This window comes from Streptopelia decaocto, assembly GCF_964273445.1.
Source record: "Streptopelia decaocto genome assembly, chromosome: 3".
NCBI classification, from domain to species: domain Eukaryota; kingdom Metazoa; phylum Chordata; class Aves; order Columbiformes; family Columbidae; genus Streptopelia; species Streptopelia decaocto.
The window spans coordinates 33,040,911-33,315,851 of NC_138656.1; the positions used below are offsets into that span (position 1 = coordinate 33,040,911).

The 274,941-nt window shown below is 40.5% G+C and overlaps 1 protein-coding gene across 1 annotated transcript; it reads right to left on the bottom strand.

Moving 5' to 3' along the window:
• Window positions 1-28,207: 28,207 nt before the first annotated feature.
• ZFAND3 (zinc finger AN1-type containing 3) lies at window positions 28,208-168,333 on the bottom strand. The gene is made up of 7 exons (XM_082048338.1): window positions 167,942-168,333; window positions 133,226-133,266; window positions 131,206-131,232; window positions 76,966-77,145; window positions 66,495-66,560; window positions 50,043-50,213; window positions 28,208-30,908 (listed from the first exon to the last, which is right to left on the bottom strand). Exons 1-7 carry the CDS (start codon window positions 168,010-168,012, stop codon window positions 30,754-30,756), a joined length of 711 nt encoding a protein of 236 aa, XP_081904464.1. The 5' UTR covers window positions 168,013-168,333; the 3' UTR covers window positions 28,208-30,753.
• Between the last annotated feature and the right edge of the window lie 106,608 nt (window positions 168,334-274,941).

Below are 274,941 nucleotides of genomic sequence, written 5' to 3' on the forward strand. Positions count from 1 at the left end.
AGTTAATTAATTTAGCACCCCGCTAGAGAAGCAAGTCAATTTTTCTGTCTGTCAGATGGCCTCTCCAGTAGCATCCTCAGTCTTGGCACTCTGCCTGGTCTTTCCCTAGCCTCCTGGAAATGTAAAGTGAGTGCTACCCCAGGTTGACTTTCAAACAAGCAAAGCATCAGAGGCAATAAATGAGCCAAGAATGAAGCTGTGTTTGATAAAGTCAGATTTGGACAGTTTTTCATCTTTAGAATCTCTTGCAAAATGCATTCAACTAAGGATCCAGTACAGTGCTAGCTGAGATCTAGGTCTACATCATGGCTTGAACAAACAAGTCCTGGAATGAGGAGCATGGAGCTGCAGGTGCGGAGGTGGTGGTTCCTCATAATGTTAGCTCAGGCCCAGCTCGCACAGACCTGCTGTGCACAGCTGTACTCCCTTGTACTTCTTGTGGCTCTGGAAGCTGTCCCTGCACACTACTCCAACAGCCCACCTGGTCCTTCTAGTGTGGCACAGGCACTGAGATGTTTTGAACCTGCCAAGGTTTATAGTTTGGGCTCCATGCAACACAGAACAGCTCTGTAAGTGCTATGTCCATATTCTCTACCACTGCACTTAAGCTATAATATAATGTGTATCAGAGCCAACTACCTCTGCAGTCATACCAGAGATAAAGCACAATCCGATCCCAGAAAACAAAGAGGTTATTGCATAGTAATGTCCATGGTGTTAATTTCTGCAAATTACAGCTCTGCAAGGCCAGGATGATTATGAAATGGAGGTGCAGGAGAAGAAGATGGATTGCAAAGGTATCTTCAACTGAGCATGGAAAAATGCTTGTCTTCTACACCTTCGTGGTAAATCAGATATTTTCAGCAGAAAAATCGGCTGAGCTTCTTAGCTCAAGTAAAATGTATATGCAGGAGAGGCAGCTACCTGAAAAATCCTTGAAGGGAATTCTGGGTACTCAAATATTTAGAGAAAACCAAAGTAGGTTTCATTTGTCTCCTGGGAGAACATGGAAAACTGGGGGGGATATCAGTAATCTGAAGCATTCCTCTTCTTAGCTAATGAGGGAGGAAGGAAGATTCCATTAAAATGAATATGTAACCAACCACTAAAATCAGCTCCTTTGTCATTCTAAAGACTGTGAAGGAGAGCTCTATTTTCATTGCAACAGCACTAATAGACTACCCTGATTCTTGAATGGCTAAAGGAAAACTGAACAACAGCATGCCTCCCCAGAGAATTACTTTATTTTTTCATCCCTTTGATATATCCTAGAGAAAGGATCCAAGGAAGATTTCAGTGGGTGATGAGTAAAAACAAGTAGCTCTCAGACAAAAAAAACCAATCCAAAATGTTATGGATTTCAAGTGCTAGATGTTCTTCAAAAAACACAGAAGCTGAAGTTCAAAGCGTGTGGTTTCTTCTGTAATAAAGGACTAATTACTCTGGCTTCACAGGGCTTGGATGTAAAGTACAATTTTTTTTTCCTCCCTTGGGCTCAAAATGAGCTAGTGCAAAAGACTTGCAGGTGTTCAGGCACTTCAATCCAACATTACGGTTGCAGAAAACAAAAGGAAAACCGGGCTACTTTTCCAATGCCTGTCCAGTCCTGAGAACACAAAAATCCACCGGAAGACTTCATTGTTGCCTTTAAAGAATATCTAGAATTGTAATGTCCAGAGTGATGAGACAGGAAATAGACACAACAGGTGCAGGGTCTCATCTAGAAGGCACCAAGGACAGATCCCTAACTCATAGAAACAGCTCTGAGTTCAGAACAGAGCACTGTGGTCATAAATTCATTAAAATGTTGTGGTTGTGATGATGCCTCTAATTTTTAAGAAATAAACAGTTACAGCACTTGGCTAGAAACCTGGATAGCCAGGCTCTAGCTTCTCCATCTAAAGGACCCTCACTGTTATCTTTCCAGGAGGGTGCCATAAAATGCCATAAAGCAAGCTGTAGGAAGAAGACACCTTTCTCTGGCCCATTACGGCTTGGCTGCTGTACAGCTAATAACGTGAGGTACATGCAGTAAATAAGCAAGACGAAGACAGAGGTCTTCTTAAAAATCATTAGTGTATGCCTACGGAATGATGAGATTTTATGTCCCCGGATCTTATACTTTGCTTTATCTGGTGGTGGCAACTACCAGTGTGTTGCCAACACCATTAAGCTAAGTAGGCACACAACAGTTCAGGGTCCGAGCCCGCATGAACCAGTCTGCTCTGATATAGCAATTCCATGTTTCTAAGATGTCTTCCTGAAGCAATACTCCATGAGTCATTGCCTTTCCCTGTCTCAGTTTCCTCATATTTAAAAATTAAAATAATGGTTCCAGCTTGTCTCACTGGGGTTTCTGAGGCTGAATTAGCAATTATGAACTGTTATAAGACCTCTGGAGAGCTAGCAGAGCATAGTTGCATAATCAGTTTTCTGCTGTTTTAAATACTGGATTTGGGTAACTCTGTGTGTGTATGTGCTGTCGCCCTGCTTCAGAGAGACAAGAGGGAGAAGAGCAAGTCAGATACAGAATCAGAAATTCTTCTTTACTATTATATAAAGAAGGGTAACGGCAAATGGATTTTTGACATATTCTTCTGGTACCGACATACTAACACATTTGTAGGTTAGAGAACAGGATTTTGATCGATACGTCTGTGCCAGTACTTTTCTTCCATTAAGAATCAATTGTTTTGCTTAACATGAAGCAATAAACAATATGAGCCAAACATTTCACCTTTGTGGATAAGGATTCAGAACGAATGATAATAGAAAAGTCCTAGTTAAAAGTCCCCCGTTTCAGTGAATACCCATGTATCTGATGGGTATTTTTATGTTATTTTATTTGTTATGTTTTTGATGACAAAAAGATGATTCAGGAGCTGGTAGAAAAGTATAAGTCTCCCTTGGAGGGTGCAAAAGCCAAGTGTGCTCTGAGGGCTGGCAGGAATAGATCAGAGACATCAGTGGCAAAATTCCTACTGATCAGTCTCTACTTCACCTTGCTGCCAAGGCTGCTGGAGGCTTCAGGTTTTCTGCAGAGGTCAGATAAAAAAGTTATTTCCCTTTTCTGGGTAAGGGTGATGGAAGGGAATCACAAATCATCTCTCCTGGGTAGCCAGCTGCCTTCACAGCAAGGTCCCGTGCACAGGGATCATGGCCAGACATGGCCAGCATGAAGTAGGTTTCAAATCACCGAAGTTAGGAATGACAGTAAGCAACAGGCTAATAATTTTCTGTAATGAGAGAAGTGCCATGTTGTACCCGGTCCCATAGCAGTTCTCTCTCCAGCCTGCCTGGAAGCTTCAGCTCCTTGTAAAAGATCTGGAAGAGTGAATCTTATCTTGGCCACCATCTAATGTGACCATAACACTGATGTAGATGTAGAATAGGTTGTCCATCTGCAGCTTCTCGGATTCACAGATTTTCCATTTTTCCCATATCCTCCTCAAGCCCTTTCCTCGGAGTGAAACCAAGTCATATTCCACTTCCCTTGGCCAGCTTACAGCGAGAGCGTTCTTACATGTCTATCCCTGATACTGATATTACTGTGCCTTATAGCAAAACACTTCACATTCCCACATCACCCTGGGTTTTAATGAGCCGTATTTAAGCAACTCGCCAAGCATCAAAATCCTTGTTATTATTTCAGCTGTGCCTCTAAGATAAGACAGGTGGTAAACAGATCCAGCCAGACAGCAGATTTGCCTGCAAAACGTGTGCTTGTTCTTTTGGAAATTTTAGAGAGAGCTTGCTTGACTTGCCCTTTACAAATGCTTTGCTCTATTAGAGCTTCCTATTTCCTGCCCAAAGCTTTGTGTCGCCTGCTGGAATCAGTTGACAAAAGCATCATGTTCACTCTTGCTACGAAGAAAATGCTTGATGTTCTGCTTGTCCTTTATGTTGATATGCAGTGTGTACCCTTAGAGGCGTTTTTTGTGGGTACAGAGGAGAACAGTGACAGTATGCCCAGCCTGCCACTGTCGGTTTAAACGAGCTATCTACAACAAATTATTTACCCCCTGAGTTTGAATTTTGTTTCTAAGTAGATAACAGTTTCTATAAGTGGATCTCGCACCCAGAGCTACTCACTGAGTATTTTGTGTGAAGAAATTTTAGCAGAGGGACTGTACTTGCTGTTCGGCACTGTAATGTTTGCAATCTAAAATCAGACTGATATGGGCTTGTTCCATGAGGTCATATAGCTGTTGGAAAATAGCTAGTATCTAATATAATAATCTCTTACAAACTAATCATTAGCAAATAGTGTAAGCATGATTTAACTATCCATCCAAACTGCAGAATGCTCTTTGCTCCCCAGATGTGTAAATTAGGTCAAAACAGCCACATTCCCTGTCAGCTGCCATCTGTCAGATGGTTTCGTAATGTGGAATTTTGCAAATAATTATTTTTCTGCACTTTTATTTTAAAAAGGCCATTCTGCAGTGAGAAATGAGAGACACTGATCTAATTACTTATTAGCAAGCCTTGCATGGTAGAAAGACCTTTGTGAGTGGTTACACCCCAGTACTACTCCACAGAGATGAAGATGCTCCTCCTCTGCCAGCTTCTTTGCTAATGCCATTCCCGACATGGTGGAAGGCTTGAAGTGGTGGCATTTCCAAAGCTGCTTTTCCTAGCATGAGAGCAATGCCCTAAAAAATGCACTTTATTGTTATGCTTGTAATGTTCTTTCTTGTTGGGGAAGGTGTTGAAAGCAGCAGGAGATTTTGTTTTCTGATTCAATCTCTAGTTAGAGTGAATTCTTGGCAAAGAAAGTCTTCCAATATTGGTATTTGGATGGAGATTCCTGAAAGATGGGACTGCTTGTAAACAGACAGTCTCCCATTTTCCTGCTCTTGTGAAGTATTTTGAATGTTTTTGGTGCATTTCACACATTTTTTCTTGTTCTTCGTTTAGCACTGTTGCATTCATAGTATTAATCATAATTATCAGATACAACAATACTGCACTATGTAGCCAGAAAAGGTTTGGGAGGTGTTCTGCTTCCTTATCCAGAGCTTAATCCCAGAAGGCAGGATGACTAAAGCACAGCAAAGCTTGCTGTTCACCTAGTAACTACAGTGTGAGAGAGTACCCCAGAAATCCTTATAGATGAGAGTCCAGGAATAGTATCAGCTCTGGATGGTTCAAGAATAAATTCATAATGGTGTTACCACAAGGATTTAGGCTGCTTTAATGGATAGTTTATTGGGTTTCACCTGTGTGTTTTACCACAGAAATTTTGATCAATAGGGCCTTTCTTCTCCCTCATCCCACTGTTCACCAGATCCTGCTGTGGTAGGATGAGCTGGCATGAGGGGCTGTCTTATCCCTTGGGGTTTCCACTGAGCCGGTAAAATTACACCCACTACAAACTGTTCAGGACCCAGTAGTAGTCTGTTCCTCAAAAACATCTGTATTTGAAAAATGAATGGGTTTTAGATAAAAGAGAGAATGTTACCTCTTCTAAATAAATTATTTAAACTTGCAACGTGTTTCTACCTTTTCCGTATGAAAAATTAATGTACCATAGGCCCTTTTACATTTTCATGGTAAAACAAATCTTTTTATAGGTTTTCACCTCTTAAGGAACAGAGAAAAGGGTTTTCCACAGCCAGTGTCAAAAATTTTAGCTATCAATCCTCAGCCCCACCCCCCACTCCTCCCCAAAGGGGACAGCTCTGCTAATGAGCATCCAAGTACTAACAGAGCAGACTCATTACTTTCCAGAGCACTGTGTGCTACTGAGAAAGAAAAGATGAGTCCAAATTGTTGCTCTTAACATTTGTGAAGAATAAAATGAGGTTTATTTGCACGTGCTACACAGATCTTGCACTTGGCCTTAGACTGATGCTTGATAAAAATAATGGTCAAAATCTTCAACCTGGATACGTAAACTAGGCTTTTATTTTCAAATTGATGCACTACCTGAACAAAACTACCCTAATTTTCAGCAGTGCTGAGAAAATGCCCCTTTGATTCAGTTCACTGGCAGTTAAGAAATCTCATCACCTCTGAAAATCAAATAGTGCTTAAATTTACAGCTCCTCTATTTGAAAATATCTCCCCCACTCTCCATTTATTTGGAAGAAATGCGAAGTCAAGGGCACACAGTGATCTGGGCAGTTAATAATGTTTTTGGCGATGTAACAAATCAATGAAATGCTTGGAATAATGGCATCAACCTGGATTTAACTGTTTCACGAGAGTGTCACTTTCCAACAAGTTTTCTCTGTGTACTTCTGTATGTATCAGTTGTGGCAGGTCACAGTTACGTCCCTCCCTTCACCCTCATCTTCATTTTAATTCTTCTTGTGAAGAAGCAAGCAGCCTGGGCACATTACTTACTGCCCATTCTGTAAAGGTTTAGAAATCCTGCGTGGCATCTCTGCCTTGCTGGACATGTGATATTAGGAAAAGGTGAGTGCTGCCCTTCTCACCTTGGAGGAAGAGAAAGGAAGAAGAGAGGACAATTCCAGATTTCCCTGAAGTGGCTTCAGTCATTACTGAGCAATGCCATAGATTTTTAGTGAACTGAAATGGCAGACTGTCTGATCCCTCTAGAACAGTCACATGGAGCTCATCATTGCAAGCAGGAACTGATTCTCCTTTCCCTTGTGACCTGCAATAGCATCTGTCTGAGTACTTCTGCATAAAGCATTAATATTTCTAGCCCTGGAAGTACCTGTGCCTGTGTTTGGAGTCTTACTGCATCTGCTGGGAGCAGTGGTAGCTTGCTCTTCTGCATCGTCTGTGCTGGGTGGCTGGCTGGGAGCAAAGCTGTAGTGTTTGCTCTTCTACGAGACTGCTCTCTTGGGCATTCCCACATCTTTATGGGCCCATCTTTCAGGGCCTTCTGCTTCCTCTCGTTATTTATTTATTGCATTTAGCTGCTTATTTGGCTGACAGTGCACTTTCTGTCCTTGTACACCTTGTCCCCTCCCATGCACCTCATACATTTTAAAGACAATTTTATTAAAAAATAAAAGCATGTGAGTTAAATAAGAGTTTGTCTGGCCAAGACCTCACAGGAAGATTTAGCTGAGCTACAGTATGAGCTTCACACTGTTATGGAAGCTGAGGCAATATTTAGCTTTTCTTCTTTCACATAATTTGTTGCAGAGCATCCCAAGCAAATGCTGCTGAACTGCTGGGCAAGCAAAGAGTGAATGGAAAGCAACCTACAAACTGTTTAATGCTTTCTGACCTCTACACACTCAGCCAGATGGGTAACAGTGACATATTAAGGTTGGTGTTGTGAGCTTAATTAAATCACATATTTATGGGTTTACTATTAATATTTTGTTCTAGGATCCTTAGAGAAACACAGCTGAAACAACTGATTGGTACTTTTGGTGCAACAGATAAAATTTTATAGAAAAAACTGCTGTGGAAAGTCTTTTTCCCTCTTGAGATGGATGATCTACAGTGGCCATCTATTTCTTTCCTTGGCATTAATAATGTGAAGTGTGTACTGAGCATCACTTTGTGACAAACCCTTTGATATCTTTGTTAAACATTGTCCTTTACTGTAGCATCATCTTGCACAACAAATCTGGTGTGTTTTGTACAGACAGAATAAAACGATAAAAACAACTTATTCTATTAAAAGAAACCATTCAAATTTAAAATAGGGCTACTTTCTACAAGAAAGATGGTTTATCAGTCCCAGGGCGAGGTATCTTACTGCCATCAGATATCACTGTGAGAGACATCACATATCAGCACCTCTCAGAAGACCTTCACCAGGCAAGGGCCCGGCAGAGCGAAGGGATTCCCCAGAGAGCCGAGAGAGCCGATCTCCCGACCGTCCCGCAGCCCGGGGGCCCCTGACCCTCTTCTGGGCTCCACCAGCGGGATCCGACCCCTCTCCCGCTCCATTTCCCAAATCGCCACCAGCTCCTCCTACGACTCCCAGGGCCCGCACCGCGATCGTTTCCCCCTTTCCCCAGCAGACGCCCTGAATCCGCTGCCCCCCTCGGAGGGTGTCCCCCAGCCCCTCCCCTCTCCTTGCTCACCACGCGCCCGCTGCTCGAGGCAGCTCCAACGGCCGTTTAACTGTCGCCCCAACGGCTGGCGCGCGTGGGGGGGCAGGGCGGCGGGCACCGAGGGGCTGCGGGGCCGGAGGGACGGCGGCTATTCCGGCGGCGATTCCGGCGGCGCTGGCACAGTCCCGGCAGAGGGAGCCGGAGACCGCAGGCCCCGAGGCTGAGGTAGGGCGGGGCCGCCGCGCCGAGGAGGAGGTGGTGCCGGGGCTCCTTTTTGCCTTGTGTTAACTCTGTTGGTTAAATAAGCGACTTTGTTTTTTGAGCCCAAGCAGCTGCACTGTGGCAGCAGCGAGCGCTCGTGCTGCAGTCAGTCTCTGGCACTGCCGGGGCTTGTGCCCGTTGCTTAATGCACCAGCCCTGTCAACGCTTTCCCAACGGGGTGATCACACCCGTAACCCAGGGACTGCACGGCGCTGGGAAAAACAAAACCTAAAAGTAACGTGCAGTCTGAAGTATCGTGTAGTTTGTTAATGTCACACTGTAAGTGAAGTTGGCTCCGGGGGAGTTCGTCCCCAGCTCCCTCCCGGGCCTGGCCGCGCTGCCAGAGCCACAGCTGTTGGCTGAGGAGCTGCTTAATATGCTGGGGGTGTCCTCCTCCTGCTTCTCGTTTCATTCTGAGTCATCAATCAGGCTGCTTTGCAGCTACAGCTTACGATCTGTAATTTGTGTAATTTGATTTGACAGTAATTCCATCGTCGTTATGTTTATTTACAAGAGATGCCCTGTGATTCGTTCAGTTTTTATCTGTTGTTTTCCTTGCTTTTCCAATCATGGTTTCATAATTTCCCATCTAATTCTTGGGGGTTGCCATGCATCATGGCTTCACTTGTTTGCAGCATGCCCCAGGGGAGAGTATGGGTCTGTGCAGGACCTGCTCACGCTTGCATAGGTAAAACTACCATAGTCTTAACCTGAAATGTCTTCTTTTATTATAATATTACAGGTGTTTTCTGCTTTCCATCAATTTAGTTTTGTACCCTTTTTTCCCCCCCGCATTTTTTTTTAAACTAACTTGCTGTGTTTACCTTCAGATGCTTTCTAATTTTGAGGAAGGCAAGTAAGTACAGCTTCCTTGTGTCAGTTTCTAAGAGCTAGGTACAAAAAACAATTCAGCACAATGAAGTATGGCACTTTAAATGCCAGAATGCTTTATATTTTAATCACCTGTCCCTGGAATTGAATCTGAAACCTGTATCAAATCCCACTTGCACTCCTTGAATGAGGTGTCGGAAAATCTAAGTATATCAAAATGACTTGCAGAACAGTGTTTTGAACATGGGACAGACCTAACCAGTAGGAAATTCTGAGAGGAAAAGTTTATCATCCTTCCTATATGTAGAGATCAACTGTTTAACTTGGAAACACTTGGGATATTGTCTGGAGTTCTTTCATGAGCAAAGATGCCAACAAAGAGGAGAGAGCTTTTATTTTTTTTTTAACGTGGCCTCATTGTAGGAGAAGAGATGGAGGTGTCATCTTGGTATGTAATGCCTTGTCAGAGAAGCCATGCAGAAAGTGAGAGATTGTTTCTTTTGCAAACTCACGACTTTCAAAGTCACATCTCTCTCTAGCCCCGGAAAGCCTGTAGCTTACTGGGAGAGAGGCAGACTACTAGTTACTGGTGTTACTGAAGCTGTGTCATCATGCAGAAAATAATGTGTGGGAAATGTAGTTCCTACGTGAAGTACTTCAGTCACCTGGGAGTCCAGAGTTCTGATTCCTGCCTTGGGAAACACATAGTTATTTTACCAATTAATAATAGTCCTTGGATTAATGCTGAAAACTGAAGGCTGCCTTCTCTCTGGTGCATGTTTTAAGTCCTCAGGTGTTCTATAAAAGCAGACCATTGCCATCAATAGGCAACAGCTGACTGAAAGCTGTTGATTAGTAATTTGAGATCTTGATATGTTAATTATGCCTAAGACCCAAGTAGGTGGCTTTGTTTTCCTCTTAAAAAAAAATCGAAGAAATAATGATCTGATCTTCTTTTTCAAGATTCCCTGTAAATCTAAATATTTCTGCACACATCTAAATGGTAAGATTATTTTTTTTTTCAGTGACACAAAAGGGTGCTTTGGAAGTAAATATAATGGAAAAACAATGTTTTAGTGTTTAAATCGCACCAATATGTGTAAGCACAATTAATATTTCAGGTTGGTGATTTTAAAGCTAATGAAAACAATTCTGTAAGCACACATATGTGCTAGGTGTGCAGATAAAAGGTACAGAAAGGGCTTCTAAAGTGAGATTTACATAAATTAACTTTGTAATTGTATGCACAACAGGCAATTACAGAAGAGTTAATAAAATAATAGTAATAATGATCTGTACTAGGTAATTGAAATTTATGAAGCAGTTTTGGTGTCTAATAAAGCTGTGATGTCTTCAAGTAGAGCTAATGAGTATGATAGAAGTGACTAGTATGAATAAACTTAATGTTGCATTTGTCAAACAAAGATAGTAAAGTTTTTTTAAAAGGTGTCTGAGTATTAGTATCATCATTTTATAAATGGGAAACTGTGGTAGGAATGTAAATCATATTGTGATTTGCAACTTAAGTCAGAAGTAGGATATTGCAGTCTTTCATCTAAACACCCTATTCTTCTACACAGTAAAATCTTGGCTGTTATTTATAAATACTGTGGTGTGCTTTGGCATTACTTCCATGCCTGTAGCATGTTCCCCAAAACACTGTTGTGTTTAACAATTTGAATTATTTTCTCATGTTTGCAGCACTTTCACTTAACTGTTTGTTACTGATGAGTTCGGGTGTGCATCTGAAGAAGTAAACCAATTGCTTCTGCATTAGGGTGTCACTGCCTGTAACTTTGAGGTCTGGGAAAACAGAAATAAAGGACATCTCTGAATGTGAGAATGTTTTTTGTTTGTTTGAGCATGGTTTACTTTTTAAAGTACTATTTCTATGCTTAGGGTTTACATTGTTACTTCCTTTATCTGAGAGTTTTAATTCCCTATTTTTTCCATACCATAGGATATATTTCCAAGGTGATACCAAGTGCTTTTTCTCACCAGAAAATTCTGTGTAATTTGCAAATGAGTTAATTACCATCCAATTAGAATGGTCTTTGTTTTGTGGTGGTTTCACCTGGAGAGAGAATTAAGACCTTTGTGCTAGGAAGGGTTCACTTTTCTTTATGTTCTTTATTGAAATGTTAGTCTCCTAAAGAAAGTATGTTTACTGTAGGACAGGATGAAACAGTATGGGATGGATTCTATTAGCTCTTTTACTGATTAACTTATTTTTCTTGCTTTGGAAAAGAACTGGATTGTAATGTTATGGATTGTTGGTAAGAAGTGATTTGATGGGGATGCAATTAGGAGGGACAGGGGAAATCTCCAGGAATAATGTAGTGGAAGAAGTGGCAAGCAAGTCAAATTGTCCTTGAGATGTGGTGTTCGCAGTTTGGAGCTCTGCTGTCAGCAATGAGTAAAGACTGCAGCGGGCACAGAAGTTATGAGTCAAGGTTGACACGTATTGGCAGAATTATATATCTGTATTTTGAGAACTAGGAATTGGTTTCTGGAATTAGGTTCTCTGTTTCCCTCCTCTCATACTCCTTCCTTGCCTCCAGCTGAGCTCCTAATGGAAAGGCTCAGGGGAGTGGAATGGGAAGCAGCAGAAGGATGTTTATTGCTGCTTGGAAGGAATGTAAATTAAGTAACTAATGATGTGCGTTGAATAAATGGGTTTGGTTTTCTTCTTACTGCAGATTGCTACAAACTGCTTGTCTCTGCTTTTCACTCACACATAACCATGTGTAAATTTGACCTGTTACTAGGAGAGTCTCACCAAACTGAGTCACATTTTTGAGTGTCTTCCCCAATGAACCAGAAGTTTCTTGAATCAGGTGTGACACGGCAAATACCCACCAACACTTGTCGTGTTTAGGACTACAATGCAATGTGGGAAATATGGGTCTGGCTGCCAAAGCTCTGAGAACCATTCTTTTTTTTAAAACTAGGGAAGTAGGATTTGAAAACCTATGAGAGCAGATGAAGTGGTGGTGCTCCGCTACCACCCTTTTTATTTATTGGTAAATTCTGAAATTTCTATGGCTGCGGGGTTGATGGTTTATGGTCATCTACTCCAATTGGCCCTCTCACACAGGGAGTGCCAGAAAGCTTCACACACTCACCTTTTCCTTAACCTGCATTTCTGCAGGGAGCTTGAGCTGTTTATGAAGGCATTGAAGTGGGTATATTCCACATCCCCCTTTAGTAGCAGGAAGTAAAAGCGTGGGGTTCATTGGTATTTGTTGTGTTGTATTTGGCAAATAACAAAAAAAGAAGCAAAGGGGTGATGACCTTAGGTGAGATCAACTCTGATCTAGCCACTGGTGCTGAGGAACCAAGAGAATAATTGGACCAACACAAGCAGTAAAAATGAGTGAAGCTACACATCATGCCACTCGGTCTTGGTTAACCTAGGACTTTGCCAATTTCACCTGGGAATGAGGAAGGGTTGGTTCAGTTCTTTCTGAAAACCAGAGGAGCCATCGAAATCCCTTTCCATGCAGTAAGAAATATAGGTCACTAGGAAGTGGACATAATGCTTGCCTCGGCTGCTTTAGGTTTAATATAAGAAGGTTTTGTGACCCAGTCCCAGAGTGTTAGTCTCATGACTTATCTCACACAGCCCTTTTAGAGGGTCAGGCTCAGATGGCTTTCTGATTGGTATCTGTTGCAGGTTTGCTGTTATCACACAGGACTGTATTTTTTTCTTGCTGAATAATCCAGCCTGTATCCACTCTAACTTCACCAGCCAAGCTCAAGTCTTCCTTGCTCATGTACATAGGAAACTAGGGCAGCATCTTAAGACTGGGAGCTGTGTGCAGAAAACTGCTTGGCTTCATTCAGTACAAAGACTTGCAAAATACAGTATAAAGCCTTGTCTGTGCCTGTGATTTCTCTCTTTGGCAGATAATAAAGAAGACAGGTGGCTGCTTTAAGGAAGTGCTGGAAAAATGTTTTGCTTGATTGCTGCTGTTGTTGTTTTAAAATCCTTTCCCTCTACTTCCTTATTTTATCTTCCGGTTTTGCCCCTATGCACAGGCTGACCCTGAGAAAAAGGGGTTGTGTGCTAGGGTGGTAAATTCAGCTCCTTCCCAAGCCACTCATAATCCTCACTGTCTCTGTGAGGATCACTCAAGCAGGAAAGTGTGAAGAAAATACTGCTGAGAAAGTGTGAAGAAAGACTTCAAATAACAAAGATGCTTTTCTTTTGGCACAGTTATGATCTCTTCCTGCTTGTTTAATTTCTTCATAAACATCCTGATTTCTGAACATTATATTCTCTGGACAGCATGTCACTTAATTATTTTTCACTGGATGGGAAAACTGTAATTCCACTAAATTAAAAATAGAGCTGCAAATGGGCTTGGTTTGATCTCTGTGGCATCTGAGACAGAGGAACAAGATTAATTCCTGCAATTAGATGTTAATTGATGTCTGAGCATGTCTATTCCTAGAAACAGCAAGACCACATATAGCATAAGTAGCACCATTAAAACAGTATCATCTACCCTCTGTGCTCAGCAAGCACAGAACTGGAGCAGGGGAGAACTTACTAGAGACCTGCATCTAAATAGAGCAGTGGGGGATGCTGTGAAATGAGCAGAAGCTTGTGATGGGGAAGAGGGAGTGCAGCTTCTCTGAATTGTTGAGATCTGGTGGTAAAAGGAACAGAATATTATAGAACCGTGGGTTTGTTTGCTAAACATACATCCACTTTATTTTTATTTAATCGCTGGTCAAGTCTGCTTGAGATTCACATCATAAGCAACTACAAAGTTTTATTACAAACTGATGAAATACTTGATAAAGGAAAAAAAACCCACACATTTTCTTTGGCCTTTGGAAAACCGTATACTAACAGTTTTGATTAAATGGAATAAGAGGTCACTGAATCTGGTCTTTTACCTACTGTGTGTGACAGCTTCAGCTACATCCATTTCAATAATGAAATTCTGTTTCTGTGCTGCCTGTGCCTTATATATAAAGCACCATGTGCTGTATATATTTCATTTTGTTTCCATTTTACAATACAGTAAAAATCTTTTTTGACTAGAATAGATGCTAGCCTTGGATACTGAAGTGCTGAATAGAATAATAAATCCTGTGCATCACTAGCTTGACTTTCATCCAAAAGTCTCAAAGAGCTTTATAAACATCAAGTAATCTCTCCAGCATGCCCATCACAACTGGATAGCATTACCACCATTCTGCAGCTATTATTATTAATTTGTATCATTGCATCTAAGAGCTCAAATCAGACTCAAGACTCTACTGTGTATATAATGAAAAGATAAGCCATGTCCCAAAGACCTTTGAACAGTTATAGAAAAATAGGAGAATGATACAGGAGCTGGAGGAACACCAAATAACAGTAGAAAGGGAAAAACATGCAGCTTGGGAAGTGCCCAGTGTTGTAACAGCATGGTCTGTCCGATCATTGTCATGTATCATGGGCAGTGCAGAGAACATGAGACCTGAAAAGCTTTTTCAGTGTCTCTTTGGATTTTACTATGTGACTGCTTCCATGTTTAAAGGGCAGCACAGGAAGCCTATGCCTGAGGCATGCTTGGCTTAATTACGTTTACCTCAATATTAGGAAAAAAATTGTGCAGTGGGGGTAATTGAATTGTGAAGGAGTAAAGACCGTTGCTTTATGTGTGGTAGTAATACAAATGAAACCAGTGGGTTGAGTAAAAGAGGAAAACAGAGTGACCAGCCCTTTGCCCTAACGGAGCTGTCAACAAACTGAGTGTGGAATACTGGGTGTTATGATAGAGCTTGCTGCACCTGTACCCTGTGATGATCTCAATTTTGTATTTCTGTTTCCAGAAATGCTTAGTCTGGAATTTTCAGCAGAAAAAGAGAAATACTAAGACTGTACCATCATATGTAAAGTACTGTACACAGCCTGGTCACCTGCGGTCAAACCAATTAAACTGCAGCAGGTGTGAAGAGAGCTCTCCTGATGATTCAACAACTGAAGACGCCATTTTAGGAAGCAATGTCTGGCATGTTTAGGCTATGCAGTGATTCTTGAAGTCTTCTGGCATGTCACTTGGCCTTACCCTTATGCTCTTTGTGTGGTCTAGTAAGAGGGGCATTGCTTTTGGGGGAACGAAGAACTTGCTTCTGGGATTTCCTCCTAGCCTAGTGGTAGATAAAACCTGGGATAGCTGGGAGAGTGCTTAGCTCAGAGCACCCCCTCGGCTAACAGTTAAGGAATCGCCATAAGCCAGAGACCTTGTGCTCTAGGGAGATGTCTTCCAGCCCAAGGATAACAAACATGATATGTGCCTTGAAGGTAATAAGGCAGGCTGACTTAGAAGCACTGGGTGCTGGCTCGTTCTTGTCCTGGCTAATCATCTTACAGAGAGGTGTTGAATCTGACTGGGACTTGCACAGGTGAAGGAAAAGAGGGGTGATACTGTGGGTGACTGCCCTTCAACATCAGGCAATACTGTATTCCTTTTAGTGAGTGAACATCTCCATGTTGGGTTATAGTATCTGTGTTTCATCCTGATGCAGTGAGATTTCACAGCCATTTTAGTGCTAGTCTGTTGTAGTAATTGGTGCAATACCTTGCAGCTGTTGGTCTCTTTGAAGATGTAACTGGCGCTGAGGTTCCATCTCAGAGGCAATCAGCCAAGGCTGGAAAAAGGACACTGACTGCATGGATCAGAATAGTATTTTGACATGCTGGCAGACTGCTGCACGCTGTGATTCTGCTAACTTCTGTGAGGTAAGGCAGGTTCAAGCATGGTCACTTCTTAGGTCGAAGGATGCTAATTGAAAATCTTGTGCTGCAAGGAGTGTTGTTTAATGATGGACAAGCTGGTATTCCTCTCTCTTCAAGGGCAGACAGCACTTTGGTGTGATAACAGGAGGTGATGTCTTCCTGGAAGTGCCATCATTCATGCATGACATGAAAATTGCATCTAGTTTATGCTGCAGTTTAAAACTTTCAGTGCACTAAGAGTCTTATTCTGCATGGCCTGTTCAAATTTCTGTGTAAACAACTTCAGTGCTGCATCCCTAAATCTATGTTCATATGATAACAAATGTTTGAGGTAGTGTGTTTGAATGACTATGTTTGCAAGAGGAGGAGAATGTGTGTGAAGTGTTACTGAAGCGCCGGTGATAAACGGTAACTTAGCACAAGATTTTAGCTTGTACGGAGTGAAAGTGGTTTTGCTTTGTGTTTGGAATGGGTTAAGGGCATACATGGCCTTGGCTGCTGTTGCTCAATGGACAAGCTGTAATTTGTTTTACACCATGGTAACTCAATCACTTCCAGTTCTATGCTGGACGGAGACAGCAATCTCATTTGAACATGATTTGGTTTCTTCATGCCAAAGAAAAGTGTAGTGTTGCCAGTGTGTTCAGAGGGTTAGTGATTAATCTGTGTTGAATCAAGCATTTGATGACCTGTCTGTGTGAAAAGGGCTGGGCTTTATTTACTTCAGTGTAGGAAACTCAGCAGAAGGAAAGTGCTCTTTGTATTCTAGGTTTTCTTTCTGTAAGAACAAATTCTTCACAGTTGAGCCCTTTGCAAGTGAGGGTAGGTCTAGCAGTAAAATTTCAGTAGTGAACATTTGGATATTTCTAGTGTAAAAGGATAATGACACGTACTCTTGGCTTATATCATCTCCAAAGAGCATACTTGATGCTTGTAGCATTCTAAATGCCACGTGAAGCATTTCAGTTCTCTGATCTGAAATTGTTGGGTACCCAGGCTTCGCGTGGGATTTCTAATACTTCTTTGTTGTATTTTGACTTTGGTATGACTGTAGAGACTCAGAGCAAATACTTCTGATGATATTTTAGCATTTTTGCTGCCTTTTAAAATCTAAGATGAAAAAGAATGTAATGAGCCACCTAATCTGTGCAGTACTGCTCTCCCCTTTTTATATACAAGAGGAGCTTTTTTTTTTTCTCTCATCACTAATTGACTTGATCTTCTCTTTATACTGCTGAAGGTAAGAATCTGCTATGCACTTGGAACAAGGAGGAAAAATGCCATATACAAGGGAGGACAGTTCAGCTACCACTGAGAAATATGTACTAATTACACTGATTTCTCACCTGCATCTAGAATGACAGAATTGCTTGAGAGACAGAGGGTGGGGGCACAAGATTAAGCATTATAACCTATCTTGCTTTTGAATGGGAAACCTCCTGGGTAATTGTTTTACCTGATGGGTGCCTGTTTTACAAAGTCAGTGAAATTATTTCAAAAGAGAGAAATGAGCCTAGCCAAAATACGCCATCTCAGACATCATATTTGGATGGTGGGGAGATGAGAGAGACAGAGGGGTGCTGTGTAACTGTAATTAACAAAAAAACTATTTTTGCTATTCTAAAGGCACTTCTCACAGTTTCCTCTGCTGGGTTCAGCATCTGACATTGATTGGCTTGTGCAGTTTGACTCTGTTTCTGGTATTCTAATCTCAGTGGAAATGTATTGGAGAAGGCAGAAATGGAACAAATTAGACACCAAAGCCATCCCCATGCTAACTAATTGGATATATCCATAAACATCTAACAACCCCACAATTGCTGATGAAGCTATTACATCAAACAATCATGAAAATTCTCAAAGCTTGTAGATACAAACCAAGTTGGCAGCTGGGAAAGGAAGCTGTAAAAAGGGAGAGCTTTTTAAAAACATTTGGATTACAGGTTTAAACATCTCGTTTAAAAACAAAACAAAAAAATAGAGCTGTTACACAAACCATCTCTCTCTGATTCCCAGACAGCTTAGTAAACATATACCATTTTACATTCTGCTGCAAAGAGAAGCCATTCAGAATGAGCAGAGCCACTGCACAGGTTTTAAGGCCATCTGGCATGCAGTGCTCAACTGTCCATCACTTGAGACCCAATGCTACCTCTGGGCTCATGGAGACCTCCTGTTATCTCAATTTCTCTTTTACTGTCATTTGTTGACATCAAGAAATGAAGGTTATGGAAGATGTTATTTATGTGACTAAAACAAATGCTACCTTTTTGGCAGCTGCCTTCTGTTTAGTTTCTTCTTTGTAAAGGGAAGAACAATATTGCCTTTGCAGCTCTTCATGGCTTATTTTTAAGTTGTGCATCAAAACTGACAACAAGAATGAAGGTTTAACACTGAATTATATTTAGCTAGCTCATTGTACCCAGGTCTTCTGTTCATGCTAAATGACTTTTTAGTTACCCTTGGCTGCAGGAAATTCATTGAGTGTACTGTAGTAAGGCATATTTTGAGCACATCAGTTGAGCTGTGCTAGGACATCTCTTGGTTTTTGTTTTGTTTTGTTTTTAGGGCAACTTCAGCAGAAAGAGTCCCTCTTGTTTTCTGTGGGGACAGAATGATGAGGGAGGATTTGCTTTGAAACTCTTTTATTGACTGCCTTACCAAGCACATTCAAGTTTTTTACCTGTTTGAAGAGAGGGCTTATTTTCTTGCCTAGCAAACTGTAACATATTCTAGTTTAGAGATTGGGAGCTTCTTGGTGTACTTTGATGTGCTCATTGGAAAGAAAAGGTGGTGAGTAGTTCCACATGAATACTCTGATTCAGGGTCTAGTCATAGCCTGTTTTTATTGGACAAATGGGAGAGTGGACCCTGAAGCTCAGTAGAGCAAGGTTGGGTGCAGTTTGGCTGCCAAATGTAAGAAATAATGGAAGTTTTTACTGTAGTCTGGTCAGTGTTGCTGCTACTGGCCTTGTTGCATGGTGTTAGTGTGTTGATGACTGAGGTGTTGAGCACTGTATGGCTAGCAAATCTGCAGTCTGAAGATCTCAGCATTGGACTTGCCCAAGACTCACAGGTTTAGATTGGCGGCAAGGATTCAACCAGACTTATTGTAGACAAGTACAGCCCTAACATTGTTGGCCAGGTTTGCAAGCTAGTTTGATCAATGCCTTTGCAAGCCAAGAAATTCACACTGAGCAATACCCTTGTGAAATACAGAACTGCTTTTGTATCTCCATAGGGTGGAAGGATGGTCAGTGCCCTTAGGATGGCTGCTTCTCTGCTGGCGTGAGATCCCGTTGTTGCTATGAATTAGTGTTGCTTCTTTGCTCACACGCTTAAGTAGAATTACTTTTACTGAAGCATTGTAACAGAGTTGCATAATTCTATGCATTTGATTTCTGTTTACAGAGTTGATAGCAATATCAAACTAAAGCTTTTTTGGAATAGTGACATTGTATGCAGACTTTGCTGCCTAGAGAGATTGTAGCAACTGATTTTCATGGCACTTTTAGTATTTTTTTTTTTAAGTTTTCGCTGTTAGCCCAGAAATTTACAGAAGCCTTGTGCAATTTCTCTGATGCTGCAGTATTCCCAGAGGGGTTTTCTTTAAATATCAGTGGAAGGAGAAAGAATCTTAATCATCAAACAGAAGGAGCTGCTAGCTTATCTAGGAACAAGTTTAATTTCAGCCATGTACCAAAAGTCTTCATAGTTATTTGATATCTCTCTTACTTCTTAGCTTTACTTTTCAGCTGCTAAATGCTGCAGTTCAATAAATTTTGTCTATTGATGATGAAATAAATATAGATGTGAAACTGGAGTGCTACCAAAGACCTGATCTATGGAAGAGATAGCCACGTGAGATGGGGCGGAATTTCTGCTTTCAAGGCTGCTAAAATGTAAATGAAAGTCTTTTAAACCCTGACCTTCAGCTTCTGGGTTTACTTTGTTCACATTCTCCTTCAGAAGCCAAATACTGGTTTTATTTATACTCAGTCAAATAAATGTGTGACCCTTTCTCCTATACACAGGCAGCTTTTTTCTGGTAGAAAAGGTTATTTATGCTATTCTGAAATTAATACTGACAAACTGCCTCTTAATAGTCTGTATGTAACACTTCTTTACAAGTATTAAGTACTTTACAAATATGATTGCCTACTTTGATCCTGTTCCCAAAGGTCAAGTGCCTCTGGGAGGAAACAGCCCCATTTGCAGCTTAGCAAGCAAAAGCAAACACCCTCGTAGTGTGAGAAAGAACACTACTCTAGCTAACATTAGGAACATTAAATGGCTTGTAAGAACAAGTCAGTCTAGTGTAGAGCCCAGTCACCCTGGCTGAGTGACCTGTCCTTTCAGTAATGTTCTATGGCTATTTGTTTTTCATTTCTTCTGAAAATAAAATACTGAGCCAAAGCATTAGTTCAGCGTGGAGTCAGATGTGTTACGTCATATCTTGGCATTGTGTAGTCACTGATGCAGGGATCATCTTGAATAAATACAAAATGAAACTGTGGCTGAAAGATCTACTGTTTATGTTGCTGAGGAACAGCCTGGTCTGCTTGCACACACAGGCTGGGTCAGTAACTAAACTATCTTCTGCAGGAAGCTCTTTGTCCAAAATGATAAAATGAGCACTGTCAATTCACAACAATAACTGCTAGATTCTGCTCGCAGCCTGGCTACCAAGAGAAGCTAGTTAATGCTAATCCTAAAAACCAGCCAAGCAATTGCCCATGTTGCTTGCCAGGATGACATTCCACCCAAGTCTTGCATAACTCTCCACCCACCAAGTCTCAGTACCATTAAATACCAAGCCACCACTGCAACTTTGGACAAGAGTTGGTGGGATGTACAAAGGAGGATTGTGTGGAGCATGTGTGTCCCTTCACTAATCTTTGCTTGCCAACTGTTAAGGACCTGGAGCAAGACGGACTTCAGCAGCCCAAGGTGGCATTGGGAGTTCTACTCTTTTCCCTTCAATTCTAGAGCTTTTGATCTATCCTTTGCCACAGTGTCAATGTGCCACTTGTCTGAGAAAGTGGATGGATGTTATTGCACAGGAGGTCTTAAGCCCTTTCCTACTGCTGGAGGAGAGGACCCTCCTATGCTGGAGAGTCTGCAGAGTACAGGCAGATTGTGGCCAAGTGGTTTATGGGCGGCGGAGCATGAAAGTCATGCAAGAGATGTCTTGCTAGTTCCAGCGCTGTACAAACACTGTACTGTCATTATCTCATGCATCACTATACTTTTCTCCTGCCCATCTACCAAACACGGTGCAGGAAATCTCACAGTGACTTCTCTCCACAGTAGCAGAGTTTTGTACTCTTTTTCTCTGTAGTTGGTGCATAGGTCTTGACCTGGCCTGGAGATTCTGAACTTCTTGCTACTGCCTATGACTTTGGAGGGATGAGGAACTTTTATGCCAGTCACAGTGAGAATGACATTTCTTTTACTGATTTGGCATAGTCAGTATGGAAAAAATACACAAATAGAGCTTGTTCTTGTATGTGGGTGGGTTTGGACTGTAACTCTGTATCAGAGGTGGCTACTACATTCAAGTGAATTCAGGGTAGGTGGATACTTCAGAGCCCAGTATTACTTGTCTATCCTTGCCAAATTACATGAACAAATTGCAGAACTGCCTGAAGCTGAATAATGCCTCTGCATGTGAGACTATCCTGTGAATGTCCTAGGCCTGTTGCAACTCAAGGAATGTGACCAGGTTCTATATGCTTGAGAAGGAAAGACTATGTTTGTGGTTTTTGTTGTTTGTTTTTGGCTTTGTAGTTTTTGACACTTGGTTTGCTCAGCGCCTTACCAATACAGAAGTTGTTACACTTTCTCCCTAAGGCCTACATACCACCAGAGAGGTAATAAAAAAAGGCCGGTTAGAACAGCGTCAGGTAAACCCTTTATCTGTTGCAAACCTTTGAAGTTCAACCACCTTCCTTGACTGTAGGAGTTGGCATGCAATCCTTGTACTTTTATTTCTCTGGGTAGCAGATTGAATAATTTGCATGCAGCAGAAGCATGGCATGAAGAATGTGCTTCTGGCTGAACAAGTCACTTTATCAATTATTTTTTGTGATGTCCCGTGCCCGTCTCCTCCCCCCCCCCATTTATTTATTTTAAACTGAAGGCTATTTACCTGTCAGCTATGAATTAGCATGCTGATAAATTCTGTGCAAGAAGAGTTTACACAGATCCCTTGGAAGAATTTACTACTTTAGATTTCTCTAGTTTTCTATAGTTAGGGGAACAACCCCTTAGCCATATGCTCTAAAATAAAGGATAAAAATTAGACATTCTACTTAATGCTTTCATTCTTCTCATATGCTTTCGAGTAGCAGTTATTTAGTAATGGAATTACACAGTATCCATAGACTGTATTTCACAGTTAAGCTCTCTCAAACAGAAAATTACACCAAGAAATCCATAAACAGTAAGAACAGCAAGGGTCAGACTGTCTCACCGTGAAGAATTATATGGTGCTGGAAACCTATTACCGTTTATTTTTTTCTGCTGTTAATACCCCAATCTTGGTTCCCATGGTGCTTTCTGAGGACTCAGGAATGTAGTGTTGTATTTGAAACACATTTCAGTATTGGAATTCTATTTTGGTACATTTTACAAAAAAATGTGTAAACCTTAAAGTAGATATTTAGCTCTACCTGATATATCTTCAGACTGCTCTCAGAATAATGTATCCTCTTTGCTTTTATGCTAGAAGAGTGCTGAAAACTGGCTAAGGAAAACTGCTTTGTGCTGATGTTAAGTGACTGAATCAGGGCTGGTGTGAAACAAAGGGTTAAAGACTGCATCAATCTTCCTACCTTGCTGGATATATGCAAACTGCATAAGGCCCAACACTTGTTTCAGTTCCTGTGAAGTGCTTTAAGTATCATAGGCCATTGAATTTCCTTCCCTACCTTTCTGCTATCAGCCAAAGGCTGATAAAAGAAAGCCACCCCAGAAAGCACAATTCAGTCACATATCAGCACTGTCTTGTTTAATACGTTGTATCTCTTTATAAATAATCTTATTGTTTCACACACCAAACGTGGTTAGAAAGAACAGGTACAATATACAACTTGATTGCCTTCAGGGCCTTATGGATGATAGGTTTTGTGAATCCTGAGGTCTTTGAGGGCTTGGGATAACAGTGCAGAGTACTGCTGCAGCTGCCGAGGCAGTAGACAACTTGCGCATGCATGCAACTGAGGCAACATAATTGGCTTTACCATTATTATCTGGTAACAGCAAAGGCAAGGAACTGGTTCTGATTTATGTAAAACGTTTGACTTGGGTACACTTGGATCCTTGGTTTCTGTATCATTCAAATCTGCCTGTTTCAGTAGTTGCAGCAGTTGAGAATTGTCTTCATGAAGCTTGATGTGAAGAAACCAAACCCATAGTATCAACCACACGCTAGTAATTTTACATCAGTCACTGTGACTGATAAACACTTAGCATTACTTGGCAAATGAGTGATTTATATTTTATCCACAGAATAACAACATTGGGTTAACAATAGAAAGAAAGAATTAAAGGCAGGACAGAGATAAAATCTTTTATTCTTGGTTTGGATAGGTATTTGGTACCTGTAGAGGTGGTACTATTAAATACTGCTTGCGTTTCTCTAGTGGCTATAGTATTAAGCTAGCCTTAGGGTTCCTTGTGTTGAGAAAGTCCACAGAGAAAGAGCAATGAAGAAGGGTTTTAAATTAGAAGTACAACTCAGCCTTAATGTTATTTGCTACAGTGTATTAAGACAGCTCTATGAATTTCATATACTGAACAGCAATAGTTATTTAACACTTAAAAATTACAGCAAACAGAGAAGCCAAGGAGTAGAGAAATTAAGGCCTGCATGGGCATTAGAACATAGACTGAGAGAGGTATCGGATAATGTGTTTCAAATAGCACATATTTCCCTGCTTCTGCTAATTCAGCAGGAGGTGCTGCCTCAGAGATAAAATATTGCTTTTAAGGTAGTAGCTGCAATACAGTCTGCAGCACCTAGCTGATCCTACATCTACACACAGACACATGCACCCTTGATCCACCGCCGCAGGAATGAGACACTACTGAAAAATACTTGTAACCTGACTGTTAGCATTCACTCAAACTTCTCAGCTGTTAGGAGGGGAGTATTTTTAATGGAATTGCAAATGAGCAAGTCAACTAAGCAGTTGATAAAGATTAAACTACAGGTACTATTAAACAGGCAAAATTGAGATAGTGGGACATGCTGCATTTTTCCAGAAGACATGCCAGACAAGGACTGATTACACATATGTGGATGTGCAGAAAGTGAAAGCTGTTCTTACCCCAAAAGCATAATTCTGCTTCAGCCATTTGATGTCCCAGCAGATTTGTTTGTATGTGTGTATTTAGAAAGATCTATTTGGAACAGTTTTGGTTTTTTTTTTTTACAAGACCTGAGACCAAACAGTCAAAAACAGAAAGAGAAAACAATGGGTGTGCTGTGTGACTTGACTCGAAGATAGCTATAGAATTTGTGGCTAACTGCTGCTTACCTGATTAGTATTTCAATCTATATAAATGTGGGGGTTGATGAAGGCAAAAGTCTACATGCAGACAGAATAAATGTAACACCTCTGGCTGCTCTGCATGTGACAGACTATCCAAAGAAGCAGAATTCAAGCAAAGCTGATATGGGTGGATCAGTTAACACATTTTTAGCTAACCATCATTTTAAAATTATAGTGTAGACAAGAACAGTTGTGCTAGCCAAGTTGTTAACTTAAATTTTAACTTATTTTTGGAGCTCATCAACTTCCTCATGCTGCTGCCAAATGTAATACATCAAGACATCTCCAGGAACTGGTCTAGCTAAAGCTTTCAGGAATCTAAAGCAAATGCAGTATATCTATATCTATATCTATATCTATATCTATCTCAAAAGATGATATAATGCCATGCATTTTTTTTTATGAAGGATTGCTACTTTGCTTCAAAGAGACCCAAAAAAATTTAAGAAGATGAGGAAAAAAAATACATGCATAATTTTCAAGTGTTCCGAGAACCCTAAAGAGAGCTCCTTCTGGTGTTGCATCTCTGATACAGCAGATGACTTTCAATGCTTTGCTTTCAGAGATGTCAACTCTTTTTTTTTTTTTTTTCCTGATTTTTAAAAGCCCTGAATTGTTTAGAACTCTAGTTCTTAACTCTAGTTAAGAATGTGGTTTACTATCCTCCCTAAGTACACCTGAGAAAGGGAAGAAAAATGTCTTCTGCAACTCAGAAAAAAATAAAAGGGACTAAGCAATGAGCAAATGGTGGATGCTATCTTCTGTCCTTTCATATGAAGGGAGAGCCAACAGACAAGAGTAGGTGTCTATGATTTTATTCTCAGTACTTACAGTCACTGCACCATGCTACAAGTTATTAACTCACAGCATCCTATTGCATGTTATTAGCTTTGCACAAACCTAGCAGAAAGGAACATTCTGCTTATGGTTAAACCATTGCCATAAACACTTGCTACTATCTGAAGAATAAAACTCTTTTGTTAGAGGATGCAGTCATCATCTTTAAAACCTATATATAATTTCAGTCATTTTTCTAATGCTTGAGATGCATGTACTAATTTTGAAATCATTATTTACAGTTAGTCTTTTAAAGTTCTGCTTGTTTTTCTTCCAAAGAAAATAGCAGCATATTGCAAAATAGGAAGGTCCTGTAGCAAAATACGTAGTTATAACTAAATAATCCATCAAAAATGTTTTCTAATTATAACAGTCCTTTTTCATTTCTTTGCATATAACATATGTTGCAGAATTGACTCAGACAAACTCTACACAGGTATATTCACAAAGATAAAGCAGAACAGTCTTCTGTAGTACCAAGTGAAAAAAGTTGATGCTGTTTGGCAAGTAATTATTTGCCTCTTCATCATTTTATGATCTGACTTGAAGAAGGTGGATGTGGTCCCTAAGCACTTGTTAATTTGCAACCTCTGCCTCCTGACTTCATGCCTTCTTTCCTCCTGACTCGACTGCACACTGGAAGATGAGGAATGCAGAGTTTACAGGAAGGTGTATATGAACAGTATCACAGAACTGAAGTTCAAAAAACCCACAGCCTAACATCCACAACAAGTAAATCATGTCTGCATTAAGTTTCAGCTAACTGAAGAAACAGTCTATGTGCAGTAAAATACACAAGGAGGTTATCATGTTTATAGACCAATGTCCATATTTTAATCTGCTTGAACTAACATGCAGGTGCTTGCAAGAAGAACAAAGTTGATGCTTTTTTCCCCCTGTGGTGAGTACTGAAAAGCCAAAAAAAGAGCAAAATTCAAGCAGAACTGCTTTCAAATGCCCAACTGCACATGCTGACTGCCTCAACAAAAAGGAAAAATGAGTTAAGACTATGAAGAGAAAGAAAAATATGTCCTTCTCATTGATGTCGTTGCGAACTATTATTTAAGAGTGCCTCTTTCCAGCAGCATTAGTTTGTTCACATACTGACAGGGAGAGATCAAGCCCACTATTGCACAAATTCACCATGTAAAATGGGCATTGTGAATGCATTCAAACAGTTTAATCTTACACACTGTTTTTCCAGTGGTCCTTTGGGTAGCAAAGTATGTACAGACACAGTCTCAGCTAAGCACAAGATTATGAAGTGGTTACACTAGAACTGTATCCTTTTTACAGCAGCTCCTGCCAAATCAGCTTTTGTACTGAACCACAGCTTACTACTGCTTGTATTATTTTTGTTCTGTGTGCAGAATTCTAACGGGGTATTTGAGTGATGAAATAAACATCTGGTGCCAATAAATACAGGTCATTTTAAGCAGCATTGTCTTAAATGTTTCCATTTGTTTTCTAGATATAGAAGTTCCCAGGGGCATACAAAATTATCTTCAGTGTGAATTTGCTAAAATCTCATTGTGACATGAAGGTATTACATTGATTAGACCTTCTCTTTGCTGTTCCACTGATGACTGACAATTTCAGTAACTACACTACAACAAAAAGAATGCTAATTCATTTGTCTGGGCACTTAACTGTGTACACATCAACTGTGAGCATAGGTGCTGTCAATTATTCCACTGATGCATTTCTTGGAATCTGTTATAAAATCTATATGACACCATTAGTATCAGTTTTCTTCCCTTGAGAGTCTTTGTATTGAAATAGTCACTGTAAGATTTTTAAAAAGTGCTTTTATCCCTTAGAGATTTATATCCAAGTTGTAGCATAGTCATAGAAGGAACTGCTATGACTGTAGAATGAACTGAACACCACGACAAGTACAAAGTTTTATATAAATGGGACATCGTGTTCAAGAGGCCAAGGGATTGCAATTTGTCCAAAAGAAGAAAGTAATGCAAAATTGAAGTTTTGAATGCTATCTATCACCCTCCATGGAATAGATAAAAACAATCTTACTTTTGGACTGCTGTAACTGCACAAGGATTCTTTTCAGGGTGTTGCCTGTGCACTCCTGAGGAGTAGTTAACATTGTCTACTACCTTGTTTACAGTTATATTGCTTCTCATTCAAGACACTAACTGCTTCAAAACAGAAACCAGTGCAATTAAGGACAGTCTGGGCATAGTGGCCTTCATGGGCGATTCTTAGTTTTGCTTGAAGCCTTGGCTTGCCCCCCAGCTATAGGTCTGAAACTTGACGAAAAGGCAGAGCTGTTTTACGTAACTTACCTTTAATATAACACAGCCATCTTGTCTGAGAATCACCAGAGTTTTATAATTGAAAGTACTATACCAGTTTGAGGAAAAAATGGGTGTACATGTCCCGTGAATCAAGCACAATTTAAATTCCAAACAATTTTCAAAATTGTTTTTGAATAATCACCTTGATAGTCTCTCTCCCTCTAATACAGTTCATTTTTTTTTTTAGTTAGCCTTGTGTTTCTAGCATCTAAATGATTAAGAAACAATAGTTATTCTTCTACTTATCCATTATGAACACAGCCCATTATGATCTGGAATACAGCTACTCTAGGTGCAGAAGTTGTCAAAATGCATAAAAGAACATTTAAGACATTTTAAAACTATGATGCCAATGATGTAGTGCACAGTATGCATTTGACTTAAGATTCTGAACAACTTGTTCATTTGATTACAGTAGCTAACCTCAAGATTAAATTTACCAATACTTGGGCTACAGTAGATTTAGCCAGATTTGCTTACACAATAAATCACTAAACTCAAACCCAGCAGAAATATTATCCTCCCCTTCCAAACTGGCAGGAAATACTGTGCACCTTCCACCAGTTGTAAATTCAGCTTGAAGTTACTGGCCTAATGTTGGTATTTTCCCCATTTGTATTTCTTACATGAACTTACAGCAGAAATGGTGCAAAATAGCAAGACCTGTTGGAATAGGCAGAAAGGAATTCAAACTTTAATCTGATTGGTTTAATTTTTTTTAGCAGGAGGAAAAAGAATGAAGTTACAAGATTCTTTTAATATTTTCACAATATGTTAAACTAAAACTGAGCTCTAGGCTACATGTGTAAGTAAATCTAGAACACAAAAGGGTTAAATAAGATCTTCTCTTAAGATACAAGAACTTAAGCTTTCTTTACGTTTAACAAACTTCACAGAACAGATACTGCAAAGGAACAACCCCCTCCCCAACTTTTTTTGTTTAAAGTGAACATTGTCCATAATTCACATGAACTTTAAGTAGTGTCCTCTCAAGAGCCACCTTGAAACCATCTGTGCACTTGTAACAAGACTAAAGAGATTATTAAGGAGGAACAAAATAGCATCTTCAGTATTAATGCAGAAAAGTCTTCTGTATCCATCAGAATGCCCATCAAATGCTTTAATAGGATTTTGTAGGAAAAGAAAGTGCATATCACAGCAGCCGCCAAAAATCCGTGTTTTTTTAAACTTCTCATGGCAAATGTAAATAATATCCTTGGACTGTCCCTCTCACCAGGACCATTTCCTGAAAATGCAGCACATTACAGAAGATTTTGCTGCTGGTCTTATATTCTTGAATAATAATAATACTAAAAAAAACCAACAGCTTGCCTTTTGGATTGCTGATATTTTGACATTTTATAATGATGGGACACTTCTGATTTGCTTCATGGTTAATTAATGCTAATACAGTCAGATGCTGAGTGTGCATGGAGACACATATCTATATATATATATTTTTTTTTTAAATTAGTTGTCTCCTTGTTAAACGCTCCTAGCTGACTATCAAAGTAACAATATAATTTGGCTGATAAGGAGTTAGTTACCTGCAACAAGCAGAATAGAGGGTGACACACACAGGCTTACTCCCAAATCACTGGGGTTTTTCCAGTGATGCATTACTTCATCCCCCTGATGTTTTGCATCTGCCCAGTATTTGAAAATCAGACAAATCTTTCCCTCCCTTAGGTTTTCTTACAAATTTACCTGATTGTTAATACCTTATTAATAGACTGAGAAGCTAAATTCACTCAGGACTGAGCTGGGCCACAGCGGTACAAATCCTTTTTACCTGCGTAAACCCTGTGAGCAGCAGGAGACATGCTAATTATGATGTTTGCTTTTTTGTTTCCAAACTGACAAGACTGGTGCAATTCAGTTCAGCTCAACGTGACATACCATAATACAGAACTATAGGTCTAAACAAATCCAAAACATTCTACTCCAGGTAATGCTTTTCACATCCACTTGCTGTACTTGCTTTGCAATAGATGCGGGCAGAGATTTTCATGAGAGCGTTCAGCTGCATAGAAACAGGGCTGATATAGCCCATTTGATTATCTCAATGACACTCTGGAAGTGAGAAACACAAACTCAGTCTGATAAAGGGTGTTTTTACGGGTTGTTCCCCAATACTGTTACTGAGTTCCGTTTGCTACAAAATGTCCTTTTTTTTCCCCCCAATATATAAGTCTAACTACAGAAAGTCAGTCTGTAGAATCCAGCCATGGCTACTGTGCTGTGAATTAGCCTTATTTGATCAATTATCAGATACCTGCACTTAGCAAAAGGCAAACAAGAGCCAATCAGGTTTCGGCCGGTGGGAACGGCTGCCCTGCTCAAGGTGAGTGGAATCCGTTCATACAACTTGTAGAATCTCTGTGGATGCCATGTAAAAAGTATGCACCATTTACTGCTCTAGGATGGAGTTGACTTTAAAGTGAGATCATAATTTAACTGAGAAGAAAAAAAAAAAAAAAACACAAGCAACAAAAAAAAAAAAAATTTAAAAAAAAAAACCAAACCCTGACAGGTTCTTCATAGTAAGATAGATATAAAAATTTTTCATAAGAATCTCTGTCCCCCTTTCTTTTTGGCTTCCTGGAAAGAACCAGAAAGATGTTCCTACCCCAACAGAATCCCTGATGCTGGTGACACTGCCTAACTCAAAAGCCACACGCGATGAAGGCACGAGTGACCAGTCAGGTCTTCTGGGCTTAAGCAGCTGCAGTTGCTGCTCTTAGTAGTATTTCACCTCCTCAGGATTCACTAGCAGTGAAGAGGTGAAAGGCTGCACATTAAACAGTTTGTCTGAAAGCCATGTGCATAGCAAACTTTTACACCAGCTTCTATACAACTATTTGTTTTAACTCTGCAGCTGGAATGTTTCCAGCGTAAGGCTTTTAGAGTGACTCCAGCAATAACAGAAGCCTTTGGATTTTTCTTGTTTTGTTTAAATCCACTAGCCATGCTCAAAAATAATATTTCTTCATGTTTTATTTTTATAGGGTGGCTAGCAGGCACCTTAGTAACCAGCCAGAAATCAATGTCAACCACCATCAACCCCTAAACTACAGTACCAGGACGGTTGGCTAAAGAAAGGAAACTGATTGGCTGTAGTCTGAAACTTGCCTAGTACAAGGTGTCTGGCTGACTTTGTCCTAAATAAGGCTAACATTAGTGAACTAAGAGAACAGCATTTGGTTGCAGTCTTGCACTCAGGAACATCCTTCGCCAATGCGTTGGCAAGATCTCCCTACTTTCCGATCCAGTTTCACCATTTTCATAATGGCTTCCTCACGCCCACGTCCCATGTGGTCAAATGTGCAGTCATGTTGTTCAGGCAGGCGATGTAACATACAGAACACATAACCTACCATGGAAAGGAAGAAAAAAAAAAATAAAGTTAGGGACTTGATTAAAGTGACAGTCTTACCTCAATCAGAAATGAAGGATCACCTACTGGGGGATTACTCAGTTCTCAAAAATTAATGCCAGCTTTAAATTTTTACATATCTTCCTTACAGGGTACTAATAAGTATCTGATTATTTACTGCATTTTCTTGAGTATTTATCAACATGGTATCAAAGGGTTTGGGTTTTTTTGCCATCCCCTCATCTTACAGAGGAAGCCCCCAAAATCGTTCAAACTAAGTACGCCCAGATAGTAACAAAGATAATGGTTAAGAATTTTTTTTTTAAAAAAAAAAGCTGATCACCTTCACTGAAATATTTTCTACTTTTATGTGGAGTTAGTTATAATTTCTGAAATTCATGCTTATTGTAATTCAGGCTGAGCTCCCGAGCAGGCATTCAAGCCAGAACAGTTAAATGTAAGCAGCTTGCTTCCTCCTCACTGCCAGCACCCCAAGCTGGCTGTGCCTGTAAGAGGGCTCACTGCTCCACTACTATGCTGGTTTCAGAAGCGTCTCTTCATGAACTCTTCTGACACTAAGCATGGGCGGGTGAATGGGCATTTGACACAGGGACACGTCATGCCACATCATCTTGCTCTGTAGCTGAAAAGATGCAGGTTATTGTCTTTTTGTCTAAAAGTATTCACTGTTGTTCAGTTTTCCAGGGAGCATGTGATTCAGAAACACGTGGCAATACTTTTCCCTGCAGGTGAGGAGGGCATCTTCAGTAGACACCGCTTTCTAGTCTACAAAGAAAATCAGCTTTTTTCATATTTGGACCTAACACTTAATAAGAGTAAAGAAATTGCCTCATATTTCCTACCTCTTAGAATGAATTTTACATAGTGATAAGTAGTATTAAGATGATACAGTAGGGAAAAAAGTCACACAGTTGCATGGTTTATGTAGTCCACTGTATATGCAATAAAGTATGATATCACCTACGCTGCAATATTTTTCCTGCCTGATTGTGCAAAGAGCATCACTTCGCCTCTCACCCAATGCTTTATGTTACTGCTGCTACTTCAATGCTCAAAAGATATTAAAGCCACAAAATAATGATATTTGAGAGATCAAAAATTGTAAAAATGAGTGATTGAAAGAGTCTGTGTTTATGCATATATATATATATACACACACACATTTATATAAATGTCTGTAAAGTATTTCAAGCTCCTGGACTATAAAACATAAATTGTAGGAGAAAACAACAGGCTACCTTTCTGTTAGTGTGACTGTTAAGAAAACAGAAAGGAAAAAAGTGTCACATGTGGAATTATTTTTAAAAAAATGAAGAAAAATTGATTTATCTTTGCTCTTTCTTTCAACAGCATCAGCTATGAAAAGGCATGTCTATTATCTGTGTCTGGCTTTGAAACCCAGTTCTAAGAACAAAGCAAAAAAGACAAGGTTTCTATATTGGCATGTATGTTTCAGAAATATGGATGGAAAGATGCAGATTGAATTGATATATATCTTGCCCCTTGTGATTACTGCCTCCACTTCAATCTCAATCTGGGTCATACCGCAATCAAATGTGACAAATATCTTTCTCGAGGTGCCAAAAATTCATGGTCTGGTTGTTAAACTGAAAACATCCTTGGATTATAGTTTCAATACTGAACAGGCATTTCACTTAATTCTCTCTTACAGAAAGCATGGACTGAAGGCTTCCCTTATTTCTTGGAATAAGACTTCAAATTACTGAACCAACATTCACTGCAGGCACAAGAATACATAAATATCTGACTAGATACGCTCAAAAATCAAATTCTTCATCTTCTCTGCAATGGATGTGTAAGCAGCAAATGCAAGAAACCCTGCAGATCTGTACTTGGCTGAAGTTGTTTCAGTCTCTTGTAGATAAAAATTGTTTTTATATCCTAATGGTTCTACAGATCATCTCCACACGGTTAACAAGCATATGTAGAAATGCTATTTAATGTTATCTAAAAGATATCTTGAACATGCATACAATCTTCTACACAGCTTCTGCAAGACCCTTTTCACAGTTCTATAAATCTAGTAAGAAAACATATACAAGATGATTTATCACTTTTGAACATGACCTTTCCATTGCCCCATCTCCTCACATTCTACAAACCCTCCTGCCTTTTGTATATTACACTTCATTAGTATATATATTATATAGTATATATATAATATATGTCTTGTGTATATATATAGTTTATATATAGTGTATATATATTATATAGTATAACTTCATTATGTACTTTTCTTCTTTGCCACTCCCCAACACAATCTATTCTGTGCTTTGCCAAGGCTTTATTTCATTTTTAAACATCTTTTAGTTCTTTTTAGAGCACTGTTTTCATGTACAAAAAGCTGTACTGTATGCTATTTTTGTTCCAGATGAAGCATATTCTTTATTTTTTTCTGTTTATCAAGTATTTCCTCACGCATTCTTGAACAGAATTTCGAGAACTGTCCACAAAGAATACCAGGTGATTTTCATTTTCCCAGACTATGGGAAAAGTATTTCTAATTTCAGCAGTTAAATGATCTAAATCTGTTATTTATGTATCTATTTTAAAATGATCTGCTAATTAGAACTGATAATACCTAATGAAAGAATACCCAAGCACATTTTGAACCTTACTAAAGATAATTTTGCATATATTAGCTGTTTTTATGGAGGGGGTTTATTCTTGTTGAATTAGCACTGAGAATCTTCCGGAGGTCTCATTTCCAAAAGAGACTTCAGATCTTTAGCCCCACTGCTCCAAATGCCTAAGTCACTTTAAAGATTAGAACTTGTAATTTTGTAGATTTTATTTAATATTTAATGTACTTGAATACTATTATGTAGTAGCTAGTTGAGTAACAGTAGTTCTGGACATAGTTTCATTAGTTCAGAGCGGACATGTTCAATTAAGTTATTCTTGCTATATTCACTCCTTGCTTCTTCACTGCTCTGGAAATCAGAGTGGGCATTCTGTGGTCTGTGTGTGCACAAGTGCCCATTGTCATTCCAAAACCATCAGTTTTTACAACAGTTCCATTATTAACTTATATGCACTGGGGCAGAAGGCCAACATACGTGGTTCTATTTTGATCCTTAAAGCCAATCCAGATTTGGAGGTGAAACCTCTTCTCTTGAGAACTCTGCTTTTATGTTTAGGAAACAAGTTAGATTAATGAATTCTTGTGGTGTATTTACTGTTCAATTAATTATAGGAAGATACCAAATGCATGTTGTCTCCCCTTAAGGATTTTGCTGCAGAAATGCTTTTTTAGCACACTATAACTAAAAGACAAAATAAAGAACTTTCCTGCTAGAGGAAAGAGCATTGGAAAGAGAATCCATCTGTCAACTAAAGTCACTCTAGTCATCAACCAAAATACGCCAGACTTCCAAGCATAGAGGATTTCAGTCTAATATTGCAATTGTTGTTTTCTGATGTTAGGATTAAACTATGAATGACCTACTCTTGAGCCCCTAATGCAAACATTTTTGAAAAACATTACGTAGTGCCTCAAAACCTTTGAGCTCTTCTAAGCACCCCAGAAACTATTTCACAATATATCATCAAAAATTCACTTCCATTTCATCACCAGAGCATAAATGGCTAAAGCTATAAAGCAGTGTACCGCCTCAGCCCTACTTATACCCATACAGATGAATCTTTTGCGTAGGACATGAAAAAACATCATTCAAAGGAAGTCTAAGATCACACACAAGCATCTGTGACGCTGCTCTTAACATTCCTGAGGAATCAGCTGGGAAAAGGCAACGGGAGGACAGCAAAGAAAATAATCTTCCATATTCAAGATGAGAGAATACCATGAACCTACGTTTGCTCTGTGTGGGTGATGATGAAAAATAACTGTATTTTCCTCATTGTTACATTCAAGAGCACTGGCTAGATGGGAATATAGAATGACAATAATGACAATAAGCAAATATTTCAACTAAAATGTACATTAAATTTTAAACTTTCTGTCTTCAAATTCTGAGAACAGTAAGCTGCTAAAATACCAACAAAATGCTATGTTAAGCATCAGAAACAATTCAGCTAAATGTCATAATAATCCACACCACAAAAAACAAATTATAATTTTTGAGTGTCCCTGATTTTGTTAAATTTCTTTTTGTTAACTCAATGGAAAGCAGGCAGACTTTCTGGAACATGGCACAAATGCCCAATAATTGGATTACTGCAAACTACCTATGGAGAAGCACAGCACACCGGTGGTACTCCTCCAGTGGACATCTGTGGCCGGGCATGGAGTAGTCCCAGACTCTTCTAATGTACAGCTGGAGAACACCACACTGTTACATAAGATATATAACAAATACAATGAATCCTGTTACGTGAATAGCATGAAGATAGACAGGAAGCTTCTTTTTCTCCTGCCCCAAGATTCTGGTCCTAATCTCATCGATGAGACATTCAAAAAGCTGCTACGGGAAGACAGATTTGTTTGTTTAGTTTGTGAACATGTTTTGAGAATCGGTGGAAGTGCCAAATGAGCTTATTAAATATTTATACAGCTTACACATTTACAAAGTGGCTTAAAAACATTTAGAAGTGTCCCTATTTGAAACATCTTGATGTGTATCACTTAAAAAGTAGTTGCATGCTGCCACAATTACCATACAAAATCAGAGCTTCAGACACTTTAAAATCACCTTACCTGCCCAATTTTACTGTTACTTATAATTTTCATTCCCCAGTCAAAATTCAGAAGTTCAAAACTGCTAGATTTTGCAGCAGTTTCCAAATTTTATATAATAAACAACTTGTGTTTGTACATATTCCCTACAGAAAGCCTATTCAAAAGTAGTTTTAATAATGGTATAGACTTATTTCTATGCAGAATTCTGTGCTGTATGCTTTGGCTTCACATGCTTCACGAGAAATTTTGCCTTTCTTGCTAATTTGAAATTCTAATTAACAAGAGGCTCAAAGAGAACTTATAAACACCTTATAACCTTAAAAGATGAAGGTGCCAAAAAATTCACCACCAAAGGTATATTATCTAACAAGGTATGTGTGAATCTATAAGCAGATTTCTGTGCAAGAACAGATTTTAACATATATTTAAAAGGTGAACGTATCTAGAGGATATCATACAACACAGCAAGACCAGACAGATTAACCAGCAGAAAAGATTAGCCCGTGCAATGATACATGCTACTGCAACACTGTTCAGATTAATTGGACATAATTCCCCCCAAAATGTCTAGTCATCCAAAACCAACGTTTATGCATCTCCTCCATCCCTTCCAAACAGAAAGATGGAATGTTAATGATAATAACAATAAAGCTATTAAAAAGTGTGAGAGGGAAATATTTTTTTTCTTTTTTTCAAGACACAGAATACCTAAGAAATGAATGCAGAACCAATAGCTACCCAGGACACAAAGCAAGATCCTAAAGTCTTGTGCATCAAGTACTTCAGAAAACACTTGCTCTCTATAATCTAGTTTGTTCCCCTAATATTTCGGTGATTGTTCAAAAAGAAGATCCAGCAGTGGAAGGACATGAAAGTGTTCTACAGTCCAGACTAGTAAAACTTCCAGTGCAGCTTGTATGCACTGCTATTTTGCAGTATAAAAATATTCTAGTCTGCTGATATATTATTCTCCTTCTAGACAGCTTCTTGCATATACTCTAATTATCTCATCTTTCTCTTCTTTGGGGAACGCTCTCCATTGGAATTGTCAGCTTTCATTACATGACTCAAGGACCGTTCAGTTTTACTGACATTTTCTATAAAACCAAATCCCAACAAGCTAAACAACAAGCTTTTGGAAATAAGTGAGCTAAACTATTCTCCTGTTTCCCTTTCCCAGGTTTGCAAGATGTCATTGTTTCCCAAGGGGAAAGAGAAGTAAGCCACATTATGGTGAAGCATTTTAACTAAATAGATGTATTTATAAAACTCCACCAAACATAGCTTGAGGCAGTCCTTGCTATCATTTCCACTCCAAGAAGAGTGGATGGGGAATGTTAACCTCTTGAGTTCTCAGTGTTAGAAGTCTCTAAATATTAATGCATAGTATCTTTAAAATTGCCCTCTCAAGGCATTTCTGTTCCACATTCCTTCACAAACAGCACAGCTGCAAAAGACTCAGGAAAAGCAGTAGGAAGTGCACTTTTCTTATTAACTTGTTTTTCCAACCATCTGTGATGGTCAGTACAACTTGCCTTTCTAATAGCCTTTATATAGACAGTCTATACTTACTCATGACCCCAAAATGATCAGTGTCTGAATCAAAAAAAGAGGAAAAGAGGTGGTATAAGACACCTTAGAATGTTTCTTTTAATCTGCCAATCTGTACACATGACTGGACGTGCAACTTGGGACTTCCACTCTGCCCTTAAGTCAGTCATAATTTCAGGTTTCATGCTAGAAGCACACAGCTCCGTGACATCTGTGATGCTACATAAAATCACATGTCTAAGACTCGGGTGCTTACGAGATGCTGTAGATTAATTTTGCATCTGTACTACTAGGTTTACACTTAGAAGAAATGAAAGGAACAAAGGTTTGTTTGTTTGTTTGTTTTTTAGTTTCTTGTTCTGTTTTGCTGCCAACCCAACGGGGGTAGAGCAAGAGGTATGAACATGCATTAGAGACCAAAAAGCTATTGGTGACAAAAAACCTGCCCAGGAAATAAATGAAAAAAATTGTATACAAAAGAAAGGTGACATCATCTTAATTCTTAACAGCCACAGGACAGGTATGGTTAAAGATTCTGCAAGAATTCTTTAGACTGCAAGGCAAAGACTTTTTATTTCCAAGTTTAGTCACATATAATCTGTGTTTCAAAGTGTCTTCTATTTTCTTGAAGATTGTAAGCCTAGGAAGCTGCTTTAGGGAGCAGGCAAGAGATGCAGTTTTGCACTGTGGAGACTGCAAATGAACTACCTTTTATCCCAATTTGTGCTAAATTCAAATTCATGTTCCTATTTTACTACTTTACTTGCACAGAAAGCTGTCAAACTACTTCTTCCTACTTTAAACGTGACACAGTTTTGAACAGAGAATTTATATCACTTGAGGACAGAGTACATGCTGATTTTTTAGGGTTTTTTTTTTGAATCAATCATTCTTAATGAGGTTCTACATAAGACACTATTCTACTCTTCAACCTTAGAACTAAGTAGAAGAACTCAAAAGATATAGTTTCCTCTTGGTTCTTTGTAGACAGTATATTTGGAGAGGGAAAAATTTATATATATGGCATTCTAGATTCAAGTCCTGCTTTTGCTCTAGTGCATACCAACTCCACAGAAGTAAGGAGCATCTTCAGGAACAGAACTGAGGTTTTCAGCAATTTCTGAATTTCAAAGAATCCTCAAGGTGATAAATACAGCATACCTGCTTTGTATTTATAAACCGCAATTAAAAATGTTTGCTGTCGGTCAGGTCTTACTAAATACTCCAGCTCTCAGTCAGGATCATATCTCAGTTCTGCCATGTACCTCAAAATAACAGTGGTTAAATCTTTTGGTTTGGACCAAATATTTTTCCTGCAGTACAGAATACACACATAAGAGTAACTACTTTTGCATCACAGTTTCTTCACTCCACTGCAGATTCATGAGTTAAGGCCAACGTCTATTCGAGACAGCCTAACGGAGCGACTTTGGTATATGATTACTCCAGATACACCATGCAATACTAATTTCTAAACTGCTTTATACCACATAAGTCACTGACCTACACATTTGATCTGTAGGCTCCCCTTAGAACCTTCTACTCTGTCCTCAGTTTTTTGTCCAAGTTGCAATCCACAGCAGCCAGGCAGAAGCAGTAGTTGTGATGCTACACACTGACTTACCAGCTAGCACAAACAGTGTGTTACCACTGTTGTGAAATGTCTACAAAACTGGAGTACAATCCCAGTGCATTTACGGTGATAGATGCAACTTCACATAAATTAGAATTTTAGTTTGTCACATACTTCATCAATATAACTGAAAGAAAATTTTTTCTCCAAAAGACTCATGAAACTGTTGAAGCACAAAAGAAAAAAAAAAGAAAAAAAAAAGTTAAACTTAATTTAACAAGAGAATTTGCAAAGAAACCATTTTGCTCCCAGCAACTTGAAGCATCAACAGCTGTGCCAGACAATGAACACCAATGTACGACTGACTTGCAGAAGAGAAAAAGCTAAGCCCAAAATTAAAAGTTTATAGACTTTAGGTGGGTGAAGAGAGTTTGATTTTTTGAACAGTCACGTGATCTTGCAATGATATATTCATGAGGGATTACTACCACCACTACACTTGTGAAAGGAACGCTCACTACCATGTTTGCTGGGCTGAGAACACACTGAAAACAACACTGCACCTCCCATATCATTCCTTGTTTCACAAGGTTATATCCTGTAGGATGTGGAAGAAAGAATCCAAAGAAAAGGATTTGCAGTAAAAAAGCAGATTTATACCAAAAAGCATCCTAGTGTTCAGGAGTAAACATCTAATAAAATAGAGGTGAACCATAATAGCAGGTAACACTACTGCAAATGGTAGTACTCTTATAAAATAAGATTTTCCATAGGCTATACAAGCATATAAGTATTTGTTTCCTACTCAGAACACTTACATTTGAGAGTGGTGTGAAAAAAAAAAAAAGGGTGCAGGTGGATGTCAGTGATCCTGGAATCAGTGCAGGGCCTTGTGCGGTGTGTTTGACACTTTCAAAAGAGCTGCAGGAGTATTAATACTTCTGGAATTCTCTCTACATCAAGCCCACCTGAGCTAATACACTTCTCCCAGAAGCTGCAGATTTAATTAAAAGCCGAAGTGTATCCAGTAATTTAATTAAAATAGCAAGCAATACTGAGTGATTCAATAATGTATGTGTATAATTTTGTTTAGCCCAATGAAAATGCAGGAAAGATAAGACCACTAATAAAGAACTGGAATGAATAATGAAAGGGTCTATACTAACATACTGTACGTGTTGTATTAATTCTAACTGTTCTCCTGGATCCTGTGTGCATTTAGACTTCAAATCACAATATGCTGAATATGGTTCCAGGTTTGACTTTCAGTATATTTGCTGAGTTATATTATGTATACCCTGGGTTTAAATAGCTTTCTAGAGGTTGTACCACATTGATCCACAGTCTGACAACAGCTAGACTTGTTGGCCAAATCCCCAGAGAAAGGCAGCTCTATTTCTTTCAAACCTAAAGTGAAATTTATTTTCTGTCTATCCCATATTTACACCTTATGTCCAGGGTCTCTTAGATTCCACATTCTGCTCCATGCAAAGTCTTCTATTCCTGTAGCCTCTTGCTATCTATGTCAAGAGTAATTTTTCTTCTAACCAAAGGGAAACAGAGCTCCACTCAGCAGCTGTATTTATACCATAAAGGAAAACAAGTGCTTACAGAGATGTGCACATCCACCCTTCCCCTTTTTTTCTGGATGAAGACTTACACAACATTCCCTGCTCCTTGTACAGAATAGGGCAGGACCCCTGTACACCACTTCTGCACATATTTTAGCAACTTTCAGCAACTCAGGAACATTTAACGGCTATGAAGACCTCTACAGGTAAACATCTTCATTTCAATACATATAGAGTTAAATATATTACTTTTTAAAACCTACTGAAGAAAATATTCTACCTTAGTGATTGTAATACCCACAAATACAATATTCAGCTCTTGAAACCTTCTTCCAAGGCCAGAAATACTTAATATCAGAAGCCCCTGACACAGACTAATATTATTTTTTAAACTTGTGTAAAAACTGCTGCACACTGATCTTTATACCATTTCCTTAGAAGGCCCTACAGCAACCTAGTAGAGAACCAGGTATCTCAAGTCCCAGTACTGAGCTTTAACACTTTCTTATACCTTAGAAATGGAATTTAAGACCACAGGTGGCATTTTCCTTCAGGTACTATTTCATTTAGATAGCTTGTAGGGGAAAAAGATTCTAGTTCCTGGAAAGGATTCTGACTTTTCAAGGCAAACTTTGACAATTTCTTTCAATATTCTTATTCTCCCAGTGCTGATACAGCAATTGGTGTAATGCTATTTTCCTATTTCTTCCTATGAAGAATTTAGACTTTCACCAACAAAACTCAATGGGCATCATTCCCCACTACCTAAGTCTTTATTCATGGTCAGTTGAACTATCTGGTGATATTGCCTCAGGATTTGTCTGATGATTAAAGCATATTTGGGGGCCTTCTCTGTTTACTTCAAATATTAAGCACATTAGTAAAATCAGTACTTGTGTGAACAGCTATTTGCTAACATAGGGACAAAGTTGGATTCACTTTGAGGGGAAAGATCTCTAGGCAGCATCTTTCCTTCTGAGACCAGACTGCAGCAGTTTCCTGGTGACCAGGAGAAGCTCCCAAAGTGCACAGTCCTGAGGAAGCTGCTTGTGAGACTCTGAATAAATCAGAACACTGTAAAGAAACAATTCTGATTACAAGGGTAGAGTACTTTAACCTTCAAAAATGTTTCCTTTAACATCTGGCAGGTAGGTGGCTATTATCTTCAATTTTCTGATAAGAAAAAATAACTTGAAGACAGAGCAAATTACTTCCCTAAAGGTGTTGAAAGAGATGGAATTAGAAATAAGGTAGCCTCAGCTAGATTTTTATGTTCAAGTTCACTAGGCCATGTATCTCTTGTGCATACAAGACAATTAAAAATTGCATAATCTTTTACTTCATGCATATGCTTCTTTCTTCTGTAACCAGAGTACAGGTAAGAAGAGACTTAATGTGGCACACCAACAAAATGCCTTTTTAAAATTCCTCATACTGTAGTTTCCACATGAAAATTCACCTGAAGGTTATATACTGAAGGACGTACCACATCAATAGTGTCACAATAAAACCTCTTTTTGTTTATTTTGTTTTGTTTTTAAAAGGACCACACTAACTTGTTTTATTTAAGAAGAACTTGAGGGCTTAAGAGACGGGCTCATTTCAATTACATATATTAATTGGGACTATAGGCTCAGTATACACTATTAAATCAAGAGAATCACCTCCTGCAGAACTGTAGGTAGCACAGTGGAAGAAATGAGCACATGCTGTAAGAAGCTCACCTTAGCTGAACAAACTGGGGGGAATATACTAGAGCCTTCTTAAACTGTACTTCATGATTCCGAACTGTAAGCAAGCCATGAACTCCATTTACACTTTTAAAGCTGCGGATAGCTTTCCTAAGGCCTAGACACTAAAGTGTTTTTCTTGGTCCTATCCTTGGAACCCATGATACACCAATTAGTCAACTGCTTTTAATTATGTAATTTCTAGTATTTTCAGAATACATATTACTCAGAGAGACCAACATTAGTTAACAGCTTCGATTCCCTATCAAGTTAAGAATCCTAGGATTTCTTTTTTTTTTTTAATACTTTCAGAAATTAAAGCTAAGATTTTAGGCATTACTGGAATGGCTGAGGCAAAAGCACTATTCTGGGAGCAACTGTCTTAGGAGAACAGTCACCAGAAGACAGCTGAATACGGTACATCTTAAGGCCTCACAGGAAGACTTCCCAGAATTATAGTATGTAACTAGTTACTAGTAAGATTTATTTTTCCTTTAATACTTCTTATTGAACCGGTTGACTCAATCTCCAGAAGCAGTGTGCATATTTAATTTTCATCAATGGAAGTACATCTATTGTACCAATACATAATCATGTCCTGAAGACATTTTGGTTCGTAGCAGATAAACCTTATCCATCTAGAAAGTGAATTTACCTGTGCCATTACAAATTCTTCTCCACAGAAGAATTTCCATGGAACCATGATTTAATATTTTACTGACTTTTAAGAGAAACATTAGTTTCAATACATGTTGGACTACTTTGTACAAAGAATAAAAAGTTGTCATTTCCCTTTCCTTTCCTTTCCTTTCCTTTCCTTTCCTTTCCTTTCCTTTCCTTTCCTTTCCTTTCCTTTCCTTTCCTTTCCTTTCCTTTCCTTTCCTTTCCTTTCCTTTCCTTTCCTTTCCTTTCCTTTCCTTTCCTTTCCTTTCCTTTTTCAAGTTTGTGTCTTTTTCTTGTTCTTTTTAAGATAATTTCTACATTAACTGAGTAAATAAAATAATTCCAAATTTATTCTGGCACAATCCAAACAAGTGCATCATCTCCTGTGTTTATGAACGAGCAGCTCTGTTACACAAGCTAAGAATCTGCAGCTGTTTTTCTTTTACCTGTTTTGTTACTGAATTGCAGTGAGACTTGCTGCCACAGTATCTGTAAAAAGGGTACAGTCTTTTCTGGGTGGACACAATTTGTTTCTGGTGGCTAACAGAAATGCTCAGCGCTTCATATGAGTCTGTTCTTCCTCTTAGACCTCTGCTTAGTTGAAGATCAAAACAAATATAAAGCAACAGACACTTTTAAAGAAAAATTCCACCAGGTTATTACAGATTTATACAGATCTAAGTTAAAAATAGGGATGTGGAAAACTAAGCATAGTAACATACCAGATTTCTCTTTTTTATACTTCTTAACCACGCTTATGTGTTTGTGTGTATATACATGTACATATACACATAAGACAAGTTTCCAAAATAGTTTAAAAGGTATGTTTGTCAAATATTTTTTTAAAAAATATGTTCCTGCCCCTGCCAAGATTAAAGATTTTTACAACTTGCTTATAATGCTTTCCCATGGTGGCTGGATGTCCTTGAATTTGCATTTACTCATCAATGTTTGGAAGTCCTTTCCGCTGTTAGTTATATATATATATATATATAATTTAGCAAGCACCAAATTATCTTTAGAACACACCAGACTTAATTCCGGAGTTGGTTTAGGAAGTAGGATATTTTGTAAGAGATATAATGCCAGTTTGTTCCCCACGCGTTTATTCTGTCAGCTTTCCCTCTGAGCTACTTTTTTTCAAATGACTTCTCAAATTTGTAATTTTGTTCCCATGAGTAGCTTCCCTCATGATCACCATTCACATACAAAAGAATGTGGTGCACTGACAGCTGTATAGAAATTAATATGAAGACTTCACATACATTTTTGGGCATGTTTTTTGATGAGCTGCCTTAAATATTTTTTTTCTCTTATTTTAATAATCAACCTGAGTACCTCTGTTTCTGTCAATGATTCCTTTCATTTTCTTAATAGGCATTTATAATTGCTTGTCCCACTGCCCCCATTTTTTCCGTTTGTTTTCAATCAATGTAGTTAAACACTCACTTACATGTATTTTTTTCCCCTCTAGGCAAGTAATCTTAAGATTACTCAAATACTTAGTTTGTTGCTTTACCTCCCTTAATTTGTACTCATTCACAGCCTGACTTCTCTTTTATCTTTCTTGTATTTTCCTACATGGCTGAATTTGTCATCCAAGGCAAATGTACTGTGCAACATGCACATCTTGTACTATTATCACCTTCTTTATTTTCTGTTTTTCCTGTCCCCTCCTCTAATCTAAGAAAAGAATGAAGAATCTTAAGTGGTTTTATGTGTTAACCTTATGAGAAACAAGCCACAAAGTGGTACAAATTGAGTCACTGACTATTCAGGCATGCTGATTTTCTGTGTTGCTAAGCAAGAGCAAGCAGCTTGCTATTAAACTTGTTAGAACTAGAAACCATTTTATCAAGACAGTCTTACCCGCTTTGATCACATCTTGATGAAGCATTTCACCCACTTCTAATAAAAATTTGACATGGCATTTATCTAGTTTGTATTAAAGTCACCTCCAGCACCCTCTCTGAGACACCCAGCACATTGTATACTGGAAAGACTAAAATCTGTGTCCTTTTTCTAGAGCCATGCTTTAGTAGCTAGATGTCCGTCACAATAAGCAGTGGACAGAGATCTATGTGGATAAAGTTATATCCACATGAAGTTCCTAACTAATTAGGAAGGAAAGTTATGCCCTGATAAAGGAACGGTCTGTGATGTGCCCCAACAAGGTGCTGCTCCCTCATTCCAACCTGGTATTCTGCGATTCTATGACTTAGCAGTGTGAGGCAGCGCCCTGGTTCATTGGCAAAGTTAAGCTCTCATTTCCTGACTCAAAGTCTTACCGCTGTAGAGGTCACTTGTGAATACACATCCCTTCAATCAAGAAAAAGAGAATGTCAATACTTGCCAACATCTCACTTATAAAAATTGCAAACCACCATGTTTTACCTTCACCCATGCCCGAGGTAGTAGTTACTGCAGAGTCTCCACCAAGAGCAGCAGTGAATACACAACTGTTTGAGTCTGTCCACATTCTGGGAAATTATAACTTATTACTACACAACCTAGGCCAGTCCAACTCCAAGAAAAGCCTTCCTGTCCACACAGGCAAGAAATACCACTAACAATTGTTTGATCAGATTGCACCACAACCGAGCAGTTAGTTTTTAACTCTGATCAAACTGGAAGGTTTCAACATCTTCCCAACCTATTAAGCATCTATTCTGGCCAAAGAACATGAAAAACCTGAGATTGCTGAGAAGTACACAAACAATTTGGCAACATCTGTCTAAGGTACTGCTACTGGAAGCTAAAGCTAGGCTTACTTTCCAGAGCCCATTATCCTGGCCGCCCCATTGATTGCCAAGAGTTCTGGATATGTGGAGCCCAAGCTGCAGATGTGTCCATTAGGATGTGGCCTACAAATAGCAAACCATCATATACACGAAAGCTGCTGAAGAGCTGGGACACTGTACTAATTTAATTGCTGAACAGGACTGGATCTGACATGACAGGTGTGAAATTTCTTCACTGATCATCTAGAATATTCTTGTACATCTTATGTAACTCCAACCATATTAAAGACAACTGCAGACTTCTGTGTGTTGGCTTTACACAGCAAGTGATAACAGAACTACTTTTTCCTGTAAAATACTAAGCCTCTGCTATAAAATTAAGCTAGGCTTTCTGTGCAAATAATTTCTATGGCTTAGAAGTTTGCAACTCGGTATCTTTTAAAAATGTACACAACTTTATGTAGTAGTAATATACATCTAGTCAAGTAATTAAGATAAGGCCCATAAATTTATTGTGTAATTTGCAAATAATCAAACTGTATTTTTCTAAAACACATTTCCAGAACTCCATGTTATATAGCTACTTTCACTCACAAATTGCTGCCCCTAGTTTTAAAGCAAGTCTGTGGTAACCACCTGCTTATCACATCACTGAACTGACAACTCAATTTTCAGATCAAGGATCACAGGCAATTGATTTCAGACTGCTTCCATTTTCCTGCAGAAATGCTGTCATAGAATGTAACTCAAATAATATGATTCCTGTAATTCCTTGATGATATAACTGCTCACTGTATCTAATATTAAAGAAATATTTTATTTTAATACAACAGTTATCCATTGTAAGATAGTAAGCTATTGAAAGGCTCACCCCAAACCAGAGAACATTGCTGTCTGGAAAACATGCCCAGTGTAACTGTCATCTAGAAACGTTTCACAGGAAGCTGGTTTTGTTCTAGTCGTGTTGATTTAAAGGTTATCCAGTCAGAGAGGCACAAAATGAGAATTCATTTTAAAATTTCTCTTTCGCAGTGAAGCTTCCAAAGTGCCTCAGCAATTAACAATTCCTATCACTTCTCCCAGTTCACCATGTGAAAAGGCTCAGAACTCGTCTTACAAATTGCTCTTTTGAAGATCAAAGGGAAGCTGAATTTGTCTGTATGTGCTCTGGATGAATTTGTAATTTACTGGAACTTTCAGAGGAGGCTTGGCAGCATGCTCGCTTGACAGCCCCAGGGTACAGGATTCGGGGGAGCTCTGTGACTCTTCCCTTCTGAGTTCCTTCCTTGGCTTTAATTGGCACCTCATTAGAAATTAATGAAAATGACATCCTCTGTTCTTCCTGCTCCAGGCAAAGAACGCTACAAAAAGGCCCATCACAATTCATAACACATTCAATTTATATAGCAATGGCTCTTAAGCATTATTTATGAGATGTGAATTTCTTGTCAGCAGTTAATAACTTGTACAGAGCGGAAGCAAAATGAAAAGAACTTGAGAGTATACGTGTATGAAAATAAACAAATCTTTCTACATCTGAAAAATGTTGTGTTTGAATCTGAAGAACCCTTATTGGAACGCCTTTCTCAGTAGTGAGCTGTCTTCTTCATGGCAAAGTCCTGCAGCACTGTCAAATCTGCCTAAAATTCCATGTCGTGTCAAGGGAACGAGCTCAGCAGCATCACCTCTCTCTGGACAGGCTTTACAGGAGAGAGCTGGGCCAATACAGCAGAGTCTACCAAAGATCTCCCAATGTGGTGTAAAGCAGCAGCCCTCTCTGTCCCCTTTTACAGAGGTTGTGCCCCACTGCACAAGTCCCAGTTATGCTGGATTAATATTTGCACGTATGTCTATATTATAACATTGTCCAGTATGTACGGATTTTTTTTTCTACTATGTCTCACTAAAAATCTCACTGGAAGACTCACCAGGACACGGCATCAAAAAAGGAGATGACTTCCAGTACTTTTAACACTGGGACAAGAAGATGTGTAACAGCAAACAATAAAATTGCTGTTCTGTGGAGTCTTAAAGAGTTAAGTATCAAACCATGTTTTACCTTGACCATTACTTTTGAAGAATATATGTGCTTATTTTACATAATGATATTTCGAACACTTCCAGTTAAACATGCATCATTACCTGTGCTTTGCATTCTGACAAAAAAGATAACCTGATCACACATGGAATTAGAAAATCTTTTAAATGAGAATTTTAACACATTTATTCTGTCCCATTTCCCAACACTCCCCTGCCCCCAGGGTTTTTCATCTGGCTTGTCATTCATGACCTAAAGCAACCTAGTTTTACAGACAGAAGGGCAAAGCCAGTGAGAATGGTTTCTAAGGCAGCTGCTTTAAAAATGCTGATGAGTATTGGTAAAGCCGTTCGGGTGATGCGAAGCTGAAATGACCTGTGTTGCACAGTGGTGGGGTTTCTTGCTTCTTATTAATATTACTATGACAAGTAAGCCGTGCAGGGTATGCCTATGTTCACATCAGATGAGAGCATTTCATTATCGATAACGCAGGTCCTGAATTCAGTATTAATGAAACATTATAACCACACAGATAAACCAAAGATCGCTGGTCTTTTCAGCCCTCTTGTAAACATGGAAATAGAATCCTGCCTCCCACTTCTCCCATTAAATGTGTGGAATAGAAATGTTTATTATACATCCTTTAAACTATATAGGATGCAATACAGGAATGTAAATTTTTATTTCCTCACTTATTGTTGAGGAACGCTGAATTTTTTTTTCATATTCATGTTTTATTAACACATTTTATGAACTTTAACCGAAGTATTTCCATAAAGCTGTATATGCAATAGAAACAATTTAAAGAAGAATTCCTACAACATTTATATTGCAACAATGTTGTTTTATGGAACTACTTCAAGAAAACTTGAGAGGACCCAACTAGATATGTTTGTCATCCAGTTTGCAATTAAAAAAAGGCGGGTCTTATTTTATTATTTTAAAAACATTACTCATCAATGGAAGGACTTTTTAAAAGTTGTTTTCAACTCTGTTGCTTGTACATAGCTCCAATTTTTCAGAATCCAAGAAAGTTTAATGATACAACATAATAGCTAAGTCATCTTTTCTCCAGTTCTCCCCAAAACTTGTAAAACTCTCTCTTGCTCTCAATATTAGGGAGGATTCTTTTATTTCAGTCAGGTACCTGTGAGCAGCCTCAGTCATTTAATGTGTGACAGCAGCAGAGCAAGAGCAGAAACTCCTGCCTCTACCACGCTGAGCAGAAAGAGCCGTACCAAAACGTGTCATTGATGGTGCTGAATTTCTTCAGTTTGATAAAAATATTACTGGCTACTTCAAAGTATCCAGACACATGATTTCCTTAACAAGAATTTGAACACTACAGCTTTTAATTTTACGTTTGGTGGCTTCAAAGATAACGTATGTTAGTTCTATGTCAGTGCTCCAATATCTGAAACAAGGCCTGTCGCATGTCCGAAAGAGCAAAACACAACACAAATTCCTAAGGGCTGGAGACAGATGCGGAAGAAAATAACAAAGGATAACATGGAATCTTTGTGGCTTTCTACTGCTTCTCTTCAATTGATATTTGTTATTCAAGATAGAATTAATTAACTAGGTCTTTGCAACGAGCTTAGCCAATCTTTTCTCTCCCCCCTGCTGCTCAGAAGGATGTGTCTTCTATCCAGAAAACATTTTAACAGAATATTCTACATTTCATGGGTGCAATAGCAATTGAACCTATCATCTATGCAAATCTTTTGGAAATTATTCCCCTGCTGAGACACAATGAAGTGACTAAACAAACTTCTCCAAATGTATCAATACAAGCATGGTCAGAGAGCACAAGCGTAAGCTTTCAATACCTGATTGTATGAAAAAAAATAATCAGCAGGTGTAACTACCATGTGCATTATCACTGGGTCTGATGAGCACATTTAAACCAGTTATGAATACAATTGTTCCACGAAGGAGAGAGAGCATCTCCTCTGGAATCCAATCACATTAATTATTACTTCAGAAAGATTATTTGTATGTAACATGAACCCCCAAATTGGCTGTCAGCATGAGATTTCATCCTCTATTCAGTTCGCTGAACAGTGCCATCAGCTTCAGAAAAGCCAGGTTGGATGATTTTAAGTGTATGGTGAACAAGTTTTCCCTCTTGCAAAAGCTGTGAGAATGAAAATATTTCCAGTTAGAGTTTTTTTAAAACTTTTAAATAATAAAGTAATTATAAAATGCAGAACTGTAAATGCTGACCTATGTCTCTTTAAGCTCTGTAAAAACCTTGTCATCTTTGCATATTTACCAACGTGCTTTGTGTTTCTTCTCCTGTCAAGTGGGTATGATGCTTTCTGGCCTTACAGGGACTTCTGAATCTAAATTCATTAATATCCAAGATCTCTTGAGACAAGGCAGTACATCAAGGCCAAAGTTTTAAAGGGGAAATTAGACAGAAACTAATTATAACTTTTTGCTATCAGCGGAAACGACAGCTTCTGTTTAAAGTATCTTTGAAAGATAAAAAATGCAAGTGTTCTCTGTATTTCCAGCTCCGATACGGATCCGAGCGCGGCTGCGTTAGAAAGCCAGACGCTACTGACAGACAGTACTCACCACAGCGACATGATCCCAGTTCCTGCTGTACTAGCTCCAGTTTTGTTTGGCACTGGAAGCATCGGCGTCTACTCTTCTGTTTGGATCGACTGGTTTCTTCAGGCCTGTCATTACTGTCATCCAGTAGCCGTGGCCGTTTCACAGGAGAAGGCTCACTCTCCGACTGTGAATCTGTTGTATTCACAACAAATATTTTAGGAAAATATTAGAACTTCCTTGCTGAGGCATCCCTTTGGGCAGATTGAAGGTATATTGCTTTCAGCTGGGGTCACCACCAAGCTGTGTGATATTTCCCATTCTATTGCATATATGCATTTTCTTAACAATCAAAATGAGCATCAAGTAAAGGACAAATTCTCTTTGTTCCCTGTAAGAACCCCTCCTGCTGGCAGTACTGAATAGAAAATGAAACAACAGTTTCCTTCCAGCCATGGCTGGGTCGTATAGAGATACACGTAGAGCACACACCATCCTAAACACCTGCAGGCTTCACCTGTCATCTTATTTCGTTTCTCCTATGTGCCTCCTTCATCCTCCCTGCACAAACTCACTGAAGCAGCTGCTGATAGAAAACAACCAAACGTGGGTTCAACCCATTTCCTCCCTGAGAAGGAGGGAGGTTTTTTATGGCACAGCATGTATACTGTGTCTCTGATGACGGAAGGCGGTAGATGAAAGCACCGTACCGTGCTTCCTTCTCTTTCCACATGGATAACAATTTATATGTAAATTAGTGTACACCAACAATACAAATCCAAACAAAATGAGCCCAACCATTAGATGCATGCTGTAAGTTCAAAGTACTCAGCCATTTTTAAAGAATTAGTCAGAATACTATTTGTATTAATAACTTTATAAATTTCATCTTAGAAGAAAATAGTGTGGAAAACCTTAAGAAGTTCAGGTAGCGTAGTGCCTTTTTTTTTTTCTTTTTCTTCCTTTTATGTTGACCTGGGCTCTAAAGTAGCACATGAAATGCACATTACTGACTGGAAGGTGGGATGCCCAAGCCTAATTTGTGTGGTATGTCAGAGGCAGAAGGATCTGCTACTCTGAAATCTGAGTCAGGTCAGGATAGAAAAGACAATTTCTCTTCCCAAACCTATGCACAGCAGAATAAGTTCTGTATTTCTTTTTAAAAGAAGTTGCAAATAAATTTAATTCAACCTGTATTCAAAGTAAATTGTTTGTAGTAGTGTTGCAAGTAGACTAACAGCTGAAAGCCATTACTGCAGTCAGCATTCCAGTGCAAGATGGTGATCGAGGGGAAAAAAAAAAAAAGCATTAGTTCAGTTTAGTTCATTTTGAAAGGACATTAATTCAACAAATAACAAGATAACTATAGCTTTTTGGCAGGACAGTAGACTATTGAACATGGTTTTACTTTTGCATGGTGTCCTGTGCTTATGGAAAACATGTCTACTCTGTTTTAGTTGCCCTGGATCAGCAAGGAAGAGATAACTGCTGTGGCTAAAACATTGTACATATTCTTGTTATTTCAATGAGCTTATCTGATCCACTGCTTATCAACATCATGACTTTCCTTGACCAAACATCTAATGAAGTCAGAGGAGGAATACCTGCTGGCCTCTGCCTCCAGGTATGCTCCATTAACTTGCCCTGCGTCCTCACATGCGGTATAAACTAACACACTTCCCTTATCTGAGTTTCAGACCCTGTCTCACAGTGTTTTTCCACTTGTTGGACTCCAGTGTTACAGCCATTACAAATACACAGCTTACCTCAGTTGGATCTATTTTATTTCTGTCATACTGCTCTTAAGATATGATGAAAATGTTCCTGGGTTTTCAATAAGTACAGAGTCCCCACATCTCACATTTAATAGAAAAGTGAGCTGCTTTCTGCACAGTATACAGGTGATAAGTTTTTATTATGCTGCAATAATTTTATCTGATGTGTGCCTCAATACAGGTTTCTTTTTGATCAATGTCATAGATTACAACTTGGACCTTACAAAAAACATCTATTAGGCCTAAACTAACATTCAGAACATAACGTACTCCACCTCTAAATGCCTGGCTGTGCAGAAGCCTTGACGAGGAAAAGAAAGTAAAGTAGTGTGTAATGAATTAATACAGTCATGGAACAATGAGTCCTGTCCTAAATTAAATCTCTGCAGAGGATGATCCCAGAGAAAGATCCCCTGAACAGGCTGACCGACTCTACTCCACAGCAGCGGTCCATGCACAGACAATGGTTTTCAGAGCGCACAAGAGCAGGCTGGCCTTGAACCTTCCCCACGCAGCGGCTGCACCGTAACCTGCCTGACTCGGGGTTCAGTAGAGCCTATTCCAGCCCAACTCCTTGCCAAAGATGGGGAAATACATGATTTGCAGCTTAGCCATTGCTCAGAGAAACAGATACACTACCGTTTTGAAATAGCTACCTCCCACACATCTTTGCTTCTGGAAATGTAAGCCGTTCTGGCACTTCTCAGAAATGAAACTGGCAGTCTGAATTAAGCCGATGGAAACCATAGCGGTCTGCTTATTATAAAGTCCAATTAAGGGATTCATGTGTATGAGTCAACCAGCATCTAATCAGTTAATGAAGCCATGTGCCTTGATGAGAAACACATCTACCCCAGGTCAGGCTAGTAATCCTATAATTAAAATATTTAATTATACATATCCTGTTAATTGGTGATGACTAATCAAATATTAACATAAGATGGTTATATATGATAAAAATGAAAAATTAGGTATCTAATTTTTTTAAAATGCATATATTTTTGCCATAAATTAACCAGTGTTAACACTGAGGTAAACTTAGCCTGACTCCTAGGGACAGTGCCAGGTATCTGATCACAAAGGAGCACAAGCTAATACTCATTACAATATGGACCAACAGCTCACATGCTTCTCCTGGGCAAGTACAAGGAGAGAGGAAAAACCACAGATAAGAAATCAGAACTTTTACATTCAGACCTGCATGCATTTCTTCCAGACCATGGTGCCTTCCAAGATACTGACACAAGCAATACAGGATGCAAATTAAGTCTTCCAGCACCTGGAATCTTGCAACATTAAACTTCGGATAGCAAAAGGAAATTGTCATGCCCAGCTTTACTACCTCAATTGCAAAAAAAAATACCCTATGAAAAGGGTGAAGTGCTGCAACTCGAGTCAAGACTAAATTCTGCATGTGAACTATTAAACAATCAAAAATGGCTACAGAGAACGGGGCTCTTTCAGCCGGTAACTGACAGTAGCTTTCCTTAGGAGAATGATTTGTGCAAAAAAGAAAAACAACAATAGAGATGAGACATCCCCAAAATTTCACAAACAGATGGTTCAGCAGAGCAACTGCCATTGACACTTGCCTATCATCATTTTAATTCAGAGTTAAGAAATAAGTATTCTTCTAATCTGTATCTGACGATGGACATTCCTCTAGTTGTGGTGGCTCTATCGAAGTCCAATTTGAAGTGAAAACATGAAATAATTTAGCTGAGCAAGACCGAAACTGGAGGCTTGACTGGAAACAATGAGCAGAGCAGTGCTCTTAAAATCTCTATTATGTCTTGGACATAAACTCACATTTGCTCCTTACTGTCAACTGTTCTTGTCTCCATTACTCATGTTCTCCCCTCAAAATCTTCCAACTAAATGGTGTTACAACTGTCAGAGCTGAATCCCACCATCTTCCTCTCATGCCATAGAAGGGTTTGCAGGCTGCGAGCACACGACTTCACTAACAATCACAATTTCTTTTTCATGGCATTTTGGGGAAGCTCCAGGCCCAGCAGAGACACGGGCTGAGAAAACGTAACAGGGAAGCAAGAAGGAAGAAAGGAAGAGATGGGAGAGTACTAAGAGGAGCCCTCCACTGCTGCTGCTGGCTTCAAGAATGAGATGAATCTGTTTGATCTCTGGTTTGATGACAGCTTTTGAGGCACTCCAATTTTTTTTTTTTTTTTTCAGAAAGACCCCATCACACTGACAGACTGACATTTCCAATCTCAGCTGCCTGTGCAAACACCAGTAAGAGCAATAGTTAATGAACCCTCAAGCATCACTGCCATCTCTGAAAATATTTTAAAAGGAGCATGAGCTGTTAAAACCTCTGTCCACAAACTTGCACAGTCACAGACTTTAACTACATAGCAGGGATTAACTAAAATTTGAGCAATATCTTGCTGTTTTTTCCTTCATTATTCCATTTTTAGATGAGGGATTACTTAATTCCCTGGCATGTTGACTATGCATTAGAAATTTCATCTAGAGGAAACTGCCTCTTTACAGATCTTTCCTATCACATTTACCAGAATCATCATTTAAAATCATCTCCTCTGCTTCAAATGAACCTAAAATTAACACAGTTGTTCCAAAACCCATTTCCTTGTTGACTATTAATGCACAGACAGAAATTCAAGATTAACATCTTATAAGACAAGTTTGACAACCGTGACCACCTCGGTTCCTCCCCGCTGCTGTATAATGCTGTGGAAACAGTTGTTTTGAATCTCTGGTATTTACACTGAGATGAACATCTCATCCTCTCACGTGATCAAGCCTGCATCTCAAAGCTGCATCAGAAACCAAAGCGCGCACCTTTTTCGAAGCACTCATGCTCATAAGAAATTAATTTCTTCCATGAATTCACCTCAATTTTTCTTAAAACAGTACAGACAGATGTTTCAAAAATTCTTACATAAACTCTTTGGTAACATTTAATGACACAGTCTCTTTTCTAGTATTATCGCAGTGCCCTTAGCATCACCATTTCACTGATTTATTTTTTCCCCTCCATGGAGTTTAAAAGTGATTGCACTAAAACTCATTGTCCCTGTACAACGTAGAGCAGGAAGACTGCACAGGAATAATCTCTATAGAACTCAGGTCCCATCAGCGGCTTCTGTGCCTCAGGAGGCTGCCTGTTAAATCACTCTGAAGACTATAAAATAACCGCCAGAGTTGCACTACAGAAGTTATTATTTCTCATCAATTACTAAACCCATTCAACAGTAGCTATTTCCAGCCCTAGTGAGTAAAAACAACCACAAAACCCCAACAACTTCTTTTACTCTAGCAAAGACCAGACGCTGGCACAGGTTGCCCAATGGGGTTGTGGAGGCTCCATCCTCAGAGGTTCTCAAAAGCTGACTGGACATGTCCCTGGGTCTGCTCTGGGTCACTCTGCTCTGAGCAAGGAGGCTGCACCACAGTCTCCAGAGGCCCCTTCCACCCTCAGCCATTCTGTAATTCTGAGATACACGGATGGGGTGGGGGAGAATATATATATATTTTATATACACACACACTAATTCCTTCCTACCTCTGACATTTTTTGTTTCCCTGTATTGTTGGTACTACCATCCATCAAAAAGGAAGTACACTGTACTGCACTGTAACTTAATGAAGCTATTAACTACTGTCTCTAATGAAACGGAAGAGACTCATCTAGTGCCAGTAACCCAGATGAATGAAATTAATATTGAAAATTGTATGACAAATAGTGAACTACATAGGCTACTGCATGCATTTTAGCAATGTTATAATTATAAAAAGTGCGAAAATGCTTATTAACCTTTCTTGTCAATAAATTTCATAATTGCTAAATTAAGTGAAAAGCTAATTAGTTTTCATCTCATATTTTCACTCCTTCACTACACCTGGTTTGTAGTTAAATTCTTGCATTACTCCCCCCTACACTCTCTGATGCCAGTATGCCTTTAGTTAATGGAAATGTTCATTTGTATCTTAAACTTTTTTACTGATAGAACCAATTGATTCAAACAAGTACGTAGTTAAATGTATTCAGGCACCTGTACTGTACAGTTCCTTTGATGATTAACTTAGGGCACTTCAATTAGCTGAAACATTTCCTCAGGCAATGGCCACCCCTACTGCTGCTGACTGAAAGGACCTTGTTTGTTTAGAAAATGAGGCGATTGGGGTTCCTTTCCTGAATCACACCCACGAGCAAAGCCCGGGAACCTCTGGAGCCCACAGCAAGAGATGAGAGTTTGGAGAGAGGGAGGGTTGGACAGTCCCGCTGAGCGCTCGGCCTGGTGCTCGCTGCCCATCTCTTGCTACATGGGTAAACAGCTGAAGAACGTGTTGAAAAACAGCTGCTGGCAGCAAAACCATCCACAGATAGCGACTGCTACTGTGTGCAGGCACGGGGCTGAATCCCCCTCGTCTTGATTCCTGGAGACAATTTCTGCCGTGTAGCAGCTCGTTTGGGTTGTTGGGGTTTTTTTTTCTTGATAGCTGAGAAAGCATTTCAAGCCTCTCATACATTCAAATTATTATAAAGAACAAACCCTGAAAAGGCCAGAAGAGAGAAAATGCCACAACACTAAACTCCCTAGTACAAAACCAGACAAAAAACATTACAGGTGTCAATTTGAACTGATTATTAAATTACATATTTCTGGCAGCATATGGCTACGGTTGGGAGAGGAATAAAGGCAAATTCTAGTCACAGTTAAAGCTGTAGAACAAATGAGATCATATGTGGCCTGAATAATCAGAACAGGATTATTAAGTGAAGGAGTAATGCTCCAGACAGCTAAATCCAAGAACAGAAACCGAAGAACAAAGAAAAAAGCCGCACCATGGGAATATACATGATGAAAAAGTTACAAAGGCAAATTGTGAACATCCTGGCCATTCCACAGCACCTGAAGACAACTTACTAGTATTCAAATACGTATATTTACATATATGAATATGTATGTACAAACACATACAAATAAGCTTACACTGGTTCTAATAAAATGGGAAATTCAAAAGCGTTCAGCAATATCACAGTTTTGGTTTTGCTGACTTTAATGAGAGCCCTCTTATGCTTTGTCAAATTCTCTAATATTGGATTAACAAGAACAGATAATGCTATAAATATTGCATACTCGCTAGCCAGCTCCAGAGTGCATAAATAAGTGGTGCTGCTCTGCTTCAAAATCCTAGTAGGATACTCCAGCTTTGTCCTCATCAATCAGATGGAATACAGTATTCAGGAAGGTAATTCTTCAAACTAATAGCCTAAAACCAGTTCTATACAGAAACTACTTGCTCTGTTATTTTTCATTCATACGCTGAGTTTTTCCTCATACACCCTTCCCCCCATTGGTGTAATGAGGGTTTTCCAAGGCTAAGACACAGATTCAGAAGAGGAATTGTAAAGAACTGCCGCCTGCTAGCACTGAAAAAATATATATTTTCAATATTTATCTTTCAAAAATCTTATTTATCATTAACTGCAGAACCTCAGTGATGCCGTTAGCAACAGAAATCTTGCAATGAGAGACTATAATTCCAAGGACTGCAGCTGATTAATGTTAAGGAAAAAACCTAAGAGCTCTTGTATTTTGATAAAAATTGTACTGAATGCATTAAGAGTAAGTTCTGAAATGTACAGCTAACCTATCTTCAAAATACACTTGGTTTTGGTTCAGTTATTTTAAATAAAGCCTAAAAATCAGTTTACATTTTGATGGTGTTACTTTTTGTGGCAATTTTTGTGGGGAAAAAACAACCAGCCCTGGCATAGAAGACTATTTCTGTACACCTGATTGCTGTCTGGAATACACCAAAAGTCAGGCTGGTTTACTGGGCAGTTCTTACTGTTCTAAAAGGAGAGACTGGGAAGCATCTCCACTAACCTGAACCAAAGACCAGATCTGCACAAAGGGAAAGGTGGGACAGACCAGGGAAACTCAGAGGATGCAACAGCACATGTTCCATCTTGTATCTTACAACCAGCTCTTTTACGACCCTCTTTTGCCCTAAGATGTTGGTCTCATTAGTTATTCCTTGCAGTGTACGTTACAGAAAATAATTTGGAACAGGAAGAGGAAAAAGAGTTAACTTGTTTGCATGACAATTCAGTGAATGTACAAATATTTATAAACCCCTCACTTTCTAGGAAGATACACTTTCCCCTGCGTATGCTCAACAGACTTAGGCATACTTCCAAGAAACTCTAAAATTACTTCCATGCATTTTTAAGGTCTGTATGATAATTAATATCTAAATGGAAAATACTGAAAACTTGCACTTAAAAGCTGTCTGACACTCGCTGAAATCACTAGTTAGAATCGAGGCCTTCACCAAGAGGCAGATGAAACATTTGGCGCATCAACCCTCACATCAAAAAGTGTAACAGAACAGGATCACAGATTAGCTCCCTGCACATTGCTATGTGTTTTTAAATATATTTCAGGCCAGTCATTTAATGCTGAACTTGTTAAAAGAAAAGCTCCAGTGCAATAAAATAACAAATTTAAAATTCTTTGTGACATTCTCCATATGGTCTTGCTATCGGGCAAGTTCAACTGAAATTAAAGCAAACCCAAAGCTCCCCCAATCCTGTTGCAATATATGTTTTTAAAAAGTTTTTGGAAGGGGTTGTAGGTGGGAAATGCAAGACATGTAACCTTGATTTCTTTGCCCTTGAAATGTATGGAGATGCAGTTTATTTAAAGTTATGAGCTGCAATTTTGTTAGTTGGGAATGGCTTTCCAGCAGTCTTGGGGTGGATGCTGACAATGGAGGAAGGAATTCAGAGCTGTTGGGAGCCTAATGCCAAGTAAGCCTAATGGATGTGTATTCTTTAATAATAACTATGTACCTACTCTCAAAGGTCAGTTAACTGATCACAGAGATCCTGATAGTTCTTAAAACTAAATATGCCATGAAATCACTAAAAAATATCCAAGGTAAAGTTGTTTCATTTTAATAAAAATCTACATAAGGAATAAAATACTTACTCTTCTGTTTCAATAACAAATCCTTTGTCATGAATCCCTAAGACTTTAATACAGAGATCACACAGAATCACAGAATCGACTGGGTTGGAAAAGACCTCAGAGATCATCGAGTCCAACCCTTGGTCCAACTCTAGTCCGTTTACTAGATCATGGCACTAAGTGCCATGTCCAATCTCAGTTTAAAAACCTCCAGGGACGGCGAGTCCACCACCTCCCTGGGCAGGCCATTCCAATGCCTGACCACTCTCTCTGTAAAGAATTTCTTTCTAATATCCAGCCTAAATTTCCCCTGGCAGAGTTTAAGCCCATGCCCCCTTGTCCTATTGCTAACTGCCTGGGAGAAGAGACCAATCCCCACCTGGCTATAACTTCCCTTCAGGTAGTTATAGAGAGTGATGAGGTCACCTCTAAGCCTCCTCTTCTCCAGACTAAACAAGCCCAGCTCCCTCAGCCTCTCCCCATGGGTCTCGTGTTCAAGTCCCTTCACCAGTCGTGTTGCTCTTCTCTGGACCCGCTCCAGCATTTCAATGTCTTTCCTGAACTGAGGGGCCCAGAACTGAACACAATATGTGGTCATATCTGAATTTTAAAAGATAATGATCTTAAAAAAAAATAGTTTTCTATTTGGCAAGAATTTCACCAGCCAGACTGAAAACCATCCACCAGATCATAAAGAAAAAATAGTGAGAAAGCCACAAAGGCAGCAGCACACATTTTTTCAGGAGAGTATCTTATTTAATGAAGCACACTTCGCTTAGCCTGCTCATGGCCACTGAGAACCCTGGTGCAGCGACCCTTACCCCAGCTCTTTGCTTGGCATTGACCATCCCAACTCTCCCACCTTTCCAAGAGTCTCTCCTGGCCCTTCTCTGCAATGCTTGAGGCACTAAAGGAACGCCTGGACTTCTAGAGCCCACCTGCCTCAGCTCAGTGCTATTGAACTTAGACTAAATACTTGTAATCACTCAGATCGTATTTGTTTTCTATTAGTGTCATTGAAAAAAATTAGGTTGGAAGGGATTTCTGGGGGTCACCTAGCCCAGCCTCCAGCTTGCTGCAGAGTAAACATCGAAGCTGGATGAGCTTCCTCGGGGCCTGGTCCAGTCCATGTTCAAAAATTTTCAAGGACTAGGATTTCATAGCCTCTGTGGGTACCTGTTGCAGTGCCAACAAGAGGAGAAAAATCTCATCCCTTGCTCTTCCTAACACAGCTAATCCAGACACAGCATTTACTATTCTGTCAGCTGGTACTACCTTTGACATTCAAAATAATTTTCCTACTGGCTTACAATTCAATATGAATTCCTCTCGAGAGATAATCCTGCCCTCTTGACTTAAGCACATTTTCCTCAAAGTTGTTCTACTTTGAATGTGGTCTTTTTCATAACAAGATTTAGGATATGGAAATGAAAACAGATGAAAAATTTTAATCAAGAGCAGCAAAAAGCAATAAAGACAAGCGAAAGCTGAGGAATGGACTTACAAATAATGAAAAAAGTCTTAAGCAGGTTATTTGGTGAAGTACGAATGGAAATGGAAGGTTCAAGGGCATATCTGAACAGCACAAAGTATAAAAGAAGATGAATTTGGGTGATTTAAGAGGATAAATAAAGGTAGGAGGAGTAAAAGTTTTAAGTACCTGGAGGACATTCTCTATTAGGATGCTGGACTTGAAAACTTAAGAGTGTGAATGAACTGACAGCCTGGTACTGATCTCGGATAGCTGGGAGTATTATAAGGCACACAGAGGTGTGTGTCTCAGCACCCGCCGGAAGGTTACACAGGCCAGGAGACCCTTATGCCCCGTCCACATATATACTTCGATTTTTATTTTTTAAGAATTCTATTGTACTGGGTTTTTTTTTTCTCCTCACAAGGAAGAAAAAGCCTGTTTCTCATAACCTGTGCACCCCTGTACAACCAAAATCTACTTAAATTGGAGCACATTTCTGTCACTCACACCATCATACACTGAATCCCACTTTCTGCACAAGGAAGCAAACTCCAAAGAAAGCACTGATAACCACCCAAGGGGAAAGCAGCAATCCTCTGGGTCTGAGGTCTTCCTCTTGTCTTTAGAAAGGACACATTAGTAACACAGAGATCATATACGGCTGCCTTATATGCTCTTGAAAACTAATCTGAGTCAGTACAATTTTGAGGAGTACAATGCTACTATGCTACATCGTACGATACTACAATGCTAAAGGGGAAACATTAATAAGCATGTAAATTATATTAATCTGTTTAGACTATTCCATAAGAAATAAAACAAAATTACTGTTAAGGCCAGCAATCCTTTCATGAATTACTTCAATGGATTGATTAGAAAAAGGAGTTATTCCTAAGTAGGAATTACTAGTGTGTTTTATAAACATCTTCAAAACATTGTCTGTAATATTTCTCATTCATCTACAGAGCGTGTGAGATAGGGCTTCCGCAGTCACATTACATTTTTTGTCCTTTTGGCCACTTCAACACTGTAGCTTCCTCACTTTATGAGCAATGCAAAGGAATGGAACACCTGGAAACCCCTAAGTGTGAGAGTTAATTTAATTTCAAAGAAATACTGACTGTGAAAAGGATGAGTTTCCAATCATCTCACCTCAGTGTACTTTAACACAGGGAGATGTAAGTATTCCTGCCTCAATACAGTAAAACGATAGAAAAATAATCTATTTATTTTATCCTGGCTGTACTGAATAGACAAGGACAGGAGTCACTGTTTTCACCTGCTGTCATGCTGCTGCTCACCTTTTCATTTCTGAATGGTGTATTTTTCCACTACTCGGAAGAAAATCCTCTTCAGAAGTAAACAGCATGAGCGATTAATGTACAGACTATGAAGATACTTGCAAAACCTCTCTTTAGATTAAAGCAAGTACAGGCTAAATTTCAAGGCATTTTTTTTCATTATGGTTTAGTAAAGAGATGATTTAGATGTCTAGTACAGAAATGTGCTAGACTGCGAGAGAGAAAAGATCAAGAAAGACTTTTTTGTGAACATTACCAATTACAATGTGTTAACAAGCTCTTAAAAACCTTCCCAAGAAGAGCTGAAGTTTTTATAACTCAGAGGCAAAGATCAGCACAGCTACAGATGACTTTTAACAAACTTTTTGATATATTGAGCCCAAACCCCTCTCTTTGGCTCCTCCAACCACAATGGTTATAAAATATTTAGTCTAAAATGCATGGGATTCATTTTGTGTAAAAGATGGTTCAGGTGACCATATCCACTATTTGTAATGAATGAGGGTGATTTTGTAAAGTTGAACAAGGTGATAGTGAAAATAAATCCTACAAATGCAGCAAGTCCTTAAATTTGTTTGCAGATATGACTATTAAGATCCTTACCATTAGGAGGATTTTAATCTACAATAATCATAACACTTTGAGAAGGCTCTTAGAGAACCAGTACTGGCAACTAATATAAAGTATATGCACAAAAAAGCAAGCTTGAGTATATATGCTCAAGCCCCTCTGAGCAGGAGAGGAAACCAATCTGTCCATCCAGATAGATATGGAAGCACAGAACAGATAATACAACACATCACAGAAATAGGCAATAAGATGAGATAGTAAAAACCCATCAACATACATCATCTGATCATGGTACAGTGTCATCTCCCAGCCTCTATTAGCTCTTGCTGCATCAGTGCAAGTCCCAGACACTTTATCCTGTTTATAATTGCTGATGAGCAGCAATAAGGCCTCCATGCCTCAGCTCCTGTCCGTTCCACTTCAGCTCCCACCTATTAGGTTATAACTTTTATTTACAGCCTTGCTTGATGCGTGGTTCTATAAGTACAGCTGGAAACTGAGCAGAGGGGAAAAAATAAAAAAGAGTGTCCCTAATGGGCACTATTACTGCCAGGGCTGGGTGATTTATTATGCTGCTCGAAGGCTGTTCTATCATCACTTTCCTGTCGGTGAGAGAGCTCCAAGAAGGTTGGATTTCTAACACAATGCCCTCCAGAAGTCAAACACTAAAGAACAACTTAAAAGTCCCTTGGAAACCAATGAAAAACATACCTCAAAGTTCTTTTAATGTTACAAACCCCCTTCAATAACGTTTTGTATATTTTTTGCTCAGGAGCTTAACACTTCAGAGCAATTAGAAAAAAACAAACCAACAAAATCTAATTAGTGGTGTACCAAGTCTTTTTGTCCTCACTCAATATAAAGACTGATAAAAAATGATCATACAAAAGTAATGGTTTCTTGGTTTTGGCTCTTACTGAAAGTCTATGTACTTCTATTTCCACAACTTGCCCCTTCTATAACTCCTAATATTCTGTCTTCTTGATTGTATGGGTTCAGTCTTGAAGCATTTGGATTTCTGGCACTGCTATGGCCAAGCACACGCCTTAGCATAAGAACATCAATAAACTCAAAACTTCAAAGGGACCATTCACTGCTCAACTACTTTGCTCAAGCTGTGGAATAATTACTTGCATCTTCTAGATCCAAATGTCAAACTAGAAAAAGTATTGATCGATGAGACAGATACTGTAATCTTGAACAATAAAAATACCACCACACCCATGTAGGACAGATATCCTCATAAAATGCAAGCTATCTGCACATATATAAGTATACAGAATATTCAAGATGCATGTTTCTCATAAAAAACTGCTACTGAGAAATACAGTACTTAAAAACTCACCGACTTTATGCATATAATGTATGAATTGATTGTATCATTACCACATTTTATCTGCCTGTTTCTAGTACTCTCCCTATTGCACAATTAAAACTTAACTGAGTGTGCTCACACAGTTCCACTGATTTTTTCCAGGTTTCTTTAAGCTGCAGGAAAATGTTTTAAAATCTGGCTGTTTAGAATTGCATCTTAAATCATCTTTAGTTGTGCAGCAGAAAAAGAAGAGTAATATGCCACTTAGTGCTGCGCTTTCACGACACCAGCACCCAATATAAATGGGATCTGGATGCCCTACTGACTCGAGTAAGCCTCAAAGTATCTGCCATCAATCATAACATTACCTAACCATTAAGAAACCAATCAGAGTACATAAGAAGCTACACAACAGGCCACATGCTCCCATCTTTTCTCCTACAAAATCTTCAGACCACTGGCTCTCAAAAACCTTTGGGGCATCATCCAAACGAATGATTGCAAGGCTTTATTCATTCTTTTCATTAGAATCCTTGTCCTAGGGGCACGCTTTGGAATAGAAGTAGTTTATACCACAGTGGTGACGCTGGCGAAGAGGAGGAAGAAAAAAAACCCACGATTTGGTGTCATAACACAATTTTTTATCTGAACAGCTCCTCCAGCATCCAAGTTGACAAGTACATGAGGTAAAAACTCCTCTCTCTGTAAGAGAACTTTTCCTGTGTCTTGGCAGATTTATTGTTTTGATCTTTCTTCAATGGTTACATTAATGCTAATAAAATATGAAAGGTTTATGTCTTCCTTAATATCCTCCTGATGGGAACCTGCATACAACATAAGTAGGTCAAATTTCTAATTTTCTGTCTCAAATGCTGATATATGGAAGACTTTAGGGAAAAACTATGCTTGAAGGAGGAAAAAAAATTACACAGATGAATTCCACCAAAACATTCTTCCTTCAAAGCTCTTCAGAGCAGAAGAAATGTAGAATACTTGCAGAAAAGAAGCTTAAACACGATGTGTAGTATTGACAAACATTGCCTGTATCACTTAAATAACTTCCTAGGAAGGGAGACTAAGCTGAAGTGAATGCAGAGTGAAATATTCACCTACACAGTCTGCTGCTGATGCCTGAAGATGTCACACCATTTCTAGGTACTATTCTGTGGCTCATGTTTTCCTGTCAATTCCCATATATATCTGGATTCCCAAATAAAGACTTTGAAAACATGGTAACCTAATTAAGAAAATCAAAGTTTGCTGAAAATTCAAGCTCTGTAGAGGAAAACTGTAACTCCTGGTAACAGGTTTATTAGTGTAAGGGACTACAAACAAAATATGCAGATCACTGAGCAAATAATGTAAAAAGCATTTGGGGAAAGTGAGGTAATATAAAATCATTAGGTTTAGTTGACTGAGGACGAAACGTGACATCGAATTAAAATGATCTCCTTGTTTTCTTGCTAAACACACCAAATGATTAACATACAAGCATGTAAGGACCAAAGATCAGCATAAACTGCAAATAAGAGAACTACTGAGCAAAGTTAGCCAACCATTTCATGGATGGTTTTCGACACGTATAGTAGCTTCATCTGCTTTATTCTAAGGAGCTGTTACTGTTGCCGTTTGACACTCCACATAGACTGACTTGCCTTTTTGCTAATCACAAGCACATTTTTTTAAAATATTCACACAAGACTCTCAGTTTTCAGTATCTATAGTATCATAGAAAGCTTTCAAATGACCCTGCAATGAAAAACAGAGTTAAAACATTACAACAGCTAACATATAAAGAAAACACAGTTTAGTAATACCATAAGCAAAGCAGATTAGTTTCAAGAGATACAGTGGCAAACATTTGGTCTTGTTTAGGTCCACCTCCATGGCTATATAGATAAGAAAATCCCCAGTCTTCCTTTCTGGAGAAGCTGGATTCAATACCTTCCAGTGCCAAACTCAGAGAGTTCTTCGGCAAGCGATCCCCACAGCACTGTCACAGATTATCACACACTGAGAGGTCTGCACCAAGTGCAAGGAAATGTAGATTCTCTTTAAGCTTCCTTCACTGCAGACCAAGCCAACTTGCAGCATCACACACTCGCTGCAAGCTAAAAGCACACATACATGGTACAAGGACAGTTCAGCTAAACATACCGTAACATGAAACACTTTTTAAAAGAATGATTTGGGAGGAAATTTACTTTGAACTCCTGAAAGAATAAGAGCCCTTAATCAAACAGCAACACTCTTCCTTTCCGCACACTCAATACAGCTCAACTGGTTGGTACCTAAGTGCAAATATAGGCAAATATTATTTTGGCAACACAGGCTGCTAGCACATAACAACCGCCTAGACACCAGCCACTGACACTCCACTGGGGTTATGGGTTCCCGCAGTGGAAAGGATCACATGAACTGTCCTTCATCAGCGCAAAACCAAAGCCTGCAAAAGGTGTGAGCCAATGCGAGTAACCGGGCTGCCTGCCTGAATGAGCTCCCACGGCTCCTCGTGACAGATCAATCAGAGGAAGAAACTTCCATCTGGCGATGACCCAACGCATCACTACTAACACTAGCGCTGTGAGACATTATCCATCTATATCCTCCATGTTGAAATAAAGTCATCAGAAGGACCTAAAGCAGGTAAAATTTAGTCCCAATGCAAACATCAGCTGTCTATACTACATCTTCGATCAGGGAAAGTCAAGTCAATATACTCCAAGCAGTCTTCTACTCAATACTTCACATTTAAAGGGGAGGATTTCCAGAACACAATCACAATCAATAGACTTAAATCAAAACGATTACTCCTGTATGACTTACGTTCACAAAGATTAACTGAAAACACAGCCTATGTATGGAATTATGTTTAACGGGACTCTGCGATGAACTATCTGTCATACAAATCCTTATATCTCTCTCTATATATACACATGATTCTGACAGCAAAGCAAGAGTATTTATTTTCATTTGGCATTCACCAGATATAGTTACTACCCCTGAGTATGCAACTACAACCATACAGCTACATATCATGCAAAATCTGATTCCTCGACCCCCACAAAACACGTACCTGAGTCGCAAGATCTTTTGGTTGGTGTGGTTAATGAGGAATGAGCTGTATCTGTGCATGGCCCACCTGGAAACAGAGAAGATCATATGTCTCAAAATGCCACCTCTATTGACCATTTACAACCACATCAAGACTATACTTAGGAATATAAAATGCTGAGGAGCACTTGTCTTTGGAAAGCACGTTTGGAAGTAGTCTACAATTCTCAGTATTTCCTTCCCAGTCAAATATGAATATGTCTTGCACTGAAAAAATAGATGACAAGTTGGGACAAAAAGACAAGTTATGTTATACTTTAGAAACATTTCAAGAGGCAGTTTTAGGAAAATACACACTGCAATTGCAATTTTTCCAGCATTGACAAAGGTTACTTTTTATGTTGGAACAAAGCTAGACTGTATCTAGCTAACAAGCAATGCAAAGGACAAAGTGATGGCAACTTTGTCACTGACTCCAGTGAGATAACAACTTTGCCTCTTATCTTGTTCTCAGGTCTTCAGAGCGCGGCACAAGCATATGCTAACAAACTGTTTCCATGTTTAAGTTTCTTTGGTTGAACTCTGGACTGTTGGCCACTTATCAGTTATCTACTTGGTAGTAAATTGTTCTCTGGCTTTTTTTCTTAGCACGCATCATCATTGAGGAATTCTCCAGAGATCTTGGTAAAATAGCAACCAATTGAGTATCCTCAGTAACTCGCAGTATAAGTAAATAAATAAACCACACCCCCTTGCCCCGTATAGTGAAGCCCAGGCAAATCAACAGTAGCATTACCAGTGGTAATAACAAAACATAGCTTTGATAATTGGATATTATAAATTGGATGTTGCTAGAGAGCCTGAAATTAAATTAGATCTAGTAAAGTTTGGCTATTAAAATACCAATAATCACGTTTGCATGAGACTGCTGGTGATGGAGTACTGATAGGCTCACAATACAACAGAGCTTAGCATGACATGTTAACCTTCAACACAAGTTTTCATGTCCTGAAATATACTTTTTCCCTTAATATTTTTTCAGTCTTTGCATATCTGGAAAGCAGCACTTGGGCTTTGGGAATGTTTTTCTCTTTTCAAATGCTTTCAAATCTGGCCTTGTAGTAAACTGTTTCTTTTTGCTTCTCTCTGAGATGCTTCCCCTTCATGTTTTTCTTTCATTTCTACTTTCAGGATCACGTCTTAGGTAACTTTGTCTACCCTCATAGCATTTTAACACTACAAAATAGAAAAAAACACTTCTGCAATTGGGAGTGAAAGATCTGAGGAAATTATTTTTGGTGCAAGTGATTTCAATGAAATGCACTTGGGAGTAAAGGTCTTACAAGTTTTACACTTTCTGTTTTCCAGAGATGGACTGATAAACTTTTTGAGTTTTCTCCCAATAAGTCCCCACAGCAAAATACACCATTTTACAACCGTGCAGCAGGTAATCTTGAAAGGGGGGGCTACAAAGGCCAACAAGTCTGTGTTCAGCCTGCAGACAAACACTGAGGCCACTCATTAGGGCCTGGCCTGATGTTAAGCAAAAGAAACAGAACCCGGAAAATGACCAAAAACAACCTAGAAATGGTTGTGTGTTAGTAATACTGTTGTGAAAGGCTCAAAAAATGCCCAGTCTAGGGTTTAGTGCATGTGGGAAGAAAACCCATCCTGCATCAGAACCTTTACCAAGTTTCCTATTGAAACCCTTCCTATATTCAAAAAAACTACACAGCAGGTCTGTCAAGTCAGTCTCAACTTTCAAAGACCAAATATATAGTATTTGTTTTCAATACCAAATTTCTGTAAACAATATATACAACAGGACACAGAATGTATCAAAATATATACAACAGGGTATGGAATTTCAATGAACTGACTATAGACCACAGCTGCCTCTTAAGATGCAGCAGCTTTTCTTTAGTTTTAGTTACATTTTCCCCATTTCACTGAACAGACACTGACAGGCATCATCACTGTGAACTATCAAATAAGACTAATCCCTGCAATTACTGTATAGTAAATATTTAAACTAGTTGATATTTTCAGCATCCAACTAAATATAAAGGATCTTTATTTCTCACTCTCTAAAGTACAATAAGTTGGTATGTATTCTGCACTTCCCTGTGTCAGAGTTTTTCTTTTATTTAATCTTCCCTCATTAGGTATTACTTTCATATAGGTTTGATTTGTATAGCCCAGCACCAGAGTTTCAACAAAGAGTATCTTGGGATTTGCATGCACGTGTACCAGTGCCTAATAACCAGCAAAGGCGGCACGTCCTCTGCAGCACTTCCTTCTGCTACTGTTTTTGTTCTACCATTAAAAATGTCATGCATAATTCAATGCTATGTAATATAGGCTTGACTGTGCAATTCTACATGGAAGTCATTATGCTGAATCCTTTTTGTATACATTATGGCTAATACAGGCATCTCTGTATTATTTGAAACCAGGCAGTGTATTTCCCACAGCTTTGATAAAAATTCTGCATGAAAGAAAAGGGAAGCCATGTACAGTAAACCACTGGTCCTTCTTGGCTATACACAAATGTAGACTTATTACTTAGCATGACTCAGGAAAGATCTGCACCTTCATTCTCCAAAAAATAAGTGTTTCAAGGGAATTTAACTGTAGTATATAAAATACTTAAGTGAACAGTGAAAGGCCACACGTCTAGCCTTTAACATGACTCACAGGGCTGCAGACTGCAATTTTTTTCTCAGCACACGAGATTAAAATGGAAGAATAAAGATATCTTTCTACTCTATATCCAATTAACAGATTAAACAATAGCTTCTGCTCTTATTTTTTTCCAGTGTATGCTTTCTGGCATTTGCATCTCCCCTTCCAAACAAAAGCAGTCACTACCCAACAATAATGTAATCCCAAGAGAAGACAATTAAAAATGCAAAAATACTAAAAGCTACTAAAGAAATTAGAATTGCGAGAATCACTGAGACTGTAAATTCAAACATAGAATTGATAAAGGACAAAACAAGATCCTGTAACTCAAACATTATTACATATTAAAACAAAAGGTCTTGTTAATGTAGCTGCTATGTTCGTGGCTTCTGGTATCCCTACCTTTCTGTAACTTATTGTTTATAAATATATCAATTCGGAAAAACAGGTTCAAAACCAGTTTCTCTGCTAACTCCCTAAAGTAGCAAAATACTATGTATTTTTCTATATATCTATTAATATTGTTATTATTTACTGTTAGAGACTATTATAATTTCTATATATTTAAATTGGCCTTTAGAATGCTTTTCTGCATTGTCCATCTTCCTTCCTGAAAGATGGTAACAATTGCCAAGGACCACCTGTCCTGCAGGTCACCCCGAGTCAGGGTCACTTCTTGTTTCTCCTTCCTGGAGTCTTCGCCAAGTGCAGTGACTCCACTCAGGCTGAACCTCCTGTGCAGGAATAAGTGAAATGCCAGGGCAACCCCCCTTGCTTTGCTGTTCGAGGAAGCGCTGAGTTGGAACCCAGAGCAGCTGTGGCAGGTGTGTTTGAGCAGCACTCAGAAGCACTTACCAAGCAGAGGAACGAGATGCAGAATGGAGTGAAACCAGGCTTGTACAAGAGTACAAAGCCTAAGATTACAATAACACACTGAACCAATTACAGAGAACACAAAAACTGCAAACCAGATAATGAACAAACGTGAAAAATAAGCGAAGGAGGCCGAAACTCAATAACACTCGATCAGAGTGATACAAGCACATCCAAGGGTTGCTTTGAGCTTTCGGTACAGGGATGGCTCCTTCCCAGAAAAACCTCCCCAACTCCCTGCACGCACCAGGCCAGCAGAGGGTAATAAGTAAGAGCCGAATTTCCTTGGAGAGCAGCGTTGTAGCCTGGAGAGGGAGAATTTCATGGCTATTTGCAATATAGGAAAGAACCCACCTTTGGAAACCTGTCGAAACCAGTAATCTAGTTGTGTGTTTCCTGAATTGGTAGAGACATAATCTAATTAATCTACACAATTGGGCTTGAAAACAGCCATTGATTACAAACATCAATACACAAACAAACAGGACCATAAGTCTCTAGATGCAGTCTGCACAGGCGGAATAACTCTCCTTAAGGAACAAAAGCAAATGAATTTTACAGCACTTAAGAACTGCATGTTTGCTGCAGAATGGGTAAACTGCATGATAATTTAAGCTTTGTTATTACTAAACAAGTAAGAGGATTGTCTCACATACAAAGAAATACTTTTAAAATCTAGTTTTACAAATCTGCTATTATTTACTTCTATGGATTTTTATCTACATGCAGCTTTTGGAGAGAGAAGTGAAACGTGGGCTGCTGTGCTGCTGTGGACAGCTGGTAAACTTATCAACTATAACAAAGTGAATAGAGACAAGATTCAGATTCCCGTTTTTTCCCCCTGTTATTGTTTCACTCACCTGCTTTTCCTCAGTTTCCTCATTTGTAAAAAAGACATGAAACCTTCCTACTTTATAGGTGCAAGCTGAAGTTTAAAAATGTGCTTTTGAAACTGGCAGTTAAATTATAATTTTATAAATGATTTTAATGTAACCTTGATAGCTGTGCCACTTTAACCCACATTTTTCTTATGTGACTATGTTTCTGTTTCATGTTCCACAGAGTCCTTTCACTTTAATAAATGGGACCCTAGGATATACTCTCTACTCTGCAGTGTGAAATGACTATGAATCAGAGGGAACAATTAACAGTAGTACTATTCTACTAGTCTTCATTATGTTTGAAAATTATCATGCCAGAGATGTGGAAAGAAGTGTTCATTTCATAAATCTATGGGCCAGTTCTTGGCTTAAGATGTCAGAAGAACAAGAAATGTTCTTTAAATGAAACTGGGACTAGACTGAAACTTATGGAAAGATCCTCACGCCATGAAATGATGATGAAGGCGACACTTCTACCAGACACTGATTTGTTCAGATTTCTAATTGCCTGTATGTTCTGTAGTGGCACCTAATACTAGTGGTATTTCTCAAAAGACAACTCATATAGCCCACAACTAAATATGGTTTTATAATTGAAAGCATTCTTGCAAGTTACCAGGAAAAAAAGGGTTTACAGCAGTACTAAATTTAAAAAAATATATATATTACTTTGTGATAAATATTCTAAATGCAAAACTGAATTACTGTTGATTTTAACATGAAAAACAGTACCAAAAGGCTATTTGTACACACCATCTAATGAAAAGAAGGCTAAAAACAGAACGCTTAAGAGGTAAAACACATTTTACTATTACCTAACTTAATAAAAGAAAAAGCCTGAGAAAATGGCTGGTTCTAACTCTATGGCACAGAAATCCAAAGATGACTGTAATATTAAAAAACACCCAGGTGCATATTCTATATGAGAACTATGTCCCCTCCTGCTCTGATACAAGAAAAACAAAACTGAGTACAAGACAAAAGAATACGTGACAATCTTGTGAGCCAATGAGGAAAATTAGAATTAATCCTCATCATCACCTATCTGCAGCATTCTCAGTTATGTTTAGGTACAACTTTAATAGCAATATTAAATCCTGTGAGTTAGGTAGGCTAGTTTAGTAGCTCAGCATCATTTTAACAGTTACTGCTTTCTTTTGGATCAGAGAAAAACCTACAAATCAGTATCAGAATAAATTAGGTTAGCAACAAAGCAAATTATTTTCTACAACTATCTGTGACAAGTAAGACAAAATCAGGCAGTTAGCTGGGTCTTTTTCTACATCTAGTACTTTACAGAAGTGGGTATACACACAACCTTCAGCCAAAGACCAGCCAGAAAACAAAGTTACCCATAGCCAGAATTAGAAAAAAAAAAAAAAAGCAGCTACATCCTGACCCCTACTGCAATGAGGGACTGAATTCTCTAAGTCAGAACCTTTAGAAATGTATATAATGGACAGCATACAGGAACAATTGTCATTTTAGAAATCACCTCCTTATTTAAGAGGCTCAAAACACAATGAAGGATATCACAATAATAATGTGAAATATGAAGTATTTTCAGAGCACACATAAGGAAGCTGTCATCTCTGACTCTGCTGACAAACCCAGGCAAAATGCAAAAACTGTGAAGCCATTATAAATTGCTAGAAAACTTTTGCATAGTGTCAGAGAAAAGGCCATTCAATTAAAAAAAAAAAAAAAAATAAAGTATGAACTTGTTTATCATTTTTTTCATAAACTTATGTTGAAAATACTGACATAAGATTTTTTTTTTTAATTCCAAAACCAGAAAAAATATCATTATTTTGTCTAGTATGAAAGCGTATGTGGTTTTTTGCACAGTCAAGCTTCAACAAGTCATGAAATTCAGAGTATAAACACCCAACAGGTGCAGCAGAAAAAACAATCTCTCACCTTTCTGCCAGAGATCTCTTAGAGAAGCCTGGTGCATCTCCGTCTCAGATGCAGTACACTTTATGTAAATAAAGTAACTTCACTAAATTAACTTCATAATCTGGGTATCTCAGTAGTTGTAGCTCATGTAAATGCTTAATAAAATAACGTTTCAAAAGCATTCTTCAAACTTCTGTTGCCAATTTAAGTGTTTTTGATAAACTAATGATGTTTTAAACACTTAGCTTGACATGCAACAGTTCAAATTCTGGAGGGTATACAACAACTAGTCAAAATTTACAGGTATTCAGTCCTGCAAATTCATATCTAGGCATTTACAATTCAGCACATACAGAGGAAAAGTGGCTGAAATCTCCAAAGTATTGTTTGACATTTACAGCAATATCTCAGATCTTTGTATATCTTCTTATAAAGTCTTCAATGTAGAAATACAAAGCATTTAACTCTTCTAGAAACATCAGATATTCCTTCTGTCATTTTTCAATTGTGGTTCTTGCTAATTCAAGCTGGTCAGGAAGAGTTAAGCAGATAATTAAATAAAATCAGGGCAGCTAAAGCTAAGAACTGCTGAAATATCACATCCCATCCAGCTGCCAGAGTCAGAATTGTTCATGTTGACATTTCTTCTGTCACATAACAGCACAGTTAGTTTTCAACCTGCACAGTGTCAGCTTTAGGTCTACTCAAACAGTGACGGAAAAATAATGTGACAGCCCCGAAGAAAGCAATGAAGGCCTGAAACTAAGCAAAATTATTCCATGTGCAGTGTGACCTTTTCTTTACCAAAATACATAAAACCTTCCCTAATAAGCTGATTTTCTTAAAGAATGCTGGTGGCTGGAGGTAGGGAGAGAAGCGAGGGCCACTGTCAAACCCCTTTTTTCCTGTCTGTTAAAAATAAACAAAATCCCTGTCCAGCCAATAAGAAACGGAAACCTTTGATAGAGCAACCAGCCCATGTGGTGACTGACACTGAAATAACTACCATTAGGACCTCCTAAATGAAGGGAGGATATGAAGGGAAAAATGATAATAGATGAAAACTATACAAAAACTTGAACAGAGAAACTTAAGTGCACATGAAGCAGCAGAACAAAACTTAGATTGATTCAACCATCTGTTAACAGATTATTAAAAATCCGCACAAATCTAGATTTAGTATACCCATATACTCCTTGTCTGCAAACGTTTGTTTCAGAAAACTTACTGCAACTGATAAGACCTGAAGGTTCTGGACAGAAAAAGGCAACTCAAGCAGCATATGGGGGAGGGGAAAAAAAAGATCTTAGAACGTTCCCCCCAACACACACAAAAAATTGCAACAGACAAACAAAACACACGTGAATAAGGGGGAAAAAAATGTCCTGAAGCTCGCATCACTGTCTCCAAGCATAAATCTTTAACACATTTTTGTTGACTGCAACTGTGAGACTGAGAATTAACTTTCAAATATGAGGGAGAAGAGATACTGATTTGCAAAGGAGATACTGGGGTAGGTCACTGTTCAGAACTGCGGGTGGCAGGAGATGGAAAGTCACTACAAATGGCTGTGTATATAAGAAACTCAGGAATACAAGTCTCACAGAAAATCAAAACAGTAACAAAAAAGGCAGAAATACTTGCATATTGTCAAACTGAACTCCTGCAAAATCTAGTCCAAGGAACTTTTATCCTATATCATTCATTCTGTGATTAAAAAAGCAAATGGTTACTTTAAAAAGTACAAAAAACCCCCTCACTTTCTCTGATACAGAATATGAATCTTACCACATGAGATTTCTATGGCTCTCTTCAGTTGTTGTAACATGAATGGAATTTGTTAATTACCGAAATGACTCGCTGCAATTCTGTACAATCTGTTTACCCCATGGACTCAAGTACTATGGCAAATGCCTTGATGTGAGACTCTTCTCAAAAGCTTGAAAGGGGAGAGAGCAGAGCAGAATGCACCACGAGAATCCTTCCTGAGTACTCCAATCTTTCCACGCTTTGATAGGGATTACCATAATGATCTCATACATTGATTTCTGGTGAATAACCACAATTCTGTTCAGGCCACTACATAGCTGTACATCATGACATGCCACTGTAAAATATTACTCTTTGAAGAACAAAGCTGTTAATGAGAGCAGTGCATGTTTTGTAGAACTTGCTGCAAAATAAAAAAATATTGCACAGAAAAAGACACCTTCAAATTAAAATCAAAAAGACATTTAAAATTTCACCATTCTTCATTACGGGAAAGAATCTTCCATGCTGAGGCTATTATCCATCAGAAAAGTTCCATCTGTGTATAATTATTTCTGATAAATGATATTAAGCTTCATTAAGGAGGTAGTGGGGATGTGAGAGAAGACAGAGTAAGCTCAAACTGTAAATAAATCTCTCCACTGTATTTCACTTAAAATCACCCCAGCAGGAAGTCATAAAGAATTTTTTTATAGGTAATATTTTCAAATGCTCTGCAGGCTGTGCTGCCTAATATCCATCACCTTCAGTGTATGTCCACAAGCTTACAGCAATTCAGGATGAAGGACACTATTTAATTTCCTTCCCTCTTCTCCATCCCTGTAATCACCTTCCCACTTACTCCCAAGATCTTCTCAGCCACGACAGAAATGTTTGGTTGTAACACAATTTAAGTCCTGACTGAACAAATTTTCAGAAAGCCTGACACATGAAGCAGTGGCAAAGCATGCTGTGACACCAAGTAGTAGATCCTGGCTAACAAGCGAGCAGAGGTGTGGAAACCCCTGCCCCGTGAAGGCCCAAATGTGTTGTTGAAGCACAATGTTTTGCTGAATTCTCTAGGAAGGTTGTTTTAAAGCCTTGTTTTTACAGCAGACTACAGGTTTCCCCTGAAGCAGCGCTGGACAGAAGGAAGAGATGACGGGTGCTCAGCAGCAACTGTGTATGTGAAGGAGAGACAAGAGTTACATGGCAAGTTTATTTTTATTACAAGAACTGTTATCAGAACATTCACATTTGAACCCTGCTGAATTTCTGGCAATATTCTCACATACAGACAGAAAACAATAATTCCATTTAAACATTTTATTTTAGTTAGACTAATAATTACCACAATCCCAAAATGACACTTTGTGCTTTGTCCACAGCCAATCTGCAGAAGTAAAATGAATATATATGCAAAGTCTACACACTTGTAAACAGAATAAACACTTTGGTAACTCAGCAAAACCATCCTATGCAAACAGTTAACACAACTGAAAACAAGTGTAGCATATCAAAGATTATTTTCTAGTCCTAGTGCTTTGTCAGCATTATTTCCAAACAGTTACCTCAATGTTGAAGAACCACAGCAGCTCTAGTAGATTCCCTACTAAAAAATTAGTATGTTTTTCTTGCAGTGTGTACATCTATTTACCAGCCAAGAAGCATAAGCAAAGTCAGCTCAAGCAGCATTCTCTCCTTAGAGAATCTTCAGAAATAAAGCTACAGTTGGAGGAAAATGAAACTACAAATTACACAGTTGAGTTTAAGTTGTAGAATGCAAATCTTAAAACTCCACATATTAGGTACAGAATATATAGAGAGCTTTAGCATAATTTAAAAGACGACTTCATCTTGTTGCGTTTGTTAATCTTTAACATCTTAACTTACCTTCAGGGAGAACGTCTGCCTTACAAAGAAGAAAGAAAGGTCATGGAAGAAGAGATGGATCACCACATGAAGCTTAAGTTTTATGCATATACCCTAGCAGCAGTCTAGACAAACATTCATTACAGTCAGTGCTACATGCAATTGCAATTACTAAAAACCAAAAGGTTTTAAAGTAAAAATATAGAAGACATCGGTGTTTATCCTAGAATACATGTATTAATTTACCAGCATTGCAAGAAAAAGTTTCTCAAAATGAAAGTGCCTCAAAATTGTAACGAAAATGTATACTGCAGTTCAAACAGCTGTAAAGTTCATTAGAAACTCCTGTGACCCCTTCTAACTTGTTCTTCAGTTAAAGCCATCAATGTCTATTTTGTGAATAACTCCTCACCCTTCCCTTTGCCCAAAACACAGGCCATTGACTTGGAAAGGGGGTCAGTAAAACATAAGCCTGAGAAGAAAACTAAAATGTTTTATGCCTCCTTTGGTGTCACTTAGGACTTGTGCACTTACATTCCTCTTTGCTTGGTGAAGTTACATTCAGTTCTGTCAAAAGTTGCTGGTTGGAGTTAGCGGCCTGCGTGGTTAGAGAGGTATTGCTGTTGTCACTGTTCGTTTCTCCAGAGAACAAATCTGACTGGCTGTTGCTTGTGCTGGGGGTAGAGTCATCGTCTGGCTGCTTCTTCTGGAAATCTATCAAAACCAAGATTTCATATGTCATCCCACTTGCTCAATCTAAACATCCAGTGTTATGCAAAAAACCTCAGCATAACAAAAATAACCCCAAAACACTGCCAGAAGTATCATCATTCTGATCATTCGTATATCTCATACAACACTAAATTAGAGTAGCCTTCAAGTTTTTGTTTCTTAAAAGTTATTTGTTGTTAAACATCAAACAGTTTTAGAACTACACAAAGTTCTTGTCTCCACAGCTCTTCAAGAGCATCCAAAGCTTACCATGGTGTATATCAGTGTACACAGACATAGCACCATTTTAAAAACAGTTCACACAAAGTATGTACGAAAGCATAAAGATGCAAACATTCAATGAGGGAAGAACTAAGGCATGCACATACAAGTATAAGGAGATGTTACACTTCTCTAAAAGCAACACTTCTTTCTGCTGTTTTATGAAATCCAACCTGTAACAGTTGGAGGGCTTTCCAAACCCACAGTGCCAACACCTGATGAAGTACAGCATTACTCCCAGTTCCTGCCAGCTACACTACTGGATTTCAGCTCTGCAGCTGGCTGCCCCAGGGGAACACCCCTCCCAAACAAGTGGATTTTGGTTTGCTTAACATCCAGTTACTCTCCTAATGCAAAGCCACCTCTTCCTTGTGAAAAGACAGCTGAAGATGAAGTACACCACCTCTTGGTATTCTTGAACACGTTGTATTAAAGAAATGACATATAAAGGGAGAATTTATTCATTGTGCAAACATGTACATAAATCAGTATCGGTTGCTCATTATGATGTCATGACAAGAGTAGAAAACAGAGCAGTCCGTAAATATTTGCAGATGATGTGTTCGCCAACGTGACTCACTGGATTTAGGAAGCACTAGAGTCCCTAAATGCTGATTTAGGATTTAAGTGATTTGCCAGAGAAATTAAGCTGTAACTTCTGCTGTGGAAGACAAGCTCAAAGGCAGGAAGGAGGAGGAAGGAGGTGGCAGACAGGAAATCATCCACCTCCACAACACAGCTCTGAAAAAACAGTGGGATGCTCTTTGTCAGGGATGGGTTACTGGACCCAGGAAGATCGCCTACTCAGGCCTCACTAGTTATCAAGAAAATTTCACCCGAGTTGGGTTCCTGGATATTATTAGTGTGTTTGTACTGTCAGAAAAGCTTCAAGTGCTTGGGGTTCTGCACCAGCCACAATCAGACAGCTGCAGCAATTAGAACTGGAGCCACCACCCCAGATACTCAGTTCTTCACGCCTCTACTGACGGAAGGGGAGCTCACAACTGGAGATGTTTGGAGAACCATCAATCTTTAAATAATAAGTACAGAAGATACCTTAAAATTTCACGTTGCCTGCAAACATAAGGTGGCTACAAAAGTTGTGTTTTACGTGAGAACGTATTCAAGGCAGTGCACAGAAGTAAAGCTGTGTTGTGTGTACGTATCGGAAACGGGAGCAACTCCATCTTCAAGTAGCAGAGTGAAATGAATAATTATGGTCGATATTATACACTGTGAACAATCTATAAAATGCATTTAAAAAGAAAGTCTAGAGTTACAGAACACCAATAGTTACTACGAAATAGTAACTGCAAGTTAAAAATTCTCAGCCAGTATCTTTTTTTTTTGCTATAATAGATAGCTGCAAATACTTCACTCAGGCTGCACCAGCTCAGTGTTATCCACAAAAGGCATTTACAGAGAAATGTAAACTATTTTTACAATATGGTCTACATAATACAAAGTCCTGACAGTCCTTTAATGACAGTATGGTTAAGTACTAGTGCTACACTGTGTTTCCCAAAGCTGCAAGTTTAAGAGCACATTGACCAAGCTGTTTTGGTTTTTGGATGGTTTTGTTTTGTTTTTTCTTCCCTGAAAAACTATTCACTTTTGCAACCTATTGATAAATTCCCCAACTTTAAAGAGAGCATAAAAGGCTGTCAAAAATGATCATTCAGTGACAGCATTTCCCAACAAGCTTTCTAGTGAAATAGTTCAGAGCTGCCACCCAGCAGTGAGCTCCACCATGGCAGTGAAATGCTCTTTGCCTTCATGAATCCAGGACCTTGTGTTCAGAACTAACTTTTACTCAGACCACAAATCAATTAACTTGCCAACAAGTCTTAGCCTGCTCAGCTGTGTGGAACCTGAGAACATCTCTCACTGTCCCTTTTTAACCAATTTTTCAGTGTAGACAAGAGTACCTGAGACTGCCAATCTCAAATGCCCTAAGACACACTAACTGTAACTGCAACTGTACTAGTTTTTTACACTATGTGGTCCAGTATTTACCTGGTACAAATACCTATATATCAAATAACATACTGGATAAGCTCTATTATAGTTCTTCTGTGTACCAGTGGGGAGCATTTGGCTTCTGTTAACCAGGAGTCTTGTTAACACAATTAATTTGCAGATCACCTTGATTTCCTCCCAAGCACAATTAAAGCTGTCAATAATTACAGGAGAGCTGTGTCCAAATAAATCCAGTTAAACCTTAACTGCCTAACAAATAAAACAAAAGTATACACACAACAGAGGCAAGACCCTGGCAAATTTTGAAGGTGAAGCTTTATTCTGATTAAAATCAGAATATAATTCTGTTGACAGAACAATGACCTCTCCTAATCACCTCAACGAGGACGAAACAGAAGAGTTGGCAGATATGAATCGTAATTTCCAGACGTTTCTATTTAACTAGAGGTGCATGCAAAACACTTTAAAATTATTTTTTTCCATATTTTTTACTGGGACTTTCACCATGTTAGCAAAACCCGTGCCAAAATACACAACTGACCAAAAATCCATCAAACCCACTTTCCCCTTTCATGAAATGTAACTATAATTTTTACAGAAACTTCAACCGGTACACAGGTTTAGTGGAAACAAACTTTTTCCATTAGTCAGTAAATAAGTTTTCTTTTTCCTCTCAACGTTGTATCTTTTTCTCCACTGCCTTCAGGTTTGGGGTGTTTATGGTGGTTGTTTTTGTTTTGTTTTTAAAGTTCAAGATATGCTGGTGTTAGTTACAAGATAGCGTTAGCACCAAAATAAGGTGTGAAAATTAGCCATTTCCTGGATGGGGGAATAACAGAAGGAAAGATCTATCAATAAAATGCATTAAATACAGCCAATAAACTACTGCATAGTAGAGAAGCTGCTAGTAGTAAGCAGCAGCACTGCCGGTCTCCTAGCTCCAAAATCCTTTTTGCTTTATTGAGTTTAAGGGTTGCACCCAGCATCTCAAGTAGCTGAGCAGGAGCAGAAAATCCGAGGTAGGGCTCTCATGTACTGGGTGTTCATAGTAAGAGTGTTATTTTTGTTTTGTTACTAAAGATTCTTTGCAAACAAAACAATGACAGTGCATATACAGACACGATACAAACATTTCATATTCTCTATATACAATGATTTGAAACAGTTTAGACTAAAAGAGAGGCAAGAAGACAGATTTGTTCCAGACAGGTTATTTTGCAAGACAATCTTTTACCCACTCACAAAATAACATGGATAATGGAAGCTATTACCTTTACAGCTTCTGATTCTAACCCATAAAACCAGAGGTGCCACATGAAATCACATCTGCATGGGAATAAACTCCCTCGTACATTCGTCTAGTTATTGTCACCAGGTTGGGGTGAGCAACCTGAATGAGCCCGTCTTCCCAATATGTTCCTTTCACCAATTACTTGAAGATCAAACTAACAAATATTTAGAACATCCAACCTCTTCTATCACCTAAAATACTCCATATTCTGTGATATAAAAGATCAGACAGTCCCAGTTCCAGTATTTAGTTTACTTTAGCCATCAATATCGAACAAAATACCTAAGGAAACACTGAGTCCTCAATTTTTGCTGAACTGCAAGGGGCCTGCAACTAAGCAGGGAACAACATTTCAGCTTCTGGTAAGTAACTTCGTGATTACGAGAAGCTGAAACTTGAAGTAAAGGCAAATAGGAGCAATATCAGCATGTCGTAAAGCATTTTATTCTGCAAAAGACAGGCATGTCAAAAATATTATGGGAAATGACTTAACACTAAGCCAGAGCATTTTCTCATTTTCACTCATGCTATTGTATAAGAAATTATAAAATTTATGAAATTCCCAAAGGGCCTTAAATATCGTGTCTTCTTTAGATATTTTAAGGGTCATGGTTATAAACACTCCCTATTCATTGGTCTATAACAGATGTTTTCATTAATAAGAAATAGGTTCATTCAAATAAATTATGGATGTTGCAAGAAGTGTCAGAGTAAACAGCATGCTAAGCAGAGAAAATTAGTCTTTAAAGTAATTATTTTGGTTGATAGGCAATATTACACCACTTCTTTATTCTACAGGCCTACAGCTCCCATAACTTCACAGTGTGAACTAGCAAAAAAAAGTTATTTGGAGAGTGTTTGCTTCTTACACTCCATTAAATGTGCAATCTGCACATTTTTTATTATCAGAGCATCTTGTACTTTTACAGAGCATAAGTTAATGTGTTAGTGTCACATCAAGTGTCTGCTAGTCATCAGTATTCCCATATACACAACAGGCTTTTACCATACTCTAAAGTTCTGTACTTAAGAGAAAATGCATTTTGAAAGTATTCTATGGGAAGTAACACAAATATTATGACATTGAAACTGGTACAGGGAAGTGGTTATTTTAAATTACTGCATTATTTTTTTCCTTCACATGCCTGGAAAAACTGTTCATCTATGTCCATGAAATAGTACTGCAATACCTAAAGATTTCATTTACTTATCTATTGACAACTCTTCACTGGGCTTTTCTGTTTCACAGCTTACTGAAGGCATTTCAAGTGTCATTCATATATAACTACATTTTGCATAACAGATTAGTGTGAAATGGATAAAACCTTTCCTTTAAGTAGATATCTGAATGCACTCTAAAGATCCAATAATGGACTGGGAATAAAGCTCCATTTGGGAAAAGATAATTTTTTTCTTTTTAAATAACACAGAGACAAAAAGATACACCAGCCCATTCACAAAATGAACACAGAGAACCTACCCCAAGGAGAATGCACCACAGAATTTGAACAAGCATTTGTATTAGAAGACAACAACAATCATAAAATGGAAACAGAGGTAAGTACTGTAAAAAATTACATTATAATTTATTTAGAAATATATAAACAATATATAACACACACAAACATATTTCTTAATACATCCACAATGAAAATAGTGATGCTAGGTGAATGAATTAAAAATTAGTCTGTTGTGTATGAAATAAATATTGCAGTATATTCTTGTATGAACTATCAGCAGAGCTCATAACTTTCAGAGTTAAGCACAAAGGAGAACTAACAAACCAGCAAAAATATTAGAAAGGTGATTTTGTATGCAACTGAACTTCATTTACAATCGTGAGTGCATGTGGTACAGGAGAACCATTCGGCTTTTCGGGTTTTTCTTCTTAGATATGACTTTTTAATTTCTTCCAGTTTATATTCATAAAGAAAAAACAAAATGAGTTCTTTATGCCCAGTTATCCTTCATGATCGGTACACTTTTTAAAGTAGCAACGCATTATTAGTAAGAGTTTCAGGTAACATTGTGATTTGCATGTTGCATGTACTTGGCTTTTCATACAGATTTCATTTACTCTTCAAATAAGCAGAAAAAAAACCCTAGAAAAATGGCAACATAAACATGAAGAATAAAAAAGATGGATCTTCAAGTGTGATCAACAGTGAGAACATGGCTGCAATTACATGTATGTATCATTCAGAAATTAAAATTAAGTTATTAATATGATGGTCATAATTGTAAAACTACTAAGATATTTAACATGATTTCTCTTTTTTTTGCATTAAATCTGATGACATTGTATTTTGAGGTGTTCTTCTGAAAAAGATACCCTCTGCTTAAAGGTGACATTCTGAAATAGGCTGTCTTTCTAATGGTTATGTAAAATTACTCCCTCGAAGTTACATAGGAAGCTCCAGATTTGACTATCAGATTTTTGCCTATTATTTGGCAAGAAAATTCATTAATATCTAACAAACAAAGGCTAACAAGATAACAAGCATAACATTATTATAGATGACCTTCAATTTAAGATCCAAGATCAGAGTAATGAAAAAATATGTACGCAGACATCTTTTTTAAAGAAAAACAATTTTCCGTAAGAGTAGAAGAATCTACAGTAACCTAGTAATCTAAGTAAGGCCTAAAACAACTTACATGACTGCCATGAAAAAAATTGCCATTTTTACAGCACATGATCCCACCATCTCCAAAACTGGTTGCAAAACAACATTTTTAAAACCCTTGTGTCACATTTCTTATTGCTACTTAAAGCAGCATGCTTACATTATTTCATCTTAAGTTTCATTATTCTGTAAAACTCACCAACATAAGAATAAATCTTCTTGCCTGTCATCATAGGATCCAACGTACTGAAGCCATGAAGAGTTAACTACTATTTTAACAACCCACTTTAAGTTTGCCGTTACAGAATCCCTCAGGTCCGCAGTCAGCATTCATACTTGAATCCATTACAGAGCATGTACAGTGAGAAACTACTATATAAAGGTACTATTGCATTGCAAAACCTAAAAGCAACAAGGGGATAACTATATTGCACCAGCATTTGATATTGGAACTAGGAAATTGAGACAATTTATTACCCAACTAATTGAGACTGTATGGCTTTTTGAATCCATATCAAAGGATACTGGGAATAACCCAAGCCAAGGTGAAAGCACGAACTTCAAACAAACGGTGGAAAACATAAAGCAACCACTCTGTCATAACTGCAAGAAATATTTTACTTTTCAATAATATGGAGAATGCAGATTTATTAGGAGGAACATGTGCCAAAACAGACTACTTGTAGAACACCAACCCAGTGGGCAGTTTGCCATGGAGCCTGAGATGCCTCCACTGCAAAAGGCGGCAATGGCGACTGTTTGACCAACCCTAGCAAGAAACAAGAACAGAAACTCTGGTGCTCAACAGCCAGGAAAAGTAAACTGATATAAGGCTATAGAGTTAGTCTGTAAAACTAAATGGCTGCAGTTATTTGAAGGATCCATTTTACACTTAAGAGAATAATCATTTAAAATGATCTGAGGGTAATACAACAGTGGAGATATAACAGAATTAAATATAGGACAGTTTTTTTAAAAAATCCTAGGAAAAGCAGGGTAACTAGGGAAATCTACAGAATTTATTCTCAAAGCAGAACTGGAGAAATGTGTAACATGAACATTTAAAAATAGGTCAAAATTCTAGAAAATACTCAAGTGTAAGTTTAGAATTGATTAAGAGCAGCACACAACCTACAAAAAACAGGCAGGTCTTTCACTATCTCTAGAATTCTTGTAGTGCTAGTACCCTTTCTATGAAGCCAAACAAATTAATAAGAAATGTCTCATTTCAAATTAAATTAATAGTGTAATGATATGTCAAAATCTATGCTCCTAAAGGGGAAGAAATATTCATTTTGATGAGAAGAATCTGATCCATAAACCCATAAAATAAGGACTTTGCAAGAGCAGCAAGTCATATGAAGTAAACTAATGAACTTCTCAAGGTGCTTTTGTAATAAGTGAGAGATCTTGTAAATGGGACTGTTAACTGATAGAAGCAGAATTTAATTAGCATTCATATTTATTCTGGACACTTCATTCACCAGGCACGTAGGAACTAATATTGTTTTAATAAAAGAAATGTTTCAATTAGCTCCCGTACAAGAAAAGCTATCTTTTAAGTCACCTTACCATGCCCTTTCCAATACCTAGAGAGAACCCTCCAATTTCAAAACACATGTCTATTATTTTTTAATTAATTCCTCCAGTCTGATTTATGTGGTTCCAATTAAAGTGGACGTTTGCTTCATTTTCTGTCAATAACAGTCACATTTATAGTTCAAGCATTCCCAAATATTTAACTATACTATAAATCATCAGGATTTTCACAAGGGATAAAAGGCCTCTCCAGTAAATTAAACCTTTCCAGCACTAACCCACAAACCCCTCATCAGTTCCCTGTCCCTCATCTCCAGTTAAAGTACCTTAATAACTATCACCAGGCAAACTCTTAAAACATCCCTCAGACTGACTCATTTATCAGACTCTTTTCCCCAGTCTCCTTTGAACAGCCAGAGGCAGAGCTAAAGGCTCTTCTGGAAGGGAAGGGAAGGGAGAGCAGGCACTCTTATTGCCTGGCCTCACCCCGCCATGGCCACCCCAACCCTTTGCAATGTGTCTTAAAGGAAGATTTAGTATTTTATCACTATTAAGTTTTACCACCAAAGCAATCAATGGTAAGGTGAGGTGTAAGGGGTGAGCTTCTTCCCACCCTCCCAACTTTACTCGAATCTGATGCTTCTTGTAATAAGTATCTGCCTTTCATACGCAGTAGCTAGAGAAAAGTGCGTAGAGGGAACTTCAAATATGACAGTCCTCAGCTGCAGGAGCAAAAGCTTTGCTATGGTTGGAGTTTATAAGAGCAATTTGTGACTGCAGTGATCTACAATGAGATGAAGAAACCCTAGGTCATGCTTTAATCACTCAAGTGAGAAAGCTCACTGGAAACTCATCTGTCACTTTTGTGCTTTAGCTTCAAGCTCCACATTTCACCCACTTCCCAAAGGAGTTCAGGAGCTTAAGGGAGTAGCTGGAGTCTCCCACTTGCCATCCCCTCCATCCTGTTCTGTAATCACACTGGAATGCGTGAAAGCAGGGTTTTCAACCTGCCAACAAAAAACCTGCAGAAGCTCAAGGACCAAAACTGGACAGTTGATCTAGATTTACAAATGCAAAAGGTCAAACACAGCACTCTCACTAGATGTAGTTGCTGCAAACCACTGTGTTACATTAATTTCTGACTATGGAATGCTATGGCTCAGAAACTCAATCCCAACTTAAGCACCCCTTGCTTATTTTCAGCAAACATGAAATATATATTTATATACATATATACATATATATATACACACACACATATAGTCTTTTCCAGTCTTTCAGGAACAAAAATATAAAGATGCGTAGATATCAAATAACCTCCTACATAAATTAAACATTGCTTAGGCCCCTCTGTGAGCAACAAAACATGCTGAAGTTCTGAGTTAATAAAAACTATTTTATTTTTACTCCTACTTATTCAAATTGTGTTCTAGAAGAAAACAGTAAAGTGTTGAATTTATCTAGTCAATGACAACACACGTTTTCATTATTAGCCAGTTAATCCCGAAGAAAATAACTGGAGCACATATCGAAATTTGAAATCAGTATGAAGTCATCCAGTGAGTTACATCTAAAGCTTATGGATTTTTTAATGTTTTTTTCTTACAAATGCTGACTATTTCAATATTTAAACACTTTACATTAGTGTTTACATTAAAATAAGTGTAGAAAAGGAAGACAAATGGGAAAACTACTCGCAGAACGATGCAGTCCTGCCCCCCCAGTGGAAAAGACAGATACATACACTTCTCCTCAATTCACTCATTTTTATATATCAAATACATGTGAACTTAAAGCATCTCTTGTGATGATGAAGTGATCCTTCTGCCTGTCAGTGCTGGAGGATCACTCCTGAAACTGGCAAAAACACAGGCTCTTGTCTATGCCTTAATATGGAAACAAACAGAAAGTGCAATAAACATAAGAAAACGATCCTTTTGCTTCTGACATCCATGATTTGTGATTTGACATAGTTTGACCTCTTGTGCTACCACTTGCAGCTTTCTGGGGATGAGAAATATCAGCCTTCTGGAAGTGCTGTTTCCAGAGTTCTGGGTTGCAAATGGTGGTTATTGGACATAATAGATAGATGAGGTTCTTAGGAACATGGTTTAGAGGTGGACTTAAAGGTCTTTTCAACCAAAATGATGCCATGACTCTACAACAGATCTGGGATCCCTTAAACAGTAGTCTTCACTAGCAAAGCATAAATCTCTAAATCAAAGCAGCGACATGCCGACCTTTAACAGTACATTCATTAAATGCTGGTAACATTGGGATGCTGCACATGCAAATAGATCCTGCGGCCAGTCCTCCATCTTTCAAGTTTTGTTTCCATGAGTTTAAGTGTCACACCCATGGAATTAGGACTCTGACGCATGGAAAGGCCCCAGCTATTCTGCTTTTCATCTAGAGCCTCAGAGAAGACTTACAAGGTTTTGCAGGTTCTTCTATTAATGACATATAAAATGCAAAAGCTTTTTTGAGTTTTCAACCTGGGCAGGGGGGAGAAGAGTGGTTTTCGTTACGCTCTAGAAAGAACAACAAGAAAAATCATCCTAAAATGCTTACTAAACAGAAAGGAAAACAAGATGAAAAATGTTATTCTCACACATTCAGCTAGTTTGTTAAACTTTCTGAAGTGCAATGGCCATGGCAAGGAACTAAAACATGCTTTCAAGAAGTGTTTGAAAGCATTCTTTCAAGCATTCCTTGTTATGCCTGAACAGAGCTAGAAATAACAATTATATAGCCCCTTCAGGGGCTTGCATTCTATGGACTGATTGAACCCATTCCTGAAAAGGTTATAGAGAAAATCCTAGAAACTATCTGTTTCTTGGCATTAATAAACTATGAGATAAAGAGTTAACAAAAACCTTTCTCCTCCAGTTAGGGTGGCTAATTGTATTTCAAGTACAGGTAATTAGAGGCATTACTGTGGAAACTAACAGAGAACTGGCACATAAAATTCAGATCAAACAGCTAAATATGAATAAACTAAAGGATGAATAAATTTTCAGAAAAAGCCGAGTGATTGCTAGAAGCTATTAGCTGTTCCGTGCACGCTGTTCTCATTACCTGCTGAAAGCACAAACACCCAGAGAGCCTGTCCCTACAGACCAGCAAAAATGGCACGATGTAACTGACCCCAGCAGCCAGAGGGGAGGGCAGCAGAAAAATGAAATTACATGACAAACTCAGAATAAACTGGGTCAAGCAGCCCAACCCTCGCCCATCATACTCAAGGATCTCGAGTTGCAAGAAACCTTATGTGCAATTCAATTAGCTTTAAAAAAAAGTTCTACTAGTTCTTCAAGAGCAGTCTCTTCTTCAGCAGGTGTCTCATACCATGGAGTTTCCAGTTCAGTATACAATAGAGCAGATTAAACTATGTGATGTCTACCACCAGAGGGAGGTGTTCTATTATATTGCATTTTCCTAAAACCTCCATCCCTGCACATTGATTTCAATTCTATTTTCTCATCATCAGTAGGGAACGAGCTTTCTTCTTTCTGTAAAGACACTTTGAAGAGTCTCTTGTTATATATATGCACTTCAGACTAGTTACTGCTATGGCAAATTTGATTTTCTGTTCAACAGAAGTAACTTGGTAACTAATCCATCATTTTCATCTCAAAGAATGAACTCTGTCCTTTATCCTCTTTCCAATCTATAACACAAACCCAATAGAAATGCTCCCCTTCCATATGAACAGGAACCACTACAGAATTTTTCCCAAAACAAAACTACTACTGCTTTCAAGGGGGGGAGGAGGGGGAAGTGTGAAGTGGTATCACCTTGCTATCATATCTGAATCAGTGCAGCAAAACAAACTTGAAAGATTCAGAAATTAAACAGGAGAAAAAGAGTTGCAGAAGCATGACTGATGTCATTTCATCTTTGGTAAATTCTACTGTATAAATTTGTGCAAATAACCAGTAGTACAGTTTCGTAGAAGACAAAGTAGAGGTGCCTACAACATCTAACTACCTGCATTTTATTTGTGCACAATCAGGCAGACAACTCTGGAAAAAGATTCAAGGTACCAACTTGAAAAGAAAAACTACTGCAATATAAAGTGTATAAATCACTCTCTTGCCTAAGTTGACTACAGTGGGCAATGCAGTTATGCATGGAAAAACAAATATCCCACGACCCAGCCACCTTGCTTTACAATGGTTCCAAATATTCTGCACACATAAGGAATAAAACCAACTCCCTCATGTTTGAAAAAAGGAGTTATATGCTTCCTACGCTACAGAACTGAACAGCTAATACCGGCACAATTCAAAATAACAGCAAACAGAAACACAGATGAAAAAGAGAGCATTGGGGTTTCCTGTGTGTATGACTTCAAATACCGAGTACAACAACTGCAGCCTTCAGGAGAAGAAACCTGTCATCCATTGCATTGGCTATTTCTAATTAAAGCCTGCAAGTTCTTCCACGTATAGTGGCTTTTATCAAGGGACCCCAAAACGTTGTATCTGATCTTGCTGGAGAAGCAGAAACTTATCTAATAAAGGGGGAGTAAAGTCTTCCCTATTGAATGGGTTTTGCTTGGAAACAGCAACAATAAATCTAGCAGGTAATACTCTGTGGCTGACATTCCACTGCTCTTCCTCATCTAAAATGCTGTAAGGTAACATTTTAATGCTGCCTAATTGTCTGTATATTAAAATATCTCTGAGGCAAACAACTTCAGAAGTTGTTCTTCTGAAGGATGGATTTTATTCTCATAAAGTAGAGCCACAGTGACAGAGATGACAAATGTTTTTCTGCCTATATATAAAATAAACTTCAATAAAATAAATATATTTAGTGCAGGCCAAAAGGGAAAATGAAGGAATTTTTTTTCTATATGGGAGAGGATCATTAGAAACATTACTTCAACTCATACTATGGTCTTGGATTATCTCCATTATTTCTACACATACACAAAAAACGTTTTACACACTGGTTTAAATCTGCACCAGATATTCTAAAAGTCAACTTTAAGGAACATTTATCTTCTTCTTATTTGTCCAATGTTTCTGTAAACATTAATACATTAAGATTCCTGGCAAATAACAGTGGCGGCTCAACTGAAAACAGGAGTAAATGAAGGTATTTCAGATTATTACAGCAATTCATAGCCTAATGTTTGAGGGTTTTTTCCTAGAACTAAATTCCAAGTTGATGCATGTTTTCTCCAATATTTTAACTAAGAAATTAAATTGTAGACTTGCATGTTGTTAACTGCACTGATATTCCACAGGAAGGCAAATCCAGTTAAGACCGAAAGTCTGAATCTTAAATCTTGTTTCATAAAGGCGAGTGTTCTGCATGTCTCTTGCACTCGATTTCATAAAGGCCCAAGAGTGCTCCTGGTTCTGCCCCGTCTTCTTCCTGCCAAATTCAGCAATGACTAAGAACACATTAGCAGTACAAACACTCTGATGTGAAACAAACACATTAGATTCCATCAGTGTGCCCCCTTGCTAATTAATTTGTGACCCCTCTAATACACTCTGGAGCTCCAATCTACAATCTTCTCCAGTTCCCAGTTCAGAACATAATTCAATCTTGATTGCAACACTGGTCTGGCTTCCTGCTTGTTCCTTCATTTCCAAGTCCTCCAGGCTATATTAGAATGTGTTAGCCACATCTGGTATAAACAGTGTGGTTACAGAAGCTCAGCTTTCAATTAAGAGATTTCAATACCCCATATTTAATTTTATGAAGAAAGCTTATTTTTATATTTTGCAGACATTTATACTAACAGCTGTACTGCTTCTGCTTTGCCTAGTCTGTCCCAAGTCAAATTCTTCTTTATTAAACTACCACCAAACCAAGTTCTGTTTGTGATGCTGCTTGAAATAACACGTTTAAATGTGCACATTTAAGAGATTTTATAAAAAAAAAAGGCAAATTAATCAGTGCCCCAAAAGAGACCATGGTGGCATAGGTGACAAATTAAATCCAGGATTCTGCAGTTATGTTCAATTGGAATATTTCAACTTGCTTTATATTGAAGTCTCCCACGTTACATGTGTGAAGGTAAAGCTCGTATTTATTGTTGCGTGATCTTTTCAGTATTTGCAAATACATTTTCAATGCTGTTTGCTGCATTTTCATAACCATTTTATAAGGATACCCAACTGCTTTTAGAGATAGGGAAAAGCTGCATATGAGAAAAATTAAGCCACTTGCCTAATTTCATGCCGGAGATGCATGGCAAAGTCAGGAAGCCTACACTCATTTAAAATTTAGGAAGAGTTTTCTGGTATTTTTAGAAGTTTTGAGAACAATTTGCCCTGTTTTCTTAGTCTGGCACTCTTGGCCACTACTGATGACAGGGTGCTGGCCAGTCATAGCTTTGGCTGGCCCTGTACGGACATTCTTTTATTCAGTTTCATGAACTATTAAGGAATTGCTCACTTGTGCACAGGAAACAGTTTGAAGAGAGCAAGCAACACTGTAAAGAGAATGGAGCTGAGGAAAGAAGAACAGAAATCAGCAAAGAACATAGTTAGGAGTATACTGTGTGAAGAACTCAGTGCCACAAATCAATCAATATGATTATTCTGATATTAGCACTTTTGCTTGCAGATTTTAAGGTTTGCCATTTATAATTTGCTTAATCATACTGACCCGTCCAGGCAAACAAAACCCGTTTCTAAAAACTATTTCTGAAAAGAGCTCACCCAGCCCTTCTGAAAAGAAAAAGCACTTATAACATCTTTCTAAACATTACACAATACCTAAGCACCCTGCTGTTTTGCAAATATTAAAGTGAGTAGCATAAACTCAAAGTAATGCCAAGGCTAACATCGAGAGCTTTTTCAGTCCCTCACTTTTGCTCTCTTTTTCCAGAGGACTCTGAAGTAGCTCACCATGATGTACGGAAAAAATTACTGCTTTCTAGGTCTAGAGCTTCTTTTTCTTGCTCTTCAAACCTGAAATCTTATCCCTTCTCCACACTCTCTCAAAAAATCAGATTTAGAAACATGAAACTTATGTTCTTTGGTCTATTTAAAGATGATTTACACAGTCTGTATTTCCCATCAAACTTGCTCTACAAGAAAACTGCACAATGACATTGATTTGCCATGCCCTAAGAGTAACTGCACCAGTCTGTAAATCAGCAGCAGTCCTTCGCGTTGGAGACATGGCACTACTCTTAGGAATTTCACACTAGCTTTCACATCAAAATTAAGTAGCAGAAAAGTAATGATTTTTTTTAAAGTTAGTCATAAAGACTGCTAGAAATAGGATTGTTTGTCAAATTCATTGCAATGTCAGATTCTGAAGCCTTCTGTTAATTCATGCTAAAGACTGAGGAGGACATTGGTCAGTGGAGAGTGGTACTTGGACATGCCCATGAATGACGTGTCTCCAGCTTCTACATTCAAGACTCATGTTTATGATTTTCTCCATTATCTGCCTGCCAGACTTCTTTCAGTGCTGTAAAAAGCATTTTATCTTAGTGATAGATGTCTTCTTTTCATTGCTAACTTTTAGGGAGCCAGTATCAGATCTTACATTGATGGACAATTCTTGCAACTTTTTTTCCTCCTCCTTTTTAATAGTATTCCCAATCAAATGATACCTTAGAGATACTCTATGAAAAGGAAGTTAAGACTATTGTCAGTCATACTTGTATTGTCTTCTCACTTGAGCATAATTCTACTTTTTCTTTAGTCATTCTCTTCTGCTATTAAGCAAAATTAAAAAAAAAAAAAACAAAAACAAAACAAAACAAACAACAAAAAAAAAAACACCACAAAACCAAAAAAACAAGGGTAGAAGCAAGTAAGAGTAACTTCATCCTTAACATGCTGCGTTAGCAAACCATGCTAATGCTAGACAAATGTGAGCAGTCCCAATGCACCTGAATCCTGTCAAAAGCAGAGTATGCTGACAGTATCACGGTTTGGAAGATCTGGAAGTTCAGTAAAGGTACAGATCTATCCCTCTGCTATCTGAACTCATCTTCACAGCTTCTTTAAGGAAACAAGTCTTAACCTGCTACTCTGACGCTGAGAAAGTAGAGTTTCTATTATCTTCATTACCTGTTCAATGACAGCAGACTGAAAGGCTTTCATCAAATCTCACGCGGTGAAGAACAGAAAGCTGCAGCTTTCCACCTGGATGCCTGATTAGTACTAAAATATCTTCAAAAACATCTGCTTTTAAAAATAGAACTTGGAAGCAGAGCTCTCTGGGTTAACGCAAAATGACTGTCTAATTGAAGTTCAAATGAAACTGACCCAAAACTGCCAAGCTACAACTGCTTTGCAGATTTTTGTCTTACTGACAAAGCTCCAAGTTATTTTTACATCAGTTTTTCACAAGAAGTCTATAGCAGGTTATGTCACGGGCCTGTCACCAATGCCTAGATGTTCCTCCAAGCTCCTGTGCTCAGGACTTACACTTGCTCAGTTTCCCAGAAGGAGCTGGAAATAGCAAGTCCACAACTGGGAATTTCTGAAATCTTTCCGAGGTTACGTGCCTTGTTTAGACATAAGACAACATCTATTCTCTATGAAGCTGCAAACAACAGATTTTTTTGGAAATACCATCTAAGCTAAAGAACTAGAATTCATGTCAGAAAAATAAAGAACACTAGAATATACATGTATCCACTTAAGAAAAGTCTCTATTTCTTGAAAATGTCTAGACTATGTACCTATATTTTATGCAGTTTCTTAAAAAAAACACCAGATTACTCCACAATCCAATTATTCATCTATTAGAAATTTGCAGATGCAAATGGAAAAGCAGCCATACGAGAGCAACTTCAAGCATGTTTTCCAACTAAAACTGTAAATGCAACCTAAATATTATATTTATTTAAAATGCTATTCTACAAATAAATAAGAGCAGAGAGAATAGAGAGTAAAGATGTTCCTGAGGTATCATGCACCTGAAAGTAATTTTATCAGAAAATAAAAATCAGAATGAGCCTCACAATGAGACACTGAAATAACTGCCTTTTCTTTCTCAATATTCCAACGTTAATTTAGATTCTAAATTATTAGAGAAGTATATGTATATATATATATATATACACACACACTAAGCACTCACTACTCCAAAAAAGCCATTTAGTTTGGCTAGTTCAATTTAAAACAAAATGCATCAATAAATCTCTCTTAAATTTAATGAAGCTCATGCATATCTGCTGCTCTCCTAGAAACGATTTGGCAAGTAAAGGTTTCTGAGGAAAACCAGTAGGTCCATTCTGTTCTCTGTTGCCTCTGTAGAGATTTCAAGCAAGCTGAGGCACATCTGCTCATCTAAACTCTACCATAGTCTTCCTTTTCAAATGTAAATGGTGTAAGAGCAGAACTATTTAATTCACCCATTTAATCCTCTTAATATTCTAAGTATGCCAGAATTTGGTCACAATGAAATAAGCTTTTCTCTTGTGGCACAGTATTACTTTTAACTACTGTATTTCAGTATCTATTTTCCATGCTCATTCACCCTAATTACGGCTTTACAGAGCAAGAAGGTAACAATTACTGGGCTCTAGTCAGTATAACGTTGCTGCTTCTAATCAACGTGTTGCAAAAAGAAAAAATCAAAACCAACCAACACCAAAAACCACAAACATAACCCAAACACATCAAGTTCTTTGAATCCAGTACTATAATAGGCACTAATCAGAGATTATGATACACACTATACTGTCAAACCATATTCTTAGTAAATATATGAGCTAGAATTACAATAGATGCTACTCTACCCTTTTAAAAATCTGAGTCCACACCCAAATTTAAAATAAATAGATAGATAGATAGATAGATAGATAGATAGATAGATAGATAGATAAATTCCAGAGGTGAAAAGAAGTCAGAGCAATGAAATACAAAAGAGCAGCAACTAACATTTGGCTCTAGAAGCTTCTATCACTGTAGTTATTTTTGCTGACTTCATGACAATCTGCTTTCCCCGATTAAGAACCTTTCCCCTGGGCATCCGTACTGCTTGTATAGTCACCACTGAGAAGACAAAGTCTTTACTATTAATATGAATGTTTTACACCTACAAAGGCAGTCAGCTGTGAACATCAGTTTGTTTTCAAAATGTTATTTTGATTTTCTGTGGCTCCACCCAATATTGTATAAATTGAGTTAGCTATGGGATTCCACTAGGATTTTTATCTATACTTTTTATAAAGATAAAAAAATACATATTCAAATGTTTCTGTACACAAAAGAAAAATGTGTGCCTTAGGAGATAGTGTAATGGCAAACAACTCTGAAATGACAATGAATGCCTTGAACGTGATTTAATTTTTTTCCTCTTCATTGCACCAGACTCAAAAGAAAAAAGTAACTTCTTGGTTGCCATTCATTGTTTCATGAGTTTCACTCTTCACTTGCAGATTGTTGGAATTTGAGAGCAACTTAACATTTAACACAGCCATAACATGTTCACAGTACTTGATGAGTTACTGTCTGATACACAAGGAGGAAAGGGGAAGAAAAGCAATTTGGGAAACATGCAAGGATTGTGATTATACTGACAAAATGCTCAGAACTGGACAAGTTACCGAATGTGTCTGACATTTGGAGTGAATACTTTGCTTTAAGATCTGACCATCAATTTCCACGTTACAATCAGTAAATACATGGATCTGTGTCAGACACCAGCTAAACACTCATCAGACTTCAGATACAAGCATCTAAACAAATACAGGTTTAACTTGAATTAGTACCTTTCAACTTGTACTTGTGAAGTATCTTACTTTCCAGTGCTGAAGTCTCAAAGATCGCTGATTAACACATTTGTAATTTGATGTAGGTGTTAGACAGTCTTAAACCCTCTTGCTTAAAGCTTCCAGAAGACAAAATTTTCCTCAAGCCCCAATGACATTCTGAACATATGATGTAATCTCCTCATAGCTGAATATATATCAACCTTCAGTGTACAGTGCCAGGAGTGTAGTTTGGACTACAGGAAATATTAAAACTATTTTTTCCTGCTTGTTGAGATGTTATACTGTTTAGTGCAAGGACCACTTTACTTTTGTTTACATGGTACTCAGACCTGAATTTCTGTCTCAGATATTTAAATGACACTGACTCCTTACAATACACATTTTACCAATGAGACATAAGTAGAAAAATTAAACAATTTTGTTCAGGGTAGTAAAGTCATTTGTGGGAAATTCCAAACTAATCCCACATTTTCAGATCCTTTTCCTACTTGCATTTCTTTCTTCTACTGCACATCACTAAGGTGCCTAGATAATACCCTAATTAGTGAGTGCACATATCTATATATCCATCTATATACCTCCACATTAAAAGTAAAAAGGGAAAGAAAAAAAAAGAGACCCTAAATGACTACAAACCTGTGTGTCCTACAGTCTTTAATGTAAAGAAATCTAAAAGTCACTTTCAAAAACGCCCTAATGGACAATTTGATTGCATTTAAAAGAGCTTTGCTTTCACCTCCAAGGGACTTCAGCAATGGAAAACATGGTTACTATGGCTCTCATTTGCTACCGGCTGTAAGAGTCTTTCCCATCTCAGTGGAAAACAGTCCTGGTTTCGATTGCGTGTATGTTTTCTATGCAAACAATGAATCACAGTTGCAGATGCATATAGGTACATCTGCTCAAAAACCAGAGGGTGTTGCGAGATTAAATCAATCTTTATTTTTCATATATCTTCCAAAACTGTTGGGATTATATTCAAAATGCCCTGCTTTAAAGGCATTCCACAAGAGATGGCACTGACATCATGGCTGACAGATTTCTGGAGTAATGGAATACTTTTTTATTATAAAAGCCAGATAGGTGAAATGTAGGAGGCAAATTGTTCACCAAAATCTGCATCAAACTCCCTCAGGAACCATGAACCACTACCAGCTCACTTCACTCCACTACATGCACAAAGTATGTTTTTTATCCCTTCTAACATGTAACATATATACAGACCCTTTCACCTGCACAGTCCCATCCCTTCCCCAAAATCTTTCAAATGTAAAACACACTTATCATTTTACCCCAGACAAAAGGACAAGGGAATCATCAGCCTGAAAATATCATACTTTTTCAGCACTGCTGGAAAATGCTCAAAATATACTGTATATATATTTATGCTGAACAACATGGAGTAGTATGCACCCCAAAGATTTCGAGAGGCAATACAAACCCTGAAAAAGTTTATGCAATATCAGTTTACAGGAAAATTTAAAGTAGAAAATGGGAAAGCTGGAAGTTAGAATTTTATAAGGGGCTTTTTTTCCTTGTTCGACTGTTTTGTTTGTTGTTGTTTGCTTTTTAAATTATATGGGAGTAGAGCAAAACAGAATATTTAAGCATGTCCAACAAAATGTAGAAACTTGAGTAGATCTTTTTTGCTTTTATAAAAATCTGAGTATATAACATTGATAAAATTCATTTCTCAAAGCTGATGCATGCAGCAAAACATTTTTCTTCATTACCTATCATGTTTCACCCATTAAACTATGAGCTTCCTCAGAGGCTAGAAATAAATCACCAGCCATGTTTAATGGGTGAAAGCACTAAGAATAATTAGGAAAAACTACAGAAAACCCAAGAGACAGCATTTATTTTCCGTTAAGAGAGCAAGTCCCACTAGAATGGGGAAAGTAGGTGGGAGGGAGAGCAGAAGGAAAAAGGAGACACCAGATTTTTTTAAGGGCAAATACATGTTTAAAATATAGGGATGTTTTTTCTTTTTCTCTGCAAAAGTGAAGACGAATCTAGGAATTAAATGCATCTTACAACACATTAAGGGTAGTTGTGTGAATTTTCATCAAAACAAAACAATGTAATGATTATTAACAAGCAGAAAGGAACTAAAAATATTTAAGTCAGATGATGAGTATGATTTTATACTTGCATCTCCAAGAGGCCTAGAAACTATTAAGAATAGACCATGCCTGGTGACAGAGATGATTTTATTCCTACATCAGGATTAGGTTTATGCCTCTGTATTTGAATGCAGCATAGAGATGTTGGGTAGAGAGAAACACTGCATAGCCATTTGTGTGATTTATCCCTATGAGAGAAGGTATTGAAGATTTAAATAATCTTTAAAAATTGCTTATTTCACCAATACACTGTGACCAGTGGAAGTAGAAAGCTTCCCCCCAGCAGGTTTGGCAGGAGAGGTAAGTATCTGATCATTCAATAGGACCCTTAGTCAGCTGCTGCAAAAGCACCACTGAACAGCCCTCAAAAGCCCAATTCAATGACACTCAGCAAGGAGTTTAAAGAACACAGATTCTGAAGAGAACACTACTGGGTGAAAAATTCAGGGCCCTGCAGAGTATGGGAAGACAGAGAAAGCTGAATGAAGAATGAATAGAAGAATTTTCATTGCAGTCATTTTTAGAAGACTGCACCGGCCAATGTACAGGACACACATTTGTATCAAAGGACTTTGGAGCTATTCTGCTCTCCAACACTGACTTTCTGTTTCATGTTGCAAAAATCACTTCAGCTGAGCCTCTTTCCACTTCTTCTGTATGCTGGCCTTGTTGAATTAGCTTGCAAACTCATAAGCACAATGATTTGCTCTCAGAATTCACCTATGAAGGGTGCTCAGGAAAACTAACTCAAAATGAATTAGGTCTGAATCACAGAGCAGAAGTCTAAGTCTAAGTAAAGCCTCCCATAAATTTCTCAGACATAACAAATCTTTAGATTTAACTTTACACGACCAGTCAATACACTTAGCTTTCTCATGTCTTGGGCTGGCCTTCTATGCATGCTCCCCAGTAGATTTCCAAACTGAATGATCTAATGAAAGCCTGGATATACAAAATTACTGCTTCAATATTTAATTATTCATTATTGCTTTTACTCCTTCAGGTAGTACAAAGACATTTCTATCCAAAAAAGCGCTTCTTTGTCTTAAGAACTAGAAACAGAATTTCCTAGTCTTCAAAAAATACATATCAATATGCAGCGAACTAACTGCAGCCCATCAAATTGACCTAGCACTCCTCCTCCATTTTAGTAAGTCTCTTGGAAAGACCTACACCAACAACCCTACTATGTACTGACTGTCATGGACAAAATCATTAATCTTCCCCACACTGCTTATTTCAGCTAGGATAATGTTTGATCTAATTCTAACAGATTTTCATTTCAGAACCAATTGTAAATCTCAGCATGGGATTATATACAACTTCAATGAGACAGTCTCATCCAAGAATCTGCTGACATGCACATGCTTAGATTTGCAGTATTTTCCTTAGACGTGGGAGCTCAAGGAGAAAGGTTAGTTGAGAAAAGAAAATTTAAAAAGAAGTGACACTTCTTTCCTCCTAATCATATTGATATGACTATATATGAAATCTGACTTAACTGCTCATGGCATTTCTATTTACCTTTAGAAATTTCAAGGCAAACTCTGTGTTCCTTCTTAATAGCTGCTTTTCGCTGCATCTAGTGAGTTGCAGCAATTAATGCAAAGCAAGAAAGCAGCTCTGTAAAGCTGCTGACAGCCGTTTAATGGGAGAGGTGGCAAGTGGAGGACATGTCCTGGCAGTGTGCTTAATGGATACACAAACACCCACAGTCGTCAGCCTAAAGCGATACTGTCAGAAAATTAACTCAGAGATACAAAGCTCATTTAACAAAGAGACCCACAGCAATCTGGACAATACAAGGTTGTGTAAAGGCTGGGAGAAGGAAAATGAGAAGATGCATTTCTTCAAGGAGATGGCAGACTTTAATTTCACAAGTCATTTTATTTAGCCTTGTTGCTTCAGTGCACAAACCATTGCCTCTGCTTTGCAAAGCAAAGCAAATGCTTTTGTACAGATCTGTAAGCTCCCTGGATAGAGCATGTCACAGACTTGCTTGAGTTAAAAGATTTTCATGTTAATAACACTGCCACCATATCATGTTTTTCTTCAGACACTTGAGAACGTGGCTGTAATAGAAATGATAGTCTCTCACATTATGACCATTTCAAAACTCAAATCTCAACCACTGTGAGACCTATTGCAATTACTGACAGAAAAGTAAACCAGTGTATTGATATGCCTACTACTGGCATTGGGAAATAAAGACCTACCAACAACGATTAAAAAAAGGAAAAAAAAACAACACAACACACACACAAAACCCCACAAACAAAACAAAGAGAAAGAAAAAATAACACAACAAAACAAAACCACAACAACCAACACCGTACTAGATGCTTAAATAATAAAAACCCCTTCTTTGTCTATTCATGCTGCAGCAACAGCCAGCAGCCCAAACAAGGCAGTGCTGCTGTTGTACCACACAAGGTAGGATGCAAACAAAACAGAACATGCAGAAGCAAGACTGCAGAAAGTATATTTGGGATATTACAGTGTGCTTCAAATACTGTAACAAAATCACAAGTTCAAAGCCTTCTTTAACATTTCTGTGGGATTCCATCTTTGTGGTGACTAAGATAAAAGATCAAACTACACTGTTTTATAATCTAGCATAAAGTGTAATTGTCTTGTTAATTAGTATTTTTAAGCAACTTTCTGTGGCACTGAGAGCATGCTTCTTATTGCAGAGTAATGAAATTTCAAGTCCAGGAATCCTCTGCAATAATTAAAATGAGGAAAATGTCAGGCTGTCTGTTTTCTGGGATCTGACATTTCCCAACCCAGAACACACATTCCTGATGTGACCTGTAAATCCACTACTCGCTCTCTTCCTCCAGACCTTCTCTTTGAACTATTTGTACGCCAAGAGCTAGGAAAAAAAAGGTCTATAAACCCCCAAATATTATAACGGTATAAATAGCCAGTGTTCCCTGATGTTTTAGAGTTACACAGCTAATAGTAAGCCTTGCCATCCTCCCTTCTGATGTAACAGTAAGGAAAAAAAAATGGTTTTATGTGCTGCAATAATTTAAAAAAAAAAGAAGATTTTTACCCTTAGCAAAAAAAAAACTTCCCTTCACTTTTTAAAAGTCATTTTTCAAATATAGTCCATCTAATCTCATTTTTCAAATATAGTCCATCTAATCTCATTTTTCAAATATAGTCCATCTAATCTCTAGTTGAGGATAATTTTATTCCCCAAACTGGAAAAAAAGGAATTTCTATTTCTATTCTGCCCAATTATCTACAGAAGCCAAAAGTCTGAAATTTTGTCCAATGCAAAAATACCCTAAGCACTTTCCAACCGAAGTGCATCCAAAATAAGATGACTACATCATGTAAAAATCTCATCTTGAAGAGAGAAACACACCATAGTTCAGACAACATTTCTTCTAACAGCTGAGGCAGTTTAAGCAGCTTTCCCTGCACGTTCCTCAGCCGATTGTCCTGCACAGTATCTTCAGCTGTGCAAATATGACGGTGTGATGAACCACAGCAGAAAACTGATCTGAATTTTGAGAAAACAAACAACACCTCCACTCATCCCATAGAACCTCACGCATCAGAACAAGCACATTTTTGTTGTCCTTTTTCCACTCTGGTCAGCACCATGTAGTTCCCAGCCCAGTTAAACAACAGAACTGGGGGGGGAAATGCTGCGGAGGGAACAAACAGGGAGATCTTGAAACTGCATCAGTCACAGAAGAAACGTACTTCGACACCCTGGCTTTAGTTTCATATATCTGTAGAGTAAGCAGTCACACAATTCTGAGAGCAGTCATGTTCTGAGTGTTTGAAGCTCTTTGCAAAATCCAGTAACTTGGGTATCTTTACTTCAGTAGCTTTATGGGAAAGTTTTCTTAAATTACACCCTCTTCCTATAGAGGCATATATATTTTAATATCTGTGAACGGTGCTATAACTTGGAAAAAAACAGCCACACATCTTGCACAGATATCCCTTCTTCCATTTTTTAGCTAAAGAGCAATATTCCTTTCTTCATAACCAGACATGTCTTTGCCAGAGGTATCATGATTGCCAGCACCTTGGAAAGATTTGAGAGAGGCAACACTGTCAATGTTCTAAAATAAATAAATAAATTATAAATTAAACCCTCCTGCTCCAGAGGGAAATCAGTTGCCAACAAGGGTCAAAAATGTCTCCCTTTGCTATCAGTTATTAGACAGTTGTGCATTTTATGCTCTAGATAATTGTTCTCCTCCTTTTCTTAGTAAAAGTCCTCATTACCTCCCACTTCAGACAAGGTTCTGAATGCAATCCGACTCAGAGTAGTAATTTCCATGATATTTCTGAATTTCTCTCAGCAATAATTAAGGGAATTCATAAAATTATTTCTGTCTTCTGGCTTTCACTACTGTATTACTTTGGTTGGAAGGCATCTCTAAGCATTTCCCTGGGCAGAACATGTGAGAACATACCATGACCATTGATTCCTTTTTTCTAGGATGCAGACCTGACAAAAATCGAGACATGTCTAGTTATTCCTAAACTGACTTTCAGACAATTTGACGATATATTATTGGTTTGTAATTAGCTTCTTAATTTCCACTGACCATCCATTCTGAGCCATGTATAATTGCCCCCTCCCTTGTGGTCTCAAGGGAGTTGTGGTCTCTTTGTGAGTTGGTAAAATACATTGAAATACAGAATTCATCAAGGTGTTTTCATTTTGATGGGTTATTTTTCCCACAGCTCAGCCTGCAGAGGGAAATAGCAAGTGAGGCTTTCTAGTTCAGTTTACCTATACCAGTTCATATTGCCAGTTGAACCCTTAAAACATTACTTAAATTTTGAGTTAAATTTGAGCTAGCTTGACTCCAATCATATAAATATAGAAAACTGAATTATGTATAGCTTCACATGAAACTTCCCAACACTAAGCCTGGAACCAGCTACTGAGGGGGAACAAGATTGGTCCAAATATTGACAAACTTGACAAACTAAAACCAAGGCTGACAAATCTGAAGAGCACACTGCACAACTCAATAGCTTCAGTATTTCTTTGAGGCATAGCTACTGTTCAGCAGGTAAGAACGGGAAAGGGCAATAAAACGCATGAAGTCTAAGAAAGCAATCTGTACTACCATTTGTCTAATTCTGCATGACATAACATGATGTCCCAAATTAAAGCAAAATCAGAAAAATTAAGTTTGAGTGGAAAAATACTAGATACAAGCAGCTGTTAAATCAGTAGACAGTATAGGCCTTCTAAAAATGTTTTACAGAAAAAACAGTAACCTGAAACATAGTATCATGTCTCTAGGGGATAGTTTTATCTTTGAGATTAAAAAAATTGAACACATCATATAGTCACTTTGCTGTCTGCTGAGAAACCTGTATCCATTATCTGTCTGACTCAAAGAACAAAACCAGGAGAAGCCTGAGCAGTGAGCTCCAGAACTTTGGAGAGCCTATCTGATTTTCTGTTCTTCCTTTCAGGTTAGGCCATAGCTACAAAGATGTGGAATTTTGTTTTCCTCCTATTGCTTCTGCATTGTCAAGAGACTACAGAATAAGTTTTAAGAATAAATACATGTTTCAGAATTTATCTTGAATCCCTGTATGCAAAGAGTGAAGAGAGGCATTTAAGTGTTTTCAAAACCAGGAACATTGATATAGTGGAACTAAGCAGATCAAGCTTTCAGACTGTATTTTAAAAGCACTGAATACATGGCTGGCTGGGCACACTAATAACCAACTTCAAATACCAACTGAAGTAGCTCTATAATGGAAAGACAGTCTACCTAAATAAATGCCAGGCAGGAAAAATAGCTTATTTTTCCATTACTCGTATTTGCTTGTCCACAAAACTCACACCAGAAGTCTCTACTATTTGCCCTCTACCTAATTTATCATATTGAAAACTAATACATGCAAACTTGTGTAAGTGGAAATTCATAACAGTGTACAAGGTTAATGACTTGGGTTATATTTCTTAAAAATACCATGGTTACTTTGGTTGCTTTAAGAAGTGTTACTCACTGTTCTAAAAACAAAGTCACACTTACTGAACTATTCTGGATCTGGATAAAATTTATTTATTTAGATTTAGGAGCACTACAGTAAACATTTGTTTTTTATTTTCCTTATATCCAGAACAACGAGAATAACCTCCCTCTTTTTTCCATGTCTACGTGAGTTATAAACCACAGCTGCAGTCCTCCTTTAACCGTGTGAAGAACAACCTGGGATACTCAAGGATGTTCTCAATGGGTATAGTACAGTACTTCTGTTTTTAAAAGGTTGTGTTTTTTTTTTTTTAATCTGAGCTCAACATACAATCCTGACTATGTTACATGACAGAAGTCAGAACAGAAAGAATCAAACCGTATGTCCCAGGTATCAATGCAAAGTCTGACAGATTTGGTCAACAAAAAGCATTTTTAAACAATTATGGCAAAATAATGGGAATTGAGATGTAACACTCTGCAGATTACAGCAGAACCCAAGATCTACATCTCAGCTCCTTAACTGGAAAGTCATTCCTGCTCTCAGAAAACTCCCACACTGTCCAAGAGCAAGGAAAAGCCATGAGAAGACATATGAGAAGCATGGGAATTAGCAGCTACTAGTGAAAACAACAGGACAGTCTCTTGAACTGATGCATATTAATCAGCATACGAACAAAGTCCAGTGCTGGCTGTCACTCAAGTTATAAACCAAGATTTCTGGGAGAAAACGTTGAGATAGAAAGTATACAGAACACATATTCTTTAGCAGTGATAGGAATTCTAGAATTTGTTATTACTCTTAGTTCACGATATGTATTGGCAACCAGCACAATGCAAAATTAAAAATTCAAATAAGGAATGCAGTGTGGCTTACAAGCTTTTGTTAACCATCCAAATATTTATCACATTAGTAGTAGGAAGCATGGTGACAGATGAGAAAGCTGGGGTTTCCTAAATGAAATTAAGAGTTTACAGGACTAAAACAGAGGTCTCAAAGCACAGGAACCTGCTTTGGCAGTCTGCTGCAAAACCAACAGATGTAACATAGAGATTGTAAAATGTTCTATTGTTTCACCTGTTATTACAAATTGTAGTGTATTTGTGTTTGGTGAGCTGAGAGATAAATACTGTTCTTGACAGATACATGGCTGTGTTTTGGAAAGGATACACTCCACAGTGACAGATTGCAAAATATCACCTATAAATAACAAATAGTAGTGTGTACAAGAGAGATTATATAGGAGCCTCCTGTCATTTGCACACAGGACATTAGCAAATATTTTCTCCATGGCATTATAGAAAAGACATTCAAATAGGCAGTAAGAATTGTCATACCGATGATGGTTGTTCATAGTTTTGGAAGGTATAGACACAGCTACCGTTCCACTCATATCTGTTAGTATGACACTAGTGTACATTAAAGCAAACTTTCAATAACAAGCATGAAACAATCAATAGCAATTTCTCTTAAGGGGCAGATAATCTTTGCTCTAGTAAATCAGGCAATATAAGCAATGCTTCATTCTTAGAGAAACCCCTAAAAGGAAGCACTTGGAGCACTTAAATGTCTTTTATGGGGATGGCACGTGCTTTCAAGCAGACGAAACACTTCCTAGTCCTCCTTCATGAAGAAGGTGATTTTATTACGCTTGACACAACCATCAGTTTCTCCAAAAAATGGTCAATGCCATGTCAGCTTTCCAGCAGCCACAGACAAAGCTAACGCTTCACACCACCCATGATCTGTGGTTATTTGGTGGCACCGCTACCCAGCTCTGCTTTAAGTGCCTTCTAGTCCATAATGCACAGGAGCCAGAAATTAATGTTTTCAAGGTACGTATCAAGGTAGGAAAAGCTTATGACTTCTGTCACTCATCCCATGGATAGGCTGTTGCAGTGGGCATTGGGGAAGGGGTGACAACAATAAAATCATGTTTTATAGAAATACAAGCAGTCATTGATGTCCTTAAATGAAGGGTACCTTTATTTCGCTGATTCTAAACAAGGAATGTGCTTTAAAAATATTTTCTTATTGCAATTTCAGTGTTTCTGACCCAAATACTGACAACATTTAATTGATTTGGGAGTCGTTTTGTATATCATACTATCAGTTCATTCATCATCTGACCAACATAATGTTAGGTTAAAACAGTTTACAAGCATTATTTATTACTCCAATCAAGAAACTAATTATTTGCTATATAAAAACAGAAAATGCATGCTTAGTTCCTAATAAAACACTTATTTTAATTATTACATTTCCAAAGAGTCTTTGTAGCTAAACCACTGATTTCCCTTTCAATATATGTCAGCTTAAGGGCACTTTTCAACTTGTGTTGATCCCTGAAGAAACTCTGATTTTTGAAAGTGTTCTTGTATCACAGTTAGCAATTACCTTCTCAAGACGGCTTTCATTTATGGTGCGTGACTACATTCTAGACATTCTTCAAATTAGCTGACATTGAGATACTGCAGCTTCTCCTAATGAGGAAGTGCTGTTTATTCTGTTAGCATATGATACAATATTTCTGATGTCCATCGAGGAATACAAGAATTACCATGGGATGGTACCACCCTCTAATTATTTAGAGTCTCCAAAATTAACATCTTCAGAACTGTATCTTGTATATGGACAACATTTTTCTGAATTCCATTTCCTGAAGAGTCCTTCCTGTGATTCTCTAGTTAGCCCTGAGACGTCACACATGGGTCCAAAAGTCACATTTAGAGGCAAGTTACCAGGATTTTGAAAAACTGTGCAAGTTATGCAACTATCCAAAGTAAAACAATCCAGGACAAACTGTAATCTGCTAACCAAAGGAAATCAGTCAAGAAATGAGAGAGCCAACTCAGTAGGCACCTCAGAGGCACCATTTGCAACGAAGTCCCGCTTCAACTCCGTTATGAAGTTACATACCAACCCTTCAAGGCCGATCACTGAAGAGGAGTGAATGTACTTTGGAAATCAGTTTGATTAAATCCCTAGATTTACATTTAATTTAGAGAGGGCATTCTCTTAATTGCAAGAGCCTTTTCATGCTTTGCATGAAAAAGAAACAATTAGAACAATCTGAAACAAAAGGAGTGTGAAATTTCTCCACTATCTCACATGTCATTGCAGCGAGTGCAGAGGCATGTAACAGATGGTCAATTTAACTTACATTCTCAGTTATTAAACGTTACCTGCAGGCCCATTAAACTGTTTTTCTACTGGAAACACTATATAAATTACTTAGCACCCACAATGCAGAGGGTTAACTTGACCTTTCTCTAGGGCATGATATGTTCCTGCTCAAAGCCATTCAAACACAAAGCTAAAATGATATTAGCTGTTCATCTAGTGTCAAATTTTACAGTTACATCTTTAGTATGTGAGCCAGAGAGTGTCAGTCTTCCACCTTATTGTTTCTTTATGACAAAACACCACGGAGTTAATGGGTACTTGAAGAAAGAACAGTGACAGATTAAGGCACTATAAAACAGCCGTGTGAACCTTGGAAGTTAAAATCTTGGTCAGTGCAAGATGGAGAAAAAGGTTGAAGTACTGCTTGCTGCTGTTGCCATCTGTGCCCATTGTACACAATAGTTTTGTCTTGTTACCAATATGCTCCATTGGAAACGGCTGCAAAGCGCAAAGCTCCTGGAAATGACAATACACAATACTGGGCGCCACTGTTTTTAAAATTCTGCCTGGAAAAATTAAAATACTGAGAACTTGATCAAATACTGATTTTACGCAAAGTAATTGCTTGCCTTATGGCAAGCTACAACTTATTAACTACGTATATCACAATAATTGTAAGTAAATTAAGATGACTTCTGAAATTCATCATTACAGCTAGCCTAATTACTTGATTTAATGTAGTCAGATCCCAGTAAATAGTGTAGGGGATGAAAAACTGTTCATCATCATTAAAACCTCAATACTCCTGCTTCAAATGACTGCATTTTAGGAGGTAAGAAGACAAATTCTCCTGTGCTTCCTATTATGTGGCCTTTAACAGCTGAACTCTCAAGAAACTACAAACTCTTCATCAATCAGCAACTGCACTTTTGCTTGACTGAGCTCTAAGACAGAAAATTGGGTGTAAAGGAACATTGCTGTGCAGCACAGGAAGAAGATCCAGGGATATATGTGGCTGGTATAGCACCATGCATTCAGATATATGCCTGTGTCAATGCAAACAGAACTTTGAAAACACTGCTCTTTTACACATAATGGCTTCAAAACACAACAGCCCAAGGATGCAATAAATATTCCTTGAAGCAACCTGGACGACTAAGAATCTAACTATATATTTTCCTCCTCGTTCACAAATATTTATTTTGGAACAGCAAGGATACTTATTTAGACCACTTGCTCATCCCGCTCCTTCCCTGACAGCCACATTTCTTCAAATATAGGCAATGGACAAAACTGAAACACAGGAGGCACCATCTGAATATCATGGTACACTTTTTCAGTGTGATGGTTACTGAGCATTGGCACAGGTTGCCCAGGCAGGTTACAGTGTCTCCATCCTTAGAGATATCCAAAAGGTGTGGTCCTGGGCAACCAGTACCAGGTGGCCCTGCTTGAGCAGCGGGGTTGGATCAGAAACCTCCAGGGATCCCTTCCAACCTCAACCTTTCAGTGATTCTGTCAAATATGCAGCAGTGTGACCAATGACAAAGAATCCCTCTCTGTGTAAAGCAGTGCTCATTAGTTGCTGAAAGAGCTATCTGCCAGTACTGACTGTGTTTCTCATGCTACTGTTGGAGAATAGAAACAAAAGATTTGGACAGCATGTGGAACATCAAATCAACAGAACCCATGACAATCATGGATGATCTCGTTGTCAACTTATAGGAGACAGTGATTTATATAACAACACCTACAGGTAAATATGATCTCTAAGAAATGCCTGCATTAGGGGAAGCTGCATCCCATCTGACTTTGACAATCTAGTCTCAACTACATTAAGCTTCGTCATCCCCTGGATGCTCTACAGCAACACTGAAAGCCCAGAGCCTCAGGGAACCACGGCTAGTGCTGAATATAGCAGTTGACATCATACTGCAAGTAGCACATGAAACTTGTCCGTATCTCTATACTGGTTTCTCAGAGAGGAAATTTGGATGAGATCTTAGAGCTTATCTTTGTAAAACCCAGTTATCTGCCAACATGGTACTAGAAGACATCTGAGAAGAACCATGCACCGAACCAACACACCACAAATTTCCTAAAGCCAGGGTGAAGCTCACCTGCACAGCGCACTCTTCCCCACAGTCAATTCAAGTCTGTGTAATGAATTCCAGCAGAAAGTAAAACCACTGCAAATATTATCAGTATCTTCTCTAAAGGCAAGGTACACCTTGATGATCTAGCTTTCGGTAACATAAAGATAGAGCACAGAATAAAATAATTAATAACAACCCTACAGGATTTACCTTGCGGAAAGAAAGGCGGAGGAAAGGCGGAAAGGAAGAACAAACCACCCATAACAAATGTCAATCACATTGTTTAATTAATTTCAGGCATTACGATAAGGAGAACTGTATATGAAACAAATACCCCTACCAAGGAGGTAAATTCATTAGAAAATGCCACATTTGAGCCAACACAATTAGCAGGCTGGGACACTATGAAAACACCATGCTTAAGGCAAACAGGTATAACAGCTCTGCTGGAACACAATATCCTCTAGAACATCATGCAATGCCACAAAGAATTAGGAAAGCACCTGTGCTCTTGCTGGGTAGAATACTAACATGAAGGGCTGCCAACAGCTTGGAAGCATTATTCCATAGATATTTAAATACAGACAGACATGCTTTAAATACTTCAGGCAAGATTATTTGTAATTCTTGCAATATTCCGTAAGAAAATACTACTCTCATTTTTGTCTGTTCATACCGACAAACACTAAAAGTATATGGTGTATAAGTGTAATATTTGAGGGCTTTCACCAAAGCAAATGATTTGCATGTTTGCAATTCACATCGAAAGGCATTCTATCCCAGACTCTACATTCAATACTAGGGTATGGCAACTGATAAATTAAAGGAATTATATGTATAAGAATATCTGGTCTTCAAAATGGGCAAACACATTTGTTTCCTTCTCTTGACACAGACAATTTCATACAGAAAATATTTCATAGATATATCCAATATCAACCACACATTCGTTTTGTTTAGCACAGTTAAGAGCAAGACTCAACTCCATTATTGCTCTTGGCAGCTACCATCTTGTTTCAGGATTTATTGCATCTGTGGTGACAATGACTGATGCCATCATTACCACCACTATTTTCATCTTTCAGCTAATGAAAATTTCACTTTTGGAACAACACTTTATAATCATATAGTTTTAGTAATTTTTAGCTTCTCAACATTTTTTATATTGCACAATCAGAATAGCAAAGACAAGTGCCATATATGAAGTGAAGAAAAAATGATGGATGATTTAAAAGAGAAATTCACAGCAGAGTAAAAGGAGGATGCAAAAAAAAAATAAGATACTATATACAGGAGAATATTTAAGTACCATGAAAAATATTTAAATGCTGTAAAAGTAGTGTAGGTTTATGTTTTAATTTGCTCTTCAAAACCAAAAAGTAAAATGCACAGTTTTAATTATATCGTCATCATCAGGAAAACTGCTTTGAACTATGCCTACTCATGTCTGCAGATCAGAGTTTTTCATAAAGGAGAACGAAAGTCCAACTTAACATTGTACATTGAGGTTCTTACACAAACAGGAATTATTTTCTTCTCTTTAACGTTCCACTAAACAATTCTGTAAGGTATATCTTCTACATTCCACATCTGAATCACCCCTTCCAGATGAGAAAACCTGTTAGCAGCTACAATATACATTCACACACAGCAGAATAAACGCATGCTAGAGACCACACCAAACAGAACTCACTGTAGAAATTTTTAGTTCGATTTGCCTAAGGCAACTGAAACAGAGATTTATTTCCAAGAACTTGAACTGAAACTCTGAATAAAGCATCTGATACAGATTAATTTCCTTACACCAATTCAACAGAGGCAAAGGGAAAGGTTTGTGTCAGGTTAACAAATTAAATTTCTACTGAAAAGCTTCCTAAATTGAGAAAAATTTGGTTAATGGAATCTGTGCAAGAGTCAATAGTTTCCACTATGGCCCTGACACAGGATAGGGCATCAATAGACCTAATATTCTTTTACAAATTTCTCTAGTATTATGATGCTGTCACCTTCCCTTTTCTGTTTTCAACTCTCACTCTCCCATTCATTCACTGTCACATCCAATGTAGCTGATCAATTCATATTTCACTAGCAGCAAGAGAGGTATTTTCTAAGTAGAACTGTTAAAATAGTAGAGGACACATTTCAGGCCATGCTCAACACATTTTCTCCTCCCTTTTTAAAAAGCAGCATGACATCCAAACATGTCTGATGAGGCTTTTGCCAGGGTGAAAAAAACAAACAAACTCCACATTATTTATGTACGGCACAGAATATACATAGAGTAGAGAAGGTCCTCTTGCAAAAGTCCATCCAGAATTCCAGTAAGAGCTGAGCTATAAACACATTCTGTTATTTTGTCAAGTGTTTCATATATGTTGTTAGATGTAAGTTAGAAAGCAGGTGAAAAGTTAATTTACTGATAAAACATTCTCATTACTGCAAAGCACAATGATAGCTAACAAGAAAAAAATGTTCCAGTACCTTCTCCTAGAAAGCAGAACATCTTCAATCAAGGAATAAAACTGGAAATTAGAAATATTTCCTCTTTCTACTGAAATAGGGATAATTGTCACTTATTTCTATGGAAACATAGACAAAAGCATTGGGGGAAGGGTCAGAGAAACACATCTATATAATTGTGAGGAAAACAAATATAAATAAATGTGTGTGCACACATGCATACACTTTTCCTTATCTCTCAAGTCAGCCACCGTGGTCTGATATCGCTTCAAAACCTGAAAAATCTATTACATCAGATCACGCCAAATGAGCAGTTGTTGGAAAGAAGCTGCCCTCAGAGTTAAAAAACAATGTTATGCCCCAAGAAGAAGAAGGAAAAAAAAAGGCAACCATTTCAACGGTTTGCTGCCTTCAGAAGCTATTGCAATGCACATGGTTCCACAGGACAAGCATCCCTTTTATAGTCCCAGGCAGAGCTCCCTTCCCCAATGCCACCTACACTGAGTCATCCGCTTCCACTTCTCTGACAATTCCTTGCTTTGGTGAACGCAAGAAAACTGAACACCTACTAAAGGACCTACTGTTCAGAAAACGAGAGAAGCAACATTTCTTTCTAAAGCATCTTACATTAATGAACCCAAAATTAATCAAGAAAGAAAATAAAAAATCTGATGTGTACATGCTCATATACTTCAGGAGCATTAGCTGACTTCTTTGGCTCACAACATTCCAGATCTTACCTCATGAGTGAAATATCCTGCATCTATTACAGAGTCTTCAGTGAGTCCTATGCCTTGCTTTAACCTGCACTCACATTTTTCATAAATTGTTCCTCTACATGACAGCAGAAGTTTAAAAAAAAAGAGAGAAAATGCTACCTCCATTTATAAAGAGGCAGTTCTTTGTAAGGCAGCATTTCGAAGCAAGCACAGATTTGTGATCAAAACTCGTCTTGCTCTCCTGTACTATGCAGGAAGCTCCCCTTAAAAGCCCACATGAGCTCCACCTTGAGAGGAGGAAAGAGAACTCATGTTTTCCAAAAGAAATCTTCAGTCTATTCAGTTATTTATTTCCCTTCTCCGTGCTTCTTGTTCAGCATCACAACCTAAGAGAAGGTCAGTGGCCATTGAACTATGCCAAGGAGAACAGTCTGTAAGCAAAGGGGACTCCACAGTCTGAGCTCTGATGAAGCACCTGGGTCCCCTCTTCCCCTTTCCATGTCAAGAAAATCCACTTTGTGCCTCTGAGCCCCAAAAGTAAAAATAATTCAGACTTTTCTTCCACAGCAGACAAGTGCTAGGCAAAAATTTCTTACATTAATGCTTTCCACTAAAAAAACTAGTGAATCAAAGCTACATTTGTAATTTAAGTATACTAGTTATTTTTTAAAATAAAATATAAAAAACTTTACAAATTAAACTCAAAATGCAACTTTCAGATTCTTCTTATGCATGGAAGTTTTTGTCACTGACACAGAACAGAGAATTTCAAGAAATACATGTCTGCATGTTCCTCCTACCAGCAGCTCTGCCTCCCCAGTGCTGCCAAGCTCCTGGCAGTCACTCTTGAGCTCAGACTATGAAGCAGCACTTCTATTTCAACAGTGCACAGCTCTATTTTTGACTGAAGCACATGGAAATCACAAAATGCATTGCCTAAATAGCAGAAAATCCACACAACAAAATTCCATAAACACTATTATCATTGTAAAATGAAATTGAAATTAGCATCTAGTTTTTATCGTTCTTTTCACTGAAGATCATCCAGAAGATTTATTATGGTTACTAGAGCACTAGGGAGTAAATAACTTTTTTCAGGCTTCCTAATAACTTTTTGTGGCATCACATGGTACCACCAACTCACGCAGACTCAATTATTTTTAAATTTACTAATTACTGAGTAGCTTTGATGGGTTCCAAAAGAATAGTGTGATTTTCCAACCCAGCTGCCAACCCTACGTAAGTGAGTGCAGAGCTACCGCTTAGTGTTTTCAAGAAATGTGACAGGAGTGGTGCGACATACTGGCATACTGCAAATAAACAGCAACTCAGGTTGTTGTTAAGATGTTTGAACTGAATCCTATGATTCAATATGAATTCTCAAAATTTTTATTTTACATACTTTTCTCATGTCTTCTCCCCTATGGATGGAGCTCTGCATTTCCACTTCACTGGCTACTGGCAGAAGAGAAGCTACAGCTGTGATTCCCTGAACTGTACTGGGGAGCCAGATCCAAACTACTGAACAAAAATTAAATATTAACAATTTTTAAAAGTAAGCATAGTTTCTCCATGAATTCTCTCCCAGTTAGCTACTACACGCTTTACAATTTGTCTGTCAGTAGCTAGTAACTTAACCTTACCCTAAATTTTTCATCATGTAAGAGTCCAGTATCACAAACACAATTTTGCCAGGTTAGAGTTAAGATTCATTTTCAGTTCCTTTGCAAAAGTAATGAGTATACATATAGAAAAAAAATATTTACTGATAGCCTAGTACATTTCAAGCGTGAACGCATCTAAAAGCTTTAATCAGAAACGAAAGCAGTTTTGAAACCTCATTATGGGAGTTAAAAGAAAAGGCCCAATCAATTTAAACACTGGACAACAAAAAGGCAGAAAATAGCTTCAAAAATTCAGCTCACATTTACCATTTATACCTACATGGAAGAAGATGACAGGGGGAAGGGAGAAGCATTATCACAAATGACTTATCACGTTAACAAATAATAAAAACTATTAAGGTTTCACTTATTTGCTCTCAGTGAAAAATACTAGGAGCATGCTGCTTAACATTCAAATGCATGTCTGCTTCTTGGAAAAATTTCATAATATTGGTTTTACAATTCTTGAACACTGTGGGTTCGATTTCAAGAACTTCAAGAGGTTACCACAGAACGTCTGATTTGTAAGGAACGCTTCCTACTGATCACACAAGACAGAAAATGTATCACACCCCAGGCGTTCAAACTGCTTCTCAGAAAGCTATCAGAGATACAAATGCTTTCCCTTAACCTTCTTGTACTGCACTCTGTAAGGTATTACCACACTAATGGATGTGTACTTATCACTCAGGGACACAACAAAAAACTCTCTTGTGTAAGGGAACTGTTTCCAGCAGACACCTGTAGAGCTGGGTGGGTAGCAGCACAAACCATCACCATCTGGAACACAGAGATCCCAAACTCTGCCTAAGGCAGGAGCTGCAGCCTATGAGGCCAAGATAGAAAAAGGTAAGTTAGACTGAGAGCGCTTTAAGCACGCTTGAAAAAAGGCAGCTCCAAAGTAAGGTATGCCTCAGATTCTTTACATCTATTGGGAGCTAAGCTAGAGCTGACATTCTGTGTAGGTCTGGCTTCTCAGAAGGAAGGAGGAAAACAATAAAAATCAGTGTTACCCTCACTTATTTTAACCCTTAAAGGTTCACACTCGTGTCTCGCACATTTTTTGGTAAACTAAAATATGCACAAACTTATGCTTTTATTTTACAATCTAAAAGTCCCTAGAGACCCCATCTAGCTCAAGTGCAAAAATATCATGGTGTTTAACACGAAAATAGCGGACAAAACGCTATTTTCTTGCAGAGTAATATTCAGATGTATTTCAGTTCTCTTGGTCTCATTTGGTAGACATTGGGGAAATGAGCATTTTTCCTTTGTTCTTTGTAAGGATGAAACAACTCCATTACCTTATTCGCCTTTTATGCTCAAAGTATTCTGAAGCCCACATTACATATCAAAAGTACATCAGAAATCCTGTATCGTCTGCCATTACCTCGAGGGTCAGTTCCACCAGATATGACACACAACTCAGACTTTGGGCAGAAAATGTTTCCAAATATCCCTTTCACAATCTAAATTTCAGCAACATGGGTCAGAAGAAAGAAGCTAACTCTAACACTTAACTTCCATATCTCAACCTACCTCTCTGGCCAGTGCATTACTGTAATCAACAGTTTGCACCAATTTAAAATGTTTTAGGTACGAAACTATTGAAATTTATTTTACATTGGTTTTATTTTTATATCTGAGCCAGACTAACACAATTTGAAGACATTAACTTTAACCAAGTGTGTTTAAAAGTATACACCTTATGTGATTCTGCTGCCACTCTACAAGAAAGCAAGTGGAAGACAAGACACTAGAAAAACCCCTGAAAAACCCAGTTATCAAACAGAACAAACTGAAGATAATTTTCTTCTTCCTCAGCTGTCACGTGTTGCTGGCCACCTCACCAGGAGAAAACACAAACCAAACACAGAGCATATCATCACTTGCTTAATGAATATAACGGGTTCTGAAATTACCAATTTAACAACTATCTCTCAGAAAATTGAGGGCTTCTGACTAGGGCTGTTAATTAGTGAATTATTTGCCATTCGCCTTTTTTGTGGAAGCGTTGAGTGCTTTCCTTGCATACATCACCCCTCTCGGCAGAATTCTGTGCTTCACCACTTCTGTCAAATACCAGCTCACCTACTTTTATGCCTAAGCTTTACCTGAAGGACTCCAAGTGGGGTCATGAAATTATCTTAAAAAGAAAGCATATAATTTCTTTCCACTTCCCCAACCCCAACCTCTTACTAGCTTTGCTGAACACTGCAGCCCTCTCTCTCTCTATGGATCTACCTCTTTCGCAAAGTTAAAAACAAGTGCTTCATCTGGACTATTCTGAAATTTTGATAGAAGTATTAAAGATAAACTGGATTATAAAGCAAATTTGTCTTCCATAAGTGAAAATAAATTCCTTATCAATAACTTATAGTTAGGGTTGACCCAAGTTGAATCAGAGCAAAAATCTATAGTGAAAGCATTTGTAAAATGCCAGCTCCAAACCTGCCTGCTTCAAACCTTCACAGAGTTCTGCAAAAGGGCTCTTTTCAAAGCAAACAAAAAAAACCCCAACCACCAGGGCTGACATTTAATTTCAAACAGCTTTCCCATCTCTCTGTACATCACATGAAATTCACATCACCAAATAAGAAACAGTGACAAAAGGCAGTTATGGAAAAGGCACTATAATGCCACTAAAGGCAGAACTACCTGAAGAGTTACTGTCCCTTGCAATATAAGCATGGATGGACACGGGTATCTCCTCTTCTGCAGTTTACCCTTTCTGACTGTGATTTCAACTCATCCTCACCTCCTGCATTCTCCTGATGCTCTGAATGCTCCAAAAGCCCTTCTTCATACATGAAAGCAAATCTAAAGCAGATATTGATCTTACATTATCATCCTTCTAGGAGAATTCTACTTCAAGCAAGGCACTGCTTATCAAACAATTAATTTTAATATTCCAGCAATAAGATTTTTTCTTTTATGTTCCAGTCTGAAGACAAGAATAAATCCAGTAATAGAACGTCAATGTTAATTTAAGAGGAGATGAAAAATGACTTAATAACACTGCAGCAGGATAACGTTCTACAATAGGTCATGGAGGCATAAAATTTTCAACAAATTCATTCTTGTACCACTGTATATTCCAACTAATAGACCAGGGCACAATTGAAAGTTTGTTAACAGTTTGCTGCACAAACTTATATAGCAGAAAAAACTTTTACAGTTTCAGCTTCACTAATCAGCAGTAAAACTGCGAAGAGAGGCAGGAAGTCTCCTACTTGCTTTCCCCTGAGCAAAGGGGAGAACACAAGTTGCAGTTCACCATAAAATTCAACTCCATATTAAGCCTAAGTTTAATAAATCATACTAAATACTACCATAGAAAGGTTTTAGCATAGAAAGTTGTACCTGGAGAGCCAGAACAGCACAGGCCAAAAAAGCCATGATAGTAATTTGCTCCTTAGTTTCACTCAACCATACCCCAACTGGAAGGTGCAGTACAGCTAAAACTCAGGGAATCTTTCTTTCATTAATCCAGGCATGCAGGAATCAATGTTTTGTAAAGATGCCCACATCCTCACTACAACACAGCCCTTTGCTGCACACAGCATAAGGCACAATATAAAAGGAAAGAAGATATTTCTAATACAAGCCAGAAAAAAAGAAGGTCAGTGTTTTGGAAGTAAATGCCAGTGTAACTTCCCACCAACCCAAGACCAAGCCTTCCAGAGAACGAGGAACCGAAGAGGGCAGATGATGACCCAGACACCTGTCAAGCTGTGTGCTGAAGGGCTTCCACTGGAGTCTGCCAGCTGAAGCACATTGAATTACTGTCATCTAAGCAAAAGGCAAAGTTGGGTAGAACCCAGCAAACATCTCAACTCTTGCAGTTAGATCCTTACACAGGTTCTACAGCTACTCAGCCTCCAGCTCAGTGAAGAACGCAGAAAAGAACACAGAATTTCTTCACCTGCTCAAGAATACCATCCCACACCAGCGTACACTACTCTTCAATTTCTGGGTCCTGAACTGCTTAGAATTTCACCAGGAAACGTGAAATGGAATCAATTGGTTCTAACGTGGCAGCTCTAGAAAGAATTATCAGATTTTAAACTTAGTAAATGTTATTCTAATCATGTTTCAGATTTCAAAATGTTTTATAAATTGGTGATCGGAGTTTAAAGAAGGATTCTCAGTCACTGTTCACATTTAACCATATCAACTTGAAATAAAAGATGGTTTTACATGAAGTTTAGCACTTGTGTTAACTAAAAAGCCTAAAGGATATCACTAGCTTATTCGTCTATCCACAGTTTAGGAATACATCTAAATGCAAAATGGAATTCCATAAAATTTACAAATACATTAATTTAAAATTGATTACTTGCTTAAATAAGAAGTTACCTCAAATGCTTTGGATATTTTTTTTTTTAAGACATGCTTTGTACTTATTTAGAGGAACTACTTCCATAAATTTAAACGACTGCTTTAGACTGTCACATCCTGCAATGATATTCCTTCCCAACATCCCTGTTTACAGATTAAATCAAAGAGGCCAGGAGGCTAACTGTCATTCTTACTGTTTCACAATTTCATGTTAATCATTAAAATAACTAAAATAAACCAAAATTTGTAAAATAGTTTCTCTGCCCTTCCAGAAGAGATTACTCTAACAAGAGGTAGTTAAGTACTTCTGCACAAGTCCTCAGCCAGTGACTTCTATAGCTTCATACCTCATCTGCTCCTCTGGAGCATCTAGCAGGTAAAAGTTGATTCACAAGAACACAGGTGGCTTTTGGCAATTTCATAATGGGAATAATTTTGGTAATTTCATAATAGGAAACATTTAACATATGATTTGGAGTAAAAAGTCACTTCAGAGCGTTTACATAATATATAGAGCACATATCTAGAGAGAATCACAGAATCACAGAATGTTACGGATTGGAAGGGACCTCGAAAGATCATCTAGTCCAATCCCCCTGCCGGAGCAGGAACACCCAGATGAGGTTACACAGGAATGTGTCCAGAGAAGGAGAACATATACACTTATAAAAATATAGCGTGTATGTGCATATGTATTTCCTTATATAAACATGGACCAGCATTTTAGCTTATTTTCTCACTAAATATGTGGACACAAAAAATATGGTCCAGTTTAACAGATCTTTACTTTATTCCTAACTGCCACGGCACAACACTGTAGGGAAAAGAAATGGTAAAGAACTTCAGTATTTTTCTACGCGCTGAAGAAGAATATTTAAAAACCTGTGCAGACAAGATCATTTAATCTGGCATTACTCAAGCACAGTCTAAGAAGATGCAAGACTTCTGCTTGATAACATAAGCCTTGAAATGCCATCTTCACGCATATTTATATGGGTAAACATATTAAAAATCTGTTTCAGATTTTGAAACCTCTAGAATGCTTTCAAAGTTTTCTTACCCTTACAAAACCCACGAAATTGATTCTGATCAGTTTTACTAGAATGCAGAAAGGCTTACATACTGTTCTTGTTATTCAGGGAAATCATCTTCAATTTGAGTTTATATAGATTATGTGTCATGACACAAATAAGATTATCTGTTTGTTTTTTTAAAAGCAGCTAGGCTCTCATTTGAATACCTTAGTAAGCCCAACTGTAGATCAAGCTGCCATCATAGTATACAAGCACTTAGTACTTCGATTATGATCTGAAATCTTCTAAAAGGAGATGCGGTCTCAAGTCCTACTGACAGCATCTTCAGAAGTCAAAAGTGAGCCATAAGTTTTCCTTCACTGTAGGTTAAGACACAATTTAATTACTCAGGCTCAGGTGTGTGTATGGAAAGAGTCACAACTGACTATTCATTCTCGCTCTACAGGGAGTTACTTATTCTAGCTTGCTATGTGGAAGAGGAAATGGTTTCAAATTAAAACCAAAACAATGACTTCTGCTCTCCTGTAAATGGATATTCTGTGCTTTGCTACAGTACCTACAGAAAAGGCCTCAATAAATATCTTAAAATTCCTTTCACCATTTACTGGGACATGGGCAGCAGAACACAGAGCTGCTCACAATGTCACATGTTTATGCAGTACTAACTCACAGTAAATCTCTTATAAATCAAGAGCAAAATAGCTTTCATTCTGTCAAAAAGAGCTCAAGTGGGAACAAATACATGAAATCTGACCTTTACATCAAAAAAGCTCTTTTGGTTACCACTAAGAAAAACAGGTTCTGTTACAAAAGCTTCCAGCACTCTGCATTTCCAAACCTGTTTGTTGAATATTCCTACCATTTCAAAGAAAGGAAAAAAAAAAAAAAAAAAGGACCAAAATGCTCTGGAGACCTGCTGCTGTCCACAGCTTCCAGATATACTGATTTGGAGAATATTGCAAACCATCTTGATTTTGGATTCTTTTTTTCAGATCAGTTGCCCATAGTTTCAAGAGTCTAATTTTTAAAAAAAGTTACTCATATTGGAATCCATCCAGTTACCTCTGACCAGCACTAGTCATGTATCAGCTACAGTTTTCATGTGATTATCAAAACAAGTGACTGCTATGTCTATCTTAACTTGCACCCTTAAAGTTAAAAGTTTCCAGTTACAAAAAAAAAATTACGTCTCTTAAAATAAGAACTATAGACACTGACAGAAATGGTGCAGAATAAAGACTAATATTTGAAGTATTTCTAAACATTAACTTACCTTTGTCAATGGGGTAGATGTCAACACCCGTTATAGGCTTCTGCATTTCTAGGATTATTTATATCTATCTATTTGCTCTAGGTAATAGTAAACCTCATTAAAACCAAACAAAACCAAAACAAACCAACCATCCAAACAAACCCCACACAGCACTACACACCATGGAGCCAGCGTTGTCAAAAATCTAGCTTTTAAATTGCTGCTCAAAACTCTTGAACAGACAGCTGTTCTGCTGACGACTTGAAATGATGCACAGACTTTGCTGAGGCAAAGAAAATGTCTCAGTAAAAGAGTGTCTGCACCTACACCTGGATCAGCTTGCTATTTCTTCACATATTGCAGGGCAGAACTTGTCAACAGAGGAGAATGAAAGCTTGTCTATTAAGAGCAGTAATACTATACTAAACATCCCTAGAACACAGTGGTAGATACCACAATATATTTAATTTTCAGCATAGAAATGAGCCAGTCTCCAGTATTTACCTCCACAGACACCATGTAAAGTATTGGAGGCTTTTTTCCTACTTGGAATCAAAGAGCGAAGAAACAAAACAAAACAAGAAGGCAAAACCCCCCAATCTTTGTTTAAGAGAGCAAAGCCTGTACCGTAATACCATTACCAATAAAGAAATGTGTCTTTTATTATTGATTTAGTTCACTGCAAAGAACTTTCACCTCAGATAAAGAGAATTACTGGAAGAAAGTGAATACCAAGTCCACTTTGAGCAATCCTAAAGTATTTAAGATGCACGAGTTTTCTTTTGACCATTTATAATGCTTACAATCCCCCAAGACATCTGTTTGCTGTTCATAACTTGCCCTCTACTTATTCAGGGCCTTTCCTACAAAGCTGGGTAGAAATGGCCCAATACCAAATTATAGATCAAATAAAATGCTACTAATTTTGCTGAACTGCTAATGTATATAAATGTACAAAAATACAAAACAAAGTTTAATAAGATCCAAAGTTTCCTCTTTATACACCAAATTGAGTAACCTTGTTTGTCATTACATTTATGTGTTCAGTTATTCAAGTAAGAAACAGCTATGCTGTGGGTAACAGCAGTAGCTAAAAATATACAAACCATAGCCCCCCTCCAAATTTGTCCTTTGAGAAGTCTTAATGCAAAGGAGTGAGAAAAATATCTCATTACGCTCTGAAGACCATTACTAGTACTGCTTTGCTCTTTTCTTGTCGCAGCAATAAAAGAGCAATCCCAGAAGGTGGACTGAATCTGCAGAAGATCACCGCTAGGCTCCTTGTCCAGCTTCTGCACTTTCTGATCACAAGAGAGACAGAGCATTTGGGTACAACTTGGGACCCAGTTGAAGCCCAGCAGCTCAGAATCAACACTGTGACTCGTGGTTTCCAAATGCTTAGGCCCAGGAACAGTCACAGTTCCGCAAAACTGAATTTATTTATACCAGAAGGACAGGGGGGAGGGGGCAGCATTACAGGATGGCAAAAGCCATCACTAAGCTTGAAAAGTCAAGCAGTCTGAAATCAGCAAGTATCAGAACTAATCATTTTTGTACACTTGTGATCTGACCTATTTAATTTTAAAGTATTCTCATAATTAATGCAAACAATCATAGTCCTCTCTTTTAGAGGACCCTTAACTTGCTTACTGGATACAATTAAAGAAGTTCAAAACATGCAATCAGAATTTTATAGAAAGCAAAGCTCCTTTCTGCTAGACTTGACTTCTTTTTAACCCCCAGGAAAATGGTGAAGAGAAATCAGAGAGAAATAAATTCTACCCCATGTCTGTAAGTTCCTCTTAATCATATTTATTTTCAGGATGTTCAAATGGGTATTCTTGGGGTCCCACTAACAGAAGCATTCAATATCCATGCAGTTCCATGAAGGTATGGAGACCTGTACTTTCAATATTTAAAGCACCACAAAATCAGATGCTCTGAGGGAGGGAGGCTACAGTCTCAATGCTTCTCAAAGTTGGCATCCAACATCAAAGGAGGTTTGACATTTGTGCTTTAGATTCTTATCTATGTGTAGTAAACATGAATATCACCACCTCAACTCACAGTAATGTCAAGATGGTAAATTACTTATTTTCCTGAAGCACTGGGGGACTAATTAGATCGCTATAGAAATTCTATAAAGAAAATAATTAATCTCTATTCAGGTCAATGTGTAAATGCTGTAGGAAGAAGTTATGGGGCATGACAGAATGTCTTACATTGCCTCCTATTCAGTACAATGAATGAGAGTACAATTCTGTCAAAACATCCCTATGGTGTTGCAATTAAAAAATGTGTAACCTATTTCATACTTAATACTGAGGGAGGTTATTCATTAGAAATACTAGCACCCATGGTGCATGCAGAATCCCCAGTGTCTTCACATCTGGACGGCGTATCTGTTTAAAGGAGTCATTTTCAGCAAACAGAGCTTACGTAGATGATATTTAATAACTTGTGATTTAAACCAGGAGATTAGGCCAGTAATCTTATGCTTCCTTGTACTCCTTGATCCTTTTAGCATAATTAAAAGACAGTTATAATGCATACACAGAGATTGGATTAATTATTATGGCACCGTAAGCTGTCCTGCCATTTCCTAAATCTTCAGTGACAGATTCAGCCAGTCTATACTTTCTGCAAGGGAAAGGAACAAAACCTTACACATTCAGTTACTAGAGAAGCAGTTATTTTGGATATTTTTTCAATAAAGGCCTTATCCATAGTCCTGCAGGCTTAGATATCTCCAGCATAAGAATCCCCTCCATTCCCCACTCTACCCCATCATCTCAAAATAAAGGTTAGAGCCAGATTCCTGCTAAAAACTATTTTAACCTACCAATATTCTCCTTGACTAATAATTGATATTTTTATATGATCACAAGAAATTAGTCCAACAGTTTAAATGTTAACTTTAAAAAATTCCTCATTTAACATAAAATACCAACTTCTGTATCTCTGAAAAATATAGTCATTATACTTTTCACTTTCCATCTAATTAATAGTACATGTAAACTCATTCACAGACAATTTTTTTGTTGTTTTAAAAAAAGCACATTTTAGTTGTATTGACTACATCTACACAAGTAGTTTGCCCTCTGGTGAGTAACTCTGCGAGAACATACAATGTTTGTAATAGATATATGAGGACTGGTATGAATAAAGAACAACGAGAATGTTTGCAGGCTCCACAAGAAACAGCATTAAAAGGCTTAAAAGAAATTGTATGCATTAATTGCAACAGTGCAATGTTACTTCATTCATATTAGGAAGAGAAACAAACTGAACTAAAGATAAAGTATCAAGAAGCTTAAGAGCAGAACTGCAACTGTAGAATGACCACACATGGGAAAGAAAAGAACTGAAAGCCCAGAATTTTGCCTAAGGCTTATGAGGGCTAAGACTAAATAAAGTGTCCTGGTTTCAGCTGGGATAGAGTTAATTTTCTTCCTAGTAGCTGGTATAGTGCTTGTATTTTGAAGTCACAGTAAGAATAAGATTCCTCACAGCATCCATTCCTCAAGTGTATAAAAGGCAAGTCCAAAACCAGCTTGTTGTCATAGTGAGGGCTCAACAGCCAGAACTCCTTGTTCTCTGTGTCAAACACAGGTGATGTTGGCCAGAGTGCTTGGACATGCATCTTGGGTCTTGTGAGTGTATGGGTGTGAAAGCATAAATAGACAAAATCAACTTAATTACAGACTTCGTGAAATAAAATTGCCTTCCTCCTCTGTAACATCTGACACTAATTTGGATACACTAATTTCCTGCACTATCACTAAAGCTGTGTTAGAGTTGGGGGTGGAACATGGTGGTGGGGTGTGAATCTACGTTGCATACAACCAAAGGATCAAGCTCCTATCCCAAAACTTTGAGCAATTTAGTCAGCCTGAGGGCCTTGACTGACTTTGAAGAGGGTAAATTTCCATTTTAATCTCATACGTGCTAATGGCATGCTTATTTCAAGCTGATTTGGAAGAGGAAAATACAGATATTGTTCCTCAAAATGACCTTTTGTTTCCCAAGATAGGGCTCTAATTTTTTTATCAGCTCCATTATTACTGTACTGAACATCATATATATTAATATTTTATCTTCACAAACATTCCAGTGAAGCAGGGAAATATAATCTGTCAGTAACTGATGAGGAACAGAAGTGGAAAACAAAAAAGGCAACTTGTCTAGTATTCCAAAGAAACGCTCATTGACTGTGAAAAGGAAACAGAGTTCCAAGCTCCTGGCTACCTGTATAGCTGCTAGATCACATTCCTTTCATACAAAATGGACAACTGAAAAGTCATCAATTACATTTGCTCTATAATCTCAATCATGTTTGTCCTGTAAACCTGCTTACCAAACAGCTGAAGTCCCCTTAGCAAACAGCTATGCTTCCCTCACACCTAGCTGCTGAGCTAGAAGGTTTTCACAAGGGAGGTTTTCCTTGGTCTTGCCTTGCTTGTGTATGCAAGGACTGTTGAAATGTTGTCTGAGTCAATCCCCATGACTGTTCACCTAAATTCCTTCTCAGTGTCCTTAGCTGAAGGTTGTTGGTGGACAGTAACTTCTTCCCTTTGAAGATGCACATGCATGTAGCACATGCAATTTCGAGTGAAAAGGGAGGAAAGGAAATGTTTGGGCTGGAATGCTAGGAAGAATTGCACAGTAGAGTTAACTTCCAAAACTGTTGTTGTGTCTTGGTTGGATTCACCAGGAAGTTTATTTAGTGTAAAGACCAGTAAAATGCTGGATAATTTCTTCAACAATCATAAGATATTGATGGTTATAGAGGTACCTTTTCCCAGTTACCTCAAAATGGTAGAATAACAATGAGCCCCTCCTCATGGTCACCTAGCACATAACTTTAGTACTCTCAAATAGAAGAGCTGCTTCTAGATTCCTTTCCTTGTAAAATACATTTTGAAACTAGCTCTTTTACCACCTGGCACTCTGGCTGTCCTACCTCATCCTCTCAAGTAGCAGTACAAGGGGAAAGAAAAAGGTTAGCTGCTAGTCCTGTACAATTTTAATGTGGCATTAGCAATAACACTACAAAAAAAAATGCAGTCAACCTGACAGCTATCCTTGTGCATTCCTAAATAATTCGTATGCAGTACTGTGTAACACATCTCCAACAACAAACTAAATTTTATTTGCAAGATGACACATGAATCTACACCATACTTCTCAAAGGAATGAGTTGAATGTTTCTAAAATGTGCTCACTGATACTGACCTCTCTTCTCAAAGAGAAAGAGTTAAATATCCTCTTTAATTCCCCAAACGCTGCTGGTCCCACGCAGAGGTGCCATGTTTTATTTAAAACATGCTCTCTCTCAGTAACCACTTGTTCTAATTGGCAAGGCAAGGCTGGGTCCCCAAAGCACACAGCTCGTTACATTCAGTTTGGATTACAAAAACACGATGAAACAAACTGCATCGAAATGTACAAATTAACAGCTCAGGAGTGCACGACACGGACATGGAATTAGATTGTAATATGGAACAAACTCCACAGGGAGGCTAAGGAAAAAAAATCACTAGTGTCTCTATAAACTATAGAAGGTTTCCAAATGTGCAAATACACAAAACAGGGCACAGGTTTTTCTATAAATCAAGAAAATTGCTAAATGGGAAAAAAAGAAAAATATTCCCTCCGCTATCTTATGCATGCATTTATAGGAGAATGGAGTTACAATAAAGTTTAATGTATTAAATCTGTGTGGGTTGCACATTCTAAATAGGTAACTCTGCTTTCGTGCTGGCAATGTGCAAACATCATGGCAATTAAGTCATATTTCTAAACATTTTTTTTACATCATCAGAGAACCTATACACAGGAGACTACATTACAGCTGGTGTTTTAACAAGTCATTCAGAAAGGTTACAAGTTAGGAGGTGAACAAGATACTAACAAAACAGAAAGAAGCCAGCTTTACCATAAAGAAGAAAACATACTAGGAAAGCAGAGTGGTGAAAAAACTGAAAATAATGCAAGTCTGAGACAGAAAGGGCTGAGCTCTTTTCTGTGCTTGTCGATAATCTGTACAATGGGACTTGGCAATCCCCTAAGATAAGAAAAAGAAAACACATGGAAAATATCAGTGACGTCTTGTCAAGAGAGAGAAAAAAAAATGAATTAAGACTATTTGGCAGTCTTTTCAGGTAGCCCCTACTGAGAATAGGTCATATTTTTGTTTGAACATAATTTATATTTCTAACAAATGAGCCCCAGATTCTCGACTGTGAATTTAGCAAGATGCAATCCAATGAAACAGCCACTAATGTCCTACAGGGTAGTTTGCTGATAGGATTGATTAACTGTAAAGTGTTAAAGTTCTTAATTAAAAGGCATTCAATTTTCCTAGACTGTGTTGGTGAAAAGGCACTTTCAAATGTGACTGGAAAAAGCCCTAACTTAAGTTAGTAGTAGCCAGAAAGCAGAAAAAAGAAAAAAACCTGTCCTACCTCAATACACAACATTTGAGTGCCAGCTGTGAAAGAAATTTTCTTTCTTCCATGAACAATTGTACACAAATAGAAATACTTCACAGGTCTGTCCTCCATCAGTGCTTGCCCCTTCCCACTTTTTTACAAGGGGGAAGATGAAGGAGGAGGAAAGAGGAGAAAATAGTTGAACAAATCAAACAGCAGCTGAGCCACTGGCCCCACTGCCAACCTACGCTGCATTGCTGCACACACACCAGCTTCCCACAGCCGGATCCCAGGCACAGGAAGGTTGTGTCTTTAATGCCTTTCTAGGTAACACACAGCAAAATCGTGTCAGTATTGCCACAAAGCAACAGAGGAGCTGTGTACTCCACAACTTCCTTGCCACGATAGCACAGAGAAAAAAAACAGACCTCTCAAGTAACATTATATGAACTTCACTCAAAATGGGATCTCTATTTAACTCTCTATTTAACTCCAGCAAGCCTAGAAAGCTTCAGGTATCCTTCTCTCACATATTTCCGGTTCTCCTATATATGTTAAGCACTATGAAGACGTAGCATAAATATGCTGGATAATTTGGTTGATGGTACTGTTTTTGAGACAAGTAAAAGAATTAATCCTAAGCTTAGATAATACAACTACAATTGAATAAACTCATTTTCTACTATATTAATTTGTATTTCCCCTCCAAAACTTTAAGACAGGTTAGGGAGAAAGGAGTGGACTAAAAACATATAAATCCTTTCCCAATCCTTCCATAAAATATTGCCCTGCTCTAACAATCCAAACAGAGCTATTACTCAGATCTTTACATTTTTTAAAGCAGCAGAATAATGCAAAATAAATAAACAAAGTAAAAAAATCTTTGGGGTCAGCAGTGCAAATCAATCTTATAAATAAGTGAAGCCCACGTAAAGTCATTTATCCTTTTTTTTTTTCTTTCTTAATTCCATTTAATGGTGATTGTCTTTCTCAAGCTTAGCACACATCTCACCTTTTCAAGCTTACTAATTATGCTAAGACATAGTCTCCCTAACAGCCTTCCCCTTTTAAAAATTCTTAGAGTAAAAGAAATTAAATGCATGCCAAACAATATCTCTGTTTATATCTGGAATGTTATCGTTCGTTCTTAGTAGGTGCTCTAGAAATTAGAACTATCTTTGTTGCCACTGTAACCAGCTACACAATTTTCCAAAGATTTATTTAGCTTCCAACCTGAATGTGTAATAAAAGTTGAAGGTGAAACCTGACTACTCTCAAGTGCCAGCCAGCGTGCGCTGTTTTTTGTAGTGAGCAGTCCATGTACTTCAAAATACAAAGACAGACATGAACACAGCAACAAATTCCGGCCTAATGAAGCAACAAATTGAGACACCAGCTCCCATTAGGAGCCAACAAAGGGAATACCACACTGAAAAAGAAATATTTTGTGTACAGTTAAAGAAAACTAGTACTAGGTGCTGTTTTCATCTTCTGAAAATGCTTGCTGCTTTTCCAACAAAGTACTAAAACATGTGGATTCACATCAGGAATTACAAGGGTATGGAAAAGCAGCAAGCATAACAGATTTTTAATCATTCATTTAGGAATGAAAAGGGGCTGAACAAAGCATAATTTCTCATTTATTGCAGAACATAATACTGTAAAGATAACAAAATCTGGACTAGCAACATGCAAGACGCACCTGTTGCAAAGGCTTCCAGTAAGGAAGAAGAAAGCTTAACGGAGGATCAAGTTAGCAGCTGATTAACAGCAAAATCTATTTGGGCAGGAACACTGGCTTGCCAGCTCATGCTTACAGTAGGTGTCGTTACTGCCAGACAAGGCAGCTTTCTAAACAGCTTCCATGATTTACAAAGACTGACAGAAGAGGAAATTGTGTTATTCAAGTGACTTTGAGTCACATAAACCCCCCAATTTTGTAAGCTCCAAAAAGTGTGTGATTAGGTACGACAAAATAACAGCCTGCTCAACAAAGCAGAAGGGTTAAGATGCACAAAACAATGAAATAACTCTACACTTGGACATCTGAGTGAGTTCAGGAGATAAAAAGAATAGTGAATAATTTGATACTTCCAGAATCAGATGATATATAGAAGATATTAATATCTACTCCCTTCTCCTCCCCCATTAGATCTTGCAGATTCAGGAGAATAAAAGAGACCATGGAAGTTGCAAAATTTCACAATCTGGCATAGAGCCAAACATAGGTATCAACAACACTTATGTGGTCCCAGCAATACTGATTCCCTGCTTGATGGATTGAGATTAAAAATCTGTAATTTTTGATCATCAGTATACCCATATATTAAAAAATGTGTTTGATTTCAAACTAAAAGTGAAACTCAAGTAAGAGTCAAGGCCCTTAAAACTCAGAGAATTCTTGGGTTATACAGTTAAAGTATTTTCTCAAATTCAGTGATGTTGATTGAGTGTTTCACAGAACAGGAACAGAAACATCCCAGAGCTGGATTAAGAAGAGGGATGGACACCCACCTCTAGAAGTTTCAATTACACTTCCAGACAGAAAGGCTATGAAATTTATTCACAAATCCATGAATACTGTAATCATAATTTCACCTTCTTCCAGTTTTCCAAGTGCATCTCTCCACCAAACCACCCAGTGCTGCACTTACCTTCGGTTTCACATACTATTAAACATGCTGAAATCCAATTCCCCCAGCCCTCTTTCCAATGCGGATTGCATCATAACAGAAATCAAACTTTCTAGACTCACAATCAAATGGATTGAAGGCAGACTGCATTTCTGGGGGGTGATTTAAGTAGAGAATCTAGGTTTACAGTTTTCTGTATTTAAATATTTGTTCTTACTCTGTAATAGTTTGTTCTGTGACTGTTCCCAGAGGTTACAATTAAAATTGAGTTCTTGAGGTACCAGGTGTTGTTTTCATGAACGGTTGCAGGATTCCTGCTTGAAAGAGCCTACTTCGTAAAAGTGGCTTTTCAAAAGTACTCAAATAATGCCCCTACATGAAACTGATATTAAAACTTCCATAAATCTAATGGGAGCAAAGACAGAGTAATAAAGAGCACTTTATGAAAAATTTCACTCATCACTGTCCTGTATTTCAATCATTCAGATTTCACAGTTTACCATATTGAAAGAAGGTTGCAATGTTAGCAAAAGATGTGGTGTCACTAAGGGAGATACTCTGGCCATAAATCATAGGGTTTTTCACTTACCAGCCTATATTCTCATTAAAAAAAACCCCACACTTTATTACATTTGTATTCTGGATGTGCAAGAAGTCCGAAGCAGCTATACCTTAACCATCTGAAAAGCAAATTTATTTGAAGCAATTTAATGTGTAGGACTACACTTGTACTATATTTGGAGACTCTGAGGCATTGATAGCATGTGGTCAGCACTGAATTGGAGACAGAATGTTGTAAAGTACTTTGCTGGAGTACAATTAACTTGAAATGGTTTCAAAGAGGCTCTTGAACATTTCAGAGCCTGCTGCTTCTACAGGGCTTAAATAAAACCAGTCAGGTATTCCTTCTTGGAACAGGCAGCTGGGCTGAAGAGGTAGCAAAGAGGACTGAAGAGGATGGCTAACTTCAAGTTCCTCTCCAGTACTGATCAACCTTTATGTGCAAGCCAAGAACTCGTCTGTTGCAAATGAAGGGCAGATTTGTGGCTGTACAGAAGAGCTTAGTGAACCTCCTAGGTCAACACATCGGGTTCTTCTAGACAAAGGGTTGCTATAGCTGTGCAGTAGCCAGTTTGCTCTTGCCATAGAGAGCTGAACAACCTAATCTCTACAGTAACCTGTGAAAAGTATTCCTGGGTTTACTAAAAAAAAAAAAAGAGAAAAAAAAAAAAGAAAAAAAGTACAAAGCCAAAACAAGGGGGTCCACTCTTCTAAATAAATCTTGTTGCTTTTGCTGTTTGTTTAATCTGAGGACAAATGGGAGTGAAAATTCAGTGAATTTTTCTTGATAATTCATTTAGAAATCAAAAGTATTTGGTCAAACAAGAAGGCAAACTGACAGCCCCCAACCATTGCCCTTTGCTCCATTTCTGTGCTAATTAACCACAGACATCAAACTATGACCATGAATGGGAAGGAGAGGAAGGGCAAAAACGAAGAGGAACTCATGATCATGTATTTACAAATTTGTACATTGTTCAGAAGGTCTGAAAAACCAGTAAAGATAGCAAAGTTCCACGTAATAATTCATATTGCAACGTAAACCCAAAGTTTTCATCTCTTGCTGACTTGCTGCCCTTGTCTCCTGATTTATATAAAAAGATAACGCTCAGGCTTTGCTGCTCTGTGTGCCTGAAATGACTTTAAAAACCAGGGAGACTGGATTCCCTCTGGAAAAAAAAAAAACAAAAACATTTAACAAAGTTACTAACCTTTTTCGTTGTGTGGATTTCTTTTTTCTAAAATAAAAGAGAAAGGAAATGACAGTCAAGAGAAATAATAATTCCCAATTTTCCGTTGCATATAAATCTGCTTCAATACATTTGAATGAGTAACTTGCCACATTAAAAGAGAAACGAGAGGAACATTTTTCACATTGTATCTTTGGAGTGCCCGGAATAATGAAAAACATCTTTCAACACCTTACTTGCCTAAAATCTTTCTCTCTGTGATGGTTAAATTTACTGAAAAAAGAGCATACATCTTTTTATTTCAATACTGTGGCTTGAAACCCAACATAAAAAATAAGCTAAAAATATTTTAGTAACAAAAAAAAAAAGGACTACTTTTGTGGGACTGATAACCTTGAGAGTTTTTGAGTTACTACTCGAATATGACTGCTTATTTCAATGCTACTTGTTGAAGGAATCATAGTTTAAAATCTAAAAAGATAAAGTAAATTTGCCTTTTTCCACAATACTTCGGTTTGTTCCAGCTAACAGTATTTTTTTAAGTTACTCAAACTCTTCAAGTCTTATTTCACTAAAATGAACAGGCTGTAAAGTCCTGAAAATTTCAAAAGACAAGCTTTCCAACTCTAACCCCACAAAAATCACACAAATGTATTTCTACAACAGAAAAATGAACTTGATCAGAGGTAATGAATGGCTTTTCAGAAGAATTAAAGAATAGAAGCTAAGAATTTTCCTTCTTGTCAAAAACAAATGAAATAAATAAAATAAAATGGCAAAAACTAACAGTAAAATCAAAATAGAAGATGCTTTGCTTAATACCTGGACTGCTAGCTGTGAAGTCTGGGTACTATTTTAAACCCAGAATATGAGGGATGGGCCATTTTGATATCTCAGAATCAGAAAATCCACCTTTCTGAGATACGCAAACAGAAGCTGTTTACAGTGCTAATATGAACATAACAGTTCTACCCAGTCAAATCAAAGACCTGGTAGCTTGTTTCTGACAGCGGTCAGTACGGAAAGAGTACAAAGAAAGACTTGCACTATCTTCAACATACTGTTTCCATTGCTTTGGAAAACAGCTAGAGAAATATATGCATCATTTTGCTGAACAGCCTTTGACAATCTTTACTTCCCAGGTGCTTGTTTAAAGAAGTGATGCTGAACCCAAGATCTGAAATCTACAAGTCCTAATTTATTTTTGTAATAAAGCAAACAAACAAACAAAAAAACCCCACCACATCTTTTTGTAGTTTTGTCTATTATTTTTGTAATAGAAACCAATAACCTTAAAAAAAAATTCTGTAAGCTCAATATTAAGGTAATGTTTTGTAGACAAGCCCATGACTGAAAGCTTAAAAAAAAAAATCTGAACTTTTTAACATTGTATCTGTTCCTCCAAGAGAAATAAACAATTCTGAACTGACAGATATTACAACTAAAAATAAGTTTACAATATTAATAATATCAAAAAAATTCAGAAAGGCAAAGCTAGAAAATGCTAACAGAAAAAGGTCAATAGCAATTCCTAACATTTTACACAGCAGAAATTACTTTACAATAAGAAAATAATATGTAGCAATTAAAATTATCCTAACTGAGAAGCTACTTATGACTTCAGGTGGAAGAGCTGCAAGTTAAAAAGAAATGGAGCAAGAGGTTTCCTATACCAACTTTTCATTTTTTATCCATACTGTATTCCAGAGGTTATTACAAAATAAATCCTACAAAATTCCAAATTACAATTAATTCAGAGTTATGCATTTTGAAAGTCACATCATCCGTGTAGGAGCTATGCTGACAGTAGACCTCTGCAGTTCAAGGGTGTTCCAGAGTTCCATAAACTTCAAGAACAAGGTTTCATCAGTATACTTACACAAGAGGTTCTTGACTAGCAAATAAATGAAGCACAAAAGGGAGGAAAATCTGGTTTTATATACACACTGAAGGATAAAACCCATGCACAAATCCTGAAGGAGATGCCAACAATGTGGTTTCAATAATCTAACAAAAACACAAAACCTTTTACTGCACTTACCAGCAAAGCATTTGGAACAGAGATTCATAGTCTTGCTGGACCTGGGGCAAAAATAAAAAAAAATACAGCTAAAAAATTCATTATAACTCTAATCAATACAGGGAAGTTTTTTGGGGAATGAAGCAAGCATACAGAGAAGGTAAGAACTTAAATAGCTAGGAATCAAAGATAAGTGGCTAGAAGTGGCTGAACTAGGAACAGGGACAAGGGGAAGAGACTTCATTTGGCAATATCTTTCCAATTTGAAGAGCTTCCAAAACATGGCTTCCACACATTTACCTCATATTTGAAAATAAGCCTCCTTTACCTTTCAATGTATATGCTATACACTTGTCATTTGGATCTTTCTATTGCAATCTGATAATAACGATAGGCAGGAAGAGTCAATACATTCCACTTGAATATTCGACTCTCCTTGGCAACAGCTTTGCAGCCCTGACAAATCCTGAATACAGTACAGCAAAAGAGAGATTAAAGTATTGCACTTATAAGGACACAGACAGATGTGCTCTTGGAAGTCTAGCTGGAATGGCTTAAGAAGTTATTACCTCAGGCTGTTCATTACTACCCTCAGCTGCATCCAGCAGTAATTTAAAATAACCTGGCTGACTTTGTACTGACATGGACTGGGATGGTTCACATGATCCATTAGTGAGGCTCAACTTTAAGGGCAGTAACCTTCAGCTGAGAGAAAAACAGCTGGAGAATGACAGCAATATCTTAAGCCTCCCAGATGTCTCCAAAGTGTTTGCACAATTATGCCACAACTGTTCACCCTCATACAGAAAGTCAGTAGCTCCCCCCCCCCCCCCCCAAAAAAAAAAAAGGTATAGATGTTTCTAGGGCTACCATGAAACTACCCAAAGCAATATAGTCTGGGAGAGCAAATTTCTCCCGGTTTATGGAAAGTTCTAACATCACAACATCTCTTTTACAAAGTGAGCTGGAGGATATTCTCAGAAGTTCTCCTCATGTTGAACTGTCTTTAGGTAAGAGCAACCCCGTTTCTGTGCCCACTGCCCAATATTTGATTTGTTCAGCATTCCTGAATCAGCTCTGCCATTCTGTATAAGCATTAACACCATCCTGAGCAGGTCTGAAAGTACATATTGATAGGTATGGTCATACCAAAACTGTCCATGCCCTCAAGACTGTTTTGACTCCTCAGGACAGCCTCTAGCTGGAACATGTAATTTAGCCAAATCAATTGCATCTTTATCTTTAGAATATGCATATACAAAAACAACTGCAACTACCAAACCAGTTGTTTTCTATTTCCAGCCAAACACGGATGGAATTTTGAGATGAGATCTGCATCTTACAACATACAAGTTATAAAAATCAAAATTGCTTATTATCTCGAGACAGAAATTCTGTCAATTTTTTCAAAGCAATTATATGACAAATGAACACATCTATCAGAATTATAGAATTCTCCCTCTCCCACATTTGCAAATGGATATTTTGAATGTATGTTACTTTGTTACTACAAAGTAAATCCAGACTTGGTCAATCATATCTTAGTATTAGTCACATCAAAACATTAGAAATGCTTTTCAATTCATGCACATTTGAAAGCTGCTTTACATCACGCTCAAGAATTCTAGAAGATCACAGTTCACTGCAGATATGAGACATAAGCGTTTGCCAGCTATTGCAAGAGCCACAGACACATGAAAGCTAATTTTAAATGCAAACAGCATGTGCACAGGAGAAAAGTTTATTCCCAGGAAAAGAAAAGCAGAACAGCATTTGCAGCCTACAAATACATCATCAAATTGGTATATACCCAAAGATTCAATATCTATGTTGACAGCCGGCACAGATTATCTACCTTCAAAAGAACTGCAATTAAAACCATCATGGTGAGTCAACACCTCCAGCATTAGTGTGCTGCAGTTCAGTACTCACTGCTTATGGGTTAGACCTTCTGGAGCAGCTCAAATGCCAGGCAGGAGCTTCTCTGCAAAGCCATTAAACCCCAGGGGCAGCAAAGAAAAAGAAAGGTAGAGTTCAGATGGTTCATACTGATGACATTGGAACGGGCAATGACAAATGTTTTCAGTGGTATCATCAACCATCTCAGCTGTTAAATATCAATCCAAAGCCTCATGTAATATTTACTTATCAGCACACCAACAATGGAAAACACACACACACAGACACAACACACAGCTCTGTGAAAAAAAGAAAAAATGCTGCCATTTACTCTTAACATACACCCTCCCCCCCCGATTTTCTGAAAGGACAGTGCTATTGGAGCTTGTGAGCTAAGTAACTTCAGTTCGCTGTTACAGTTTCAAGGATCACTTTCTGATCTAAGATTGCTAAATAAGAAGAGAATCTGAACTTTGAGTGGGATTTTTCTGTGTTTTAGTTTCTTTGACACAGTCACATGTCACTACAGATCCATCAACATTAAACTAGAACTAAGAAAATGCCATTTTTTACCAGAGACAGAGTAACAGGTTGATCAACAATCACCCCCTTTCTCAAAGTATAATATTTAATTAAAGCAAGAGCTTTACAAAGAAAATGGATTAAGCAGGTAACGTACATCAAACTTACTAGTTATTTATTATCTGAGAGTCATGTCAATGTCTGTAATGGAAAATGTATGTTTAGCAGCCCCTTGTTACACTGCAAATACCTCCTTTTATTTCTAGAGTTTCCTCTTTACAGCAGGCAAGGGCCGTCTCACCAGAATCCTAAAAATGAGCAAACCTACATATTGTTGTTTTCTCTGTGTAGCAAATCTTGTTAACCACATCACTGTTTTGCATTAAATACTTCCCCCTGACTCCAACATTCACCAGAAACTGATACTGCCAGCCAGAAACACCAAAATATAGAATTTCTTTGCTCCTGATAGCCTTTTCAAATGTATCATATATCTGTAATATCTATTTCCTGAGGCAATTTTATCTGAAACACTCAAAGCTCTAAAGCATCACAGTCCTGGTCATAACACAGCCTCCTTTCCTTCCACTTCATAGGAAGGAGATGGCCACAGTGACCAACTCTACCTAGAGCAGGTGGCTTTTACAGAAAGTAACACATTTCAGATTTCTAGGAACATCACAGTAAACTCATGAGAGTAAAAGTGAATAAGACACAGTAAAGCAAAAATTCAAAGTCAGGCCTGGCCATGAGAATTGCATGTTTTAGACTGCAAGGCTTTAGGCTGACACTCAACATTTCTACACCCTTCTGCTGCAGTAGGCCAGGGATATTTGACATGCTTGTGAATCAGTTATCAAATCACCATGTTTTTTAACCAAACATATTAAGGTAATTCCCAGATTTCCCTTCATAGAAGCCATCTTCACACTTAACAGCACTAATCCAGAATTACCACACTATACATTTTCTGTGTACAATATCCCTAGAAAGCCAGTTTTATACTGGCAATTTACAGTCTCCACTTCTACATAATTTAAGCTGGTATTCAGTAAGACATTCATATTTATGGATAAATCAGATCACATAGAATGGTATTATCTCTGAGGCAGAATATGAAGTTAAACCCTACTTGAAGGTACTTCCATCTGTCAAAAAGAAATAATTTAACTAAAGGGTGACAGAAAATTATTATGTAGATTGGAAACCACAAGGTGAAGCAAGCTCAGAAGGTCAAGTGGCAAAGCAAGTTAAAGGCAGAAGATACTTCAAGCCAGCTGGAAAACCCCAGAGACTACAGAATAATTGCGGGCTACAATTCCCCAGGACTTGGACTGAAAAAAGTCTAAGTATTAAAAGTGCTTCCACTCCCAAAAGAAAAAAAACACTCCCTTAACAACACAGCCGTGAAAGCGGTAACAATGACACACGGACTTTGAAAGAAGAAAAAATTTACAGAAATGTGAAATCCTGGAAGGTAAATGTATACTTCAAGCAACAAACAAATCACATGTATGGATAAAAATAAAACCACGTTTGAGGCTATTCATACCTTCATCCCTTATTTGCACTGTTGTGCCTACAAACCTCCATAGCAAAAGAAACTATTTGAGCCTTCAGACAGTGGCACATGCAGACCACTGTACAGTCTTAACTTCAGCGAGATCAACATCTGCATCTCTGGTTAAAGATGAATAACGCAAAGTGAGAGTCAGGGAGAGGCACTAAGTATCAAAAATAACATACGTTAAATCCTGTGCATTGATATGTAGCTAATTAATAAAACTAAAGAAGAATCTTTTTCAGCCCCTCTGCTTGCTTCCCTGATTCCATTTTCATATGTTACTTCCAGGAAATTCTTGCGAAGGTGTAGCCTTCTCTATTTCACTAAAACCACTGAAAGTTATTTACTCAAATTTCTGATGTATTATACTAATTATTCCTTTTCTTTCTTGCCATCTGGGAGCATACCATTGAGAGACACCATTCAAATCAATGCCTTCACTGGAAGTTTGGTTTTCCTTCCCCCTCTCGTAGTTGATCAGAATAGCCAGAATCTAAACAAGACAAATCTCAATCTGAAGGTTCAAGAACAAATTACATGTGGAAATTTTACACAGTCAAAGAACATTTAAAAGAATTATCCAGAAATTTGCCTGATCTCAGCTTTTCCAATGAAAATAATTTTCTGCCAAGCAATGTATATAGGCACACCTAATAGATACCGAAGCGTTTGTAATAAAACCCTACATTTTCCAGCAGATTGTCAGGCACTTCCTAGCTTCCCCATCCCCATCTTTAAGAGGAAAGAAAAAAAAAAAATCAGAAATGCTAAAAACGAATCCTACTTTGAATCCATGCAGAATGCCAAAGGGCAAATTCTCCGCTTTGTCTATATTAGGTCTCCTACACTTTTTAAGGTAACAGTGAACTGGCATTATTAATGCAAATGCCCACCAATAGCAAGAATCATGCAGCCACACCAGAGTAAAAGTAAATAATGATTTAGCATAGGTGTGTACTTTCAATGCTTGAAAAACAACAACAGAATAATAGCCTTTCTTTAAAATAATTTTTGCTTGGTTGTCTTTTGAGGATAGAAGAATAAGGAATTTGGAAGAAAATAATAATGCTTTCATATAGCGTGCATGTATTTGCTATTTAATTTTAAAGATATTTAAACCACATATGCTAATTAAGTATGATTGCAAAATCCCAGATTCCGCATTTTTATTGGGAATGAGGTTTTCGAGCATTTCTAGTAATGATTCTTTATGATTCAGAAGTTCCTATGACTTGCTAGTAAGAAAACATTTCTGCTTCAGTGGCACTATAATTGCATTGGTGATTAAATGCATCATGCTAAATGCTTCTTGGTCCCCTTCCAGTATAGCAATTAGAGTGGGATCAAAGTGTCACTACAGTACAAATGTATCTTAGCCCCTGAATGATGCCTGTCCAATATTGTCAGGGGCCGTATGTTTGAGAAATGTTAACATAATATGAATCGTCATTAATTAGTTAAAACTACAAAGAAGCCTCCACCCTATACATTCAGTACATACTGTTTCATGTATTTGGCAACTTAGGACAACTATACGCATGTTAAATCAATGCATTTATACTACTGTAGTAAATGGCCTGTCACCATTTCCATTATAAAGCAATTTTCAAAGGTTTATAACTCTGCTGAAGAATTCACTCTGAGCTGAATCCTGGCACACAGCAAAAGCAAAACCATAGCCCACATATGTTTACTTTTATCCAACCAGACTAGAAGGATTATTTATCATTAAAAGAAAATTGATTCAGTTCTGCACTTCCCTTACACTTTTCATCATTCGCTTCGAGCATATAATACTTCACCTTGTATGGGAAGGAGGTTAATTACATTGTGTTAATAAGACCCTCAATCCTCCTTTGAAAGTTCTGTATATCCCATACACCGGCTTCTGAAGAAAGCCATTTTACCTTCTTAAATCAGAAGTCACCTCATTGATTTCATAGATGCTGTATATTTGATATTTATAGTTCCTCCTTAATTTATGATCTTGCTAATGAGATACAGGCAAGGTTTTTTGGACAGTTTAAACAATTATTCATATTTTTAGACTGATGTAGCTGGGTTTTTCTTCAAGAATGATGTATGCCAAATTCTTTTCAAATAAACGAGCAGAAATGGAGCATGTCAAATGCAGGTGGACCTACAGAGAACCTGGCAACCAGAAACATTCACGTACACTCAGAAACAGATTTTTAAGTGAAATAAAGTCTGAAATTAAATATCCCACAAATATAGTCAATGTCCTCTACTTCATCAGCTGTTCTAAACCCATATGCTCAGTGATAAGAATTCTAATTCAATCAGAAAAGCACTATCAATAGAATTTTATTATTATCACTACTACTACTGCAAGGTTTTTTGCTTGGAAAATGAGTTATCCTGCTTTTGGACTCCTCATTTTCATCGCAAACAATTTAAGTGTTGCTTATCATTTCAAGATTTGCTGAAAATTATGCTTCAGTTAGTGAGTCACACGTTCGTGAGGACCTCATCATTCTGACCTCAATTTGAAATGAAATGGCAGGTAAACTTTATGCACAGCATGGTGTACTAGTGCAATGCCCTTCTGGCAGCTTTCCACACTCAAAAAATATGCTGATGCATCCCAATGAAGTAATTGTACCCTGATTTATTATTTTTTCAATAGCTAGACTGAAGCATTCTTTTAACACTCTATGGCTGAAGCACTTTTTGGTTTTTAAATATACAAAGACACTGAAGTACTTTGTTGACAATAAGGCCAGAGAAGAGCACAAATAAATAAGAGGGGAAAATGACAAAAATATACAGCAACAAAGTAGCTCCTTACTCTTACAAAACATATCATGGGCTCTGACAAAAAAAGCACTGATAGAGTTTCAATGTAAAGCCTTTTCCAACAATTCATACAATAAACTGCAAAGAATCCAATGCATTTAAACTCGGTAAGACAGGTTGTAAGAACTTAGATCAGATTCAATTGGGCTTTCAGCTGAGCTCAGAGTTGCTGCCCTCCAGTCAAAGCTAAATGCTTCATATTCCCATAACTACATGTCTCTACGCTTTCTTAAAAAAAAAAAAATCTCAGCAGCAAAATCCTCCCACCAAACATTCCTCTGCAAGTCTTCACATCTTTTTCACAAAGATGTGTAGCCTATTGTTTAAAGGACAGTAAAAAGATTGAAATACTAAGTATTAACAGAGTCTAAGAGGCCTTTAACAGAAAAGTAGGAATAAAATTTGAAAATTCCAACCTACCCACCTTCCATCAATTCCTCAAGGAGATTCTCCCCCTCTACTCCACTCTCCTGAGACCCCACCTGGAGTTCTGCATTCAGCTCTGGTCTCCCCAACATAAGAAGAACATGCGCCTGTTGGAACAAGCCCAGAGGAGGCCACGAAGATGGTCAGAGGGCTGGAGCACCTCTCCCATGAAGACAGGCTAAGAGAGTTGGGGTTGTTTGGCCTGGAGAAGAGAAGGCTCCAGGGAGACCTTAGAGCAGCCTGCCAGTGCCTAAAGGGGACCTACAAGAAAGCTGGAGAGGGACTTTTTACAAGGGAATAGTGATAGAACATGGGTTAATGGCTTTAAACTGGAAGAGGGTAGACTTAGACTAGATATAAGGAAGAAATTACTCACCATGAGGGTGGGGAGGTGCTGGAACAGGCCACCCAGAGAAACTGTGGATGCCCCATCCCTGGAAGTGTTCAAGGCCAGATTGGATTGGGCTTTGAGCAACCTGGTCTAGTGGAAGGTGCCCCTGCCCATGGCAGGGGGGGTGGAACTAGATGAGCTTTAAGATCCCTTCCAACCCAAACTATTCTGTGATCCTATGATAATTATTTATGTGCATTGCAGGCAATAACTAACATTGCCCTATGAAAACACCATCTTCTTAGATTTACAATATGAAATTGTACCAACTTTATCATTTTTTTCAGATCAGACACTCCAATACTCTGCTGATAAGCAGCATTTAAGCCTATTCCATTTATGTTACTCCTTTTACCACAGGATCACCAATATCTACTAAATAGTAGAACATTTGTAGAAAAAAGAACCTGGAAGAAACCTCAAGGAAGTATCCATTTTGCCCCTGACTTAAAAGCACAGCTAGTTATATATTGAACCTGCCCAGGAAACCCGTTCCAATACTTCCTGACCTGAACAACTAGATGTAGCTTAGAAAATAGGAAAACTTTTAATTCTTGTGTAATTTAAGCCCAGTTTGTCTCTTCTCTAAGCAAAAGCATAGAGAAGCATTTTTATTTTTTAAATGAAAGTCATTTTTCTCTGGCAAAAAAATACTTTTAAAATGCCTGGTATGGCCTGGAATGGTTAGAATTTTTTAATGACACACGCGCACACACACAAAAAAAAAAATCTTGCAAAGTATTTCAGATACCTTGTCTGCTGTATGTATGTGAAAGTACTGTGTTCTCTCAAAAGCCAGCAGAATATCAAAATTATAAACTCCTTCATTCTAGAGATCTATTTTTAATGTATAACAAGTCAAGGAAAAAGAACTTTAAAGTGTTGACCATCCCCAACTATGGAAAGATAAAGCACTTAAAGGTGTACTGTATGCAAAAGATGTGACAGGAGGAGTCAGAACCCCAAGAATTACATCGAGTATTCATTTCTATGAGTTAAAGCACAGAAAGCCAGGTTCAGAAATAAAGGAGCCAAAATGAAGAAGGAGTGTCCCTTGGACAAAGGAAGAAAGCATCACACTTGCAGGACTGGTGAGGAGCTTCGTCCTGTTCAGTAATGCACAGGTTGTCCAGCAGGACACCTCGCTTGTCTAGACCTCCCCAAGGCACCCCAAAAAGCAGCAACAGAACAGCATACTTTCATAAATGAGTTTTACAGTTCTTTGCAATCCTTGCTTATTGAACCCATCTGGAATTGTAGAATTGTTGTGCTTCTTGAAAAGCAGTTGAAGAATTTTGACAAGATGCCTGCAATCCTATCTTATTCCACTGTTCATGAACACACATCTAAAAGAAGATACCAGCACCTAAGTTAGCAGGCATTTTTTCTTCTCCCCATTTAAAGCAGGCTTCAGTAAAGTCTTCAAAAGGTTGGCTGGAGCCTCACTACAGAAAACACACTTTCTTCCATCCCAGTCTGTCTTGTACCCAGTTGTACAATCAGGAAGCAATAGCGCTCTTACTTCCATCAGTGCTGCCTCTACACCTGACTACACACAGTCATTTTGAGTTCCCAGGTGGGAAATCCATAGAACAGGATCAGCCTACAAATATAAGTACTTCAGCTGCTCCTTCAGGAATTTGAAGTTAATCTTATCAAGGATATGTCTACACTAGGAGCAACCTGCCAGTTAACTATTTAAACAAAATACCCCTAAAAGCAGATCGTCTTATGCTGGTAGAAAGCATTTCAGCTCTGCTGGTACAAAGGAAAAAAAAAAAAAAAAAAAAAAAAAAAAGAGAGAGAGAGAAAAAAGAAAGAAAAAACAGAAAAAGTCACTTTTAGAAGTGAAATAAACCATGGCTAACTCATAATATTCAGTGCAAAAAACACTAAGTTCCTTTCTGGCAGAATTCTGGCAGCTGTTTTTCACTGATCCAGTACTATCCCGCTGGTAGCAGAAGTAGTTTGAATGCTTATCTTAATCACCCAGAAATTTAGGTCAACAGACTAATAGCTCTCAGGTAGACATCTGTATGAGATTTTGCATCTCTCAAGTAATGAGCAGAGACTCTCAGCCTCAAAAAACATCCCACAATAAAGAAACAGAATGCCACTCACTTGCTATATTGCAGCAATGTTATAAAGTGATATTTACAGTAATATGTTACACAAATGTTGGCCCAAAAGAACACTTGGGATATTTAAACTTGAGATCTCATGTGTAGCTTCTGGTTTTCCTGCCACAAAGGCAGAGTTCAGCGTAATTCCAAGGAACATAGCATTTCTAACCTGCATTAAACTGCTTATAAACAATTCCTTCAAGATGTTTGAAGGATGTTGATTTGGAAAAACCTAAATAAATCAGGTAAAATTTACAAAGAGTTCAAGGAACAAACCAATAAAAACATAAATGTTTGCCAACACTACTTAAAAAAAGCAAACAAGCCCTCAAAAAAAAAAACCTACCACCAAAAAAACCACAAACACTGTAAGCAAGAGTTAGGCTAATGACAAACAGAAACATACAAAAAGAAAGACATTAACCTGAAGCTAGAGGAAGGTGGGATTTTTTTTTTTCCCCATAAATGTGCATCTAGGCACAAACACAAGTAAATACAAAAGAAGCCATATACTAAGCATCCTCAGTTCAGTGAAAGATGACTTATGATGTTGTTACCTACAGCTCCATTTATAGTTTATATCAAAGCAGCATCTTCTTTTCAGAGAAATGTTTGGTGTAAAGCTGCTTTCTCAGGACGTTCTAAGACACAATAGATGCTGGCCAAGAAAACTGCCTTCAGCCCTCAGACCCGTCACTTGTTGTGAACAACATATGCTCTATAAACAATCCCAAATCATCCCATTAAAAGACAAATGCCAAAGTTGGGGAAGGGGGGAACCCAAAATCTGCACAGTTAAGTCAAGAAACCCAGAATGAAATGGAAGTGCTTGAAAGGCCAGATACCAGAGGGAACATTGCAAAACATGTAAGTTTTGAAGCCTTTACACTAGGGAGCATCCAGCATCATGACACTTGTTTCTCTTCCTTCTACCCCTGAGAAGAATCTCTGCCTCCCCTATCAGTTGTAATCCATACACAACATCGTCTTCATAATACCCAAACGATATTTTTCTTTAGGGTGCTGGGGTGTTTTTTTGTTGTTGGGTTGGGGTTTTTTAAGCCATTATCAAAGCATTAAGCATACAAATTATATTTTAATGTCTGAATACCTCGACCACCTCCTACATTTTCAATGTGATTTCTGAAATCTGAACTTGACTCGAGGCACACTGGCCAACTACATTTTCTTTCCAAGTAAAGGATGCTAGAAAGTTAACGACTCAATAATGTGGTGGAGTTCAGCAACTGGACTGCACATCTACGTGCCACTTCCCTCAAATCCTATGACTCATGTGCACACAAGGAACAGCTGCCTCACCTCTGCACTTTATCCTGATACATTATTTCAAAACTCTTCTCAATTTTCCTTTTAACAGAAAAATGCTTCAAACACATTTAACTGGGCTAAACAGCTACACATTAAAGTACAGCACCACTGTTATAAACATTCTGACCCCAAATCACTTCAGCCAGCATCCAGAATTTATGTGGCGTAAAATAAAAAACACCTTTAAAATAATGAAATGCTCCATGGTGTCAATGTGTTGCTTTTTCAAGCATTCTGAATGCAGATGCCTGAACTTCAAGAGCAAATACAATAGAAGTATTAGTATTCAAGATCTTCAGGAAGAAGCAGCACCTTAAATGTTCTACCTCAATTCTGGAGGCAGGGTTGGGGGGGGGGCAGGGAGAGACAGGGGGAATCTGGTTTTTAAATCTGTTTTTCAAAAAACAGATTTAAAACCTGCCCATCTCTGATCTAACAGCAAATACTAAGTTATTATCTTCAATCTTCTCATTAAGTACTGTTAGCTCACAGGTCTAGCTATTTGTGTTTCTGAAACTGTAACAATACAATTTAGTTCAAATACAGAACAACTAAGCATCAGTGAAGCTGCTTCAAAACAGGATGAGGAGCATCCTATGCGCTCTTTTAGTGGAGAGTATTCTGGTCTTCGGCACCTGAACTCAACTGAATAAAAGTGGCATATTGCCAGTCTATTAATTTCTTCCACAGCAAAAACCAAAAGTCTTGAAAATAAGTACCTGATAAAAGAACAACTTTCTGTAATGAGAAAGTTGACCATATGTATGTCTATTGACCTGGATACAGAAAAAAAAAAAAAAAAATCATTAGCAAAATCTAACCCAGTCCACCAATATTTGGCAATTACTAAGATCACAGAATCACAGAATCGACTGGGTTGGAAAAGACCTCAGAGATCATCGAGTCCAACCCTTGGTCCAACTCTAGTCCGTTTATTAGATCATGGCACTAAGTGCCATGTCCAATCTCAGTTTAAAAACCTCCAGGGACGGCGAGTCCACCACCTCCCTGGGCAGGCCATTCCAGTGCCTGACCACTCTCTCTGTAAAGAATTTCTTTCTAATATCCAGCCTAAATTTCCCCTGGCAGAGTTTAAGCCCATGCCCCCTTGTCCTATTGCTAACTGCCTGGGAGAAGAGACCAATCCCCACCTGGCTATAACTTCCCTTCAGGTAGTTCTAGAGAGTGATGAGGTCACCTCTAAGCCTCCTCTTCTCTAGACTAAACAACCCCAGCTCCCTCAGCCTCTCCCCATAGGTCTCGTGTTCAAGTCCCTTCACCAGTCTTGTTGCTCTTCTCTGGACTCGCTCCAGCACTTCAATGTCTTTCCTGAACTGAGGGGCCCAGAACTGAACAAAATACTCCAGGTGTGGCCTCACCAATGCAGAGTACAGGGGAAGGATCACTTCCCTTGTCCTGCTGACCACGCTATTTTTGATACAGGACAGGATACCATTGGCCTTCTTGGCCACCCGGGCACACTGATGGCTCATGTTGAGCTTCCTGTCAATTAGTACCCCCAGGTCCCTTTCTGTCTGACTGCTCTCCAGCCACTCTGCGCCCAGCCTGTAGCGCTGCAGGGGGTTGTTGTGACCAAAGTGCAGCACCCGGCACTTGGCCTTATTGAACTTCATCCCATTGGAATCAGCCCATTTTTCCAGTCTGTCCAGATCCCTCTGCAGAGCCCTCCTGCCTTCCAGCAGGTCGACACTCCCTCCCAACTTGGTGTCATCAGCAAATTTGCTGATGATGGTCTCAATCCCTTCATCTAAATCGTCAATAAAGATGTTAAATAGGACTGGACCCAACACTGACCCCTGGGGAACACCACTAGTGACTGGCCGCCAGCTAGATGCAGCCCCATTCACCAGCACTCTCTGGGCCCGGCCCTCCAGCCAGTTCTTAACCCAACGTAGAGTACACTTGTCCAAGCCATGGGCTACCAGCTTTTGCAGGAGTATATTATGGGAGACAGTGTCAAAGGCCTTGCTGAAGTCCAGATAGACCACATCCACGGCTTTCCCCTCATCCACCAGGTGAGTTACCTGATCATAAAAGGAGATCAGGTTGGTCAGACAGGACCTGCCTCTCCTAAACCCATGCTGGCTGGGTCTGATCCCTTGTCCATCCTGAAGGTGCTGTGTGATTCCATTCAGGATGATCTGCTCCATAACCCTGCCAGGCAATGAGGTCAGGCTGACAGGCCTGTAGTTGCCAATGTGATGAGGAGCAGGGGGGCCGTGTAATAAATTACAAAAAATTCTTAAAAGCCAAAATGAAATATAGAATAGTATATCTAAACACTCTGGTTTTGCTTTTAACATCTTCATCACAACAATTGGAAGGATTTTGTTCTCAGTCTAAACTTGACTAAATTGAGGCAAGACAAATTCCATTCTACCAGCTGAAGTATAAGGGACTAAAAATAAACCATCACAAGGCTACTTATTCTGCTACCATGCCAGATTACATAGCTCTCAAATTATTTACTAACACAGGAGATGATACAAACTAATGTATTAGGTCATGATTAACACCAGAATACACACTTTTGCATTCCAGTTTTAGCTGTTATCTTCTAATCAGAGCATAGGAAAGCAAAGTTGTAGTTTTTAATGTCCACACTTTATAAGACTGAAGATCTGAAATTTTCACCTGCACTTATCTCACAGGCTTAAAGGACTCACTATTTGAAAATAATTTTAACTCACACTCATCACTGTAAAAGTTTCTATGCTGCTACTATAATCCGTGACAAGGAACAAACCACTGTACATAATTCCTTATGCCATCAGTCAGTACTGCTCCCAATCTACTACAAACATATTTTAATCACTTACCCACAGGTGTACTTCCAGCTACCACCCATTAAACCTGGAGATCCCCAGAGTTTGTTAAATTAGAACAAGAAGCATGAATATTAAACCCTTTGCTTATTTACTTGATTATCAGCTGAAAAGGCAGTCAGATCTACAACAATATTCTCTAATCAAAACTCAAATCTTAATTTTCTTGAAAGTATTAGGGTGCTTAAAAGCAAAAGAAATAACGCAGGTGTTGTTGTATGTACTCAACTAGCTGTATTCAACTATAGCCAACTTCTATCTTTTAGAAGTAAATCTTAAGCATTCCTAAAATCACTTATTTTCTTGAGAGAATTTATCATATGAACTAGGTATGGGTTAAAATGAAAGAGTTTCCAAGAAAGACCAGCTGTGTCTCAAAGTGTTCTTCACTAATACAGGATGTTACTTAATAGTAAATATTCCACCTGTCTTGAGCACATTCTATGAAGAACTGGCAAATCGCTCCACTGTCTAATTGACCTTCTCAGAGAAAGGAGCCTGAACTCCAAATCTCAGTTTAGTTTTTGGCTTAAAAAGCCCGCAGAACACTTTTAAAAAAAAAATAAATAAACAAGCAAACAAATAAATAAATAAAAAATCAGACATGGCAATACAAAAAAGGCAAAGGGAGTCAGGGACAGACTGCACATGTGTGCCCACTTCCCCTTGGCCCTCACACAAAGCTGAAGTCAAAATACTATAATGACAGTTTATTGAGTAAAAACTCTGATGACCCTATATGCTTTCAAATATATCATAGGCATAAGCACCTCAGGGGTTGTACCCATGACCCCTAAGGTGGTGAGGCACCACAGAGAAGTACCTGCACAGGACAGACGTCAGCATAGCACCGTTCTGCTGTGTTACAATATCTGTGCTCTGCAGGTCTCTGCCAGTTTGCACTGAACATTTATAATTCTCTAGGGACTCTAACATCTGTGAAACACTTTTATAACTCAAACTATCAGCACACAAGGGTTCCTGCTGTTGTAAACACTGAATCAGCTGAACTACTAGAAACACTAGTGAGAATTTACTGCATAAAGGAAATGTATTGCAGAAACAGATTAACACACTTCAGTACCAACGGATGAGTCACAGCAGGACTTGCACCAAGTTAGATCAGCCCTCAGCTCTGTAAAATCCAAGTTACATCACAGCCCGCTTACATTTGTATTGCAAGGCTGCAGCAAATGCCGTCTGCAGTGGGCACATGGTAATCCAGCCTGCAAATAAATCTATAGGGAACAAAAACCACTCACAAAAATCGGACAGTACTATTAAGAGCCTATCACCAGCACACAGAAACCAAATACATTAATTGATGTGGTGGTCTTGTAAGTTATTGATAGAAGGGGAAACGCTGAATACTATATTAAGAGGAACAGGATAAATCTTGTAACTTATTACAGGATTCAGAATCACATATGCAAAATAACCCAGAAAATTTCTCTAGTAAATAAAAGAAAATATGAGTAACCAACACAAAAATGTTTATATTTGCCTCCTTTTTATACTACATTATGAGAGTTTTGGGCTATTTTTTTCTTGCTTCTCTTTTCAGTGTACGAACTAACAAATCAGAAGGTGGGAGAATGAACACATTGGGAAGTATTAAAAAAAAAAAAATCCAGGAAACCAAACATGAATACTTCATCTATTTAAAAAGTATAAGAGAGGCATTCACAAAATGGTTGAGCAATGCTAAAGTGAACAATACCATATATTCCAACTCACTTCAGCTCCCTCACTAAAGGTTTATAAGAGTTCCCATGTCTGCTCTTCAGACTTTATTAAATTCAACAGGAGTGAAGAAACGGTTTGACAGTCCCAACAGCTCTACTGATAAAACAAATTTCAAAGCCTTTAGGTGTCTCCATATAGGTTAAAACAATGGGGTGAGGGGAGGCAAAAGAGACACTTTCTTTCGGCAGTACTTTTTTAAAAACCTAAGTGAAGACCTCAGACTTCAACCAGCTGAAGCTTCAGACATCGGGATTAAATTTTTCTCAAAATGTAATTTGTGGGTCATCTGAGAATTAGAATTATCAGAGTTGATAAACACTGATAAAGCTTTTAATTTTTTATGCATCACACAAGAAATGACCAAATTTTGCTTCCCTATATCCTAAAGTTTAAAAAAAGGTAAGACAGCTTCTTAGCTAAAGACAACTATACAGCTTAAATGTTTGAGGTAATAAGAAAGTACTAAGGCCCATGGTTTCAGTATAAGTGATATATTTAAAATATACATACATTTATAGAATATAAGAATATTGTTAATATCATCAACTTCCGGCTTGTGAAACCTGCTCTCTGGAAACCCTAAATTGACCAGAAATGGTACAAGAGACAACATGCTTTAATGGTCAAGCTCCTGCAGTCAGCTCTAGTTTTAGTAACATAAGAGTACAAAATAATATGAAGACATATTGCTTAATAGTCATCTTCTCTGGACAACTTTCTAGGTATACTTAAGAACCACATGGTTCTTTAAACCCTCATATTTGAAACAAAAAGCCTTTACATCATAAAAGAAGTTCTTCCTGGGACTGGGTGGGGGGTGGAACCACACACGATCTCCCACCTCCCCCAAGAATTTCACACTATGGTTTCCTACTAGTTGCAAACCAGTGACCAACATTTTCCTAAAGCTTCAAGACACATACACAATTCTAGCTTGCATTTAACTAATTAATCTATCATAGTTTACTCAGAAGCTACAGCAATGCAGCCAGTGTTGTTAGCGGTTTCAGAGGAACAAAGGTTATATTCATTTTTGTATTTTTGCTACTGTACAAGAGAACCATAGCTACACTACAGCAGCTTTCATTTTTCCTTTATAACACTTAAACTAAAACTGGTCACACAATACAGTCAAGGTTTGTTTCTGCAATACACTGTGAACATTTGATCCCAGAGCACACAAGAAGGTCCAGAAGCCTCCTCAAGAATAGTGATGGAACGGTGCAAAGGGGAAAAAAAGGAAGGTTTTGAATGATCTGACTCTTTCCTCTCAGTTGCCAATGGGACAGATTGTCATATCTGTCTTTCCTTGTACTGCTTTCTGTTCCTAAAAGGTAAGTATCTTATTTCAAGTAATCAGTTTTAGTTGGAACAAAAATGTACTACAGGTTTGGTTTTTGTTTTTTTTTTTTAAATATAGCACCCATGAATTGGACTAACCAGGTGAATACCCTGGTCTTCGCTCTTAAATGAAGTTTCCCTGATGTACAAAACAATGCTCTTTATTTATCAGGCCCAAATGTTTTGAAAATTTTTATCATTATATAGCTGAAGGTCAGTGATTGTAGCTGTATTTCTGGTATTTATGGTATATAATGTGAAAAAAGTTGTAATATTTTATAGAAGTGTCTCAAATAATTCAAAAGTTGGTTAGGGGAAAGCAGAACACCTCTAAAAACATTAGCCTTCTCTATAAAAGCTATTTTGTATGAAAGCTTTACATTGTATTGATAAGGCATTTAACTATGAAAACAGAATTTGTGTGGATGGCATAATATGTTTTCTTCATTACTGACATCTTCCAAGCTACTGAGGCTTTTGAGGTGGTATCGTATGCAGCATCACACGTTGGAATGTGAGAGCCTACAGCTTGTCTGGACTGAGAGACTATTTCTTACCCAGTGCAGCCATTCACATCTCACTGAAACTCAAGAGGCTTTTTTGGGTGCGTGTAGCAATTGTTTATTATGGCAAAGACTGGTGGTGAAAGTAAAAATATCCCAAATTACTCTTAAGTTCATAGCATTGCATGTTAAACATCCATACTAATAACAGCTATTGCCCTTTTCGCTTTGCCCTTCCCCCTCTCCTCCAAATTTAACAGGAAATTATATGAATTTGAGAATCTACCGATTCAGGACACCTGAACTTAGGTTATATTTTAAACACCTTTGTTTCCATCACATCATCTAAATTGTTCCCCTTACCCTGGTCAATGTGTTCAGTAATCCTGTCTTGTTCCCTACTTCAAGCAATTTACTTGATTGCCCTGTTTGGGGAAATCCTCCTGCTCCCAGGCCCCCGGTGTGCTGCCAACATCTGCCTTCTAAGGCACAGGGAAAGGGGAGAAGGACAGCAGAAATTTTCCATTAGATACTTAAACATATTGCACAATGAGGCTGCAGAGAAACTTGTACAGGAATCAAAATGCAACAGGAGAAGAGACCTACTCAATTTAGGATTTTCAATTTTTTCCCCCCGAACTTGTAGACAATTTTGTGGGCTCTAAACTTACTCATGCATCTGGATCTTTTACAGAGAAAAATAACGAATACCTGAAGTGATTTCCAACTCAAAACTGTTTGAAAATAGGTCAAATGACACAAAAATCAGGTATACTGCTACAGTGCCTGTCAAAGAAATAATCATAAATGGAATGAACATAATGCTGAAAATGTATTTTTCCCAGAACAGTTTGTCAGCAGAAATGATAATAAATTACTGTGGAGTGATGCATCTTACTAATGGGGAAAATATCTTTTTTTTTTTTTTTTAAATACACAAGATCATTTCTGCTAGTAATTAAAAACAATTAAAAAGAGTAACCAGTAAGAAGTCAAAAAAAACCAAAACGGCCTTATGACATTAAATAATTATTGTACATCTACTATGAAAATAATTACACTCCTGTCCACATCCATAGAAAAGCATTTCATATTGATATTTAAAACACTAGTAAGTCATGATGTATTTATGTCTCATTTTCACATGTGCAAGCTATGGACAGAGCTATGGTTATTCTATTCTATAGCATTCCTTCATTTGAATGTTCTGAAATTTTACTAAAAGACTGAATACAAACTACAGATTAAATATACAACAGTTTTTGCTCTGTTATTCTGCCAGTTGGGGAAACATTAGAATGTAAAATTGTATCATTTATTCCAACATGTAACTCATTCTAAGTTGTTGAAAACTGATGCAGTATTAAAAATATACACACAAGTAATTTAAATGCTTTGAAATCTTTTCTTATACTTGGACTTTCAGTGAAGGACACTTGATTAAAAGAACTATGTTTGCCTTGTTTCCCAGGAAAGATAAAGTTATTTTTTGTTTTAACCTCATTGTGTTACTTTCAGGGCTTCTCTAACTAGCCCTCCCAGTAAATAAATCAAAACTCAACTTTCACAAGGAGAAAAAATACGTTAGACCTATGTTACATGATCAGAATTCAGGTGGGTTTCTTTCAGTCTTAAGCTTTTCAATATTTGAAACGGTGCACAAAGGCTGAACAATCTCAACGAGAGAAACCTTTGAAGCTGAAAACTGTAATACTCTCTAGGTTGAAAGTGTCCATTGATTCATGATCTCAATCAATGTAACTTGTTTCATTTTCATGCTTCAGTATGTAGAATCAACTTTTAATTATTTTTTTCACAAATCTCTTTCAGCTGTATGCATTCCAGTATCATCCTCACTCCTCTTAATGCCATATGAGAGGCAAAATAAAGCCCGAGTCCTTTCTTACTGTTTGTCCCCGAAAGCTGCGAGTTTCATAGTACCCACCCACTGCAACAAAAACCTGTTCTGCACTTCCACTGAAATTTGGTTCAAATGACTACCTAGGGCTTGTACTGTGTATGAGCAACCCTGCCTTCTGCTCTCACCCAGGCACCATGCAAATTCTGCTCCCGTAAGGAGCAAGTGACATACCCAGTGGAGAGCTTTCGGCATTCCCCATACACACCTTCCATTCATAAATCTCCCTTTATGTCTGCAATAAGATTGAAAACCAAGTTATTTGTTATCTCCTATGCACTTTCCCCAACTTTATAACTACACTTCTGTAGCTGAACTCATTTGCACTTCTACTAGCCTCAGTATTTCCTGGTCCATGTTGCATCACACTTCTCTTTTACCCAATTACTTGGAGAAGCAATTCCATTTTAGGATTTTGAACTATTCTAGTGCAGAGCATTTGATTTATTAACGGTTGACAATTTCACATTATGTCAACTTGATAAATTATTTTTCCAGTTTAGGGAGCTTTTTGTGTCCCTAAAGTACAAACAAATATTTTCATATGATTGCTGTTCCAAATTCAGGTTTAGTAAAATCAAAGTTTTAATGAAAAATGTATCTAGCTTATATTTCAGTCTCTCTGTTGCAGATCTGCAAAGCAGGGCGCACACAGCTACCACTTACAAATAACAACAAATCATGTAAATCTCAAGAAACAAGTAGAAGGATTTTATTTAAAAAAACAAAACAACAACAAAACAACTGACCAATTTTATAAACTCAGCAATGCAGCAATACAAGAAAAGAGTTACACAATAATCTGCCAAAACATAAATAAAACCTGCTAATCTCATCTCTCAGCATCAAACTAATGAGAAATGCAACTAAGTAAACACTATGGATGCTAAATCACAGGGGGGGACAGTTAAGTGTTTAGCTTAATAATCAGACATGCTATCAACAGCAATAAGTCTTGTTTGGAAACAACTTCTGCATAACCAATCTGTTGAGTTAATCGGTGACCCACAAATCTAAGCTCCCAAATTTATCTGGCTCCATCTATATCAGTCCACTTCTGCATTTTAAACATGCAAGTTCTGTTAATTCATACAATTTATTCAAGACAAGCACTAGCTTAGTCTTCTGAACTACATAAAGTCCATTAGCAGGCTGTTTGAAGTAAATTAATGAGGATCTCTCAAATATCTTAAATGTTACTCTCCAATATGCCACCTACTTCCTCAACATCTAAAGTAAAATTGTAGAAAGTATTGGTATTTACCATTCTACAATAGGTACCTTGCTTTGTCATTATACAATTGCACATAAGCAATGAGTTGTGGTTTTTTTTTCCTGAAGAGTGAGAGTTTAAAGTAGTATGTGGAGAAGTTTGCAGTGTCTCCATAATTAACAAGGCAGACCAAATTTTGTGCTGAGCCATTTGACATTTTCCTTATAAATTTATAACTAAAGCCTTTATGCAAGTACAGCAGATCTAAAATTTAATGCCTGGAGGACAGAGAGAATAAGGTCACCCAAAACTGTTATGTTTTATTCTCTGACAAAAATAAAAATACCTAGTTTTTCTTTTCTACTTGTGAGGACTCAGAAGAAAAAGATAACAAGGAAACTAAAGGAATAATCCAGATGTGAATGTGCTCTAACCTCTCCCCTTCCCACCTCCTTCGAAGTTTTGCCACAGCCTAAATTAATTACTGAGTGCAAACATTTGTGATAGCCTTTCTCACATTGTGCCTTGGAAGCTCGCTGTCAGGAGCTCTTATTCCACTGCTGTTCAGGTGAAAAACCCCTAAGTAAGACTGCAATGACTACCAAGGGCAGTGTGGACCAGCTGTACAGATAGCTCACTTTTCTCCACTAAATTAGTACTGGCCACCCAGCCACATGAAATGGGCTGCTGAGAGTGACATTGAGCACATCACAGAGCACAGAACAGCGCTTTCCAGAAAGGGGGCCAGATGGAAAGTTGGGATCAGATCCCCTGTTTCACGCATTGTGCCTTTCTCCCGTTTTGTACAGGACACTTCCCAGGTCTCAGGCAACTGCATTGCAATTACCAGCACAGGAAGAATTTAGCATGCACATTTTGCTTTAAAGTTCAAGGGTTTTAAACATCTAGTGAAAAACAATTCTTCATCCCACATCCTTCACCCTGTGACAGGAGAAGGAAACCTTTACACAGACTGGTATTTTGGATTTTCCATCCTCAGTGATCCAGATTAATGAAAACGCAAACTGTAATCTTCACAGTTGTCATTTTCACAAGGTAGCTTTTACTATTTTGTGTCTAAAGTAGACAGCCTAGATTTATCTACATGAACAAAAGCAAGGGTATCACAGCACTCACAGTAACCATTACGTTGTCTTCATTATTTTCCTATTTTGCAATAACACGGAGAAAATGTGGGAACAAGCCTCAACTACTTATTTTCCTCTACTAATCAAGACTGAAGGGATAAACCCCAATAAATACACCTATTCCACCTAATTCCAACAGTGGGAAATAATTTTATATGTTTCATTTGCACACATGCACGGCAAACAGTAAAGGCTTTTTCATTAGATCAGCTTTTCATGCATTTCTGAAGGTAAACTTGGGTAAAGGTACAGTAACCAAGCACAGAGTGAGCATTAACAGTAGGTAATAAAAATGAGCCCCATAACATTACCTCATCCTGAACTCTCATCCAAACTGTGTAACCTTCTCAGTATACAAGGGAAACAAGCAAGATTTAACTACCTAATCACTCTGACAGGCTGCAGCTGCAAACTGCAACTCTTCCACCTCATTACCTATGTCAAATTAATGTTGAACCCTAAATACAAGCAGGAGTTAAAAGGAGTTTTAAAAATTAAGAAAGTAAGCAGCATTATCAACTGCATTATTCAGTCATCTCTAGTCTCCAGGAAAAATAAAATTAATGTTTCCGTGATTCTGCTTGACTTTGAGCTTTTAATCATACAGCTATGCACCTTCTTCAGCTGCATCCTTTACCACGGAAGGCCCCTTCTGAAAGGAGACCACGCAATCTTCTCCCACTCTCCGCATTCACCAAAGCATCACAGCAGTCTGGGAAATTAAGTGGGAGGTATGAGAAACAAAGCTATCTCCACCTATGAAATTAATGAATAGCAGATATATAAACTCTGAACTTCACATATATTGTTTACTTGCCCCCTTACTTACCAGTACTTTTACTTAACACCTACCCCCTGTAATCAGTAGACAAGCAGATGAAAATGTTGGATCTTTAGCTACACAAGTATCACTTTTCTCAAGTCAATTTATATAGAAGTTTTCATTCCATTACAGGAAGGTAAAATGCTATCTATGTCCCTTCATAAAAAATCTTTACACTTGCCTAATCCAACTAGTATCAAAACAAATTAAAACACATCTGTACCCATCTTCGGATGGCACAAATTGAACTAGAAGCTTATATCTTTCATGGTAAGAATAACACCGCATTCAATGTTCACTACGTTTCATCCTACATGATTTTAGCAGAAACAGTAGTTTTTGAAAAATACCCACAAATAAACAGCTAAAAACAAACATACATAAACATTAAGTGAGCCTGTCTGTCCAGCTAGATGGCAGAAGACATGTATCTTTCATGTCTTACTAGTAGCTTTGTTGCAGCCATGATGACCTAAGGATAGAGGCAAAACTGATTTTAAATACAGAGGTGATATCTAAGTATATATTTGAAAAAGCAGACCAGCTTTCCCCACATACTGAAGAAAAGCACGTGTCTCTGCCTCCACAAGCTGGTCTACTTTTTCCAGACTAGGTACTCAGTTGTGCTACTAAAAATGTAACATCTGCCTTCAGAATTTGTCCTGCATAGATGAGGGACAAGAAAGCTAAGCAGAAGAAAGGAAAGCACTGCTGATTAACCAGCTAGTAATAAATCCCAAGATGAACATCACGTACATCATTTCCCTTACTCTCTTTTCCCACTGCCTTCACAGACACCCAAAGAATACAAGTTTTTGGAGGTACTCTTTGTGTCACAATCTTACTACATAACCTTAAAAAGAGTACAAAACCATTTGGACCACTCTGGTTGAGTGGCTTTAAGTAGTTCTCAAAAACAATTTAAGAAAAAAAAAAAACAAAACAAAAACATCAAGATCACCTCTAATTTTATTGTTATGACATTCATACCAGGAAAAATACTATTACAATAGTGAGTTGTGTTCAAATGGAAAATGTTTATTTTATAGCTGTTTTACCTTGAAAATTAATAAACACACAGGAGCATTTAAAAAAACACGGAGGAGCATTCTGTTCTACAGTACGTCATTAGCTAAGAATCCATGTACATGAGTGCTTCAGAATAAGTCATTTCAGTTTTCATAATTCTGTATCAAAAGTTGCAAAGAAATTACAGTTCTGTGTGTGTGTGTGTGTGTATATTTATAAAAGAAACACCACACACACGGTCAACATTTCCGACCACAACATAAAGACCACTTAAAAGCACTTCTTTATTAAAGTTTGCAACAAACATGTTGCTAACAGAAGTCAAAAACCCACTACTAAATCAGTAAACTGAAATAAATAATAAGGACAGAAATAATGTTAATAAGAAAGCAGCTACATCACTTCCTATCTCAATAGCATCTGGCAGTGTGCTGAGAACCTGATCTGAAGACACACAAAAAAAAGAAACCAAAATTACAGCAACCTCTGAAAGCTGTAGGTTTAAGTTTCTCAAAGCCCTGGTCTATTATAGTTCTGTTTAGTTTGGGTTTCCAATTACAACAGTTTCAAAAGCAACCAGTAATATCGGTTATTTGAATTTCAGATGCACTTCACAGGACATGTCAGCTCAGGCAACTGAATTCTAACCTGTAATGCCACAGTTCTCATTATGCAAGTAAGTGATGGAATTTCCAGTACTTTATTTTGAAAGAATGATGTAACACATCAGTGTAGTTTCCTATGTAACGATATACATGACTGTGTTTTTCTTTTACCTTTTGTATCTGTCTTGACAAGCCACTTCAGCAGGACAGGAAGTGTTAATTATTCACCAGAAAGATTTCTTGTCTTTCCTGAATTAGTCACATGAGAACATTAATAGTCAAAGGAGAGACTGCATCACAGAATAATGGATAATAATGGGGTCCTATCTTCAAGAGAGTGCTGCAAAGCCACCTGAGACTTGCAGATGTGTAATGCAGGCGGTTCTTGCTTTTCTAATTGCATAGCAACTCTTCTGATTGAAAGACACTTCCTCCACCCACCACAAACACTTCCTTTTACATGAGCGCCCATGGAAACAACATGCCAACAGGTCAATATTGTCCTAGAGCAAGTTTGATTTAAAACAAACACCGCTCTCTAAAGGACAGAGGTGGAGAGGCTGTAAAAACTCCTTGCTACCAAGTCTTTCATTCAAGGCTCCTACAGCACAAATTAAACAAAGAGTGATACAAGATTCACTAACGAAGGAAAACATGAAGAGGGAAAAGCAGGGGCTGTCACACAGTGCCTCAGGAGCAGAAGTAATAATAAATGCTTTCCAAACTTAAACGCCAAGTAGAGGACTTTTTTTTAAAAAAGGAACATTCTACCACCCTTATCTTTATGGGTTTACAGTCTCTAAACTCTTGTAATAAATGTAAGATATGGCTAAAAAAATCAGTGTCAGAAGATGTCTGTATATTTAGAACAGAGTACCCAAGGAGGAATGTGCCCAGTGTCCAAAATAAAAACAATTGCTAACAAACTACAGACAAAAGAAGACTGTCCAGCGACATTCAATATTTCAATATCTAACATCTAACTAACTCTGGAAAAGATATATACTCTGAAATAAACATGTCAGAAGTATAACACTCCACGTATTCCACAACACAAGAAGTTACAAGCAACAGAGTTAGTCCACTTCTTCAAATCAAGTGAGGAGTCAATTTGCTCCATCTTAAGTTAATTATTATTTCCCAGGCAAGTTTAACTTCAATTAGTTGGCAATGAAGTATTAATCACAAAGCTCTAATGCCAAGAAAATATATTTGCAATATTTAAATACTATTGTTAATTGCTTTCTTTTGAAAGCTCAAAAATTAGTTAATACCTAGGGAAGTTACTGAGTATATATGGATTAAACCTAAAAGCCATTCAGCAGTTATAGCACAACTCACCGTCCATCCACATACCTGTGCAAAAATAAAATAAAGATTTCAGCTGTCTCAAAGAACTACTTTAAGTCTTCTGAAATGCTAAGCATTTCTAAAAATCAAATTGACATCCTTTCCATATCAATTTTCCAATTAAAAACTGAATAATTATGCTAATATGCTTGCAAATAAAATTGAAGAGAACTTATAATATAGAAACATACAATGTTAAAAATGCTTTCACTGATTTTGTCCTTCACTGTACAGAAGCACACAGTCGAAAGGTGATTCTAAAAATAGAAATTATTAGATTTTTAATTGATCAATATGTTAATAATTCAGTGGAACACTTGAAACCTATCTGCATGAATAAGCAAACATTAGTTAACACATGGACAATTTTAGAAGCCATTATTGTCTATTAGTTCACTGAAGGAGATTACAAAAAAAAAATATAGTAATACTAGGACATTAAACAATGAACAAGCATTACTGCATCCAACAGTAATGCCTCTTCTTGCAAACTGGCATCAGCAATACTTGACCTAAGATTCCCTTTTCTCCAGCTAAAAATGAATTTCACAGAGTAATATTGGATATCTGTTAAATAATATTTCCAAAACAAATAATTGATTTATCAAAAAGCTAGACTCCTTAATATTGAGGTATCTGGGACAAAAATAGCACCTAATCAACAATGAGAAGGACAACACAATTTCCAACAGTGAGGGACTCTTGCTTAATGACACCATTTTACCTGCTGTATATATGCAACTTCCCATGAGACACCTCCAACAACTTATAATTAGAGATCAAAATGCTGCTGTTATGACGACAGGGCTGATCTCAGTCATATTGTGAAGGCCAGTTGTGTTTTAGCAATTAAGTCAATGAGGACACAACTTTGGATTCTGCTTTTCTAGGTGCACAACCAGGCGGTTATCATGGAACTAGTCTGCCTTTTTTTTTTTTTAAACACTGCTTCTAATCAAGCATTGTGATCCTTCCTTTTCCCCCTTCTTTAGGTGCTTAGTAATTAAATAGGACTTCTGCCTTCAAATAAGCAAAATTTAAACATACATATTAGTAAAAAAGGCCCTCAAATTAACTCGCCCAGCATCAGATACTGCATAGACTAAAGAGCTAGAAGCTAAAGACAGTAATCATCAAATAACCTCTTTTTCCCTCAGTTTGTCTGACTGCTTTTTATTTTAGGAAAACTAGTTTTTAGCTCTATTCAATGTTTCTCATTACTTCCGGTCACTCTCTTTAATTTACACCAAACAAACATTGGAAATCCAAACCAGCCAAGGTAAATTTTTTAAAGGACATAATGCCAATGAAAGTAATTTTCAAAATAAATTCCCTTAAACCACTAATAAAAATAATAAGACATTTAGAAACTGAAATTTATCTTCCTCCGATTGACCCACATTGTTCAAGTTCAGAGCATGCATATGGTGGCCAGATTAAACAACAGGAAGTGAACCAGATACCTACGGTTCTTTCATAAATAACGTAGCACAGCAGTCCCAGCTGCCAGGAAGACCCCAAAGAACAGGTTAAACATACAAATCCATCAAAAATTTCCTAATACAACTTCTCTGTAGAGGCAAGCACTGCACTTACCATGATGCTACTGCTCAGATGCTATTAACAGAGAAATTGAACATACGACTGCAAATGTCTTCATTCTTCAGTTCATGGAATATCAAAACTCTTACTGTATTTTCCTGAGTACAGGTAATGAATAACTGACAGTGAATGGAGCAAGGTATTACAATACACTGTTCAGCTTCCAGGTTATAAGATTTCAGAAAAATGTGTTTAAAAAAAAAAAAATGTTTTAAGTTTAAACCCCGCACTCCTTAAGCATATAAAATTCTCACCAGTTCGAAAAAAACACTCAGTCCCTATTATGGAAAAACAGAACAAAACACAAACAAAAAAAAAAAAAACAGTGTTACTCAAAATCTTAGATTAGTAGATAATGGCTGGGTATTTTTGCAGAATCTAAAAATAAGAACCCACTCCTCCTAGATGTTAACATCATCTATAAAGTCTGAAAACATTGATCATGGTCATCCACACAAAGGCTTCATTTTCAGAAAGTGTTTTTCAGAATCACTTTGCATTCGCTGCATATAGTGTCCTCACTGGTATTTTCTTGCGTGGATTTCTCAGTGTCCTGAGAAGATATCTTTCTAATATCTGCAAATACAAATCCAGCATCTAGAGTATTCATTTCATGCTGCAGCTATCACCTGCTTTTTCATTATTTTTTCCAAAACAGAGAAGGAACTTCATGCAAGTGAGCCCTGCCTAAACTGAATAGACAGGAAGGATTTTTGCTATTTGAGCAAAAGAGGAGGGGAAAAGAGGCAGAACACGACAATGTAATTTACCCGCCTAAACTGAATATGAAGTTAACCTCCAAGATCCAAATAAGGGTTTCACAATAACCAACATCAAATACTGCCTGAAAACATTCACGTGACATTTGTGATAACACAAGTAACAGATAATCAGTCAGTCAGTCAAGGCCACATACTTGAAGAGATTGAGGAGAACAGTGGCATTTTAAACTTCAAAGAATGTAAGCAATATTTCACTGAAAAATATATCACATCATCACATCATCATTCCCATCAATTGCCTCTAAAAAAGCCTGTGTCTATTTATATTCACAAACTTCTAATTTAAAATAATTTTAAAACCAAATAATAATCAGCAGAGTATGCTAGTGAAAATATTCAAGTCAAAACCAAACATCTCCAATGAATATATCCACCAAGGATCACCTTTGAAGTTAACGCTTTCCATCACTGATTTCAATACCTTAAAGGAAAGACTGGGTCATGATGCCTCCAACATTTTGAGACTTCAACAGCTCTCCAAGCCCAACATGCACCAACAACATTATCACTTTTGTGGAAGTCTGATGTTGAAGTCATTGCAATTTACCCAGTTAAGAAGAGCAACAGTTATTTCCTTAAAACTGATACCTATTTCTGAGAACCCAAAGCATGCTCCATTAAAAAGCAATACACAAAACACAACTTATCTGTCCTACCATAAAACAGCTGAACATTTTACTAATTAGTGTTATAACAGATATCGCGTAGCACTAACTGTGGGATAATCATTAGCACTGTCCAAATCACAATACCTTCAACTAATCAGTTTACAGAAGACATGAAGAAGGCACATGACAGGAAGATTGTAAGAAACCTGGGAGGTGACCTATACACAATAACTTTTAACTCCAAGCTTCAAAAAGCAGCACACAATCTACTTCTTTCCTTTTAGCCCCACTTTAAGAGCAGTACTTAAAACACTGAATTTCATTCTGACCAACAAGGAAGCTGCAGTTTGACTGAAAGTTGCTGGATACATCTGTCCATAATTAGCCCTGCATCCATCTACAATTAGAAAATATTTCTAAAACATTTTATTTAAACCATCAATTTATTCAAAATCTTTAAGCAAGTGTTTCTTTTCTCAAATTCTAGCTTCACTGAAAAAGTGAACAGACATTTTTAACCAAGCAGGCCTATTTTTGGTTCTTCTTAAACGAAACACCCTCATACACCAGCTGCTCGAATTTATTCACTCCTTACAACTATCACACAGCCAGATGCAAAGAAACAAAATCAATTACTTTTTTTTTTTTCATAAGGAGAATGGTCAAATTATGGAACTACTTGCTGCAGGACGTTGTGAGGGTCAAGAGTATATAGGGATTCATAAAAGTCATTATGCAAATTCATACAAAAATAGGCAAGACCTACTAAGCCATAAATCTATAAAACAGAGGACAACCTTCTGTTAGACTGCCAGAAGCAAAGGAGGAATATCAAGATAAGCATCACTGCATGCTTGCTCTGTCCTTATGCTTATTCCCTCAGCATCACTTATCACCCAAATCAGAAACAGGGCTGGATGCATCTTTGGTCTGATCCAGAACAACTGTTTTTCATTAAATAAGAAAATCGCCTTTCTGTTTTGGCTATTCTATTAAGTACTGAAAAAGAAAGCACTGTTTTCACATGCCTAGAAAACAGCTTATTACAGTTAAAGTATTAAATCCAGTTCATCTGCTTTTACTTCGAGTGCAAATAACCCCTGTTCCTAAAGGTAAGCTTCTGCAGCAAATAGCTCTGATCCAAAATGTGGTACCTTGCAACTGCATAAAAAAGGTGAAAAAAACTTTTTACTTTACTTGAGATGCTTTTCAAGTTGTATTAAGACTGAGAGAAATCACAAGAGCCTCACAATTTATCATTCTTTATCTTGCATATTCTTGTTCAAGCAGGGAACATGACAAAGTCCAATTCCACACACCTCCCTCCTCTGTCCTCAGATAGAAGCTTCTCTATGTCTCATAATTCTCAATATATTCTAAAAATTAACATCCAAGCAAAGAATTTCGGTGTCTCTCCAATACCTGTTATCATCCTCTGTGGCACTTCTTAGGAAAACTTGTAAATAAATCAATTCCTGAGACTCTTTGTTTCTGTCAGTGAAATAATGTTCCCTTCTAACATCTATTATGAGATTAGAAAGTATTAATTAAAAGGACATTCACTGGGAGTTCATACGGAATGAACACCTGTAATCACCAAAAAAAGGAAGGAAAAGACTAGCCAGAAATTCGGCTTTGTAACGGCATATATATATATATATATATATATATATATATATATATATATATACAGTCATTATTTGTTTAGAAGCTAAAAGCAAGCTTTGGTGAGATACAGTCACAAACTAATCATGCTTATGTTAAATGATTCACCATTTGATCAAGTGTTTAGTTTTAGTAAACAAAATTGAGAAAAGAGCCAGCTTGGCATAGCAGGGACCTGATGATCCATAAGCGACTGGAAAATCCAGACTCAGAAATAAATTCTGGATTGGGCCTGGACAGAATGCTTGGGGCACAATGTCTCATCACACATATGATGCATGCAGTGTCAGAGAAAGGCAGAACAAATGGTAACATCCTGCAAAAACCCTGCTGGCATGTTCTCAAACAATATTGCCATCAGTTTTAGCTGACTACAGTACCTTACAGTTGCCAGAAATAAGATGAGATGAAACTAATCATACTGTGTTTTCAATCAACTTCCTGCTGGCTGCCACCATTTCAAGAATGGAATTCATTTGTTTTGTGTCCATTAACATATTTCTTTCTTTTCTGGTTCTAGGGCACTGAATGCAATGGTATGATATCAGTCTGGACCATAAGAAAAATAAGGAGCAGTCAGTACAATACAAATAGAATTGTAAAAGGATTATCCTCTCTGACATACATTCACAGTATATGCTTCTACCAGCCAAGGAGTATTTTGGCTTATAAATCTCATCTATGCATATAACCACTTTAATAGTAAAAGCCCCAGTCCTTTGATGAGTTATACGCAAGTGAAACCTTTGTGGAGTCCTTTAAAAGCCAATGGGGAACTGCCAACATGTAGTTCATTAAAGGAATATGCCTCATCTCTAATAAGCAAAATGGCTTAACTGGAATATATATAGTAATATTTTCATGTATTTATTAACTTAGAGCTGAAGATTTCATATAATTCCATAAAGCGAAACAGGTTTCTGAAATCCACAAATCTAAGAAAAGAAAACAAAACAAAACAAAAACACAACACACCAAACATTACATGGTCTGTCAATCAGAAAAAGAACAAAATTTTTTCCAGATCATAAGAATGAGAAGCACAGCATAGATTCTACATGAAGTAACCTAAAATAACAGCTTGAATATTGCACCCTTTCCAACCTTTGTACACTAAAACTATTCCAATAAAAAGCAAGATAGCTGCAATGGACTGAAGTTTAAGATATAAAAATAGGTAGAAAGGGGAGCAAAATATTTCCAAACAGTAAGTCGTGTGAATTTTTCATTAAAAAAATTACTACAGATGAGGTTTCCCCACAGAGATTATCTGGGTAACTGAAATGATTTTGTAAAAAATACATATCTTGTCAGCGCTCCATCTGAACTTTACATGAGCATAAATGACAAACTGGACATTCTAAGAAGAAGGGCAAGTCTGCAGAAGATTTAAGTATGGATTCCATGATCTTCAACAAAAGGTAAGCAAACGTTAGCTGTTGACCTTAAGCAAATGCTTAAGAAGTTCTGAACACTCTCACTCAAGTCCCTTCTTTCAGCTGTTCATTTTTTAGTCTCTTAGATCTTGGAACATCAAGATGTTAGCAGTTTTCCAGTCACTAGAGATTCTTGAAACCTACAGGGTCTGAATTCCTAATACAAATCCAAGCATTTTAAAAGAAGAATCCCTCCAACTTTAATGCAATAGTACATACTAGTCTTCTCCTGTAATCTCTTTGCATGCCACGACTATCAACGCACACCTCAGGAGCTCCTTGTATCAACTGTTCACAAATAGGCAAGTTTTAGCCCAGAGACACACAGTTTACTTCATTTTTAATGCTTCTTTCAGTGTTTTCCTTAATGTTTCCTATCTTTGTGGATTATTGCAGAAAGTGTACATCCTACTGCAAACAGTCCTGGCTAAGTATTACATAAAGTCAATTAAAAAAAAAAAAAATCACCACCTTTTATACTTGGCATACCTTCTATACCATATTGTTTGACCCATTGACACCGAATTGTTCTGCTACCTACATAGTACAGGCTCACTGAAGAACAACCACGAAAGCATTCTCGAACACTGGACTGATAGGGACCAAGAAACAGAAAGTAATACTATTCCTCTACATTATTTACAAATTTCATGGAAACCACTACATTAAATCACCAGTTTCAGAACTTTTCATAGCCTTAAATGTCCTGCAGATAATGGGCAATTATGGCCCTGTTATTCCAATATGTGACTTGACAGACATATAAAAGTAACACAAAAGTCACAGATAAGACTCACCCTGATAATAACCCTAGCTGGCAGCTAGAACAGCGGAATTCCAACTTCAGATGCATATAAGTCTTTCTGCTATGATGATTTACTTTCTTCAGAAAGCTGGTATAAAACTATGACCCCTTAAATACTCTTGCCAATGCAACTTCACTAGAAGGGCACGTCTACACAGATTTACCAGCTAGCCTTTTCAACCACTAGCAAGGCCTAGGTAAATAACGACAAGACACTTAGGTGTCTTCAGGACTGAAAAGTACAACAAATCATCAAACTATGGAAGCCGACAGCACAGTTTTGGTTTTTGTTGGGTTTTGTTTGGTTTGCCACTGTGTGTTGAAATGTACCTGACATCCACTTGAAGAAAGTGAAAAACAGATTAATTTATTCACTGTACTGGTAGAGAAAAGGAGCTTTTTTCACAGTGTTGTTTTTCAAAAATATCTTACAAGAAACACTACTGAATGGATGACACCCTGAGGAAAAAGAGGAAAAAATAAAACAAACAACCTCACACTTGGATAGCTGCTTGTGCAAAGGAAACAGATGTTAAAAAACAAAACAAAAAACAAACCCAAACTTTAAAGGCAATGGGTTTTCTCGAAAACCTCCTCCCTCCATTAAGCAGATCCTTGAACACGAAGCACCAGATTTTCTTCTCATTATCACAACACACTGAACTAGCCAAGAAGTTCAGCCCAACAAAAAAGTTCACTTCCAACTTTCTGCAACTCTTTCACATCAGTATCATGTTACAGAAGTCAGTATGCTACATTGGAGATAGCAGCAACTTGCTTTCCTCTACCTTACAGAAAACATCAGGCTCAAATATGGGAGCCTAGCAAAACAAAAATAAACAAAATTTTACTGTATATTTATAATCTGTCTTGCAAGATCACTCCCAGCAGGGTAATGGCATTTGTTGAAGTTCAGGCTTCTGTCATAACTCAAAATGGGATTTCACTTAAAATCCTGCCAATCCAATAAACCAACCAAATGTACAGGGACATCACTAAATCACTCTCATTGCATCTCTTTCCTCTCAGCCCCCACGCCCCCAGAGTACCTTAAATTGTATGACATAAATCCCAAGAACGTACAGTCACAGACAAGTGTAAATCTCAGGTGGGCCCTCAAAAGTCTATTTAGTCACATATTCTTTGAACTTTCCATAAATAAGAACATTAGGGACTAATGTTTCTGTGACATTCATTAAAGGCACTTCATGATCATGCATATCTGCCAGTATACCACCTGCCATGATATATCTGATTTAAAAAAAAAAAAAATCATTGAATGGAACATCTTCAACACGCATGACCCTAGAGGTGAGAGGAGTTCAGCAAGGAAGAGGCTTACTTTTTTTCACCTTTGGCAAACAAGAATGACCTTACTTCCTTCTTTCTAAAAGAGGATCAGCCAACAGCTAACAAAGACCTTATCTATTATGAACCTCCCTGCCTTTGTAAGTTGGATAAAAAGGTTTATTTTTTGTCCTTAGCCTTTTTCCTCCATTAGTTATCCTGCCCTGAGCCGCACCAACATAAGTCAGATCTCCCCATTCCCGGGCGCAGGGCAGTGATGTGTCGGGCACCGCACTCCAGGACGCTAAGCCGAGCAGCCAGGGGCCCACATTACTCATCTGCGCCCATGAGGAGCTAAAGGCAGGCCCCGGAGCGCGGCCGGCAGCCCCAGAGGATAGGCAGCCGCTCCAGGAGACCTGCGTGCCTGGGGAAGCGAGCAGGCCTCCCCCCGCGGAGCTGCCGGGAAGGCCGCCGCCGAGCTGCCCGAGCGGCGGGGGAGGCCGCGGGGTCACCGCCCGCGGCCAGGCCGGCCCCCCGGCGCCCGGGGGCAACGTAGTCACCTCCCCCCCGGCTCAGCCGCTGCCTCTAAGCCAGGAGCCGCCGCCACCCTCTCCCGGGCCCCCCGGGATGCGGCACACCCCGCCACACGCCTGGAGGCAGGGGGACACCCCTCTCCCCCAGCGGGCACCCCCTGCGGCCCGCCCGGCAGGGGCCAGCGGCCGCCCCCGCCCCGGGGCGAGCTGCGGGCTCGGCTCCCATGACAGGCCCGAGCCCAGGGCTACGATCTGGCCTGGCGCCCCAGCCGGCCAGTCCGCCAGGCCAGGCCCAGGCCCTGCCCCTGCCCGGCCCTGGCCCCCCGCCGCCTCGCCCTTCGCCTCGCCGCCCGCCCCCCTCCCCGCGCCGGGCCAGGCCCGGCCGGCTCCAGCCCAACCCCCTACTCGCCCGCGGGTCTCACTTACCCCCAGAAGCCGCAGGGGCAGCGCGGTGGCAGGCTGGGCGCCTTGCTGCGCTCGCTGCCGGCGTCTCCCATGGCGGGGCCGGTGAGCGGGGCGGCGGCAGCGGCGGGCGGGGGGGCACGGGGCTCCCAGCCGGGATTCCAGGCCGGTCAGCTGGAGCCGGGCGCGACCACTGGGGAGGCGGTGAAGGGGAAGGTGCGGGAGGGGGACGGCCGCGCCCTACCAGCCAGGCCCGCAGGGGAGTGGGGACGCGGCGCGCAGGTCTCTGCGGCGGCCCCTCCCGCCCGCCGGTTTCTGTGACGACCTCGCTATCGCAGCGGGGCGCGCCCGCCCTCCCCCGCCGCTCGGCCCCTGACTCAACAATGCGTTCCCCCCTCCGGCGGCGTGCCTCCCCCTGTCCTAAACGGGATGGTTTCGCCAATCCACTGGATTAGCTGGGAGTGGTATCTACCATAGCCCATCCCCGGGGGAAGTTGGGTTAGATCGGGGGCGAGAACTAGGAGAGACGCAAATTTGGAAGGCACCCATAAACTCGAGAAGGCAATTAATTTCTCTGTGAGGAGGCTTAAAGGGGCTGAGGCCTGCAGAGCTACCCGGAGCTGCCGCCTTCTTTTGCCTCTACCTACATGTTAGGCACATAGTGGTACGGCCAGGGGAGACCGGCGGGGTGGGGGTGCCGGTGCTGGTCGCGCATGCGCGGAGGGTCTTCGACACGGAAGTTGGTCGGTGGCGAACGGGTCCCCGGGGGCCGCCTCCGTGCAGCCCTGGGTGGGGGGGCCGGGCGGGCCCGCACCCTCCAGCCTCCCGGGCCAGGACCTGTCCGAGCCGCCGGGCCCCAGGCTCTCGACCGGGAGCTGCCAACCCGGTGTGTCGGGAGGTGGGCGGCCTGTGCGCACTCCGGGTCTCTCGCGGGCGGGTGGCCGCGGACCGGGCCTTGTTCTCTGTGAATCCCATTTTCCGTGCCAGGCCTGCACGCTGCGAGCTGGGGGGGAAGGCTTGGAGGCCAGGGAGGGGTCAGAGGGCGACGGTCCGTCTTGTTCCTGCTAATTCTGTAGTCCTCGGGTTCCCTCCAAATAATCTTGGCCCTCGTGTTTTGACCCCAGAGAAGGGGACTTACCAGTGGTCAGGTACGGCAAGTAGGGACTGTACAGCGGGCACAGTGCACAGGCGATCACCGGCCGTGCCCTTTGAGGGACGGGAAAGGAGAGGGGAGTTTCCAGCATCTGGACTTGAGGGCTGAGTAATGGGGATTGTACTTGGGTTTAACAAACGCCCTTGAGCAAGTTACAGTCTTTTACTTACTGTACTTTGGTTTTATCTGTGAAGTGAAAATATTGCTGACCTCCTGCTGGAAGTTGCGTTTTGATCTGAGTGAAAAATGCTATGTGGAAAAATACTGGTGTGGCAATAATGGAAGTGGAATTTTGATACATTCCTGAGGTGCTGTTACCCATCTCATACTTTCTGCTTTGCACTTAAAGCTGAGGTTATTTAACATTGAAAATAATAAACATCCCTAACAAAGTCCAGAGTATGTAGGTCTTTGTGAACAACTAATTAATCCTGCCAACGACCTTTTGACTTGAATATTAACCTTAAGAATTTTATATCAAATTGGTTCATGACAGGAAAAAGTAGCAGCAAAATACATATGCACACATGTTTAAAACTTTTTATTAAAAAGCTGGAATCTAAGTAATGTAAGCAGACTTATTTTGAAGAGATTGATTTGTGACTGACCTTACTAATAATGGTTGTTTTATCAAACCATTGAGGCTGGGGTTACCTGTCTCCCTCTTGATGCATTACCTGGCTCCGTCTTGAAGCGGGCCATTAGTGCTTCAGGAGCTCAAACAGTCACTGCTCTTCCTCAGCAGTGACTTTGAATGCCAGAAGGTAAGAGTGTAAGAGTGACATGGTATGATGGGTGAAGACGGGACATGTGTTGAGAGTTTCCATTGACAGATTAACTGGTCCAATTGCCAGCCCTCTTTAAAGTGTGGCTGCACACCAGCCTGTGCACTGGAGCAGGAGACTTTCTTCTTGGCACAGCCTGGCCGCTGAGGCAACTCTGCCAAGCACACCCAGAGAACGGAGAACTTGAACAAAATAGCCCCAGCCTCATTAACTCAGCCCTTTAAGCCAGTAAGTCAGCTGAAAATTAAAATTGTCTCTTATGTGCTGTCTACCTGTCCTACTATCAGAGGCTGTAAATTCCCCTCAGATAACGAGCACATGTTGGCATTTTAAAGATTATTTGATTGTTTGTATGTCCGTATTTGATATTAAAGTGAGCTCATGTTGTGTTAGCTTTCAAGAATTACAAATCTCATGGAGGAGCATTCTCTCTGCTCAGTGCTCATGTCATTTCAAATAAATCTTACTTGATTTTGTGAAGTTATGTTGGGATAATGGCAAAATTCTAGTTTTATGAGCAGTTCAGGTTTTTAAAAACCCTACAGTGCTGTCATAATGCACTCCAAATTTAAATGTAAGAAAAACATGAGTTTAGGGATAATGTTATTACATGAAACAAACAGACATTAAGCAATATGATGATGAAGACACCTGAACCACTATAACTCTGCTACTACTAATGCCCTAAGGAGAAATAATCTGAAAGGGAAAAAAATCTTTAGGATTATAGTACAGTTGAATACTATTGGACAGAGAAGAGGGAGTGTGTGTACTTTGATGCTGTCGTGACATATGTTTATAGTAATATGTTTGGCCTTTTTTTCAAAGTACGACTTTTGCAACACTTTTTAATAATTGCTGTATTTCCTACTTTGTTTAAACAACACAACATTTAACTTACTGATGTATCAATTCAGCGTTGCTTCCTGAAAATTTACTGTGTTGATCTTAATCTATACCTGCTTTTCTAAAGTTTTTAATGTTTTGATTTGTGTCATGTTTCTTCTCATCGTATCCATCCATTTGCAACCACCAGAAAGTGTCCTTTTGTAGTGCAATGTGGCAGCAAGGGGAAGTACTGCTGTGCGATGCTTCTGTGCATACTGACAGGGAGAAAACTGTTTCAGCTGATCTAAAATTATCGCCGTCATGAACAGGGCATCGTGACCTCCGTTCAGTGTGTGGGCTCTTCATCCAACAGATCTGCTGTTGAGCCAGGCCTCTGACTCCTTGAGAAGTTTTGGTACTGACTGACATTTTCTCTAGATTTTTTCATCCAGAGAGTCCATGTCCTGGATGCTTTCTAAACTGATGTGGAAACATCCAGAAACAAATGGATAAACAGCCCTTAGAAAGCATATGTATTAGTATTAGTATTAGTATTAGTATTAGTATTAGTATTAGTATTAGTATTAGTATTAGTTGGGTAGGGCTGGGAATATTAACATGCATAAAGTCATCATGTGGTACAGATCTAGCAAAGCATTTTTCAACCTTAGGAAGCAAATGTGTGTTGTAAACATGCATCGAGGTGGGGAGAAAACTACTTAATAGTAGGAAAGTAACTTAACAAACAGTGATGTCAGAAGATGACTAGTGAGCAACAGTTTAACTACATGACAACAGAAACAGCTGATGTAATTTTACTTCTGCATATCCAAATGCATGAAATGGATGGGGAAAGTGGTAATCCTTCTTAACGAGACTCTAGTGACCCTGTGACTCTTCTCCAGGCATCTTTTTGCAGGTAAATCAGAGAGAATGCAGAGAAGAACAATCAAAATACAGCCTGAGGACACTGAAATACTTCACAAATTTAATGTTTACTGTTTGGCCAGGGAACTACTACATTTGTGGAGAGATCATAACCATACATTCATGTTTAAAATTATAAACAAAAATTGAAGGTATTTGCTAGCAGGACACATGGGGTTTAGTAAAAGATGTAAAAGAGATGCCTTTAAGGGGAGAAATGCTTAGGACATATGATGAAGCCTGATTTTTACCTCTCACTGATGTGGGTCTGGCTTATTCTCAGCAGGGCCCTGTTACAGGATTAAATGAGATAACAGACCTTACAGGATCAGGAGGTAAAGCTCCACCAGATATAGAAGCAATTAAATACCGTTTTTCTCAAGTGCTCCCTTTTTTTCAGATATACTAGAAAAGGTTGTACCTGTATATAATCAGAACATTTGGGGGTTGTTTATTTTAGTATAAACACGATTGCCCAATTGAGACATGTGCACAGCTCGTAAAGTGGAGCAGGTGGAGAATGTCACAAGTATTGTACATCTTCCTTCTCATCTTGAGATATAAATTACCATAAAATGATAAAAGTGACTCATGTGGTGCCAATCTGTTAGAGAGACTCTTGAACTGATTGAAATAATCACCACCTTTTATTCCTTTCCAGTAGGCAGATATTCTTAGTGAAATCTTCTCTTTTGGAAGTTCATTTTTGTTAAACCCTGTATTGAGGCTGAAAAATAAAATGAGCATGTGGGAAAGGGCAGTAGAGAGGACATGTCTGAGCTATAGTCATAGGTAACGATAAAGGTGAACAATTAGGATGTTCCGCTAGATCCTGGGGCATAGGCTGCAGACCATGAAGACATTAACCTGCAGCAAGTCAACAACACAGAAGTGACGCTGAAAAAGGTGACTGAACCATTCCTAAGACTGGCTGAATCAGGACCAAGGCTGCCAGGTTTTCAAATTCCTGCTCTTCAATGGGTAGTTCATCTCATTTTCTACATTTGAAAAACAAACCTTGTTTTTTGTGTGCACTTGGCATAGAAGGGTGTGATCCAGCTGAATGCCACAAGATTTGCTTATTCATTTAGTTTTAAGTTGGGTGTCGGTGCAAGCAGTCTGAAGAGACAACTGCCCACACCTTAGCCTCCAGCTTGGGCCTCAGTGAATCTGACTCTGGTTTTCTTTGGTGCTTGAAGGAAGTCTTCAGATTAAAGAAAGCAAGCTGACTTCATCTTGGCTCTCAACATTGGTTGTGTTGACAATGAAAAAAAAAACAAAACAAATATATCCAGCCATGAATTCTAAACTTATGAGTCATGTAGATTAGAAGATTTTAATAACTGTGATTTTTAAAACATAAAACATAAGTTTGAAAACTAAAGGACAAGTTTAAATAGTTAGAGCATTGAATCTGGAGTCAGGACTTTGACATTCTTCTAGTTATTTTAAGTCTCTGTGCCTCAGTTTCTTTTTCTGAAATGGAAACAATCTTATGGGCAGTCTGATAAATGAATTTTTATTGGATGGCATTTTTAGCAAGGAGAACTTGCTGTTGTCATTATTCCTGTGACTAAGAGAGTGCCATTTTTATGCAATTACTGGCTGGATGGGAGGTCCAAGGTGGAAGAGAAAATTCTTTAACACAGCCAGTTGCAATTTGCATGGATATGACTAACCCAGAGGCAATTATTATTAATAATACTTTTATTTATTTCACACATGTATGACTTCCGCTTCCTGCCTATTATGTAACCTAGGGCACTTTGAGAAAAGCACAAAGGCAAAAAATGGAGTGCAATCAAACAAACATTCTAGGATAGTCTAAAAATGTCAGTTATAAACTTAAGAAAAAAAAATCAAAACATTAGGCATGATTTAAAAAAAGGAGAGGATGCCTAGAAAACAAAAGTGGGTAGTGACCCCACATAGATGTGACAGTGGCTAATAGTGAAATTGCTCTCAGAAAAAGAAACCTGCAGGTGTTCTATATAAGCTGAGACTTTTATTATTATTATAAACCATGAGACTTATGAATGTGTAACGATGATCACATTGTGCCAGGCATTCCTGATGCTGGGTAGCAGACTCAGCAAAGACCATTCTTAGCCTTTGAAAGATCTTCTTAGCAAATGATCTCCAAGCATTGTTACAATTCTACCAGGAGGAAAGCAGCCTTGGAAAGTGAAACAAGCTGCCCAGGATCACAGAAGAAGGTGTCTGCAGATCTAGTAATAGCATTCACATTGCTCAACTCCCAGTATAGCAACCGGTGCAGAGTCTGTGCTCTCTTGCAGAGCTCACGCTTTGAGTGCTTCTTTAGTAACCCCCAAGACCTGCTCCCTCTGCCCCAGAGTCCAGCTGCACTTAACAGTGGTGTCCCAAATCATCTTTGCTGCAACTACTGGGTTTAAAAATTAAACGGATAAAGAGAAATAAAGCACTATATATCCTTCCATTTGAAAAAAAGAGTTTAGGCCAAAAGACTGTAGTTAAATGAAGGAGTAGAAGATCAGTGATACTTATGTATTTCCTCTGTTTTCTTACCTGTCTTTTCTTCATCATTTTCATAATGCCTAGTGCAGAGGGACCTTGTCTGCACCTAGGTCTTCTGGGTCTTACTTCAACACAGATAAACAAGCATAATAAAACTCTCATCTTGTATAAATATAAAACAGTCCATCCTTCATTAGACAGGAAGTTGCCTGCCCTGGCAATCTGTTTGAATATAAGCTATTTCTGCTCTTTCCTCAGCTGTTACGAACATGTCAGACTGAGGACTCAACAGCTGAACATATTTCCAGGCACCTCAGTAGGTTTATCAATTCTCTGACTTCTGACCTGATGTTTCTGAGCACGGCTGAGATGAGCAGTAATTCCCTCATAAATGCTCCACTGTCAGGGAGGCTTAATTGCTTGGCAGCATGAGAAAGTGTTCAGTAGTTCAATGACAAAAGGTCTTAAGAGAATGTGAAATGGGACCCTTCAGTTCTCCCTTCCTGCCCCTGCCTCCTCACCTCCATAATGTATTCAACATTTAGTTTTTTCAGGGCTGTGGCACCACCGTTAGCTGAGAGAACCCTGATCTTGCCCTTTATGGTATCCATGTGATCACAGCAAGATCGGGAGCTAGAAGTCAGAAGTGCAGCCCGGGTAATTTTGTAAACAGCAGCAGCACCAATTTCTTTTACAGCAAGTAAAAAAAGAAAAAGACATTGCCGCTGGAAATGAAGAGCATACAGAGCAGCTGTTTCAAATTTGTCTGACACTGTTATAAAACAAGTTTGAAGTGTTAACAGTTGTACCCATGGCACAGTTTCCCCTACTGTGTGCACACTGACGGCTTTGCTTTATGCCATATGACTGAGCTGCCACGTTTGTGCTCAGTTTCTTTGCCTTTCAGATCAGCTCTTCTGAGAAGCATTTCCCCAGCTGTTGGCTACAAATGGCTGGGCAGACTCAGGGTGGACTTCCAGGCTGGTGGGCAGGGATGCTGTGCAGTCAGCCACAACTGTCAGACCACACAGGAGCATCTGCTGGGCTGACCAGTGCTTGCTGTGGTCCTCGAACCTGCTGCCCTACCCTATTAAATCTGTGTTGCATTTTGACCCCAGGCTGGGAGCCACCCCTCCAGCTTGCCAGAGAGCCACGGTGTTTCCCACCCTGCCTGTTGCATTGAGGTGATGGCAGGATACAAGGAAGAAAGAGTGGAGGAGGTAGTGACCCTGAGCATCTAGGTCCTCCCCAGGCTAGGGCAGCAGCCACCGGCCTTGGGCAAAGGCTGAAGAGGGAAGAAGAGAAGGCAAGTTGCTGAGGGGCTGCTGGAGAGTCCCATCCTGCCTCCTGCAGTAGCATATCCACGGGGGCATGCTCTGCTCTCCTCTCCCTAGGCTGGAAACACTGTGATCTGAAGGAGTCTTTCACCCTGAGGGGAGAGCTGCAACTCCACTTTGGAGGAGTTGGAGAGCATACTAGAGGGTGAAGATACGGTGCTCTTTGAAGGTAAAGAGAATTCTGAGGTTTTGAATTTTCCTTAAAAACACAGCAGTGGATCTCTGTATCTCTCTCTGTCAAGCTGCTAAGCATTTCACTTAACCAGGCTACTGCAGAAGCCAGGATACTCCATTGTCTTCCAGAGTTGGGCAAGAAACTTGAGGAGAACCTAGAGAGCAAAGCAGCAGATAAGAAACCAGAGCAGCAAGCTGTGAAACAATGGTTTCCAGTGAACTGCGAGAGTCAGAACCGGCAACCTGGAAGTGAAGCAGTGGTTAGGGGGAAGCTTTTGACAAGATAACAGCTGTGGGGAGAAACTTTAGCTCAGTCACAAGAGAAAGAAATTTGAGTTGTGCAACAACATTGTAGTTGTAATCAAGACAGAAAGTAGAGAGAAGACCAGATGAGAGAGAAGCTGCAGCACCTGAGCTGTATGACCACAGTGTGAGCAGCCGCAAGACTCCAGCTGCTGGTCCTTGTTTTGCTTCTGCACAGCTCTGTTGATGCTACCACTGGTGCAGAAAAAGGGATGGAGTGTACAGTTGTGGGGTGGCTGCTGAGGGGGCTGATGTCTCCCTGTAGCACAAACAGCAGCCCTCCTTTTCCTTTCCGCAGCAGCAGGCATGGCAAGCCTTGTCTCAAAGTCTTTGGGACCCTCCATCCCACATTGCAAAGCATATAGCACACACTCTGAGTACATAGATGATCCCAGAGTCACAGCTGCTGCAAGAGGGACGACTTCTTATGAGCAGGTAGGAGAGAAAGTAGCTGTGTTTGTGTGTGGGCAGGGGATGTAAAGGTCCTGGAGCAGGGAGGGGAGATGGAAACAGACTAATTGCAGCTTCTTAACTTCACTTTCTGAAGGTGCACTCACCCTCCAGGTTTCCCAAACCCATCTTTAATTTTAGCAGTGAGTCTGGCCTGCTTGAGCTACAAATGTGTGGATTTGCAGGACAAATGAGAATATGAATCTGGCCAGAAGATCAATGTGAATACCTGCACTCAGGTTTAGAGCTGAGTGCTGGCACAGGAATGAAACATCAGATGATCATGTATGTCTTACCACCCCTATCCCATGTGGGAGAGAGAGAGAATGAGTCACTATTTGGGTTTGCAAATGGGTTTCAGGAGGATTATTCCATTTTACAGACTACTTTTCAACAGAAGGACAGGTTACATGGTACATCCTGAAGGCTGCTGACAGGAAGAGACAGGAGGAGGAGGAACATGGGGACAGGTCAATGGTTAACAAGTCAAAAATATTTCAGTGAAATACCACAGGCAGAAACCATAGCAATAGAGAAAAGAATAACAGGAGAGCAGGAAAAGGGAAGGTATCAGCGAGATCTTGGGAAACAATACAAAAACTCAGAGACTTCTGAGCAGGGATCCTCAAGCCCTTACTGTCACAATTAGCCTTCTGAAGCTGCTCATTGTTGCTGGGACTGTTGCTTGTGTTGCTTGCTGAGTTTACTCATTCCTGTATTAACCCCCCAGCAGTGGTTAACAGGGATATGAGAAGTTTAAGAAGGCCAAGGGAAAATCTGGCACATGGCTTTGTCTGTAGTAGCATCTATTTCCAAAGTGATATGACAATTTCACTTTAACACCTCAAAACGGGATCTGGGACAAACTGCTTTGTTTTCCTATTCTGTTATTCATAGTCATGGCTGGATTAAGACCATGTCAGTGCAGGCCAATTTCTGATCAGTTCTCCAGGGAAGAAAGCTTTCTGCTTTCCTGGTTTCAAAGAAAAGCTTGGAAAACCCTATCCAGGAATTTATACCAGCTGCAGTACACATAGCCAAGAATGAAGCAGAAAAGTGCATCTGGTGTGAATGGACCCGTGACAGCAAGTGATGTTTCACTGGGGCTACAGGATGCCTGGTCTGCTCCTGTGGTGACAGAGGGTGACAGGGCAGTGAATAGGGACTTTTGGGTGTTTAAGCAGAACTCACTGCCAGTATCACCCACTCTTAGGCACTTCACAGGATGTCTTTGGTTGCTACAGTGAGAGGTGGTAGTGTCCTAAGTGCTGCAGCTGGGGTTTTCACTTGATGGTCATTTAAATGGTGAGCCACTCAAGCTCCTGCTTGCCACTCTTTGTCCTATTCCCTCTATTCACATATATACTGTGTACCTCCCTGTCCCCGCTCCCCTGCTCCTGTCTTCTCTCTCCCTGTCCCTCTCACCCTCCTGGTACTCAGGCACATGTACAAAGCCACGGAACTTTCCTTGTACCTCATTCCCTCTGAGTTAGTTTGCATCCCTCTTCCTGCGTCACAAATGTCTTGCTGAAAGGTCAGAACGGCTGCCTCAGCTGGCCCAAGGTGGCAAGTCCTATCAAAACAATGAAAGGGCATGTTATTTTTTGTGCAGAGAAAGAGAATCCTATTTTAAGTCCTACAGCATGGCATAGCCACAAGTTAGTATTTCTGCTTACTGGGCATGCCTACATTTAATTGTTTAGCCTGTTCAAAAGATACTAGTAGCCTGGTTACCAGCGTCAGCCACACCTATGCTATTGTAATTACTTAAAATAGTTTCATTAAACAAATCTGAAAAAAAAAAAAAAAAAGAAAAAGAAGAAAAAAGGCAGGAGTTGTAGCTTGAAATGTTAAGGTAATCAGATATAAGGCCCATTGCCACAGCTGTTCTACTGCTTTTCCAGCCTTTGGAAACCCTGCAAAGATGTCATTTTCTTGTAGACCCCTGAACAGTATAACTTTCCTTGGGCTTTTGTAAGAAGACCATTCTACTTATTCAGAGGGGAGGTTTCAGCACCTGTTGACTGAGAATCAGATGAATGAATAGGGAGAGCTAGCTGGCAGCTGTTGGACATTTATCCTGCTTATGAATATCACAGCTTGCAGCAAGTCTCTGCTCTGTAAAAAAAATGGGAAGCATCCAGTCAGGAATAAGGAATAACTGTGGTGAACTCAGGAATAACGAATAACTGTGGTGAACATCCAAGTGGTGCTGAACTGAGATACCAGAAGGTGGTTAAAAAATTATCTCTTCTTGAGCTTTTTGCATTATTCCCAAACAGCAGGCTGTGAACAAATAACCTCTGAAGACTAGTATTCCTGTCAACGGTTTCTTTTAGTGTAGCCCTGGGACTTATAACAGCCTGTGTGGGACAATGTTACACCACTAGTATTGGTACATCTGTCTAGGAGTGCACTGACCTGCTAAAAAGACATTTACTCACATAGAACACAGGTCTCTGTTTCCTTCTCCATGCTAACAAATGCAGGGATAGTGATCTACGTACCTACAGATCCAGCCCTGCTGCTGCATCTATTCTGAGCCTATTCCCCAGGGGATCTTTAAAACACAATTATCTCGAGCTCCATTTAATCACACAATCTGTCCCAAGGTCTGTTCCTGCTTTTTTGGTCCTTCTATTGCCAAGGTCTCTCCCAAGGACTCTTGTTCTCTCTTCTCTTTGATCCCATATCCACACTTGACTCTGTGCCTTGTCAGTCACCTTGCTGTGGGACAACCTCATGGCCACTCTTGCTGCTGCCGTACTTTGCCTTGTAAGGCAGATAGTGAGATGGTCTAATTGCATTTAATCTGCCCCAATGCAGGATATACATCTGCCTGAGCTTGTAATTTGCCAGATCCCTGTGGCTGTTTTCATGCAGGTATCAGTGTGCCTCCCCAAACCATGTTCTCTCCCGTTCTCTCACCAGTGAGCACCCAGGGCTGAGCACTCAGCCCAGCGAGCAGCCCAGTCAGGTTGCATCTTTTCAGGATGTCGGAGAGAGCTCAGCAGTGAAGAAATTGAGCATGTTGTGTTATTTTGGGTTTCAGCTTTGCTAGAAACAAGCAGGTGGCTTCTAGTGAGCTGGAGGAAAAGGAGGGCTTAGGAGATGTGGTGGCATTGAAGGACTACTAACGTTAAATTCGTCTCTTGTTGTGGTTTAAGCCCAGCTGGCAGCTAAGCACCACATAGCTGCTTGCTCACTCCACCCGGTGGGCTAGGGAGAGAATCGTAAGGGTAAAAGTGAGAAAACTCGTGGGCTGAGAGAAAGACAGTTTAATAAGTAAAGCAAAAGCCACACACACAAGCAAAGCAAAACAGGGGATTCATTCACTACTTCCCATGGGCAGGCAGGTGTTCAGCCATCTCCGGGAAAGCTGGGCGCTGTCACGCATAATAGTTACTTGGGAAGACAAATGCCATTGCTCCAAACGCTCTCCCTTCTTTTGCCCACCCTGGATAACACCTAACAAGAAGCTCAGCTCTTTCCCAGAGAATCTGTGATCATCCATTCTTCTCCCTCATGCTCCACGATGCTAAAGCTGCTTCTCAGTCCCCCAACAAACCCCCTGCCTGGGCGGCAGCATCTCTCAGGAAGGGCCACATGATTAGACATGTCAGTCCTGTAAAATACCTTTGAGTTTTCTTTGTCCCTTCTGCTGTCTGATCCTTTTGGCTGTCCATGACCCATCCTAAACTGATTTCCTCTTTTACCAACTACCAGCACCAGCTTATTCTTGATGGCTATTCACCCCAACTTTGGATGTGATGACAGAAAAGATAGCATGCAGCTTTTTTTACTGGCTGTTCCCTGGCTTGTGCAGGCTAATGTATGAGCCAAAGGGAGCTATGCCATGCAGTGTGCCTCATGTTTTGTGCTGTGCCTCTGTGGTGCTTAGGCATTTAGAAAAACACATCTCTTCATCATTTTCCCATCTGAATGCTGGAAGGAACTAGCATGAATACTTCATCTTTTGGGTCTATTTAACCAAAAGAAGTACCTTTTTCATTGGATAGCACTGGCAGTGGTCCTATATTTATTAAAGTGACAGAACTGGGCCTGTGACATCTGTTATCTGATTTACCCAGCTGGGTTCTTCTGACACCAAACAACTGTAGGAGAGCCCAAGGGCACCAGTTCAGCATTTTGGTTTCCAGAGTCAGATGCTCTGTTCATAAGTGAAAATAAGTCATGCTGCGAATTTGTGGATTAGGTGCAGGGCACTAATTGATTCCTAGCCATGGAGAGCACAGTCAGAGCTATATCCCTCCTCGCACCTCCAAAAGTCACTTAAAAACAACAATTGTAAATGGGCTTCTTAAAAGGCAGGAGGAGAGAATGACCTTGAGGAAGGGTGGAGTTCATATGTTGGATAAGAAAAGTTTGAATGCCCAGACCAGTTTTTTTCTACTGCTTGAGTTTGGTCATAAACTTTTGGAGAAAAGCTCTTTTTTCTTTCTTTTTTTTTTTTTTCTTTGTGAATACTTCTTTCTCAGTCATACCCTTTCCTTCTAACAGCTTATTTTACATGTCACCTTTTGCCTGGCAGCAAAATGTCTGAGAATGGTTTTAAAGTCTAGGAGGGCAATCTTATAGCAGAGAAATAAAAATGCCTTATTTCCAAGCTCACTTTTCGTTAATATCTATAAGCTGCAGTTACTTATGCTGTCTGAATCAAAATAATTTATTACCATAATAAAAAAATATTTACGAGTTTCAAATGGGAACTTGTAGCTTGATGCACTGGTTGATGCTCACAGATTTATTAGACATGAGATAAGTAACTGGAGAATAAGAAGACAGCTGTAATCATTTGAAGATGCATTAAAATTTTAAAGATATGGAACCAAGAAGTATATATTGGTTGTAATGTTCAGAAAGCATGTGCTCTATTTCCTATTGGAAAGTGTAACCTGTCTTGAACTTTGCAGCCACAGTTCAGAATCAACTTTCATCAGCTTGTGTGGGTATCTAAGAAATAGGTTTCCTATTCCATTGAAAGGAGGTAAATCTCTCACCAGGATCTGTTAAACCCTGTTCATAAATGTTCCAACTGTTTCAGCATCTCCTTGTATTCTTGTTTTGTGTGGTCTGCAAGATGTTTCCAGCTTGTTTCATTTATTGCTGAAAGACTGCACAGTTCAGGGAACACAAGGTTTGGTTCTTCTACTTCATTGGCTTTAAAAGCATGAAAACCTGTTGATGAAAGGAAATGACACCTGCTTTACATCAGTTAAAGGCTACAATTACTAATGTTATAGTAGTCTTGATAGTACATATATAGTCATTCTTAGGATTAGGACAAAAGTGAAAGAGAAGTCATGAATGTGACACATTTGCCTCTTGGAGTTTCAGAATGCTTTATTGTCTAAGGGTTAGATGAGCAATCTGAGGACCAGGGCTCCTGGATTTCTGCTATTATCGCTACTATGAATTCATTTGCACAGATCATTTGATCTTTATGTGTCTTGGTTTGCAATAGCTGTAATGCTTTGCTACCAGGGAGGCGTAACCCATTAATAGTTGTAGAATGCTTTGAGACCATTGTACAGAAGGTACTGCATGAAAGTTTAAAATTATATACAGCTAGCCTGCCTTCAGAGTTCCTGTTGCTTTCCTGGATGACTTATTTTAATTACAGTGGGTTAAGCAGCTGTAAACATGCAATTGTTGCATGTTGAACAAAGGTTTTCGTTCCTGGGTTCCCATCCAGGTGTGTGATTGTAAGTTGATCAATGCCGTCTCTGGTGATTCTCCCTTGGTTTCTCCCTTGCAACCCATTCCAGCAGTGATGAATTCACCTCTTGAAATTAATAATGTCAAGCTTGTCAATATTTTAAAACCCAAACTTAATTTTGCTCTCTGGAGCCTTGCCTTTGGCTTGTGAAAGCAGAAGCTTTAAACTCTATTATTTGGGAAGTCTACCGGGATGCCTTGGTGTGGCAGGTGCTATATAAGTTTAGTGCTGCATTGCTATTAAAGTCCATTAAGAAGGATCTTTCTGAGGCTGTCAGCACACTGCAGATTAAAACCAGAAAAATAAAGGCACACTCAACAAATGCTGCTGTAATGGTTCAGATAGCTGCAGAGGGAGGACTCATCTTTGGCTTGTGATCAGTTTACTTCTGGGTTCAATGGAAAGGTTGTTTGGCTCCGTGTATAAGTTCTGAAAAAAAAAAAAAATCAATGTAGTGAAGCTTGGATGAGAGCCAGAAGAAAGGCTATACTGAATCCAGAATATAGAAATCCTTCACAATTTCTATATTCTGCTCCATACAATCTCTTTATATTCTAGCAAGAAATAAGCTTTACTATCACGACTCCTGTACCACTGCAGGGTTGTATTTGTAATTGTCACATTTTATTTGGTCGTTTAAAAACAGATATCAAAACCCCCTACCAAGATACTGTTAAAGAGTCAAGGTGGGTAAAAGGTGAGAGGAGGAGCCATCAAACACCTGCAAAAGGGCTGGGAACAAAACATAGGAATAAGCAATCAGTTTCTAAGTGAAGTGTAAGAGGATCTGACACTGCCATGGAGTGTCCTCACACCTAGAGGAGATGGAGCAATGGCAGAGGCAACCCATGGGAGCAGGCCATGGTGGTGGGCCCGTGCCCACGCTGGCAGGCACAGGGCAGTGCCTCCAGAAGGGGTGATGGAGGGCATCCAGGCACCTCACCAGGTTTTGCTTGAGCTGTAACACCTCAGGAAGGGAACTGGGGTTCCCCAAGGGAGAGCACAGCAGATTCTCTCAGTCAAGGCATCACAGGGTGATCAAATATGCAAATAATGTCAATCTACCTAGAGTATGGGGTGAACCAGTATGTAGTCATGGTAGTGGCCTTGTTTAAGTCAACAGCACAACCTTCTTGCCCTACTCTGGTTTTCTGTTTTGGTAAGGGTGCTGAATAAGGCTCTCAGATACAAGTGGCAGAAATTGCAAAATGACATGAGTACGGTATTCAGATGGAGAAGACCTGGAAACACTGAAAGTTGTATGTCAGAGAGAAAGTCCCTGACTGGAATTTGGAAAATGTTGGTGGTAGAAAGAAGGAAAAATAGATGCTCCTATTCACTCTCCCAAAATACAAGGACAAGGGGACATTCAATGGAAATAAAAGGCAGGAAATATAAAACTGTTAAAAGGCAATACATTTCATACAATGCCTAATTAGCTCATTCCCAAAAGATAACATTAAGCCTAAGAGATTAGTAGGATTTAAAAAAAGGATTAGACATTTATATGGGTAATGTAATTGGGGATGTTCTCATTAAATAGAATGCATATTTTCTTTTGTTATGAAAGGATATAAACCCTCTTGCTTCAGGGCCCAGGCTAGTTTCTAACTGATAAAAATTGAAAATAAACTTCTTCACTTGGCAAGTCATTCTCTGCGTGTCTTCTGCTAGGTTCCCTGTACTTAATCTGAAGCATTTCACCAGGCACTATCACAGCGGGATTATTAAACCATATGGTCCATTTGTTTGGTATGGCATGGCAATTCCATTTCTTCATAATCAGATGTCTCACAGTGACAGATCACAAAAATCACAGCCGTCTGAAGCAGAATCCCTTCTTTCTCCTACTAGCTCCGTAAAGGAGTATGATTCTGTGATCTGGAGTGCCCACCTATTATGCATTGCCAGATTGACACTAACAAATCTCACCTGTCCTAACAGTGACACCTTCAAACTCTCCTTCAGGGCTTACACAAGATCAGTTAGAGAGGTGACAGAACACCAAAGACCCCACATCCTACAACTTTTGTGAGCATGTCCTTCTCCTGCACATGTGATTGTGTTGTGGATTCTGGAGGATGTCAGGTAAAGATTCAGGTAAAGATGAAACAATCATAATCAGAAGGAAAAAATGCTTTAAAACTCTTTATTTTACTTCCAGTCAAGATAGGAAAGATACTGGTAGTAGCCTAGCCTTCCCATTTAAAAGCATCAGAAGGCTTTATCTAACCTGGCTAGAATTCAGTTGGCTTGCATTTTGATTACTGAAACACCCTTCTCTTTGGTCTTGCCAAGTGTAATGTCAGTCTGCGCACATCCCTGCAAAATACTGCTGTAAAGATCATCCTCCTAATCCATCAGTTTGAGGATTTTACACATTCTTTGCTCCTCTCTGCTACATTCCTCATCTTTACTCCATCAAACACAAACTATTTATCTTTTCTGTCAAGGCCCTTACCACCCTGCCAAGGAGCTCTCCTTTGCTATGACAGTGTCATTTCCCTTCTCATCATTCTGTCAGTCTCTATTTCTCACGTGTTAACATTTTTGTAGAAACACTCTGTGCTTTTTTTCTTGCTATTATTGGGAGGAGTCTTGGTAAAGAACAGTGAAGGACCTTCATTACCTTTCCAAATCTCTTTTGAAAACCCTCCTTTGCTATGCTGCCTATGAACAGGTTGACAGTGGTTTGGCTGCTCCCCATTGTACTGACAAACAAGAGTCCATCCATTCTGTCCACTGCCCTCTCTGCCCAGATGTCATGGTTTAACCCCAGGCAGCAATATAACCATGAGAGCCACTCACTCACTCCCCTCCCACCCCTGAATAGGGGAGAGAGTCAAAAGGGAAGGGAGAAACTTGGACTGAGAAAAACACAGTTTAATAAAATAACAAAATAACACTAATATACTACTAACAATATATATAAAATAGATAATAGAATATAAAATAAAAGAAACTCAATGCAATTCCTCATGAACTCAATCCGCACTGAGCAGCCAGTCCCAGGCAGCTGCACCCTGGTCCCGAAGAGCTGATCCTGGAGAGAGAAGAGAGAAAAAGGCAGAAAGGCCCAGAGGCCTCTGCAAATGGCACAATGGCAAAGGCTGATCTAAAGAAACTCCTAAACAGCACTTCCAAACAGGCCTCCATTCTGGCTCTGAAAAAGAACTAGCTAGAAGATCCTGACTCTCCTGGAATAAGCAGCATGACACTAATGTCATGGAATATTCTTATTGATCAGTCTGGATGTCAGACAAGGTCTGTCTGATTTATGCCCCCCTTGTAGCTGCCTCACACCTGTGGGCAGAGAGCTCAGATTGTCCTTCGCTCTCAGACCAGAGCAGTTGAAAACATTAACTCTATCCTGGGGTGTTATCTTCTTGTTCTCAAACTGAACCCAAATAATGACCATGCTAGCTACAAAAAAGCATAAAGAAAATTAATTCGTTTTCAGTCAAACCAGCACACCAGGTACAGCCTTTCAGATACTCACTTCTGGAAGGTAAGGATGCTCCTTTGGTTCTGCAAAGTGTTTTTACAACAGCTTCTCCATCATGGTCTAGGATTTCTAAGGGCCGCTGCCAAACAAACATTGATATTCCTCATTCTTTTTCTATCAAGGTTCACTTGAGCAGTTTACCTGTATCCTGATGCTTTCGTGCTAGTGAAACACCCAAGTTAGCAACTGCTTTCTGTAAGAGTTACACATGGAAAGTCATCATGCTCTGCAGCTGAGCTCTTCTGAATATGCATGCAGTGAAAAGTGGGCTCCAGAGCAGAAGTGTTCAGTTTGGCTTTGTTCTTGGTGATGTTGCTTTCCTCTCATCTGCTAATGATCCGCCAATCCTCCTGTTCAAGGGGGCTTCTTTTGTGTACCACATGCTGCCATTATTTATAAAGCACTCATGTTGAATGTGCTTAAAGTCAGTCCTGCAGGACAGTTTCAATCAAACCATGCTCAATTTATTCCAGCTGAATAACTCTGAAATGTAAATAAAATTATATTAATGGTGTTGTATTTGTATCCTGTTACAAATGTAATAAGATTGAAGTAATGCTGACTGTAAAATCAGATGAAGACTGTAGAGTAAAAATCCACCTCTAGAAAACAGCACAAAATTTGATATCTGGCTTGCAAGAGCAATCAGGGGTACATTTAATTCAGAAGGTCTTTTAAATAGTATTTGCTCATACTGTTTCTCCGCTTCATTCTAGTAAAAGGCAAGAATAACTCAGTCTCCTGTAGTGGTTATGTTTGTTTAACAAACATGCAGAATACTCTGTATCTGTTCCTAGCTCACTGTTTTGGGACTTGCGATGATATTGTTATTAATAATGATTTTACACTTATAGGACACCTTTAGTCCCAAAGCACATTACAAATTAGAGTCGAGGCCCGAAGTGCTTACTTAGCACTGTCAAAATATATGCGAGTTCTTCCAGTTATTCAGTAAGAGATTCCAGATTTGGTCCTAGAAATTGTAAATATTTATATATACGTGGCAGCATATCTTACCTATTGAATACCTCCCCAGGAAATTTACTCCCCAGAAGGTTTAGGATTCCTGCCAGTTACATATTTGGATCATTCCTGGTGCAAACATTACCCAAAACCACTGGGGAAACCCCAGCTTTCACCAAGAGTGCTGAAAAATATATGACAGGCATACTAACTAGCACAGCCTCAGGATGTGAAGGTCTTATCTAGAGCATTAGAGATGGGAAGGTATGTGGAGGGCAGTTAAGCATCTGGGGACAGATAGCTGAACTGGCCCCTCTGGGACCCAAGCCCCTGGCTCTGGGCAGCCCAGGGAATAGTTAGGAGCCCATTCAATCTCTCACATACTTGCTCTGCATATTTTACAGGAACACCAAGAGCTTCAGGGTATACAGGCAGATGATTCTACAGACTCAGGGAAAGCATGGAAAAGTATCTGGGGCAGCAGAGGCAGGAGGAAGGGGAAAGGGGGGCTGATCTGATAAATATTCGCTCACCCTATCACAGGGAATGCAAGCTGCACTGGGGAGGCCTGATGGACCCCTCAGAGCCTTTATCTCCACCCCTATTAATTTGTTTATAAAGGCCCTAAGGCACAGTGCAGTAGAGGTGTTCCCACAGTAAATAATACTCCAAACGTCAGTGGATCTTCAGGGCTTCACCAGTTATGGCAATAGCCACCCCTATGTCTGAATCAAATTCTCTTTGGTGAGGTAATTGATACCAGGTTACCACAAAGTGAGGTTGCCAGTGGTCAAGAAACTCTTCTGAATTGTTAACATTCAGATTCAGGACATCTGGTTTCCAGGACCTTTGTGACCTTGAAGTGCTCAAACAGCCTCCTCTGAAAGTCCTGTCAGATCAGCTATGAATCCCAGCGTTTGAAGTGATATGGAAAGTATTAAATCAGGGTCAGTGTTGATATGTTTTAAAAAAATGGTGCGTTAATATTCCCTTGCCTAGAAAGCTTTCCAAGTTCATCCAGACTGGCATAAAATTAACGAAGTTGCAGTCATACCTTTTTTTAATTTCTATTTCATACCTTTCATAACTGCCAAGCACAGTTATGTGACCTCAACAAGAGAAGGCAAAATCAGCACTGTGGTAATGGGGTACATCTGGGTGGAAGGTGCTGGGATTTTGCCAAGACTGCATTCAGTCCAAAGGGTACCAGCCCCAAACTGCTGAGTTAAGGTATCCTCTATCTATCATCCAAGAACCACGGATATCTTTTAGTAATCTTCTATTTTTAATTTAAAAAAGGAAAAGGAAAAGGAAAAACAAAAAGAAAAAGAGCCAATGCGTTAAATAAATTCTTAAGAGGAAGAAACTCTAACATTTGTTCTGATCCTCCTTTCTTTTGTGTCTCTCTTGTATGTGCTGCTCACATGCTTTCCTCAGTTATTCTCAGCCACATGACAAATGCTACCTAATGGCCAGCTTATTCTATTTGTGCTTTTGTACTACCCTCTTCTTACAAACCTGAAACACTTTGAATTCACACAGTGAACTACAGCAAGTCAGTGTTCACTTTTTATAGACTGGATTTCATTTCAAAAATGGCTTATGTGAAAATCTTTGGATGAACTACAGTGTATTAAGTTTTTTGTGGACACATCTATACTTTGAAATTTTCTGTCTGGCCTCTTGCTGATGTCACATATGATATTGCTTCATGCCAGGTCTGATTCATCTGCTTACCTGTAGGCTCTCACTGGATCAAGGGTCAAGCTAATGGGATTCAGCTAATGGTGTGTGTGCCTAAAAGCAGACTCTGAATTTATACTCTCAAAATCTCATATACCATGTCATGCCTCACAACCTCCCTGCCCAGCATACATGAGGGGTCACCCAGAAGGCATAGGTTATCATATGCCCAGGGAAAGCAGGCTGTTCAGATTTGCCCTAATTTTGGTCTCTATGATCTGGAGGTATAAGAATATACACTAAAATCTATGAGTGGACATGGATCTGCTTAAAATGTAGCTCACAGCAGAAACAGTGGAATGAAACTCTGGCAAAAAAGGGGGGAAATACTCCAAAGTCTCTGGCAATGTTACATGTACCTATTTTTTCTCCAAGGCTTTGGGTCTGATATTTGGTGCAGAAGGTGCTGTGCGGGCTCTGGCCTGTGCTGGTGGCAAAAGGGGAAATGTGTCCTAGCTTAGCCAGGGCTATTAGGATGGAAAACTGTAAATCCAGGATCTTTTCCCTGTGCAAAAAGCCAGGGCAGACCCAGACAGAGATCCTCCCTAAACACAGCATAAACTTGCTGTACCACTGCAGTAAGAGGGTTCTCAAGACAGTGGTAGCAGATTTTATGCTAACGTATATCCTGGGGTTATAGAGAGATGGAAGACAGAATGCATGCAAATATGTTATAAAGCCTTGTGGTTGATGTTATTTTAGGCCAACAAGAGTTAGGAAGTTTCTCCAATCTGTTTGCCTTGTAACTCCCATTTTGACGCTATGTTTGCTGAAACAGGAGCTTCTGTGCCAGGAAAGTTTTGTTTGGTGATGATTATTCCCCTAAAATTTGCGTAGTAATTGCACACCATCACTAACTGATAATCCCCATTCTCCCAGCCTTTTGCATTTTCATACTATCCAGGCCAAACACTACAGCACATGCCTCCACCTCAGTCAAACTAATGACAGTGCTGCACTTGCAAGTAGATAAATGCTTAAGGGAGGCATCCAAGTCTACTGATACTTCACCTAGGGGGAGTTTGGACAATAAACAAGGCACTTCACTGTTTGATGGATACTGTCAGCTTTTAGCTCCCATGGCATTTTGTGAGGTACATTTCCTAAAACAAGTTGTGTGGAAATGGAAGGAGATTAAATACCCCTTGGCTGGTCACAGTCACACTCTGGGCATCATCAGAGCTTAGGTCTAGTAAGGTTATTGCAGGGCCCTGCTTGGCATTGTGCTTTGAATATGTCCCTTAGTGAAATAAGGGAGAACAGCAAGCCAAGTTAGTGCTGCAGCTTCTCACCAGGAGTGCAAGACAAAGCAGGTCCAGAAAGGTTGTTGAAGCAATGCTACACCTGTGAGAGGACTGCTCTGCCTCATTAAGTGACCACATCTCCCTTGTACACCCTCTGCTTTTCAAATAGGTCCCTACTCTGCCCTTTAGTGCTGTGTTCACACCACCATAAACTCCTCTGATGTAAGGACAGCCTGCCTCAACACACAGGCAGGGCTGACTGCATTCCTCCCACACTCTGCTCTTCTTGCAGCTCTTTACTCCATGGATTTTTCATGCTTAGCCTCCCAATGTCTCTCATCCCCGCCACCTTTCCAACTTTTTAGGGCTCATTTGTAAAAGGCAAGCAGTGTAGGAAGCATTTTATTGTCACTAAGCTTTTCCCTGCCTGGGGAAGAGACTTGGGAATGGCATTCCAAAATCATGATTTTGGAAATGTTCTCATGGCTGCTACAGAGATCCCAGCTGACACAGCAACAACCTAATCAGTTCATCAGCCTGTCCCATTGCCACATCATAGTCTCCAAGAGGGTGGAAAGCATCAATTGCAAAGTGCCAGACTAAGCTCCTAAATCAGAAAGAAAAGAGATCAAGCGTTTCACATCATCTTGATGGTATTGTGGAGAATGAACAAAGGAAAAAAATGAGGGAGAGAAGGAAGTTCTCTGAGCAGACTTTTTTACTTGAAGAGGTTGGGAAGATAGAAATGAACAGCAGAAAATGACAAGTAACAACAGCAACAAATCAAAAAACCCACAGAAGGGGCTTCTGGAGTGGAGACAGCAACAGGGAAGGGAGCTGGTGCAGAACGTGCCTGTGGCTCGTTCCTGCACAGCGTGTCAGCCCCAGCCAGTCACGCTCTGGAGCCCAGAGGGACAAGCCCATGTTAAGGACAGCAATACACTTGCCAAAACACAAGCCAGAAGCTCTTTCCTTCCTACTGCAAAAGCAAGGGCAACAAAACCAGCAGATGCCCTGTAGCTCCCACACTTGCATTCAGGCAAGGACATAGGACAGAAGTGCCACATCTATACCCAGCTGGGATCATTGCAGCCTTACTACACGTACCCAGCAGCTATTCCACTGCTTTATGTTGCAGGTTTCATTGATGGTATTTCATAGTTTCATCACTGTGTGAGTCTGTGCCTTGATGATGGAAAATTTTGCCTGGATTTGTCTGATGGGAGGTTTTACTACTTGCATTATTTGATTTTCAGTAAAGGCTATTTTTGACAAAAATGTTAAAGTTTCATAAATGTATATGCTATCTCATAAACATCATAAAATGCCTTTTTGACAAATCTAATAAACATAACAAAATGCCCTTTCAATAAAATCACTGAAATCTTGCCAGGCTGCATAATAATGCTGCATTTCAGCATGGTTAGCACTTAGGTTTAAAGAAGGAATGCAAAACCACCCTCACCTTTGAGCCATGATTTGTTACAGTTTGCTGACCTTAACATGTTCAAAGACCCTGCACTTCACCCTTCTACTAGCCAGTGAGGCTCAGGGCTAGGTTTAGCTATGGGGCAAAAAATACAGTAGTTTCACATTTCACAGGAGCAGATATTGCTCAGTAGCCTTCAGCTTTATCATACCCTTGTCAGGCTTCCAAATATATATTCTATATTCAGCCCACATTAACTCTTGGTAGAATGGAGCAGGTCTTACAAAAGTTCCCAGGAAAAGGTTTCATGAGCTGCAGAAGCCGATGGGCGGGTTGTTTTCTTAGAACACAAAAAGTTGCAACACCTTTGCTGTCAAGTGGTGTTGGTGTGAGAAGAGCTACATTTCCCAGTGTCTGTGTGTTCCCTGACAACTCCGGCAAGACGCCATATTAGGTAGTTACTAGATGGTATTAGCTGAAAGAGATGAACTTGCAGAATAATGATGTAGTGACACTCATGGGCTCAGAGGTGTCCAGAATTTGAGTGCCTATTTTGCAAGAATGGCTGCAGACTTGCAGTGCTGCAGGGGCACTGAGGAGAAAGCTGGGCAAGCAGATGTGATGTGCTTGGAGTAGCTACACAGGTAGGGGTTGTGAGCAAAGAATAAGGTCTGAAAAAAATCCCAGCAACTCTTCTTCCCAAACCAAAGGTGAGGGGCACCAAGGTGGACTCCCTTCTCCCATTCTCAACATCAAGTACTTCATAAATAAAGGTGAATCATTGTCGGAGAGACCCACTTATTTGATTTAGGGCAAACCAGGGTAAAACTGTTAGATACCTTGACAGTCTGCTCAGCTCTGCTGGGCTCCATGTGCAAACAAACCCAAATGTGAGGAACATATGCAAGGAATAAGCCTGCTCCTGGAGAGGACCCAAGCTGAGCCATCTCTGCTCCTCTCCCTGCTCTCAACTCTACTGCACAGCACCACAACCAAAATTCAGAGCAGCCACCTCGGGCTGCAGTACACAATCCCAAGTGAAGGCAGCTCTCTTGCTGCCGTGCCTGACCCAGAGCAGGGTGCAGTGCCACGCTGCGGGGAAAGCTGCTGAAGGAGTGCTATACCATGGGGAAAGCTGCCAGGAGCTTTTTCCAGATGGCTTCAGGAGAAAAAGCCTTTCAGTCATGCCTTTCCTTACATACACTGCTTATACTCACACCTTTCCTCAGAGTCCATGTACATGCACCTTTCGGTGTTCATTTGCCTCTTCTCTGGGAAGGGACAGCAAGACATCTGTGCCTACTTCAGTTTCTGCTGCCTGCTTCCAAGTCAGGCATCCTGTTTTCCCAATTCACTATCATCCCATTCTCCCTTTTTTTCCAAGAAATGGAGGAAGGTGATGGAGCAATCGGAAAATGGGGAGAAAGGAACATTGCCAGAGAAATGATGCAGTGAGAGCACAGTCCAAAGGGGCATGAGTGAGTGTTTGGGTCAGTGCTGCCACATTTCTCCACTTGCTTCCTGTAAGCCACATGGCCTTAAGCTGGAGCATCTTCAGCAACTTCCAGAATTTCTTAGAGAAACAGAAGAAGACTATCACTCTGACACCGCTACAGAGACAGCATCCTGTGGAGGCTGATGGATGCCCTACTAACTTCCCTGAGCAATGCAAGCATTTGTCTGGTTCCTGCCTTCCCCTGGAGATGCTCTGGCCTCCATTACGTGGTTAAGAGAGGCTTGGCACTGGCACCCAAGAGCCATGGGATGCCATTAGTAGCACTGTGCAAGGAAGTGTTGTTACTTCCACTTTCTTCAACTGGCCTGATGAACTTGGTGTAGCAAATCAATGGTAAGAAGAGTGTCACCCCTGAGCTTGCTGAGCTGTGCACTCCCCTAATTAAGCCAGCATGTCCTCCAACTTGTGTCTTCCCTAAGTATTATCTTCTTGGTGTTAGCTCCTTTCCACAAATACTTGCAGAATGGTCATGGAAATAATTTGAAGTTATCTCTTGCTCTGACAGATGAACTGCTGAGTGTGAAATGTCTCTCCACTGGTGGCATTTATTAAGATCCTTCTGGAAATTACATGCATCTTCCAGCGGGCTCTAGATTGGCAGCTGATAGCTGAACATAAATGAGAACTCCTGCTTGCAGAGCAAAAGATAAACAGCAGGAAACAGCAAAGTACATCTCTGTCCCACGAGGGAAGTGTCATTCTTCAGCGTTCTCTTCTGCCTTCTCCAATTTCATGGAATGTGTTTAATTACTTTATATTATAAATGAGACTGAAATTAGACAAATGTGCTCAGAAAAACTTCCCTTCATTGCACAGATATATTAAGTTTATGATGTCACAAATGTCAGAATAAAACATTTATATTATTTTCTTTATTGGCTAAAATTTGTCTGTGGTTGTAAATCCACAGAATTCAATTAGATTATACCAGATAGCAATTTGATCTTGTTTGTCTAGGTTCTGAGGTGAAAAGATTTACTAATGCCTCTAATTCCCTTATTTCTAGAGTTAGTTATCAAGCTCACTTAAATTACATTCTGCCTTCATTGCTATGAGAGCTATTACCAAAAGTGGAAGCAGAGGGGAGTCAGATCCTACATGGGAGATTTTCCTCTCCATGTTAGATATCCACCATGTAATCTGAGAATGCAACATGACAAAAATGCACAACTTTTGCCTGGCCTCCATCTGACCTAGATTTTCTTTTAGGCTGGGTCTCAGAGTATGCTTCTTCCAATTTCATATTCAATAGGTCAGGCCATTTATCCATTGTTTTGATATTCATGACCCACCTTGTACCTCACAGATAGCGCAAGCAGTGAGATTTGCATGATTTTCCACCACAAAGTGTGGCTCTTCTCTGACAGCTTTTTACATTTATTCACAGCTTCAGCCGGAGGTGTTTGCTGGGTGGTCAGTAGGTGATGGTGTTGTCCAGAGCTTCAGTCTGAGCTGTGTAGACTCCGGGAAAGGGCTTCACAGCACTGGCAAGCAGAACAAAGTTACAAGCGCTGATTTTGAAAATATCTTTAATTAATAAGCTCCCATGCATTAAAGGAGAGTCAAAGCATTGCATCAAAACCTCTAAACTGGATCCCTTAGTGTGTCCTTTGGGATGAAAGGTACTGTGGCAATGTAATATGTGATTGCAATTGACTGCATTGATATGGGTCAGTACCACAAGGGGAGGCATGCTTTAGAATGACAATGCAGAGGGCATTGTTTGCTTAACCTTCACTGGTGAAGTCATGCCAGTTCTGGAGCTTTTGTGGGGAGTCTGGGAAGGTGATGAGTAATGCTGACTCTAGTTGTCTTTAGTTTCCCGTCTCCAAATTAAATGGATGCAAGATATATTATTATATCAATGTAAGTCTGCAGTACCACAACTGAATATGTGAAAGCAGCCTATGCTACAGTAAAGCTACTGAAGTTTCAATGAATTTAGTGGACTTATTCCACATTCACTGTCACTAGGACCAGAATCTGTGCCAATTTTTAATTCACTGACTAGTAGGTTCAAAAGTTCCCTTTGTTTTTGGGAGTCCGCATTTATAGGTATAGCTATGCTACTAAGCTAGCTATAGAGGTGCTAACACTGCATCACTGGCATAGCTATAAGACATGAGCATCGTTAAGCCAGAGTGCTTCAAAACACCAGTTCCGGAAGATGTCATTATAATATACTGCATCCCTTGGCCAATTATGTCTCTTTTGACCTAGATCTCACAGGTCCAGAAAAAACACTTCTTCTGAGTTCAACTTGGATCTGCTTTCCTCCACAGCCGGGCTTTAATTGAGCCGAGTTCCCTGAGCTCATTTCAATGAATATTGAGTGGATATGTCAGCAGCTTTCTTTCCGAGCCCACAGAGATCTCGTTTGCTCTGGCATCTGTAGTCTCCATCAATTTTATTTTGTCTAGCTTGGAACATATTTGTACCCATCCTTTCACCTGTTTGTACATAAACAGAAGGTAATGGCTGAAGAATGAACAAAATTCCAGGAGAAACTCTAACCATTTCCTATTTATGTGCTCCTTATTTAATCATGATTCAGCTCTTTCTCCAGAAGGAGCTTGAGGAAAGACTGAGTCAAAACTGAGCTACAACTTCAGAAAATTCAGCAGCACTAAATGCTTTGTTTGTTCCTTTACATATAACACTGCCCTATAGATATAGTGCTGATATCAAGGAAAAATAAAGTGAGCAACTGATATGGAGAGTTTGGAGCAATGTGGCAGTCAGGTTCTGCTCCGACTTCCAACACTGTTACGGACTCCAGACCAGTCCCAGAATTACATGTCCTTTATTAGTTTTTATGTATCTGTCATTTTCTGTCATTTGCATTGCTTCTGATTATTATTCTTATGTTCTTTTCAGGAAAAATAGAGGGAGAAAGGAAAAGAAAAGAATAGGAAGGCAGAAGTGCCTGTGGTGAGACATAAGCGGCCTCTTTCAGCATCTTCAAACCTCTTCCTAGAATAGTAGGCCTTTCCAGGCTTCTCTCCCAGGCTGCACATTTTCTACGCTTCCTCAGACCCAAATGTGGGTGTTTCAGAGAAGAAAGGAGTTTCTCAAAATAAGTGAGAAAGCCCTAGGAGGTTGTTTAATTCAAATACCCAAAAGTATAAGTGTGCCCTAAAAGAATGAAACAAACTTTGGAAGTTTCTGAACATTCTCAGTTGCTTTCTCACCAGGTGTCCTGGACCGTGAGAGACTGTCTTCCATGTATCCTTTTTCCTTCCACCTAAGAAGAAACCTACAGGAGATATCACCTGCCTGCAAAACTCTCAGATCACTGACTGGGTGCATCTGTGTGTTTTCATCCTGGAATAGCTTGCTGCTTTGCTGTTTCTTCTTGCTTATAGGGTGATGTCAAAAATGTCATTCCTCATGAAAGCTGGGAGGAAAGAACAATGTCATTGTGTGATGTGTAGGGACTGTGACAGGGAGAGAAGGCACAGATACAGGTCTAATGTCACTAATAATACATGAGGCAGCATAATGGGAAGTCTTTGGAGAGAAAAGCAGCACTTAAGGGATTCTGGACAGGTTGAATTCAGTCCTTCTTTGGGGGATAATTACACCAGTTGGCCCAATATATCCTGATGTTTCACCCTCTTTGATATAATAGATCATTTCAAACATTTAACCTTGAAATGACAGTGCTGCTGTAGCTGTTCTTGCATGGTCCTGCCTAATAAATTGAGACTATAGTGGGTCTTCTTGGAGTCTTGCAGGGATTCTGTTTTTATTGCCACAGGAACTTTTCCAGCTAAAGCACAGACTGGAGAAAATCAATAACAACTCTGATACTATAAATTTTGAGCTATTCTGGTTCTTGATTCAATACTACCTTAAGCTCTCCCCCTCTCAGCCACTGCTGACTCCATTGGAAGTACCGATTCTGAGCACTGCACCTGAAATACACAGTACCCTGCACTTTTGTGTAACAAACTTTATGGGATAGGGTGGTTGTGGAGGAGAAGAAATTCCAGTATGACCCCTTCCAGCCAGACCCACTTCCTACCCATCACACAGCGACAGCTGCTGGAGGGAGTGCAAAGGTGGTAGAAAAATGTCTTTTGTCTGCTTTTCTTGAAAGGATATGCCAAGAGCCTGAGCACTTAGTCATTGTCTAAGCACTGTACAAATATCGGTAACAAATTTGTATTCCGTGCTATTCTGATAAAGCAAACAGGTAATTTTGTTTGTATACTGAAGGCTCCTTCCCTACCTGGTTATATTAAATTAAAGTCTGGACCAAGCTGCTTGAGAGATTCCTGGCATTTTTCCTGCCATATTACAGGAGTCTAGGAGTGGAAAACGCCGATTTCATAGAGCTGAAAAGGCAGAGGGCACTGTTCAGCCTTCCTCTTGCTACACCAAACTCTGCTCCACCAGGCATGACTTTGCTTAAGGTCTTTAATTTTGTTCAGTGAGAACCAAACTCCAGCAATTGCAACCCATTGAAATCGATATCAGGCACTCAAAGGCAGCCCTAACACTTGGCATCTAAGCAGGAACTCGCCAATTTATGTGGGGAAGGCACTGGGCAGCATCTAGCTTAGAACTCTGCTTGCTGCACAACAAATAAATATTGGTTTATTTAGCTTTCAGCAGCCTTTGAGCCAGATGCTTATCACCAGATGCAGCTCCTTTTACATAGCACTAGGCTTGGAGAAGGCTCTGAACAAATCCCGAGGCTCTTGTCTGCAAGGCTCCTGCCGGCTTTTTATCTCTGTGCTGTGCTCAGAGATGCTGCACAGGAGGAATAACAACGGCTCCGACAGCATCTACTGGGGACCCCTCCACGGCTGAACAGACAAGCTGGGGATCTGGTGTTCACAGTGGGCTGATCTGTGTTTCTCAGGGTAAATCTATGGGAAGACAAGTATAACAAAAGAGGAGGGTGGACGCGTCTAATTTGCACCTGGGATGAGTCACAGGTACAAAACATGGGTTTTCCTGTTTGGTGGAGCAACACACACCTTTGGGGTCACAAGTGTCATTCTCTGTCCTTTCATGTGGCTCCCATATGGGTCAGCAGGTCACTCCTTCCGTCCCCACTGGTAGGTGAAAACAGCACCGATTAAATTTCACATGTCCTGCATTCAGTGTTCCCGCGTCCTCTTCTGGGGCAGAGCAACTGTCACACGCTGGTACTGCTGGTTGAAAGCCCTTTATGGCACCGATCCTTGCAATACCCCAGACTTGATTCCTTCAAGCTTCACTTGACTGTGTGTTAGTGACAGATGCAGCTCAGCTTTTACACTGAGTCTTTGTCAGAGAGGGATGCACTGCTAGAAACTCACCCCACCACCACTTCCCTGCTAAATCCATCTAAACCATGCTTTTCTGTCAGTGTGTTTTGAAAAAAAAACATTGTAGCCACGTATTTATTCCTTTCTGACATCTCCATTGCTCTGCCTCTAAGGAGCTCAGCATGTTTTGTTTGTTATAAGATTATTTTAATACTGTGTTTGTATTGTGTCCTGAAATGCTTCTATTGTTCTGCAGTGCCCCAAGTGTCCTGGCTGCAAAGTGCTGTAAGTACAACTGGATTATTACTTTGCTTAGGTAAACACTGGAAAATAGGTTTACTAGTATTGCCAAATGCATCGGAGCAAGCCCTGAATATATGTATAAACACACATGCCAGAGTTCACATAAATAATCATCAGGTACATGCACACCCATATATACACCACAAAATTGTATTCATGTACTTAAACCTCCAGCAGACATCAAGGAAATGTGCTGAAAAGATCACCTCAGATTTCTTTGCCTTGGAGGATTTGAGGTTAAGTTTGAATGCAAATCTGAGCTCATTCATTGCATCTCCTGATTTCTATAAAAGATTCTCTTGCTTTTGTGCGGCTCCCTCAAACCAAGAAAATATTTCTCATTTCTGGCTTGCATAACCTGTGCCCACAACAACAGGCATGTGAAAAATCTTGTTAAACCAAGTGAGTTTTCTGTCCTTGTGAGAGAAAGTCTGGGCAGAAATGCTCATTAGCTGCTGGCAGCAATAATTCAGAAGGCAAACCAAATTGTGTTGTGAGGCACCTTGGGCAGTCTGTCATTTACTTTCTTCCTTCTGAATATCTATCCCTGTGAGGCAGGAAGAGCAAATAACAGCCAAGTTGCAGTGGGCCATGCGTGTGGATGCACAAGAAAAGACACCAAAAGTACATTTCTTCCAGGTTGGACAAACAGTCAGAATCGCTGAAGAAAATACAAACCTCATTTACTACACTGGTGGTTGCTCATGTAATTACAATGATGCTGGCACAGTAAAAGGAGGGTGCCTGAAGCCTTTGCCTTTCCACAAGCAGATGATGGTAGAAGCTTGTTAGCTCGGCAGGGGAGTGGAAAAGCGGTAAGGGACAGGGGAAGAAAGCCAGATTTTAATTCAACTTCATTTCTTTCTCCTGGATTTTCAGACAGGTTTGTTTGTTTGTTTGTTTGTTCGTTTTTCAGGTGTACAGCATTTGGCCTTTTTTCAGAAATCCTTGAGTTGTTTCTCTCTCCAATGTTTTGATCAGATTTGACTCGGAACGAAAGCACGGAGTAGAGGTGTTCAATAGCGAAAGAAGCACAGTTTATCTTAGATTGCTAGGCCTTGCTCTTTGCTTTTGTCTTGTCCTGATTATTGTTATATATAGCTGTGCCTGCAGAAATTCAATAGGAATTAAAGGTACCTTCCAAGGACCTCAGTGGTGTCCTTTACTGAATTTTCTTGGACCCCAGGCAGCAGGGAAGGAGAAAATCCTGTGCTATTCTCTTGTTCCTTATCTCTAGTGTGAAATGCCAGCCTGACTGTGCTGAGACCATGACTGTTTCACCACAGTACAGCCCTGGTTGCTGACTTTTACACTCCAATATCACCTAAAATTGGTTTGTGAGCATCCCAATGATATGATAACATGACAGAGGTAGCGGTGCTACTCTGTCTGTCCTAGCCCTGCTGCTGTTGCTACCATTGGTAGATTTGCAAAGTGGCAGCAGTTTAGGTTGATTTTAACAAAAGAAAAGATCAGTGAAGCTCTATGACTATATTGGTGTATGTGGATCCCTGCTTATGGAAGTTTTTGTGTAGATTTGCAGGTTGGATTAGCTGGAAGAAACAATATGCCTTGAGATTCCTCTAATTAGGAGAGGCCTACAACCTTGTTCTCCTGCTTAAAAGCTGAATTTATCATTAGCTGCCTTAGCAAGGCAAATTTGAATGAAACTTCAAGCTATTGACTCTTAAAATATAAATTAACTTATTGACTACTTCTATAAAGAGGAACTGAGAAAACAGGCACAATGCCTTGGATCAAAAACTCATTCAGCCCAGCAGTCTGTCTGAGAGTGGCAGTGGCGGATGCTTCAGTGTAGATGTAAGAGCAGAACACTTATGCCTTGCCTGGTTCACCTCCCCAGCCTCCAGCAATCAGCATTTGAAAAACTTCCCATTTTGCTAATCTTGATTTTATTTCTAAGACTGAACCTCCCAGCAAAAGCTCCAGGATAAGAAAGTTTTTCAATGATGTGTAAAGGTGTGAAAGCAAGAGGAAACAGAAGCATTTGAGAAATGTCTTTTTCATGTCAGGCAGTGTAGGAAGGCTGCCTGCTGTTGCATGATAAACTGACTGTCCTTGGCCCTTTCTTTTCCTCTACCTCAGTAAATCAGCTCTTCCAGGAGATCTAGGAGATTTCCAGTCCCATCTGTCTGGGTGGTTGATCTCCTTAGCTGGTGGTGATGAGAAATCCTTTTACCTTCATGACAATTAGAAGAAACACGTGGGTGGAGGAAGACCTAAGGGTTTATTTCTAAGGGGAAGGAGCAGAAAATGTTTGAAGGTGATCTGCCAGTACTGAAATATTCCTGCAGCTCCAAGCAGAAAGCTGCAAACATCGCTGTTTGTACTAGTGTTCTTGGTACTTGCTCCTGAACTTTTTTCCACTGTGGTCATTGAGCCAGTTGTTTTCACCAACATGTTGTGATAAATGAGCCAGAAAAGCAGAGTGAAGACTGGGTGATGGACAATAAACACAAATATTTAATTCTTGGCCTTTTGTGTCCAGGCTGAATGTCTTGTTTTTACCAAGTTATTAAAACTGAACTGTCAGAACTGCTAAGTATCTTGTATTAGTAAAAATGAATATCCAATCTTTCCTAACTTATGTATGTACAATCATAAAATGTCCTGAGATGGAAGGGACCCACAAAGGTCATCAAGTCCAACTCCTGTCCCTGCACAGGACAACCCCACAGTTCACACCATTTGTCTGTGGGTGTTGTCCAGTCTCTTCTTGAACACTGCCAGGCTTGGGGCCGTGACACCTCCCTGGGGAGCCTGTTCCAGTGCTCCACCACCCTCTGGGTGAAGAACCTTTTCCTAATGTCCAACCTAAACCTCCCCTGGCACATCTTCCTGCCATTCCCTTGGATTCTGTCATTGGTCACTAAATAGAAGAAAGCAGCACCTGCCCCTTCTCCTCCCCTTGTGAGGAAGCTGTAGGCTGCCGTGAGGTCAACCCTCAGTGTCCTCCAGGCTGAACAAACCAAGTGACTTTAGCCGCTCCTCATATGGCTTCCTCTCCAAACCCTTCACCAGCTCCGTAGCCCTCTTCTGGACACTCTCCAGTAGCTTAGTATCTTTTTTTTTACAGTGTGTTGCCCAGCAATGCACACAGTGCTCCAGGTGAGGCTGCACCAGTGCAGACCAGAGCGGGACAATCACCTCCCTGCTCGGCTGGCAATGCTGTGCTGGATGCACCCAGGACACGGTTGGCCCTCTTGGCTGGCAGGGCACACTGTTGGCTCATGTTCAACTTGCCATCGACCAGAACCCCAGATCCTTCTCTGTGGAGCTGCTTTTCAGCATCTTATCCCCCAGTCTGTATGTACAGTCAGGGTTGCCATATCCCAGGTGCAAAATCTGGCTCTTGCCCTCGTTGAACTTCACGTGGTCGGTGATTGCCCAGTTCTCCAATTTGTCCAGATCCCTCTGCAGGGCCTCTCTGCCCTCAAGAGTAACAACAGCTACCCCCAGTTTTGTGTCATCAGCAAACTTACTAAGCAATTGCTCAGGTCCTGAATCTAAGTGATTTATAAAGACATTGAAGAGTGCTGGCCCTAAGATGGATCCCTGTGGAAAATCTTAATTACTGTATGTAGAAAATAAAGTTGTGTTATTACCATCTCTTCACAAGAACCAGATCACCCCCATCTTTTGGGGCTCTTTGGTAGGCACCTTCAGCATCCTCTTAATTCCCTCACATCTGCAATACTCTGTGTCCTGCCTTAGTTGGCACAATCATTCTCCATTTGCAGGACCTAGCTCTGCTCAGGAGTGCTTGGATGTGTAAGTCCAGCGCCTCCTTGCATTTTCGTAAACCCAGCTCCACAGCTGAATTTCCCTAGCTAGCACCTGGCAGACCGCTGCTCTCATCTGAAACACTTCATTTCCCAGCAGAGAATTTTCTTCAGTCCCTCATTAAACATAGTGTGTCCAGCTTGCCTAGTTGGTTAATCATGGAGCTTGTGTCTTAATGCTCTTTTTTGTGGCCTTGTTTTAGTCACACTTGGCCACATGGTGAGATCTCCCAGGGCTGGACAATGTGCTCTGTTGCTGAGCAGCACTTCACCTGGGGAGACAAAAAAGAATGAGGGCTGGGTCTTAAGAGAGCTCTTGTCCAGATTTTGGCTGCTGAAATTGCTTCATCTTTGGATGTCAACAGTGGTAGAGGTTAAGTGAACGAACATTCCAAACTTTTTACCATAAAAGCCCTAGAGGTAGCAGCCCAAATCTAATCCAGATGATAATTTTCTTTCATAATTTATTCTCTTGCACATTTTTAGCTCTCGGTACCCTCACCAGAAGTCTCTCTGGAGATACATCTCTATCTTTTAACAATGCCTACGTCCATGGCATATAAGCACATCTCTCCAAACATCCTACCGCAGCTCAACACCTGTAGGCTGGAGCTGAGAATTCATTAGAGAATAGGTAGTATAACTAAAAATGAGCCCAAGAATGATCTGAACTAAATCTTTCAAAGCTTTCAGATCATGATGCTTTAATTAGCTAACAGACATCTAAGCACTCTGGGCCCTTGCAACGTCACTCTGCAACTCGCTGCTTTCCTGGGCCAAGAGTCTTACACTAGCAGAAGCTTGGGAGATTGTCATCTCTTATCTCTCTTGCAAGCTTTGCCATCGGTTTTGAATGTGACATTTGTTAATGTAGCAACAGTCCAGCGTAAAATAAAATTAAAAAAAAAAAAAAGAAAAGAAAGAAAAAGAGAAAGAGAAAAAGCCCTCTCAGACTCCAGAGAAGAATAGCTCCTGCCATTTCCCTTTTGTATCCACTGCTGAGTATTTGAAAAGAGCATGAGATAAGTAGCCTTATGACTACTACAGATTAACAGGCTCTGAGGTACCAAATGCGATTGCTGCTGCTGGGAGTATAATGGCTATTGAAATTCACATTTATAGAGACATTTCCATGGTGGCACTGCAAAGAGCAGAGTGTATAGAAGGCTGCAGACCATAAATGCTGAGGCCATGCAAAATAAGACAAGGAGCAAAACCCCTGTCACTGAGAAGCAGCAGGGCACTGACCGGTTCCTACTGTGTAGGAGACCATCTCCAACTTCAGATCATGGATCTTCCTCAGAGACAAAGGATACGCTGAAGCTTGAAAAACTCCTGCCAGAGGCTTTCCACAGGGGAGGGAACACGAGTTCTGCACCAAGGGAGATCGTAGGCACTGAGGGACTTCTGCCAGCTGAGCCAGGGAAGCTCTGGAGGACAAAGGTGCAGCAGAGTTTCTGGGTTCTCTTTCAACCTTTGTTTTTGCTTGTGGTTTGTTTTGCAGAGCTCATTGAACAGGGATGGGGCTTCACACAAGGCTTGTCACTGCTACAGAGGTGTGTTGTGCAGTTGTCCTTGAAACATGGGCTACAGTGTGCCATGTCATCATTTTCCAAGGTGTGTATCCGAAAGTGCAGGCAGGCTTTGCGCTAGGCTGGTTAAAGCAAGAATGAATTTTGCTTTCCTTGCTTTAGCAAGGAAATGTGAGAGGGTCAGAATCAGCTGCGTTGGGTTTGCACCAGGACAATGACACTGTTGATTGTCATCCATGATATGTGATGCAAATCGTGATACAATCTGCATGTGAGTGATATCAGTAGTACTGTTCCCATACTGTGGCTGGGGAAATGGATGTACTGAGAAGAAAAGTGTTTTTTCCAGCATCACCTAGAAGACTAAGGACAGACTTGGGAAAATTAAACAGATACCCTTTCTCCAAGTCTCCTGGTCTAACCCCTACACATGCAATTTCTCAACAAAGACATGAGTCAATTCTTTTTGCATGCCCTTATACTGTACAACACCCAAACCCACAGCTTCTGAGCACCTTCCAAGCATTTGCAGTGTTATCCCTCCAGCATCCCTCTGAAATACTAGGAGATACTAGAGTGCCTCTTTTACACCTAAAGAATACCAATGCAGGGGGTCTAAGGCATGTCTCATGCCTTTGGCTTGAAGAAATACAAGATTATATAGAAAGCCAAACTGGCAATAAGTAATGGTTGCATAAATTCCTGAAAAAAAAACACTGTAAGAACCTGCTTTTTATATTTAGTTGCAGAAACATTAATACATGCTCTGCCAGGGGATGGGAGGGAAACTCTCAACCAAATTTTCATGTTTGTACCTCTCTGGAGACTAGAATTTGCACATAGTTGTTAGATCTCAGTTATATCAACACATTTCTCTCCAGCTGCTGCTCTTACTCAGCAGAAAGGTAGGATGTTGATTTTCATTTCTTACGTGTTTTTGATTAACTGATCCCCAAGGAAAAGAGGGATTAAAAATCACATCTGCAGCCTCCCAAAGGTATGTCTTGGACAGATCTGTTCTCCTTCCTCCCTCCCTCCCTCCTGTTCTGTCCTCTAAGTACAAGGAGGTTTCAGAGCAAAGGCAAACGATTCCAACTTGTGTGATGGTTTTGTGTTATACTTATCCCATCAGAAAAATGTGTTGTCTACACCATGTGGGGTGTTCAGTGCTATAATAGTGGGAGGCAGAGATAGGTCATGACTGAGCAGCATTGGCAGAGATGTGTGGGGGTGGCACTGGAATACGAATGTGACTTGGAGGTCACAAGTGAAGAAGCTGGCAGATTTTGGTGTGTGGCAGATTTTGGTGTGTGACAAATTTTGATACCAAATACCCTTGTCAAAGAAGTATGTCCTTACTGCGTGGGAACCATCAACACCCAGGACAAATCCATTGTGTCAGAGGAGCCATAGTTTCTTCTAGAATTGCTAAAATTCAATATCAAACAATTACAGGTTAAAAATAACTCCACGGCTGTGTCTATTCCTCTCTCTAAGTAAATGTTTACTTTCTTTTTTTCTGTGTTAGTGGCACCGGCCAAGTCAGCACTCAGATCCAGCAGAACTGAATGAGTTATTGCTTTAGCCTCAGGGTCATACAGAGCACATGGATGTGAAGCAAGAAACACATAACTTATTTTTACTGGAGGGAGAATGTGGAAATGATCCCTAGGTCTACAAATGGAAGAAGCCGGTCCCATAACAGTTAAGGCCACCAGGCTGTCTTATTAAGGTCAGATCTAGTGTGTCGTGTTGAACGTAATTATTCCACTGCTTATAATTTCAGTACATTTGATTCTGAATATAAAATGAGGCAATTTTCTTCCTGGGGATAAGAGAAATGTGTGCCTTTGCAGAGCATGAGGCACAATCACTCTCAGACTGGCCAGCTTTATTTCTTCCTGATGAGGCACTGACTCCCCAGGGAATAAGCTGAAAACAGTATTTTCAAGAGAGAGGGCAAAATACAAAGAAGAAAGTTTTTCTTCTGCTCTCAGGGGTCTTGTGCTTGGATGGTGGCCTGTTGCTAAGTGGCCTCATGGGAACGATTCCCAAAAGGATCATAGTTCTGGGTCCGGGGATTTCATTCCCTTTAGACCTCTTTCATCTCTTCATTCAAATCCTAATGCTGAGATTGACCCTGTAAGCTATTAGTTGCCCTCAGCTACCATTCTTCCTGTTTTAAAAGCAAGGCTGATAGGAACATTAAAAAAAGGACTCTTCAGACCTGGCAAATTTTATCATTAGGTAAGTGCAAAATAACGTTTTTTTTCCTCTCTTTTCTTTGTGAAGTGAATGGGATTGGACTCTTTGTTGCTTTGCACTTTACACTGAAATGTATGCTTGTGCCAAATGCTTATAACACGCTGCCAAATCCAAAGAGTAGCATTTTGTATGTTCTTTGTTCAGGCATGAATGCCTGTGCAAGGTGCAAAGCAAGACTAGCTCAGATGCTACAATAGTCCCAGTCACAGAATGTTACTAGCAAATGCTAAAACATGGCGGCACATTTCCTTTGTTCTTCTGCCTGTTGTCTGAAAACAGGATCACTGAGACTGAGCACAATCCTCACCCTAAAAAACAAGCATAAATTTAGAAAGTTACTAGGTATAAAACACCACTTCCCATGGCCTTGTTCATTTGTAACCTGCAAATATATATATTTTTTCAATATCTGAGCCCATATAGGAGTTGCAACACTGCCAGTTTGTACCCCAGATAATTTTCACGTGTCCTATCATCACCTTTAACTGCAGCACAGAATGGATGACAAAGGATTCTGTATGCACTCAAAACACCTGCTACCTCTGATCCATTTCATACCTCAAACAGAATGACAGGTCTTTTATTATACAGTGGTCCTGCACAGTTGGGCTTTCTTTTTCCCAAATATTTTATAGTCCTGCAAAATGTTCTGGGCGATGGCAGTGCTGACAGCAGTGTGCCCTCCCTTCAGGACCACTTCCACAGTGAGTGCTCTTTGTTATAGCAGTAGGGACTGAGGCTCAGGTTATTGAGAAGAGAGATGTTCTTCGGAGATGAGATGAAGCAGTAGTTGTTGAAGAACCCTAGAAGTGAGTGTATTCCCTAATTCTGCAAGTGAGGTTATCTCTCTCTGGCGTCCTCAGAAGGACGCGTATTTGCTGTCTGCCAGTTCAAATTTAGAGGTCTTGATGGCATAGGTTCTTGAATTGTTTGATATTCTGGGCCATTATATTTAGGAAAATTAGTGTGATCTATGCAATCAACAGCATTTAGGAAGAAGGATCTTACCTGCAAATAGGCATGCCTGGTGCTAAGAGTTCCCACGGCTTTTTTTGGATAAACACTGGCCAGCTATGGTTTCCCCAGGCAGTGCTGGATGTGATTATTAGGGAGGTTGCACAGTGGTGTTTCTAGTTCTCCTTTCAGCTCCCCATAACAGAGACAGACAGAGACCTGTTTGGTGGGAAGGGGAAATAAAGAGAGTTATATTCTGCTCCTTCTTGAAAAACAGAAGCTTTATAGTTGAATTTGTTGACACAACAGCAAAGCCTGAATTTGATATCTGCGTCTTAGATTCCTAAACTGAAAGTGCCCCCATCTTTAGCTCTAAGCTCCTGTGTTAACTTCAGGGCCATTTCTTCACCCAGTCCGGTGTGGAGACAGGTTCTAACTTGGCACTGAGAAATGGAGAGGCTGGACTGAGGTGGCTTGAAGGCCAATCCTCAGGGTATAGAGAAACTCCCTCAGCAAAAATTGCTGGGCTGAGATCCTGTGATTTGTATAAAAATGTGGTGTTGAATTACTGCTAAACACATGAATGAGTAGTGATGGGATTCACTGAGAGCATCAGTATCTACCACAGGAGCTTGCTGTGCCTGGCTCAGTCTGCAGCCTCCCTGGAGATCAGCTGGCATTTAATTTTGATCACTGCAGAAAAGGGAGGCTGAGCTTCAACAGTGACTGACTTCGCTGATGTGTGTGAAAATGTTATTAAAATGGGAAAATGTCTCTCCAAATGGATTTTGCTTAGCCATTTAAAAATCCCATGTAAATGACGCACAAAGGATTTGGAGTGGGGGGACTATCAGAGATAATAATAAACTATTAATACAAACTAGTCAAGTTTCACTCAGCGGGATTAAGACTCAGTCGTGTCTCATTTAAGAGTGTAGTATTAAGCCATCCTTCAGATATGACAAGGTTTATGTTTTCCCTGAGTTGTTTCCAAATGAGGAGGGAAATCTCAATTAATTTAAATTTTTGCTTGTTGTCAGTGCTGCCTCCATGGGTTTGGGAATCTGACCTGATGCCTTAACCTACAGCAGCAAGGGAGAAATAAGTACCAAGAAAGAGTGTGGAGCATGGGAAGGATTGTCTGAGGAAGGGGCACTAAAAGGAGCGGGGAACATGCCACCCCATTATCTGGGAGTCATAAATGCTGTCATAGAAAAGGAATTTGAAATGGTAGAATGTTTTACCCTCAGAAAAACAGGTGGTTTGTCTTTTGTTTTGTTTTGGTGGTTTTTGTGTGTGTGTGCGTGTTTGGCTTTTTTTACACCATAGCACTGTCTGCTAAAAAATCATAGCTATACATGGAAATTACCAATTCAGCATCCCTCTAGCTGCTTCTGTGCAGAGCATCTATCATACTGAATGTCTGTGTCTCAAAAATGTGGTTCCTAGCCTTTCTCTCTGCCCCTTGGCTTGGCAGATTCCATTATTACAAGCTCTTTTATTCATGATACCTCATGTTAGATATCCTCTGTAGGATTTTGGTACTTTATTTTTACAGCCCATCTAAGCAGCCGAATCAGGGAACTCATCTGTAAGGTAGTTAAAGTGTATGGCATGTGTGAGCCCTTTCTGTGTCACAGCTGGATTCACCGACCTACTCGGCTTAGCACAATACAGACATGTTGTTATATTTAGGTACCATTCACACTTGGTCTTTTTCAACTCTGCTATATATGATTTTCAGATATGTGTAGGAAGTTATTTTGTCCTCCTTAGATGTCACTTAACAAAATTCAACATCTGCCACTTGCTGCAGGATCTGCATTGTTGTCATGATCCCAAATATTGTGGCATTTAGAAATGTACCCTAATAGCAGGATGGGATCTGATCATCCTTCTCTTGTGCAAGAGAAATGCACCCTCTGAACTCAGGATACCTCACATCATTAGCACTGGAGCAAAACCAACCATTTAAGGGATTCCTTTCATGAACCTGTCATCAACATTTGTGGTTTCAAATGAATTAGCAAGGATTGTCATCTGTCTGAAATGTTTCCCATGTTAAGAGATGTAAGCTCAAACCACTGCCCTTCCCACAAGTGTATCCTTCATTTTGATCTCTCTAGTCCTATGCTGTGATGTTTGTGAGCCTTCCCTTGTTATGGGACTTGGTTGTTGTTGTCCCTGCCATGGCCTCCTGAGGGGAGACAGAAGCCAGTGTTTCCAGGAGCACATATACAAGCAGAAATTTTGTAAAAAGGTAGAATTTCCTTGCTCACAGTTTACTGGGAATTTTAGCTGATGTCTGGATATTTTTCAGGCAATAAATTTTGAATTTGTGGTAGAATCTGCCTTTGAAAACCAGTATTAGCAATTAATAAGGGATAGCAGCTAGGGATAGAGAAGCATGTTAACTCATCTATAAATCTAGACAAAACCAACACAATTTCAGGTGCCAAATTTTTGCAACAAACAACTTGTGAATGAACCGTAGATCATTTGAATTAATTAACAGGTTTCCAGATACAATTTGAAATGAATTAATTTCAGAAAAAATCTCAAATCAGTGAACAGACACTATGTAAAGGGTAAATAGACTAAGAGATAAACTTCACAAGAAGTTATGTGTATTAATTCATTTGCTCAACTACACTGAGGTTTAGCAGTTTGCCCTTTTGGTTTTAGCCCCATGCACTCACACACACACATATAAAAAAACCTCACACACACACACACACACACACACACACACACACTTTCACTTTGGGTGATTTAGATCTTGCAACATCTTGTCGTTAGCCATAATAATGAGTACCAGGGTCATTTTGCTGCTCCAGCTCCTCTTCTCTCGCCTTTCCTGGCTCTGCATGTGCACTACCGCGATTCCTCTCTGTCTTGTAGAATTGATTTTAAAGATGGAGACTTACGTGCTTCAGTCTTTAGATGGCACCAAAACTGAATGCACTAATTAGGGAAGCTTTATGATTGCCATTATTTACCAGTCACAGATAGGCCTGGTTTTTAGAGCTTATGAAGGCACATGAGCTCTGATTTGACAAGGCTTTTTATGAGTTCTACATATATGCTGTCTGTAACACTAGCTCTTATGTGGATTAAAGGGCACCATCTAAACAGAAACAATTGCACCAACAGATTTGAAGTGCTCTGTATGTTCGTAAAAATTGTACTGAATTGAATGGCAAGAGTTTGACAACAAAATATAACCAGAGTCTTAAAATATAAAATGAAATGGTGAGCTTGTCTGATGTTGGTAGTGGCTCTTTCAAGTCCTTCCTATTCAAGTGTATGAAGCAAATATGTTCTTTTCATCTCAGGGCATTATTATCTTTAAGGAGTTTGTGTACTGACTTCAAGCTGTCTAGATGGTATTGACTGAAACAAAGCAATGCATGCAATTGCATTTCTAAAGAACCAGTGCAAAATGATATGAAATTAAAATAGATGGAGACATTAAGTGCTCCCCAAGGGCAATAACACTGGTACTTAATGGTCAGAGATGTATAAGAGACAAAACTAGAAGTTATTTACTATGTAAACACACTTCTGGTAACTGGAGCTGTGGTGGAGGAGGGTCTGAAATTGTTGCTTTCTTTCCATGATACTGTAGGGGTGGTCATAGGGCACCAAAGTGATTCCTTCCTGGTCCCCAACCCTTCCCGTACTGCAATGCCTCTTCCTAAACTGCTTGTTTCTTTAACAGTAGTTGTTAAAGCACAGTCAGAAGACCTGAGTCCTGGAAAGCTGAATGACTTTAAGAAAAACTCTTCAGGTTATTTTTTCTTTATTTGAAATGGAATTACATACATTATCATTTATTCATTTATATTGCACTTCCAAGCAGAGCACTTTTGTGGCTAAAGAGCAAGTGACTAGAAGATTTGAATTTTAACAAATGTGAACTTTTCTGCCAAATACTGGAATCTTAGGGTTGGTTGGCCCTAGAATTACTCAGATAAAGAAAAATTCCATTGTGTGCAAGCACGTTGTACACTTTATTCACTGTCTGGATCAACTCGTTGTTTCAGCTAGCTCAAAAGAATGAATAACATTCATTTAAAAATATTCTAAATACATGTTTAGTAACAACCATCGTGCAGAACATAGGCAACTGAACCAGTCTGCTATAGTATTGGCCTGAACCAACAGCTAAAATTTTATTTCACTAGAGAACAAGTGTTTTCTTGTCTTGGGCATTACTAATTTGACAATTAAACTACATGTATTGCAATTTCTTAGAAAAATCTCAGCTTTCCCCATGCATCCAAAGGTCTGCTGCAGGCTTTGCCTCTCTCCTTTCCTTCCACGGGCAGGGTTGAAGGGACCACCATAGTCACAGGAGCCAGCAGAATGGCAGCAAGTTTTATGAAGTGAGGGACTCACCTGAGAGTTATAAGAAAACTTTTGACCTCTGTCAGCTACACTGAAGACTAGGAGGTGGTAACCTGCCTTCCAGAAGAAGGCACTTCTTGAAGGGTTTAGTCCCTCTCCTGTGCCTGACTGCTCACATAAGCATCAGCACTCGTTCAGTTCCAGTGAGATCTCTTTCAGCAGTGGCTCAGCACTTGGGCTGTAGTTTAACATATTGACTTTGGCAGTGAAGCTGGCATAACCTAGTCTTTTTCCTCTGACCTAGACTGCTCATTGCTGCTTATTTCTGCTTCTGTTTCCAAGCTGACTGACCCCTTGGGTGTATTATGGACCTGGACTACTCGGTAAGATCCTGAAAAGATAATGGGGGTGGTGGTAGAAAATCTGCTGCAGCCATTTTATCTAGCAAAGCAAGTGTGTGTGACACTAGAAGACTAATAAAAACATCGGTAGCATGATAGATTATAACAGAGTCCTGAAATCCTCATGGTTTTGAAGTGCAGTGTGGTGAGTCCCCTGGTAAGGATGCTCCTGGTATTTGCTGGACTCACAACAGTGGCTCTTCAAGGCAAACTGTGGTACAGAACTTTTTCTCTCCACAGGCTGACCTACGTATCCATAGGAGCTGGAATCCTTCATGTGTTTTATAGTTGAACAAAGGCTTGCAACACCAAGTCACTGTCTCCTCTTGTGGGCCATAGAGTTTTCTTGGGGAAATGCTGAGTCCCAAGCAAATGCTGGTAACACCCAGCCTTGCTTTCCATGTTTTGCCTTGAAAGGATCATTCAAGACAGATACCAGCCATAAAACCCTTATTAGATTGCTGTATTAGTCTGCAAGTTGAGAAGTGAAGCATTGGTAGAAATCTCCAGAGGCTGTGGCATCATCATCCTTGGAGTTTGTCAAAACTTCTGGACAAGGCCCTCAGCAACCTGATCTAATTTTGAAGCTCACTGAGCTTGTGCTTGGATTAGGTGGACTCCTAAAATTCCTTCCAACCTGAGTTATTCTAGATCTTAGAACTCCTCTGTGCTGATTATTTTGATTCATCAGTTCCTTTCATTTCTTCTCTGTCTGATCTCCCTTAAGAAATGTACCCCCTTAAATGCTATTTTCTCTGTCTTGAAAAGAAAAAGATAGGATCCACAAAAAAACACAGATGACCCAGTGGAAATTTTAGTGGTACCATTACATCAGAGGAGGGCTTTAATTAGTAGGCCTGAAGTAAAGATAATCAATTCTGCCAGTATTTGTTACAGACACATGAGAGGGATGCTGAACAGATGGAGACCATAATTTGTTAAAGTGAAAGGTGTCTTCTTCAACCTTGCAAAGATCTCTGTTTATTTTTTGATAAGCTCAGCAGGGCAATAACTGTGGGGGGGGAAAGGAAAAGAAGGATTCAGAGATGTGGAAGTTGAGGAAATCAGAAACTATCACACCTAAAATGTGGTTTTTAACTTTTACCTTGCTGGTCGGTTGTATTTCACACACTGCAGAAGGAAGGACTTAATTCCGTATGGATTCAGCCAGGAAGAAAGGCATTGCACCTTACTCTAGTGCAGAAAGTGTGGGCAGAGGAGCAAGGGGGCAGGGCTGCAGGCATACTTCTTGTTAGAAAGCTGATTCCTTTTCAGAGATGCAGTATGGTCATGGGGCTGCACAGTGTGACTCTGGATCTGTGCTGTGTCACAGAAAGCTCCCACCACAGAGATGAGAGTGCGGTGGAGAACGGCTTCACCTGTCCTCACTGTCACCAGCCTCCCTGGGAATAGCCTATCGTCTTTGCAATAGATGTGAGAAGGACACTTTGGCCAGGCCAAGCACTCCCATGTTCATGGTTGCTCATCGCAGGAGGGAGCAGGAGTTCCTGTCTCTGGTTTAAAAAATCAAAACTGGAACCGATTAGGAAAAAGTAATTAAGTACAACGCAGTAGGATTCTCACCTTACACTGTCTTGGATTATCAGGTATTTATGATCCTCTGGTTTCTAAATACTCCTTGCTGTTGGACCTCTTGGAGAATGGGAGAAGCCTCGAGGACACAGAGAAAAATGCCAATGCTATATGGAGAAAATGAAAGAGAAAGGCAACATCTGTAAGAGAGAAGGGATCCAATTTTCTTAAGTATCTAAGGGACTTGGGACATCAAATCTCTGGTAAACTTAAGTCACTTGAGGCACTTCTGATAATTTACCCCATTTACCAGGAAAAAAAAAACAAGTTATAAAAAGCTTGGCACTGGTTATGCTGGAGCCAAACCAACCGTTATTCACAAGGTGTCTAGCTAGACTCTAAATATCCTAACCAGGGTAGTGGATCCCCAGGGAATTTCCCCTCAAACATATCCCTACTCAGCAGTCAGAGAGCAACTAATGTGCAAGAGTGCCTGGAAGGAGTAGCTAGTCACTGGTTTTGAGTGACAGCATGGAAACAGTGCAGTCTCCAGTAGAAAGACTGTCTGCTGGTATTTCAGTTATCCAATTGGGATTCTGTTTCCCCTGTAGTCTAGCCTTTTCTTGTCTGTTTGTTTTGTCATCATTTGTATGGAGATCATCAGATCCAAGTACATTTGACATATGGAGATAACAGTCAGGCAAGGAAACAACATATGGCCGACAATTCATATCCATCAAAATCTGTCATAAACCCATTTTTAGCAACAGAAAAAGAAGAGTAGAAAAAAAGCCCGGCAGGTTTGAATTTAAAATAAGCATGCTACTCTAATAAACAGGAGAGCCTAGGGCTTGTTTTGCTACCTGAGACCACTGGTTCACCAAAGCCAGCACCTGTTGGTACTCAGTGCTTCAACGGGGAGTTAAAATCCTCTGCAGTGCATTAGCCAATTACTTTTTGACTGTCATGATTCATTAATTACTGGTCTCAAAACCTTGACTGAAGCCAACTGCACTGGCTCTCTAGCCTGTTGAATCACTGCCTCGGGGTACTTCTGGGCTAATCCAACCCAGGGTTATAGGGAGGAGGGAGAAAGGGAACACAGTACTGTATAGGTGCTAAAGGGTGAATGTACCTGGAAATGCCAGTGTGTGATGCGTGGCCCTGCTGTCCTCATGTATCTTGTTTGTCCTGTTACAACATCACATAATCGATTGGACAGATGAAATGGTCCAAGTCCTTCCTGGCAGGGCACTAACATAGCCTATTGGAAACATGGCAAGATTAGTGTATAACATGAATTCAGGTTTGGATTATTTGGATACATTGAGAAGATTTAAAGGAATGAGGATGCTTTCCAGGACAGAAAAATACTATATATATCACTAATCTATGTAACTTATTTATTACTAATAAATGGGATGTTTTCTGTAAGCTACAATCATTTTTCCCCAGGGGAACCTGATCTTTTACCCAAGAAAGTGGCATTTTGACTTTGGTTGGTTGCTTTTTTATGACCTTGTGGAAGAGTCCTGTAGGATTAAGAGGCTGTTTTAAGGATGAGGAAACCTCTTGTTATGGTGTCTTTACATTGCCAAGCCTAACAGAGGTCTCACAGGTTCACACACAGTATCCCTGATGCTCCAAGAGGAAGGAGCAGCCTCAGGTTCCTTCTCATGAAGCCAGAAGCTGAAAAACAGAGGAGAAACAGCCACAGTGCAGAGATGCACATTCAGGGACGCTCTTCTCCCAGTCTTTTTTTCTGATGTTCTTTGACACAACTTCCAGTGTGGGCAATCCCCTTCTCTCTCTGACAATTGTCTTCCCATCTGTTATTTCCTTGGCTCCAGCAGCAGAGTGGTTGAGCTGTAATGATGGGGTTTGCAGGTGCTACATCTCTGGAAGAAAAAAGATATAGAAAATCTTATTGGATAGCAAATCTCTGAGATGGATAAGGCCTATTTGATGATCCAGAGCGTCTTGCTGGGAATGAAATCAGTTAACTTTATATATGGGTTAAATATGCTGAACTGAGCAGGGTTACTTGAGAGAGGAGCTTGGACAAGTGTATCTCCCACTCCTGTCTGAGTGAGCAGGAATGGTGAAACCCTTTGTCTGGTCTAATAGGTTATGAAAGCCCAGCCCTGTCTTGCCACAGTGTCAGAATAAGGAGGTGTTGCTGAGCATAGCAATTCTTTACAGGTGCCAACTCAGAGGGTGTAAAATGCAAAATGGCATTTCAATGTTTAAGAATAGCAAGTAATTTGATGGCTGTAATAGAAAAGCTTCCAATCCTTTAGCAATGTGTTCCAGAGCTGCATAACACTGCTGATAAAATTGCCTTTGGATTCCTTGTCTAATATTCCAGTCTTTCACTCAGCAAAACACAATAGCTTGCACTAAGCCTCCCTGGGAGGGCAGCTAACAGCACATTTACTAGACACTTCAAACATTTGATCATGTTTCTCCTGAGTGTATTTAATATCTGTTAATGTCAGCAGCTCCAGCCTGATCGAAATACCTGCATTGCTGGGAAAAATGTTTAATATAAAAGATGACACGGGTAAGCAATCACTTACTGATGTCTTTTGGAAATGGATAGGTGACTATCTAGGCTCCCCCTGCCCCCCTTCTTCTGCCAAACCCCCTCCCCAGCCCTGCTCTGTTACCACCCTGCTGCTGTGTGCTCCTCTGAATACATTAGAGCAGTTATTCTGAGTACGCAGGAGATGCCAGGAATAGTTTCAGGTTTCCTGCCTCATCAGACTAAATTCAATCTGTAAAAAATTAATACACCCAGAAGGAACAGTTAAAAGCATCTCCAATCAATTAATGTTAAAATGGGGGCTAGGAGGCTGATTTGTTAAAGGAAACCAAATCCAGCTCAGAGCTCAAGAGGCTACTGAGACAAGAGTACAGTCAACGAGTCAAGCTGTAGTGTTTCAAAGGAGGGTAGCAGATAAGGTATAGGTTGAAGCTATGAATGCATCACTCTCAGATGCTCATTGCTTCAGGCTCGGGGACCCCAAAGGCACACCCTGTTTTGGGCAGGCCAAGGAGACTCAGAAGAGCAAGTCTTCCTCCCAGATTTCCCACAAGACTGCAAATGGCACAAGCCTGGCTGGTTGCACTGGCCATTTGCATCTTCTGTCTCTTCTCTGAGTAGAAGCTGGAGTGAGAAATAAAGGATGCAGCAAACAGCTGTGAGGGATCTACGTACTTACAACAGCCCCACCCTTACTGTACTGCTCACTACAGAGGTTCAGAATACAAGTTGGTAAACCATCCTTATGAGTTTCTCTTTAAAAATCATAAGTCAAAAAGAGATAGAAGATTTTTTTTTAAATTGATATCTGAACCTTGTTAACACTCAACATTATCTTAATTACATAAGTCAGGACTCAATTTTATTTATGATGTGTTAGGGAATAGCCTGCCTTTAGGTTACTGAACTCTCATATTGTCTCTTGACTCCAGGGCCTGGAGCTTGAAGCTGCAGTTTGAAATGCATCTAGATAAGTTTCAAGAACTGGCAACAAAGATCCTCATGGTGAAATTAAACAGAAATCTCAGTAATTTACACACAGGAGGGTTCAATCTGCAGCTCTTGACTGTCTCTTGTCTGGAGTGTCAGTCCTCATAAAGGTGAAATCTATTTTTCCCTCAAATGCTGTCTGACCATTTCCAAATTGTAGAAAACTTCCAGATGATGTCTGAATCCACATTCAAATGAAACCTTTTCAAGCATGTTTCCTTGCTACCTGGTGTCTTAAATAAAGAAATAGGTACAGAACCAGCTGAAGCCAATTGTCACTGTTTTGCCTCTGATTAATGTAGGTCACACTTTTCTTCCTTCCATCTATTAGTATTTGTACTTTAATCTCTTGTCTTTTTCCTGGTCCTTTTGTTGCTGTGTTACATCCTCACAGTCAGAGAGCATTGAGATAAGTGATAAAAAAACAGGAGAGGGAGTTAAGGCAGTAATCCAGCTTTGAAATAAAAAAATGACCTGAGGTTAGTGCTTGAATCTAAAGAGCTTACTGAAGGCAAAAGGGAGGGGAAAAAAAAAAAAAGGAGAAACTGAGGCAATAGGACCTGGCAGATTTGCTGAAGGCTATGAGGCTATGATAGGGTATGAGGCTAGGATGTGGGTAAGAAAGTAGTTCACCAGGTGCTGGAGCTATACTGCTTGGTGAGCTGCTGTGTTCAGTGAGGTCATGAGGAGAAACCACAGAGGTTCATAGCAGCTGAGATGGGAAGGGTTAAATTGTGCTTCCCACCTTCCCCTATATCCCGCTGTCCAGGTAGATGAGCACTGAACTCAAGAAATGCATTCACTTTGTTCACAAATCTTTGCCTGTGAGATTTACAGTGTGTTCTGGGCTTGATCTTTTCTGAAAACTATATTTCCTTTGGAGGTGGGAAGGAAATTTTGTAGACATCAGCAACAACTCTTCTCATAGTGAAGAAGCATGTGTACCTGTTTATTGTCTAGCACTTTTTAATTTTCCTCTTTATCTTAGACAGTAGCAGCAACCTTCCCTCTGGTTAAATGAGAGAAAACTGGCTGAAGAGAGCTCAGGTAAAGCCAGCTGAGATATTCTTATATTCACTAAAAGAAGTTTAGACAAAAATACAATTATTGGTCTCCTCTGTCAATAACTGGGTGCACTGACTCCACAGTGCCCTAGGCTACACTTCTAGTTCTTTGCTGATTGAAAGACAAAATCAATTTCCCTATGAAATTTTGAAAATAAAATACATGTGTAAGAAGACATTTTGGACCTCGTATTCTGTGTCACAACAGATATTAACGGGGTTTCGCTGAAAAGAGAGCATCGTTTCAGTTATCCAGGTCTGGGCAAAAGGAGTTGTGTTTCTGCAGTCAGGTGTAGGAGACTGCATGGCTCAGCTCTGCCCTACACTGAGATACAATAACACACAGCATGGTGCAGCTTTAATTTTAATTCAAAATAAATATTTCTATAACCTACAAAATACCTCTAATACACTTATCTGGAGAACACAAAGATTAAAGAAATCCTGCTAATTCCTTTATCTTTCAGATACAGGGCCGAAAACAAAGCCATCCAAACCTTGAGCTATTTAGGAGAGGAAGAAGCCAAAATCTGTGCCAGAGGTTTGACTGCTGGGTTTACTCATGGCTTCAGGTAAGCTTCTTTCCCTGGATTGTTTAGCATTTCAGAAGCCCTCTGTGTTCCTCAAGGGGAGCAGTGGATTACAGACATAAAACCTTGCATAGCTTGCAGCCAAGGCAGAGCACAGGGAGTACAAACAAGCTAATCCAGGGTGCCTTCCTGTCCGGCATCCTGCCTCTGACCCTGGCCAGCACTGCATGCTTCGGAGGAAGATGTAAGTATCTCACAGCAGGTAGATGCAAGATAATCAATCCTTTCAACCTTGTTCGCAAGCCCCATTAGATCTCATCCTGATCCCTAAATAGTTAGAGGTTGGATTAAGCCTTGAAGAATGACATTTAATATACTCTGAAAATTGTTGTTATCATTAACTCCCATGACGCTGGAAACTAATGCTACCCATAGACAAATACATTTTCATTTTGAATCATCCTCTGTCCTTGGTCTACTATAGCAATGAGTACATAGGCTTAAATACCTGTTTGCAAAAAGTATTTAATATTTCTTTTTATCTGTGGTGATTTTTTTTCACTGCATGTCTCTTTTCCTGACATTACGAAGTAAGGAGTAGGGTTAAAGTGAGCATACTCTAAAGATTACACATTCCTTCATCACATTATTAAACAAAAGGTCTCAAGGGATGAATTTTTTAAGCAGCTTAAGCATCATTTTAGCAGTCTGTTTCCAGCCCCACTCAAAAATAGAGATAGGCTTTGCACTTCTCCCAACATGAATCCTAACACACACCTTAGTCCAAATCGCTGATCCAGCTTTCCCAGTCATGGCAAGGATGCACAGGCTCTCACAGGAGAGCTATTTTTGCAGACGATCTATCCCTTGGCAGCCCCTTTCCTGTCCTACTCCAACTGGAGAAGTAGTTTTTGTCTCTCTCCCAACACTAACCCAGACCCTTTCACTTGCCCTTTTTGTCAGCACAGCCTTACCTGAGACCCTCAGGCATCCTGAAGGTGAAAGAGCTGTCAGTGCAGAATCCGTCTGCAGCCTGTCTGTTCCTTTGGCATCTCCTTTTCTCCCTTCTCCATCTGTAGATCTTTTACTGTTGTCATTTTTAACTCCAAGCCTAGCCATTAGCCTTGTCTTTGGCTCTTTCCCTAGGATGTCTTCTTAATATATTGCTTTGGTAAGAATCTTTTTCCTCCCTGTTGCACCTTATAACCCCATTTAACTTGTGCAGTATCTCTGAGGAAGTTTTTAGAGCCTATGAAGAGATGTTACATGTAGGATTTCAGCCGGGTCTGTAGTGCTTATGTGAAATTGCTCAAACACTTTTGAGTGTTTCATTTCTAATTAATTTTGGTTCTCTATCATTTGTGCACGTGTTGAATTTATGTGAATACATCTACAGTGATGACGTGGACTACTTAATTGTGTCACCTGCATTATATCTGCACCTGCAGTGCAGCATTCTCTCCGTGGCCCCATCTCTTGACCTTTCCTCCTCCCTGCTCTGTCTCTGTCCTTTCTTCTCCTACTCCTTGTAACATTGCAGCCTCTTTCTCTTTCCTGTTGCATCCTCTGTCCTCTGCTCCCCTGCTGGGTGACCCTTGCTGAGACAGAGGCCAGGAGACACCTGAGGGACCCATGTGTGTAGTCGTGTGTGGTGGGCAAGAGCAGGCAGAGGAGGACCCGCCCATGTGAACCGGCAGAGCCCCATGCTGTGAACCAGGGGAAGCGTGGCAGGCAGGGGAGCTGTTGTCCTGCTGTGGGACACAACCTCTCCCATGGTGGGACAGGCGCAGTTGCTGCTCATTCTGTGCCAGAGGCACTGGGCACCTGCCTGCTGTGGGGATGCACTGTGCAACAATGAGGGGCCTCAGCAGTTTGGGGGCACTTATCATGGGATAAAGAAAAAATTATTTTCTCAGTAAAGTCACCCACCTCCATTGAGATTCCTGTGCAAGCAATGTTTTCCCGCTTTCCAATGTTACATGTCTTCAATGTTTCTACAGTGGAATTTGCTTACTTGGGTCAGTCATCTGGTTGCCTGAGGCCTTTCTGAATATCACCGTAATTATTCCTGCTACTGACCCACCTGAAAATTTGTGGCTGCTGCGTTTTTGCTGTTTCAGTTCGTCATTTTCTAGATCATCCATAAACACAAGAAAATTAAACAGTGTGGGATCCAGGGTGAAGCCTTGAGGTGTATGACATTTACCAGGGTGAAAATAGGCCATTTGATTTTTTGCTTCTTTTCTGTTTGTTAAAGTTTCATCCAAATGATATTTTACCTCCCTCCCCTATGCTGTCTTAATTCCTATAGTTTCTCTTTTTTTGTGATGTTTGCACAAAAGCGTTTTGGCAGTCTGAGTAAGTTGTGGCTTTCCTTTGACAGGGCCAGAGAATTGTGAGAGATTAGTGAAACAGCTCTGCTTTCTCTGGGTATAATTTTAAACACCCTGTTACTATTTTCTTCCCATTCTTAATGCTACTTTCAAAGAAGAATGGCTGAAACATTCCAAAGAGAGGTAGCTTTGCAGACTCCAAAAGCCCATTTCTGTTACTGTGCTGATCATACCACCCCTCAGCACTAACAGGCTTTTAAATGAGGACATCAAAGTAATTGGAAGAGCATGACAAAGGGCAGAATTCAAGAGCTTAGGGGTTGATTTTACAAACAGATCGGTACTCAGACCCAAGACTAGAGTTTCACAGACTTAATACAGAGGGAACTGAACTGTTTTGGAAATGTGACCCAGGACTGTGCCGTGATACCTCTTAACAAGCTGGTGAGTCTTCATGGCACAGTGCAGCTCTGTGCAGGTAGCAGCTCAGCTTCCAGACATACAGTAGACCTTTCAGTGCCCAGCAAATTAGCCCTACTGTAGTGCGAAGCAGCTTCACAGCTACTCTCCTTCCAGTTTGAGAGATAATTAGAGTAGGATTAACTTGATGGTCTTTGCCCTGTGCACGGTTGCATGAAGCAGACAAGCTTATGTTTTGTGCCCATCACTGCCATTTAGAAGGTCATAGAAAGTGCTTTGGGAAGTGTATAGGCTTGCCTCCAATCTCTGACAATGAGGTGCCATCTTCCTGCAACCACTTCTGCATGGAGTGAACCCAAAATCTATGGAGTCTGCTTCCCTTGTTAGCCAAGGGAGATACTGAGGTGACATGGATGCCATTGCCTCAGGCACTCATCAAGTCCCTCTCTGACCCTCACAGCTTCTTCAGAACTATGAGACCTCTAAGACGAAGCTGTTCGTCCTGCTTCTCCCAGTGAAGTGTGGCTTGTCCAGTGGGATGTGTGTTTCGTTGCAGCTGGTTCTGCAGGCTGTCATGACTGATAAAGTAGTCCTTGGTTGACTGCACATGTGGATCCCTGGTATTCTGCTACTGCCTAAGACTATTGAGAAGAAACAGATGCTCATTTGATGACCTAGCCTACTCAATGGACACAATTCCTAGAAGAAAAAAAAAAATTAAACCCACAAAACCCAAAACACCTGAGAAATGCTGCTCTATATAATCCCAACTGTCTTGTGCTGCTGCTAAGAGGAACCATGCAGCTGTCACAGAGACATGCAGGAAAACAGTGTTATTAGAGGCATCAGGTATTTGTTCAGCAGGCTGTGGGATGCAGCCATTCCTTGGGCACTGCAGATGTATTTACAGTATTAAAAGGTCAAACAATCTTTCTATTTCCCTGTTTGCTTCAGAGAGTTTTGTTGAACATTCTCATTATTCTTTGTGGTATTTCTTTGATTTAAGAGGATTTCTCTACATGACCATAGTTATTAGAATGCGGTGTGTGTGCAGTGAATGTGTTATTACTATAACAACCTTCTCCTTGTAGTAGATATTTATTCTGAGTGCAAAGCTTTTAGTTCAGTTGTGCATGTGGCGGTAAAGGAAAGATGAGGCAGGTAATTTGGAAAAAAGATAGAGTGGAATGAGAAAAAGACACAAAATTAATAGTTTAGGGTGGTGACTTCTGTCCCTGTCTTTGTTATGGGCTCTGTGCCAACTGTTACCTTATTTTCATGACCTTTTTTGCATGGAAAGAAGCCCTGCACAACAGCAAGAAGACCCTGGGGATGGGAGCAAATTTTTCTCCTCATGCAATTTTCCCCTAATTGCAGGAGGGACTCTTGGCCCTATTAACCTTAGGCAGTTGTTGGGAATTCTTCCCGATTGTTTTCCAGGACTTGCTTGCTATTCCTTGTTCATGACACCCCCTCGGTGTCAGAGAGGGGAAAGGGGCGTCAGAAAAGGGGTTGCTGGAGTGGGGGCCAGGTAAACACAACATGTAAACCCTCCAGTTTAGTGAGAGAAGGTGGAGGCAACGAGGACTTTCTGTAGGTTTGGGAACAGTAGGAACACTGGCATTATCAGGCAGAGATAATTAAAGGTATTATAATGAGGCGAGTAAAAGGCATTATGTCATGATTTCCACTCCATATTTTAGAAGCCGCAGCATATGAGCTTGGATAAGGGTGACTACTTCCAAGAAGAAGTAACCGAAGAGTCTGCTAAACATCATCTACTAGGCTAATATATACCTAAGAGTCTTGAGAGAGTTGGCTCAGGAAATGTCTGGTTTTAATGAGCCTGGGAGTTCTGGCAATATTTCAGATGACTGTATTAGTTAGATTTTGCCAGTACTTCAGAGAGGTGTGAGAAGAAGTCAAGATAATTATGAGCTGACCAACCTGAAGTTAATATCGGGCAAAGTAGTGCACAGGGAAATCTGAGATTCAGTTGCTAACTAGAAATATAATTAATAGCAGGCAACATAGCTTTCAAGGAGGTAGAACCTGCGAAACAGAACAACTTTCTTTTCGTAAGTGATTACAAATTCAGTTGTCAACAGTGACTGCAGGGAGATAATATGCTTTTTCAATGTGTTCAACATGGCCCAGTGCAATATTTTGACTTGAGTCAAGAGAGGCAGGGAATGCTGACTGATGGGAGTGAGGTTTTTATAAAATAGTCTGTGTCCGGTGTTATTTCAATTTCTCTGTCAGTGATCTGGAAATAAATATAAAATTGCTGCTGATAAAATCTGCGGATGACACACAAACTGATGGAGTAGCCAATAATGATGGGGACAGAGTGGTTACACGGAGAGATAGGATGGTGCAGTCTGCGGTGCCTGTTTCAATAAAATGCTTTTTAATGTTGCCAAATGCCAAGTCATTCACCTGGATTGCAGCACCAAGGAACTCTTCTGATCCGGTCAACTCTTATTCGTGGCAGCCCCAACATATGATTTTTTTCTTTTCCTTTTTTTTTTTTTTCTTGAAATATCTGTTACATGAGGGTAGTATGTTTGGATCTGATCACTGACTGTTTTGCCAATGGTTTTTGCCAGCACAGGCTGTTTTTAGCTGGTTGTGTATGTTAGTGTTAGTCTCTTACAGGTGAGGCTGGCAGTGTTGTACCAGCAATGAGTGAATCAGATTTGGTGGAGGTGTAGGTGACTATTGAGACCTACCCTACGCTCAGCATGTGTCACTACTACTGATGATACTCTTCTCCTTCTGTCCTTTTCCCGCCCTGGGCCAAGCTAGAGAGGCTTATATCTTCCCTGAGCTTGGTGCTACATTTGTGACTGAAGATTCATGCACTGGCTGATAAATTACACATAGTCAAATGTGCATTTAAAGTTACTGTAAGTACTTTATTGGACAACTGCCCTTCCTAGTTCATTATTTGGGCATTCTTGTACCATCTGTCCAAAACATGAGCCCAGCTTACTGCAGCTGGGTCTTCATTAACAGACTCTCAGGAATCAGTCTTCATGCTGCGAGGTTTGAAGGGTGATTAGCATCTCATACTGTCTTGGTCAGAGTAGGGAGAGAAAGTGATAGCAGCAGAATTTCTCCAGCTACTGCTCGCTCTACAGCACCAAAGACTCATATTTCTATACAATGATGTAAAGACAACAGAAGGGGAGTGCATCAAAGACTCATATTTCTATACAATGATGTAAAGATAACAGAAGGGGAGTCTATTTCCAGTTAAATATTAGGAATATCTTGATTTCATCCAAGACCACAAGTGAAAGTCAAAAAAAGGAGAAGTTACACATATGAAGAGGGATCCACTGATTGATGCTCTCTTTTAGTAGCTTTTTTGCCTCTCAAAACCAAACATCACTTACTGTAAGGTAAATCTACAGAGTTTTGTGGAATCTTTTATTGTTACAGATTTTGAGTATGTTGTCTCCATATCTCTTTTCACAGATGACTACACCAGGCAAATGTCAGGTAGAATGCTGGGCTGGAGGACTGATTTGCAGGACTGGAGATCTGTCCTCCATCACTTCAAGGTGCTTCTCTATACGCTCATGGACTCCCACTGACCACATTGACAAAGCTCCTGCCGCTAAGCTTGTGAGAGCTGATGAGGTCACAACCTAGGGAAACTGCTTTATTAAAATAGGGACTTGAGAATTGAGCCAGTTTCTCATCATTAACCCTGATAGATCAATGGGTTTAAATTTATTTTTCTATTGTCTAAATGCTGAGAAGGCTTTGATAAAAACGAAACCTGTCTGTGAACTATTATCTCTTTCTTTCCAGGAGACTGCTTCATGAAATGTACTGAGTTACAAATATCATAGTGGTTGTTAGAAATTTTTTTCCCTTGCAATGGTTTCATATTGAAAGGAATGAGAGACTGTTAATTGTACTAATAATGCATCTTTCAGAACTTATTTGGTGCATTGTATACTGCCTCCTACTTCTGAGTAATCTATGCTATGGTTACACTTGCATTTGGATTTTTTTAACTGTGTGAACCAGCAGTCCAAGAAGGACTAAGAGGATCCTCCCTGTGCAGAGTAGGGTTTGCTAAGAGTGAAGAAGGGACTTCGTATTCCCTGCTACATTTCTACAGAGAGAGCAGTGACTCAGGACTGTATGGCAGAGATCGTGCCTAAGCCTGGCTGTCCTCTTACGGCAGTAGAAGTGAAAGCAGTGGTGTAAAGTTAGTTTATGTGGTGCTTGTGACCAAGGAGTTAAGGTCCCTCTCTCTAAAAGTCCCCAGCCTATGACTGTTGTGTCAGGTCTATTACAGGAGAACTGATGAGTACAACAAGAACCAGGAGGGAAACATGAACCTGCTTCACATGGTGATGTAGCGAAAAAATAGATCCCTCTGGAGACCTGGACCTGAACTGCTATCACAAGGTTATGGGAGCTTTGCTTTGCTGCTGCCTTCACCAGCCTGTGGGAAAGCAGCAGGTAGAAGTCTCCTTTAGCAAGAAGGATCTCATGGGGCAGAGGTCTTCCCAGGCTCTCTCTTCTTCCAGTTGTTTGCAGCCAGATGTCAAACAAATCACATCTGACCATCAGAAAAGTACCTGGGGGACTTCCCACACTCTGCCCCTTCCCTCTGTACCTGCTGCTTGCAGAGAAGCTAAATGTCTTGTGGACGACTCCCTCTGTTTTCTCCTGGCCTTGGGGTAAAACTGCCTGAGCTGCTGCTTAGGGCCTTGCTGAGGACTCTCCTCCCCAAATATGCAGCCCCCAGCAAACAGCAATGGAGCAGGAGTCACTGGGTCATTTCATCTTGCTGGGGGTTTTGTGCAGGCTCGGTTGGTGACAGCATCTGTGCCTCTGGCAAGGCTATCGAGTAGGAAAGTGCATGGAGGAGGGATGTGAGGTTTGGGTGAGAGGCACATGAAGAGTAATTTTCAAATCTGCTGTGGCCCCTTCTCTGAATCTGTTTTGCGACTCACGTTGCCTGTAACCTTCTGCGCTGCTCTAGCACCTGAAACCCAGGCTAGGACTTAAGAGGGATGAGAAGTAAAGGATGGATTTGGTTTACCCTGCAGTATTTTAGATTACCTCTCTGTGTCAGTGAATGTAAATATTTCTGTCCTCTAGAGAAGGTATTGCTTATGTTGCATGGTCTATGAAAAATCTTTGCCCCAAAACCTTATTTGTGGCTCCATTAACCTAAAGAACTTGTCTGAATGCTCCGTTTGCCTTTTGAATAAAGAACAAGTGATTGTTGAGAACTTGCATCCCTATCATTTTGTGTTACTTTCCTCATTATGAGAGGAACATAAGGGTCCCTGATCATTATTTCCGACTCTGTCATTAGCAAAGGTCTGGAAAGCGTGTTTTCACTCCATTAGCCTTCAGAAATAAAAAGAATGATTGCATAAGTCAAGAACAATTATTTCAACCAGCTTTCCTCAGTGTTTTGCCGTGAAACAGGCCAGAGCCTAAACATGGGCTGACAAATTAATTTCTATTATTTGTATTTTCTAGAAAAAACACCACGTTCAGGACTCATTTAGCAATACAAATGGCTTTATTTGTGGTTTTATCTGCTTCTCTGGTCACTCATGACAAACATCAGGAAGCTGATAGTTTCCCTCTGTATGTCTGCCAAGACTCCTGCGATTTACACCTGGAGCAGTGTGTAAAGAGAGATTCTAGATCTGTCATAGTCTTTTTGTCTCTCAGAGGTGTGTGGATACCTTTGTTAAGCAGGACCTCTTCTTCTAATGATACCTTTCTGTAATGATGTTGAAGTTCACAGTTACATGACTGCATGATGGCATGAGACTCAGGGGTGGTCCAGATGATCTGAACAGTACCCTTTCCCCATTCACAGAATCAGAGAATCACAAAATCATAGAATGGTTGGGGTTGGAAGGGACGTCTAGAGATCATCTAGTCCAACAGAGCAATTTCCAACAGTCCATTCAGTGCAATTTATTCTTTACTGTAAAGCAAAGATGGAATGCCTGTACCTTTCTTCCTGTTAGAAGACCAAAATGCAGCCATTTTTCTTCTGCATACAGCATTAATACTTACTAGAGATCTGGAATTACTTGGCAAGACATACTTGCCACAATATAGGACTCATGCAGCATGGTCTCTTTCATGATATCTTCAAATCAGACAGCATGAGTGTGTAGGAATGGGAAGTGAGTCAGGGCCAGTGAGATGGAGTCTGTCTGTCCCACCACTGTTCATTGTCAGCAGAGACAAGCTGCTTCACTTCGCCTTGAGTCAGCTCTTCCAACAGCAAAAGGAAAGTAATAGGCAGTAGGATGATATAGTAAATAATTCAGGGATATTAGCAGTCTTGGGTACAAAGTACTATAGAAGAAGTATTGTTTATTTTGACAGAAGATGCTGGAGATAGTAAAGGTAATTACAATGCAGCTGAGAGCTTGGTGTGAAACTGAGTTGAAGGAGACTCTTTAGTCCCCTTTTCCAACTGAAATAGACTTTTAAACTCTTACTTTAAAATGACTAATGAGTCAATTGGCATGAAGGAGAGCATCTCCTATAGATTTGTGCAGCTCCTTTCACAGCAAGTTGTTCAACTGGAGGTTTCAGTGGCAGTGGGAGAGATCACATTCTCCTTGTCAGTCAGAACTTGTGAGCTGTGGTATTTTTTGTTTGTTTGTTTGTTTTTTAAGGGGTGTATGGTTGCTGAATGAGATGTGGATTACAGTTTGACAACATAGGTATTCTGTGCACAGAGGACATTCAATAAAAGACAGAAGCGATGAGCACAGGAAAGAAAATCCAGATGACACTGTGAATCATGATATTGTGCCAGAATTTTATGTTAATTGAACAGCTTGTTTTCTTCACCTCCGAGTGTGCTCGTTCCTAGGAGAGGAACGAGTTCAAAAGCTTGACTCCAGCAAACTCACAGAAAGTCTGCAGTCGTTCACACTTAACTATTAACCCAAACCATAAGCTGAAAGACAAAGAAAGATGTCCTCTATCTGACAGTGCTGTAAAACAATGATCATGTTCCCTATCTCCTCTGGACAATCTTCATGGAAACCCAGCAAGAGCATCTAAGATAGAAGAGGCTTCTGACCAGAAGGGTCAAAAGAACAGCATCAGTCCTGAGACAAAGGGATTAATCTTAGCCTTGAGACTGACCTGAACTTTAAAGGATCTGAGCCCAGGTGTGCTAAGAATAAGAATTGGTGCATGTCCCAGTAGCTCGTAAAAGCAGGCATGGTAGAAGCTGACATGACTGTCACTTTTGCTGGAGGATTCATGGTAGAGGCAAAGGCCTCATCACAATAGCCCAGAGAAGTTACGGGGTATACCTCGGGAGCTGTGAGATATGGCCCTAACCTGCAAACCTACATGAGATGGGACCTCATCCCGCCCCAGAACTGTATCAGTGACAGATCAGCTAAGGAGGTGTTTGAAGCATTTGGATGATAAGCACCTGGAGCTCCTGATAGACATCAAAGATAGAATTATCACAAAATAAAGCAGTGAAAGTAGTAAAGGTGCACGATGAGATAAGGAACATAATGTTAAGGGCTTCTACAAGGTCAGATTGCACTATTTGGTGGTCTCTTCTGGCCTGGATTCCACATGTCTGTGCAAGATAGAGTGGGCTTTTCTACCCTCTGGTTTGCTCTAATCTAACAAAATGTTTCAAGCTGAATTTGGAGATGATATTTTGCTATAGCAGTCCACCCACAAGGTCCAGAACCATGAGGAGATCCTTTGGCCTGTGACATGAACCCACACATTCTTATCTTCAGGTTGCAGGACATGTCCCTATGAGCTTCCTCTGCTGGGAGATTCACATCCTGGGTTGCTGAAACAGCCTTGCTGAAATGTGGCTGCATTGCAATTAATAAATGCACTAATGGGGTCTTCATTGCATGATTAGGAGATTTTGAAATTTACTCTGGGAAATCTTTCAACTCCATTAAATCCACCTTTGTCACAAGATAAAGTGCTGTTCATAATAGGCTCATTAACATTCAGACTGCAGTTCAGCCCCATCCATTAACAGCTGGCAGGCAGGAGTTTCCAAAAAGACCCCAAGAAGCATTTTCCTCGACCAGGGGCTGGCTTCCCCAGCATGTCTGTTAGTCCTGTGTTGGATGTTTCGTGACAGGGAGCCTTTCTGTTAAATTCCCCAAGCCATTTAAATGTACTGCCAAGACCAGCTGTAATCAGTTAGGGAACTGGAAAAATCTGCCCAGAGTTCCCACCCTGCCGCTGGGGTCTTTATTTGACTCAAAAGCTGCCATGAGCAGAAGATGCCAACCCCATGCAACAGCCATGGGCATTTTCCTCCTCTCTCCCGCTTGGCTGACTTTCATTGAGAGCCCAAGTGTCAGCTGCTCTGATTAAGTGCATTAGAGCCAGGCGTGATGATTAACAGTGAATGATAACAATGGCATTTCAGTGGTGGCTAATAGGCTTCCGAACTTAATCTCTCGTGCTTTTGCAGAGATAAAGAATAGATAATTCTTCCAGTGACAATGATTACACAATAAAGTTCATATTTGCTCCATGCTTATGATCTATAAAGCCTGGTTTCACCCAGCGGCTCTTTAGAGGTTCCAGGGCTGGGGTGTTGCCAGCTCAGGATTTTACCAGATCTCTGATGTCTTGCAGATCTGTCTCCTGGAGCTGGGTGATTACAAGGAATTAATGCCTTTGTTCTTTCTTTCTTTCTTTCTAAAAACCTCAAATTTCCAGCTAACTACTCATAGGGAAATACAGACCAAGGGAAATTGAAATTGTCCCTCGGTAATATATTTGAATTTACAACTTTTGGACAAAACTCAGAACTTTGGGGCACCATATATTGTTTTGAATACGGAAGATTGTTGGTTCTGGGTCTGGCACATCCAAAGCAGGGGAGAGAGCTATAAAATTGTCAATGGGCTATGAGGCTCAGCAGAGAAGCTAAACTAGGCTGTAAGGAGGATGTTTTAAGCACTGAGAGGAGTTTTTCTGAATGGGATGAAAGCCTGTCAGTAACTGGAATAAATGAAAAGCTTGACCTGAAGATTTGAGGCTTCAAGGTGTCGTATTTTAGCAGCCTGAATGCCAGGACACTGAGACTTACCAGTCCGCCCAAGCACAGATGCAGTGAGTAGCTGAGCATTAGTGAAACATGCATTAGACTTCACTGGAAAGGATCCATGGACCAAAGCAGACGGGGTTCAAGAGACCAAAGCTCCTGCTGAAATCATAAATGAAACAGGGGCAGCCTGCTTTGTTTCAGGGCAGTGTCTGCCATGAGAGGAACCCTCAGCCCCTCAGACCTGTCCATCATCCCATGGTGCAGACAGCAGTAACCTGTGGGGAAGGCGCTGCATCACTGGAATCAGTGAGTGTCCCACAGCTCTGTACTTCAGAAGTTACCCTTTGCTTCTTGAATTCTTACAAAAGAAAAATGGTTCCATTTTTATATCAACTCAAGTCTTGCTTTTTTTCTCCCGAGCTACCTGGCAGGAGGTCAGCACTTTCAAAAATGTTTCTCACATCCCTCTTGACCAGCCCTAAATATAAGGTCAAGAACAAGAGCCATACAATGCTAGTTGCGCATTCAGTGAAAAAACACTGGTTTTGGAGACGGGCAGGACAACAAAGCAGAGTATACATCCCACTGCTAGAGCATAATGTGATTTAGTGGACAAACAGCAAGACATTATAGTTAGGTTTATACATTTGCTAAATATGTTAGTCCTTAAACAAACATCTAGTGGTATTTTAAGCCTTGATTCTTTTGAAACATCAGGTTTCAGAGGAGAGCTATTTTCTTATAACATCTAGCATCGTGTCTTCAGGCTGCGAGACATTATTAAAAAAAGAAAAAAAAGGTCAAAGCAGAGTTCATCCCTGATGTATTAAGCCTCATTCAGTTTGGGTTTTTGCATTTTCTCCTGCACAGAATTCCTGCTCCTTTCTGCTCTGGCTCTGGTATCCCAGCTGTTCACATTTACTTGGCTCAGGCTTTATGAAATGAAGCCAAGAAGCAGATTTCAGCAAAACCAAGAGAAGTTGCACTTAGCTCCACCTTTTCAGATAAAACATTATACCTGTGTCTCAAAGTGTGCTTTGTTGTAGCAGCATGGCACAGTTCCTGTAATCATGTCTTATCAGTTTTTTTGAGCCCATATCTTAATAGGAACTGTATCCCTACAGATCTCCTACAAAGGAAACAAAAGATGCTCATTATATTCACAGTTGGGCTGTCCTGAACCTCTCTTTGAAAATCAAAGCAGTTCAATTATTCTTTTAACTCTTCAGTTTTACCCATGTGTGCATTGCTGGTTGTATCTGGGGTATAAGACAGTCACCCCAACACAGGTCAAGGCTGGGATTTTCTCAAGGTCTATTTATCGCAAAATATGGAAACAGTTCACCAGGCTTTGGCATCCTGCTATTTGCCTTTGAAGAAAGATTTATTATTTCTTCTAGCTGCATCTATCCTTTTCTTACCTTGCACGAATCATACTCCGAGTGGCTCTAACTCACTAAGATAGCGGAAAACCACCCCAGAAAAAAGGATTGTATCCTGCCAGGCTAATGATTCACACAGTTCACTGTAGGATTTGGTGAGCAACAAGAGCTGGCTCAAGGGAAAAGACAACCCCACAGGGCCACAAGAAGGGGGGAGGTAAAGACAGACAAAGGGGCGAGGAAGAAGGTCCTGTCTTTTCAGCAGAAACAGCTGTGGTATCTCAGCTGACCATGTACAAACACTTGGTTGCACACATGGTGGAGCAAGTTCAATAGCCTCTTCTGGATAATTAGTTCATTTTTTAAGTGGAAAAGCTATTTTCTTAGTTTCTGACATGCTACTAGAGACAAACAGCAGCCCTCCCTTCAGGACCCTCTTCTCTCATTCACTCTACTTCCCTTTGTACTGTCAGAGGCTGTTGCCGTTCATAGGTGGCATCTGAGAGTGGCTCTGAGGTCTGTGTTTACAGCCAGCTTAGCACACAGACCGACCTTCATTCAAATCAACATGCAATTCTCTCTTTTATAACTGGGAAGGCAAACCCCCTCTGCCTTAATAAAACTCTGTTTCCTGCACTTTGTCCTCCAAGGCTTAAATTTATCATGTGTACTTTGTTGCTGCTCAGGCTTCTCCTCAACAGTCCGTGTTGTCTATTACTGTGTATAAAAATGATCTGTGTTGACACAGGACTGAGTGGGCACTTTGTATTATCATCTCCAGCATTTGCCTGTATCCTTTATTTCAAGCAACAAAAGCGTATTTCACAGTAAGGTGGTTTCTTGAAAGATTTTCCACTTGCAATTCGTCTAAAACAAGATGCTGCTAGAGAAGGCAGAAAGCTGGGTTTCTTCAACCCATTCAGCAAAGTTACTGAGGAAATTGCTCCAGGCTTTGAGGCTGCTGCTGAGGACTGAGGTGCACGTTGTACTTGCAGGGTTCCTGGTCCCGTTGGTTAATGGGAAGGGGAACCATCCCTCTTTCAGGGCTTGCTGGGTGCTTATTGCAGTGTGAGGGCCCCTGGGAGCAGGGCAGCAAGCTGCAGTGCTTCATCCGAGCTCTCTGGTGTCACCAACAGCCCCTGGCCTGGCCTGCCCTGCCCTCCCTGCAGCCCACCATGCACACCAGCCTCGCTGCTCCTCACCACCTCACCTCGGTCTGCCATGAGCAGGGACGTGCCCGCTGTGCACCGTTCTCTCTTCTGCGGCAGCACGCTCATACCACTGCTGCTGGCTGAACTGTTTTTAATTATCCACTTTGGACTTCTGTGCACAATAATCAACAGTTAATTGCAAACAATCAGACAAATTGGTGATGTAAGGAAGGAGAGAAGAGTGACAGAGTGGAGCAGGGACTCAAGCAGGAGTTGACTCCAGTGATGGGCACGGCTGATGGCAAGCAGTTGTTTGGAGCAGAGGGGGCTCGATGGAAGAGGGGCTGCAGCGAAAGCCAAAGCATGTCGTCTTTCCTCTGTCCCTGAAGCATCTTCATTTTGCAGCTTGCTTCTGCTACACCGCCTCCGTTGTAAGACAATACGGATTGGTTTTGCAGGCAATATTGTTAGATTCCAGTAGTCTGTGGGGAAAATGACTCACTGGAGAATGGCAAATTATAAGGCTTAAAAAGTAGCAGCAATGCTGCTACTTTTCCTGGAGTTGCCTACATGTTCCCAAGTGTCTCAGAGGAAACCTGTCAGGATGGACATGAGCTCCAGGGAGGTGAAGACCTCAAAGAAATGGCCCAGACATGTGGCATGATCCCAGCTGGAGCAAAATGTCTGTCCAGGAGGATCAGACAAGTGCAGGAAAGAACTCATGAGCCTGAGGCTGATGTTTTACTTGCAGTGCACAAGGGCTGGCATGCTCTGCATTTTACCCCACTCTTACTTATATTTTGACGTCAGCATTAGCAGTTAAAGAGGATGAAGGGGTCAGATCTGTTCATTTTTGATTATTTTTGGTTGCCATATTCTCAGGTGTGGTTGGTTAATTATTTTTTTTTTTAATTAGTGAGAGAGTGCTATCTTTTTTTCTAAAATTATTATTATTTTTCAGCCGTGCTTGCTCAGTACCCTGCAGGCACGTAGAGGAGACTGAGCTGTTGTTACATCTCCCCACGACCGCCCAGCCCCCACCTGACATGTGTTCGCCGCGGGTCCTGGGCGTTTCGGCAGCCGATTCCCGCCCGCGGGGCTGCCGGCGGCGGAGACGGGGCCTGCAGCGGGAACCGGGCGCTGGAGGCGCCGCCCGCGGCCGCCGCTGCGGGAGCCGCGCACAGCCGGGCCGGCAGGGGGCAGCGCTGCCCCGGGCAGCCCCGCCGAGCCGCCCCGAGCCGGGCCGAATGGCTCCGAGGCGGGCCGAAGGGTTCCGAGCCTCGGCGGGCCGTTCCGAGTTGTGCCCTGGGGCCGTTCCCGGCCCAGCACTAGTAACCAGTTTTCCAGGCTGTGCTCCAGGCGCCTTGTGAGTTATAGCCCTGCTCCTGCCATGTGCCCTTGTGGTGTTTTCCTAGGGTTTAAAATATTAATTAAGAAAAAAAAAAAGCCCTTTTACAATGCACCACTATATTAAACTTATAACGCTATAAATCGGCACCGTAAAAGTGTAACTCGAGGGCCGGGTGTTAGACAAACCTGATACACTGCTGGGGGAACAGCGGAGATCTTAACAACCTGCATCATGGATGAGTTGCTGCAATGTACATAAAACTTACTATTTTGTACCCCTATTAGTTGGGTTTTTTTTACAATATGTTCAGGGACAAAAAAAATTGCGAGCAATACAAACAAGCAAATCAATTCAGAAAAATAAAAGTTGACGTGAGCTTGCATCCAAGAAGTGAGTGACAGTTCAGGCTTTTTTATTTGTTTGTTTGCTTATTTGAAGTGGTTTGAGAAAGCTGAGTTAACTTAAAAATATTTTCCTTCCGGTTTCTTTCATTTCTTTGCTTCCCGCATGCAGGTCAGGATGGGCACTACTGTGTAATGAAGACATGGTCAAATTGGTTATTCTATAATATATTTTCAGTCTGATCTCCAATTTGTACCCCTTCAAATGAAAATCATCTGGTTTGATGCCTAGTGCTTTTTTATGTTCACAGTTTATTCCAAGGGGCTTATTCTGCCTATCTTCCCCCGCAGAGGAAAAAATACTCTCTTGGTTTGTCCATTTTGTTTTGACCTTCAAAGCTTTAAGTCCTTCCTTTCTCCTCCTCACTAGAGGAACCCTGGCAAGAACTTTTGCAACCATAAATAGTCATGTCATTGTAAAGCAATAACATGGGCAGTAGCTCTCCCTCCCTGGGAGAGGTGGGCAAGGGTATACAGCTTGTTAGTCTCCTTTTCTGTGTGAGGGAATGGAGAGCTGCACTTCATTTTGAAGTTTCATGCGAGATCACAAATCAGGTCCTCTGGCAAAGAGGGGAAGCAAATGCTGAATATGCTGAAGTAGCTACCCATAGTGAAGAAAATCCTTTAATGTGAGCACAGAGTAGGTAATGCAGTATTTATTTACCACAAAGAGACTGTAAAAAGCACAGCATTGATTTCTTGGTTTTTATTTTTCAGGTCAGTTTCGTGGAACTTGGTCTGTTGGGAGGATTTTCTGAGAAGCATCTCAATAGCTGCTGGCTGGGTAGCTTCAGCACTGACCCCCCAACCCAGGCGAGGTTTGCTGCTCGTGGTGTTCCAGGAATGACACAGGGGCTCCGGCTGGAGTCAGGCCAGGACATTAGATGAAACTGCTTTTGTGGCACTTCTGCTTTTGATGGCTAGAGGACAGATTTCCTGCTGTATCTCTCTGCAGCATTTGACTCAGTTGACCATGAAGCCCTGCTGGCCCCTGCTCAGGAGGGGGCTTGCAGTCTGGTGAGAACGGTTCAGTGGGGCACACCCAGTTAATAGAGATGTGAACATCCATCCCTATTGCTAACTGCTGTCCCACAACAACCTATGCTTTTCCCTTTTTGGTGACACAAATGAGTGGAAAGTCATCAGTGTGGGAGACACTGCTGCAGCCCAGAACACTTTAAGAGCTCAAGCCGGTTGTGCCATCCCCTCCTCTCAAGTTTTAAGAGAATACATGGTAAAGTTCAAAGTCTCAGTCCTTGAAAGCCTTAATAGTGTGCCTCAGAGTATCTAAAATGTCACCTTATTGGTACTACCGTAATTATTAAGAGAGTCTTGCTGTTTTCTGCTGCAGCAAAAAGTTGGATGGGAAAGAGGTGGCTCCCTGATAACCTCCTCCAGTTGTTGTGAGCATTGGTCAGTGTCTCTCTGAAGTGTGGAAAACACTTTCCTCACCTGGGACGGTTTACGCTTTCCTTACAGAGATGCCCAGTGTCTGCAGGTTGCCTTGTACTTCACACAAGTGGGGAATGTTCACTGCCTCTGCCCGGAACATCTGTCTCTCCTGACTCAAGCAAGATAGCACTGTGTTTCACCAACAGCATCGGGACTGGCCTTAAGGTATTTCCACCTTCCTATCCTACACATCAGCCTCAAAGTGATGGCAGGACCACACGGGTATCTGTGCAGTGTATCATCTCACACACACACACACACACATGTCCCCCACATGCATAATGCTTATCTTTAATTTTGTGTACATTTTAGCCATGCACTTTCTAAAGAGGGTTAGAAATGTCAATTGAATTCAGAATAAAGAGGTGAAAAAAAGCATTCTGAGGTACTCACAAGGCTGGTAGTACTAACAAGAGAGACAATTCCTGGCTTTCTTTGGCACTGAAGTTAATTGCAGGCATCTAGGGTTTAAAGACCTTGTGTTATTGATGGGGGTGTGTTAGCAACAGGAGGCTCTAACACTAAACTGGAATTTAGCATGTACAGTAGGTTGTCAAGAGAAAGAAATAAGAACAATGGAGACTGTTATTATCTTTTATTATTATCTTTTAATTCCCCCCCATTTTCTTTCTGCATGTTCTCTCTCTCTCAGCCCTCTCTCTTTCGATAATTGCAATAATCAACTTACAATGATAACAGAAATAATCTCCTGCAAGATAGCTAAACAATCCATGTTATCTGTACTGAACTGTGCTCACTTACAGTAGGTATATCACTTATTGAAAAGCTAATAAAACTTTAATTAAAAAAGCATGTAGGTTGTCAGTTAAGATGTAGAAATGGTGTGCAAACACATGCAAAGTGGTCCATAAATTGCTCAGTATTTGATAGAGTGGGTAGGAGGGCAAACCCACCTGAAACAAAACCAAACCAAACTAAACCCTCCAGGTTTGAGGCACTCTCTTTATGTTGCTCTATACAGAGCACTAATTTCCTGGGAATTCAAAAGCAGGGGGAGGGGAGAATCCTCCCTTGAGCGACAATCACATCCACCCACCTCCACCAGTGCTGGGAGCAAGCGCACAAAAGTTAATTAAAGATTTTGCATCTCCCCACCACAGTGCAGTGCCGGATTGATAGCTCTGGATCCAGAGATAAACTAAAGCTCTCCCACACTCTATCACTAATACGCCTTCAACTTTGCCCTGGAGGCACCACCTCTGGGGATTAGATGTTTGGTTTCCATAGTGTATTTGGGGCTTGGCCTCTCTGCTAGGACTGAAAGTGAGAGGAGTGTTGAACGTCAACCTATAGGTAGATGCTTCTCTCACAGGAGCAGGGCTGTAGGTAATTACCTAGTCATGAGTCATGGTGGCTTGAGAGGACTCCAGGTTCTCTATTTGAATTGTTTGTTCTAAACATATAAAGAGTGTTTCACATAAAGGCTATTTGGCATAGAAATGATGAAGAATTTCTGCACAAGTGCTGTGAATGTGAAACAATTTTTCAGCTGACCAAAGTGGAGGGTTTGCTGGGGCCAATTATTATACAGCGAAAGTCCTCAACACCACTCAGTGCCCTGAGTTTGCCTTGCTCCCCATGGCTTTTCCCCCTTGTAGTTCTGGTGTGAATCCTGGCATGGTCTGCTCATGGACTTTGCACTCCTGTTTCAGGCCAAGAATGGTGGCTTCATCTGTCACTTAGGAGATGGAGGTGCATACTCTTCACCCAGACTTTTCTCCAAGCTCTGTTGCTGCAGGGCATCACTGGGAGAAAATTTCAGCAGTGATGGGGTGATCAGCACAGACCAACAGTTGTGCTTTGCACCTTTCTCCTTGGTAAATAAGCAACCGCCTGCTGGGATTGTGTTCTAGTACAGAGAAGACCTTTTGGATAACAGCATGATAAATGCCTCTGTGGTGTGAGGACATCCTGAGACAGCGTTTGAAATTCCTTCCTCTTGGTTCAACCGTCAGCTGCAGCTGTAATGAGTGGATATCCTCTGCACAGGCTGCCCAAGAGAGCACTGTCACGTGGATAGAAGCAGGACATTGAGGTGGAAGGACCGATTTCCTCAGTGGGCATGTGGCTATGGTACACCTGCTATTGTGAGACACAGAGTTTTGGGGCTATAATAAATAGATAATGCTTACGTATTGCTCTTTGCTTTTACAGTGACCTACAGGCTGTACCTAATTACAGAACCACAGCAGCCTTGCAAGGTAGGACAGGTAAGATCAGCCTCCTTTTAGACAGGAAATGGAGGCAAGAGTATTAAAATGCATGATCGGGATTAGAGATGTGGGGTCAGTGAGCAGGCCAAGGTTAAAACAACAGACTTTTATATTCCCAGTCCTGTGCTTAACATGTGTCTCAACCAAAGAAAACTATGTTAATGATGAACTAACCCCTTTCATCTGAAGATCTCCAAATGTTTTATGTCCTGATTTGCCTTCTCTATGCATCTCTGTCTTAGGCTGATGGTCTTTCAAAGTGGAAAAGTGCAGGATGCTCTGTGCTATGCGTGTCTGTATCAGCTGCAGCTCCCTGCAGGGAAGAGATGGCCGTGTTTAGTCACCACTCTTGCTGGGAAAGGAGCTGGGTGATTGTGCTACAGGAACAGCAGATGCCATCAAGGGAAGGTGTAAGAAGAAGGATGGGTATGGTTTGAGATGATTAGTGTAACAGCACTTCATGCAACAGGGTAGAGCTGTACCTAAGTTAAGGGATATCGGGATGCAAGGAGTATCTGGAGACGCTGCAATGGGATCCATGCAGGGAGTGGACAGCAGAAAGAGAGCCAGATAGATAGGACCTCTTTGGGTGGGCTGGACAGAGAAGTTGGCTAAGGGGAAAACAGAAGCTCTTTGTTGCTGTTTTCCTTCAGAAAGAACAAAATTTGCCATCACAGCTGTGTTCCAGAAGCTGAAGTAAAGGTAGCTGCTGGCCCTGGGTAGGTGGGCTGAGGACAGCCTGATGTCCCATGGGGCAGCCCAGAAGGGGTCTGTGGGCTGGTGGGCAGCCAGGTGCTGAGCAGGCCAGGCTGAGCATCCTGGCACAAGGGTGGTTAAGGGTCCTGGGAGAACCTCTGAAAACAAAGTGGTCTTAAATTTCTTTAATCTCTTGTTTTGTGACTTGAACACCCTGGAAAAACTAGACCCTTACAGAGGCTGAGGGAGAGGATTAAAAATGACACATGAACTGTAACTGATGTGGCTTCCCAGAGCCTGGAGGGGAAACTGAGGCATCATGACTAGTACCCTAATTAGCCACAACTGTGGGCCAGAGGGACTTTGTCTCATTAGTGCTTTCTCTGCTGATGAAACATGGTGCCCTCTGGCACTCAGAAAGTCATGGCCATTAGCCATGAGTAGGCAGTTGTAAACTGCTCAGAACAATCTCCCAAAATGAAAACGCAGAGGCATTTGGGAGGCTGAAGCAATTTCTGTCTGGGAAAGCAGGGAGGAGCATGGCACTGCCAGGGGCTCGCTCTGAGTCCCATGCATGGGGTCTCGCTTTTTTCCTTCTCAGGGAAGCCTCTGTGTCCCACCACGATCTTTATGCAAAGCTCTGGTGTGGGGTCCCTGTGTGAAGGGGGGGCAGTTTCCCTTGCAGCTGCCAGTGAGTGGCAGATCTAGCTTTTTTCATTTTTTTCTCCTGTTTTGATTACAGAACTGCTCTGTTATTCCAGCAAGTCTGAAATTAGATACAGGTGCAAATTAACTAAGTCACAAGTGCCTGACTTTGGGTAATTTTTCTGTCAAGAGTCATGCTGAAGGGTTGCAGAGAATAACAAAAGCAGCCCCAATAGCCAACCGGCTGGTCCAGGTGTGCCCGGCTGCTGAGCCTGCCTCCCTGGCAGACATCGCACACTGTGAAGTCACCCCTTCATGTTAATTTTCTTCTGATTTTTGTCTACCATTCCTCATGGCTGGCCGCAACCGTCTTTTAGTACTATCTCCCCTGATTGCAAAGTGGTAGTTGTCATGGTTATGTCACGGTCCTGGGATTTCGTGAAGGCAGCGGAGCAAGAGCCTGGATCCTACTCCTCCTCTCTCTCATGGTGTAAGCCCTGTGTTTTTTCCAGCAGAAGGGAGAAGTGCTGTTAGCTCTCAGTCTGCCCGGCTATGACAGGTAAATGAGGGAATCCAGCTCCATCCGTCACCAGACAGGTACATACGGATCTCCTGCCCCTCCTCAACCCAACTGCCGCCTCTCTCTGTGACTTGCAAGAGAGCAGCAGTTGTGGGGGCAGCTGCCAAGCAGTCAAGATAATCCAATCAGTTGAGCTGTCATAATGCAACCATCAGACGCCTTGTCTGTCTTCCACGTCTCTAAGGAGGTGTGAGCATCTTGTGTAGAGCACGGTATAAATAGCCTAAGTGAGGTGGGTGGCATAGGACAATAAGACAGCGGGAGAACATGTGAAAGTGTTATTCTGCTGTGGCTGCTCACAGCTGCATAGCACTCATTTTGTACAGGGGCCATTTCTGGCGCCGTGTGACAACTCACTAGTCACTTCAGTTCCAAGGATGCTGAGATTCAAGCCCAGCCATGGTGGTGTGTCTCAGCGCCAGCTGCCCTCCGTGCAAACTTTCTGCCCTAATGTGCACTAATTAGCCCAAGAGAGATTACAAGGTGCCCGAGCCAGGGAGCTGAGCTCCTTCCTTGAACTCCTTAGATGAAGCTGTGCGTGTATCTGTCAAACCAAGGTTGCAGTGTGCTGGCAGGGCAGTGTGTGGATAAAGCTTGTCCTGCTGCTGTCTCACAGATAAGCGGAGGGCTTCATTCACCAAGCAGTTAATCTGGAGTGCTTTCACCAGTGCTAAATCCATACTATTTATTTAAAGATTAAATGAATGGTTCTGTGCAAATTTGCAAATTAGTTAATGACATAATTGCATCAAATTATAAGTATGGTGCTGCACAAAGCTGGGCAGGGAAACCATTTCAGGCCTGGGTTTCCTCTTGCTGTGGCATTCAGGCAGCTCCTCACCCAAGTGAGCTGGGCTCTTTGCCTTTGCTGGGGTGTATATGTGGCTGAGACAGGGCTTTGCCCCCTTTCCCTCTCCTGGGTGATACTGCATTACAAGTAATGTTGCTCATAGCCATTCAGGGCATGCTGGAAATAACTTCCCTGTTTGGCTCCTTATTTTGAAATAAGGGAAAATTGTCACCAGCTGGTCACTTTTTCCTCAAAAATCACATGCTTTGTCACTGCAAAAATAGGTCAGCAGTTGCAGACCTGATTTCAGCAACATTTTCTTGGAAGTGTCAAAGGTAGGTGCACACTTTTAGAGCACAACCACTGTGAACTGCTCATAGTATTTCATCCTGGACTGAGATCTTTCCTTTCCAGCTCATGCTCAGAGCTGTCTTCCAGGAACACAGGATGTGACCATCCAAACAGCTGCTCTGGGTGAGACCCAAGAGCCATTTTCCTCAGGATCCAGTATCTGGTGGCAGCTGTTGCCAGGAGAAGAGCACCAGAAATAAGGCATTAGGTGATGATGCTTCCTTGGTGCACCCTCCTCAGCTGCCTGTGGTCTGCAGCTACAGGACCTCCTAAGCCCAAGGTGGCACTTAGGAACAGTGACAAACTGGCTGTCATGCACATGCTGTGCTATGCCCCATTTGGCTTCTGAAATAGCTTTATTTTCTCTCTTCGCCCTTCATGAAACCTTCCTTATCTCAGTAGATTTTAGTGGGTTTATGGAGTTTTTCTGCTTCTTTTTTGCTTGGAGTTAAATCTCTTTATAAAATATTTTAGTTGTAGCATATGTGGGATACAGAAGCCTTTTGAGGATGAGAACAGTACAGGCAGGAGCCAAGCACTGTTAACACTGGGATCAACCCGTAACTCCCCCAAGCAAAAAGGAATTTTAATTCTCTTGTATGTTTTAGAAATTAGAACAGTAGCAATCATCCTTCTGGGGCTAGAAGGGGTGTGGTTGAGAGTCACAGGTAAACACCAGAAGTTTGGCAAATAGTCACTGAAGTTGATTAGTCCTTTACGGCTTCATGTGAACACCCTGGTTAGCACTCAGCTCTCCTGAGTGCTACAACTGCAAAAGTTTCTCACCTCGCCCACACCTTTGCTTGGAAAACAGCTTGTATATGTCAGGATGAAAGGGAGAAGGTGCAAGTGATGGAGAGGAACTGGTGAAAGTGTGGAGTGAGGAAAATCATAGCTACAACCCTCTTTTGCAGGGGACACCCTAGACATGCTAGTACCTCCAACACTGGTCCTTCTCTCACCTGCAGTTCTGCAGTTCCCTTGGCCCCTGTTTATTTACACAAGAACGGCTCTGAGCAAACTAACCTTATTCTCTAGCCAATGTCCCAGTTCCTGTCAGCAAAGCTGCAGAATTTCTAATCTGTTCTCACTTCTGTCACTGATCCCGCTGTGGCTCCTGGCTAATCACACAAACTGTTCTGTAACCTTGTCAGCTCTGTCCATGCTGATAGTGTTGCAGCCCTCACTTACTCATAGCCACTTCTCTAATGCCAAAGTCTATGTTTGAGCCCTGGTCTCCAAAACTGAAAGGTTAATCCTCCAGACCCTCTAGCACTCACATCTCCTCTTAAGAAACACCTTTTCTGACCATTCTCCACTGTACTATCACAGTGGTAGGAATAATGTAGAGAGATGCCCTTTTAAGATAATGATGTTAAACCAACCTTAGCTCTAAATTCATTTTACATGACACAGATTTTGTTACTGCTCCAGCAGGATTTTCCTATTGATTTCTCTGGAGCCTCTCAAGGCATCCTCACTTCTTCGGCTTACAAAAACATTTCGGAACGAGAAAGTGTGGAAAGCTTTCTTGACCTTTCTGATCTTTGCTCTCCTCTGAACATGGTCTCTCCAGGTAACTAGTCACTAGGACAAACTCATCTAGATAAAAGGTCACTGAAATTGTGTACACCACTTATGCCATTCTAAATGATTGTGTTTTACTTGGGGACATCATCTGCTGGAGCAGGAGGTTGAAGGCTAGGTCACTGGCCTTTGTCACAAATTGACAGTCTTGATGGCCTTGTTTCCAAGAAAGGGTGTCTTGGTGATAAAGCAAATGGATTGTAATCCTGTGACACATCAATTACACAAATTTTTAAACCATCTTTTATTCTAGAAAGACAAACATTACCTATCCAGCCCCTTTTTATCAGAATGTTTTCACAATTTTAGTACAGCACTGATTAAATAAAACTGTTCCCTGGATGGAGGCCAATAACAAACTGGGCACGTATATGGAAGAATATTAAAACATCCAAATCATCCCTGTCAAAGATCTATGTAGCACAGCATTTTTTCTCTGTCAGGAGCCAAAATTTGGACCTTTCAGGAAGAATGTGAGATCATTGTAAGCAGCTAGCGATACTTACCTGTGTCTTCTCCAGCCTTCAAAGTCCTGTGGCTCAAACTTTCTAGTGCCAGATGTAGTTTCTATATATTGGGTAGTGTTGGCAAACTGCAATAATTGGTGCTGTGATTTCAAAAAGTGCCCTGAAACATTTCATAAGGAACTTCATTACTCTTTTGGGCACTCTTATAACTCCCTCCTCAACTGTCCAGAGTGTATTGTTGACTTCAGTGGTAGAGAACATGATATATCTTCCAGAAGCAGACGCAGTGCAAAGAAGACAGTGCTGGGATTTGAACCTGCTGCTGTGGGTAGTGTTGATGCTCAGCTGAGTAGGTCACCTCCTTGACAGTGAATTTAAAAAGCTGTTCTGGAAATTAGCTATTCATCTTCACTGTTAAAAGAGTCATGTTCATCTATGCGGTGCAAGGAGATCTGGCAGAATCTTTAGAGGTCACGTACAAAGTAAAGCTAGGATTGACTTTTTTCCATTTCTGAAGGTGTTACAGGACAGAAACAGAGGTCTGGAGAGGATAAAAGCACTGAGTGTATTAAACCTGTCCTCTGAAAAGAAAAACCCAGCAAGTGCTCTTCTTAGACATACTCTGCCTTCCTGTTCTCTTGCCTTTGGGAATATAGTGTGAGCATCAAATGGATTAAGGGAATGACCCACTATCCTGCAAAGCTGAATACCTGTGCGTATGTGACCAAAAGCATTTTAAGAATATGCATTTTCCTTTCAAATGTGGGTATGCCCCAGAGTACTGGGTCACAGGTCTGTTCTGGTACAGCAATTTCTGTGTTTCCTTTCCTGCTGTTTGCTCATGGTCATGTTCTTTTGGATCTTCACATGGACCAAAGCAAGCTGCCTTTAGAGTCTCTGTAGTTAGTAGTTCTCCCCAGCATCACAAAATTAACTCTATACATAAGGAATGCAGGTCGCCTCTTCAAGCAGGAACAAGCTGCTGCATCCTTAATCTCACATTGCACAGATGACCATGTCGAAATAAAGACGTGTTTCCCTCTGTTCCTACTCTTTCTACTTGTAGAGCAAGTGTCCAGCAACACAGTTAGATCTTGGGGAGCTTTAAAAGACAGCACTTCCCTGGAGGGGACCATTGAATTTGCAAACTCCAGGATTCACACAGCAACTGATTAATTTCTAAAGCGTTAAGTGAAATTTACTACAAATGCAATTTTATGCCAACACATTTTTCTGTTGTTGTTACTAAGGCAGCTATTCCATAGTTACTGTTTTGGTTCCCATGACGACTGCATTGCTACCCGAGTTGGAGATGATAAAATTGCTATGTTGACAGATTCTGATTGACTGTTGATACCGGTTGGCAGAAGAAGGGAAGCCTTTCCGATAGGTTAATATGTATATTTTCAGGAAGAAAACAAAAAGGCACAAATCATTTTTTTTATATAGTTAAATTTTACTAGCAGCAGAAATTAAAGTTCATATTAAAAGAACCAGCAGCCCAGAAGCTGCTGGGGAGGAAGAGAGCAGAGGATGAGATGATATCTGAATTTCCAGGGGGCCTCTATACCTTGTTGCCTGTTCCCCATTTTAGAGAAAGGTGGAAGAATGAATTGAGCTGAATTGTGCAGGAAACCCCAGGACTTTGGAGGATGATCTACTACCAACTTACTGGGACTCTGTTGAATACCAGGCTTTTGTACGCTAAGAAGCCACAGCCAGAATATCAGAGGGATCTGAGTATTGGCTGGTAGCCAGAGCAGTGACTGGAGCAAGAGACCTTGGAAATACCAAAAGAAGGGAAATGGATCTTGGGTGGGAGGCTGGAGAGAAGCCACAGGGGGATTGTGACACTTGCCATATGTCCTCTTTTGGGCCGCGCTTTCTCTATGGGCCAGGTTGGTCCTCACTGCGCTGGTCTCTTGAAGCAACGCAGACACTGCACAAGTGTGTTGCGGGAGTCTTTTGTGCCTGACAGCTGTGGTGAAGAAATTCTGGCAGTGTTTTGATGCACACAATTGTTCTGGGAGCCCTGAGAAGGTTTGCAGCGGGGCAGCTGCAGTCCCCAGTTAGCTAGGGACAGTCCTACAGTGGAGACTGCTCTCTGTCATTCTCCAAAAAGCTCTCCAGACACGATTTTGTCACAGAGATTAGACATTGCATGTGACTCGGTTACTTTTCGGTAACTTGGGGATTTCCTTGATTGTGGCATTTTCCCCATTTTTCCCTCTCAAGTGTGATTATGGAAATGTACTTATTCTCAACATCAGAGTAGCCAAACAGATGGGAAGAATTTGGGCTGTGAACTGAGCCAGAAGAAAAGGAGGCAAAGCGTGCTCTGTGAGATGTGACTTGCACAGGGAACTTGTCCCTCAGTTTATGCTTAAAATTACCTGGTCATCACCAAGACTGGGATCATGCACCTAGACCGCTTGCCTCTGAGCTGTGGTGCACCCAGTGCACCAGCAAACACTTGGTCTATTAAAGAGCCCAAATTCTCACAGCAGCACCAGGGATGGGGTTGGTGACGAGGTCAGTGCCATCACATTAACAACGAAGTGGGAGAGAATGGAAGGATGGTGAGGAGAAAAGGAAGGGGAAGAGAAGGTGGAAAAGGTTGTCGTCTGCCTGAAGAACTTCTTCCCATGTGTACAGTGCCTGGTGCAGCCAAGTTTTTGGTTCTTGCTTGGCACTCCTGGGTTCTATCACTTTAAAAAAGAGTTGCATAAAGGGTAGTCTTTCTGTGGCTGTTCCTAATTCTTCCTAGGTACGGTCACACTGGTTACTGCTGGCCTGTCACTCAGAAAACTTGCTCAGTGTTGATCCCAATATTTACTAGCATCTGTCAGGTTTTGGAAATAACCATATTCCAAAGTGCATTCAATGCCTGGCCTCCTTGTTCCTTACAAGGGAGAGTTTTGATTATTGTTCTATTTTCTTTTTTTGGTAAATGTTACAGTGCTTTGCTGCCTGCCGCTTCCAATCTCCTCCTAACCTCCCTGCAATCTCCTTGGCAGTGACTGTAATTTACTGTGAATTAACCTAGTCACCAGGGAGCTCCTAATGGCCGTTCTACAGGTTCACAGATTATCTTAAGCAACTGATATTTAGTGCAGAAAGAAAGAAAACTTCTGAAAGATTTAGTAAATGTCATGAAAAGTCTATTACAGAGTGTGGGTCTTTCCTTCTCTTTCTTTCCCTTCCTTCCTTCCTTCCTTCCTTCCTTCCTTCCTTCCTTCCTTCCTTCCTTCCTTCCTTCCTTCCTTCCTTCTTCCCTCCCTCCCTCCCTTCCTCCCTCCCTTCCTTCCTTCCTTCCTTCCTTCCTTCCTTCCTTCCTTCCTTCCTTCCTTCCTTCCTTCCTTCCTTCCTTCCTTCCTTCCTTCCTTCCTTCCTTCCTTCCTTCCTTCCTTCCTTCCTTCCTTCCTTCCTTCCTTCCTTCCTTCCTTCCTCCCTCCCTCCTTCCTCCTTCCTCCCTTCCTTCCTTCCTTCCTTCCTTCCTTCCTTCCTTCCTTCCTTCCTTCCTTCCTTCCTTCCTTCCTTCCTTCCTTCCTTCCTTCCTTCCTTCCCTTCCTTCCTTCCTTCCTTCCTTCCTTCCTTCCTTCCTTCCTTCCTTCCTTCCTTCCTTCCTCTCTTTCTTCCTCTCTTTCTTTCTCTCTTTCTTTCTCTCTTTCTTTCTCTCTTTCTTTCTCTCTTTTTCTCTTCATTTCTTACTTTCTTCCTTTCTTTTCTTTCTTCCTTTCTTCCCTTCTTCCTCCCTTCTCCTTCTTTCCTTCCTTCTTTCCTTCTTTCCTTTCCTTTCCTTTCCTTTCCTTTCCTTTCCTTTCCTTTCCTTTCCTTTCCTTTCCTTTCCTTTCCTTTCCTTCCTTTCCTTTCCTTTCCTTTCCTTTCCTTTCCTTCTTCCCCTTTCCTTTCCCCTTTCCTTTCCCCTTTCTTCCCCTTTCCTTTCCCCTTTCCTTTCCCCTTTCCTTTCCCTTTCCTTTCCCCTTTCCTTTCCCCTTTCCTTTCCCCTTTCCTTTCCCCTTTCCTTTCCCCTTTCCTTTCCCCTTTCCTTTCCCCTTTCCTTTCCCCTTTCCTTTCCCCTTTCCTTTCCCCTTTCCTTTCCCCTTTCCTTTCCCCTTTCCTTTCCCCTTTCCTTTCCCCTTTCCTTTCCCCTTTCCTTTCCCCTTTCCTTTCCCCTTTCCTTTCCCCTTTCCTTTCCCCTTTCCTTTCCCCTTTCCTTTCCCCTTTCCTTTCCCCTTTCCTTTCCCCTTTCCTTTCCCCTTTCCTTTCCCCTTTCCTTTCCCCTTTCCTTTCCCCTTTCCTTTCCCCTTTCCTTTCCCCTTTCCTTTCCCCTTTCCTTTCCCCTTTCCTTTCCCCTTTCCTTTCCCCTTTCCTTTCCCCCAGTGCTGCCAGGCTTTCCTCACTCCTGGTAGAGGCCAGCCTAGACACATACTGAATCCTCATGGAGAAAGGAGCATAGAGAGAAAATGGAAAGAAGAAAATGTGCCAGAACAGGGAAAAGATGCTGGTTTCTCTCTCACAGAGCATGGCAGCACAAAGGGGAGGTATACGTTGCCTGCTGGGGCTCTCCCTGCACAAAGATGCCTTGTTGTTCTTTTGTTCTTTATCTCACTCATGTTACTTAACAGCAGGGCTGGTTTGTACAAACCCAGATCAGATCAGATAAGAAAATGAAGCTCTGAATTATTCAGCGAGGGAGGGAGGATGTGGCTGGGGTTACTGGATAAAGCTATGGCCTCCAATGGAGCTGCCTGTCCCTTGGGTTTTATATCTAAATCTATTTGCTCTGCTTAAGCCTATTTTCTGGTTGTGGAAGAATTAAGATGATGATTTATTTAATTTATGAAGAGGGCCTTTTTTTCACAGCAGCTGCAGAAAAAGGGAGTAAAAAGAAACTTGTGAGATCTGCTGGTCCATCCTCCTACCCCCACAGGGTTAGTTAGAGCTCTCCTAGCAGACACATACGCACACCAGAAACTCCCCAGGTGAGGCAAGCTGTGCCCCTTCTGAGGCTGGTGGCCCTGAGCCTCCTGTCAAAGCCTTAAACCCTTTTCTGTTGGACCTCCCAGGCCTCCCAAACTCTCTTGTGGGAGCTGCTCTCATTCAGGGAAAACAGTCCCTGCTCGTCCCTTGGTTTAGTTAGGTTGGAGATTATTTGTTCAGTACATGTCGGAGTTGAGTTTGGCAGGGCAGCAGGGAAGACAGGGGGTTTGGACATCACTTGCCCAAGAAAGAGCTCTTGTATCTCTTCTTGCATGTCTCTGCTGGTGCTTTGGAAAGAGACGCATCAATGTGGAATAGACTGGGGGTTTCTTCTCTTCGCTGCTCTGCTTCCCTCCCAGTCAGTGTGGGATAATTACTGTTGTGGTACCAAACAAGAGCTCTCTCTGCAATAGCTAATTGCCAGCATTGCTGCTTTCTCTGAGGGCTGCTGCCGTACGAGTCTTCCCAAAGAGTAAGCACGATTTCTTTCATCTTCCATCTCCACACTGTAATAGTTAGGCAACATGGTTATTGTAGGTATCCTGATCTCCTAGAGAAGACTTTCCTGTTCCTAGGACTGGGAACATCATCTACAAGCCCTGTATGGCCACAGCAGATGAAGCTTTCAACTGTTCTTTTCACTGCTGTTATTTTACATGGGGTACCCTGGATTGTCTGGATTACTTTCACTATAACTACACCCGTCTAGGTAGGAACAGAAATCCAGAGACAACAGAGGCCTGCTGCTGTGCTTGCTGGCAGGCTGTAATTACACCATAAGTTTCCTTTGCTTGCAAAGCTGACTTAGGATATTCCTGCTCTTGTACGATGTTTTGCAGCCCCCTCAGTTGTCCTGATACCGCTGAGCATAGGGCTATGCTGTGCATTGATAACAAGAGCATGGTTAGCTTCTCCAGCCCTTTTCTGAAAGGATTATTTTTAACCTGTGTCTTTTTGTTTGTTGCCAAACACACCATGTTGTGCAACTATTCCTTCAACGACAAGGGATGTGATACTCCTCCCCTTCAGATGCAAGTGTGTTCAGTGCTTTGACACTTCTCCAGATGCTAAATGCTGGGCTCCTTCTCTGGAGACATTCAAAACCCGCCTGGACATGTTCCTGTGCGACCTCACCTAGGCGTTCCTGCTCCAGCAGGGGGATTGGACTAGATGATCTTTTGAGGTCCCTTCCAATCCCAAACATACTGTGATACTGTGATACTGACACCCCTGTTCAGAAATACTGCAACAGGGGCAGAAAGGGAGAATCCTGATTGTCCATCTGTCAGCTGTGCTTTCCTCTGCTTGTGTGTACCCCATCCTGGGCTACAACAATATCTGATCTCTCCATCTGCAGAATGACCAACCTGGCAGAGACCTGATGAAGAAACCTGCCTATGGAAATTTGAGGCTTTATGGCAAGCAACAATAGAGCTCGTGGAACTTAGGGTGTACCCTTAAGGACATGGTTAAGCGTTACCTGGGGTCATTGCTTTTGGACTCTCGATGCTTCTTTTAAATAGAAGGATCAGTCCCACCTTCCTCACGTGCGGTGCTTACACCGCTGGGACTGTTTCCCTCCAGGAGCAGCCTCCCTCCCCTTTGCAGCACAGACACCAACTCCTGCATCCAGGTTTCTTGAAGTCATAGAATCATGGAATGTCCTGAGTTGGAAGGGACCCACTAGGATCATCAAGCCCAGCTCCTGTTCCTGCATAGAACAACCCTAAAATTCATATCCCTGTAGGACTGGAGACAGTTAAAATGCCTGAAACTCTTGTTATTACAGAGGCAACCTCCAGCAAATCCCGATATCCCTCACACTCTCTCCAGTTCCAAGTTTGCTGTATGGCCTTCAAACTCTTGTGTGAGGAAACTGTGCTTTCAGCACCATCATCCATCTCCTTTTTGACATTGGAAGTCAGGCCAGGGCTTAATGGGTTGAAACACAACTCCTGCTCTCCAGCATCAGTTCTTCAGGGCCTGTTAGAGCTCTCAATCCACACATTGGAAAAGCATTGGCTTTCACTGCTTTTTTTCTTCCTCATCAGACACAAATTAATGACCTTCAAGCAGTGCAGTGATACCGCTTTGAGCCCTCTATTCAGCTGAGCCACTTTGCTCTCAGGTGGAGGGCGCATCTGATACAAACATTTTCGAGATTCCTGGTGGGGGTATCATGTTTGCCAGGAGCTGGGCACTGAGCTCTCCCTCTGCACCCTGGCTAAATTACCCTATTGATTAATGGCACAACTCGCAGTCCCCTTGCTCCTTGCAAATAGGAGCTCGAGTCCCCGCCATTTAACAGGGGCGTGGGATACACGAAAAGCTGAAATGTCAGCACATCACAGTGGCCATTAATCATAAAGCTGCTATAAAAAAACCAAAACAAAGCAAAACAAAACAAAAAATGAGGAAACAAGAAAAACGAATTATCGGAAATATCAAGGAGCCAATTTAATTGAGGCAAATACATGCGTGGCAGCTGCTTTTTAACTTTACCCACGTCTCAATTAGACAGAGTTGGAGTTCCCTTTGTTCCTGCTTTTGAAAAGTCTAAAACTCTGCAGGTTTGATCAATGGCGAGGGACAGAAAGGAAATGAGCAGGAGACGAAAGGGCCGAGTTTCCCTAGAAGCTGTCATGGTAATTTATGGCCCTGGCTGATAAAAATTTTAACTAGTCAAATATGAGCTAGGAAATAGTGAAAGCAAAGTGAGCCTTGGAGGAACAATCCCAATCAGAGAAGTCTTCTGGGAAACACAACCCGTCATGAGCGGCTCCTTGTCTGGGAGCCTGGAAAGAGTCACTCTTGGCTCCTGCTCATCTCTTGACTTGGTGTGAACAGGTCTTGCTCTGGAAGAGCCAGTATTTGAGTGGTTTTTTGGTCAGGTCAGCTTCAGGTGGCAACAGCAATCTGCCTGCTCAGGATATATTGGCCAAGGTGGCTGGAGGGAGATGTGACCAGTCTCAGAAAGAGGAAGTTATAGGAAGAAAACAAGCACATGGTGTCACTCAGGGCTCTGCTTCTGGGCTGTCCTACAAAGTAAGCAGTAGCAATCGGCACCAGTACTTCATGATGGGAAACTTAGCTGCTGCAGGAAACGGTACTGCTATTTTGGTGTGCCTGTGTTTGTGGGGAACAGCCACTCTTTACCCTTTGAATCCATGCTAAACGAAAGTCAGCAAGACCTGGAGGAACTATAGAGGTAGTGATAGCTTTAATCCCTGGCAAATGCTGCAGCTTTTCTCCCTAGCACAAAGGGTACCAGAGTCCTGGGCCGATTCTAACCCACTCACTTCTTTTAGCAGTTTTCACATTTTCTGAGTGGAAAATGTGCAGTGTTTGTCTGTCCCCCCTTTTGGAAGGTAAATGTGTGATGGTGAGAAGCAATGGAAGTTTGCATAATGAGAAGACTGGCAGTTGGAGACCCGGAAGCTGTTTTTTGTAGGAAGCGCCTGAGGCCAACTGTCAATTTGTTCTGCAGCAGAAATCCATGAGGAGAGAGTTAATGGGGTCTCCTGATCTGTTACCCACAAAATTGACATTCACATGGTCCTGTCTTTCACCTCAAATGCCATGTCACCCAGTGACAGTAAGTCTGTGGTGAGAGGATATTAGTGCAAAACAGTGACCAGTGTGTTTGCACTTTGTATATCTCCTTCATGCACCAGAGACCTCAGACAAAGCCTGATTTTTGGCTGGAGGCTGCTTCCTACAAACTTCATGTCCTTTCACCCTTGCTGGGTTGCAAAACTCCCTTCTTCTGTCCTTTCTCTTTCAACATTCCAGAAAGCTGTACCTGACTTTTTCATGATGCTCCAAGGGAGAAGCAATCATAGAATCATTTTGTTTGGAAGATCATTGAGACCAACCATAACCTACATCTAGCACTAAACCATGTCCCTAAGAACCAGGTGAAAGCTGATTCCCTTTTGCCCAGCAGTTTTTCCCAGCAGTTTCAGAGTCCCGCAGGGAACTAGATGGGCAGGAGGTACCACAACCAGAATGCAAGGGTCTTGGGACATGCCAGCATTCAGCCACTCGCTTGGTGCAGGTCCTAGGATTTCACTCAGTGCAATTTCTTCAACCCAGAAAGCTTCTCTGGTGCTTAGTGGGGGTCCAAGGGATGGGCTTCTGCTGTCCTCCTCTCTCTGTACCAATTTATTTGGAGGATAAATGCATTGAGCAACTTGAGAGTCCTCGTGGATTTTGGTCATGAAACCAAAATACCACCTAGCTGTGCTGGTCCATCCATGACCAGTAAGAGGAGAGGCTGAATAGACACTCTGAAAAAAAAAGATGTTTTTTGTGGAGGCTGGCAGTTGTTAGGGAAACCTGTTGCTCAGCAGTTGCTGTTCTCAGATTCTTGGCAGCTGCTCTACCTCCTCCTCCACCTCCTTGCCCAGGAGTCTCAACCATCATTTTGCAAACATAGGTATAGTGGAGGAGGTCAGAGGGGAGCATTGCCCAAGGCAGTGGCTGCCTCTAGCCACAGTAAGCTGGGTATACACCAAAACCACAGTCACCTTCCCAGTTTTAACACAGGAGGTGATCAGCTTTTCTGTTTGGGGCATTTGTCGGGGTTTAAGAAAGTAACTATACCAATGTTTGCAGTCCTGTTCATCTTCCAGCATGTTCTCTTGGCAGCTGGAAAAACACTGGCCTCCCTCCCCAAATTATCCAACATTTTAGTTGACATTAGATCTAATGCACTTAATACATAAATCCTAGTGTGACTGGCAGCTACAGATGGGTGAACCAAGAAATTGCTTGACATATTTGCTTACACTGTGTATGAAAGTGGTTATCTTGTACAGAAATGATAGCTCTAAATTATCCATAATCCACTGGATCTCAGAGGTACTTGAAACAAATTTGAAAAGATTTGCCAAAACTCAGGGATATCCATGTATAAACAAACAAACAAACCTTTGTTTGTTTGTTTGTTTGTTTGTTTGTTTGTTTGTTTATACACATACATTTATACATTGTCACTGAAGGTGTTGCCTGTCTGGTGCCTATTTCTCTCACAGGCCTAGACCCATTTTAATTCACCCACGTGTGACCTCTTTGACCACTCACATCCCTGAGAGCTATCCACATCCATGAGCTGGTAGAGGGTTATTTCTGAGATGCACCCGTCAAGGTCACGTTTTCCTCCCTGCACTCCTGCTTCCCTCTCTCCTTGCACATGCGATTTCTCCTTCTCTCCCCTTTCCAGGTACCTTGTTCAAAGCCTTGGAGGGGCCAGTGCTGTTCTGTGCTATAGAGGAACATTTTGGACCTGATTCTCATTTACACTACAACAGATTTTACAGCACTTTGGCAGTGGAAAGAAACCATGAGATGAATATAGATCACTCTAATTTAAAGCTCCTTTATATTATATAAGGGAACACCATGAAAATGGAAATTGGGTCCCCTATTTTTAAAGCCTGTTGGCAGGTGTCTATAAAACTAGGAAAGATACATCTATTGCCTGGGCAATGGGAAATTATGTCCTTCCCTGCGTTCCTCTCGGTGGTGCTGTGGGCCAGGTAAGGAGCAAAGTGCCCCAGAAGAGACCTCTGAGTGGCAAGTTGCAGGGTATGCTACCTACCTGTCAAAGAATGGGATCTGTGTGTAGGGAAATGTTACTGGGTTCGGTCCTGACGGGAAAGGTGGGCACAGTAGCCATGATTTGCACCCACTGTCTGCTGGCCATTTCGCATGGGCAAGGATGGGCCAGTCCAGGGAAAAATCTAATTTACTGCTGCAACTCATCACATCTTGGCTTTTCAGATTGTCCTTGTCCTCACTTCCCATCACTGCTGACTACCATGCAGCATGTGGTATCAGTGGCCAGGGCTGCCCAGAAGTGAAGCATCTCCAGGGATGAGCACACGGATGCTCTGTGGTGCGGTGGTGGTGGGCTGTGGAGTCACCTCTGCTCTGGCCCCCTCCACTTTGCCTCACTGTCCTCCCTCTCCCTTCAAAACAATATTTCTGCTGTCCCTGCTTGTTCAGTGGCCTTTGCTGACTGTCCTCTGCATTTTATCAACCCAAAGCACTGAAGTGAACCCAGGAAATCTACACAGCAGCAGGGACTGTCTGACGGCCTCGTTGCTCCCTGCAAGAACCTGAATGTCACCCATGAGTACTCGTCCCCTCTTGTGGGGAGTGAGATTTATTTTGTTCTTCATGTATCTAGCAGTGGGAACTCTGGGCTTGGAGACTGGTTTCCTGCAGCTCTTCAGTGGAAGGTTTGGGGCACACTGCAGGGGAAGAGGTCTCCATCCATCTCCATCCAGCACTGCTCCCAGCGGCTGGTGTGTGTCTGTGTACCTGGGGCTGGCTCAGGGACTGGAGGGTAATTCGTGCAGCACATAAACAGAGAGAACTGGTAGAGGATGTGACAGGTGGACAGAGATGCAGAGGATGGGAAACTGCAAACCCAAACAAAGCCAATCATCTGTTTCCTAAAGATGTGTGTGTTGTACCATCATGTGTGAGGAGCAGGGAGAGATTATTTAATCCATTCAGTGGCATCACTTTGTCCTCACATAATGGAAGGAAAAAAGTGAGCTTTCCAGTATAGAGAGCTCCATGAGACCCCTCCAGCATGTGAGAAGGTGGCGAAGCAAAGCAAAGAACAGTGGGAAATGTGATAGGAGATCAACTATGTGGCAATGCCATGGTATTGCGAGATGGCTTGCTTTTACCTTCAATACTGTCCTCAGCCCTGGAGATCTGTCCAGAGAAGTTGTAGAAGTAAACAAACTGGAAACCCGATAGAAAACACTTGGGAAGTGAGTGGAAAATACTGGATCTTTCATCAAACAGAGGAAGCAAATAACAACGGACATGGTAGACAAGAGTAAAACAATTCATGGGTTAGAGAAGGTATACTGGATGCTCCTAATTACTTTCTTTCTCAGAGATGAGTCATTGCATTGAAAAACTGCACATAAAAAGCTAGGAAATTATTTTTGTGTAATAAATACCTCCAGGTCTGTGGAACTCCTTGCTGTTAGAAATTAATGTGTCCGAAAAACAGAATGGGACCAAAATTAAAAATTAGGCATGAATATGGATAATGGAAATACCATTAATTTTGTATGAACTATCAATCCCCATGTTTCATGGCAGAAGTCAGTTTTTATTAGATGGGTGGTGGAGAAAGTTTCCCCAAGGGACACATACTTTTCTAAATTTATGTTGCAGAATTCTTTTGTTGTCCTCTGGAAGTCTCAGTAAGGATGTGACCACAGCATCAGTTCAAGGTTCTGCTTATCCCCACATTTAAAGTTGGAGGCCTAAGTGGGAGCGCCTTCAGAGCCCATGGTGACAGATCTGGAGAATGCTGCTTTGCCTTCCCCCTTCCCTTCCCTTCCCTTCCCTTCCCTTCCCTTCCCTTCCCTTCCCTTCCCTTCCCTTCCCTTCCCTTCCCTTCCCTTCCCTTCCCTTCCCTTCCCTTCCCTTCCCTTCCCTTCCCTTCCCTTCCCTTCCCTTCCCTTCCCTTCCCTTCCCTTCCCTTCCCTTCCCTTCCCTTCCCTTCCCTTCCCCCTGGACTTCCTCCTTCCCAGTTGAACCAAGGACTCTGCACACACCAGCTGTGCAAGCAGAAGAAGGTGTCTCCCAGTCATGATGATGAATAGCCATAGGTGCAATCACTTTGGCAACTCCAAGCTCATCTCTCTGCCATTAACAAGGTAGTTACGCATCACCTAGGACATGACTGGCGGGCAGTGCAAAGCAGACTTTGGCCTGGGTAATGTAACATTTATTCCACAGGCTTTGAGCTTGTGCAGCCCTCATGGGGGCTACCGTGGGGAAGCATGGTGCCCTTTCTGTTATGCTGAGGCTGTCACGAATCCACTCAAGCGATGTAGCCAAGTTTATTGGAAAATCAGTGGATTGTCTTTAAAGGTAGATGAGCCTAATTCCCCTTCTTCCACTTCTACTATTGGAAATAGAAACTGGCAGCACTCAGGACTGGGGCAAGGGCCCATTTCCCAGTAAATAGAAACTGGCAGCACTGGGCACTGGGGCAAGGGTCCATTTCCCAGTCCCGCTGCTGGCTTACATCAAGCCTGTCCTCCTGCCCTCCCTTGGGCTCCCCATCTGTGGTGCAGAGATATTTACTTACCAGTGAGTACAGTTCCCCAAGTGAAAAAAGACATTAAGCCATGGTACTCATGTCTCTGATTCTGGGTGAGCAGGCAGGTGGCAGCTGGCTGGGAAACTTGCAGAGACCATTTGAAATGGCCCAGCCCAGTAGCCTGGGCTGAAGTCCTCACAGCTCTCAGCTGGAGATTAGAGGAGCTGAACTGCTACAAAAGCCAGGACCACTGTTTAGTGTAGTGCCTCCAAAACCTCCAGGACTTGTTCTGGGAATAGCATGGACAGACCTGCCAGGTGCCCTGCAAAGCACCTGGATGGTGCAGCAGTTTGAGCTGGGGTCCACATCCATGCCCAGGGTCTGATGCTCCAGCCTTGATCTGAGGAGGAACCTGCCTGGCCACAGGCAGCGGCCGCGGCTCTCCCCTCCTCCTGCAGCAGTGCAGCATCACTGTGCAGACAGAGTCACTCCTGATGTTCCCTCCCCAGCACCAAGGGGACAAGTGGGGCTTCCAGGGGGCTTACCTCATCCCAGGGGCCAAGGTGAGCAGCAAGTGGGCACATAGCACACTGTGCGTGGCCTGACCAGGGTTATCACAGAGCGCTGGGCTCTTATTATTCCATCACCTACATGAATCCAGCGCAGTGGCTCATTAGCAGGTAGGATATATTAGTAACTGTCAAACGATTGGAGAGCTACCTTGTTGGGTGAATGGATGAAAACACATTAACTCCCACAAAAGGGGGAGAGGCGGTGATTAGCTGGTGCGATGACAATATGGAATGTCAGAGGCACAGACAGTAAGCACAACTGTTCATTATTATATTAACAGCTTTAATTTTCTGCCTTTAAACACCAGTTTCCTGTCAGTTCAATTAGATTGTGTGTGTGTGTTTAATTTAGATCAATATACTGCTGCGTCTGGAGTTTTCCTCACACATCCTCCGTGAGGCAAGAAGCGAACCAGCCAGCAGGAGCATCTTTTCTCATTGTCCTTGAGGTGAAAGGCAGTTTGTGAAGAGGGTATTTAGGTGATGCATGTCCCCACCTTGAGTGTAACCTGCAGTGATTTGTGAAATTCCTGCAGAGTGGGGTGGGGGAGAGGTGAAAGCACAGGAAGGTCTTGAAAAGGCAGCCGAAATAAACAGCACATTGTAATATTTTTAGTGCATTATCTTATAGACTGCAGAAAATAAAGGGAGGAAGAAGGGGAGGGAAATAGATTCTCATGCCAGGAATGACTGAAGGCCAGATTTTGGTTATGGTGACACCACTCAGAGTCTGAAGTTGCTCAGGTGGTGTTAATGCTGCCTTGATGATTGTAAAAGTGAGATCAGGATTTGATCTGGGTGTTCAGCGACAGAGAACAGCACATTTAGGGATTGGATTTCCCTGGTTTCTCCTGCACAAGCAAGTAACAGCATATTGACCTGCTAGGAAAGAGGAAGGGAAGCCCAAGAAAGCACGGGGCTTCCTGCACTGCTTTCAGCCTGGATTTGCTCAATGTCAAGGGATTTTCACCTTGCCTGGTGCCAAGTCCCTGTGTCTCTTTCATGGTCATCCCCCCTGCTCTGCATACACAAGGGTGCCCTTTCTGCTTACCAGGTCAGGATGATATGCAGCTTTGACCAGTATTTGAACCTCGTTGAGTGCTCGTGAAAGGGTGACACTAAAACAGAGACTCCTGTGTACTTTGCCTCTCTGTCAGCTTTGGCCCAGGATTTCTGTACCTAGTTGCTCTGTACATTACTAAGGGTATATTTCTCCTGCAGAAGTCGGTGGGCTAATACAGCGTGACTCAAGAAGCTTTATTTTTAGTAGCTAGTCACGTTCTTTTGCTTTATTGACCTTTATAGCTCTGATCTCTGCAAGATCTTCCCTCATCCTGCTGATATTCCTGGTTCATCAAGTTTTCTCCGTGAGCTCAAACGTTTTGCACTGGTTTCTCATCTACTTTAGTTGCAGCCCTTGGAAGTTCCACTGGTCCATCCATCTCCTGGACAGAGAGGAAGGTCTCTGCTGTGGGGGGACTTTGACCCCCAAGCCCTCCATTTCCAACCTAGCCTGCTGTCCCCACCCTGCAGAGACGGATGAACCTCTGAGGAGAGGTTTCTTTCTCCTCCTTCCTGATCCTATTAGAAGAGGCTTCCAAGCATAAGAGGAGGTGGTGTCCTGTCATCCAAGCATCTCTAAGAAGTCCAGTGTGAGAATAGCTGAAGAAGGGATCCCAGACCAGGGGAGATGGGAGGAGGTGACTCAGTAACCTTGCCAGGAAACATGAGCAACACTGCTGCAGCACCATCCTTGGCACAGAGCACATACCGAGGGGATGTCAAAAAGGCTTTGTCTGCCATGGGGATGGGCAGAAATGGCAGTGCTGGGGCTGGGACTCTCCAAGCAACTCCAGGCAAATGTGGCAAGGAGTGCAAGCAGGAGGCCTTAAGGCTGGGTACCAAAACCTGGATGTTTGGCCTAGGATGAAATCCTGAAGTCACTAGAAATGTAATAGCCATCACGCATTAAGGAGCACAGGAACTGTCATGCTAGGTTAAATAAATGGTTTGTCTAGCTCAGAGCTAGACTGCCTGGCAGTGGTCAGCAGCACAAGTTCGGCCTGCAGAAATGGCCAAAACAAAGTGCTGGGCCAGGATCCAGAGCTGAGAGTGATCTGGTTTTCGGTTTCTGAATATTTGGTTGATATTCTTATGTCATATATCATCTAAAAAGGTCTTCCTTGTTTCCATCTCTAGGACCTACCGCTTCTTCTCCTCTGTTTATTTCAGACACCAGAAATTATAAGGCTGCATCAGAAGGAAGAGCCAAGTGGCTGGTAATGCTCTCTGCCCACGCAGTGGTGTTCGGTGCCAGCTTTTACTGGACTCATGGTGGAGCTGACTTCTCTTACTAATCAGTTTAGGGAAATTTAGATGCAGGGTTTAATCTCCTATCTCTTCTTCCTGTGACACACAAGATCTTGGGTGAAATATCACCTTGGATGTCTAGGCATCCTTCCCACCCTGCCCTGAATCTCTGGCTGGACAGTAATTCCTACAGCAAGCTGTTCTCCGCATTTCCTCGATGCTAGGGTTCTCCCTTTTTTTTTCAAAGTTAACAAAATACCTGAGTCTGCACATGTGTTAACCTCCCATCCGGAACATAACCCTTTCTGATTTCCAAACTGGAGCATAAACATTAGAAATAAAATCTCCAATGGTAAGGAATGAACAATTGCTTTCTTAATTTTTTTCTTAAAGGCACTTTAGGGCTTTTATCAGAAATGCATCATGTCCATTAAGAAACAAATTAAGTCATTCTACAGGCAAGCTGAGTGCTGTTCTTATGCCAGAATTAATACTGCCTCTTTCCGCTGGGGATGTTTCAGGGTCCCTCCCCCATGCCCTGGGATTACAGCTACTTTTTGTTTGTAGAGGGAGGATTAATCAGTGGAGCTCCTTTGCAGAGCTCCTGAAATAGAAATCACAAATCAGGGAGCCTGGGAAGGAGCCTGGGAAGTGACAAATGTGAAATTATGTTGCACCTTGTTTGGCGTCTGTGCAGGGAAGATGACTTTGGTGACTTAGAGGTGCTCACCTGATGTGGGGTGCAGCCAGCTCCTCCTCAAGGAGACCCAGAGTTTGGGGCAAAGGAAAGGCAGGGCAGAGGTGGCGGGGGAAGGCTGCGATCTTCAGCACCCAAACAAGGAGCTGTGAGACTTGACAGGGCTGTGTGTAGGAGGAGATAGTTACAGGCAGGCAATGTTGAAACCATCACATTGTTCTCTGTCATCAGAAGTGGAGGTCCTAATGGTGGTGTGAGACCAGAAGCTGTAACTTCCACTTTCTTTTAGGGCTTTCTTGACACAGTGCCCCAAATCAAACTGTTCTAGATTCCTTTTCCTCAGACCTGTAGATGCTGATTCTCTGCCTGTCCCACTAGGTGTAAGACCAGAATGTAGGATGTTCTGCCTTGTTAGTATTACCTGCCTGCACTTGGACCCATTTAACTTTGTCAGAAAGGTTTTGGTATTTCATCCCCACTCCAACCCCTGGTGATGTTGCAGCTGTCCAGATGTAATGCAGGTGTGCAGAGAAGGTAGAATTAATGCAGTTAATTTTCATGTAAGCGGTACCATTATAAGTCCCTTTATACCAGTTTAAGTGTGACTGTGGAGGAGGAGGGAATACTACTTTAATTACATTGGCTTTGAAGCTAATATAGTTAAGTCAGTATGAAAAATTATGTGCAGACTTTCCCTAAGGGTCTAAATTGAAACAATTCCTGTTAAAGAAAAAGTCTAATAGAGAAAAATCATTGACAACATGGTGTAAAAAAGCATAAACCTCCCAGCTTTCCACTCAGTACATTTTGCCCAGCTAAAACTTGTTTGTGGTTACTCTATGGGGCTGAACATCTCCAATAGCTTAGCTGAAGGGAAGACAGCTTGACAGAGTCTATCTTGGAACTTTATTTTGGTTCCCCTGCGCTATTACTTAGAGCAGGATGAGGTGATAGCCTGAGCCCTGAAAGAAAAGGTGCACCACTGATTTACAAAGATGCCTGAGGTTGCTTATTGGGACTCATGACACTGTCAAGAAAGTCAAACAATCGCTGCTCATGATCTTTACCTGACCACATGTGGGGCCCCATCTTTTGCCCCCTTAGAGCATCAGAGGAATTCAGTGCTAGCTGTTGAGTTTCCACACACACAAACTTATGAACTTCTCTCAGAAAATCAGATAAAAAAAAAAAACCCTGAAATGATTCTTAGCCCTTGTTTTTCTCAATGCAAAGTGGAAAAATAAAAATGGTGGGAATTGCCCTCAGTTTCTAACAGTCTTAACTACTTATATCACCAGATGCATTAATTTAACCTCCTTTAACTAGGGTAAGAAGGTGTGTTTGAAACACCTCCCTTCACTCAGGGATGGTTTCCACACAGAACCAAAACACCCCCAGGCATGTCCAGGCACAATTCTATCCTGGGTCTAAGTGCAGGAGAGAGCAGATGCTCTTCCTAGCTTTGGCTGTCAGGGGACTGCAGATATCCTAGCTGCATGACCCACATCTGTCCATGTCGGGTCAGCATAGAAAACTGCAGCAGTCCCTGCCACCTCCCCTTGGCTGCAAATTACAGTGGAGTCTAGCTAGCAAAATCATAGTGGTGCATGGGGAAAGATGACCTCTTTCTCCTCCTCTCTACCTCAACTATTTACAGCAGGTACTGAGTCACGGGCACATGCGATCCTAGATATAGACTCTCTTGCGCAAAACTCATGGCACAAATACAGAAGATTCATTATTTTCTTTGCAGTGGCTCTCCTTAAGGCAGCTGAGTGTTTTTTTAAACTGTGCACGTTCAGGCTGATACCTTCTGCACATGGCTCCAGGGAGACCCGAGTGTACCATGCCTCAGAGCTGCCCTGCTTTTCACTGGTTTTTCCTTGCTGCAAGGGATGCTCTTCTGCCAGAGGAGCTTCAGAAAATGCTTCTTGCAGTCTCTGAGACAGTCAAACATGGGGGCAGGAGGGTAAAGCTTTTTTTTCCAGCCTTCATGTGAAGGTATTAATCAGGGTGCTGGTCACCTGCTGCCAGGCCCACATGACCATCTTCTTACCCTTCTTTTCAATGTGTTAGCTGTCATCCAACTCAGACCCCACATAGCCATCTTACTTCTGAGGTGACATCCTCGAAACAGCCTGTCATGCCACCTTGGACACAAGAGAAAACAACCCCATATTGCAAGTCAGACACCAAACTCTCCCACCCTGGCAAACCCGCACCAGTGTTTGACCTTTGAACATTTGCTGCATTTTTACTTTGCAGCTGGGGACCTGGAGAAAGGGGTGAGAAGGGAAAGGGGAGGTAGAGGAGTGGCACTGGAGCTCAGCTCAGACAGCTACTCTTTTGTTTAGGAGCCCTGAAGTATGGTTTTGACTATGTCCTGCCCTTAGTGGCAGGGGAATGTCCAGCTGCCTTTGTAAATAGCTGGAGGAACAGTGAATATTTATTTTTTCTGCTGTCTGAGAATAGGAAAAAACTTGATTTGATCTTCACTTCTTAAAAGGATGGTATTGGGGGAGAGGCCTTTTGGAAGTCAAACGTGGAAAATCTGAATTTCCATATGGGAATCTAAGCTCAAACATCAGATTGTACAGACAGGAGGAAAGACTGGTGGCTTATACAGAAAAGAGGAGAGTTAGAGGGGGGAAAGGAGGTGAACGCAGTCTCACAGTGTCTTGTACAGCCAATGATTATGATCAGACAGATCACCAAGATCCTCATGATCTCCACTTGAGCATCTTAGGACACTCTGTGCAAAGAAGGAAATGACAATGCGGAGAGGTGAAAGGGGCACCTCCAAAACACATAGTCCCATCCAAGAGTGTGGGTACTGTGGATGCTTTCCATAGCACCCTCCAAACCTCATCACAGAACTACAGCCTCCAAACCAGCCTGACCATTTTGAATATTGCATTGCAGGTGAGGACTTAGAAACACTTCCCATTTCTGGCTCTGCTTCCTGACGAGTATGTTTCGCCTTTTCTTCCTCCTCCACTCCTTCCCTACGTCCCCCTTTGCAGCGTTATGGGGAGCTGCTGTGGGTGGAGAGCTTTTGAAAGCTCCTGGGCATTGCAATTCCTACCTATCGGAGAAGAGAGGAAAATCCCAACAGAGAAACATTCCTGAGGCCACGGGAAGCAGCGTATCCTCATCAGTTCCCCACACTCAGCAGCGATGCACACCTGGGAGCATGAGGCATGTTTATTACCTACTATGTGCACAAGCTGGGAGATTTGTTTGTGCCACAGCAAAAAGTGGGGTCAGGCCTAAGAGAATGGGAGCTGTGACCTATGGATGCATGTCCAGCTGCTGGGATTAGAGGTGCTTTGTCCTCAGCAATTTTAAGCTGAAAGTTCAAAGGCAGAGACACGTGAGACACTAAAGCAGCCATCTCCAGAGCAACTGGCTTCGTTTTGGCTGCCCCTGCAGGGAGTTTAAAGAGTCTTCTCTCCAAATGTGCCAGGACAGAGGACCTGGGTTGGCTTGACCCTTGGTTAGAGTAGACTGGTGATAGTAAAAAGACTACTTTAATTTTTATAATGCTATAAATATATGTGATCCTATGCTATTTAAAAAACGTGTTGGAAGTTTTACAGAGTTTGAAGCAAAGGTTTCCAGGAAAAGACCCCTGTTAGTGCAAGTGTTAGAGCATGGGTTGTGCTTGATAGCTTCTCAGGAGGGAAGGTTGTGCTTCATAAGTAATATCAGTAATTTTTAAGGAAGTTTGAAGACCAGCTGTACTTCAAATTAAAGTTAGAAATGTGCAACACAGCAGCTTCAGGCTTGTGAAAGCAATGCAGGCAAATACAGCTCTGAAAGAGGTTCATAGCCTTGAGTTCTGGCCTGCTGCTGGTGGTGGCCCCATTGGAGGTTTGGGTAGCCCAGGCACCCGGATCAGCCCCCACAGTCTTACACAGCCTCGGCTAAATGAAGGGACCTTGTCTGCTCATTTTGCTTCTATACTGCTTGTTACCATTTCAAGATCACTGATGACTATGTTAAATAATATGATCCCCTGGTACTAAACCTTATTGTATCTCACTAATAGTGTTTTACCGTAATGAAAATTGGCCATTTATTCCTCTTCGATTTCTTTTGCTTTCTAGCCTTGCTCTCGTTTATGATGTTGCTTTGCCTTTGGCTACTTAGTTGATGTAATTCTGTATTAAGAAAGACTGTCAAAAGTTCTGTAGGAATCTGATAGCCTGTAACAACCAATTCTCCATTGCCTTTTTATCCAAAGAAGCCCAATAGACCAATGAAACATGATTCTTTGTGTTAGAAATCTGCTTGTTAGACCTTAACGTATCTCAATCAGTGGTGCTGTAATTATGTTTTAAATTATCATTACAAAACTTGCTTAGCAGAGTAAGATGCATTGATTTGTATTTCCTGGGATGAGTAACCCTAGTGTTTTTGATAATGGTAGATTTGATGTTTGCTATCTTGCAGCTGTCTAACTAATTTTATTGAGAGATTATGTATTTTCCTTCAAAATTTCTTTTGTATGTGCCTTCAGAATTTTTTAAGCTGGGTCATCAGAGACTGGTGATTTACAGCTCTTTAATGTAAGGCATTTATTCTAGCATCTTTTCTTTTGACACATCAGTTCCTGACAGTGTCTCATCTTTATGTGCAGGTTGTTAGCCTCACATATAATTAAGATTGTCCAGCATTTCCCATCATAAGATCTTATTTTTTAGTTATGTAAGACCTTTTCTGGGCAGAGATTTTTCATGGTTATTCAGTCTTCCTTTGTGGGGGTTGTGCTGATTTGACTGAAGTGAGTTAATTTTCTTCATGCAGTTAGAAACTTTTCTCTTTTGTAGCATGGTCATCATTTAGATTTAGTTTGAGAACAAGAAGATAACACCCCAGGACAGAGCTGAAGTTTTTAACTATTGTTGTCTGGGAGCCAAGAACGTTCTGAGCTCTCTGCCCATAGGTGTGAGGCATAGGGGGGACATCCAGACTGATCACTAAGAATATTGCATGCCATTAGTGTCATGCTTCATATTTAAGGAGAGTTGGGATCTTCTCGCTAGGTTCAGAGTTGGGATGGAGACCTGTTTGGGTGAGTTCTGTTCAGGACTTTCTTTAGTTTGGCCTTTGCCATTTGCAGAGGCCTCTGGGCCTTTTCTGCCTTTTTCTCTCTTCTCTCTCCAGGATCGGCCGTTCGGGACCAGGGTGCTGCTGCCTGGGACTGGCTGCTCAGTGTGGATGGAGTTTGTGAGGAATTGCATTGAGTATCTTTTATTTTTTATTCTATTTCAATTTTATATATATATATGAATATATATAAATAAATATATAATTAGTCACATATTAGTGTTATTTTGATACTTTATTAAACTGTGTGTATCTCAGTCCACTGGTTTCTTCCTTCCCTTTCAGTTGTCTCCCTTATTTGGGGTGGAGGGTGGCAGTGAGGAGGGAATGAGCCAAGTGGCTATTGTGGTTGTATTGCTGGCTCAGGTTAAACCATGACAGGAGTACACGTATTTGTGTCTGTTTCACCCAAAATGATATAGCATTGTTCAAGAATGAAGCCAGAAAAGAAAATATGCCTTTGTCCATGTTAAAAAACAGAAGTGGTCTTTTTCTTTTAATCTTCTATATCATGCATGCTATGGAAATAGGACTTGAAATTGAACACTTGGGTAGTCTCTGAGTTAGGAATGCACCATGTGTCTGTTCATGAGCCTGCCCCAAATCTGGCCTTCAAAAACTGCAGTTTGCACACGCCTCACAGAAATGAGATGGATTGTAGAAGCAATGTACCCCAAAAGGCTGTCTGTCCTGGGCATGTTTGGTGTGCCAGGCTGTGCACAATATCCTGTACAAGGGCAGTAGCCACGTGAAACCATCTTTCAGAGAATGCTTGGGGAGCAGATTTGCATAGGAGCTGAGTGAGGGCTGGAACTTCACCTGGTATCTGGTGAGATCAAGAGAGAGAGGGAAACTGGACTGGGATCTGGGGAAGGGTGAAAGACTGAGGCACGATGAGCAAAGAAACAGGGCCTGGAAAATGGTCCGGGTGAGGGAAGTGGGATCAGGGAGTCAGGCTGGGACTGGAATTGTGGAGAAGACTGTGTCTAGGTGGTGGTGTGATCTCCCCCTCCTGGTCACCAGTATGGCATTCATCTTGCATAGCTTAATCTGCTCTATTAATATTTCTGTTTGCAGTCAGTGGCACTCACAGGGAGCAATTCATCTAGCCTATATAGAGTGTCTGCTTAGGATGAATCATGCCCCAAGACTGCTGTGTTTTCTCTGCCTTGACTACAAAAGGCTCATCAGACAATTAGCTCAGATGAACACCTATGCATTTGATCAGATGGGCCCTGGGCTCACAGCCTGCAGGAGGGACATCAGCTGCTGAAACCCCTGGATGTTTTTAGCCTTTGGAGGCTGATAGGAACTGGGGCCAGGCTGGCACGCAAACCTTCTGCAGGGCATCTCTCCATGTTATACTCAAAGCCCCACAGCCTCTGGATGCAGTGCTGACTTCTTGGTCCTTCTGTCCATCTCCTCCCCTGAGGTTGACTGGGGTTGGCTGGGTGAGGATCTTGTGGAAGGCCAGTCCTCAGTCACTGAGGTTGGTTGAGTGGAGAGATAATGGTGAGACCTTGCAGGGACAATGGCAGCCCTTGGATGTGGGTTGAGGAGGATGTTGGGGAGCTGAGACTAATGGGGCAAGGTGCCTTGGAGGCACTGATGTGGCAGCAAGACTTGGTATTCAGTCTGAGGAGAGGATCTAACATGGGACACCAGCAAGGTCAAGGAGCATGGCTGGGATCAGAGGGAGCAAGAAAGGGGAGAGGGCCATAGGAGATGAGAAGCCCAACCATGCAGGCAGCAAAGCAAACACCAAGGAGAAAGAAAATACTGAAATGCTATTTATTAAGTTAGCGCTGCCTACCTTGTGCAATGAATAAAGCAGGGCCCTTCAGGGAAAACACTGGGTGGCCACATAGTGAACACATAAGGGAACAAACTAATGGTTGCCTGAAGATTCCTGCCTTTTCCCAAATTTTCAGTGCTTGACTTTGTATTGTCATTTTAATAAGTTTGGTTTTGTGTCAGATGTTCATACTCTACTATAATGTTTCTGCAATGAGTGATGTGCATCCTCATTTTCATCCTGTTAAATCTCATAATATTTCATGTTTAATGCTTGGTCCAAAAAGCAACTTATCCCTCCAGCCCTTTGCTGCTGTCCTACTAGCAGGTATGAGCTTGAAGGAAAATCCAGACCTCTGACCTTCCTGCCTCGAGACAGAAACATTGCCCACTGAATTGCACTGTCACTTAATGCCTTATCCTGGATGCAAATGCTCATGTGGTTTACAGAGCACACGTTATAGCAATAAAACACAGGCAAGGAAATAAAAGGCATGTTTCTGCTCTGGTTTTGTATTACCAGTTGTGTTCAATGCAGTGCACTTAAAATGCCTCTAGAATACATCGGAGTGTTTTTGATGGTAAATTTAACTGTCAAACTATTGCCTGCCTCACTGGGATCTCTTCTCATCTTCACATCCATATATTCCTTGTCTCACTTCACCACTAATGGGACAAGGGTGAAATGTGCTGCCAGCCTAGTGAAAGCAGAGCCTGAGGAGTTTGGAGTCATTCCTGGGTTGTTCAATATCACCCAGGAGACGAGGCTCTCGCCTGTGCAACGAGCATCGCCAGGTTAACACAGAGGGACCGACACTGACCTACTATTTTCTTCTTTTGGCAGACCTCTCTGAATCCCACAGCGCAGAAGTCTGGGTTCATCTGGCGATTTGAGAACTAGCTGCCCTGATACCAAGCAAGGCTGGCCAGAAATAGAGATGAGAGACTGTCAATATCTGCTCTTCCCTTCATGTACACAGGAAGCCTCTGATGAATGTTTTAGGTTCATGTATCTATGGCCCAGGGGCCACCATTTTAAGGGAAGCACCAAGGCTAATGCTTAAACCCTAGTACAGCTTTTGCTGGAAATAAGCCTGCCCCCAAAATACCACAGACCAATAAAAATATCGCACAGCAATTCATTTAAAAAATCCCATGAAAGAAACATTCTTAAAATCAAGGAAAAATCCCCTTTGGTGGCTTGCAACACAAATGTTACTCTGTTAGCACACAAAATTTGTAGAGTAAACCTGACTAGAAACTGAAGTGAATGCCAGGCATCTGTTTTCATTGTCCATCAGAGAGAAATGCCAAGGAACAAGCAAACAAGAGAAAGTGAAAAGCAAATTGGATTCTAAAAAGCCTTGCAAGAATAAGCGTTTCACATACCCTCTATAAATCAGAGTACACAATGTTTAGTATGCCAGCATCCATTCGGGTTAATTAGACTAAAGCCTTGTGCCATCAGCTGTGTGAATAAGCAAAAATAGCAACAGATGAGCAAGTGGTACCTACGATGTCACAGGAGAAAAATACAAATGTGGATGTGATGGGACTGGTAGGATTTGCACCTTCACAGATAATAAAGATGACACCTGTATGCACCGGACAGCTGATTGCAGAGAAAGTGTTTCTCACCTGCACAGTGCTCCCATGAGCCCTAGAGATCAACCTCTCCTGCATAAACAAGTTTCCAGGCTGTGCTGGCCAGTTATAGTCCGTGCCACACATCATTAGCAGGTGCATTAGGAATTGCAGAGAAAAAATGTTGTACCTGGTTTAAAACAGGTCTGTGAGTGGCAGAGAGGGTCTGTCTGTGATAATGCAGAGACGACGGTGTAATTCGGTGCCTCTCTGAGCGCCAGAAAGAGCTGAGCTGTGGCAGGGCTGGATACCAGGTCTTGAGCATGGTGACTGTGCTGGGCTGTCCGGAGATCCGAGGTGGAAGGCTGGGTCTACTGCAAAAGAGGGGCATGTTACATGAAAGTCACTTAACCTAAGGATCTTCAGGAGCAATTCTGTTATAGCTAGCAATGAGAAAAGGAATAAAATTTAAAGAAGAAAGTGTCTTCTTGCAGTAAACAGAATTTTAATCATCATGGAAGTGAGGCAGACTAAAGGACGGGATAGCTTAAGGAAACAGTCTGAGCTGAGTCAAGCTGAGCAGTGATTAAAAGCTGCTACCACTTCATGGCAGTTCAGGGGATATTTGAGATGAGCTGATAGATCTCAGACCACAGGCATCAACATCTTTGTAGCACCACCTAATTGGCTCCCATGTTGGCATTCTCAGCAGTGAGGCCACAGTTTAAAGGGGTTGTGGGGAGTAAATCCACTGCTCTGGGTGGGGAACAACCTGTGGTGCTCTGGCAGAGCAGGGGATGAGGCACAGGCAAGCATGTCATGCCAGTGGCTTTATTTTTCTTGCTCTGAGGGGAAATAAAAACTCCCAGCAATTCCAGCCATCAGCCTGGTCCTGCTCAGAAAATGGAGATCTTTCCAATAAAGAAAGCCAACAGCAGGGCAAGAATTTGTAGCCCTGCTCCTCTGATTGCAAGGCTCTTCCCCAGCTCCATTAATTTCCTGTAAAACTGAGAAGTTTAGTCAGCATTAAATCTGGGAGTGTTGCCTTCCTTTGGGGCTCTCTGTTATGCAGCAGACAGGCTTACGTTTTTGCTGTGACAAATATTTTATTGACATTGATACAATATATACATTGTAAAAGAGCATTCAGGATAAAATATTTCTCTATTTCAGTGGGGAGACATGTTTGCTATACAGATGGCTGGAGTAAATCTGGCCTCACAATTAAAATCTGTTTAGAGTTTGTAGCAAAGTGACTGACGGATTAGACTCAGTGCTCCATCAATCCCTCCCTCCCCATGTCTCTCTGTAAAACAACATTGATGGCAGGTCATAAATAGCCATTTGTACAAAGTGCAGGAACTCTTTAAGTATCGTTTTATAGCTAGTATATATATTCCAAGTGGCTGGCAAAATGCAAAGTGCTTGGGGTCTTTAAGTAGCAAGGGCAATAGACCATGCATGGCAAGCAATACCTTCCTATTTGTACCAAGGATGCGTTGTCATACAGAGATGGGGATATTGTTAATATTTTGGTAAATCCCTTATTTGCTGCACACACAAAATTCAGGTCCTTTCCTGAGGGGCACTAAACAGGGTTTCCTGGCCACAACCCTATCTGGTTCAGTACAGTCCCGCTTTCTATATCCCCCTAATACTTTGGATTAGGGCAGGTTTTCATTTTGCTTTTTGCTCTATACTCTTGCATAATTTTAGTGGACAGCACTAAACAGCCACTTTGTTCTTCTCCACAAGTTATTTGTCTCATGGGTAGGGAAAATTACATGTTACATAAAGACAGGTGGGCTCTACCAATTGTGAATTATTTCAGTGGTGCTTACCGCTGCGCTGGAAGGGGTCCATTGCTCATCAAACAATGTTAAAACTAAAAGCAGAATAGAAATGTAAAATATTAAGGTTAAAGCACTGCAGTTACAGTAGCCACGTGCCATGGGCAAGGAGGGCTGGCACAGGCATGGAGCAGAATCCTGATGCAGCCCCTTGTCTCAACCAAGCAGCTCTGAGCAGGGAGAGAGGGCCTGGACACCTCCCTTGCTGCAGCAGGACTGTGGTGCGTCCTCACGGGGACCCTCTAACTCAGCCTGTTCCTAAAGGCCATCCTGGCCAAGAAGGTGCCTTTGCAGAGCCCCTGCAGTGCAGCGAGCTCAAGCACATGGCCACAGGTTACTGCCAAGCCACGGGTGAGTGCTACGAGTGCACGTGTCTTGGTTGGTGGAACACAAGCCAAGATCCCAAGCTGCGCAACTTCTGCCCTGCTGTACAGAGGCCATGCAGAGTCTCCTCAGCTGGCAGAAGAAACAAACCTGCAACAGGGAAGGCTGAGCCCCAAGGAAACCTCTCCTTTTGGGCCTCACTATGTAGAAGCTCACATTGCTAGGAAATGCCTCTGCTCTCACCCAAGATGTAAAGCCAAAAGTAAACTTCCTGGTGATCAGAAGCTGAATCACAAGATAAAGAGCTTTTCAAAAGTACCTTGTAGGTACTGGGCTGTGGATACCAGCAAAACTGATGTGGCCTCCTACTGGGGTGGTACAGGAGGAGAGCTTCAGAAGGAGGTTGTGGTTCAGATCCCATGGCTTTAGTGAGGCAATAATGTTCCGTTGAACACTAACTCCTTGGTTCTTCCACATAGAAACTTATGGGTTCATCTCGCAAGCTCAGTTCTTCCATATATGTTGTCCTTGGATTTGCCCCTAAAGCCAAGTGTGACCTCTACACCTTCCCTATGGAGTAACCACTGTGGTGTCCAAGGTGTGAGAAAGCTTCAGGGAAGTTCTGCATCTTATCCTTTCTGTGAAGAGTGCCTGGGAGGAGTAGCTGACACACCAGAAGGCTGTGCTGCCATCCAGCGAGACTTGGACAGGCTGGAGAGTTGGGCAGGGAAAAATTTAATGGAGTATAACAAGGGAAAGTGTAGAGTATTGCATCTGGGTAGGAACAACCCAGGTTCCATTATAAGTTGGGGAATGACCTATTAGAGAGCGGTGTAGGGGAAAGGGACCTGAGGGTCCTGGTGGACAGCAGGATGACCATGAGCCAGCACTGTGCCCTTGTGGCCAGGAAGGCCAATGGCATCCTGGGGTGTATTAGAAGGGGGGTGGTTAGTAGGTCGAGAGAGGTTCTCCTTCCCCTCTACTCTGCCTTGGTGAGACCGCATCTGGAATATTGTGTCCAGTTCTGGGCCCCTCAGTTCAGGAAGGACAGGGAACTGCCGGAGAGAGTTCAGCGCAGGGCAACAAAGACGATTAAGGGAGTGGAGCATCTCCCTTATGAAGAAAGGCTGAGGGAGCTGGGTCTCTTTAGCTTGGAGAAAAGGAGACTGAGCGGTGACCTCATTAATGTTTACAAATATATAAAGGGTGAGTGTCACAAGGATGGACCCAGGCTCTTCTCAGTGACAACCAATGGTAGGACAAGGGGTAATGGGTGCAAACTGGAACACAAGAGGTTCCACTTAAATTTGAGAAGAAACTTCTTCTCAGTGAGGGTGACAGAACACTGGAACAGGCTGCCCAGGGGCGCTGTGGAGTCTCCTACTCTGGAGACATTCAGAACCCGCCTGGACACATTCTTGTGTAACCTCATCTGGGTGTTCCTGCTCCAGCAGGGGGATTGGACTAGATGATCTTTTGAGGTCCCTTCCAATCCCTAACATTCTGTGATTCTGTGATTTCTGGCTTGAAGATTTCCACTGTTTTAAAAAGTAGTAGGCACAGTTCAACCACTTGTAGTTAAGAGGCAGGGATTACTAAACGCTAGTGTAAATTATAAAGAGGAGGACAAGTCCTTTTCCCACTCTGGAATCCTGCCATTTATTAATTTTCTGTAATATTGAGTAATATTTTCTTTGAGGTATGGAGAGCAATTCTCCCTCCTGACCTGTTACGGCCTGACAACAGCAGCAAAACTTAACTGAGGAATAAACAAGGAATTATTTATTTGTTCTTGGCTCAAGTAATTCCTGGCTTGAAAACTCAATGCAGAAATCAGGCTATTTTCACATGCACATTGTAGTAAAATGGTGTCAGGTTGAGCCATGCCTGGCAGTGCCTCATGCCTGAGAATTAGGAGGGAACCATTATATTTGAAAATAGATAGAATCCCGTTATGGCACTGGAAAATATATTCCCTTCAAAACAGGATGCAGTAGCTTCCAACAGCCAAAAGCCCAGGAAACCCAATGCCAGGAAAACCCATCTGCTTTCCTAGGTTGCCAGTCCAAGGCATATCATGGTTGGTGTTAAAAATATATCTGCAGAAAAACAAGGAAACTGAGTTTTAGGCCCTGTCAGTTAACACTGGCCAAGTTTGACTTTTCAGGAGCACCCTGGAATCTGTCTCCGACAAATGCACCTCTTGAGTGTTAATATATGGGCTCATAATTTTTTAAAAAGGATCACTCTTTTTTTTGCTAGATGAACAATTCAAATGCAGTCCTGGGTCAGCACCTTCTCACATACTTTGTTACGGAGAAGGCTGTAGAGATGACACGTGTGCATGCAAATGTCTGCTGGAAAATACCTGTCTTACACAGAGGAGGATGGGGAACAGAAGGCTCCAGGGCTCCAGTGATGAGTTTCAGTCACAGGTGCTCTTGCACCAAGCATCTGCATTGACTGCTATTACTTGATGTGAGAAGGAAAATGATCAGCTTGCTGTTCTGGTTTCTCATCTTACCAGCATCAGCTACGTTATAATAAAAGGAAGAAGTAAGAAAAAGGAGGCAGGTCATGAAGGGACCAAGTGTGCAAAAGAACTCGTACAGGCCCAGGTTGTGAGGTCTTCCAACCAAAACCTCACATTTGTAGGATACTGCGCATTCATCTACTGCTTTGGTTAACAGACAGAAAGCAGTTACAGTCAGATGCTGGTCACCTTTAATGCTCCTCCAAAACCATACAGCGAAGAAAAGGCTACATGACACTGATCTGTGGACTCCCAGCTATCACAGAGAGCTGAGTCAATGGGACCTGGCAACCAAATGGTCTCAAACACAACAAGAGGCTTTGAAAGTTCCCTGTAACACACAAATACCCTATACAGCCACTTAGGTCCAGCTTTGTTAAAAAACACATTAACAATGCTGGCAACTGTCTGGATGAGCCTTCCCACTTCCCATTGCTACCACTGAGGGAGCCAAAAGCAGTCTTAGTAACAGTGGGAAGTTTGGGCCAAAAAAGCATTGGACTGTATTTGGCATCAGGTATATGATTTCATTTTTTTCAGTTGATTGACACTAAAAGGCCAGGAGCGAGGTTTACAATGACATGTTGCTGCTGCTGTTCATTTCAGGCTATTACGTGAACAGAAACAGCCATTCCATGCTGATGCCACAAGATTTTCAGCCATCTGTAACATTTAAGCCCTTCTCAGTCCACTATGAAAAACAGCTCAGGGAAGACACATAGAAGAACAAATCCTTTGGCTTCTCTTTGCAGCTAGGAGATGACAAGGCTTGGAAGGATGGATTGTAGATGCTCTTCTTTCCTGTAATGCTTTGCTTGTATGAACCCAGTGGGGCAGAAATTCAACTAAAAATCCCTATTACATCCATAGTTGCTAGTAAAAAGGTAATCTTCCCATCTTGGCGATGCCCAAATGCCAGAGTTCCGAGGTACGAAGGACTCTTTATTCCATCTACTCAAGTAGAGGAGGAAATGACTGACTATTTCCATTTGTATTGATTCCCTACCCATAGTGCTCTGTCTGACAGGGCAATAAAACATTATAACCTTGGATCTCAGGTTTGTAAGATTCAAAATAATTTATTTTTGATTGTAGAAAATGTCCATGTTTGGGGGCAGCAGTTAATGAACTGCCCACTCACCATGTCTCCCTGGATGCAGGTAAAGGGACAGAACTGCTTCTAACTCGGAGCATATTGTGTTTGTTCATGTCTTGCTGCTCACCTGGGAGTACCAAACACTTGATTTCATTGATCTCAGTTGTTGCTTTGCTACACACTTCTAGCTTTCATCCTATACGCATTTGCTGCAGATGATATAAATCAAGGAATTCAGAGAGCCAACATATACTGAAAATTTGACTATGACAACTGTTAGATTAGATTAAGATTAGATAAGACTTTGTGGCAAAAGATAGTGATCAGAGCATTATTAGAGCAGAAATACCTCTGGTAAATCCTCTCTGTATGGCTGTTAATTGAGGTGAATAATTAGCTGGATTAAGAAAGTGAAGTCAGGTGATTCTGTGGGGATTAGAGGAAGATCTGCAAAGGAGTACCTGAGCTGATAAGCCTAGCCATGAGCAGAGTCTGGTAGATGGGTGTCCAGAAGCTAGTCCCTGTAGGACACCCTCATCAGTGAGTGAGAAAGGAATCCGATGTGTTGATTCTGTTGTCTGGGATCTTGGGAAATTGGGGATTTAACTCTTTGCTCATACAAGCATTTTAGATTTTCCTCAGATTGTGCATGTGTTCTTTCTCCAAGTAAGTCTTCTGTCCTTGCACAGCTGGTCCCAAGGTCCAATACATTTAGCTTTATGATCACCAGGACTGCAGTGAAAACTGGCTTCTTTTGGGGGCACAGTTTCACTACCAACAGGAGGAGGAGGGCCTGGTGCCAGGCAAGCGCTGGCCGAAAGCAGTGGTTCCCTCCTCTTAGCAAAAGGTCCCAGAAGGTGTGACATGAGGCCATTTTGTCTGGCCTCCAGCACTGAAATTCTGGTCAGTCTCTCCACACTTGATATTTTAAGTGGCCAAAAAATATTATTGAAAATGTAGGAAATCTTGCTTTTTGTTACCCTGCCATTTTCAGTAATGACTGTGCAGTAGCCCTGGACAGAGACATATGGTTTACAGTAGAACATCCATCT

What these genes read in the sequence shown, in the direction of transcription:
- ZFAND3 (XM_082048338.1), bottom strand. Translation starts at nt 168,012, where the DNA reads ATGGGAGACGCCGGCAGCGAGCGCAGCAAGGCGCCCAGCCTGCCACCG. An exon ending in CTGTTCCAAATGCTTTGCTG is followed by an intron (nt 131,233 to 133,225) that starts GTAAGTGCAGTA and finishes CTTTTATTTTAG; the next exon opens with AAAAAAGAAATCCACACAAC. An exon ending in TTCACCAAGCAAAGAGGAAT is followed by an intron (nt 66,561 to 76,965) that starts GTAAGTGCACAA and finishes CTCTGTTTCCAG; the next exon opens with GTGGGCCATGCACAGATACA.